Source organism: Piliocolobus tephrosceles, chromosome 8 (genome assembly GCF_002776525.5).
Source record: "Piliocolobus tephrosceles isolate RC106 chromosome 8, ASM277652v3, whole genome shotgun sequence".
Taxonomy (NCBI): domain Eukaryota; kingdom Metazoa; phylum Chordata; class Mammalia; order Primates; family Cercopithecidae; genus Piliocolobus; species Piliocolobus tephrosceles.
This window is the reverse complement of record NC_045441.1, coordinates 124,441,610-124,691,552: the sequence shown is the minus strand read 5'-3', so window position 1 is coordinate 124,691,552 and position 249,943 is coordinate 124,441,610. Positions and strand designations below refer to the sequence as shown.

Genomic DNA, 249,943 nt, shown 5'->3' with positions numbered 1-249,943 from the left:
AAAAAAATATATATATATATATATATATATATATATATATAAGAAAATAGAACCTAAACTAGGATGAGGACAGTACAGGAGGAAAAGGTCTGTTAGTAAAAGAAAGGACTCAGAATTGGTTATCAAATGGCACAAGTTATAAAGGGAAGGTATTAATGATGACTCCTGCGCAAATCTGAAATACACCTTACCAAAGATATTTCAGAAATCTGATAAAGTGCTGACAAAAGTTAATTTTCTCTCCTTCATTTTAAATATTAATTAATACACAGTAGGACCTCTGAAAAACTAAAAAATTTCCTTGTATTACACATATTTAGTGTAGTAAGCTCAGTGAATGTTACGGAAAAATCCAATTTTTCCCCCAATAACAGTAGGCATCCAATTAAAGATCAAAACTCTACAATAGGCCAGGTACAGTGGCTCACACCTGTGATCCCAGTACTGTGGGAGGCCAAGGGAGGCAGATCACTTGAGATCAGGAGATCAAGACCAGCCTGGCCAACATGGTGCAACCCTGTCTCTACAAAAAATACAAAAAAAAATTACCCAGGCATGGTGGCGTGTGCCTGTAATTCTAGCTACTCAGGAGACTGAGGTGGGAGAATCGCTTGAACCCGGGAGGCAGAGGTTGCAGTGAGCCGAGAGCACACCCACTGCACTCAAGCCTGGAAGACAAGAGTGAGACTCCATCTCAAAAAACAAACAAACAAACAAACAGACTCAACAATAAAAAAACAGGTACACTGGCCTACTTAGTTCGTCATTAATATCAACATAGCACCAAAGGGCCAGGCAAGGTGGCTCACACCTGTAATCCTAGCACTTTGGGAAGCCAAGGTAGGCCTCCTAAGGTTCAAGGAGGTTAAGTGCAACAGTTCAAGACCAGCCTGGGCCACATGGCAAAACCCTGTCTCTACTTAAAAAAAAAAAAAAACCCGGGTGGGCGTGGGGGTTTACACTTGTAATCCCAGCACTTTGGGAGGCCAAGGTGGGCAGATCACAAGCTCAGGAGTTCAAGTCCAGCATGGCCAACATGGTGAAACCCCATCTCTACTAAAGATACAAAAAAAAATTAGCTGGGTGTGGTGGCGCACACCTGTAATCCCAGCTACTTGGGAGGCTGAGGCAGGAGAATCACTTCAACCCGGGAGGCAGAGGTTACAGTGACCTGAGATCTTGTCATTGCACTCCAGCCTGGGTGACAGGGCAAGACTCCGTCTCAAAAAATAAAAAAAAAAAAAAAGCTGGGCATGGGTGGCTTGTTCTATAGTCTCAGCTACTCATGAGGCTGAAGTGGGAGGATCACCTGAGTCTCAGAGGGTAGAGGCTGTAGTATGCCATGATTGAGCCACTGCAGTCCAGTGTGGGCAAGAGAGTGAAACCTCGTCTCAAAAAAGAAAAATGAAACAAAAACAAAAACAAAAAACACCAAAGGTAGCTACAACAGAGAGTTATCTTCAATCTGCCTTGAGTTTGACCAATTTTAGTAAATACCTTTTTTTTGTTTGTTTTTTGTGACAGGGTCTTGCTGTCACCCAGGCTGGTGTGCAGTGAGGCAATCACAGTTCGCTACAGCCTCAAACTCCTGGGCTCAAGCAACCTCCTGCCTCAGCTTCTCTAGTAGCTAGGATTACAGGCGCACACCACTAGACCTGGCTAATTTTTGTATTTTTTGTAGAACTGGGGTGTTACTATGTTGCCCAGGCTCATCTTGAACTCCTAGCTTCAAGTGATCCTCCCTCCTCAGCCTCCTAAAGTGCTGGGATTACAGTAAATACCTTTTTACTGATTATAAATGAAGGGACACTATAAATTTTTCAGAATTACTAAATATGTACTTTTAACATGTAGTTTAGTCAGCTGAGAAATACATTTCTTTTCCTTAACGTTTAGGGATACCTCCAGCAAATCATATTTACTCACTCACTCACCATGTGTAAAGTACTGGTAAGATTACACTGTAGTGAGGAAAAACATTAATCATAATCATACATAAATGTAAAATCTGGTCAGGCGCGGTGGCTCACGCCTGTAATGCCACCACTTTGAGAGACCAAGGCAGGCAGATCACGAGGTCAGGAGATCAAGACCATCCTGGCTAACACAGTGAAACCCCATCTCTACTAAAAATACAAAAAATTAGCCAGGCGTGATGGCACGCGCCCGTAGTCCCAGGTACTCGGGAGGCTGAGGCAGGAGAATCGCTTGAACCCGGGAGGCGGAGGTTGCAGTGAGCCGAGATCACACCACTACACTCCAACCTGGGCAACAGAGTAAGACTCCATCTCAAAGAAAAAAAAGTAAAATCCAGCTGTGGTCAGGATATGAAGGATATGAAGGAGAGGGAGCCAGGGCAAGAGATCACATTATAGGGGAATCTGACCTAGCCAGAGAGGCAGGAGGAGAGAATTATCCATGAGGAAGTGATAACTAGGCTGAAATCTGAAGAACAAAAGTGGTAGTTAACTGACAGGTGGGAGGTGAAGACACGCATTCCAGGAAGAGGACATGTGGGTTTCTATGGCAAGAGGGAATGCGACATGTCAAAGAACTCAAAAGGCCAAGAGAGCTGCAGTACAGAAAACGGGTTTGGCAAGATCATCACGTAGGGCTCACTTGCCCACGTTAAAGAATTTTGATGGCTGGGCGTGGTGGCTCGGGCCTGTAATCCCAGCACTTTGGGACACCGAGGCAGGCAGATCACGAGGTCAGGGGATCAAGACCATCCTGGCCCACATGGTGAAACGCTGTCTCTACTAAAAATACAAAAATTAGCTGGGCGTCGTGGCACACGCCTATAGTCCCAGCTACTCAGGTGGCTGAGGCAAGAGAATCGCTTGAACCCAGGAGGCAGAGGTTTCAGTGAGCCAAGATCACGCCACTGCACTCCAGCCTGGTGACAGAGCCAGACTTCGTCTCAAAAAAAAAAAAAAAAAAAAAATGATTTTGGTATTTACTCTAAAAGATCAAGCCAAATGAAGATTTAAAATATGAGGACTTTTTGCTCATGCCTATAATCCCAGCACTTTGGGAGGCCGCGGTGGGTGAATCATTGGAGGTCAGGAGTTCGAGGCCAGACTGGCCAACATGGTGAAACCCCATCTCTACTAAAAATACAAAAATTAGCCAGGTGTGGTGGCAGGCACCTGTAATCCTAGCTGCTTGGGGAGGCTGAGGCAGGAGAATCTCTTGAACCTGGGAGGCAGAGGTTGCAGTGAGCTGAGATCATGCCACTGCACTACAGTCTGGGCGACAGAATGAGCCCCGTCTCAAAATTAAAAAAATAATAAATAATAAATAATTTTTTATAAAGGGACTTTCTGAACTACAAGAAACAGAAGTTAACCCTATTGAGAGCTGTTTACAAGGATGGAAGAGACCAGAATGGGTGAAAGAATAGTAGGTATGAAGAGGGAGTCAGTGGGCTGGGCACAGCGGCTCAGGCCTGTAATCCAGCTACTAGGGAGGCTGAGGCAGGAGAATGATTTAAACTTGGGAGGCAGAGGCTGCAGTGAGCTGAGACTGCACCACTGAACTCCAGCCTGGGCAGAGAGAGGGAGGCAGGGAGGAAGGGAGGGAGGAAGGAAGGAGATGGAGTCAGCGAATACTAACAAATCTTTTGACAGGCTTGACTAGGAAGAGGACAGTAAGTGGAGTGAGGCATGAGATTATTAGTGGAGAGAAAGGAAGGAGCAAGACAGAGAAGTGAATATATAAGACAAAAAAAGAGTAACAGAAGAACACGATGGGTGGGATTTACATTAGATAGGAACACAGAGGAAAACTGATTCAAAAGGATGCAGACACACCTAGGTTTAAAGGTTTGAGAGTGAATAAAGGGCGTTCATGCATGTTGGCTCCTATTTTTTCTGTGACTAGAAGTCTGAGGGTTTAGTTATTCGCAGGTTAAAGATTTGAAGAGTGTGGAAAGGTCTGAAGTATTCACTGCTGTGAATGGACGAGGTGACCAGACTATCACAGAAGGACTGCCAAGCAGTGTTAATAGTTGCTTATTCACAAGTATGTGAGTGTACTCAGCTGGGTTGATACAGGTCACAAGACCAGTTGTTATATAGCTGAAATGCTGAAATACAAGCATAGGTCTTTTTTTTTTTTTTTTTAGACAGAGTCTCGCTCTGTCACCCAGGCTGGAGTGCAATGGCATGATCTTGGCTCACTGCAACCTCTGCCTCCCGGGTTCAAGCGATTCTCCTGCCTCAGTCTCCCAAGTAGCTGGGATTACAGACATCTGCCATCATGCCGGGCTAATTTTTGTATTTTTGTAGAGACAGGGTTTCACCATGTTGGCCAGGCTGGTCTCGAACTCCTGACCTCAGTGATCTGCCTACTTCAGCCTCCCAAAGTGCTGGGATTACAGGCATGAGCCACCACACCCGGCCAACCATAGGTCTTAGAACTCTACAATCTCTATATTTTTTCCTTACAACTCTAAGATGTTTGATTTTTTTTAAAACTAATTTAAAGGAAGCACTTAACATAGAATGCAATCTCCACAAATTTTAAGTGTACAGTTCAGCAGTGTTAAGCATATTCACATTGTGCAATAGATCTTCAAAGCTTTTTTCATCTTGCAAAATAGAAACTCTATGCCCCCTTAACAACTCCCCATTTTCCCCTTTCCCAGCTCCCGGCAACCACCATTCTACTTTCTGTTTCTATGAGTTTGACTACTTCAGATAACTCATATAAGTGGAATCAAGCAGTATTTGTGTCTTGTGACTGGCTTATTTCACTTAGTATGTCCTCAAGATTCATCCACATTGTTTTATGTGACAGGATTTCCTTCCTTTTTAAGGCTGCATAAAGATATTATGTATATGCATGTATATGTTATGTATATGCATATACATTATGTATACTGCATGTATATGACACATTTCCTTTACCCACTCAACTCGACATTCATTACTTGATGGAAAAAGGGTTCCTTCCCTATGACGTTTAGTTTTTTTAAAAAAAACCACCTCCTGACTCTTGGCTTTTAAAAATGTTTCCTATGTTGCCAATTAAACACTCCTGACACAAGACTTTGTACACTCTTTGTACACTCTTTGCTGCTGTTGGCAACTCCTTTTCCCTCCAGTGATTCGTTTAATAATTATAATAGCTTAGGGCGAGTATGTACTAAGGAAATGTGTATAGGCCAGACACAGTGGCTCATGTCTGTAATCCCAGCACTTTGGGGAGGCCGAGGTAGGCGGATCACCTGGGGTCAGGAGTTTGAGACCAGTCCGGCCAAACATGGTGAAACCCTGTCTCTACTAAAAATACAAAAAACTTGACCAGGCGCAGTGGCTCACGCCTGTAATCCCAACACTTTGGGAGGCTGAGGGGGGCAAATCACGGGATCAGGAGCTCGAGACCAGCCTGGCCAATATGGTAAAATTCCTTCTCCACAACAAATTCAAAAAATTAGCTGGGCATAGTGGCGGGCGCCTGTAATCCCAGCCACTCGGGAGGCTGAGGCAGGAGAATCGCTTGAACTTGGGAGGCGGATGTTGTAGTGAGCCGCGATCGTAGCACTACACTCCAGCCCGGGGAACAGAATGAGACTCGGTCTCCAAAACAAAACAAAAAAAAATGGCTGGGCGCGGTGGTTTACGCCTGTAACCCCAGCACTTTGGGAGGCCAAGAAGGGCGGATCACGAGGTCAGGAGATCGAGACCATCCTGGCTAACATGGTAAAACCCCGTCTCTACTAAAAATACAAAAAAAAATTAGCCGGGCGAGGTGGCGGGGCGCCTGTAGTCCCAGCCACTCAGGAGGCTGACGCGGGAGAATGGCGTAAACCCGGGAGGCGGAGCTTGCAGTGAGCCCAGATCACGCCACTGCACTCCAGCCTGGGCGACAGAGCCAGACTCCCTCTCAAAAAAAAAAAATAATAATAATTAGCCACGCTAGCCAAGCATGGTGGCAGGCGCCTGTAATCCCAGTTACTTCGGAGGCTGAGGCAGGAGAATTGCTCAAACCCGGGAGGCGGAGGCTGCAGTGAGCCGAGATCATGCTACTGCACTCCAGCCTGGGTGACAGGGTGAGACTCCATCTCAAAAAAAGAAAAAAAAAGAAAAAAGGAAAAGAAACGTATATACCCTGCGCACTGGCTCACACCTGTAAACGTACCACTTTGGGAGGCCGAGGCAGAAGGATGGCGTGAGGACAGCAGTTCGAGATAAGCCTAGCCAACATGGAGAAACCCCGCATCTACTAAAAATACAAAAATTAGCCCAGCGTGGTGGCGCGTGCCTGTAATTCCAGCTACTCGGGAGGCTGAGGTAGGAGAACTGCTTGAACCTGGGAGGCAGAGGTTACAGCGAGCTGGGATCGCATCACTGCACTCCCGCCTGGGAGACAGAGCAAGACCCCATCTCAAAAACAAAAAACAAAAAAATAAAATAAAATAGAGAAATTATATATAACCACACGTATAACAGGCAACCCTTGCTTTTAAGCATATCTAATTGGGAAGGAAGGACAGCAATATTAAGCATGTAACTTCATTACTAACCTTCTAATATATACGTCTAATATCATAAAATGAATTAGGTTGTGCTTAAGTAGTAGCACTAGGTAGTTTAAGCACATAAGACTGGCTTAGAATCATTAGATGTTTAACTCTGGGGACATTACCTAACTATCTGAAGTCTCTATTTCCAAATCTGTAAAATGGTGTATTTAACAGCAACTACTCCAAAGGTGTATAAATGGCAACTGAATGAGATAAGCACAATAATAAGCGTAAAGCTGGGATATAGTATGTGCTCAGTAAACATAGCTTTCATTATAATTTATCATAGCGTTTCTGTAATGATTTGATTTACAAAACAGATTTAGACAACTTTTCGAGAAAATCAGTCCTGTGGAAAATAGAACCAATACTTTAAAAAATGACTGTAAAGAAACAGAAAATGCACCCACGAAAGAGTCCTTTTAAGTGAGATTCTTACAAGCATTTACCACACAGACATACTCTTAATCTTGCCCGCGAAGTTCTGAGCATCTCAATCGAGGCATTAACATTCTAAGCGCCAAATTCTTTTCCCGGACTGCTCTGCCTATGAAGGACTTTCTGCATCCTTGCCCCGCCTACTATGCGACAGCAGTGTACCCCAGGAAATATGACAATCAAAATGCACTCACTCATTCAAACACCACTGGAGGGCGGTACCGCCCGAATTGAGAATCATCAAAAGAGGATCCACCCCAAATCTTCCAGAGTTCTTTTACTACCTTCTAGATTCAATTCCACCCCGAAAATCTACAGCTCCAAAGGTACAAGAACATCCAGGGCCTAACCACATCCGCAGAGTTAGGAAACGTCCGCTGAAGCCCCGCCACCCTCTTCCTGACCACCTTTCAGATGGCCGACTTCATAATCGGGAGTATTCGCTGCCTGCAAGATCCCCCACCCTCTAAGGAACTCCGGCGCCTACTTTCAGCCTCTGCTCATGGCTGGAAAATATCTCCGGTCCTCTGGCTTCACTGCTGAAGACCTGACGCTTTTCCGGCGAAATCTGGACCACAGACGCACAGTGGAACTTGGGGGTGAGGGAGCCAGGCTCAGCCCTGGGCTGTGAGAGATTAAATACCTGGGTCCAGCTGCCCAAGCCTCACTGCCTCGATTCTCAAACCCCAACTCAAGGGCTAGAGCCGCAGCACCGACGCGCGCCATTCAAACTGGGGAGGGGTGAGACTCTAGGCCCAGAATTAGTGAAAAGCAGGCACCGCACATAAGTTGGGTGCTAGACTCCGAGAAACCCCACGGTCTCGTCTCTCCCTGAAAACCTGGTCATCGCTCAGCTCAATCGTCTCCTTTATGTCTGGCCACACTTACCCGAATTTACCGCCAAAGGCGTCGCCATCTTAGAGGCGCACTAACTGAGTCCTTCTGCCGCATGGAGGCCCCAGGAAGGAGTGAGGTTGCCCAGAGTGAAGCCTGAACAAAAAGGCACCACGCTGTCCCCTCCACGCTGGGCCGTCCCAGGCGTACAGAAGGCTCCAGAATCTGCTCTGGGTCACAAGCATCAATTTTCATTGGGATTATTCAAATAAGGCGAGGGCAACCACTTCAGAGACACGAGGTCCTCGATCCGACGTTCATCGTGTAGTGCATCCTGGGACTTGTAGTTTCTTTCTAATGATGAGTTGGTTAAGTGGAGAGGAAAAAGTAAAGTGGAATAGAAAAAGATATTCTGGGAGTAGTTATTAAAATGACGCCCACTTATGAGATTATAAAAGCCGTAAGTTCAAATCATTATCTCCGTTTCAAGTTAAATCTTCCTTACAGTGGGGAGTGGAGTAAGGTGTGAAGTGTCTACACCTCAAAAAGTCATTGACCGGTTAAAAACTAAGTTTCCGTGACATTTCAGTTTACCAAGTATGTTGTGTCAACATAGTTGCGTAGAGCGAAACAAAGCATAATTTTTAACTATAAAATTTTCAAACGGATACAAAATTAGAATAGTGAACACTCAGCATCAATAACGTGGCCAATTTCCCACCACGGCAGCACCCTTACCACCCCAGCACCCTATCCTCCCCACCCCCGCCCCCGATTATTTTGAAAAAAATTCCAGACATATCGTTTCATAATCACCAAGTATTTTTCTACCTGAGCAACCAAAGTAGCTGAACTCTCTTTCTTCAGTTGTTAAATTTTAGTTTGCTAAATATAATCAAACTAAAATATAATCATTGCTATTTACAGCTATGTATTAAGAATTTTACAGCCATTATTTCATTTAATCCCTGCAAACCATTCTATTGGGAAAATGATCTGATTATAGCTATGTCAGAGATGTTCCATGTGCCTTACAATCTCATTGTATCAATTCTCCATCATTCCCATTTCACTGTTGGAAATCAGAATCAAATAATTTAGACAAAAGCACAGAGTATGTTAACAATATCCAGAACTGGCCGGGCGCGATGGCTCATGCCTGTAATCCCAGCACTTTGGGAGGCCAAGGTGGGCAGATCACTTAAGGTCAGGTGTTTGAGACCAGCCTGGCCAGCATGGTGAAACCCCGCCTCTACTAAAAATATAAAAATTAGCCAGGCATGGCAGCACGCACCTGTAACCCCCAGCTGTTCGGGAGGCTGAGGCAGGAGAATCCCTTGAACCCGGGAGGTGGAGGTTGCAGTGAGCTGAGATCATACCACTGCACCCCAGCCTAGGCAACAGAGTGAGTGAGACTCCATTTCAAACAAACAAACAAAAAAGAATATCCAGAACAGAACATTTATTATTTTGGACAAATAATATCAAGTGACACAATGTACATTAGGTTTGAAACACAAAGTCACTGGTGATTTTTTTCTAGAAGTCATTGTTATATAGAGACAAATGCCAAACTACAATTAAAGTGGTTTTAAGGAGTGAAGTGGGGAAGAGAGAAAGTAAAGGCAAAGGAATATTTCAAGAAGTTTATCATGAAACTGAAAAGAATACTGTGCAGGAACTTGACAGGAAGTGGCATTCAAAGATTTCTCTCTCAGCACAACTGTTACCAGCCTTTCCCTCTCCACACGCACTTTTTAACCCCACACATTTCCCTCTCAGTAGATAACTTTGCTTTCTATAAAGTAACTCTTTAACTTCCAGCAAGTCCTCTTTGCCCATCATTACACTTTACAAGTATTCTCTCACAGGATTCTTCAATTCGTAGCAACTGGGATATTGCCATCATAAACCCTTCTAAAATTGCTCTTGGTATGTTTACCAGTGATCAGTCATCAAATTCCATGGGCACTTTTCTAAATTATGATAGTTATAGGCCGGACACAGTGGCTCACGCCTGTAATCCTAGCACTGTGGGAGGCTGAGGTGGGAAGATCACCTGAGATCAAGAGTTCGAGATCAGCCTGGCCAACATGGTGAAACCTTGTCTCTACTAAAAATACAAAGTTAGCTGGGCGTGGTGACAGACTCCTGTAATCCCAGCTACTTGGGAGACTAAGGCAGGAGAATTGCTTGAACCCCAGAGGCAGAGGTCGCAGTGAGCTGAGATCACGCCATTGCACTCCAGCCTGGGTAATAGAGTAAAAACTCTGTCTCAAAAAAAAAAAAAAAGAAAGAAAGAAAGAGAGAAAAGAAAAGAAAAAAGAAAGAAAATTATATTATCCTGTGGCTACTGGGGCACCACTGATACTGGGTTTCCTCCTCTCTTTCCAGTTCATTTTTAGTGTTTTACGTGGACGTCTCTTCCTCTTCTACTCACTAAATCGAGCTCTTCCCCTGTGGTCATCTCTAGTTTCTGTCCTTTCATTCTACATGCCTTCTCCGGGACATCTTACGGTTTCTTACTACCACCTGCTTGCTGATGAATTCTGTGTTTGTATCTCTAGTCTGATCCTCTCTCCTGAGCTTCAGATTTGCATAACCAACTGTCCAGTTCATTTCTGTATTGATTGTCACACAGGCGTTTCAAAACCAGCATGTCTGAAACGTAAATGATCACTTTTCCCCTGAAACTCTGCCCCCGGTATCCACCCAGTTGCCAAAATCAGAAACCTGGGATTCTTTCTGTATTCTTCCTTCAATTATCAAATACTGTTCATTCTATCTCACAAATATTTCTGGAACCGTTTTCTTCTCTGCTTTCTATGCCATTGTTCAAGTCTCATCTTCTTAAACTAGGTATTTTGTAATAGGCTTCTCATTTGTCGTTCTTATTTCCATCTGATCTTCCTTTCATGGACTCCCAAGGTGATTTTTATTTTTTATTTTATTTTATTAATTTATTAATTTATTCCAAGACACAGTTTCATTCTGTCACTGGAGTGCAGTGGCGCAATCTTGGCTCACTGCAGTCTCCACCTCCCGGGTTCAAGCAATTCTTGTGCCTCAGCCTCCTGAGTAGCTGGGATTATAGGCGCACTTCACCACACCCAGCTAATTTTTGTATTTTTAGTAGATGGGGGTGGGGGTTTTGCCATATTGGCCAGGCTGGTCTTGAGCTCTTGACCTTGGCTTCCCAAAACACTGGAATTACAGGCATGAGTTACTGCGCCCAGCCTGAAAGTGATTTTTAAATACAAAAAACATGGCCAGGCACGGTGGCTTAAGCCTGTAATCCCAGCACTTTGGGAGGCCAAGACAGGCTGATCACCTGAGGTCAGGAGTTCAAGACCAGCCTGACCAACATGGAGAAACCCTGTCTCTACTAAAAATACAAAATTAGCTGGGCATGGTGGCGCATGCCTGTAATCCCAGCTACTCGGGAGACTGAGGCAGGAGAATTGCTTGAACCTGGGAGGCAGAGGTTGTGGTGAGCCAAGATCGCACCATTGCACTCCAGCTTGGGCAACAAGAGTGAAACTCTGTCTCAAAAAAAAAAAAAAAAATAGCCAGGCGCGGTGGCTCACGCCTGTAATCCCAGCACTTTGGGAGGCCAAGGCGGGTGGATCATGAGGTCAGGAGATCGAGACCATCCTGGCTAACACAGTGAAACCCCATCTCTACTAAAAATACAAAAAATTAGCCAGGCATGGTGGCAGGCACCTGTAGTCCCAGCTACTCAGGAGGCTGAGGCAGGAGAATGGCATCAACCGGGGAGCCTTGTTCTTCAGCCTTCCACACTCTTCCTCAAGAGCCCTTTACTCTAATCATTCTGAACTATTTTTTTGTTTTTTTTTTTTTTGAGACAGAGTCTCGCTCTGCCATCCAGGCTGGAGTACAGTGGCTGGATCTCAGCTCACTGCAAGCTCCACCTCCCGGGTTCACGCCATTCTCCTGCCTCAGCCTCCCGAGTAGCTGGGACTACAGGCGCCCGCCACCTCGCCCGGCTAGTTTTTTGTATTTTTTAGTAGAGACGGGGTTTCACCGTGTTAGCCAGGATGGTCTCCATCTCCTGACCTCGTGATCCGCCCGTGTCGGCCTCCCAAAGTGCTGGGATTACAGGCTTGAGTCACCGCGCCCGGCCTCATTCTGAACTATTTATTATCCCTAAGTACAACATGCTTTCTTTTGCCATGTATCGATGTCTTTGCACCTGTTATTCTGTCCTCCTGAATTGCTCTTCTTTCCCTTCCTTATCCACCTGTGACCACCCACCAAGTTAACCTCCAAACATAATCTGCTCTCAAAGTTTCAGGGCCTGTGTTAATGCTGCCTTCATGATGCTATCCTTGATCCCCTCCCCCATCAAATTCAGGTGTTTCCTTGCCTACAGACCTATTGCACTTTTTCCCACCTTTATTACGGCCCAATGTGCTATGACAATTGTCTCCTCACTAAAACTGTTAGCTTCTTGTGGTAGATTATTATTAAAAGGTCCTCAGTGAATCACAGGTCCCTGAATTGAAGCCATTGTATCATCATCTGCCACTTTGAATCTGGGTTGGCCTTTGACTTGCTTAGACCAGAAGAATGCAGAGGAAGTGATGTTGGGCACTTCTAAGTCCAGGATTTAAGAGACCTTGTTACTTCCTTTTTGCTCTTTTGCCCATGTAAGGAAACTCGAACTTGTCTTTTTGAGGATGAAAGACCATGAGGAGAGAGGCCTAGCCAGCCCTTAGCCATTGGAGACCCTAGCTGAAATGTTGAACATTAGTGAGGCTATCTTGGATCCTCAGTACTAGTTGATCCACCAACTGACTGTAAATGCATAAGTGAGTCCAGACCAGATTGTAGAATTGTGAGCAAGTAAATGGCTATTGTTTCAAGTCACCGTTTTGTGATTTGTTATGCCCAAGAAATAACTGATATACTCCTAGAAAGCAACAGCTGTGTCTTTTTATATTTATATTCCATGCTCCTACCACATCTCTGGCTTGCAGTTACAATTCAGAAAAATAATTTGCAGAGCTTAGTGCTTCCACTGCCTGCTGGGAGAGACCACATACAATTGTGATGAAGTGCACAGGACTTAGAGCCAGGCTTCCTGAATTCACATTGTGTTTCAGTTACTTATTAGCTATGAAACCCTCCTGAGTACCTTGGCTTTTTCCTCTCTAAATAGGGTGACAATATTAGTACCTATATCATAGGGTTGTTAAGGAACTTATTTGTAAAGTCCTTAAAATAAGTCTGACATGTAGTGCTACATGAGTATTTGTTAAATAAAAATAAACTATTTCTAAGGCCAAATAGGTATAAGTGGAGGTATAATTAAATACTCAGGATTAGCTTAACTAAGTTGTTAGAGTACACTGCAGACATCACAGCGTTCAGCAATTAAATAGTTATGCCCCAGTCTAATTGATCCATTACTGGTAACTTCCCTTATCACCCTCGGTGAATTGAGTTTCAATCTATGCACAAAGTTATTTGAGATCTTAAAATAAGGACAGCTAATTCTTATTTGGAGTCAGGGAAATGAAAATTAGGGGAAATTATATGAAATAAGTCGCATTTGAATGGACAGATGATAAGACTTTACATAGTCATCAAAGTGTATGGGATAGGGAGAAGGGAAATAGACCAGTGAAAAAGTGACAAAGCTCAAGGTTTGGGATTTACGGAGCTACAACAACTCCTCTGGACAAGACTTAGAAATTTAGATGAGTTTCAAACTCTGTAATTTTCCGTATGGGCCCAGTGGAGGACCCAAACACAACTGGTCCATGTTTTGATCCCCAGTCAGTGGCCAGCTATAGACTGTAGTTGCAGATCCACTGACCTTGTGATACTGGCAGTATCTGGTGGAGTAGGGACCCACAACATGATGCAGCAAATGGGTCCTATGTAAGAGCTTCCTTCCATAGGCCGGATCATCCCAACAGCCTCTTAACTCCAGTCTCACCTATTTCCAATTCGCCTTCCATCCTATTAGAAGGCTCAAAGCGAAGGTATGTTTGTACAAAGAACAAGAAACCATAGGCCAGGCACAGTGGTTTAAGCCTGTAATCCCGGCACTTTGGGAGGCCAAGGCAAGCTGATCACCTGAGGTCAGGATTTCGAGACCAACCTGGCCAATATGGAGAAACTCCATCTCCACCAGGCATGGTGGTGCGTGCCTGTAATCCCAGCTACTAGGGAGGCTGAGGTGGGAAAATTACTTGAACCTGGGATGCAGAGGTTATAGTGAGCCCAGATCGCACCACTGCATTCCAACCTGGGTGACAGAGTGAGACTCTGTCTCAAAAAAATAGAAAATAAAAAGAGGACTTTTCCTGCACAACCTCTTTTTATATTAAAAAAAAAAAAAAAGTGAAGCTATGTTTGTACAAAGAACAAGAAACCATTAACATGGTGGTTTAGCTCTTTGGGAGGCTGAGGCAGGTAAATCACCTGAGGTCAGGAGTTCGAGACCAGCCTGGCCAACATGGTGAAACCCCATTTCAACCAAAAATACAAAAATTAGCCAGGCATGGTGGTGTGCGCCTGTAATCCCAGCTACTCAGGAGGTTGAGGCATGAGAATCACTTCAATCTGGGAGGCAGAGGCTGCAGTAAGCCAAGATCGTGCCACTGCACTCCAGCCTGGGCAACAGAGTAAGACTCTATCTCAAAAAAAAAAAAAAGTGTTAATTGAAATAAACTGCACACTTCAGCACATGAGGCAAACTCAGAATCTTTGTGGGTGCTATCTTTTCTTTCTAGAACACCCTTAGCTGCCTCTTCATCTGGTTAGTCTTACTTGGCCATCAAGCCTCAACCCAAGCATCACCTTCCCCCACTCCATTTCTACCTCCAGATTGGATTAAATGCCCATCCCATAACGTGTTGTTATTTTTCATAACTCTGTCCCTTTGGACTGAAGCTCCACATAGAATAGAGGTACCCAGTAAGTAGTCAATAAAAGTTTGTTGAATGAATAAGGATGGCAAAAGATCAAGCTGCTGTCTACTACCCATTGCCAGTCTATATTGTGGGCTCTTTGAAGACTCTTCATAAGCCAACATCTCTCTTGCAAGTACCTGAAAACTCTAGGATAAGAAGGCTGGGTGCCTCTTTTCCTGCTACATGAACTATCAATGTGGAGTTGAAGGAGGCAAGGTACTCCCTATTTTCTTCTATGTCAGGTCCTTGGTCCTGACAAGGGCATGTGCCACCATGGAACATGCTGTAAAACAGGAAATCAGGTAGGAGTAGAATACTATAAAAGTGCTGGTTGCAAAGTCAACTTATATGATCAGAAAGAATCTGCGACAGGCTCCCTGCCTCATTCCTGTAATTCCAGCACTTTGAGAGGCCAAGGCGGGTGGATCACCTGAGGCCAGGAGTTTGAGACTAGCCTAGCCAACACAATGAAAGCCCATCTCTACCAAAAAGTACAAAATTTTCGGAGCATGGCACATGCCTGTAGTCCCAGCGACTCAGAAGGCTCAGGCAGGAGAATCGCTTGAACCTGGGAGACAGAGATTGCAGTGAGCTGAGATCACACCACTGCACTCCAGCTTGGGCGACAGAGTGAGAGTCCGTCTCAAAAAAAAAGGAAAGAATCTGGATTGTACTCTGGGAATTAGCATGAATACTTGGCTCCAGCCCTGGGCAGTAGTGCGTGGAGGAGAGTGGGGAGCTCCTGAGGAAAGCAGAATTCTGTCTGAGTGTGACGAAAGAGCAGAGGCTTCATCCTATCCAAAGACTCAAAGTGAAGCTATGTTTGTACAAGGAACAAGAAAGCATGAATTGAAATAAACTGCTATTCTGTTCAGGACATGATGGAAACCCAGAAACAAGGGACAATAGAAAATATTCCCAAGTGAAAACAAAAGCAAAAAGTAAGTAAATAGAGAAAGAAGTTTTGCTTGTTTGTTTGTTTGTTTGTTTTGAGATGGAGTCTCTCTCCCGTCTTGCAGGCTGGAGTGCAGTGGCACGATCTCAGCTCACTGCAACCTCCATCTCCGGGGTTCAAGCGATTCTCCTTCCTCAGCCTCCCGAGTAGCTGCGATGAAAGACGTGCACCACCATACCTGACTAATTTTTGTATTCTTAGTAGAGACGGGGTTTTTCCATGTGAGCCAGACTGGTCTCGAACTCCTGACCTCAGGTGATCCACCCACCTCGGCCTCCCAAAGTGCTAGGATTACAGGTATGAACCACTGCGCCCGGCAGAGAAAGAAGATTTTTAAGAAAGATTCCAGATTCACATGAAGCTGTGTGTGCACCATTTCTCTTCTTCCCTCGGCTCAGGCCAGTTCTTCAATGATGTGTATTTTGCATCTTCTCTTCCCACATCATGGGAGAATTGAGAATTCAGGAAGATAATGATCACCAGAGGAAGGCATCTCGTGCTGGTGGAGCTGCACCTCCTGGATTCACGCCATTCTCCTGCCTCAGCCTCCCGAGTAGCTGAGACTACAGGCACCCACCACCATGCCTGGCTAATTTTTTCTGTATTTTTAGTAGAGACGGGATTTCACTCTGTTAGCCAGGATGGTCTCGATCTCCTGACCTCATGATCCACCCGCCTCGGCCTCCCAAAGTGCTGGGATGGAGTTGAACTTTACCATAATTTTAAGGTTTCAATCTCCAGCCATAAGCATGACAACTCCATAGCAAGGCAGTCATTTTAAAGTTTAATTTAAGAAGAAAAATGGTACTATCCAGCATTGAAATGTTCTTGCTCCTTGGTTTCTTAAATTAACTCTGCATAGTACCTATAGCAAGGCTGAGGTACTCATTCTCATATTTTTTATTGTGGTAAAAATATACATAAATAAAAATTAACCATTTAAACCTTTTTTTTTTTGAGACAGAGTCTTGCTCTGTCACCCAGACTGGAGTGCAATGGCACCGACTCAGCTCACTACAACCTCCACCTCCCGGGTTCAAGTGATTCTCCTGCCTCAGCCTCCTGAGTAGCTGGGACTACAGGTGCTTGCCACCACACCTGGCTAATTTTAGTATTTTTAGTAGAGACAGGGTTTCACTATATTGACCACGTTGGTCTTGAACTCCTGACCTCGTGATCCGCCCACCTCGGCCTCCCAAAGTGCTGGGATTACAGACGTGAGCCACCGTGCCCGTCTTTTTGTCTTTTTTTTTTTTTCTTTTCTTTTTATGGAGAACAAGGTCTCGCTATATTGCCCAGGCAGGTCTTGAACTCTGGGCTCAAGCCATTCTCCCACCTCTGCCTCCCTGAGAGCTGGGATTACAGGTGTGAACCACTGTGTCCGGCCAATTTAAACCATTTTTAAGTGTACACTTCTGTGGCATTAAGTACATTCACACTCTCCTGCAATCATCCTCCATCCTCACCATCTGTCTCCAAAACATTTTCGTTGTCCCCAAGTGAAATTCTATACCCATTAAATACTAACTCCCATTCCTCCCTTGCTGCAGCCCTGGGCAACTAATATTCTATTTTTTCCTCTCTAGGAATTTGAATACTTGAGGTACCTCATATAGCTGGAATCATACAGTATTTGTCTTTTGGTGGTATATTTTCATTTAGCATAATGTCTTCAAGTTCATCATCTTGTAGCATGTGTCAGAGCTTTCTTCCTTTTTAAGGCTGGCTGCATTATATTCCATTATATGTACAGACTACATTTTGTTTATCGATTCATCTGTTGATGGACACTTGGGTTGCTTCTACTTTTTGGTTGTGTGAATAATGCTGCTATAAAATTGGGTAAACAAATATGTCTTCATATCTCTGCTTTCCATGTAACTGGGCATATGCTGGAGTTGCTGGATCTTATGGTTACTCTGCATTAAATTTTTCACAGAATCATCGTGCCGTTTTCAACAGAGGCTGCACCATTTTATACTCCCACTGGCAAAATGCACAGGACTTCCAATTTCTCCATATTCTTGCCAACATTTGTTATTTTCTGGGTTTTTTAAAATCATAGCCATCCTAATAGGTATGAAGTAGTGTCTCCTTGTAGTTTTGATTTGCATTTCCTAGATGACTAATGATAGCATATTTTCACGTGCTCACTGGCCAGTTGCATATCTTCTTTGGAGAAATATCTATTCAGGCCTTTGCCCATTTTTTAATAAGTTTTTTTTTAATGTTGAGTTGTAGGAGTTCTTTATGTATATTGACATTAAGCCATTATCAGGTTATTTTTGTTTCATTTTTTATTTTTGAGTTTTTAAATGCATTATCTTAAAAACTAGGATCACTTCACAAATGACCAGGAAAAGTTGTCAATTATGTTCAAAATTTTAGGTGCACATTTAGTAAACACACAAGTATTAATAATCCTAATTGAAATGCTTTTATAATTTTTTTTTTTTTTTTGAGACGGCGATTCGCTCTGTCACCCAGGCTGGAGAGCAGTAGCACAATCTTGGCTCACTGTAAGCTCCGCCTCCCGGGTTCACGCCATTCTCCTGCCTCAGCCTCCGGAATAGCTAGGACAACAGGCGCCTGCCACCACGCCCGGCTAATTTTTTGTGTTTTTAGTAGAGACAGGGTTTCACCGTGTTAGCCAGGATGGTCTCGATCTCCTGACCTCATGATTCGTCCGCCTCGGCCTCCTAAAGTGCTGGAATTACAGGCATGAGCCACCGCGCCCGGCCTGAAATGCTTTTAAAATTAGAAAATTGACAGAATAAATCAATTTTCTTCCTTTATTCATTTTTCAAATAGTAAAAGTACAACGGATAAAAATTTAAATCACCATAATATCAGCCTAAGAGATAGCCTCAGCAATTTTTTTATTGATAATGTTGGGAAATCTTAGTGATGCTAAAGCTAGCTAAAGCTAGAAAGATGCTTATGAAAATTAGTCCATCTTTCAGACTTCAAACCAAACAAGGCATAAATATGACAGAGGAGAACACATCTACCAATAAATACCCTCTCTCTTAAAAAGATGACTATAAATTCAGGAAATATACTAGACAGGAGATCTGTATCAGTTGTTAGGGTATTTTATAGTTGCAAGTAAGTACTAGAAAGTCATAGTGGAGATACAGGAAGAAAGGAGTATGTCAGGACTTCAAATGGGAGAGAACCTTTGGTTAGGGACAAATACAGACCAAATGAAAAAATTGTAACCACCAGTGGCATGCATGATCCATGTGGGCAGGGATCCATGTGGCTTGTATGATCCATGTAGGCAGGGATATTATTCACTCATGTCACTCAAGTACCTAGAACAGTACCTAGCACCTTGTGGTAGACGATCAACAATTATTTGTTGAATGAAGAATTTACAGGAGAAAAAACTTAGTACACGAGACAGAGTGAGATGTAGTGAGAAAGAACTATCCAAAAGACTTCAAAAAACACACACACACACACACAGGCAAAATCAGAAAATATTTTAAACTGAATAAAAAGTATGCATCTTGGAAAAGCAAAGCAAATTAAATACATAGTGAGGCCAGGCACAGTGGCTCACACCTGTAATCTCAGCACTTTGGGAGGCTGAGGCGGGCAGATCATGAGGTCAGGAGATCAAGACCATCCTGGCCAAAATGGTGAAACCCTGTCTCTACCAAAAACACAAAAATTAGCTGGGCGTGGTGGTGCACACCTGTAATCCCAGCTACTCAGGAAGCTGAGGCAGGAGAATCACTTGAATCTGGGAGGTGGAGATTGCAGTGAGCCGAGATCGCCCTACTGCACTCCAACGTGGCAACTGAGAGAGACTCCATCTAAAAAAAAAAAAAAAGAAAAAAAAATATATATAGTGAGAAAGAAAACAATAAAGCAATGGAAATCAATCAAATAGAAAGTGGGAAAAGAGAAAAAGCAAAAGTCAGTGAAACCAACCGCTATGGTTTGAATGTGTTCCCCAAAGTTCATGTGTTGGCAACTTAACCCTCAATGCAACAATGTTGAGAGGGGCTACCTTTAAGAAGTGATGAGGTCATGAGGGCCCTGCCTTCGTGAATGGATTCATGAGTGGGCTCATTATCTAGAGAGTACATTTGTTATAAATTGAATTTGGTCCTCTTGCTTTCTCTTGCCATGTGATGCGTTTGGCCATGTCATGGCACAGCAAGAAGGCCTTTAGCAGATGCTGGTCCCTTAATCTTGAACTTCCCAGCCTTCAGAACTGTAAGAAATAAATTTCTGCTCTTTATGAATTACCCATTCTCCATTACTATGTTATAAATACTGACCATTAGTTCTTTGAAAAATAAAACTGGGGCCGGGCACGGTGGCTCAAGCCTGTAATCCCAGCACTTTGGGAGGCCGAGACGGGCGGATCACGAGGTCAGGAGATCGAGACCATCCTGGCTAACACGGTGAAACCCCGTCTCTACTAAAAACCATACAAAAAACTAGCCGGGCGAAGTGGCGGGCGCCTGTAGTCCCAGCTACTCGGGAGGCTGAGGCAGGAGAATGGCGTAAACCCAGGAGGCGGAGCTTGCAATGAGCTGAGATTGGGCCACTGCACTCCAGCCTGGGCGGCAAAGCGAGACTCCGTCTCAAAAAAAACAAAAAAGAAAGAAAAAGAAAACTGATAAATTTTTAGCTTAACTGATCAAGAAAAAGGGAGAAAATACAAATACATCACTTCAGATCCTATAGATATTTAAAAGAAAACAAGAGAATATTATGAACAACTTTATATCAATATATGTCCACAGACAACTTAGATGAACTCCCCTAAAAGGCAAAATTCCCAAATAGAAAACCGAAATAACACCAGCCTGGCCAACATGGTGAAACCCCGTCTCTACTAAAAACACAAAAATTAACTGGGTGTGGTGGCATGCACCTGTAGTCCCAGCCACTAGGGAGGCTGAGGTGGGAGGATCGCTTGAACCAGGGAGGCAGAGGTTGCAGTGAGCTGAGATTGCACCACTGTACTTCAGCCTGGGCAACCAAGCGAGACCCTGTCTCAAAACAAAAAACAAACAAAAAACCAAATAGCTTCGTATCTGTCAATAAAATTGAGTTTGTGGCCGGGCGCGGTGGCTCACGCCTGTAATCCCAGCACTTTGGGAGGCCAAAGTGGGCATGGATCACAAGATCAGGAGATCAAGACCATCCTGGCTAACACGGTGAAACCCTGTCTCTACTAAAAATACAAAAAATCAGCCGGGCATGGTGGCGGGTGCCTGTAGTCCCAGCTACTCTGGAGGCTGAGGCAGGAGAATGATGTGAACCCGGGAGGCAGAGCTTGCAGTGAGCCGAGATCGCACCACTGCACTCCAGTCTGGGCGATGGAGTGAGACACCGTCTCAAAAAAAAAAAAAATTGAATTTGTAATGAAAAATCATTTTACAAAGAAAATTTAATGTCTTGATGGCTTAATTGGTAAATAATAAATGTTTAAGTTAAAAAAAAAACAATCCTACACAAACTCTTTCAGAAAATAGAGGTGTAAATGCTTTTCACTTAATTTTATGAGACCTATTAACCTGATAGGGTCAAAAATATTACAAGAAAAGAAAAGTACATACCAATATTCCTTCTGAATAGATGCCAAAATCCTTAACAGGAACAACTACTAAAATAGCCAAACAAATTAAGTAATATGTAGAAAAAAATACATAATGACCAAATGGGCTTTAAAATTTCAATATTAGCAGTTTCTTTTCAATTACAGAGGGAACTGACTTTCATTAATTCAATTTTATGGGGAGAGGCCTGGCACAGTGGCTCATGCCTATAATCCCAGCATTTTGGGAGGCCGAGGTGGGCAGATTGCTTGAGGCCAGGCATTCAAGACCAGCCTGGCCAACATGGCGAAACCCCATCTCTACTAAAATTACAAAAATTAGCTAGGCATGGTGGCGTACACCTCTATTCCCAGCTACTCAAGAGGCTGAGGCAGGAGAATCGCTTGAACTTGGGAGGCGGAGGCTGTAGTGAGGTGAGATCACGCCATTGCACTCCAGCCTAGGCAACAGAGCAAGACTCTTATCTTCAAAATAAATTAATTAATTAATTAATGGGGAGAGTAAATCCCAAATGAAAATATTAGTTTCTTTACCCAGAGATATTACTAAGCCAGCTGAAATCTTTGGAGAGGCTGGTGCAGGCACTCTATCTATAGGATATGGTGTCACTCGCAAATCTAGCTCGTTTGCTACCTTTTTCTGGAGAAAACAAACTATTTCTGGTAACTTTTTGTTGTTGTTGTGTTTCATTTTTTCCAGAATTGATTCGTTCAGCAACTTTTTGATGAGATTAAAAGCACTCCTGTCTCTGGATTGAACTGGGTCTTCTAAATTTCTATAACAAATTTGCACTCAATCTCTTAGAATTTCTTACAGCTGATCATTTAAACCATTAAGTTGTGTGATCACTATTTTAGTTTACAGTTTATAATAATCGTTATTACTATTTGGCAGACTGTTTCATGGCTAGCCCTCTTACTAAAGAATATGAGGGCAGAGGCCATCTTCCATTTACATGTAATCACCTTCAGCAACTAGCGTGGTACCCGGCTCAATAAACAGCTGAGTAAATGGATTTGGGGATGTCAAAAAATAACCTCCTCCTGGCCAGGTGTGGTGGCTCATGCCAGTAATCCCAGCACTTTGGGAGGCCGACACAGGCAGATTACTTGAAGTCAGGAGTTTGAGACCAGCCTGGCCAACATGGTGAAACCCCGTCTCTACTAAATACAAAAAATTAGCTGGGAGCAGTGGCACGTGCCTGTAATCCCAGCTACTTCGGAGGCTGAGGCAGGAGAATCACTTTAACCCGGGAGATGGAAGTTGGAGTGAGCAGAGATCTCACCACTGCACTCCAGCCTGGGTAACAGAGTAAGACTCCGTCTCAAAAAAATAAAAAAAATAATAATAATGATAATAATTTTTTTTAAAAGGATAACGTTTCCTGATCTCATTTTCCCAATTCTAGGACATCTTTATATCCTGTTACTATTTTGTTAGACACAATTTAACAAAAAGTCCTCTTTCCTTTTTGTAGTATTTTGAGTGCTATGAGTAAGAGTCATCTTGTCTCAAAAACTTGAGGATGGGAAAAAGTACAAAAATCCTTTCAACAACCAAGACTAGTCCAGGACCTGGACATATAGATGGAAGGTAGTACTATTTACTATTATCCAGGACAACATTTCTACTTAGGGCCAACCAAAAAAGGTTGTCAAGAAATGACAGCACCTAAATCTGGGCCTCTCTAGAGGATCACTCCCCACAACAGGCCATCTTGGGTTCCTTGACCTTTAGCCCATCTCAGCATTGCCCTCACCCCTAACCTGCTCATGGGTGGGTGACCGAATGGACCTCTGAGCAGCATTTGTCTGTTTGCTGTGGAGGTGGGAAGCTTGGATCTGTAGCAAGTGGAACCTCTCCAGAGTGAAATCTCACTTCCAGGTACTGCTGCCCTTCTGCTAGCTCCTGGGTATTTTGAATCATGGCTCTAATTGCAGGGTCCTTAGCTAGATTCCTGTCTCCTGCAGCCCGAGCATTCAACTAATTCTGAACCTCTGTTGGAGCTGAAACTGAATTCTTCTATGTAACCTCAGTTTGTTTGTTTTTTCTTTTTTAAAAAAGAAAAAAATGCTTTTTCTTTTTTAAAAATATGTACATAATGGATGTACATATTTTCGGGGTACATGATTTAATACATTAATGTAATTTGTAAGAGATCAAATCAGGGTAACTGGGATATCTGTTGCCTTAAATATTTGCCTTTTTTTAATGCTAGAAACATTCAAGTTATTCTTTTCACCCCTTTGAAATATACAGTAGATTATTGTAAATTAATAGGCACCCTACTGAACTATCAAACACTAGCTCTTCTTTCTTCTATCAAACTGTATATAGTCTTAAGATAGATAAAAGAAAAAGAAAAAGAAGAAAAAAATGTAAAAAGAAAAAAATTTTTCAAACTGTATATTTGTACCCATTAATCAACTTATCTTCAGCTCCCTCTACCCTCTACCTTTCCCACCCTCTGGTAACCACCTCTCTATCTTCATGAGATCCACTTATTTTATTTTATTTTTATTTTATTTTTGAGACGGAGTCTCGCTCTGTCACCCAGGCTGGAGTGCAGTGGCGTGATCTCAGCTCACTGCAACCTCTACTTCCTGGATGCAAGCAATTCTCCTGCCTCAGCCGCCCAAGTAACTAGGATTACAGGCGCCCACCGCCATGCCCAGCTAATCATTGTCTTTTTAGTAGAGACGAGGTTTCACCATATTGGCCAGGCTGGTCTCGAACTTCTGACCTCAGGTGATCCACCCGCCCTGGCCTCCCAAAATGTTGGGATTACAGGCATGAGCCACCATGCCCAGCCAAAGATTCACTTTTTGTTGTTGTTGTTGTTGAGACAGAGTGTTTCTCTCTTGGCCAGGCTGGAATGCAGTGGCACAATCTTGGCTCACTGCAACCTCCATCTCCCTGGCTCAAGCAATTCTCCTGCCTCAGCCTCCCGAGTAACTGGGATTACAGGCATGTGTCACCATGCCTGGCTAATTTTTGTATTTTTTGTAGAGACGGGGTTTCACCATATTGGCCAGGCTGGTCTCGAACTACTGATCTCAGGTAATCCACCCGCCTCGGCCTCCCAAAGTGCTGGGATTACAGTTGTGAGCCACCGTGCCCCGCGACTTTTTTAGCTTTCATATGAATAAGAACATGCAAAGTTTGTCTTGCTGTGCCTGGTTTATTTTAGTTAACATTATGACCACCAGATCCATCCATGTTGCTGCAAATGACAGGATTTTTATTCATTTTTCTGGCTGAATAGTATTCTACTATGTATATATACTACACATTCTTTATCCATTCATCCATTGACTGGCACTTAGGTTGATTCCACATTTCAGCTATTGTGACTAGTGCTGAAATAAACATGGGAATGTAGAGACAGCTTCAATATATTGATTGCCTTTCTTTTGGATATATACTCAGTGTGGATTTGCTGGATCCTGTGGTTTTAATTTTAGTTTTTTGGCACAATCTCAGCTCAAAGCAACCTCTGCCTCCCGGGTTCAAACGTTTCTCCTGCCTCAGCCTCCCGAATAGCTGGGATTACACTTGTGTGCCACCACACCCAGCTAAATTTTTTTTTGTATTTTTAGTAGAGACGGGGTTTCACCATGTTGGCCAGGCTGATCTCAAACTTCTGACTTCAGGTGATCCACCTGCCTTGGACTCCCAAAGTGCTGGGATTACAGGCGTGAGCCACTGTGCCTGGCCCTTTTCACTCTTTGATAAAAGCCATTTTAACTGGGGTGAAATGATATCTCATTATGGTTTGGTTTGCATTTCTCTGATGATTTGTGATGTTGAACATTTTTTCATATATACCTGTTGGCCATTTGTACGTCTTCTTTCGAGAAATATCTATTCAGATCTTCAGCCCATTTTAAAATTGGATTACTGGGGGTTTTTTTGCACTTGAGTTGTTTGAGCTCCTTATATGTTCCGGTTATGAATTTTTTGTCAGATGAATATTTTGCAAATATTTTCTCCCATTCTGTGGGTTGTCTCTTCACTTTGTCAATTTTTTATTTGCTGCCCAGAAGCTTTTCAGCTTGATGTAATTCCATTTGTCTATTTTTGCTTTGGTCGCCTGTACTTTTGAGGTCTTACACAAAAAATATTTGCCTAGACCAATTTCCTGGAACATTTCCCCAATGTTTTTGTCTAGTAGTTTCACAGTTTCTGGTCTTAGATTTAAGTCTTTAATCTATTTTAATTTGATTTTCATATATGGTGACCTAGTGTCATTCTTCTGCATATCGTTACCTGATTTTCCCAGCATCATTTATCAAAGAGATTTGGCATTTCCCCATTGTATGTTCTTGGTGCCTTTGTTGAAAATTGAGTCAGCTGTAAATGTATGGATTTATATTTATTTCATTCTCTTCCATTGGCCTATGTATGTGTCTGTTTTTAAACCAGTATTCTGCTTTTAACCCCAGTTTGCTGAACCTAAAATATGGATCTGAGCAGCTCAGTTAAACTGTGGGGCACTGGTCTATTAGCTGTGCAGGCAGCCCATTCTCCGCTTTTGTTGCTCCCGGAGTGGGAAGGGCCATGATGCTCAAGAGGGTGAAAGAAAGGCCAGGTTAAGAAACAGAGGCAGTTCATGAAACCATTCACCACCTAAAGGCTAGGCAGAGAACTAGAAACCAACTCCAAGCTGACAAAACTGCTGTAAGGGAAGAAGATCCCCAACAGGTTTTGGAGCATAAGAAGAGACAGAGCCTAGGGAGATGGCCTATTGTTCGGAAACCTGAAAGCCAGGAGACTATTACAGAGGGCAGGCAGCGGCCTTACTCAGAAGCACCAGATCTTGGCTAGCTGCAACCTCTGCCTCCCAGGCCCAAGCGATTCTTCTGCCTCAGCCTCCCAGGTAGCTGAGATCACAGGTGTGCACCACCACACCTGGCTAATTTTTGTATTCTTAGCAGAGATGGGGTTTTGCCATGTTGACCAATCTTGTCTCGAACTCCTGGCCTCAGGTGATCTGCCTGCCTTGGCCTCTCAATGTGCTGGGATTAAAGACGTGAGCCACTGTGCCAGGCCCTGTGAACTTTTTAATACTCTTATTAGATATTGTAAAATTGTTTCAAAGATGATTTTAATTTACATTCCTGCTAGACAAGGTACTGATTTTCCAAACTTCACTAACACTAAACACTAAAATTTTTAAATGGATATTATTTGGAGGTTTTTTTTTTTTTTTAAATGGTATCCTCTTCGTATGGTTAAATAGATGGACGAAAGAAAGAAGAAAAGAAGGGAGGGAGGGAGGAAGGAAGGAAAGAAGGAAGGAGGAAGGAGGAGGGAAGGAAGGAAGGAAGGAAGGAAGGAAGGAAGGAAGGAAGGAAGGAAAAGATATTCACAGCTAGGAGCTAGGATGAAAAAAAGAAAGAAAAAATAAGAATAAAAAGCAGAATCTTGCACTTTTATTGCTGGTGAGGTTTTGAATTTGTTCAAATACAAATACTTTCCCCATGCCACATATTAAAACATCAATTATATAAAGCATAATATCTTAAAAATAATGTGACAGTAGTTTTCTAACAAATGTTTTATTATGGGATCTCCATGAATATGAACCAAAAATGGGATGAAGTCTGATACTGAGAGAAAATATTTTAAATCAAAACTTCAAAACCGGGGTGAAAAAGCCAGGACATGTAGTTGCCATATTTATATGCCATGTTGACTTCAGAACTATTGGTGGGGGAAGGAATCACCAGGTCATAATTTCAAGGGATCAAGATTCAGAAAAATATTTCTATAAATTTTGCTTATTTATTATGTGCTACTGGGTTAAACTGTAGGATTAGAGACAGGAGGGGAAGGGAAAGAAGTGTATTCCAGACAGACATGCATCTCTGCCAAGGGTTCAAAAATACCCAGACGTTTTCCTGGAGATATTTTGCAGTTCTTTCTATGTTGCATTTTTTTCCCATAACGAAGACCCTAGCCTGCAGCCAGAGCTATTTAACTCCCCCAAAATTCTCTGAACAAAATTGCCTGAATCCAGATCTTTATTTTTAACCAAGCTCTCTGAAAGTCTCGAATAAATCACTTGATCTGAGTGTGTGAAATAATCACTTGATCTGAGTGTGTGAAATACATTCTGAGCTCTGAATAGCTTTAATTACATTATAGTCTGTTCAATCCAACAAGCATTTATTGAGAACCCACCATGAAAAACAAATAGAGAAAAAAAAAAAAGAGAGAGATTCAGTAGTAGTGACAAATACATCAACACATGACCACAATACACTGTCACTCTCTGTATATAAAGCACCAGAGAAATCCAGATAGATAAGAGACAGGGAGGAAAACTCATTTTACCTCTTCTTCTTTTGTTGAACGGGTGAATCAAGGGTTTTTCAGGAAGTTCAAAGGACAGAGAAGAGAAAGGGAATGGAGTGACAAAGAAAAAAAAAAGTTTCCGTTTCTTTCCCATTCTCACAAACCTATCCCTCCCAGCAATTTAACCCCTAGATAGGCTTCCTAGATTGATAGATTGATCTGGAATTTAGATAAGTAGCCAAAGCTTTGGGGCAAATGCCTGAGGATTTGTTGAGCAACATGGAGTAGATGCCCATGGCAATAGAGCCCATGGAAGTGGCCAGTTACATAGAAAACTGGATGAGATCTTATGAGGCAAATGCGTGTGACTCTATTTCTAATTGAATGGATCTTTGCAGATTACAAAGTCCTCCTTCCTCCCTGTATTATTTCATTTGTATTCATAACAACTCAGTAAATTAGGAATTACTATTTTCCCATTTTACAGATGAGAACACTGAAGATCAGACAAATCAAGTGACTTTCCCCAGACCACCAAGCAAGAGGCAAAGCTAGGTATGAAACCTAAGCTGTTTGACTGCAATTTTGGTGTTCTTTCTTTTTTTTTTTTTCTTTTTGAGATGGAGTCCCGCTCAGTCGCTCAGGCTGGAGTGCAGTGGCATGATCTCGGCTCACTGCAAGCTCTGCCTCCCGGGTTCACGCCATTCTCCTGCCTCAGCCTCCAGAGTAGCTAAGACTACAGGCACACGCCACCAAGCCTGGCTAATTTTTGTATTTTTTAGTAGAGATGGGGTTTTGCCATATTTTACTGAGCCTGATCAATTGTGGTTTTTATAACAGCAAAAACTGCAATTACTTTTGCTTCAACCTAATATCATGGCTCCATCACTTACTGGTTGTGACTTTGAGCAACTTACCTAATCTCTCTGTGCCTCCGATTTCCTTATTGATACAATGGGAGTCATAACTGTGTCTGTGTCTTAGGATGTGGTGAGGACTAAATGAGTTTGTACACTGAGAACTCTTAGAACAGTACCTGGAATATGGTAAGCAACATCTACGTGCTTTAATAAGAAGAATTACTTGAATATTAAGTATTATTACATCATAATAAGTATTACTGCATAATGAAAATAAGATAGTATATTAACATAATAGTATGATAATATTGTTGCAGTTGATCTTGCCTAGGTCTCTTTTTTAGCTTTACCTCTCCTTTTACGAGACTGGTAAAAATTTTAGAGTATTATGTTTGTCCTGTATCTTTTGCTTAAATTAATGTTATAACAAAAAATTTCTTCTCCTACCCCTTCCCTTTTAAGTCTAGTTTAGTACAGGTTTAAAGGGGGACCTCTCGGGAAATATCAAAGCATATTCTAGAAATTGGAGCCACTGCGTGCACAGATAATAACAGCATTGTTGATAATGTATTTTGGTTTTCCTCTTCTAGAAATAACACCAGCCGGGCACGGTGGTTCACACCTGTAATCCCAGCACTTTGGGAGGCTGAGGCAGGTAGATCACGAGGTCAGGAGTTCGAGACCAGCCTGGCCAATATGGCAAAATCCCATCTCTACTAAAAAATACAAGAATTAGTTAGGCGTGGTGGCATACACCTGTAGTCCCAGCTACTCGGGAGGTTGAGGCAGGAGAATTGCTTGAACCCGGGAGGTGGAGGTTGCAGTGAACTGAGATCATGCTACTACACTCCAGCCTGGGCAACAGAGCAAGACTCCATCAAAAAACAAAACAAAACACAAAAAAATTGCAATTACTTTTGCACCAAGCTAGTACAAACCCAGAGAGCTGGACTTCCCGGGGCTGCTTAACCACTATATTATACTGCCTCTTTTGGTGCCTGCAAAACTCCTTTCTAGAACAGCCAGATTTCCCTTTGACTTGGGTTAGGGAGGTTCTTCCACACTATGATCTCATAACACCTTGCACACCCCCTGTCAAAACACTCCTCACACGTTATGTAATCACTTGTTTGATTGTCTTTCTCCATAGTCCGAAAGTGCTAGAGGCAGATGCTGTGACTATCTCATTCACCACTGTATCTCAAGCACCTGGCTCAATGCCTGGACCATACTAGTTGCTCAATGCACACTTGTTGTAATAGTCAATTTTCATGCTGCTGATAAAGACATACGAGACCGGGCAATTTACAAAAGAAAGAAGTTTAATTGGAATTACAGCTCCACGTGGCTGGGGAAGGTCTCACAATCATGGGAAGGCGAAAAGCACTTCTTATATGGTGGTGGCAAGAGAAAATGAGGAATAAGCAAAAGCAGAAACCCCCGATAAACCTGTCAGATCTTGTGAGACTTAATCACTATCACAAGAATAGTATAGGAAAGACTAGCCCCCATAATTCAATTACCTCCCCCTGGGTCCCTCCCACAACACAGGGGAATTCTGGGAGATACAATTCCAGTTGAGATTTGGCTGGAGGCACAGCCAAACCATATCACTTGTCAAACCATATAACTTGTCAAACTTACTAACACTTACGAGTGTTCATCTCACAAACACTTCTGTAATGTTTACTATGTGACAGGCACTGTTCGAAGAACAAATTTTAAACAACCCAATGAGGTATGTACTATTTTGCAGATAAGGAAACTGAGGCCCAGAGAGGCTGAGTAATTTGAACAAGGTCACACACTAGTAATAAATAGCAATGTTAGGATTAAAACAGGCAGTCTGGCTCCATTGTCTATGTTCTTAACTATTAAGCTGAATGAATGAATAAACGAAGAAACGAATGACATATCTATCTTTATGCACCATATAATGTATATCATCACTATGAGATTATTGTTATTTAGGCTTTCACGGTCAATTTGTTTTTCTAGTGGCCTCTTGATGGCTTCCTTTTTGGCTTTATTTTTCACCAGCCTCCCCCAGTGGAAAGATGATGAACATTACAATTGCAACTTGGCTGGATGAAATAGCACATATTTCTGTCTCAGTTACTCTGCTTTTTATTTAGTCTCTGCAGATGTCTCAAGGTGGAAATAGTTGTCTAAATCTTCGGAAAATAACTGAAGAACTGGATTCTCATAGCATTGCTTGATGTCGGTAGAGTGCCAAATGGGGGGGAAAAAAGGCTAAGAGAATTATTTTATTTCCAAACTTGTAGCATTATTTTGCTGAAATTTCTATGATCCCAAGCAAACTGTGAAAAGTATTCAAATAAAATTAAATATATATATTTAAAATATTTAAACAGAAACTTCTGCTACAACCCCCTTCCCCTCCCTTCCTTCCCCTCCCCTCCCCTCCCCCTCATCTTCTTTTGAGACAGAGTCTCGCTCTGTGGCCCAGACTGGAGTGCAGTGGTTTGATCTCTGCTCATTGCAACCTCCACCTGTCTGGTTCAAGGATTCTCCCACCTCAACCTCCCAAGTAGCCATCACGCTCAGCTAATTTTTGTATTTTTATTTTATTTTATTTTTATTTTATTTTTTTGAGACAGTCTTGCTCTATTGCCCAGGCTGGAGTGCAGTGGTGCAATCTCGGCTCACTGCAACCTCTGCCTCCCGGGTTTAAGCAATTCTCCTGCCTCAGCCTCCTGAGTAGCTGGGACTACAGGCGCGTGCCACCACACCCAGCTAATTTTTTGTGTTTTTAGTACAGATGGGGTTTCACCATGTTGGTCAGGCTGGTCTCGATCTCCTGACCTCATGATCCACCCGCCTCGGCCTCCCAAAGTGCTGGGATTACAAGCGTGAGCCACTGTGCCCAGCCTAATTTTTGTATTTTTAATAGACATGGGGTTTCACTTTATTGGCCAGGCTGGTCTCAAACTCCTGACCTCAAGCCATCTGCCCACCTCAGCCTCCCAAAGTGCTGGGATTACAGGTGTGAGCCACTGTGCCCGGCCATGCTATGACATTTTCTATAGTCTTTTACTTACTTGATTTGTTCTACAAAAGCTCATGCCATGAAAAAAATTGCATAGTTTGGAAACAGATTTGCTTGAATATACAAGGTTCTTTCTTTCTTTTTTTAATTCTCAAGTCTCTTTACTGGTATTTCAAGGATTTAGAATAAGAATTGCACAGAACTGTGCTCTCAATGATAGTGCAAGAGTTAGCATTACCAGCTTTATATTTTCTTCTACTTTATTCTCATCAGAGGATCTGAAACCTGCTTGCAGCATGTGGGCCACTTCGATGTGTAGCACGGACCCTGGTGCCTCTCCAGGGGCTCAATAAATACTTGTTGAATGAGTGAGTAACATAGAAGGGAAGATACAGTTAGATAGCCAAGCCCTAAATGCAGATCAGCCTCTCCAAACAGATTAAAGTGAAACCCCAAATCCTGTTTTTTCCAAAGTTTTTGTGGCAGTCAAACTGAGAGCAGAAATGAAAAAACATTTAAACTATGAACCAAATCATCCTTAAATAGAGTGATTTTTCAAGGTCTTTCAGATGAATCATAAATTATCACCGTTTTTGTCTATGTCTCTGGATTTTCCCCCAGTAGAAATAATTTATTTTGGTACCATATTGAGCATGTAGTGAAAAGAATGTCCCCCTCACACCACTTCCCCCTAGCCAAGATTCCATTTCCAGGGGCATCGCTATTGCTAGCTTCCTGTGTCTTTTATTTTATTTTATTGGAGGCAGAGTCTCACTCTGTTGCCCAGGCTGGGGTGAAGTGGCACAATCTCTGCTCACTGCAGCCTCTGTCTCCCAAGTTCAAGCGATTCTCATGTCTCAGACTCCTGAGTAGCTGGGATTACAGACACAAGCCACTAGACCCAGCTAATTTTTTGTATTTTTAGTAGATATGGGGTTTCACCATGTTGGCCAGGCTGGTCTTGAACTGCTGACCTCAAGTGATCCACCTACCTTAGCCTCCCAAAGGGCTAGGATTATAAATGTGAGCCACTGTGCTCAGCCAAGTTTCCTGTGTATTCTTGTGGAGAGATTTGTTGTATATACAAATTTCTTCACAAATAGTGATAGACTATACACACATCTATCCCCCTGCCTTTTCACTTACCAGGATGTGTTGGACATGGCTCCATACAAGTACATATAAATCTGTGTCATTCTTCTAAATGACTACACAGAATTTCATTATATGCATATACCATAATTTCTTTAGCCAGTATTCTATCAATGGACATTTAGACTTCATATTTTGCTATTGTATATAATACTGAAAAAAACAAACCTAAACATACTGACCACAGATACGTCAGGGGAAAAATAACATTAGATAAACACTGAAAAAGAAGGTCTTTGAGTATTTATTTTGGAGTATTTATTTGTTTTGTTTTGTTTGGAGTATTTGTTTGGAGTATTTATTTCCAAATTTTTTAAAAATGTAGGCTGGGCACAGTGGCTTACACCTGTAATCGCAGCACTTTGGGAGGCCAAGGCAGGAGGATCGCTTCAGCCCAGGAGTTAAAGACAAGCCTGGGCAACATGGTGAAACCCTGTTGCTGCAAAAATTGTAAATGAGCCAAACGTTATGGTGCATGCCTGTGGTCCTAGCTACTGAGAAGGCTGAGGTGTGAAGATCGCTTGATCTTGGGAGGTTGAGGGTGCAGTGAATTACGATCCACTGCAGTCCAGCCTGGGCAACAGAGTGAGACTCTGTCTCAAAAAAAAAAAAAAAAAAAAAAGAGGCCGGGAGCGCTGGCTCACATCTGTAATCCCAGGACTTTGGTAGGCCAAGGCAAGCAGATCACTTGAGGCCAGGAGTTCAAGACCATCCTTGCCAACATGGCAAAACCCCATCTCTACTAAAAATACAAAAATTAGCTGGGTGCGGTAGCAGGCTCTTGTAGTCCCAGCTACTTGGGAGGCTGAAGCAGGAGAATCACTTGAACCCAGGAGGTGGAGGTTGCAGTGAGCTGAGATGATGCCATTGCACTCCAGCCTGGGCGGCAGAGTGAGACTGTCTCAAAAAAATTAAAATTAAAAAATTTTAAATGTAGTAATTTAGAGGAAAGAATGAAACATAATGGAAATGAGAGGTTTGTAACATGCAAAAGAAAAGTGAATTTTTGGGAATGAATTATTCTCTTCACGAGTAGGATTGTTCAAGAAGTTAAGTGAAGTGTTTCAATAGCAGGATAAGATGGTTGAAGAGAAATGACTTTAGCTACAGGTGCACAGATTTTTCGAGTGTAAAAAGGCCCTAAAGGTGAAAAAGATATAGCATAGTACAAGACTGCAAGCTTGAAATTATTAAGGCTGGGAGAAGGGTCTTAGTCATGAAAACACAGGTTCAAGTAGTGTTACAGAGAAACATGACAAAGAGAAAGGTAGAGAAAGCCAGTGAGAAGGAACTATGGGTAAGTAGGGATAAAAAAGAAATGAAACTATTCTGAAAGATGTCTATACAATGATGGACCTAAAAAGGATCAGCATGAAACCCATGGAAGCCCATTTGCAAATATGATTTTGCACCTCAGTCCATGGTCAACCCTGATTCTTCAATTCCTCAGCCAGAAGATTAGGAGGATTATCAGCCAGGGGAAGATGGGAGCAATAAAGAGGGTAGTCAAGCATTATGCTACTGGCTGAGCACTGTGGCTCACACCTATAATCCCAGGACTTTGGGAGGACGAGGTGGGCAGATCACTTGAGCTCAGGAGTTCAAGACCAGCCTGGCCAACATGGTGAAACCCTGTCTCCACTAAAAATACAAAAAGATTAGGCAGGCGTGGTAGTTCACACCTATAATCCCAGGTACTCAGGAGCCTGAGGCAGGAGGATTGTTTGAACCTGGGAGGTGGAGGTTGCAGTGAGCCAAGATCACTCCACTGTACTCCAGCCTGAGAGAGTAAGACCTTGCCACACACACACACACACACAAACACACACACACACACACATACACACAAGAAGGCTGGGCACGGTGACTCATGCCTGTAATTCCAGCACTTAAGGAGGGCGAGGCAGGCGGATCACCTGAGGTCAGGAGTTCAAGACCAACCTGGCCAACATGCTGACACCCTACCTCTAGTAAAAATACAAAAATTATCTGGGCGTGGTGGCAGACACCTGTAATCCCAGCTATTTGGGAGGCTGAGGCAGGAAAATCTCTTTAACTTGGGAGGCAGAGGTTGTAGTGAGCCGAGGTTGTAACATTGCAAGCCTTGGTGACAGAGTGAGACTCTGTCTCAAAAAAAAAAACAAAAAGCTACTGAATTTTGCCTGCCTTTGTGAACAGATAAAGTAGAGGTATGACATAAGCTCCAACTAGAATGGTCTTTCTAGGGCTCACAGTGAGTGATGTAAGGAGGAACAGCTAGCCAGGCTTTATCTGGGGTAGCATGCGACAGATATAACAGTGCCACCGTTCAAGCTATGCAGAACAGTGGTGATGGATGTGATGCCAGGGACATTTATCCTGATATCCAGACTTCTCCAGCTGCCAGCCCCATGGTTCCTGCCTGTTTTCCAAGCCTGATTCTCCATTTCCTAACCAATTTTGTGAGTCATCCAATATCCTTCTAATAAATTTATTTTCTACTTACGTTAGCCAGGGTCTATGGTTGTTCTTTGCATTCAAGAACGCTGGCTGGTACGGTGAACAGGAAGGTAAGCAAGCAACTTCAAATGGACCCAGCCTCTGAGAGAATTAAGCACAGAGGCAGAGATCCCCAGAACTAGGGTCCTAGTGGGTTAACCTCTAACACTAGGCTGTAGACTCGGTCTCTTCATGGAAGGCCAGAGAAGCAAAAAGCAAGGCAAAGGTAAATAAGGGCTACACTCTTCTCTGCAGATTATATAACTTTCTTTCCTTCTGATGAGGTTATCAGGGCTGTCCAAAGAGACCTATCTGAATGCTCTTCTCTCCAGCAAATGGGAGCTGGTTGGGTGCAGAAGAGGGGAAGGGCAGAGAGTTAAGAGGAAACCAATGACGGTATCCAGGATAAAGCTACTGAGTTTGAATCCAACTCTCCAAAGGGAGCTTGGTGGAGAGGCGACAAAAGGTCTATAACTTGGAAATGGTAGAATACCATGAGCAGGCAGAGGAGTAATTCTTTGTGACAACAGCATGGTGTGAGTCAAACCTTTTGCACTTCATCCATTAGCAAAAGGAGCTCATTTTCTTTGCGCGCTACCATATCCTCCATGATGCCTGATACATTGTGGGTCTTCAATCAGTATTTGTTGAATGAATGAAAGAACTGTGATTGGGTACCCATTATCAACCAGCACATGCCTTCTATCAGGGACCTCCATGTAGGCAGGATGGAATGACATTTGGGGTTTGAATCCATATCTAACTCTGAAGCCCACATTCTATGTTATATAGTCTATTTCCTAGACTTCAGCAGCAGGAAGTTTTCAGAATTCAAGCTGTGTAGAAGCACCCATCGCAACTTCTGGTGCTCACCACACTGTCACTTGGCCCTGGTTGCCACCTCCTCCCTCTCTGGGCATCATGATGGCGGACATGATGCATTTTTCAAGGTGCCAAATTTCTTCTGAATTCTGGGTCATTGTGCTTTAGATGTCATGCTTTATGAATGAGTATTAAAGACCTAAAGCTTGTATACCAATGTCATACACAGATTTTAGGAAAATTGGCCTTTCAATGTTGACTCATAGTTCACATGGGTTTATGGAGGGGGGCTGAATGGGGACATAAATCTGAGTAATAAACTGACTCAGTGTCATCTCCTGCCTCTCCAATGACTAAGGCTTTGTTACAATCTTGTATGTCAGGTCCTTGCCTAGAGATTGATCTCTCAAGAGATTTCTTGGGATCGTCTACAAGTAGACTTCTGTTGGTTACTCCTCAGTCTCTCAGAGGTGCTCCAACTTGTCCAAATCCCAGGAGTAAAATGCAAATGAGATTCTCCTTGGTGTCCTTTTGGATCAAGTTCGCAGTTTCAAACATATGTAATACATTTTTCTTTTTTTTTTTGAGATAGGGTCTCACTGTCATCCAGGCTGGAGTGAAGTGGCATAATCATAGCTCACTGCAGCCCCAAAATCCTGGTCTCAAGTGATCATCCAGCCTCAGCCTCCTGCGCTAGGACACACAGGCATATTACACCATGCCTGGCTTTTTTTTTTTTTTTTTTTTTTGTGAGACAGAGTCTTGCTCTGTCGCCCAGGCTGGAGTGCAGTGGTGCCATCTCGGCTCACTGCAAGCTCCACCTCCAGGGTTCATGCCATTCTCCTGCCTCAGCCTCCTGAGTAGCTGGGACTACAGGCACCCACCACCATGCCCAGTTAATTTTTTGTATTTTTTTTAGTGGAGATGGGGTTTCACTGTGTTAGCCAGGATGGTCTCGATCTCCTGACCTCGTGATCCACCTGCCTTGGCCTCCCAAAGTGCTGGGATTACAGGCGTGAGCCACCGCGCCTGGCCTTTTTTATTTATATAGTTATTTTGTAGAGGTGGGGTTGTGCTATGTTGCCAGGCTGGTATTGAACTCCTGGCCTCAAGCGATCCTCTCACCTCGGCCTCCCAAAGTGCTAGGATTACAGGAATGAGCCATTGCCACTGACCCATATATAATAAATTCTTTTTAATTCCCATGCAATAAAAGCGACAAGATGAAAACTTTTTCAATAGGGCCTGAGATTCTGCATGTCTAACAAGCTCCCAGGTAGTGCGAATGATGCTGGTTCATGCAATACACTTTGAGTTGCAAGACTATACCCACACAGCTAAAAAATCTATTATCCATCGTCTCCCTTTGACTCTTATGGTGCTTAGTTCTTTGTGCCAATCCGATTCAGTTCTCACTTCTTCTCCTTCCTCCCAAACTCTTCCATGGAGTCCTTTCGTATTTCTACTCCGTGATCAACAAATACTCTCAACATCTTTCCAGATCATTCTCTTTCTTTACTGCCCTTAACTAATATATACATGTATTCCAAGAACACCACGTCACCATAAACAGAAGGTGCTTCTTTCTTTTCTTTTCTTTTTTTTCTTTTTTTTTGAGATGGAGTTTTGCTCTTGTCACCCAGGCTGGACTGCAATGGTGCAATCTCGGCTCACTGCAACTTCCACCTCCTGAGTTCAAGCAATTCTCCTGCCTCAGCCTCCCAAGTAGCTGAGATTACAGGCGCATGCCACCATGCCTGGCTAGTTTTTGGATTTTTAGTAGAAACGGGGTTTCACCATGTTGGCCAGGCTGGTCTCAAACTCCTCACCTCAGGTGATTCACCCACCTCGGCCTCCCAAAGTCCTGGGATTACAGGTAGGAGCCACTGCGCCTGGCCGAAGGTGCTTATTTTCTTATGCCCCACATAGTTTAGGAAACAGAGATAGCATGGTGTTCTTCTTGATCTTATTTTTGCTTTCAGGCTTTTATCAATTCTTCCACAAGCACAGTGGTTCACACCTGTAATCCCAGCACTTTGGGAGGCTGAGGCAGGAAGAACACTTGAGTTCAGGAGTTAGAGACCAGCTTGGGCAACATGGTGAGATCCCATCTCCACAAAAAAATTTAAAAATGGGCTGGGCGTGGTAGCTCACGCCTGTAATCCCAGTACTTACGGAGACTGAGGTGGGTGGATCACCTGAGCTCAGGAGTTTGAGACCAGCCTGGCCAACACGGTGAATCCCGTTTCTGCTAAACACACACACACAAAATTAAAAAATAGCTGGGCGTAGTGGTGCATGCTTGTAGTCCCAGCTGCTAGGGACGCTGAGGTAGGAGGATTGCTTGAGCCTGGGAAGTTGAGGCTGCAGTGAGGCGTGATTGTGCCACTGCACTCCAGCCTGGGTGACAGAGTGAGATCCTGTTTCAAAAAGTAAATAAAATGTTTAAAGTAAAATAGTAAAAAATACTGTTTCTTCCTCTTCTTGTAAACCTGTTTCTTCAGAATTAATGACATTTGGCTATATTATCCTCTCCTTCTACTCTTTTTGTTTGTTTCTGAAGTACAGTGAGTGGTACAATCACCAATCACAGCAACCTCAAATTCCTGGGCTCAAGTGATCCTCCTATCTCAGCCTCCCAAGGAGCTGCTGGGACTACAAGCACATGCCACCACACCCAAGTGATTTTAAAAATTTTTTGTAGAGGCTGGGTCTTGCTTTATTGCCCAGGCTGGTCTTAAACTCCTGCAGTCCTCAAGCAATCCTCCCATCTTGGCCTCCCAAAGTGCTAGGATTATAGGCCTAAGCCACCGTGCATGGGACCTCTCCCTACTCTTTAATGTCATCTACATTCCTGGTTTTCTCCCTCATCCACTTGCCCATACTGTTGTTTTGCTATCCAAGTCAGCTCCTGTCACATGACTTCTCAGTTCCTTGACCTCCTCACCTCTATGGTCATTTTCTTCATTCCACCTGAGCCACTCCTCCCAAAGTCACACCTGGTTATGACTAGAAACTGCTGTGGACCCGAAGGTGTGTGAGCTAACTGCGGTCCCCAACCCTAAGGGTGTGTGAGTTAACTGCGGTCCCCAACCCTAAGGCAAGTTTTTTTTTGGGGGGGGATGGGGTCTTGCTAGGTCACTCATGCTAGAGCACAGAGGTGCAATCACAGCTCCCTATAGCCTCCATTTTCTGGGCTCAAGGGATCCTCCAACCTCAGCCTCCCATGTAGCTGGCATTAACATACCTGGCTAATTTTTAAATTTTATTTTTAGAGAGAGGGTCTTGCTATGTTGTCCAGGCTGGTCTTGAATTCCTGGGCTCAAGAGATCCTCCCAACTTGGCCTCTCAAAGTGCTAAGATTACAGACATGAGCTGGCCTCGCCCCTTGCTGATCATACCTGGCCAGCAGGTCTTCTTGAAGGAACATCTGTGTAGCAAAACTTCATGACTGTCACTGTCCACCTCTTATACTGCACAGATCCACTTTCCCATGTGTTTAGGGAACAACTCCTCCCAATTTCCTGTGGGTCTCTCTTCCTGAAGGTAAACTTAGAAGATGGGGGTTAGCGGAAAGAAATACAGAAACTATTAGGGGTTGCCTACGGTCATGGAGCTGTAACAGATTTTCTCTCTTTCCTTCACTATCCATTCTAAACTTCTCTTATCCACAGCCCTCATCTTGGCTGGTCTTAGAGGCTCTCCAGAAGGTATAATTAAAATCTTAATTACAGAGGCATTTGAGTGCTTTATAACTATCACCTCTTCAGGCCAGGACTGCTGTATGTGCCCACTCTCAATTAAAATTGGGCAAGGAAGCATCAAGATGATGCCCAAGTGTCCCACATGTATACTCCCATGCCGCTTGTGTAAAAGTAGTCCACATCCCCCTGCTGATCAGGTCAATTATCCCCGCCGAGATGGTAACTCTTTTTTTTTTTTTTTCTGAGACAGTCTCGCTCTGTCGCCCAGGTTGGAGTGCAGTGGTACGATCTTGGCTCACTGCAACCTCCGCCTCCCAGGTTCCAGCGATTCTCCTGCCTCAGCTTCCTGAGTAGCTGGGACTACAGGCGCACACCACCACACCCAGCTAATTTTTATTATTATTATTATTTCTTTTTAGTAGAGGAGGGGTTTTACCATATTGGTCAGGCTGGTTTCAAACTATTGACTTCATGATCCACCCGCCTCCATCTCCCAAAGTGTTGGGATTATAGGCATGAGCCACCGAGTCTGGCCTTTTTTTTTTTTTTTTTTGAGATGGAGTTTTGTTCTTGTAGCCCAGGCTGGAGTGCAGTGGCGCTATCTTGGCTCACTGCAATGTCCGCCTCCTGGGTTCAAATGATTCTCCTGCCTCAACCTCCTAAGTAGCTGGGATTACAGACATCCACCACAATGCCTGGCTAATTTTTGTTTTATAGAGAGATAGGGTTTCACAATTTTGGCCAGGCTGATCTAGTCTTGAACTGCTGACCTCAAGTGATCTGCCCACCTCAGGCTCCCAAAGTGCTGGGATTACAGGCGCAAACCACTGTGGCCCGCCTGAGATGGTAACTCTTCTTAACGGTTGGTCCCCGGTCATAAGAGGTTTAAAGTGCACTGGTGGCAGCAGTAGCTTATAGTTCAATGGTACCCTTGCTATTTCCTCTGGCAAGCAGGTGACCTTTTTGGGTACTAGGACCTATAACCCTCTAGAGCCCAGCATCACCGAAGCACACAATCCCCAGTAGCTCATTGGGAGTGAGGGAAAATGGGGCCACTCCTGCTTTCACCCTCATTTCCTGGACCCACATATTTTTAGTGAGGACACTATGCCACATGGACTCTGATTTAATGTTTATACTGCATCTGGAAGGATGGCATCCTACTCTTACAGTGTACTGTCTCTAAGTTGGTGCTTTTCCAGTGCTTTATGTAGCTGAATGCTGTGGTAGATTCAAAGGTGAAGCATCTGGGATTATCCGTCCTCTACGCTGTCTGCAGCAGGTTCTTTCCGAGGGACATATGAGTGGTGCACCTTCATGGCTAACATGATATTCAAACTGTTAACTCTGAATTCATACACAGGGAAAACATCTTTCAAAAATTATGTCAAAGTAAAGCCCTTTTCAAGCTAACAAAAGCTGAGAGAATTAATTGACAGAATACCTGCATTACAAGAATTTTTTTTTTTTAATTTACATTTGAGACATTTGAGCATTTTTTTTTTGAGACGCAGTCTCACTCTGTCGCCCCAGGCTGGAGTGCAGTGGTACGATCTCAGCTCACTGCAAGCTCCGCCTCCCAGGTTCATTCTCCTGCCTTGGCCTCCCAAGTAGCCGGGACTACAGGTGCCAGCCACTACACCCGGCTAATTTTTTTGTATTTTAAGTAGAGATAGGGGTTTCACCATGTTAGCTGGGATGGTCTCGATATCCTGACCTCGTGATCCACCTGCCTCTACCTCCCAAAGTGCTGGGATTACAGGCGTAAACCACCACGCCTGGCCACATGTGAGCTTTTTAAGAGATGGAGTCTCATTCTGTCTCCCTGGCTGGAGTGCAGTGGTGCAATCATAGCTCAAACTCCTGACCTCAAGCAATTCTCCTGCCTCAGTCTCTTGAGTAGGGATTACAGGTGTGAGCCACCATACCTGGCTAATTTGTAATCTGCACCTGACAAATTACAAGAAATATGAAAGTTATTTGAGCTGGAGTATGATACCTAACAGACATTTATATATCCATATAAACAAGTAAGAGCTCAATGTATGAAGGTAACACAAAGGTAACTGTAAAATACATGTTTTTTCTTATTTTAAAGAGATAATTGGGCTGGGTGTGGTGGCTCACGCCTGTAATCCCAATACCTTGGGAGGCTGAAGTGGGTGGATCACAAGGTCAGGAGTTCCAGACCAGCCTGGCCAACAAGTGAAATCTCGTCTCTGCTAAAAAATACAAAAAATAAGCCAGGCATGGTGGCAGGCGCCTGTAATCCCAGCGACTCGGGAGGCTGAGGCAGGAGAATCACTTAAACCTGGGAGGTGGAGGTTGCAGTGAGCCATGATTGTGCCATTGCACTCCAGCCCGGTCAATAGTGTGAGACTGCCTTAAAAAAAAAAAAAAAAAAAAGAGATAATTGATGTCTAAAGCAAAATAGTAACAATATATTGGAGCTTTATAACTTGTGTAAAAGTAAAATATATGACAAAAATAGTATGAAGATGGGGAAGAAGGAATTTAAAATACATTGTCGTAAGATTCTTATACTATATGTGAAATGGTACAATATTATTTGAAGGTAGGCTGTGTTGTATTAAGAATGTATTAAAGATGTAAACTCTAGGGCACCCACTAAAATATATATATATATATATATATATTTTTTTTTTTTTTTTGAGATAGGGTCTTGCTCTGTCACCCAGGCTAGAGTGCAGTGGTAGGAACATGGCTCACTGCAGACTCTACCTTCTGGGCTCAAGTGATTCTCCTGCCTCAGCCTCTCAGTCTCTTGAGTGGCTGGGACTGCAAGTGTGTGCCACCAAGCTTGGCTATGGTTTTTATTTTTTGTAGAGCTAGGGTCTCGCCACATTGCCCAGGCTGATCTCGAATTCCTGGGCTCAAGTGATCATCCCACCTTGGCCTCCAAAAGTGCTAGGATTACAGGCATGAGCCAATATGCCTGACCTAAAATAATTTTAAAAGAGCTATAACTAATAAGCCAATAGTGGAGATAAAATAGAATAAAATACACCCAATACAAAAGAATGTAGGAAAAAAGGACAAAAAAAGGATGAGACAAATAGAAAACAACTAGCAATATGGTAGGTTTAAATCCAACCATATCAATAATTATATTAAGTATAAATGGTTTAAACAGCTCAATTAAAAGGTAGTGATCAGGCTGAGTGTGGTGGCTTGAACCTGTAATCCTAGTATATTAGGAAGCTAAGGCAGGAGGATCACTTGAGCTCAGGAGTTTGAGACCAGCCCGGAAAACATAGTAGGACCTTGTCCCTACACAAATTTTTTAAAAATTAGAAAATAACAAAATAAAAGACAGTCACCATCAGATCGAATTAAGAAGTTAGACTCAATATATACTGACCATAGTAAACACTGCTGCCCCTTCAGCCTGGGCCCTAGAATGAACACATATGGCTTTCTTTCCTTTCTTTTACCTTTTTGGGAATCACTGGGCATCTTGAATCAATGAATTGAGGTCCCTCATCAGTTCTGGGAAACTCACAGCCATTATCTCCAAATACTGCCTCAACTCCATTTTCTCTCTCTTATCTTATGGGATACTAACTATACTAAACCATTTCTCTGTATCATATATATCTGTTGTTCTCTATTTTGTATTTTACTTCATTTTATCTCTATGAGTTTTACTATGAATAAACCTTCTACCATCTAGTTCACTAATTTTCTTTTCAGTTCTGCCTAATCATCTGTTAAAGTCATACACTGAGTTCCTTTTTTTATATTTTTTTAGATGGAGTCTTGCTCTGTCACCCAGGCTGGAGTGCAGTGGTGCGATCTCAGCTCACTACAACCTCCGCCTCCCGGTTCAAGCGATTCTACTGCCTCAGCCTCCTGAGTAGCTGGGATTACAGGTTCCTGCTACTACGCCCAGCTAATTTTTGTATTTTTAGTAGAGCTGGAGTTTTACCATGTTGGCCAGACTAGTCTCAAACTCCTGACCTCAAGTGATCTGCCTACTTGGCCTCCCAAAGTGCTGGGATTACAGACTTGAGCCACCACGCCCAGCCTGAGTTCTTAATTTTGGCGATTACCTTTATCAGTTTTAAACTTCTAGTTGGATCTCTTTCAACTCCGTAAAGTCACTTTTAATAGTTTCTAGTTCCTTGCAGAGATTTTAAAGTTTATCTTTTGTCTACATTAAAAGAGAAAATGTAATTATTTTACAACTTTTCTCTAGTAATTCTAATACTTAGTGTCTCTGTGGATTTTGTTTTCTGTTGTGTTTTTGTTTGTTTTTTTGGGCCCTGATTTGCACTGTCTTGACTTCATATATATTCCATAATTTATTGATTCTTGGACTTATTTTATTTTATTTTATTTTGAGATGGGGTGGGGTACAGTAGAACAATCACAGTTCACTGTAGCCTTAACCTCCTGAGCTCAGGTGATCCTCCCACCCTAGCCTCCCAGGTAACTAGGACTACAGGTGCATGCCACTACGCCTGGCTAATTTTTGTACTTTTCTTAGAGAGACAGGGTTTCACGACGTTTCCTAGACTGGTCTTGAACTCCTGGGCTCAAGTGACTTTCCTGCCTTGGCCTCCTAAAGTGTTGTGATTAAAGACATGAGCCACTGCGCCCAGCTGACATTTTATTTTAAAAATGTCTTTCAGGTGTACTTTAAAAACTAGGATAATATAGGCTTCCTCCAGGGAATTTTTGATTCCTTCTACCAAGAACCCGATGGTGCTAGTAGTCCAAGGCAATGCTACAATGCCAGTTGCCAAGATTACTCTCTAAAGTTGAGTTACTATCCTTCCTTTATATTTCTTTTTGTTTTTGAATTTTCTGCATTGCCTGAGGACCTACCCTTACTTTCCTTTTTCTTTTTATAGAGACAGGGTCTCATTCTGTCACCCAGGCTGGAGTGCAGTGGCATGATCATAGCTCACTGCAGCTGTGAACTTCTGGGCAATCAATGATCCTCCTGCCTCAGCCTTCTGAGTAGCTGGGACTATAAGTGTGCCAGGGTGCTCGGCTAAAATCTATTTTTGTTGTTGCTGTTGTTGTTTGTTTGTTTTGAGAACGGGTCTTCTCTATGTTGCCCAGGCTGGTCTGGAACTCCTGAGCTCCAGCGATCCACCTGCCTTGGCCTCCCAAAGTGCTGGGATTATAGGCATGAGCCACTGCGCCCAGCCCCCTTACTTTCTTAAGTAGGGCATTTCAGGGTCCCAGTCCAGGGCAGAGAGTCCCCACCTTCAGCATGTGTGGACCTCCAACTCCTGTTCCTCTAGCCTCAGTTTCCATAAAGCTGCTCATTTTCAGCTGCTCCCCCTAGACTAGCAAATGACTCCTGGGTAAAAGCAGTAGTATATTTAAAGAGAATATTTAACAAGGAGGGAGATCTTTATCTTTGGCTGCCAGAGGATTCTTTACCTTTGGCAATTGGCAGAAGGTAGCCTTGTCTCTCAGATGCCTTTTTTGGATGACCAAATGCCCCTTGAATGGAAATCGCTTCAATTCACTTATTTAAGCTCCAACTTTTCTCTCATTTCAAGGCTGACTATACTTTTATGTCTTTTTTTTGTTTCTTTTTTTTTTGAGATGGAGTCTTGCACTGGCACCCAAGCTGGTCTGCAGTGGTGCGATCTCGGCTCACTGTAAGCTCCACCTCCTGGGTTCACGCCATTCTCTGGCCTCAGCTTCCCAAGTAGCTGGGACTGTAGGTGCCTGCCGCCATGCTGGGCTAATTTTTTGTACTTTTAGTAGAGACAAGGTTTCACTGTGTTAGCCAGGATGATCTCGATCTCCTGACCTGGTGATCTGCCCTCCTCAGCCTCCCAATGTGCCGGGATTACAGGCGTGAGCCACGGCGCCCGGCTAGTTTTATGTCTTTTATGCTTTTTAGTAAATGCTTTTGGTATTTATCCAACCTCTTGTTAGTTATCTTTAATGAAAGGATACAGGACTTATATTTAATGACCTTCAAGAGCCAGAAAGTGAAGACAAATCTGGATGGTACTGGAAATTCATTCTTTTCTCTTTCATTATTGTGGTAGTTAGTGTTCAGTAAATATTCACTCATTTCCCTCACCCTCCGGGAGAGGACTCTATTTCCCAAGTATTATAATGTTGAACTTGGCCATGTAACATGCCTTGACTACTGAGATGTTACCAAATGTGGTGTAAAGAGAGGCTTAAAATATGTTTACAAGGCCTGGCACGGTGGTTCACGCCTGTAATTCCAGCACTTTTGGGAGACCAAGGCAGGTGGATGGCTTGAGCTCAGGAGTTCAAGACCAGCCTGGCCAGTATGGTGAAACACCATCTCTACTAAAAATACAAAAATTAGCCAGACATAGTGGCAGGTGCCTGTAGTCCCAGCTACTTGGGAGGCTGAGGCAGGAGAATCGCTTGAACCCGGGAGGCGGAGGTTGTAGTGAGCCGAGATCATGCCACTGCACTCCAGCCTGGGCGGCAGAGCGAGACTCCATCTCAAAAAAAAAAAAAAAAGCTTGCATCCTTGGGCTTGCCTTTCTGCACCTCTGCCATTGCCATGCGAAGAGCTTTCCTCAGGAAGCTGCTGCCTCTTGACCTTGGACCCCAGAATGAACACAGATGAAAGCAATCCTGAACCTAACCCACAGAGAGGAGCCAATCCCAGCTGGACTTACAGCTTGAAGCAGAGTCGCTGAGATGAACCCAGCTTAGATCCATTGACCCTCAGCTGACCTGCAGTTGGAGAGAATAACTGACTATGTTTTAAGCTATTATATCTTGGGGGTAGTTATTACACAGCACTTTTGTGGCAATAGCTAATCAGACAAGTAGCCTAGCAAGAACCTGCTTCAGCAGGTCCGAGGAAAAAGAGTATTCTCAGAATCTGAACTCCAGGAGCTGCTCCTTTCTAACAAGGTTATTCCCACCAGGAAGTTCTCATTGTTGTATAATTGCCTACTCCCTATTTCCATTCTCAGTAGGTAGGTAAAACATCAGAGTGCCGTCTGTCACCTGGAATTGCCCCTTTTTGGGGAGGGGAGTATACGTAGCCTATTTATGGAAGCTTTCAGATGTGTATCTGTGGGATAATAGGGAATAATGCTTTGCTGCATCTCTGCCAGTATCTTTTCCCCACTAAATCTTATTTTACATTTACACTATGCAGCATTTGTGGTGTGTGTTCTTCTGCCCCCTTCGCATAATAAGAGAGAAGTTTGGTCAGAATCACCTTGCATGCTCTTTACTACTGGAAGCCACAAATCCCGATGACTCTGTAAACACTCCTTACCAAGATTTAACAAGTCTTACTATTTAGTCATGTGTATTTTTCATATGATTTTGTATTCTTGTGGCTGATATATAGGAATACTGCTGGTTTTCTTATGTTTATATTGTGAACTGAATTGCTTTTAGTTTTTGTTACGTATTCATATATTTTCCATACTGACAATCATTATATCTGAAAATAGTCAGAGTTTTTTCTTTCTTTCTAGTTTATAAATGTCTTATTTCTTTCTTATGTCTTTTTGCATTGGCTAGCACCTCTAGTATGGTGTTAAATAGTAATCATGATAGTAGTGAGTATCCTTGTCATGTTTTAAAGCAAACGCTTTTAAAATTCTGCTATGAAGTGGCTGGGTGTGGTGGCTCACATCTGTAATTCCAGCACTCAGGCCGAGCAAGGCGGATCACATGAGGTCAGGAGTTTGAAAGCAGCCTGGCCAACCTGGTGAAACCCTTTCTCTACTAAAAATACTAAAATTAGCTGGGTGTGGTGACATGCGCCTGTAGTTCCAGCTACTCGGGAGGCTGAGGCACAAGAATCGCTTGAATGTAGGAGGTAGAGCAGAGGCTGCAGTGAGCTGAGATTGCACCACTGCACTCCAGCCTGGGTGACAGAGCGAGACCGTGTCTTTAAATAAATAAATAAATAAAACAATTCTATTGTTATGTCTGGCTAATTTTTTTTTTTTTTTTTTTGAGACGGAGTCTCGCTCTGTTACCCAGGCTGGAGTGCGGTGGTGCAGTCTAGGCTCACTGCCACCTCTGCCTCCCGGGTTCACGCCATTTTCCTGCCTCAGCCTCCCAAGTAGCTGGGACTACAGGCACCCGCCACCATGCCCACGCCTGGCTAATTTTTTATATTTTTTGTAGAGATGGGGTTTCATCATGTTGCTCAGGCTGGTCTCAAACTCCTGAGCTCAAGTGATCCACCCGCCTCGGCCTCCCAAAGTGCTGGGATTCTAGGCGTGATCCTTCATGCCCAGTCTAGGATTTTGTCTTTATCTTATATTTTAATATTTTGTTCATCATGGATTTTTTGCATTAATTTTACTTTTTAAAATGTTTTATCTAAACATTATTGACCTTAATTACTGAGTTTTTAAATGTTTGCTTAAATTCTGTGCCCTAGGACCAGGCATGGTAGCTCATGCCTGTAATCCTAGAACTTTGGGAGGCTGAGGAGGGAGGACTGCTTGAGGCCAGGAGTCTGAGACCAGCCTGGGCAACAGAGTGAGACCTCATCTCTGTGAAAAATAAAAGACTTAGTTGGACATGGTGGTGCTGCATGCCTGCAATTAGGAGGCTGTAGTGGGAGGATCCCTTGAGCCCAGGAATTCAAGATCTTAGTTACAGTGTGCTATGATCATGCCACTGCACTCCAGCCTAGGCAAGACCCTGTCTCTAAATAATAATAATAATATATAAATAAAATTTTAAAAATATTGTGCCCAAGGCAAATGCTTCCTTTCTCTCCTCACCTAGTCCCAGCCCTGCCCTGGTCCAAGCCATGCATTATCTCCAGGCTGCACTTCTGTAGTAGCGTCCTTACCGGTCTCTCCACTTCTCCATTCACCACCTATCTCTGGTCTACTCCCCACCTGACAGCCACAGTGGTCTTTTGAAAAGATAAATTGAGTCGTGTCACTCTCCAGTTTCAAATCATTCAACTCTCTCTTATCCAAACCTCACGTAAAGCCCTGCATAATCTGGATTTTACTTTCTCCCTTAACCTCATCCCCTACCACTCTGCCTTTGCGTTCTCTGCCCCAACTTCACAGGCTAACTTTCCATTCCTGGAATATGCTCGACTTGTTCCTGCATCAGAGTCTTGGCACAGACCATTCATTAAATGGATAATCTCTTCAAATCCTTTTAATCTCAAATTAAATCATCTCTTCAGAGAGGCTTTCCAATCTAAAGTAAATCCCTTCCTGATATTTCTTTTATCATTCTGTTCTTTGTCCTTCCTAATACTTTGACAATATAAGTAATTTGCTTATTATTTTACTTGTTGTCTGTCTCTCCTTTTCAACCCTAAGATCTCTGAGTTTAGTGTTCTGCTTACTACCACATAGCCAATATTTAACACTCAAATTCTAAGTAAATGACTAAAACTAACTAAATAACAGGAAAAAACCCACAAAATTAATGGGTTTGGGGGGGGGGAAGTCCCACGAATAAAGTGACTTTAGTATGCATTAATATTAAAGCAATCTAGCCATAACAAGGGTCATAAAATTGATAATTTCCTTTGGCCTAGTACAGGGGTGTCCAATCTTTTGGTGTCCCTGGGCCACACTGGAAGAAGAATAATTGTCTTGGGACACACATAACATATACTAACACTAAGGATAGCTGATGACCTAAAACAAAAAACATCACAAAAAAAATCATATTGTTTTAAGAAAGTTTATGAATTTGTGTTGGGCCACATTCAAAGCTATCCTGGAGCCCACTGTGGCCTGTGGGCTGCAGGTTGGACAAGCTTGGCCTAGTAGGTCTACATTTGAAATTATATCCCAAGAATATAACTTGAAAATGATATTATTTATTTAAAATATCTAGCTGGGTGTGGTGGTTCATGCCTGTAGTTCCAGCGACTCTGAAGGCTGAGGCAGAAGGATCACTTAAGGCCAGGAGTTTGAGAACAGCCTGGATAGTATAGTGAGACCCCCATCTCCAAGACATACAAATCTAGGTCAGGTGCAATGGCTCATGCCTGTAATCACAGCACTTTGGGAGGCAGAGGTGAGTGCATCACTTGGGCCAGGAGTTTGAGAACAGCCTGGGTATCATGGAGAAACCCTGTCTCTACCAAAAAAATACAAAAATTAGCCAGATGTGGTGGTGTGCCCCTGTAGTCCCACCTACTCAGGAGGCTGAGGCAGGTGGATTGCTTGAGCCCAGGAGGTAGAGGTTGCAGTGAGCTGAGATTGCGCTATATTGCATTCCAGCCTGTGTGACACAGTGAGACCCTATCTCGAAAAAATTAAAATTAAAATCTATATATTAATAATTTTAAAAGGCTTAAAAATGGGAAACAATCCATAATTCTGGTTACCCTCTCTTGTTTTTATTGTCCTCCTCCAGCCTAGATAAACCCAACTGTACATAGTTTCTTTGGCAGAAACCAAGCAAATAAGCATTATTAAGAAAAATCACTAAGTTGGGGAAAACATATTCACCATGATTTTTAAATTCACGAGTCTCAAATGAGAAGCCATTATTTCCCTGAAATCCTGCTGTTTTTCTGATGAAGTTGTTCTGCTTTCTACAGATGCTATCTCAATGTTCGCCATTCTCCTTTTACCAAAGGAGCCACTGACTACAAGGCCACTGAAGCTGGAAAATCTCAGGGTCATTCATGAGAACTTCATATGTATTACATCACCAAGTCCTATTATTTCAACTCCAAAAAAATATATCTTGAATTCATCACCTTTTTTTCCCCCTATCTTTACTGCTACCACCACAATCAGAACTACCGTCAAGATGATTGAAATATTCTCTTAATTAGTTGTTCTATTTTCATTTTTGCCTTTATCCAATCCATTCTCCACAAAGCTGAGTGATCTATTTTTAAAAAATGTATAAAACTAATTCATATACAAAAAAATCAGTGAAGCAATTTATAAAGAAAGGTTTTTTTTTTTCTTTTTTAAAATCAACTTCCTCAGGTTGAAGACAAGTTTTTGTTTTTGTTTTTTCTATTTTGTTTTGAGACAGGGTCTCTTTTGCCCACCATCACAGCTCACTGCAGACTTTGCCGACTCAACTTCCTAGGCTCAAGTGATCCTCCCACCTCAGCCTCCCAAGTAGCTGGGACTACAGGCATAGGCCACCAAGCCTGGTTAATTTATAAAGCAAATATGCTTTCCCTCTATGCCTACCTAATTATAATCCTCCCAGGTATCCAACACACACTAAATGTTTGATGTGTAATGAATCCTTCTATTCTTTTTTCTGTGATTATACAGAAATATATTTGTATTAATCTGCACTGGTTCTTTTTGTTTCTAAAAAATGTATTATATTACACAATATATTATGTTATAATGTATTTATTTATTCTTTACCTGATAAACATATCATGGGCATTCCTCCGGGTCAATATGTCATTCTTTCTCTTTCTTTTTTTCATATAGCCATGTAATATTCCAGAAAATGGAAGTACTGAAATTAAATTTATAACTTTCACATTGATGGACATTGGGTGGCACTGTCTTTTCAAGATGTCAGTCAGAGCATGACTGTTTCCTCCACAGGCTTTCCTTTTCCTGTGGAATAAGAGCTGTGTCTCCTATCTACAAGGGCCTGGATAATCTGGCCCTTGCCTTTCTTTATTTTTTATTTATTTATTTATCTATTTATTTATTTATTTATTTTTGAGACAGAGTCTCACTCTGTTGCCCAGGCTGGAGTGCAGTGGCATGATCTCGATTCACTGTAACGTCCACCTTCTGGGCTTAAGCAATTCTTGTGCCTTAGCCTTCCAAGTAGCGGGGACTACAGGTGTGCACCACCATGTCTGGCTAATTTTTGTATTTTTAGTAGAGATGGGGTTTCACCACGTTGGCCAGGCTGGTCTCGAACTCCTGACCTCAAATGATTCACTCACCTTGGCCTCACAAAGTGTTGGGATTACAGGCATAAGCCACCATGCCCGGCCTGGCCCTTGCCTTTCTCTAAATTCACCTTATGCCACCCTTCCCCTTACTCATCATAGTCTATACACACCTTCTGGTGAAGCGTTTTTGTTTTGTTTTTGTTTTTTTTTGAGACAAGTTCTCACTCTGTCACCCAGGCTGGAGTGCAGTGGCACAATCTTGGCTCACTGCAGCCCCAACCTCCCAGGCTCAAGCGATCCTCCCACCTCAGCCCCTCTGAGTAGCTGGGACCACGGATGTGTGCCACCACACCCGGCTTATTTTTTGTATTTTTGGTGGAGACAGGGTTTTGGCAGGTTGCCTAGGCTGATCTCGAACCCCTTGGCTCAAGTCCGCCTGCCACTGCCTCCCAAACTGCTGGGATTACAGTCATGAGTCACCATGACCGGCTGGGGTGAGGTTTGTATTTTGAGATGGAGTTTCGGTCTTGTTGTCCAGGCTGGAGTACAGTGGCGTGATCTTAGCTCACTGCAACCTCCACCTCCCGGGTTCAAGCAATTCTCCTGCCTCAGCCTCCTGAGTAGCTGGGATTATAGGCATCTGCCACCACGCTTGGCTAATTTTTTTGGTATTTTTAGTAGAGATGGCGTTTCACTATGTTGGCCAGGTTGGTCTTGAACCCCTAACCTCAGGTGATCCACCTGCCTTGGCCTCCGAGAGTGCTGGGATTACAGGCGTGAGCTACTGTGCCCAGCCTGTGGTGAGGTTTTTTTTAAACCACCTCCTGTCTCTGCATATTCTCCACTCTTAATCTGGTAAAGACTACCCTCCTCTCCCCACCAATCTAAATTAGGCTCCCCTCTTAAACTTTCTCATAACATCCTTTAAACATCTTCTTAGTACTCATGACCAGTTGTAATCACATATATGAATTTCTGTTTATATGCTTGTATTTATTTATATGTATGATTATTTAATCTCTGCTTTTTCTACTAGGCATTATGCTCCATGAGGACAGGGACCATGTTTTGTTGACCACTGTTTTGCTATACCACCAGCATTGAGCACAATGCCTAAAGGTTTATAAACTACATTTATTAAGTGAATAGATAGGTTCCACACTGAGGAATCATTAGGTAAGCAAAGTAATACAACTGAATGTTTTTTGTTTTGTTTTGTTTTGAGACAGAGTCTCACTCTGTTGCCCAGGCTGAAGTACAGTGACATGATCATGGCTTACTGCAGCCTCGACTTCCAAGCCCAAGTGATCCTCCCCTCTGAGCCTCCCAAGTAGCTGGAACCACAGGCAGACACCACCATACCCGGCTGTTTTTAAAATTTTATCTTTGTAGAGACAGAGTCTCCCTAGGTTGCCCAGGCTAGCTTTGAACTTCTGGGCTCAAACAGTTCGCCCACCCCAGCCTCCCGAAGTCCTAGAATTACAGACATGAGTCACCACACCTGGCCTGATTTAATGTTAACTTTTAAAATTATATGAGAATGAAGTGTTACATACATAAGTCTATTTGAAAGTATATAAACACACATATGCATACCTAAACATATGAAAACTGGCAATGCAGTATAGTAAAAGGAGTACTGGCCTGAGATGGTAGTGACTCTCACAATTGGTGACCTAGGAACTGCCACCTTACCGTCAGTCTCAGTACAGGGGTGGCATTGCCCCCTAGTGTTGGAGATTTTATTTATAAGTGCTAGCAAACCATGACTTGACTGTATTTCTAGAATAGTCATGCTGAGCATTTATATATTGAAATACAAATAATTTTATTATAAAGTACTTTCTTCATATCATTTATGTTATAAATAGAACACCATTTTGATTTAAGATGAAATAATGTATATAGGTAGTTTATATACCTATGAATTTCATTTTAGGCTAACAAAGAGCATATTATAAAAACATTTATTAAAAATAGGAATGTTGGGTAAGATAAGGTTGCCACTGGATTAGGTATGCTTAAGAGCCCTTCCAGTTTTTACTGTGATGATTCTAATCTTTCATAATGGGAAGGCTTCTTTTTATTTTGTTCTTTTCATTACTTTGTTTATATTCTACTATAAAATTGGTAATACATACAAGAACAATAAACATACATTTTAAATAAAATCGTCAACCATATTGAATGTTTAGGCATTTAATTACCTAAAGGGAAATCCAAATAATTTTCCAAGTTTCCTTGCTAGGTAATAATTTCATGATTCTATAATTTCAAACTTTGGGTAAAATGTGACTTCATTACATATTTTAATTTTTACCCAAATAACTGTTGTCTCTAGGTTTGATAGTGAGGAAACGGAAACACAGAAAACCAAAGTATTGAAAGAATGAGGCCAGGTGCGGTGGCTCACGTCTGTAATCCCAGTACTTTGGGAGGCCGAGGCAGGCGCATCACCTGAGGTCGGGAGTTCGAGACCAGCCTGACCAACATGGTGAAACCCCGTTTCTACTAAAAATATAAAAATTAGCCTGGCGTGATGGCACGTGCCTGTAATCCCAGCTACTCGGGAGGCTGAGGCAGAAGAATCGCTTGAATCCGAGAGGCAGAGGTTGCAGTGAGCCGAGATCGCGCCACTGCACTCCAGCCTGGGTGACCGGTGAAACCCCTTCTCTACTGAAAAACACAAAAAATTAGCCAGGCGTGGTGGTGGGCGCCTGTAGTCCCAATACTTGGGAGGCTGAGGCAGGAGAATGGCGTGAACCCGGGAGGCGGACCTTGCAGTGAGCCTAGATTGCACTCCAGCCTGGGAGAGAGAGCAAAACTCCGTCTCAAAAAAAAAAAAAAAAAAAAAAAAGGAAAAAAGAAATGAGGGCTTCTTCTTATGACATTATGTTCATAACTTTAAAACTGCAACCTCTTTCCCTACTCCCCTTCCCTGTTTTAAGTTTTTAAAATCGATTATGACATACTATGCATTTTAATCACGTCTTTTTAAAAAAAGGCCTCCTCTCTCCTCTTCCTCATCCCAACACATCACTAGAATGGGGACAGGGATTTTTTTCTATTTTGCTCACCATTGTGTTCTCAATATATAGAAGAGTACCCGGCAGCCAGGAGGAGCTCATTGAGTATTTGCTGTATGAGTGGGTGAAGAATACATGCAATAAGCAAAAATTACTGCTTCGAGCACCACTTTCACCAGAGTTCTGGGGTGCAAACGGGAGCGACCCGTACACTGACTGACTTGTGACTGATGATTCTTCAGTGCTCGTAGGGATTGTGGCTGCATTCATTGTTCTTGGGGATGTGCCGATGTGTGTAGTTTGTCAACTTGCACACAGCTGGGCTGGCAGGACAGCGAACTAGCACTAATTCGCACAGAGGTCCGCAAATTCTCAAATTCACATCAACAGAAGCACTTATTGTAAGTGCACGGGTCTTCCGTTCTCTTGGGTAATCTGCACAGAACAATTTAGTATATTTCTTCACTGGCGATTTTACAGTGAAGAAGGGATCAAGGGTGGTGGCCCCCAAATGCGCAAGGACAGGGCAATAAATTAAACGGGCGTCTGTTTCCTCCTTGTTTCGCAAACAGACGCCAAGTCTGTATCAAATTCTTACCCTAGATCAAATCCCGCGCTCTTCGTACCCCCAACCTGCCTCCACCTCCACCCCGCCCCCTTTAGATATCCCTGGTGGGCGGGGCAGAGAAGAAACATTCCGGGCTCCCCGTAAAATTGTTTAGCCTCGCCCCAGTCTTGGGGTCGCACATTTCCAAAAACACCGAGGACATGGAATGACTAGTGAAAACCGCCGACCAAATGACATTGAAGAAGCACACGCGCGCAGAGAAGGAAGCAAAACTCGAAGAAAGGCTCAGTCCAGCAGCCACGTGAGGTGAGCGATCTCCTCCGCCCTCTGAGCGAGGACTTCAACTCCCGGCGTGCCCCTGGGCGGTTACCCGCCGAGGACTCCAACTCCCAGGGTGCTGCGGGAGCGGCCACCGCAACCTCCCACTCAGCCGCCCGCCGCGCCTCCCGCCCCTCCCCCGCCCCTCCTGGCCGGATCGGCGTGCGCCTGCGCACGGGAGGCCGGAGGAGTCTTACCCTAATGTAAGATGGTGGCCCGTCTGGCTGTGGAACCCACCGAAAGCTGAGAGTGTCTCTCTCAGCCGTAAAGGTCGGACTCGCTGAAGCAATTAGGCCCGGTTCTGAAGAGTTTTTTCCCCGACGCTCGTTCGGTGGTTTCTTGTGAGGACGCGGCAGCGCGTGGAGTCGGCTGAAGGAAAAGCGAGGCAAGGCAGGCGGGTGAGTCTATGCGGGGCTGGGCTTAGGGGAAACCCGGGGCTGACCGGCTACGAGAGAGCGGAGGCTTCGCTGGGACTGTACAGGCCGCACCCCCCTTTCTCCCCACCCCCCGCCTCATCTTCACCCTCCTCCTCCTTGGTCTTCTTCCTCCTCCTCCTCTTCTTCCCTCTCCTCTTTACGCCACAGCAGTTACCATCAGGAAAAGCGAGCGGGTCAGAAGGCAGCGCGGCGGCAAGCAGCGACTCTCCTTCGAGAATTTCTTTAATTGGGGAGCCGTGGCGGCTTTTGGTCTCCAGCTTTTCCCCCTGCATTTTCATAGGGGCAGGATTCTTAGGTCTCAGTCCTCCTTGTTTCCCCAACCCCCTATTCCCTGTCTGACGTCCTTTCCCACTGGCCCCCGTCTCCCAAGACCAAAGCCATCACTTCCACTCTGACCCGTGTTGCTGCTGCTGCTGCTCGTTAATCCCACTGCTCATTGCCCACTCGTCCTACTGCTTGTTTTTTGCTCCACTGCTACCACTCTGGAGTTAGCCTTTGCCCCCCTCTGGTGCTTGCAATCAGCCCACAGTGTATCTGCCACACTAGGGCTTCTTCCGATTTGCAGTCTTTCCTTCCACCACATCTGTCATCTTAAAGCTGCCCCTTAAGTGTGTAGATTATGCTTCTGCTCCTGCTAACCCACCTGTTTCTCAGCCTTCTTGAGAACTGTCCGTTCCTTCCCTCTTTCCTGTACAGATCCTTTCAATATACACTTCCAGAAAAAGGGATGCCCCGTGGTGGCCCTTGAAAAAGTAAAGGAAGTTGGGAAGTGAATGAAGTGAGGTAGGATAGTATTAAACGTTACGAGTAAAGATCTTTTATTCAGGCTACTCCGGAGGGGACCGTTTTCGTTTTGCTTTCAGTGATCTATTGGTCGCTTATTCGCTCTGTTGTGTTAGGACGTGGCTTTTTTCTTTTTTTCTTTTTTTCATTTTGAACCGGTTTTTACCATGCTACTAAGCGTTCTTTGGATTTCCTCTGCCCAGGACACTTAGTGTGGGCTCTGATTTATACCAATATTAATCCCAGCATTTCAAAATAAGATAAATTTGGCGCACATACAGAATTCATCTGTGAACTCTGCTAGCAAATATAAGTGATATTTTGATTACATGTGGGTTATATGTGGGTTCTGTATTGAGACTTGATTTTTGACTGAGTTTTATTGATGTTCAGCTTAATTGATGACATTTATGATTTGAGTGGAAATTTCCTTTCCAGTTAATATCAGATTAACTTCTTATTTTTGGATTTGGGAAGTTCTCTTGACATTTCTAGGATGATAGTTATCTGAATAAATTGTCTTCTCTTGAAAATCCATTAGGTATGTATGCAAAAGAAAAATCGATGTTTTTATATAAACCTAAGTTTCTCGTATTTTTCTCATAGAAAAGAAGGGGGCTGGGAAAAGAATGACAAAGCTGTGCACATACATGCATTTGGTGGAACTCACTGTCATTGTTATCTACAGTAAAAAGCAGAAAACTGGAAGCAAGAGGTGGCTTGTGATGTCCATGTTTTGGTGAAAGCAAAATTAAGATGTACTGACTAATGGTATAATGGGAAGAAGCAGCCCTGGCTATAATCAGACCACTGTGAAATAAAGAATTACCAGAAAAGCAACCAGGATTACATAGTGCAAATACATACATCCCAAGTTTAAACATGACATACATGACATTGCATTCTTAAGATATATGTAAAAATGTTTAACATCAGTGACGGTCCATTACTGGGTTATTGTAATTTTTACAAATTTTACCTGTAAAATTTGGAATCTTAACATTTGGCATTATGTTCACTTGATGGTGATAAATGGTCTGTTTTACCAAATGTAAACTAAGGTTAGAAAACCTGTTTATAAAACTTTTTTCTTTCAGCCACTTAAGCCCCAATTTGGGGGACCAAATAAATACTCTTAGAACTGCAAGCAATTTATATAGCAAACTTTGTCCTAAGTTACAACTTGAGTTTGTTTTTTTGTTTTTTAAATCACTTACATTTCGTTTATCAGAGGAGTGTATTTAATAGTTGATCTTTAACTCTAAAAAATATACTTTTTGTTGTTGTAATACACTGGTGGAGAAGCTTTCCACTTTGAACAATCCTAACACAGGTTTAAAAACTCTTGGCAGTCATGCTTGGCTGAATTGTAAGCAGTTGAGTTCTAGGAGAGGACTGTTTGTCTGGTAGAAGGGAGTAAATGATTTTAATACATCTTTTTTTTTTTTTTTTTTAAATGGTGTTTGTCTCACGAAATATTTTCTCCCCTCATACTTTTTGCTTGCAGTTACCGAATTCTTCATTTCGGCCCTCTGAAGTCAAAAGGAATTTACTTTTGTATCTTTAGTACGTTTAAAGAAGACATCTAAAGTTCTTTAGTATTTTGATAGGAAATAGGGAGCTGAGATTTCTAAATATTTTTGCGTGGTTTAAGTTTTTTGATCTAACATTATGAACACTGCAGCTTCATACTTTCATGGTTTCTTTTGATAATTTGGAATACTTTCTGCCAGGTTCAGTAGTTGAATTCTTGAGATCAATAGATTATTTCTGTAAGAAGGTTTTGAATATGAATCACTTAAAGTTGGCCTATTATAAAATTAGGATGAGACAGTTATACTCAAATGACAAAGTACAGAAAAATAAAATTGTTTTTGTATTGCCCTTCAGCTTGAGTCTAAAAGGGAGTACTAGCGATAACTTGCAACTCATTACTTTGTTAAAGAAAGAGGGTGTTGCCAGAGGATGAACTCCTAGCTTTAAGGGAGTTTTATTTTAAAAATGATTTTGTGTGCTTTAAAGGAATAAAAAAAATCTTATCAGTTTAAGCAGTTTGGATTTAGAAATCTTCCCTTTTTTCCCCACCCTACTCTTGGCTTTAAAAGGAATCTATATTCTTCAGTTTAATAAATTTATCTTTTTGTTGTTTTGTGTGAGAAAAATATTAAATTTTCTTTTCTTTCTCTTTTTTTTTGAGACAGAGTCTCACTCTGTCACCCAGACTGGAGTGCAGTGGTACAATCTTGGCTCACTGCAACCTCCGCCTCCCGGGTTCGAGTGATTCTCCTGCCTCAGTCTCTTGAATAGCTGGGATTACAGGCGCGTACCAGCTCGCTCGGCTAAGTTTTGTATTTTTAGTAGAGATGGGGTTTTACCATGTTGGTCAGTCTGGTCTCAAACTCCTGACCTCGTGATCCATCCACCTTGGCCTCCCAAAGGGTTGGGATTACAGGCGTGAGCCACCATGCTGGGCCTAAAATTAAATTTTCTAATGTGACTGCAAATAGTACTCAATTAAATATATTTAAACTTAGTGTTGTTATTTTTATAGATCATTTAAGTAAAATGGTTTTAATTTGTGAAAACTTCAGCCTCTGGTGAAAATTCAGTTAGTTAGCTCTCTCACAGTAACTGTAATACTGTCTTGACTCTTTATGAAGGAAGTTACATTCAGCTCAGTTGGTTCTGAAGAAAACAGTAGGGAAATAGGTTATAGAGATTTTTGCTGTTCTAGAAACAGTATAACTAGAATGTACTACATACTTTTCTCAAAGGATTTCTTAATCTAAATGGAACTTGTATTGGTTTTTATCCCACTGGAATAGTGTGTATTGGATAAAACTTGTTTAACACATTCTGAGATTTTGTAATATTTTATGTTACCTCAAAGATATTAGGAAAAATCTGCAAATATCCATTCCTGAATAAAAGATGGCAATATCCTCAATATTTTAAAGATTATAGTATATTCATATTTTTCTCAAAAGTCGAGTAAGCAAATTAAAAAGCTAGCATAATTTACCCAGTTATTTTTGTAATGCAAGGAAAGAAGATATGTGGGACTTTTTAATCATGCGTTTCGTGGTTTTCTAAAAGATCTTTACAATTGTTTTTAATCTTGTTATGTGGACTTCTTTATTAGAAAAGATTATGTGGTAAATGTCAACTTTTCTACTATAATAGAATCTAACTGGTTCTGTGATATGTTTCTTTTTTCTTTTTTTTTTTTTTTTTGAGACAGGGTTTCCCTCTGTGGCCCAGGCTGGAGTGCAGTGGCACAATCTCTGCTCACTGCAAGCTCTACCTTCCGGGTTCACACCATTCTCCTGCCTCAGCCTCCCTAGTAGCTGGGAGTACAGGCGCCCGCCACCACGCCCAGCTAATTTTTTTTTGTATTTTTAGTAGAGACGGGGTTTCACCATGTTAGCCAGGATGGTCTCGATATCCTGACTTCGTGATCTGTCTGCCTCAGCCTCCCAAAGTGCTGGGATTACAGGTGTGAGCCACTGCACCTGGCCAACACATGTCTTTTGTATGATATGATTCTTTTATTATTTAATTATGAAGTTTATAGAAAATTTCACCACTATTTTGGCCCCTTAGATTTTAGTAGCATATTTTTCTTTTATCAGAAGAGAGAAATTACAAGCTACCAAAAATAAGATGATTACTTTTATTTGGTAGGAAAACCTAACTTTAAGGATGGTATAACGCAGTTTGAGTATAAGTTTATTTTTCCTCTTAACAGGTTTGTTTGTGAGTATGGCATTTTTTCTTTCCCCCCCTCCGGAGACGGACTCTTGCTCTGTCACCCAGGCTGGAGTGTAGCTGTGTGATCTTGGCTTACTGCAGCCTCTGCCCCCCGGGTTCAAGCAATTCTGCCTCAACCTCCCAAGTAGCTGGGATTACAGATGCCCGCCACCACACCCAGCTAATTTTTGTATTTTTAGTAGAGACGAGGTTTCACTATGTTGGCCAGGCTGGTTTCGAACTCCTGACCTCATGATCTGCCTGCCTTAGCCTCCCAAAGTGCTAGATTACAGGTGTGAGCCACTGTGCCCGGCCTCAAGTATGGCTTCTTTATTATTAAACTGTGTTCATACAGAGAGTTGTCCTGTTTTAAGCTTTAATTGCTTTGGGTGATGGGCAGATGGTATATTGCTGTTAGGATAAGTCTTGCTATTTGTATAGGTGTGCATGTCAGATAACTGTTCAAAAATAACTTTTTAAAAGTATGGCTATTAAAATCTCACCTCTTGAGTTTTAAAGCAATTATGGAGTAGAATTTGAAATCAAAATAATCAAAATTGGCTTGTGGATATGCCTAAAACCAGTTTGGAAAAAATGTCAAGGCAAAAACGCAGTGTAATTAGTAGAATAAAATGCTTTCACTTAAAAATAGTAGATGTGACTGGGCACGGTGATTCACACCTGTAATCCCAGCACTTTGGGAGGCCCAGGTGGGCCAATCACGAGGTCAGGAGTTTGAGACCAGCCTGGCCAACATGGTGAAACCCCATCTCTATTAAAAATACAAAAATTAGCTGAGTGTGGTGGCATGTACCTATAATCCCAGCTCCTCGGGCGGCTGAGGCAGGACAATCACTTGAACTTGGGAGTCAGAGGTTGCAGTGATCTGAGATTGCGCCATTGTATTCCAGCCTGGGAGACAGTGAGACTTTGTCTTAAAAAAAAAAAAAATTAGTAGATATTATATTACCGCTTTTGGAAGCAATTAGTGAATGATGTCGGCAAAATAGTGATTGAATTTTGAAAAGCAGTTAGACTGAAATTTCAAAGGGGTGGAGCATTTCTTGATAACAACAAACAGATACATAGTCATTAATCCAAATATCTGAAATTTTCTAAGCATGTTTTTCAGTCTTTGGAATAGAGTGGAAGTCCTAATTTTCTGATTATTTAAGAACTTTTTAATCCATTCCCTTAGAGCATTAGGTGTTTTCAGATTGTGAATTTTCTAAAATAACGTTAACTGATTTGGGTTATTGAACATTGGTTGTAGCAACTTTTCTCCTTTTTTCCCCTTTATTTTCTGCCTCCCATGTTTTGCTTAAGATTTTTTCTGAAGTTTTAAATTTTCGTGTGTTATTTGGGTGGACCCTCTTGTGAATGCTCTAATTGAATGAAGATTTATAATATAAACAGTGTTGCTTTTAGTCGTTAGGATTAATTTTTCTTTTCATGGAAATCCCGTCTGTGTGATTATATTTTTTCCTCCAACTTTTATTAATTCTTAGATGAGAATTAGGATTCTGCTTTAAATCTTTCTGCAAACATTTTTCTTACTGCCAGTGGGGACCTACATATTCCTTGGGTAAAGAAAATGTTATATTTTGGTTTTGTCATTTAAAATGATATAAAGACATTATTAGTACTTTTTAAAAAAGGAACTTTTGGTATTTTTAAACAAGTACAAAAGTAGATATGAACCACCATATAGCTGTTACTCAGCTTCAAAGAGTATCAAATCTTAGTCATTACTTTGTTTAATTCATACTAGAACTTTTTTTTTCTTTTTTTTTTTGAGATGGTCTTTGTTGCCCAGGCTGGAGTGCAGTGGCACGATCCTAGCCTATTGTAGCCTTGAACTCCTGGGTTCAAGCAATTCTCCCACCTCAGCCTCTCAGGTTACTCTGACTATAGGCATGGGATCATACCCAGCTAATTTTCTTATTTTTTGTGGAAATGGGGTCTCACCCTGTTGCCCAGGGTAGTCTCAAACTTCTGGGCTTAAGTGATCCTCTTAGCCTCCCAAAGTGCTAGGATTGCAGGTGTGAGCCACTATGCCGTGATATAATAAAATGTCTTTATTTATTTATTTTGAGATGTTGTCTCACTCTGTCACCTGGGCTGGAGTGGCAGTGGTGCCATCCCAGCTCACTGCAACCTCTGCCTCCTGGGTTCAAGCAGTTTTCCTGCCTCAGCCTCCTGAGTAGCTGGAGCTACAGGTGTGTGCCACCATGCCCAGCTAATTTTTTTTTTTTTTTTTTTTTTGAGACAGGGTATTGCTCTGTTGTCCAGGCTGGAGTGCAATGGCGTGATCTCAGCTCACTGCAACCACCGCCTCTTGAGTTCAAGTGATTCTCCTGCCTCAACCTCCTGAGTAGCTGGGATCACAGGCACCCGCCACCATGCCTGGCTAATTTTTCTATTTTTAGTAGAGACGGGGTTTCACCATGTTGGCCAGGCTGGTCTCGAACTCCTGACCTCCGGTGATCCACCCACCTCGGCCTCCCAAAGTGCTGGGATTACAGGCATGAGCCACCGTGCCTGGCCGCCCAGCTAATTTTTATATTTTTGGTAGAGACAGGGTTTCACCATGTTGGCCAGGCTGGTCTTGAACTCCTGACCTCAGGTCATCTGCCTGCCTCAGCCTCCCAAAGTGCTGGGATCATAGGTGTGATCCACAATCAGGATTATTTAATCAACTTTTCTTTTTCCTTTTTTTTTTTTTGAGATGGAGTTTTCTTGTTTTTCAGGCTGGAGTACAGCGGTATGATCTCGGCTCACTGCAACCTTCACCTCCTGGGTTCAAGCGACTCTCCTGCCTCAGGCTCCTGAGTAGCTGGGATTACAGGTGCCTGCCACCACACCTGGCTAAGGTTTTGTATTTTTAGTAGAGACAAGGTTTCACCATGTTGGCCAGGCTGGTCTCGAACTCCTCACCTCAGGTGATCCACCTGCTTTGGCCTCCCAAAGTGTTGGGATTACAGGCCTGAGCCACTGCACCTGGCCTTAATCAATTTTTCAAATAGACTTTGCTTATGGAGCCACTTCTTGGAAAATTTGGCACAACCTCTTCGTAGAATTTATCTTGTCAGGAATACTTTCATAATGATATAATTAGCACTGTCCAAAGCAGTTTACAAATAATGTGTGCTACATGTAGTATGAGTCCAGTCTGTTAGTATAGGGATATCTTCAGACTGAAGTTCTAGGAGTGAGGCTTCCTGAAGAAGATGAGACTTGGATAAAGATTGTATAGGCTAGCATCTCCAGAAGGAGAACATTATGTATGTTCTATATAGGGGATAGAAGCTTGTCTTTGTCCATTTTATGCTGCTATAACAGAATACCACAGACTGGATACTTATAATCAACAGAAATGTATTTGGCTCTTGATTTTGGAGACTGAGAAGAACCAGAACATGGTGCTGGCATCTAGCATGGGCCTTCATTCTATGTCATCCTATGGTGTAAGGCAGAAGAGCAAGAGAACAAGAACAGAGAGGGCAGGACTTGCTTTTTATCAGGAACCTACTTCCATTACTATGGCATTATCATTGATGAGGGTAGAGCCATCATAGCCTAATCACCTGTTAATGGCCTCACCTCTTAATACCATCACACTGGCAATTAAATTTCAATATGAGTTGTGGAGGAGACATTTAGACCACAGTAAAGAATGAGCAAGCACTTGGTAAGGGCCAGCATGATGTGAGAGGGATGTAAGGAGTCTGATCTCAATGGAATAAAGTGTTAATTACTGGGAATGGTGGCAGATAAATTTATATAAGTAGGGTAGAACTAGATTATGAAAGGTGTATTGGTGTCAAGTTGAATTTAATGTGCTAAGCAATAAGAAGCCAATAGAGGTTGATAGGGAGCAGGAGAAAACATGATGAAAGTGGTTTTCAGACAGATTACTCTTTCAGTAGTGTGCAGCATATTTTGGGGTTGACAGTTAGTTGAGTTTTGTTTGAAAAATTAGAGACCAAACCACTGAGGTAAGGAGCTATTCTGAGAGATGTTAGGATGGAAATTCTACAGGATTTGTCAGATAATTGATTCCATCTTCTCTTTAGTCCCTCATGCCCTAAAGTGACACCAAGGTTTTAGAGAACTGAGGAAATGTAGTCTATTTGTCTTTGATAGTAAACTGCAATTTGTTATCCAAGCCCAGCTTTTGTGAAGGCAGTGATAGATGATTACTCAAATAACAGCCTCAAAAAGTTTTAGTAGGCCTGGTGTGGTGGCTCACACCTGTAATCCCAGCACTTTGGGAGGCTGAGCTGGGAGGATTGCTTGAGGTCAGGAGTTCGAGACCAGCCTGGTCTTGAACTTGTATTTTGTACTAAAAATACAAAAAAATTAGCTGGGCGTGGTGGTGTGCACTACTCTGGAGGCTGAGGCTGGGATAATTGCTTGAACCTGGGAGGCAGAGGTTGCAGTGAGCCGAGATGGCACCAGTGCACTCCAGCCTGGGCTACAGAGTGAAACTCCATCCCAAAAAAAAAAAAAAAAACTTCAGCAGACAATAGCTACCAGTGTTTTTAAATGATTTTAAAGATATTCACTGAAGAATAGGAGCTTGGAAAATAAAGAAATATTCTTTATTACAGTAAGAGAAATGAACATACTTCATTTGTAAAAGAGAAATTTAGGCCTTATCTGCTTCCTATGTGTGTATTAGTTCAAAATGGTCATTAGGAGATTACTGACATTTGAATAGCTATAACTAGTAAATATTACTGAATGACTTTAATAATGGCCTGATGAGAGAGCTAAAGAAAGTTCTGATGAAGTAGGGCATTAAATATTCCTGACTACCAGCTCCCTTTAAGGATGGATAAGGCTAGGTCCACAGGCTGAGGAAGTATATAGGGAGATTGTGAAATGAAAACTTATCCTTTCATTTACTTTGATGTCTTTGTTTTGCACAGGTATTATTAAAAAATAGGTCTGGTTAAACATCAGCTGTATATGTTTTGGTTGGATTTTTTTTTTTTTTTAAGTTCTGTGACCTTTGAAGTTATTTTTTTATTCTTTGTTTTGGTTTGTAGACCCTGCATTAAGCCAACTTTCTGGGTCTGTTGTGTACTTCTGGATAGCATACTTTGTTTGGTGAAGGAAAATTTTACATTTTATTTTATTTTATTTTATTTTATTTTTTATTTATTTATTTTTTTATTTTATTTTTTATTTTTGAGACGGAGTCTTGCTCTGTCGCCCAGGCTGGAGTGCAGTGGCACGATCTCGGCTCACTGCAAGCTCCGCCTCCCGGGTTCACGCCATTCTCCTGCCTCAGCCTCCCGAGTAGCTGGGACTACAGGCGCCCGCCACCGCGCCCGGCTTATTTTTTGTATTTTTAGTAGAGACGGGGTTTCACCGTGGTCTCGATCTCCTGACCTTGTGATCCGCCCGCCTCGGCCTCCCAAAGTGCTGGGATTACAGGCTTGAGCCACCGCGCCCGGCCTACATTTTATTTTAAAGCTGGAAGAAAAAATAGGTTTCTTGTTTATTGCTTTGTAAATGAGGTAGATGAATAATACTGTATTGCCACTTATTATCTTCGTGCTTCCTTTAATGTCTCAGGTATTCCTCCTTTACTGTATTTAGCATGTGGATCTCAAAGTTTCCCACAGTTGAGTCTGAAAACATCTCAACTGTACTTATAATTTTAAAATTAAACTTAATTTTACCATTTCCTTTCTTGTTACTGTAAAATATTGGACCTATCATAATGCCATGTACCTTTTCGTGACTTGGGAAATACTTATAATGATTAAGATGATGCAATATAGTACATTATTGGGAAATCTGTTTTTCGTTGGCATCGCCTCTATCCTTAGACCTCTTTCATTCTAGTAATATGACAGAAAAATTTTTGACATTTTAAAACTCCCTTATTTAGCTGGTCGTGTGTGCTGTTGAAAATGAACACTAGACTAGAAAGCCATTGCCTTCTCCTTGGGGGGTTTGTTTTAACAAGGGGTTTTAATTTTGGATTTGAGATTTGAGTTGAGGTCTCCTTTGTGTAGAGAATCTTGAGAAGGATTATATATCTTTCTTCTTGTCACCAGTGCATGTGGGAGAGAAGAAAATATCAAATATGGGGTATACAGGAGAACCTTAGTATTTGGGAATAGCTTCAGTGATAGCTGCCGAATCCAGTGTTTTCCCCAGGAAATTTGTATTTAATCCCTTGGAGTATGGGATGACTTTATGAGTGTCGTAGTGGGTTGCTGTGGGTGAAGAGAGGAGAAAATGACTCCCTGTTTGAAAAATCTTTTCCAAACAGTTTGAAAATTTGAGATTAAATTGAATTAATCTCAAATTATTAATAGTTTGTTTTTTTTTTAAATTCATACAATGCTTGGGAAGAATTGGTTTTCTATGAGTGGCCTTGGGGGTGCTTTGGGTGCTTTCCTTACCCAGGAAAAGGGAAGAGAGGCAGAAAATAAAGTAGGGAATAGTAGCTGCTGTGGATTTTTGCCTAAGGCATTAATGGCATTGTTTTTTTGGCTGCTTTTATCTACATACCTTTTCTTTTCTAGTTAGGCTGTCATTACTAATTGGAAAGGCTACATGCAGTCTAGTCTCGCCTTTTCCAAATCAAACTAGTGTCCCTGTCCTGGTTTGTTAATTTTAATCTCTCCATCTCAAAACCTGACAAATTCATGTCTTTTCTCTGCCTGAAGAGCAGGGAAAACTGGAAAGAGAAGAAAATGATAATGTTGTGGTTAGGCACCCCCTATCTTTTAATATGTCAGGATTGTTTTATGAAAGAACCTCTGCCTTTGGATTTTAATTTTATGTAATCAGTTATAAAAAAATTGAATTCTCGAGGAGTCCTTGGAAACCTTTTAAAGGATCTGTTAGCCATAAAGTTGGTGAGAGGTTGAAGAGTACCTATATCAGTTAAATGCTTTGGGGATTGTTTTTGCTTCTACTAAATTTTTTTCTGCCATATAGGACCCAGTCCTATATGTGAATTTTGCTTCCAAAAAGTAAAGCTGGCAGTCTTTTAATCCTAGCACTTTGGGTGGCCGAGATGGGTGGATCACGAGGTCAGGAGTTTGAGACCAGCCCGGGCAACATGGTGAAACCCTGTCTCTACTAAAAATAGAAAAATTAGCCAGGCGTGGTGGCATGCGCCTGTAATTCCAGCTACTCAGGAGGTTGAGGCAGGAGAATCACTTGAACCTAGGAGGCAGAGGTTGCAGTGAGCCAAGACTTTGCCATTGCACTCCAGCCTGGGTGACAGAGCAAGAGTCCATCTCAAAAACAAACAAAAAAACAAACAAAAAAACCCTTGAAGATTGTATTCAAATCTATTTTGATTCTGATGAAAGCAAGGATGACAGCAAAATACTTTAATATATGCATGCCAATGAAATAACACAAGTTAGACCTGTGTCACCATATATTTTTTGTCATGCCTAGCAAGTATTTTCAGCAGCTTTGGGGAACTCTGAATGATATATGGTGTATTCTTGTTTGTAGATTGTGGTTTTTATTATATACTATTAAATTCTATAATTTAAACTTGACGTATTAGAGGAAATATTGTTCTTTATTATTTGGAGTAAAGGATTAACTTATTATACATAACTTTTTATAGTTGAATATAGTTTTCCGTTTCAGTTTTGAACTCTATTTGTTTTTATTACTTCTGCTGGGAGTATGCTAGATAGTATGGAACCAGGCTTCCTAAGTATGAATGTTGGCTCTGCCACTTACTATCTGTGAGACCTAGGTTGTTACTTTATTGTCTTTGGGCCTCAGCTTCCTCATTTGTAAAATGGAGATACCAGGATTGTTGTGTGGAATAAATGGGTTAATGTATATAAAGTGCTTGGAATAGTGTTTGGCACATAGTAGCTTTGTATAAGTGTTTGCTATTTTTATGCATTTGAAGGAATCAAAAACATTCATTTTTGAATTTCTCTATTAATTCATTACACTTGTGAAAAAATTTCTAAGTACTAAGCCTACATTTTCAGTAGTCACTTGACCAGATAGAAATATAAGGAATGTGTCTGAGGGATAATCAGAAGATTGGCCTGCCTGGAATTCCCTTGAATCAGAGAGTAATGGAAAATGAACCTGTATGGATACAATAGAAAATGATTATCAAGTGTTTTGAACTAAGGCATAGAAAATTAGATGTGACTGATAAGAGGGGAATCACTGCAAGGTTGTTATTGTTGTTTTTAAGCCACGAGAGTGATGTGTTTAAAATAGTATTTAGGGGAAGATAGTTTTGAGTGTCCTTGGTAGCATAGAATTATTTCACTATATGCAGAGAGGATTTTTTTTTTTGGTCTGTTTTGTTCACTAATCTATTTTAAGCAACCCAAACAGAACCTGGTTGATGATAGATGCTCAATAAATGCTTATTGGATGAATGAACCTTAAAAGAGACTATAAGAATCTATTTTATTTTTATTTTTATTTTGAGACAGGGTCTCACTCTGTCACCCAGGCTGTAGTGCAGTGGCACGATCTTGGCTCACCGCAACCTCCGTCTCCTGGGTCCAAGCGATTCTCTTACCTTAGCCTTTCGAGTAGCTGGGACTACAGGCACGTGCCACCATGCCTGGCTAATTATTGTATTTTTTGGTAGACGTGGGGTTTCACCGTGTTGACCAGGCTGGTCTTGAGCTCCTGGCCTCTAGCAATTCACCTGTTTCGGCTTCCCAAAGTGCTGGGATTATAGGCATGAGCCACTGTGCCTGACCCTATTGGAATATAAAAAAGAGCTCAGTGCAGTGGCTCACGCCTGTAATCCCCAAAATTTGGGAGTCCGAGGCTGGAGGATAGCTTGAGCCCAGGAGTTCAGGATCATCTTGGGCAATTATAGTGAGACTCCATTTCTTTAAAAAAAAAAAAAGTATCCAGGCTTAGTGGAGGCACTCATGTAGTCCCAGCTACCTGGGAATTTGAGTGGGGAGGATCGCTTGAGCTTGGGAGATTGAGGCTGCAGTGAGCTGTGATTGTGCCACTTCACTCCAGTCTGGGTGACAGAGCCTCTGTCTCAAAAAAAGAAAAAAAGAGAAGAACAATGGACTCAACTTAAACTTTTGGGGTTCCTACCTTTCAGGGGTAGAAGTGAAAAAGGTACTATTAAAGGAATAGTAGGAGAAGTAAAAGGAAGATAGAAAAGTTTAAGTCTCAGAATCCAAAGGAAGAGATTTTCTAAGGGAAAGGTCAGAGAGAGAGAGGGGAATAGGAAGATTCAGGGTAGTGCTGCTTCTAGGTACCCAAGGAGGTTTCAGGAAGAAGGGCACAGAGGTGGACATAGTCCAATACAAAGTTTGAGGAGAATGAGAATAGAGAAAGAATCTTTTGGCTTGGTGGTGTGAGGGTCACTGACCACATTAAAGCAGTTTCAGTACACGAAGAATGGTGATATAAATCAGATTGTGGTGAGGTTAAGGAAGATGTTAAGTAGAGACCGTGATAAAGACTATTCAGTTGACCTGGCACAGTGGCTCACACGTGTAATACCACCTCTGTGGGAGGCCACGGCGAGCAGATCACGTGAGGTCAGGAGTTTGAGACCAGCCTGGCCAACATGGCGAAACCCCATCTCTAATAAAAATACTGAAATTAGTTGGGCATGATGGTGTGTGCCTGTAATTCCAGCTCCTTGGGAGGCTGAGGCACAAGAATCACTTGAACCCGGGAGGTGGAGGTTGCAGTGAGCGGAGATTGTGGCACTGCACTCCAGACTGGGTAACGGAGTAAGGCTCTGTCTCAAAAACAAACAAACAAAAACAATAACAACAAAAAAACTATTTAGTCAAGAAAATAACTGTAAAAATGGCCAGAAAACAATATAATAGGAGCATTCATAGTTTTTGTATGTATACTGTAAGAGAGTCTGTTTATTAGAGGTGAGAAAACTTGAAACAGTTTGTGCTGAATATTACTCTTTTTCTTTATTTTGGAGACAGCATCTTCCTCTGTTTTCCAGGCTGGAGTGCAGTGGCGCGATCATAGCTTATTGCAGCCTTGAACTCCTGAGCTCAAGCAATCCTCCCACCTTGGCCTCCCAAAAGCACTGGGATTTACAGATGTGAGCTATTGCTCCCACCCAGCCCTGAATGTTTTTTTTTTTGTTTTTATTTTTTGAGATGGAGTCTCACTCTGTCACCCAGGCTGGAGTGCAGTGGCGCGATCTTGGCTCACTTCAAACTCCGCCTCCTGGGTTCACGCCATTCTCCTGCCTCAGCCTCCTGAGTAGTGGGACTACAGGCACCCGCCACCGCACCTGGCTAATTTATTGTATTTTTAGTAGAGACGGGGTTTCACCATGGTCTCAATCTCCTGACCTCGTAATCCGCCTGCCTCGGCCTCCCAAAGTGCTGGGATTACAGGCGTCAGCCACCACACCCGGCCCTGAATGTTCTTAAATTTCTTTTCTTTCTCCCTCCCTCCCTCCCTCCCTCCCTCCCTCCCTCCCTCCCTTCCTTCCTTCCTTCCTTCCTCTTTCTGTCTTTTCTGCCTTTCTTTCTTTTCTTTTTTTTTGAGACAGGGTCTCACTCTGTCACCCAGGCTGGAGTGCAGTGGTGAGATCTTGGCTCCCTACAGCCTCGACCTCCCGGGCTCAGGTAATCCTCCCACCTTAGCCTCCCAAGTAGCTGGCAGTATAGGTCCATGCCACCCGTTCAGCTAATTTTTTTGTTGTTGTTGTTGTTGAGACAGAGTCTCACTCCATTTTCCAGGCTGGAGTGCAATGGTGCAATCTTGGCTCACAGCAGCCTCCGCCTCCTGGGTTCAAGCAGTTCTCCTGCCTCAGCCTCCTGAGTAGCTGGGACTACAGATATGTGCCACCGTACCCAGCAAATTTATGTATTTTTAGTAGAGACGGGGTTTCACCATGTTGGTCAGGCTGGTCTCAAACTCCTGACCTCAGGTGATCCACCTAACTTGGCCTCCCAAAGTGCTGGCATTATAGGCATGAGCCAACTTTTTGTATTTTTGTGGAGATGGAGTTTTGCTATGTTGCCCAGGCTGGTCTTCAATTTCATAGTAGGGAATATGTATTATACATGTTTCTCCAGGGCTCTGCTACTTGCTAACCACGTGATCTTGGGAAATTTTGCTTAATATTTTTGTGCCTCAGTTTTCTGCCTTATAAAATGGAGGCAAAAGGAACACCTATTTCATACATCTATTGTGAGGATGTAATTATTTAATCTTTTAAAAACACTTAGAACAATGCTATGTGGTAAATGTTTGGTAAATGTTAGGTATTATCTACTACTGAAGTAAAATAGAGTAGAATTGGTAGCTTGAAGAGAAAAAAATTGAAAAAAGAATTTAATAAAATTAATGCAAAGTAGTGGCAAGAACTAAATGGAAAGGTCTTAAGGCCTTTTCTGTGGATGTTACTGGAGAACACTTTGGATATCTACTTACCCTATTTATTTACACTTGGATTTCAGGCCCCTTTCCTCTAATATTTGCACTGTTTCACTTTTTTCTATAACGCTTTATGTTCTGACATATCATATAATTAATATATATACTGTTTGTTGTTGATCTCTTTCCACTAGGGCAGGGATATTTGTTTTGATTCCTGATGTATTCCAGGTTCTGGAAATAGTACTTGGCACATAATAGGTGCTCAATATTTGCTTGTTGGATTAGTAAGTTAATCTACCATTGAAGTGGGATGGATGGAGAAAAGCATTCAAAGTGCTAATGGTCCTTTGTATTTTTTTTTTTTTTTAAAGACAGAGTTTCGCTCTTGTTGCCCAGGCTGTAGTGCAATCTCGGCTCACTGAAACCTCTGCCTCCCAGGTTCAAGCTATTCACCTGTCTTAGCCTCCCGAATAGCTGGGATTACAGTCGCACACTACCACGCCTGGCTAATTTTTGTATTTTTAGTAGAGACGGGGTTTCACCATGTTGGCCAGGCTGGTCTTGAACTCCTGACCTCAGGTGATCTGCCCGCCTTGGCCTCCCAAAGTGCTGGGATTACAGGTGTGAGCCTCTGCGCCCCGCCGCTGGTGGTACTTTTTTAGAGAAGAGCCAGTTATCAGATTGATGGACACTATATAGGACTTTACCTTCTCAAAGGCTTCCTCCTTTTTCTCAAATGAGTTTTCTGAATTTTATCTTGGTACAGGTTTTCCTGAAATCACTTGGGATATCCATTTATTAATAGCTGAGGAAATGAATCTATAAATGAATCTCTTTTTTTTTGGGACAATACTTGTATTTTACATTTGATTAGCTAATGAAAGCCTATTTGTGAGTGCTTATTAGATGCTAAGCACTATTCTAACCCAGAACTATTTAATTTAAAATTATTATTCTAATCTAAAACTATTTAATAGTTTAAAAAAATTCTATAGCACCTTACAAGTGCATTGCAGTTTCCTTACAAACCATTATTAAGGTTTAAGGGGAGGCCCTTTGTACTGAGACCAAGAGCATGATTCCCCAAACTGTTGTCTTCCTTTGGCAGGGAGCTTCAGATACCACATTCCTTCCTCCAATATTCATAGCTTTGACACCACCACTTGCATTAGTCCAGCAGGACTAATCTCATTATGTTCTTTATCCCTTTTCCCTTTTTATGTCAGTTACTATCAGTCTCCCAGGTGATACTCATGTCCCCACAAGATTTGGTGTATTTACTATTTTTTTCAATCCTCTTCAACTCTTGAAATCTTGCCATTGTGCAACCCAGTGGAATTCACAGTCTATCATCAGCAAAATTTCCTGTATCCTTGTTTGTTCTTTCTCTGAACATTTTGTCTACTTCATATTTTGCTGAGGATGCTGCTTCCCCTGTGACTCTCTTATACATTGGCAATTAAATATTTCATTTTTTTCTGATGATGCCATCAAGGATCAGTGGGGAGTCCTATGCACGGAGACTTGAAACTACATTTCCTGGCCAGGGATGGTAGTATACACCTGCAGTCTCAGCTACTTGAGAGGTGGAGGCAGGAGGATCCCTGAGCCCAGTTCAGGGCCAGCCTAGGCAACATAGTGAGACCCTGTCTCTAAAAACAAACAAACAAACCATTTTCCTGCTCTGACCTACTCCATTGAACAGGAGTGAAGAGGAGCCGGGAGATGGGGCAGTTGTCTACCATTCTCTTGTTCTCTTTAAAACTTGTCTATTAACAGGTTATATTGTCTGTAAACCCTCATGTTTGCTGGCACCTACTGCACACTGGGTTACACCTTCTCTTTTCTTGACTAGTTTAGCTCCTGGCTCACTGTCATTCTTCTAATACTAAGTCCCTTTTAATTCTTGGTAATTTCAATATATATATCACTATGGTCCTTCTAATACTGTGACCTCTTAATTTCTAAATGTCTTCTTTAATGATCTTACTCTCTAGCCCATTTAAGGCACTTCACGGTCATCTCTTTTTTATGCATTAAAAAAGATGTTTTGTAAAGATGGGGTCTTGCTGTGTTGCCAAGTCTGGTCTGAAACTCCTGGCCCCAAACAGTCCTCCTTTCTTGGCCTCCCAAAGTGCTGGGATTACAAGTGTGAGCCACCACACCTGGCCTCATGGTCGTGTCATATACCTTGTTATTACCAATAACTTGAAGCCTCTTCATTTTTTCTTTATTTTAGAGACAGGATCTTCCTCTGTTTTCCAGGCTGGAGTGCAGTGGCGCTCTTTCTGACTGCTGTTTTTTCAGCCCATTCTAGCTGGTACAATGGGCTTTATCATCATTGAAACTGTCCGTACACTGATTGTATTCCCTTTTCACTGTACCTTGCCCCCTTGATTTCCTTTCTTCTTTCTTCAGTTGCCAGTCATACTGCATATGCCCTCAACTCACTTGATCCTTTCTTGCCTCTTCATAATTAGTTGGCAAAACCTCAATCTTAGTTAAATCACCTCTCTGAGTACTTCATATCTACATCTGTGCAGCTCAAAGTGACTGAAGAAAAATACAACTATGGTAACTGCTTTCACTTTAAATTCATGGTAAGAAACCTCAGGTTTCTTGTCCTGAATATTGTCTGGCAATTGTACTCTATTGTCTTAGTCCATTTTGTCTCCCCTTTCGTAGATGACTTAGTTTGTTCCCTTGCTTTTCTCTTCAAACTTCCACCCCTTTTCCTCATACTCACCCTCAGTTGATGGACCTGATTTCTACTTCATCGTAAGATGCAAGCAGTCAGAAGAAAACTTACAGACTCCTGCCAACACATGTATGTATTGACTACATCTGTACTCACAGACTTTGCTGCTGTCTTTGTGTTATTATAGATTTACTCTCTATGTTTCTATATAGTCCCAGGTCCTCTGATGAATGCATTAGGTCCCCCATCCTTTTATATTTACTCTGAACATTGCCCTAGTCATTCTCCCTTCTCTCTGTAAATCATTAATTCGTCACTTCTGGATAATTCCCATCAATATACAAGCATGCTGTTACTTTTTTCATCATAAAAATATCTTCCCTCAGTTGCTCTTTCTTGCTCTCTTACTGTAGAACCCCTTAAAGCATTGTCTAAATGTACTTTTTCTAATTTCTTTCTCATGTTCTCTCTTAAGCCTGTTCTAATCAGGCTTTGCCCCTACCACTGTGCTAAGATTGCTTTTGTTAAGGTCTTCCAACAAATGACATTGTTAAATTTAGTAGTCAGTTCTGTCTTTATCTTGGGTGATGATCTACGTTTGACAAAATTATTTTCTCCTTGTCTTTGATGTACTTGTTTAACTTGCCTTTTAGGCTACTACGTTTACTTGGTTTTCCTCAAAATTCATTGGGTGTTCCTCCTTAGTCTTCCTTAGATTTTCCTTTTTGCCTACCTCTGAACACTGGAATATCCCAAGGCACACTCCTTGGTTATCTTCTGTATGTATGCTCACTCCCTTAGTAACTTCCCTTGGTTTGGTGACTTTGAATATTTTCTCTCAGATGAATTTTTTCAGCCCACATCTCTCTCCATAACTCCATATTTTTATATCCAGTTGCCTATGTAATATCTCCACTCGAATGGCTCTTAAACATCTCACACTCAACATGTCCAAAATGGAATTCTTGCTTTTCCCTCCCAAACCTGCTCTCTCATACCTACTCTGTCCACATAGGCTTCCTTATCTCAGTTCTTGGCAGCTTTCCAGTTGCTCAGGCCAGAAACCTTGGAGTCATTCTTGACTCTTTTGCTGTCTTATCCTCTTATCCTACATTCATTCCTTCAGGAAGTTGTTGGCTCTAACTTTAAAACATATCCAGAATTCAACCAGTTTTCAATGTCTCCACAGCCACCATCATCTCTTGCTGGGTAATGGCAGCAGCCTTTTAACAGGTTTTCCTGCTTCTACCCTTGCCTTCTGTAGTCTGTTATTAACATAGCAGTCAAAAAGATCCTTTGAAAATTTAAGTCAGATGGCAAGAGATTTTGTACTACATTTAAGAAGTTTCATGAGTTGATAAGATTAGAGGTTGTTCTAGCCAATGGTATTTTACTAAATCATGTCAGCCCTGAAGGCACATTTTAAGGCAGGCTTTGAGGATGCTTGTTTGTATGCGTGCAGAAGGAGTTGTCAGAGATGGTTCACAGCTTACCTCTTTTCTCCTCACTAACCCTTGTCTTTTCCACCATGTGCACAAAAAGACATCTTTATTCCTGAGGAAATTAGAAAGGGAGGGCCTGAATTGGTTGCTATTCCTGAAAGTTTCTTTGAATGGAATACTGGATCATCCTTTTTGAAGAGGTCTGTTGTTACTTCATTATTACCTCCTTTAGCAACACGCTTGTTTTCCTCCAGCCCCTGCCAAGATTAGTGTCCTGTGTCTACATTTGCCCTGTTTCCCATACTCCCAGATGGAAATATTGTATTTCTTAGGACTTTTGGCTTTATTTGAATTAGTATTTTATACTCGAAACCTTTCAGAAATCCTGAAACCCATTCTTACGCTTTCTATGTGAGTTGGTTTTATTTTTGTTAATACTGTTTCAACAGAATGATACTGAACGTGATAGTAAAAGGGAAATTGATACCAATATGTAATGAAGAAATCATGTGTGAAATTTTGAAGAAAATGAAAGATACTTTTATTGAGTACTTTGAAGGTACTTGTCATAAACTAACAATGCTAATGATTTCTAGAGGAGTTATATATTACACTGTATATAAAGAACCTTGGAGATTGGTTGGCATAAAAAGAACTTCACAGTTCATTTCTTTTATCTGTTTACATTCTTTTCTCTAGAGGCAAATGTACTTTAATCAGTTTTCCTTTGATTCTCTTTCAGAGAGGCTCATGTAGTGGGATCAACAATCATATCAGTGTTATGGCATGGTATATATGTTGTTATTGATTTTACATTCTTTTAGATTATAATAATCTCTTGGTCTAAAGGTAGATATGTTTTCTCAAGCTGTTTCTTGGACCTTTGTTGTCCAATATGGTACCCATTAGCCATATGGGGCTACTGAGCACATGAAATGTGGCTAGTCGGCCAGGTGTGGTGGCTCATGCCTATAATCCTAGCACTTTTGGAGGGTGAGGCGGGCAGATCACATGAGGTCAGGAGTTCAAGACCAGCCTGGCCAACATGGAGAAACCTTATCTCTACTGAAAATACAAAAATTAGCCGGGTGTGGTGGCAGGCACTTGTAATCCCAGCTACTCGGGAGGCTGAGGCAGGAGAATTGCTTGAGCCTGGGAAGCGGAGGTTACAGTGAGCTGAGATCACGCCCTTGCACCCCAGCCTGGGGGACAGAGTGAGACTGTCTCAAAAAAAAAAAAAAAAGAAAGAAAAAAAGAAATGTGACTAGTCTGAATTGAGATTGTGCTAAGTATAAAATACACACTAGAGTTAGAATCCTTAGTAACAAAATTTTATAAAATGTATAAAATTTCTCATTAGTAATTTTTTAAATATAGATTACATGTTGAGCTGATAGGTTAAATAAAATTAATTTTACTTGTTTCTTATTTTTTTCTGAATATGGCTAGTGGAAAACATAAACATATATGTGATTTATATTATATTTCTCTTCGATAGTGCTGTCTTAAACTTTCTCTTTTGCCATAAAACTTCTGAAGTTGTTTTTAACTCAATTAATGATCTGTTACATATTCACTAAAATATGATTTTGGTATTATGTATTATAAAATAATTTGTTTTTTCCTGAAGGAACAACTTTTATATTTTTATCCTTCTTAGTACTAACTTTCTCAAGTCTTGAGTTTTCTTTTTCCTTTTTTTTAAAAACCCTTGACTTTTGCCATACCTTACCCATGGTAGTACTACACAAGCATAGCTTATTCTTTCTCTGCATTGCTTGGGAGAATTGTTGAAAAGGGAATTTGAAATTACGAGTATCAGAGTTTATCTTTTATTTATTTTCCTTCTTAATATTAGGACTGTTAATAATAATACATTTTATAATTCTTCCATTATAACGTAATTTTAAAATTTTAAATAAAGGCAAATTTTATCAGGTAAAAAAGTGGATTGAAAAAGTTATATGTGAAGAAAGAGATTTTTGTCTACTTTAACATAAAACTCAGCAAATAAAACACCTGCACTAACTCATTCCGCTGGCACACATTTTGTACATTTTTATAAACTTAGACTCTAACAGCCACTATTGGCTTTTCTTCATCAAAGATTTCAGTTTAGACTGTGCACAGTGGCTCACACCTATAATCCTAGCACTTTGGGAGACCGAGGCAGGTGGATCACTTGAGGTCAGGAGTTCAAGACCAGCCTGGCGAACATGGTGAAACCCCTTCTCTACTAAAAATACAGAATTTAGTTGGGTGTGGTGGCACGTGCCTGTAATGGTACAATTCTCTTGCCTCAGGAGGCTGAGGCAAGAGAATCGCTTGAACCTGGGAGGTGGAGGTTGCAGTGAGTTGAGATCATGCCACTGTACTCCAGCCTGGGCAGCAGAGCTCAAAAAAGACTTAAGTGTATGGTTTTATTTATAGTAATTTCAAGAAATCTTTTGAAAACAAGATTTATGTGGAGTTTAATGAATGTTTTTTTTTTTTTTTTTTTTATGAGACAGAGTCTCGGAGTCTTGCTCTGTGCCCACCACCATGCCCAGCTAATTTTGTTTTTGTATTGTTAGTGGAGATGGGATTTCACCGTGTTAGCCAGGATGGTTTCGATCTCCTGACCTCATGATCTACCTGCCTCGGCCTCCCAAAATGCTGGGTCCACAGGCGTGAGTCTGTGCACAGAGGTGTGCCTGGCCTCTGTGCTCCAAAGTGTATTTCAAAAGTAATCCACAATCTAATATCAATTCTGATTTTTTTTTTTAAGAAAACAATCCATGAGATAGTAGCAATCTGTATTGCTACTATCAATATACTCACAAAAGTGGCTTTGTTAGGCATTTGGAAATAATATCTTTACTGAAGAACTATTACTTTTATTGCTCTTACCAACTCAAAAGAGTCCATCATACCTGCTTAGGTATGGAAAATTAGGCCTGGTGTGGTGATTCACACCTGTAATCCCAGCACATTTTGGGGCCAAGGTGGGAGGATCACTTGAGCCCAGGAGTTCCAGACAAGCCTGGGAAACATAGGGATACTGCATCTCCACAAAAAAATTTACAAAAAAAATTTATCTGGGTGTGGTGGTGTGTACTACCACCACTACTTGGGAGGCTGAGGTGGGAGGATTGCTTGAGTCTGGGAGATTAAGGCTGCAGTAAGCTGTGATGGCATCAGTCCACTCTAGCCTGGGTGAGAGGGGAGACCCTGTTTCCAAAAATTAAATCATATAAAAGCACATGTACAGGAAGAGTATACATGAAGTTAAAAAAAAAGTTTGGGCCAACAAGTTAAAACTTTTTAAAAAATGATTGTTGGCCGGGCGCGGTGGCTCAAGCCTGTAATCCCAGCACTTTGGGAGGCCGGGACGGGCGGATCACGAGGTCAGGAAATCGAGACCATCCTGGCTAACACGGTGAAACCCCGTCTCTACTAACAATACAAAAAACTAGCCGGACGAGGTGGCGGGCGCCTGTAGTCCCAGCTACTCGGGAGGCTGAGGCAGGAGAATGGCGGGAACCCGGGAGGCGGAGCTTGCAGTGAGCTGAGATCCGGCCACTGCACTCCAGTCTGGGCGACAGAGCGAGACTCCGCCTCAAAAAAACAAAAAAAGAAAAAAAAGAAAAAATAGAGGTACTATAGATAATAGGAATTTGGGGAAGTAAGAAAATAAGCAAAGTCATAAAAGTTCACATTTTTGGATGCTTAATGGAAGCATAATCTTGACAGACTGAAACAAAAATTTTACCACTTGTTAATTTTCTGGATCTTAGTAGTCTTTACCTTTTTCATTTCTTTTATGCTTTGAGGATAGGACTGATTTCTGTTGGCTGTCTAGAACTAGATTTGGATTGATTCATAAACATTTCTTTAAAAAAAGTGTTTTGTTTTTTTGGCCTGTAACACAGCCTCATTAGACTATTCTTATTATGTGCCCCAAAAGAACAATTTCTGAGTTCATCTGTGTTGTGTATATTAACTCTTTGTTCCTTTTTATTGCTGAGTAGTATTCAGTGGTGTATACCACAGTTCAGCTATTTACCCACTGAAGGACATTTTGATTCTTTTCAGTTTCTGGCTCAACTAAAAGAGCTGTTATGAACATTTGTGTACATGTTTTATATGAATGTAAGTTTTTATTTCTGTCAGATAAATGCCCAAGAGCAAAATTGCTGGGTCATCTGGTAAGTAGGTGTTTAGTTTTAAAAGACACTGGTAAAGTATTTTCCAGTATGTCAGTACAATTTTGCATTCTCATAAACATTAAATGAATGGTCCAGTTTCTCTGTATTCTAGCTAGATAGGGTGTTACCAGTTTTTTCATTGTAGTCATTCTGAGAGATCCGTAGTAATATTTTATTGTGGTGTTTACTTGCATTCCCTAATGGCTAAAGATGTTCAACTTCTTTTCATATGCTTATTGGCCTTTTGTAATTCCTTTTCAGTGAAATGTCTGTTTGTGTCTTTTGTCCATTTTCGAACTGGTTATCTTTACTGCTAGATATTTTGTTTTAATATCTTGAGACTTTTCTAGATATCTTATTTTTTCTCTTTCATTTTATTTTTATTTTTCTATTAAGTTATTGGGCTACAGGTGGTATTTAGTTACATGAGTAAGTTCTTTAGTGGTGATTCGTGAGATTTTCGTGAGTCCTTTATACACTCTGGATACTAGTTCTTTGTAAGATACGTGGTTTGCTAGTATTTTCTCCCTGGTTTGGGTTATTCACAGAGCGAAAGTTTTTAATTTTGATGAGGTTCGGTATAGCAGTTCTTCCTTTTGTGGATTGTGCTTTTTGCGTCAAGTATAAGAACTCTTTACCTAGTGCTAATTCCTGAAGATTTTCTCTAAGTTTTTTCCTAAAGGTTTTATACTTTTACGTCTTACGTTTAAGTGTGTGATACATTTGGATCTAGTTTTTGTATAAAGTAGGAGGTTTAGGTTGATATCTCTTCCCCCTTCTCTTCCTGCTTTTCTTCCTCCTTCCCTTCCCCATCCATGGAAGTCCCAATTGCTCTAGCAGCATTTATTGGAAAGGCTGTCCTTCTTTTATTGAATTGCCTGTGCATCATTGCGAAAAATAATTTGGGCGTATTTGTGTGGACACATTTCTGGATTTTCTGTTCTGTTCTATTAGTCTTTATGTCTCTTTCTTCATCAATACCACAGTTTTAATTGCTGTGGCTGTATAGTTGTCCTTAATATTGGGAGGCACAATTCTACTTGTTTTTTGTTTTGTTTTGTTTTTACAAAACTGCTTTAGGTCTCCTAGGACTTCTCCTTTCCATGTAAATTTTAGAATATGTTTGTCTATATCTGCAGAAACAAAAAACTGCCCACTGTGGTGGCTCAAGCCTGTAATCCCAGCATTTTGGGAGGCCGAAGCAGGTGGATCATGAGGTCAAGAGATCAAGACTATCCTGGCCAACATGGTGAAAGCCTATCTCTATAAAAATACAAACATTTGTTGGGCGTGGTGGAATGCACCTGTAATCCCAGCTACTTGGAAGGCTGAGGCAGGAGAATCACTTGAATCTGGGAGGCAGAGGTTGCAGTGAGCCGAGATTGCGCCAGTACACTCCAGCCTGGCTACAGAGCAAGATTCTGTCTCAAAAAACAAACAAACAAAAATCCTTCCTATGATTTTGCTAGGAATTGCATTATACTATGCATCAATTTGGGGAGTATTGATATCTTTATTATGTTATATTTTCTGACCAATGAACATAGTCTCTTCAGTTATTTAGATCTTTGATTTTACATTAGCATTTTATAATTTTCAGCATATAGATCTTGCGCATATTTTGTTAAGATTTATACCTAAGTATTTCATTTTCTTTGGAGCACTTGTTAAATAGCATTCTATTTTAAATTTGAGTTTTCATGTTTATTAATATATGGAAATATGATTGATTTTTGAATTTTGATTTTTTTTTTGAGACAGAGTCACTCTGTTGCCTAGGCTGGAGTGCAGTGGCACAATCTCGGCTCACTGCAACCTCTGCTTCCCGGGTTCAAGTGATGCTTGTGTCTCAGCCTCCCAAGTAGTTGGAATTACAGGTGAGCGCCACCACATGCAGCTAATTTTTGTATTTTTAGTGTAGATGGGGTTTCACCATGTTGCCAGGCTGGTTGCAAACTCCTGGCCTCAAGTGATCTGCCCAACTCAGCTCTCAAAGTGCTGGGATTACAGGCATGAAATAAGACTGATTTTTGTATGTTGACCTTGTGTCTTATAACCTTGCTGAACTTAATGATTCTGGGGGGATTTTTTTGGTAGATTTCTTGGGATTTTCTAAATAGTCATGTCATCTACAAATAGGGACAGGTTTTTTTCTTCTGTTCTAGTCTGTTTGCCTTTTATTTTCTTGTGCTGGCTGGAATTTCCACAATTACGCTGGATAAGATTGGTGAGAACAGCCAATCATGTTTTATACTTGAAGTTAGGGGAAAAGATACTACTTTTCTTCTTTAAATGAAATTAATTTATTTATTTTGAGATGAGGTCCCACTCTGTTGCCCAGGCTAGAGTGCAGTGGCGCGATCTCGGCTCACGGCAACCTTCGCCTCCCAGGGTCAAGCGATTCTCCTGCCTTAGCCTCCTGAGTAGCTGGTACTATAGGCGCCTGCCACCATGTCTGGCTAATTTTTTGTATTTTTAGTAGAGACGAGATTTTACCATTTTGGCCAGGCTGGCCTCAAGTGATCCACCCGCTTTGGCCTCCCAAATTGGTGCTAGGATTGCAGGCGTGGGCCACCATGCCTGGCCTAGCTATAGGTTTTTTTGTAGATGTTCTTTGCCAAGTTGAGGAAGTTCTTCTCTATTCCCAGTTTGCTTAGAGTTTTGTTTTGCTTTGTTTTTGAGACAAGGTCTCACCGTGTCATCCAGGCTGGAGTGCATTGGTGCAGTTTTGGCACACTGCAGCCTCAACCTTCAGTGATCCTCCCACTCCAGCCCCCCGAGTGGTTGGGTGGGACTACAGGCATGTGACACCATGTCTGGTTAATTTTTGTATTTTTTGTAGAGACGGGGTTTCCTCATGTTGCCCAGGCTGGTCTCAAACTTCTAGGCTGAAGCAATCTGCCCTCCTTGCTCTCCCCAAGTGCTGGGATTACAGGTGTGAACCACCGCAGCCGGCCTGCTTGGAGTTTTTTTTAATATCATGAGTTTTATCAAATGCTTTTTCTGTCAATGATATGATCATGTGATTTTTCTTCTTTAACCTTTTGATATGGCAGGTTACGTTAATTTATTTTCAAATGTGGAACCAGCCTTGCATACCTGGAATAGATCCCATTTGGTTGTGGTTTGTAATTTTTTAATGTGTTGCTTTATTTTATTTTATTTTTATTTTTTTGAGACAAGGTCTTATTCTGTCACCCAGGCTGGAAGGCAGTGGCACGATCATGGCTCACTGTAGCCTTGACCTCCTGGGATCAGGCGATCTTCTCACCTCAGCCTCCAGAGTAGCTGGGAGTACAGGCATGTGGCACCACACACCACATCCAGCTAATTTTTTTTTTCTTTTAATTTTTTGTAGAGATGGAGTTCCTCTATGTTACCCAGGTTGGTCTCAAACACTAGGGCTCAAGCAGTCCTCCTGCCTTGGCCTCCCAAAGTACTGAGAAAACAGGCATGAGCCACTGTTCACAGCCTAAATTTTACTTGCTAATATTTTGTTCAGGATTTTTCTTTCTTTTTTTTTTTGTTGATACAGAGTCTCGCTCTGTTGCCCAGGCAGAAGTGCATTGGCATAGTCTCAGCTCACTGCAACCTCTGCCTCCCAGGCTCAAGAGATTCTCCTGCCTCAGCCTCCCGAGTAGCTGGGATTATAGGCACCCACTACCATGCCTGGCTAATTTTTGTATTTTTAGTAGAGACAGGGTTTCACCACGTTGGCTAGGCTGGTCTTGAACTCCTGACCTGAGGTGATCTGCTTGCCTTGGCCTCCCAAAGTGCTGGGATTGCAGGCGTTAGCCACTGTGCCTGGCCTTTCATCTACTTTTATGAGAGGTATTGGTCTGAAGTTTTTCTTTCTTTCTTCTCTTTTTTTTTTTTTTTTTTTTTTTTAATATCTTTGTCTGGTTTTGATACCTGGCTCTCTGAACCACAGGATTTCTTTCTTTCTTTTTTTTTGATACACGGTCTTGTTCTGTCACCCAGGGTAGAGTGCAGTGATATGATCACAGCTCATTGCTGGGTCCAAGCAATCCTTTCACTTTAGCCTCCTGAGTAGCTGGGATTACAGTTGTGTACCACCACACCTGACTGATTTTTAAATTTTTTTGTATACAGGGTCTCCGCATGTTGCCCAGGCTGTTTTCGAACTACTGTGCTCAAGCAATCCTGCTTTGGCCTCCCAAAGTGCTGGGATTACAGGCATGAGCCACCACCCTCCTAGGATTTCTTTACTGGGAGCTTTTAAACTATGAATTCAGTTTCTTTAATTTTTTAGATTGATGCATAATAGCATACATTTATGGAGTACATGTGAGTATTATATGCATAGAATGTGTAATGATCAAGTCAGGGCATTTGAAGTATCTATCACCGTTAATATTTATTCTTTGTGTTGGGAATATTTAAAATTCTTTCTTGTAGCTACTTTGAAATACACAGTACTTTGTTGCTGACTATAGTCACCAGTACTCTGCTATTGAACATTAGAAGTTATTTCATCTATTTGACTGTATATTTTGTACTCATTAACCAACTTCTCTTTATCCCCTCTCACCCACCCACCCTCTGCAGCCTCTAGTATCTATAATTTGCTACTTCTATAAGATTAACTCTTTTAGTTTCTACATATGAGTGAAAACATGCAGTATTTGTCTTGCTGTGCCTGGGTTATTTCACTTAATATAATAACCTCCAACTCCACCTATGTTGTTGCAAATGACATGATTTCATTCTTTGAATCCCAAATCCATTGTGTATATATACTACATTTTCTTTATTTCATCTGTTGATGGACACTTAAGTTGGTCCTTTGTCTTGGCTATTGTGAATAGTGCTGCAGTAAACACATGAGTGCAGATATCCCTTTGATACACTGATTCTTTTCTTTTGTGTAAATACAAGTGGTGGGATTGCCAGATCGTATGATAATGATATTTTTAGTTTTTTTTAGAATTCTCCATACTGTTTTTCATAGTAGTTGTATGGATTTACATTCCTACCAACAGTGTTTAAGAGTTCCCCTTTTCTCTGCATGCTTGCCAGCATCTGTTATTTTGTGTGTGTGTGTGTGTGTTTGTTTTAGAAATACCCATTCTAATTGGGGTAAGATATATCTCATTGTGGTTTAGAATTGTATTTCTCTGATGATTAGTGATGTTGAACATTTTTTTCATATACCTGTTGGCCATTTGTGTGTCTTCTTTTAAGAAATGTCTATTCGTGTCCTTTGCGCACTTTTTAATGGGATTATTTGTGTTTTTTTAATTGTTTGAGTTTCTTGCATATTCTGGATATTAGTCCCTTGTCACATTAATAGTTTGCAAATATTTTCTTTCATTCAAGAGATTATCTCTTTATTATGTAGATATTCTCTTTGCTGTACAGAAGCTTTTCAGTTTAATATAGTCTCATTTGTCTACTTTTATTTTTATTTTCTGAGCTTTTGAGGTCTTAGCCATAAAAATCTTTGCTTAGACCAATGTCCTGATGTGTTTTTTTTTCTTCCAGTTTTATATTTTTGGGTCTTACGTTTAAGTCTTTAGTCCGTCTTGACGGTGAGAGAGATCCAGTTTCATTTTTTTTTTGCATATAGATATCCAGTTTTCCCAGCAGCAGTTAGCCTGTCCTTTATTTAATGTGTGTTCTTGGCACTTACGTTGAAAATTAGTTGCCTTTAAATATGGACAACTTGGAATTACATGAATTACGTGGATATATATGATTTAGGGAGTTGTGTATTAAGCTTATAGCCTGGAATACAATGGAAGGAACATTTGTATTCCTAAAAGACGTTTTATGGGACACAGATGAATGCCTCTGCAATGGTTCTAATAGGAATTTGAAACTGCAGTGAACTACGATGATGCCACTGCACTCCTGGCTAGGCAACAGAGCAAGACCTCATCTCTTAAAAAAAAAAACAAACAACGTTTCCAGAATCTGCATTTTTGACAAGATTGTGTGATTAAGTTTGGTAGGCTCTGGTTTGAAGGGAAGTTAATCAAATAGGACTGTATCTAAGTTGAATTGTAGATGAGAGAAATTATGGTAAGGAGTCAGTTCAGATTCCTTTATTTCCTATATTAGTAATCCACTTGAAGAAGAGACCTCCAAAGAGTATGTAAAAAGAGAATTCTTAAATAAAAAAGTAGGATTTAATGACTAGGATTTAGAGAATGGAGGAGAGTGCTATATCAATGATTATGATCAAGTTTTGGCACTGGACAACTGAAAACTTGGTGGACCATTGACAGGAAATCAAAACCCTAGGTGGCATAAAAAGCTGTGGTGGTTATTCTTTACTCCCAGACTACTAGAAATTACTGTTAACAGAAAGCATAATAATAACACTGGAGAAAATCTTGAGAAAGGAATTTAGAAAAACTCTTAATTTCAAAATCCTAAAATAAGCAGCATTTTTTTGCAAGTTATCTTCTTAATATGTGAACTTTTTTTTAGATTGTTAGTAGTTTAAAGCCAATTTGTATACTTTTAATGTTTCTTACACTTGTTTCTTCAGAATTCAATTAGTTTTAAAGGAATTTTTCTCATTATAAAATACATAAACTCTCAATTCTTTTTGTTTTGTTTTGTTTTTTTGATATAAGTTCTCACTCTGTCACCCAGCCTGGAGTACAGTGTTGCTATCTTGTCTTACTGTAGCCTCTACCTCCCAGGCTCAAGCAGTCCTCCTACCTCAGCCTCCTGCATAGCTGGGACCACAGGTGCCACGCCCGACTCATTTTTGTGTTTTTTATAGAGACAAGGTTTCTCCATGTTGCCCAGGCTGATCTCAAACTCCTGAACTCAAGTGATCCGCTAGCCCCGGTCTCCCAAAGTGCTGGGATTACAGGTGTGAGCCACCATTGCCTGGCCTTTCTTCTTTCTTTATTTTTTGAGTCAAATTCTTTAAAAAATGCAAATTATAAATAATAACTCCAGTATTTATGTTTTAGATTGGTGAGGATTAAAATACTTGGTTCTGGCTGGGTGCAGCGGCTCACACCCGTAAGCCCAGCGCTTTGGGAGGCCGAGGTGGGCGGATCATGAGGTCAAGAGATCGAGACCATTTTGGCCAACATAATGAAACCCTATCTCTACTGAAAAAATACAAAAATTAACTGGGCATGGTGGCGCGCTCCTGTAGTCCCAGCTACTCAGGAGGCTGACGCTGAGGAATCGCTTGAACCTGGGAGGCGGAGGTTGCAGGGAGCTGAGATCGCGCCACTGCACTCCATCCTGGTGACAGAGCAAGACTCTGTCTCAAAAAAAAAAAAAAAAGTTTGGTTCTAATAGGCTTTGGTGAGACTGTGTGATTGGTGCAACTTTTAAAACGACAATTTGGCAATGTTTGTCAAAGCTAAAAAAAAATGCACATACCATGCTTCATCTAGCAATTTCATTTCTAAGAGTTTGTTCTACAAATATACTGGCTCTATGTCAATTAATCCATAGGCTGACTCATCAATTTACCAGTTGTGGTGTTGGTGTATTCAGGAAAAATTTTTTTAATAGATATGGTCAAAATTACATCACTTCATGGGAGAATTTTTCAGTTTATTCTGATTTCTTTTCAATCCTTTTAAAAGTTACATATTTCCCACAGCATCTTAGTATTTTTAGGATTGTTTTGTCAATTTCAGAGTGTCTCTACCAGCCTACTTTTTGCTGTTTTTGACTAAAGTTTATAGCTGTTTATTTTGGATGGGATGATCATAATAGATTTTGAAGATTTTTGATGAGATTTGGTTCACTTGATTGATTGATTGATTGATTGATTGATTCAGAGAGAGTTTCGCTCTGTCACCCAGGCTGGAGTGCAGTGGTGCGATCTCTGCTTGCTGCAACCTCCACCTCTGGGGCTCAAGCAATCCTCCCACCTCAGCCTCCAGAGTAGCAGGGACCACAGGCACATACCATCATGCCTGGCTAATATTTGTATTTTTTGTAAAGACAGGGTCTCCCCAGTTGCCCAAGCTGGTGTTGAACTCCTGAACACAAGTAATCAGAGCTACTGTGCCCAGCTGTGTTCTTACAATATAATTTAAAGGACTGTTTAACTTGTAAGCTAAGGGTCATGGCCTAGGTTGGTGTTTAAGAATATATTCAATATTCAGAAAAACATTTCACAACCAGTAATTATTATTTCACTATAATTCTAACATACATCTACCATAAATGTGTGTTGAAAAATAGACAGCTGCATCAGTAAGAAATGCCAATATTTTGGTTCTTAATTGTTATAAAAATTAAGAGTGATACCTTAGTTGAGACATTGGGGAATGATAATAAAATTAATAACTGGAATAATAAAATATTTCATTCAAATAAGAATGTGAAATCTCATCATGAAAGACAAGTTAAGAATTATAATGACTAGAAAAACAATTAGCAAATATGTTAATTAGTATATTAATACATATATATGTTTTCACAAATTAATATTTATAAACAACACATTTATTGATATTTAATAAATATATGTGCATATTAATAAGCATATATCTATTACTATATTAAATATAAACATTTACACACATACGTACATGTAGTGTATTAACATGTATCAACATAAAATATATATTAGCATAAAATATAAGATTCATGTGTCTGAGTGGTTCAACTCTTTGAGATAAATATGTAAATTTGGTAATTTCTGTGAATTTATTGTTCAGTGAATCAAGTTTTGTAGAATGAGTTTGTTTCTGTTGTACTGACATACAGGATTATATGTTCAAGTGTGTGCATTACCAGATGGAAACAGGAGGGTCAGTTGTGTGTTTGTTAAATTATTTGTCCATCTATATGATGAAATGTGTTGCAGCCATGAAAAATAGTGAAGTAGAGATGCATCTATTAAGATGGAAGCATGTGCGGTGCATGTAAAGTGAAAAAGGGTTCAGGATAATGTATGCATTCTTCTCCTTTTCAGTTAAAAGAGAGTACTACAAGATATATTCGTGAGTGTATGTTTATGTATGTATAGGATGTATCTATAAGAATACACAAGAATTGTTTACAGTGATTATTAGGACTTTAAAAGATGGAAACAAAAGTTAATGGGTGTCCTTTTATTGACTTTAATTCTGATCATCCAGTGAGTAAAAGTAAAAATAATTTTTTTTTTTTTTTTTTTTTTGGGTTGAGACAGTCTCGCTCTGTCACCCAGGCTGGAGCGCAGTGGCACAATCTTGGCTCACTGCACCCTGTGCCTCTCAGGTTCAGGTGATTCTCTTGCCTCAGCCTCCCGAGTAGCTGGGACTTCAGGCATGTGCCACCATGCCTGGCTAATTTTCGTATTTTTAACAGAGACAGACTTTCACCGTTGTTGGCCAGGCTGGTCTCAAACTCCTGACCTCGAGTGATTTGCCCACCTCAGCCTCTCAAAGTGCCCGGAAAGCAGGCTTGAGCCACGGCACCTGGCCTAAAATTAAATGTTTATAGTGTATATATTCATTACAGAATATGTGAAAAATGGCAAAATAGAAGAAAAGTCACCCAAGATAACTATTTTTTTTTTTTTTTTTTTTGAGACGGAGTCTCGCTCTGTCGCCCAGGCTGGAGTACAGTGGCAGGATCTCAGCTCGCTACAAGCTCCGCCTCCCGGGTTCACGCCATTCTCCTGCCTCAGCCTCCGGAGCAGTTGGGACTACAGGCGCTCGCCACCTCGCCTGGCTAGTTTTTTGTATTTTTTTTTTTTTTTTTTAGTAGAGACGGGGTTTCACTGTGTTAGCCAGGATGGTCTCGATCTCCTGACCTCGTGATCCGCCCGCCTTGGCCTCCCAAAGTGCTGGCATTACAGGCGTGAGCCACCACCCCCGGCCAAGATAACTATTGATAAAAGTTTGCTTTAATGTGTTTCCTTTCAGTCTTTTTGTTTGTTTGTTTTTACAATCTCTGTCTCCGCGGCTCAAGCTATCCTCCTATCCTCCCACCCACCTCAGCCTCCTGAGTAGCTGGGACTACAGACATGTACCACCTTACTCATCTAATTATTTTGTATTTTTTGTAGAGATGGGATTTTGCTGTATTGCCCAGGCTGGTCTGGAACTCCAGAGCTCAAGTCATCTGCCCACCTTGACCTCCCAAAGTGCTGGTATTACAGGCGTAGCCATTGTACCCGGCCTTTTCTTTGTTTAAGAGACAGGATCTTGCTCTTTTGCTCAGGCTGGAGTGCAGTGGCACAATCATAGCTTACTGCAGCCTCAATCTCCTGGGCTCAAGTGATCCTCTGGCTTTATTTAGCCTACCCAGTAGCTAGGACTGCAGGTGCGTACCACTGTGCCCAGCTCCTTTTAATCTTTTTATTTTGTATTATACTTTCACTTTTTAAATATTAGTTTATTTAAATAACTTGCCATAAAATTAGTGTTTTAGAGTTTTCGTATATTCCATAACATACTTCCTGAAATGGGGACGTAAAATGAACTTCCAAGCCTCATTTTTAGCAGTCAGTTAATAATTTCATTATAACGATGGGAAGGCAATGTGATTGTGTGTATTAACCGCGTCAGTTGTCTGGGCTGACAGCTGATCCTGTGGGTTGGGTGGGTGGCCTCTTCCTTTCTCATAGTTGTGTATCTCTCTGTCTCTGTTTCATTGAAGATGATAGCCCTTACTGGTTAGGAAAATCTTCCCCTGTTGGACACTTAGATTTTTCTCAGGTTTTTTTGATATCATAGATATTGTAGTGATGTATCTTTTTACTACATTTTTTGACCCAGTAGACTGATCCTCCAAGGACACTGTCAGTCCAGTTTAGTCGGTTTTACCAAAATTTTTGAATTTTCATCAGAGTATTTTATATGAAAAATTACACTATTTTATTGGTCAATTTTCTACATAGCAACATTAAACATTTTTGGACTTTTTTCCCTCATTTTTATTTTTCCATTGTTACTATTGAGACAGGGTCTTACTCTGTCACCCAGACTGGAGTGCAGTGGCGTGAACACAGCTCACTGCAGCCCCGGCTTCCTGGGCTCAAGCTATCCTCCCACTTGAGACTCCTGAGAAGCTGGGACTACAGGTGTGCACCACCATGTGTGGCTGATTTTTTTTTTTGTAATGACAGGGTCTTGCCATCTTGGCCTGACTGGTCTCAAATTCCTAGACTCAAACCATCCTTCTGTCTTGGCCTCCCAGAGTGCTGGAATTACAGGCATGAGCCACCTTACCCGACCCATTTTAATTTTACTCAGATTATTTTTACTGGGGTTATTTTTCTTTTACATTTTAGAGTGAACATTTACTTTATTGAACTGATTTTTGTTCTTAATTAGTTTTGTGAATTATAGCTTTGTATTTGTTAGGTTTTTTTTGTACTTCTACCAAATTCAGTTTTTTTAATTAAAAATTTTTTTTAACCACTTCACTGCACACAGAGTTTTCCTGTGTCAAATATTGCACACTCAAATTCTGTAATCATCAGTTTTTAGGCAGCACTGTAGTTTACCAAGTACAATTTTAGTCATGGTATGCTTAATTTTGTTGACTGACTCTTTCCTTAAGTCTCAGAATTTCTTAAGTTCTTTTGTGTTTTATTTGTTTCTTCACCCTGAAAGTCTGGTCATAATGTTGGCCTCTTGTTTTGGAGCCTTCCTGTTCCAGTGATGATATTCTAAAATGTAGAATTTGGCTTGTTTGTGACTTATCCTTAGCTTTGATAAACTTTTATTTTGTAGATTTCATTTATTGTTCTATCACACAGATAACACCTTTGGAGTACAGGATGGCAATTTGGATGCCTCAAATATAGATCTTTACACTGCCTTAAACCAGGCTCTAGCTCATTTAAATTGACTGTTAAATTGTATTACTGACTCTGAAGTGCTAGGCAAGGTTGAAACAGCACACATTTCTTTAAATTTTTTGCTTAACTAAAATTTCTAGACATGAAATTACTATATCAGAGGATATTACCATCATTATGATTTTTGCATTAATTTTCAAAAAGATTGAGACAATTTGTAATGTCATCAGCAGTGTATAAGCGTTTCAATTTTAATATATTTTCTTTAAAATTAGGTATCACTATTTTAAAATGTTTTACCTCATGAACTAAGGGTAAAATGGTCTTGTGAATTTTCTTTCATTTACATTTTCAGTTATTTTGTATAGAAATTTAATAGGAACAAGAAGCAGCAGATTAGAGACATGCTAAATTTAAACTCCTAACCAGAGCATTTGGCTATGCAGACTGCTATGCACTGCATTAGTGTTTTGAATCTAAACCAGTTTAGGCCAGGCGCCGTGGCTCATGCCTGTAATCATAGCACTTTGCGAGGCCACTGCGGGCAGATCACTTGAGGTCAGAGGTTCAAGACCAGCTTGGCCAACGTGATGAAACCCAATCTCTACTAAAAGTAAGCTGGATGTGGTGGCACCCACTTGTAGTTCTAGCTACTTGGGAGGCTGAGGCAGGAGAATTGCTCGAACTCTGGAGATGGAGGTTGCAGTGAGCTAAGATCATGCCTCTGCACTCCAGCCTGGGTGACAGAGCGCAATTCTGTCTAAAAAAAAAAAAGTTCAGCCGTGGTGGCTCATGCCTGTAATCCCAGCACTTTGGGAGGCTGAGGCGGGTGGATCATGAGGTCAAGAGTTCAAGACCAGCCTGACCAAGATAGTGAAACCCTGTCTCTACTAAAACTACAAAAATCAGCCGAGTGCAGTGGTAGGTGCCTGTAATCCCAGCTACTCGGGAGGCTGAGACTGGAGAATCGCTTGAACCAAGGCGGCAGAGGTTGCAGTGAGCTGAGATCACACCACCGCACTCCAGCCTGGGCAACAGAGTGAGACTCCATCTCAAAAAAAAAAAAAAAAAAAAAGTAAACACACACACACACACAGACAAAAACCATTTTAAAAATTAAGATTAATTATTAGCATGACGAAATAGAGTATCCCTGGAAAGAAAGCCATAAAGAGTACTGTTCTACTCTTGGAATGGGGGAGTTTGTTCCTTTGTCTTATGTCCTTCTAGAATCTACTTTTATCCTGCAATTTGACAGTCACCATGCGTAAATGTCTCTTTGTCACATGTGCGCTCTCACTCTCCCTCACTTTCTTTCTCCCTCTTAGACTCTTTTGCTTGATTACCCAGGCTAGAGTACAGTGACATGATCTCGGCTCACTGCAGCCTCCTTCTCCTGGCCTCAAGCCATCTTCTCACCCTAACCTCCCAAGTAGCTGGGACTACAGGCATGCACCACCACGCCTGCCTAATTTTTATATTTTTTGTAGAGACAGGATTATGCCATGTTGCCCAGGCAGGTCTCAAACTTGGCTCAAGGGATCCACCTGCCTCGCTTTCCAAAATGTTGGGGTTACAGCTGTGAGCCACCAAGCCTGGACTATTTTTTAATCCTTTGCCAAATTAGTAATGCTTTAATAAATTTTTCAGAGAAATAAATGGAAAGCTATCTGTTATGTTTATTAGTTTTTCTTCTTTTTTTTTTAACTTAGCCAAAAAATATTAGGGTAGCTCCACTTTTTCCTTATTGCTTTTGAATTTGTTTTTTAAATTATAAATAACTTAGGAGGTGCTTGGAAATGATTTAAAATAAGGCATGTTACTAGTTCATTTATTAGAAAATAAGGGATACTTATATAAGAGGGCGAGTTAATATTTTTATTTACTTTCCCATTTATAGGCACTTTTAGGACTCTTATTCAAGCCTTCAAGCCAACAATTTTATTAAAACTAGATTCTAAGGTACATTAATCTTTCCTTAATATCAGTAAGACTATAAATTTTATAATTATATTTGCATTACAATTTTTTTTTTTTTTTTTTTGAGACAGAGTCTTGCTCTGTCACCCAAGCTGGAGTATAGTGGTGCAGTCATAACTCACTGCATCCTCGACCTCCCAGATTCAAACAATCCTCCCACCTCAGCCTTCCATGTAGCTGGGACCATAGGCATGTGCCACCATGCCTGACTAATCTTGATTTTTATAGAGACAGGGTCTCCCTGTGTTGCCCAGGCTGGCCTTGAACTACTGGGCTCAAGTGATCCACCCACTTTGACCTCCCAAAGTGCTAGGATTGTAGGTATGAGCTACTGTGACCAGCCTATATTTGCATCTTTTAAAGATTTAGTTTTTACTTTTAACCTTTGTTTAGAAATTTGTATAATTTGTGTGTTGCATATTTAAGCTTCTTTGTTCACTCTCTTTAATTTCCTTTGGAGCCAGTCATTATCTCTTGGAGATAATTCAAAAGAGTTAAATGCTGTGAGATGCTATGACCTACTTATGGTGAGGATCACTTAATATATATTTATATATAGTTATATATGTGTATATATATTTATATAAATTTATATACTTATATATATATTTTTTGAGACAGAGTCTCGCTCTGTCACCAAGGCTGGAGTGCAGTGGCATGATCTCTGCTCACTGCAAGCTCCGCCTTCTGGGTTCACACCATTCTGCTGCCTCAGCTTCCTGAGTAGCTGGTACTACAGGTACCCACCACCACAGCCGGCTAATTTTCTTTGTATTTTTAGTAGAGATGGGGTTTCGCCATGTTATCCAGGATGGTCTCGATCTCCTGACCTCATGATCCGCCCGCCTTGGCCTCCCAAAGTGCTGGGATTACAGGCGTGAGCCACCACACCCAGCCTTTATATTTATATATATATATTTTTTGAGATAGGGTCTTAGTCTGTGGCCCATGCTGGAGTACAGTGGTATGATCTCAGCTCACTGCAACCTCCGCCTCCCAGGCTCAAGTGCTACTCTTTCTTGCCTTAGCCCCCCAAGTAGCTGGGGCTACAGGCACTTGCCACCATGCCTGGCTAATTTTTGTATTTTATGTTTCACCATGTTGCCCAGGCAGGTCTGGAACTCCTGAGCTCAAGTGATCCGCCCACCTTGGCCTCACAAACTGCTGGGACTACAGGTGTGAGCCACTGTGCCTGGCCAGTATATTTTATATAGCAGGGTCTCATTCAGCTAGTCAGCATGCCTTCCAGCTCTCTGCTAGGTGTAGGAACACTGCTCAAGGTGCCAGTATATTGGCTAGCGGAGTGCCAAGCTTTACGTGTATAACGTAAGACACTTATGGAATAATACAAGTCATTATATATACAGGAGCTGTAGAGTTCAGAGAACGGAAGAGTGTATGGGTCAATAGTTTACTTTTCATTGCCTCCGACCAGCTGATAAAATACAATAATTAAATAAATACATACATATATAAAATAGATAATTTACTTTTAAGACTACTATTCTGCCTATAACTTTATCTCTTGATAATCTTGCTTCCCCAAACATAATTTTATCAGATTCCTTTAAACTTAGTCTTTAACTTGATTCTTTTATGCATACTTATTACCATTTTAGTTATGAAGATACTACTTTTAGGCATGTTTCACAACTCTCATAATAATTGCAAAATGTTCTGCAGTTTAATAATGGTTTTTTTGAGGACCCTCAGATTTTATAAGATAATAAAGTGTCTTAAGTTTCTTAAAAGTATCAACTGTTTTCAGTTGTTTGAGTGGTATCTGAATGAATTGGCATGCTAAGTGACTTTTTTTTAATCAGAATCTCTTATCTCTGTTTCCATACTGTCTATCAGTCTTCTCACTGAAGGTTTACTATTAGCATAACTATTCTGAGCATACCAGAGTTTAGAGTTGCAAGGTGTGCTCTAAAAGACTACCTTTTCTCCCTTCCTCCACTCCACTGTTGGGTGCTTCCCTCCAAGTCTTCACCACCAGCCGAATAGTGGAATCACATTTCATATAGTAGGCTTAACTGTAAGGGTTCTGCAGATATGGAGTTAAGTTGAGATTTTGTTCATGGCTTAAAAGTTTGTTTTAAGTTTGAGGTCAATTATATACAATGAAATACATAATCTTGAGTGTTAAATGAGTTTTGACAAATGCGTGCACCTGTGTAACCCACATCTTTATCAAGATATAGAACATTTCCATCACCCAGAATCTTCTCTCTTACTTCTTCCTACTCAGTACCTGTCTCCCAGATTCAACCTTTGTTCTGATTCTGTCACCAGAGCTTAGTTGTGGCTGTTATGGATTTTTACATAAATGGAATAATTTTGTGACTGGCTTCTTTTACTGAGCATAATGCTTTCCAGATTTGTTCATGTTTCACCAGCACTTCTTTTTTATTGATGAGTAGTATTTAGTATTCTGTTGAATGAGTATACCACAGTTGGTTTATTCATTTACATGTTGATGGACATCGAGGTTTTTTTTTTTGAGACAGAGTCTAGTTCTGTTGCCCACGCTGGAGTGCAGTGGCACGATCTCAGCTCACTGCAACCAGCTCACTGTGCCTGGCCAGGTAGACATTGAGGTTCTTTCTATTTTAGCTATTATGAATAAAACTGCTTATGAACAGGCCAAGCATGGTAGCTTACGTAAATCCCAGCACTTTGGGAGGCTGAGGAGGAGCATAGCTTGGGCCCAGGAGTTTGAGACCAGCCTGTGCAACACAGTGAGACTTCATCTCTACAAAAAAATTAAGAAACTTGTGGGTCAGGGGGTCATGTGCCTGTGGTTCTAGCTACTCAGGAGGCTGAGGTGGGAGAATTGCTTGAACCTGGGGGGGTCAAGATTGCAGTGAGCCATGATTGCATCACTGCTCTCCAGCCTGGGTGACAAAGTGAGACCCTGCCCCACCCCCCCAAAAAAATAAATAAAACACCAGGCTGGGCACGGTGTCTCACGCCTGTAATCCCAGCCCTTTGGGAGGCTGAGGTGAGCGGATCACTTGAGGCCAGGAGTTCGAGACCAGCCTGACCAACATGGCAATACCCCAGCTCTACTAAAAATATAAAAAATTAGCCAGGCATGGTGGTGCATGCCTGTAGACCCAGCTACTCGGGAGGTTCAGGCAGGAGAATTGCTTGAACCTAGGAGGCGGAGGTTGCAATGGGCTGAGATCGTGCCACTGTACTCCAGCCTGGGCGACAGATCAAGACTCCATCTCAAAACAAAACAAGCAAACAGAAAACAAACAAACAAAACAAACCCACACACCACTACCAACAACAAAAAACTGCTCGTGAACATTTATGTATAAGCCCTTTTGTGGATGTATGTTTTCATTTTTCTTGGGTTAATATATAGAATTGGATTTGCTAGGCCATGTGGGAAATATATGTTGAAAACTATTTTGCCCCGGACCATAGTGATAGAGGGGAATGGAGGTAAGAAGTAAGTCAAGGCTATACCATAAAAGACCTTATAGTTCATATGAAGGAGGGTTTTATCCCAAGTATAAAAAAAAGCCATGGAAGTGATGTCGGAGAATAAAATCATCAAATTACATTTTTATGCCTAACTGCTTTTTGAAGACTGAGTTAAAGGTGAAACTTAAGGAGGAAGATCCAGCGAAGAGGATATGTCAGTTAGGACTGTGTTGCAAAGAACATAAAACTTGACTAAACTAGCTTAAACAAAAGGACAATTTTTGTTTTACATAAATGAGAAGGTCCAGGAAGCATCATTCATTCTCAAATAGTTAAATACTAAATGTGTCTGATTCCAAAATTTGTATTTCATCAGCTCTTACCTCTCTTCTGAACTCTAGATATGTTCACTAAAGACATCCTTATGCTTAGAAAAGTGCCTGACGTAGGCCGGGCGCTTTGGCTTACCCCTCTAATCCCAGCACTTTGGGAGACTGAGGCGGGCGGATCATGAGGTCAGGAGATTGAGACCATCCTGGCTAAGACGGTGAAACCCCGTCTCTACTAAAAAATACAAAAAAATTAGCCAGGCGTGGTGGCAGGCGCCTGTAGTCCCAGCTATTCAGGAGGCTGAGGCAGGAGAGTGGGGTGAACCTGGGAGGCGGAGCTTGCAGTGAACCCAGATCGAACCACTGCACTCCAGCCTGGGCAATAGAGCGAGACTCTGTCTCAAAAAAAAAAAAAGAAAAGTGCCTGATTTATATACTAGATACTCAATAAATAATTTGATGAATAAACAGATGTTCTTGGGCATCCCTCAGAGTTATACTGGGAGTCATACTTGAAACCTCCTGCTCTTTTATCATCATCAATAATTATCTATCCTCCTGACAGATTATTTGTCAAACATGCTTAATTTTCTCAGTCTTCACTGCCATTATACCCCTGACTTCTTTCCTACCCTTCTTGAGAACCTTCTGTGGTCTTCGTATGCTGTGTCTTTCTCCATTACAGTCTCTAAAGATTGGAGTTACTCAGGCCTTGGTCCCATATCCTCTTCTCTTTCTTTGTACCCTTCCTTGGATGGAAGGTAAATATTTAAAAAGGAAGATAGTAAGTATAATATTAAGAGTAAGACATAAAGTTTTGAAGTGATTCTGACATATAGTGAACTACATGCTAATTTGCTATAAAGGGAAAGTGGAAAATATACCAATAGGTACTCTAAGCAAAAGTCCAGGGAAGGAATAGATGTGTAAAATATTATTTTTATTTTATTTTATTTTATTTTATTTTTTGAGACAGAGTCTTGCTTGTCACCCAGGCTAGAGTGGAGTGCAGTGGAATGAACTTGGTTCACTGCAAGTTCTGCCTCCTGAGTTCAAGCGATTCTCATGTCTCAGGCTTCTGAGTAGCTGGGACTACATGTGCCCACCACCACTCCTGGCTAACTTTTGTATTTTTAGTAGAGACAGGGTTTTGCCATGTTGGCCAGGCTGGTCTTGAACTCCTGACCTCAGGTCTCCCGCCTGCCTTAGCCTTCCAAAGTGCTGGGACTACAGGTGTGAGCCACCGTGCTTGGCCAAGATGTGTGAAATTTTTGGTAGAGTTCTTCATGGCTTATCTGAGAGTGGGGAAATGTATTGTTCCTTTGCTTCCGGAATGTACAAATTAGCTATTTAAAATATGACCTTAGGCACACATCAAGTCATCTGTAATAATATTTATTTTTAAAAATATTTATTATTTATTTATTTTGAGACGGAGTCTTGCTCTGCTGCCCAGGCTGGAGTGCCATGGCATGATCTCTGTTTACTGCAAGCTCCACCTCCTGGGTTCATGCCATTCTCCTGCCTCAGCCTCCCGAGTAGCTGGGACTACAGCCGCCCGCCACCACGCCCGGTTAGTTTTCTTGTGTTTTTAGTAGAGACGGGATTTCACCGTGTTATCCAGAATGGTCTCTATCTCCTGACCTCGTGATCCATGCCCGTCTCGGCCTCCCAAAGTGCTGGGATTACAGATGTGAGCCACTGTGCCTAGTCGATCTGTAATAATATTTTATTTTTGTAAGCCAATAAATGACTTTAAAATTTGTAAAAGAAATGAAAATGTGTGCTTAAATCACCAAACAAGGAAGTTGGTGCTTAAATTAAACTGTCTCTTTTTAATTAAAAAATTTTTTAGAGACAGGGTCTTGTACTGTCACCCAGGCTGGAGTACAGTAGCATGATCATAGCTCACTGCAGCCTCAAACCGCTGGGCTCGGAGCCTTTTGCTCCAATCTCTTAACTAGCTGGAACTACACATGCACATCACCATGCTCAGCTAGTTTATTTTTTATTTTTGTGGAGATGGGGGTCCTGCTATATTGCCCAAGCTGGTTTTGAACTCCTGACCTCAAGCGATTTTTTCATCTCAGCCCCCCAAAGTACCGGGATTACAGGCATGAGCCACTGTGCCAGGCCCCAGAAATTTCATGATTTTACATCATAGACTGTTGACTAAAGAAGGCTGACTCACAGTGATGGTGGGGAAAGTAGTGGCAGCATGGAATAGACAGATTTGCACAGTAGTTTGCATGCCTATGTTTAGACCATAGTTGATAAATTTTGAAACCTTGAAGAACCTGAAATTTGCCTTCGTAAATAGAGTGAAGGTGACAGAGTGCATAATAAATTTATTAATCATTAATATTTCTTCCTTGAGCAACATCATTATCATCATCGTCATCATAAATGCCTAGTATTATATCTGATACATAGTATGTGCCTAATAGGATCTTTCGTTTTAAAAGGAGTTAAACTTCAGTTTCCTGGAAAATACACAGATGGTGAAAGATAAAAGTAAACATTACTAAAAACTGAAATGCTCTGTCCTAGAAATGGAAATGTACAGTTATGCATTGCTTAACAATATGGCTAGTGCTGAAAAATGCATCGTTAGATTATTTTGTTGTTGTGTGAATGTCATGGAGTGACACAACCCTAGATGGTGCAGCCTACTGTACACCTAGGCTATATGGTATAGCCTATGCTCTTAGGTTGCAAACCTGTTGTACAGTATATTGCTGGAGTGAATACTGTGAGCATTCGTAACACAATGGTATTTGTGTATTATATCTATCTAAACATGAAAAAGGTATAGTAAAAATATGGTATAAAAGATTAAGAAATGCTACGCCTGTTTAGGGCATTTACCATGAATGAGCTTGTAGGACTGGAAGTTGCTGTGGATAAGTCAGTGAGTGTTGAGGGAATATGAAGGCCTAGGACATTACTGTACACTACTGTAGACATTGTAAACACTGTACACTTAGGCTACACTAAATTTATATTAAAAATTTTCTTCAATAATTAACCTTAGCTTGCTTTAACATTTTTATATTATAAAGGTTTTTTTTTGAGACAGAGTCTTGCTGCATTGCCCAGGCTGGATGGAGTGCAGTAGTGTCGTCTTGGCTCACTGCAACCTCTGCGTTTTGGATTCAAGCGATTCTCATGCTTCAGCCTCCTGAGTAGCTGGGATTACAGGTGCATGCCACCACGCCTAGCTAATTTTTGTATTTTTAGTAGAGACATGTTGGCCAGGTTGTTCTCAAACTCCTGATCTCACATTATCTGCCCACCTGAGTCTCCCAAAGTGCTGGGATTACAGGCATGAGCCACCATACATGGTCTACATTATAAACTTTTTAATTTTTAAAACATTTTAACTTTTTTAATAACACTTCACTTAAAACACACATTGTACATATCCTCAAAAAATTTTCTTTATAGTGTTACTCTGTAAGCTATGTCTATTTTAATTTTTTATTTATTAATTTATTATTTGAGATGGAGTCTCGCTTTGTCACCCAGGCTGGAGTAGTGGCACAGTCTCAGCTCACTGCAACAACTGCCTCCCAGGTTCAAGCGATTCTCCTGCCTCAGCCTCCTGAGTAGCTAGGATTACAGGCACTTGCCACCACGCCCAGCTAATTTTTGTAGTTTTAGCAGAGCTGGGGTTTCACCGTGTTGGTCAGGCTGGTCTTGAACTCCTGACTTCAAGTGATGCACCTGCCTCGGCCTCCCAAAGTGCTGGGATTACAGGTGTGAGTCACCACACCTGGCCTTATTTTAATTTAGCAAAAAAACAAAAATAAACTTTTTTGCTAAATACACGCACATATACACACATGCTTACATTAGCTCACACCTACACAGGGTCAGGATCATCACCATTGTTTTCCACCTCCATGTCTTGTCCCACTGAACATGGAGCTGTCATTTGTGATAACAGTGCCTTCTTCTGTAATATTTTCTTAAGGACCCGCCTGAGGCTGTTTTACAGTTAACTTCTTTTCATTAGTAGAAAGGAGTAAACTCTAAAATAATGATAAAAATTTTGGTATAGTAAATACATAAACCACTAACGTAGTTGTGTATTATCAAGTATTACATACTTCAGGCATCCATTGGGGATCTTGGAATGTATTCCCTTTGGATAAGAGGGGACTTGTACTGAATAATTATAAATTACTGATCTCTGCCATAAATACAAAAATGTGGGTGTGTGTTGTGGGAGTGGCAGTCAGCGTGTATATGTTCATATCTGGTATGGGTGAAGATCCCAAGGGGAGATCCAATCTAACAGGAATGGAAAAAAATACTCCATTAAAATGTGTATGTGATTAGATTTTTATACATTTATATAGATATAAACATGTAAATGAATAAAACAGTGAACACTGTCCTTTTATTTAAAATTAATTTATTAAAACCAGATAGCAGCAGCTTAGGAAATACACCAGATTTATTAAAAATCTACTTTAATAGCCCAGCTATCTTTCAAATTATCTGTGATAATTTAGTGTATCAGTAGCAATCTGATGTATAAATAATAGTGTGTATACAAAGAAGTACTCTAATTCAGATTCTCTTCCAATTCAAACTAGTAGCTTTAGTCTGTGTTTCTTGTACCTTATGAAAAACTTCTTTGTGCAGTATCTTTAGTTTTTTCTAGTCATTACTAAACATTAAAAGTGATTTATTAACAGTAAATATCAAAACATTGGGCTTTATTAAATAACAGTTTTCTTGAGAATGGTGACAAACTTAAATTTTAGAATAATAAAATTTTTTATTTTTAAATTTTATTTTTTAAATTTCGTAGTATTATAGAATGTTGATTAGCATTTTATTTTATTCCTATTGTAGATTTTCACAGTTTTTTTAAAACTTTTAGGTTTGGGGGTACATGATAAGGTTTGTTGCATAGGTCAACACATGTCATATCACCCAGATATTAAGCCCAGGACCCAATAGTTATCTTGTCTGCTCCTCTCCCTCCTTCCACCCTCCCCACTTCCCCCTCAAGTGGAGCCATGTCTGTTGTTTCCTTTTTTGTGTTCATAAGTTTTTATCACGTAGATCCCATTTATAAGTGAGAATGTGCAGTATTTGGCTCTCTGTTCCTGCGTTAGTTTGCTAAGAATAATAGCCTCCCACTTCATCCATGTTCCCGCAAAAAACATGATCTTGTTCTTTTTTATGGCTACATAGTATTCCATGATGTATATGTACATTTTCTTTAATCTGTCATTGATGGGCATTTAGGTTGATTCCATGTGTTTGCTATTGTGAATAGTGCTGCAGTGAACATTCGTGTGCATGTGACTTTATGATAGAATGATTTATATTCCTCTGGGTATATACTCAGTAATGGGATTGCTGGTTTGAATGGTAATTCTGCTTTCAGCTCTGAGGAATTGCCATACTGCTTTCCACAATGGTTGAACTAATTTACATTCCCACCAGCAATGTAAGTGTTCCCTTTTCTTCATAACCTTGCCAGCATCTGTGTTGACTTTTTAATAATAGCCATTCTGATTGGTGTGAGATGATAGCTCATTGTGGTTTTGATTTGCATTTCTCTAATGATCAATGATACTGAGGTTTTTTTTTTTCATATGCTTGTTGGTGGCATGTATGTCTTCTTTGAGAGGTGTCTGTTCGTATCCTTTGCCCACTTTTTAATGAGATTGTTTTTCTCTTGTAATTTTTTTTGTTCCTTATAGATGCTGGATATTAGACCTTTGGCAGATGCATAGTTTACAAATATTTTCTCCCATTCTGTAGGTTGTCTGTTTGTTCTGTTGATAGTTTCTTTTGCTGTGCAGAAGCTCTGAAGTTTAATTAGATCCCGCTTGTCAATTTTTGCTTTTGTTGCAATTGCTTTTGGTGTCTTTGTCATGAAATCTTTGCCAGTTCCTACATCCAGGATGGTATTTGCCTGGGTTGTCTTCCAGGGTTTTATAGTTTTGGGTTTTGCATTTAAGTCTTTAATCCATCTTGAGTTAGTTTTTGTGTATGGTGTAAGGATGTGGTCCAGCATTGTTTTACCCAACTTCAAACTATACTACAAGACTACAGTAACAGAAACAGCATGACACTGGTACAAAAACAGGCACATAGACCAATGGAGCAGAATAGAGGTCCCAGAAATAAGGCTGCACATCTCTGGCCGTTTGTTCTTTGACAAAGCTGACAAAAACAAGTAATGGGGAAAAGATTGCCTAACCAATAAGTGGTGCTGGGATAACTGACTAGCCACATGCAGAAGATTGAGAGTTATCACATTATTCAATCCCTTTAAAATATGTCACTTAACTGCAAGAAGTTTAATGTAATCATTTTACATTTTTAGAGTTTTAGAATGGGGAGGGATCTTAGAGGTTTATCTAATACAATCTCTTCATTTTCCTGACCGAAGCTCAGGTCTATAGAAACCTATGACTTGACCAACTTCTCAAAACTAGTTATTTTAAGAATCCAAGACCGTAACCTAGATCTGCTATACACACCTTATTTTCTAATGCTTTCTAATTTGAATCTAATTGAAATACAGAATATGCTTAATATTTGCATGTTTAGAGGTCTTCATTAGTAAGAAAATCTTCAGAAGCAATGGACAAAAGTGTAAGGAAGTATTAGGAAGGAATCGAGTTTCCTATGAGAGGAAGGGTCTTTGTGACATGCGGTTGATAACTCTCCTCCAGTCTTTTATTATTTCATTCCTTTCATCTCTTTTTTCTCTTGGACCTCCCTACCCCCTTCTCTCTTAGAGTGCAGATGGGATGACTGAAAAGTGAACCTTTTAGAGTAGACCAGAATAAGGAGATTGGATCAAGGGAGATGGGGGCAGAACTGGTGGGTTAATTACATTTTGTAACTTCCCAAGCTGGTTCTAATGTTCCAGCACAGTTACTAGAAACCAAAGGAACTAAAAACATAGATTTTTTTTTAGAAGCACTCCACACTCTGCTGAAGTTGGTAATGTTATAAAAGTTGTAGAATTCTCTGTTAGTCTTCCAACCTACACCTGTGAAGTCTACTTTTATGTTTTCTCTTCTAAAAATTTTCCTTTTTTTTACCTTTTCTTTATCCTTCTGTTCAAACTTTGCTTCAAGTGATTTTTTTTTTTTTTACAAGGGAATAGAAAATATAAAGTGAATATACTCTTAAGATGGATATTCTTTCTTTTGATAAATCTCTGGACTGTCGTGGTTCTTATCCTTGTTTAAAGAGAAAAGTTTGCTGAAGTGGTTAAAAATATTTTACTGAAATTTCATCTTGGTAAAAAAAGACAAAGTTAATTTTTATTTATTTTTATTTTTATTTTATTTTTGAGACGGAGTCTCGCTTTGTCGCCCAGGCTGGAGTGCAGTGGCCAGATCTCAGCTCATTGCAAGCTCCGCCTCCCGGGTTCATGCCATTCTCCTGCCTCAGCCTCCCGAGTAGCTGGAACTACAGGCGCTCGCCACCTTGCCCGGCTAGTTTTTTGTGTTTTTTAGTAGAGAAGGGGTTTCACCATGTTAGCCAGGATAGTCTCGATCTCCTGACCCCGTGATCCGCCCGTCTCGGCCTCCCAAAGTGCTGGGATTACAGGCTTGAGCCACCGCGCCCAGCCCAAAGTTAATTTTTAATATTATTTTTATTATATTTGCTCTGCTTATTTCCTTTTCTAATTTAATTTTATTTTTTTGGGACCGGATCTCGCTCTGTCGCCCAGGCTGGAGTGCAGTGGTGCAATCTCAGCTCACTGCAGCCTCCGCCTCCCAAGTTCAAGCAAGTCTCCCACCTTAGCCTCCTGAGTAGCTGGAATTACAGGGGTGCGCCACCATGCCTGGCTAATTTTTGCGTTTTTAATAGAGACGGGGTTTTGCCATGTTGGCCAGGCTGGTGTTGAACTCCTGACCTCAGGTAATCCACCTGCCTCGGCCTCCCAAAGTGTTGGGATTATAGGTGTGAGCCACTGCGCCCGGTCTCTGCTTGTTATTTCCAAAGTTTAATAGGTAAAGCAGGGACAGGCTGTGAACTGAAATAAGGACAATTAGATGATGATATTTATTCCTGTAGCTGTGAGTCATTATGTAGCCACAGTTGGGTGTACAGGGCTTGTTAGGAGCAGCCTTTCAGGGAGTATCTTCTGAATATTTGATAAAAGTAGTTGATAAGTTATGAACATTAGCAAAACCACTTATTGTAATAAGCATCTTTAAAATTGCTCATTTCTTTTTTGCACACTAGGCTTCATAAAAATTTAAATTATAAATTTTGATTAGTCTGTGTGGGGGTGAGAATTAAAAGAAGATACGTGAAATTTGTTTCTTAAATGTAGCTAAGAATCATTACACTAGACTTTTCAAAAAAAAAATAGTGACTGGCACACACCACCTAAAATTGTGGGGTAATTTTCTGCTTTCACAGATCTTTGTAGAATGTGATCTAAACCAGGTGTTGGCAAACTATGGGCAAACTATGCCCTACAGGCCCCATCCTATTCATGGACTGTTTTTTGTGAAGTCCATGAGCTAAAAACGGTTTTTACATTTTTACAGGTTTGTAAAAACAAAACAAAGAATATAGAACAGAGATCGTATGTGCCTACATAGCCTGAAATACCTACAATCTGGCCCTTGCAGAAAAAAATGTGTTGAATCCTGAAGGAAACTCTACATGGTCACATAGAACCATTTCAGGCAATTCAGAATTACAGGCATAAGTTGCCTTATTGTGTACTGCTTTAATAAGTGCTTCATAGATACTGCGTTTTTTTCAAATTGAAGGTTTGTGGCAACCCTGTGTCAAGCAAGTCTGTCAGTGGCATTTTTCAGCAGCATACACTCACTTCATGTTTTGGTGTCACATTTGGGTAATCTCACAATATTTAAAACTTTTTAGTGATTGTTATATCTGTCATGGTGATCTCTGGTCAGTGATCTTTGATGTTACTATTATAGCTGTTTTGAGATGCCAGGAACTGCACCTGTGTAAAATGACAAACTTAATTGATACATGTTGTGTGTGTTCTGACTGCTCTGCTGACTGGCTATTGCTGTTTCTCTCCCTCTCGGTCCTCCCTACTCCCTGAAACACAACAATAATGAAATTAGTTAATTTTCTAAGTGTTCAAATGAAGGAAAGAATCACACATCTCTCACTTTAAATCAAAAGCTAGAAATGATTAAGTTCAGTGAAGAAGGCATGTCAAAAGCCTCATGAGATAGGCCAAAAAGTAGGGCTTTTGCACCAAACAATTAGCTAAGTTCTGAATGCAAAGGAAAACTTGAGGGAAATTGAAAGTGCTGCTCCAGTGAACACATGAATGATAAGAAAGTGAGACAGCCTTGTTGTGGACATGGAGAAAGTCTGAGTCGTCTACCTAGAAGATGAAACCAGCCACATAATTTTCTTAATACCACAGCCTAATCCAGAGCAAAGCTCTAACTCACATCCAGAGCGAGGCTCTAACTCTCCTCCATTGTATGAAAGCGGAGAGAAGTGAGAAAGCTACAGAAGAAAAGTTTGAAGCTAACTGAGATTGGCTCATGATGTTTAAGGAAGAAAGTCATTTCCATAACATAAAAGTGCTAGGTGAAACAGCAAGTGCTGATGTAGAAACTGTAGTCATTTGTCCGGAAGATCTAGCTAAGATCGTGGATGAAGATGGCTACACTAAACAGATTTTTCACTGTAGATGAAACAGCCTTCTAGGACTTTGATTATTAGAAAGGAGAAGTCAGTGCCTGGCTTCAAAGCTTCAAAGGGTAGGCTGACTCTTATTAGGGGTTAATGCAGCTGGAGACTTCAAGTTGAAGTCAGTGTTCATGGATTATTCTGAAAACCACAGAGCCTTTAGGAATTATGCTGTATCTACCCTGCCTATGCTCTGTAAATGGAACAACCATTTTATATAAGGGACTTGAGCTTCCTCTTGATTTTTGTATCCATAGAAGGTGGGGAGGTCCTGGAACAAGTCCTCCAAGGATACCGAGGGATGATTATATTTCATGTTATATACCACAGCTTGTAAAAGTACATCCTTAGAATAGAGAGAAACCATTTGCCTAATAGTCAAAAGATTTCTTCAGGGAGAAGTATAAGAGAAAAAGATTTGAAAGCGGTCTAGGATTTAGACTTATGGTCAATTGTGAGGTTTCCTTGTTGGTTTAGATCAGAGCAGAGGTTGGTAAACTGCGTCCCACTGACGAAATCCTTCCTGTTGCTTGTTTTTGTGAGGCATGAGAGGATGGTAGAAAGCCTGACTGACAGCATATCTGTTTACAGCGTGGTTTAGGGAATGTTAAGCCCACTGTTGAGACCTAGTGCTCAGAAAAAAAGATTCCTTTCAGGCTATCACTGTGCATTGCCCTGGTGACCTGAGAGCTTTGACGGAGATGTACAAGGAGATTAATGTTGTTTTCAAGCCTGCTAACACAACATCTATTCTGCAGGCCATGGATCCAGGAGTAATTTTGAGTCTCACATAATCTTATTTAAGAAATACAGTGTTCATAAGGCTATAGTTACTGTAGATAGTGATTCCTCCAGTGGATCTGGGCAAAATAAATTGAAAAACTTCTGGAAAGGATTCATCATTCTAGAAGCCGTTAGTAACATCCCTGATTGATGGGAGGAGGTCAAGATATCAACATTAGCAGGGGTTTGGAAGAAGCAGATTTCATCTCTCATGGATGACTTTGAGAGGTTTAAGACTTCAGTGTGGGAAGTAACTGCAGATATGGTAGAAATAGCAAGATAACTGGAATTAGAAGTGGAGCCTGAAGATGTGACTGAATTGCCGCAATCTTGTGATAAAATTTGAACAGATAAAGAGTTGGCTCTTAACAATGAGCAAAGAAAGTGATTTTTGGAGATGGAACCTTCTCCTGAAGATGCTGTGAATATTGTTGAAATGACAACAAACGATTTAGAATATTTCATAAACTTATTTGATAAAGCAGTGCCAGGGTTCGAGAGGATTGCCTCCAATTTTGAAAGAGGTTCTACTGTGGGTAAAATGCTGTCAAACAGTATTACATGCTACAGAGAAATCTTTCGTGAAAGTTTGGCAAACTTTATCGTTGTCTTATTTTAAGAAATTGCTACGGCTACTCCGTCTTTTGGCAGCCACCACCCTGATCAGTCAGCAGCCATCAACATCAAGGCAAGACCCTCCACCAGGAAAAAGACTGTGACTGTCTGAGGGCTCAGATGATCTTAGCATTTTTTAGCAGTGTTTTTAAATTAGGGTGCATACATTGTTTTCTAGACATAATGCTGTTGCATATGTGATATACTACAGTATAAACATACCTTTAATATGCACCGTGAAACCAAAAAATTTGTGTGACTTGCTTTATTGTGGTAATTGCAGGTGCCTGGAACTGAATCTACAATATCTTCAAGGTATGCCTATATAGGTAAAATAATACAAATGAAGAAAATCAACACACATGGAGTGTTTGTTACAATGTTGTTTACAGTAGTAAAAACTTCGAAACAAATGTTTAGTAACAGGAGACTGGTTAAATAAATTATAGGACATCTGTGTAGTAGAATATAATATTCACTGAAAGTCATAACCTATGATTTAAACAAAGGAAAAATGTTGATTGCATTAAGAGTGGGGGAGACCAAATTCCAGAACTGTATGCAGTAAGATCCTTTATAGAACACACACACACACGCACATACATATGCTCTTGATATCTGTATAGTTACAGAAAGTTTTATATACTAGAGTATGGAGTCCTGGGCGACTTAGATATTTTTTCTAATTGTTGCTTTTATTTCATTGCTAATTATTTTACAATGAAGTTAAATAATTTACTTTTGGGTATGGAAAAGTTAAATCTGAGTAGAGTTTTAAGTCACAAAGAGAACAGATATTTTATGTAAAATAGTATTAGAAGCATGGAAACGCTATTGAAACTTACAAATTTTTGGAAAAATTAAAATAGAACTTGTCTCAAAATCCTAGTAATTTATTATTATTAAAGTTTAAACAGGCTGAGCATGTAATAATTACATTTCTGTTAGTCGTCCAAAGGAAATAGTACTATTTTAAGGTATATCCCTTACAATGTGAGACACTGTGTATCATAGAGAACACTTCTTTCCACAAAAGCATGCATTGGTGTTACTTTCAGATACAGATTTTGACTTAGCCAGATCATAAAATTAAGCCTCAAATAACATTTCTTCCTTCCATTTCTCTTTACCTTTGTCTTCCCTTCCCTTCCCTTCCTTTCCTTTCACTGTGTATTACTGAAGTACAGTTAGATAATACTGACTTTTTACAAATGTATGCTCCCTGTTGTCTCCAACATCCAGTCTTCTTTCTCTTCTCTGTCTAGTATTTTGTGGTTTAATGTAAATGTGTTTCACATCTCATTAAATTTATTCCTTGATATTTGATGTTTTATTTGATGCTGTTTAAGTGTTATTACGATTTTACTTTGTTTCCATTGCATGTTGCTAGTATTTCGAAATACAGTGGATTTTTGTATATTGGTTTTATAGCCAGTGATCCTGCTAAATTAGTAGTTATAGTAGTTTTCTGTTATTTTGGGGTTTCTATGTACAAAATCATGTAATCTGCAAATAAAGACTAGTTTTACTTCTTTTCCCATCTTACGCGGTAGTCCTCCCTTATCTATGGGTGGTATGTTCCAAGACCCCCAGCGATCGCCTGAAACCACAGATAGTACTGAACCCTGTGTATACAGTTGGCCTTCTGTATCTGTGGATTCATCTAGCCATGGATGGACAATTTTCAGGGCTGGGGCGGAGACAATAAAAAAATACAAATAAAAAACTATGTTACAGTAACTGTTTATATAGCATTTACTGAGTATTATAAGTAATCTAGAGGTGATTTAAAATAAATGGGAGGATTGCCTGTGTTAGGTGCAAATAGTAAATCATTTTATATAAGGAACTTGAGCTTCCTCTGATTTTTGTATCCATAGAAGGTGGGGAGGTCCTGGAACAAGTCCTCCAAGGATACTGACGGGTGATTTTATATTTCATGTTATATACCACAGCTTGTAAAAGTACATCCTTAGAATAGAAAGAAACCGTTTGCCTAATATGTAGTCAAAAGATTTCTTCAGGGAGAAGTATAAGAGAAAAAGATTGGAAAGAGGTCTAGGATTTAGACTTAGGGTCAATTATGAGGTTTCCTTGTTGGTTTAGACCAGAGCAGAGGTTGGTAAACTGCGTCCCACTGCAGAAATCCTTCCTGTTGCTTGTTTTTTTGAGGCATGAGAGAATGGTAGAAAAAATAATTTTAAAAAATTGATATTTTGTAATATGAGAAAATTAAGTGAAATTCAGTTTTCAATGTCCATAGATAGTTTCATGGAAATACAGCCATGCTTACTTATTTGTGTATAGCCTGTGACTGCCTTTGCATTGAAGCAGTAGAGTTGAGTAATTTTAACAGTTTGAATGGCCAGTAAAGCATAAGATATTTACTGTTTCGCCCTTCAACAAAAATGTTTCCTAATCTCTAGATTCTCTTCTGTTTTCGTCAATGTTAACATTTTTAAATGGGGGTTTTACTTTCTAAGATGGCAGTGGTGTAAGTGAGTTTCCATCCCACAGTTCAGTAAACAGAATATCCTGTTCTCAGATATTACACACTTATATGTTTTAGTCTTTTTGTTTGTTTGTTTTTTTGAGACAGTCTTGCTCTGTTGCCCAGGCTGGAGTGCAGTGGCACAATCTTGGCTCACTGCAACTTCCACCTCACAGGTTCACCTCGTGCCTTAGCGTCCCAAATAGTTGGGACTACAGGCATGCACCACCACACCCAGCTGATTTTTTATTTTTAGTAGAGATGGGGTTTTACCATGTTGGCCAGGCTGGTCTTGAGCTCCTGGCCTCAAGTGATCCGCCCGCCTCAGCCTCCCAAAGTGCTAGGATTATAGGCCTGAGCCACAGTGCCTGGCCTTAGTCTTTTTTTTTTAAACCTATGGGCTTAAATTTCCTGTAGTCATTTAAAGTATATATTTATTTAAATAGACCATTTTGATTGCAAAATAAATAAATTCCTTTGTCCATAGTTGGATGCTAGACTTTTATTTTGAAATTGTTTTTAAAATGTGTATAGAATATATTTATGTGCACTTTCAAGATGAGTAAAATTAGCACCCATATATGTATTGACCATTATTTTCTATATTCAAAGCACAGCCTTTCAGTTGGTTGAATTGGTTGGCATTGCTATGTGAATTTAAAGCTTTTTCCCCCCATATAGCTTTTTTTAGGAGAACAGGATTTTGCTCTCTTTCCCAGGCTGGAGTGCAGTGGTATGATCCTAGGTCACTCCAGTCTTGAAATCCTTGGCTCAAGTGATCATCCCACCTCAGCCTCCCAGGTAGCTGGGACTATAGACACACACCACTCACCTGGCTATCATTTCTTTCTCTTCCTGTCCTGTACTGTCCTTTTTTCACATGGGGCCTTGCTTTGTAGTCCAGGCTGGTCTCCTGGCTTCATGTAATCCTCCTGCCTTAGCCTCCCAAAGTGCTGGGATTATGAGTGTCAGCCACTGTGGCTGACCAATTTGTTTTCCACAATTGTAATGGACCTAGTGTTGTGTATCAGTGGTCCTTTATGTTTATAGAATGTTTTGTTTTATTTTATTTTATTTTATTTTGAGACATTGTCACTCTGTCACACAGGCTGGAGTGAAGTGGCATGATCTTGGCTCACTACAACCTCCTCTTCCCCGGGTCAAGTGATTCTTGTGCCTCAGCACCCTGGGACTACAGGCACATGCCACCACACCCAGCTCATTATTGGACTTTTTGTAGAGATTGGAGTTTTAGCACGTTGCCCAGGCTGGTCTCAAGTTCCTTTTTATTTTTACTTATTTACTTTTTTTATTTTTCTTTGAGACAGGCTTTTACTCCTGTCACCCAGGCTGGAGTGCATGATCTTGGCTCACTGCAACCTCCACTTCCGAGGCTCAAGTGATTCTCCTGCCTCAGCCTCCTGAGTAGCTGGGACCACAGGTGCACACCACCGTGCCTGGCTAATTTTTTTAAAATTTATTTATTTGTTTTTTATTTTTATAGAGATAGGGTTTTGCCATATTGCCCAGGCTGGTCTTGAAATCCTGAGCTCAAGCGATCCACCTGCCTTGGCCTCCCAAAATGCTGGGATTACAGGCATGAGTTGCTGTACCTGGCCTTGTTTTATTCTTGAAAACATTCTGACACATACGTTCTCTATGAGACTTTCTATGGTAATAGTAATTTGGTTAACATTTTCTATTGGAAACAGGAATGAACTAGTTGTATGTGGACCAGAGGACACTTGACTGTACTATTTTAGTTTTATGGTGTAAAACAGTTACCATTCTAGGCTTTTCTGAGTCATAACAGAAGTGAGGCACACATGGAGATTAGGGAGGAACAAGCATTAAAACATTAAATTTTTCTTCCTTTTAAAGAAGAATTAATAGCTATATTTCTGTATTTTAGGCCCCTTAAAAGTATTTGTTATTTAGTTTTATCCCGGATGGCTGCATGGTAGCATATCTAGAAATCAAATATATATATGTATTTTTTTATAGAGAGAGAGTTTTGCCATATTGCCCAGGCTGGTCTTGAACTCCTGAGCTCAAGCGATCCACCTGCCTTGGCCTCCCAAAGTGCTGGGATTACAGGCATGAGCTGCTGTATCAGCATATATATATATATCATATATATATTTGTATCTATATGTTATATATTTATATATGTTATATATTATATGTAATATATATATAAAACAATTCCAGGAAAATACTCATACATAAGGTTGATTGTTTTACTTTTGTTTAAATTTTCAAAAATCGTTTTCTTTCATTTGAAAATCATTATTTACCCAGATACCTGTTATCTGCACTCCTTTATGAATTCTGTCTTACTGTACCCTTCCTCCATGTCCCCTTATGCCCTACCTAGACCCAAACACCGAAAGGGTGGACTTCCATATGAATCACTGCTTTCCATGAAGTGGAAGTACAGAAGTGGTGACAGGATGTTCCTGACTGAAGTTTGAGACAGGTACACTGAGAGAGAGCTCTTGGTGGGCAAGGAGCATAAGATTAGCAGCATGCCACCTGGGGTTAGAATTTAGGAGGTGGTAGAATCTAAGTGACTAGATGACAGTTTGGCTAAAGAAGTGGTTGCATTTAACCAGGCTAATAAACGTGAGCTTAAAAGAAAAAAATTGACTAAGACTGAGTCTTGCACTTCATTTTCAGTTTAGTGTTTCTCCTTGGATTAATTTTTTCTGTTTTATCCGTTACTAGTGGTGTACTGTAAATTGATGTACAGAAGTATCTCTAAAAAGACTAATTTATGAGTCCAGACAGACTAGAAGGGTTTTAAGCTTATAATACCTGGATCCTTTTGTTTTAATTAGGTTTCTGGATAAGTCCTTACAAACTTTAAAGGTGTTATACCCTATCAGATACTTTTTCCCCCAAATAAAACTTTTTTTTTTTCAGTTGAAAATAAAATTGATATAGGCAATTCCTTTTCTTGACAACCTTCACAAGTGTGGTAGAAAATTATTTAGGACACTAATTAGTCTCAGCTTTGATTTTTGTGCAGATTTGATTTTACCTATTAATAATACTTTCATTAGGCGTAGCCTTTAATTTCATAAACTCCTAGCCTCCTCCTGAGAGAGCATTAAATTAATAGGAAACATACTGATGCTAATCTCTAATTATACATTCAGAAGTTTTTCATCTCATCAATCACTCTATTGTCCCTTTCTGTTGTCCGTTATACTTAAAATTTCAACTAATTTAATACAGTTTTTCTCATTATAAATGTTCATTTCTAAAGATTGGAAAATAAAAGAAAGAAAACAAACTACCTCTAGCCCTCTACTCAGTGACAGACACTCTATTTTCTTTTCTTTTTCTTTTTTTGAGATGGAGTTTCGCTCTTGTTGCCCAGGCTGGAGTGCAGTGGTACGATCTCAGCTCACTGCAACCTCTGCCTCCCAGGTTCAAGCAGTTCTCCTGCCTCAGCCTCCTGAGTAGCTGGGATTACAAGTGCATGCCACCACACCCGGCTAATTTTTGTATTTTTAGTAGAAACAGGGTTTTACCATGTTGGCCAGGCTGGTCTCGATATCCTGACCTCAGGTGATCCACCTGCCTTGGCCTCCCAAAGTGCTGGGACAGGCATGAGCCACCATGCCTGTCCCTATTTTCTTGTATGTCCTTTGATACACTCTTTTATTACTATTCTTCTTTTAGAGACAGGTTCTCACTCTGTCACCCAGGCTAGGGTGTAGTGATGTGATCATAGCTCACTGCTGCCTTGAACTCCTGGGCTCAAGCGATCCTTCTGCCTCAGCCTCCACAGTAGCTGGCACTGCAGGTGTGCTCCACCATGCCCAGCTATTTTTTGTACTAATAGGGTCTTGCTATGTTGCCCAGGCTGGTCTTGAACTCCTAGCCTCAGGTGATCCTCCGTCCTCAGCCTCCCAAAGTGCTGGGATTACAGCTGCAAGCCACTGCACCCAGCCTGAATCACTCTTTTATCCATCTCTCTGCCATACCCTATGTACAGCTTTGGGAGCATATAATACTTGCATATGTCTATGGTACAGTGTTGAACAAAATAGGCACAGTCTTTGCACTCAAAAGGATTAAAAGTCTAATACTCTTTAAAAAGTTATCTTTTAAAAATTAATTGCTATTATAGAAGAAATACATAGTCTTTTTGGAAAACACATAGATAAGGTTCAGGTTTCTGATTGCTCCCATTCCCTTCTTTATTTTCCTAAAGGTAATCACTATTATCAGTTTATATGTCATTTTCCCCCCTAAGGTTTTGCTTATCCTATACGTATGTAGAGAACATGTATGACTTCTTTTTTAGTGTAAAAACAGTTGGCTGGGTGTGGTAGCTCATGCCTGTAATTCCAGCACTTTGTGGGGGGTCAAGGCAGGCAGATCACTTGAGTCCAGGAGTTCGAGACCAGCCTGTCCATCATGACGAAACCGTTTCTACTAAAAATACAAAAATTAGCCAGGTGTGGTGGTGCATGCCTGTAATCCCAGCTACTAGGGAATCTGAGAGATGAAAATCGCTTGAATCTGGGAGGTGGAGGTTGCAAGGAGCCAAGATCACACCATGCATTCCAGCCTGGGGTACAGAATGAGATTGTCTCAAACAAACGAACAAGACAAAACAAAACACAACTGTTACACAGTACCTACAATTAGTTTTCTTTTCATTCAGTATGTTAGTATGTCCAGATTTAGTTCTTTAAACTGCTTTATTTCATTTTATTGGTATACAGTAACTTAGCCTTTCCTATTGATAGACATTGGGAGTCCCAATTTTTTGCTATTGCAAAACATTCCTGCAATTGCTTGTACTCATACAGATGTGCAACTATTTCTCTAAGGCAGTCATACAGAGGTGGGGTTAGTAGATCATAGAGGATTATGTGATTACCCTTGAAATTTTACCAGTCATGTGACTCTTTTTATACCTTCTTTTTTTGGAGGGTCTTATTTTTCTTTTTGAGTCAGTCTCACTTTGTCACCCAGGCTGGAGTGCAGTGGCGTGATCTTAGCTCACTGCAACCTCTGCCTCCTGGATTCAAGTTATTCTTATGCCTCGACCTCCCGACCATTCATGTTACTCTTTTTTTTGGAGAGGGAGTCTCGCTCTGTTGCCCAGGCTGGAGTGCAGTGGCCCGATCTCCGCTCACTACAAGCTCCGCCTCCCGAGTTCCCGCCATTCTGCCTCAGCCTCCCGAGTAGCTGGGACTACAGGTGCCCGCCACCACGCCCGGCTAATTTTTTGTATTTTTAGTAGAGACGGGGTTTCACCATGTTAGCCAGGATGGTCTGGGTCTCCTGACCTCGTGATCCGCCCACCTCGACCTCCCCAAGTGCTGGGATTACAGGCGTGAGCCACTGTGCCCGGCCTCATGTTACTCTTAAAGTTGGACCTTAGAGCAGTTTATCTTATGTCACTCCCCTCCTAACAGACATTTTATCCTTTTTAAATCTATCAAATTAGACATTGTTATTTTATAGAGAAATGTGTGATTCAGTTTACCCACATTTTTACCACATCTTTCTTTACCATCCCTTCAATTTCTGACTGTGGCCGGGCACAGCGGCTCACGCCTGTAATCACAGCACTTTAGGAGGCTGAGTCAGGCGGATCACTTGAGGCCAGGAGTTTGAGAACAGCCTGTTCAACATGGTGAAACCCCGTCTCTACCAAAATACAAAAATTAGCCGGGTGGGGTGGTGTGTACCTGTAATCCCAGCTACTTGGGAGACTGAGGCAGGAGAATCCCTTGAACCCAGGAGGCGGAGGTTGCAGTGAGCCGAGATCATGCCACTGCACTCCAGCCTGGGCAAAAAGAGTGAGACCCTTCCACAAACAAACAAACAGAAAAAAACAATTTCTGACTGTCCTCCTGGATCATTTTCCTCCTTCTTAAAAAACATCTTCAGAAGTTTCATTAGTGGAAGCCTTTTACTGGTAAATTGCCTGTGTTTATGTAATTTTTAATTTAGCCTCATTTCTCTTTTTGAGTCAGGGTCTTACTATGTTGCCCAGGCTGGCCTTGAACTCCTGGGCTTAAGTGATTCTTCTGCCTCAGTTTCCCAAGTAGCTGAGATTGCACGTGTTGGCCACTGTGCCTGACTATTTTTAGCTGTTTATCATGAAAGTTTTTAAGCATACATGAAAGTAGAACATATATTATGATGAAATCCAGTATTTCCATTCCTCAGTTTCCTGTTATTGATATTTTATCATTTGATGTTTAAAGAGGGGTCTCTTTACTTCTCTGTGCCTTCTTTCCTGCTGGAATATCCTATCATGAAGTCTGTAAATACTTCAGAATGTGTCTCCTAGAGAAGAGGTTAAAAAAAAAAAAAAAAACCACAATATTCTCATTCCTAATGAAATTAGCAGTAATTCCTTAACATTGTCTAACACCCAGTCCACATCAAAGTCTTTTCAGTTGTCTTTGAAATGTCTTTTTATAATTTTACTCTCATTTTTCAGGGTTGTTACTTCCTAGGTGCACTCAGTTGTAGGTTGACAGTAATTTTCTCTTCATATCTTGAAGATACATCATTGCCTTCTGGCTTCCTTGCTGTTACTTGCTGTTACTCTAATGATCATTCCATTGGGTGAAGGGTTCTTTCTTTATGGCTTCTTTTATGGTTCTTGTTGTTTAGTGTTCTGCAATTTTACCACTTTGTGTCTGGATGTGGGCTTATTGATCCCACTTGGGTATGTTGTACTTTCTGGGTCTAGGGATTACTTTTAACCAATTCTTGGAAATTTGCAACTAGTATCTCTTTCTTTTAAAACTTTGAAAAAGGAAATATACATATATTCAGAAACATGTAAAACGTGTACAGTTTCATTATAAAGTGGATATCTTTGTAGACTCTTCCGAGGTCAAAAGCAGAATATTTCACGTACCTCAGAATCCTCCTCCTCCCGTATACCCCTTGCCATTTGAAATCCTCTCCCTTTCCTTAGAGGTACTCACTATCATGACTTTTATTACCTTTATGTGCATCCCTAAAATATAGATTCCTTTGTTGAAATTTACATGACCAGCATCGTATACTTTGTCTTGCTGTTTTTGCTCAAGTTGTGTTTGTGAGATTCTTCTGTGTTGTTACCTGTAGTTCTTCATTTTTATACAGTCGTTATTACTTAAGATAGTTTTTCTTTCCCTTTCCCTCTCTCTCCCGTCTGTTTACTACTCCCATTCATGTGCTTAATGATGTTTCATATTTCTCTGAGGCTTTGTATTTTTTTCACTCTTTTTTTTTCTCTCTATTCTTTGGATTGCATCATCTCTATCAGTCTGTCTTCAAGTTTGCCAGTTCTTTTTTCTGCGAGTTCAAATGTACTTTTGAGCTCCTCTAGTGATTTTTTCTAGTCAGTGTTCAACTCCAGAATTTCCGTTTGGTTCTTTTTAATAATGTCTCTTTACCGATATTGTCTATTTGTTGTGATACTGTCATTATACCTTCCTTCTGCAGTTATGGTATCCTTTAGTTCTTTTGACATATTTATAATGGCTTTTTGAAGTCGGTTAAATCCATCCTCTGGTTGCTCTTGCAGGTGGTGTCTTTTGTCTTTATTTTTCTCTGGTATATGGGGTTATACTTTCCTGTTTCTTTGTTTCTTTCTTTCTTTTTTTTTTTTTTTTGAGACGGAATTGCTCTGTCTCCTGGGTTCAAGGAGTTCTCCTGCCTCAGCCTCCGTAGTAGCTGGGATTACAGGCACATGCCACCACTCCCGGCTGATTTTTTGTATTTTTAGTAGACATGGAGTTTGACCATGTTTACCAGGCTGGTCTCGAACTCCTGACCTCAGGATCTGCTCACCTCAGCCTCCCAAAGTGCTGGGATTACAGGCGTGAGCCACTGTGCTCAGCACTTTCCTATTTCTTTACATGGCTTGTAATTTTATGTTGGAAACTGAACATCTTGTATAACATTGCAGCAACTCTTGGTACTGATCTTTCAACCCCCTGCTCATTTCCAGGGCTTGTTACAATTATTTGCTTATTTGTTTAGTGACTTCTCTTTCCCTATTTTAGTGACTTCTGTTTCCCCCTTGCAGTGTTTAAGCCTGTGGTGTTGCTCCTTAGGGGCACAGACTTGTGTATGCCCTCATGGCACCTGGCAGTGTTGGGCTGACAGTGTTTGGCAGAGCTTTCTTCTGTTTCTTTTTCTGACCACACCCAGCTTTTTATCTCCACTGATTTCTGGCTGCTCTGCTGTCTTTAACAATACCCTAGGACATAAATTGCTTCTTAGCCAGATCCAAACAACTCTCAAGGTCATTGCACATACGATTTGTTCAGACCCAGGGGGGTGCATCCCAGCTGTCTTATTCCCTGGTTCTCACCTGCAAACTAGCTGGCCTACAGTGTAGCCTGTATTTTGAATCTCTTCCAAAATGCCTTTCACTCAACCTTGGGTTTGATACTGCCTTTAGGGTTGAACATCACACTCTTGCACACGAAGTCACTTCCTTTGGGAAAAGATTCCCAGCTATCTCTGGGAACATGTTAAATTATATGAGATGCTTTGTATACTGCTTTTGATTTAAATCTTAGAAAAGTAAAATACAAATATTTTACTACATAAATAGCAAAGCGATAGAGAGGTAGAAAACAGTCCTACATAGTTGATTTTTCTGTATAACGGCAGTGTAACCTTTAATGAGAGAGGCTTTTAAAAGTTGTTAGTTAGGTAGATAGATTTCTAAAACTTAAGTAAGCTTGTCTTGCTTCCTAAAGGTAATACAATCCTGAGTTCTATAGTATATGAATATTCATGGTAGATATATGTTGATACTTTGGCACCTAATTTAAAAGGGGAAATTAAGTATTAGTGCTGATATTTAAACTTTTTCACTTAGCACACTGTTCATAGCTACTGTTTAGTCTGTTTTTTGTCTTTGTGTAGTTTATGCAAATAACATACTTTGTGAAATGTATCTAACAGAAACAATGGACAACTTAAAGTGCTGTTTCTTATTTTCAAAGGTTGTCATTTACAACAGACATATAACAAATAATTTATTCTTTTACGTATTCATCAAATGTGTGAATGCTTAGTATTTACTGGAAGCCATGTTGTAGCTGTGTGGTATACTGTCATAAATGTGATGCACCAGGTGATTTCTGCCCTCCTAAAGTTTCCATTTTAGTGGGAACAGACTAATTAGAAAAATATATAGTTTATAATTTTATGTATATATTGCATGTTTGTTTGTTTTTTTTTCTTTGAGACGGAGCCTCACTCTGTCGCCCAGGCTGGAGTGCAGCGGTACAATCTTGGCTCACTGCAACCTCCGCCTCCCGGGTTCATGCCATTCTCCTGCCTCAGCCTCCTGTGTAGCTGGGACTACAGGCGCCTGCCACCATGCTTGGCTAACTTTTTTGTTTTGTTTTGTATTTTTTAGTAGAGACGGAGTTTCACTATGTTGGCCAGGATGGTCTCAATCTCCTGACCTCGTGGTCTACCCACCTCAGCCTCCCAAAGTGCTGGGATTACAGGCATTAGCCACCACACCCAGCCATATTTTTCTTATTTTGACTTTTTTATTGTGGCAAAATATATGGAACATAAACATTTACCATTTTAACCATTTTCAAATGTGCAGTTCAGTGGCATTGAGTACATTCACTTTGCTGTATAACCATCACCACTGTTTCCAAAAATTTTTTCAGCATCTCAAATGGAAACTCTGTACAATTAAGTAATAACTCCCTATTCTTCTCCCCCAGCCCCCTAGTAACCTTGATTCCACTTTCTGTATCTTTGAATTTGTCTATTCTAGATACCTCATAAAAGTGAGATCAGGCTAGTCATGGTGGCTCATGCCTGTAATCCCAGCACTTTGGGAGCCCGAGGTGGGAGGATCACTTGAGCCCAGAGTGTAAGACCAGCCTTTACAACACAGGGAGACCCCATCTATATAGATATTTAAAAAATTAGCCGGGTGTGGTGGCACACGCCTGTGGTTCCAGCTACTCAGGTGGCTGGGGTGGCAGGATTTGCTTTATAAAGCCCAGAATTTTGAGGCGAAGCTGCAGTGAGCTATGATCCACTCACTGCACTGTAACTTGGGTGACAGAGTGAGACCCTGTCTCAAAAACTAGAAACTAAAAGTGAAAACATAAAATATTTGTCTTCTTGTTACTGGCTTACTTCACTTAAAGCATAGTGTTTTCAGGGTTCATTTATGTTGTAGCATGTATCAGAATTTGATTCCTTTTATGACTGAATATATTCTAATATTCCATGGTATGGAGATACCACATTTTGTGCATCCCTCCATTGATGGGCACTTGAATTACTTCCCATTTTTTGGCTGTTGTCAAGAATACTGTTAGGAACACTGGTGCACAAGTATCTGTTCAAGTCCTTTCAGTTCTTTTAGTATACACCTAGGAGTGAAATTGCTGGGTCATATGCTAATTCTAAGTTTAGCAACCACCAAACTATTTTCTGTATTGGCTGTACTACCTTACATTCTCATGTATTATTATTGTTTTTTGAAACAGGGTTTCACTGTGTCGCCTAGGCTGGAGCACAGCAGTGCCACATCATGGCTCACTGCAGCCTCTCCCTCCTGGCTCAGGTGATCCTCCCACCTCGGCCTCCTGAGTAGCTAGGACTACAGGTGTGCACTACTGTGCCCGGCGAATTTTTGTAGAGATGGGGTTTCATCATGTTTCCCAGGCTAGTCTCGAACCCCTGGGCTCAACTGATCTGCCTGCCTCAGCCTCCCAAAGTGCTAGGACTGTGAGTGTGAGCCATTGCATCCAATGTACTTACTTTTGTGTATTCTTATACATATCTTTTGAACAGGACCCTAAACACAAAACCATGTATACAGTGACACTTTATAAGTGATAAGACACTTTCAAACATAATTTTGAGTGTGTGATTTTATTTTGTGTACTTACTGCATGGTATGTGAGATTTTTGGTGATGCAGGAGCATTATTACACATGTCAGAGTTACTAGTTACAGTTGATGTAGAGAAGAAGAACTCAAATAACAGGGTAAAAATTTGCCATAGAATTTAACTTTTTAAAAAGTAATGTCGTTTTATTCTTTGGGCATTTGCACTCTACTCCCAAGTGTACACAGCTCCAACATCAGTAATCATGACTTCTGTCTTACCATGTTGGAAAGGGCATGAGTTTTGAAGTTGGGTCCTATTTTTGAATTGTATCTTTTAACACTCTAGCTTCAGTTTCATATTTTATAAAGGATTTAGTGTGTTCTTGTGAGGATTGGATCGTGTATATGAAAAGGGTTCTTTTTTTGTTTGTTTATTTTGCGACAGGGTCTTGCCCTGTTGCCTAGGCTGGAGTGCAGTGGCGTGATCTAGGCTCACTGCAACCTCTGCCTCCTGTGTTCAAGCGATTCTCCTTTTTCAGCCTCCCAAGTAGCTGGGATTACAGGCATGCACCACCATGCTCGGGTAATTTTTTTGTATTTTTAGTAGAGACAGGGTTTCACCATGTTGACCAGGCTGGTCTCGAACTCCTGACCTCAGGTGATGTGCCCACCTTGGCCTCCCAAAGTGCTGGGATTACAGGCATGAGCCACTGCGCCGGCCTTTTTAGTTTTAATTTTAATATTAGTTGTCTGGCTTATGAAGGAAAATTATTCTCTAAATCAAAATTTGGGCAAGGGTATTTTGGAGAGTCAATTTCAAAGCTTATTTTAAAAACTTAGTTCAGAAGCGTACTATAATACCTTTAGGAAATTGCTCTATACTTGAAATTCCCTAAAAGTTTGTGTTTCTTCATTGTTCAGATGAGTACATCAAATTCTAGAGCTTTTGAATTTCTTATCCAAGATCATATAGTTACTTTGTGAAAGAGATGAGTCAGTCAACTCTTTGACCTTGTATTGCAGTGTTCTACCACATCAGACTACCCTCCTCCTACCTTTTACCATTTATGAGATTACTTTTGGCAGCCGGCTTCTGTGGCTTCTCTCCATGGTGCTAGAAGTGCACAAATGTACTTACTTTTGTGTTAACTATCTAAAGGATTTCTTGCTCCTTTGACCCTTTTTGTTCCTCTAAACCTCCCCCTAAACCGAAAGATACATACTCTTGTAAACTTTTTTAAAATTAAAAAGCAGATAGAAACAATCAAAAAGCAAAACCTCAGTATATCATTTTTTATTTATAGTAATTTACCTTCTAGAAAGCTTTTCTGTTCATAAGCCCCAATGTATTGTTTCCTTCCCAACATTCCATAAACTACTTCACTAAAACTCTAATAACTTATAGTTAAATAAATGATATCTTAGAATCAAAGGTATTAGAAGTGTAGGTAGCACCCTTTGATTATTTCAGTTTACTTTTCTGTTACTGGAACCTATATTTGAGTCTGTGTTTTCTACAGGTACAGTTTTGGGATGTTTAAAGTTGGAGGACCTATTAGAAGTCAGCTTTAAACTCCTAACTGTATATATGCTGAAAAGTAATAGTGGCAAATCTGGGCATTTCTTTTTTTTTTTTTTTTAAATTTTGTTTTGAAATACAGATTCACAAGAAGACACTATTTCATTGTATTTTTCTTCTAATTATTAGCAAAAGTGAGAAGTAATTTAATTTTTCTAAAGGAAATGAAAACAATTTTCCTCTTTTTTTAAAGGGCCATTTGAATTGTGAAAAAAATACATTTTTTGCAGCAATTTAGATAATACGGATTTTTCTTTAAAAAATTAGTAGTCTCCTAACTCCATTTTGTCTTTTGTGAAATAACAACATTTTGGTGTCTAAACCTCCATATGTTTATTTTCTTAGTGAAATAAATTAAATATATACACATACAGGGTTTGTATATTTATATGAAAGTAATTGTATATTCATACTTGCTGTTCTTTAAAAAGTATAACTGGAATAGACATTCTGATCAACATACCTTGTATCATAATTACTTAATGATTTTCCCATTAATGGACAGTATACTGTTTGCAGCTTTCTACCCCCCTCCTTTGTTTTTTTTTTTTGAGACACAGTCTTGCTCTGTCACCAGGCTGGAATGCAGTGGCACAATCTCGGCTTACTGCCACCTCCGCCTCCTGGGTTCAAGCAGTTCTCTTGCTTCAGCCTCCCAAGTGGCAGGGAATACAGGCGTGTGCCACCATGCCCAGCTAATTTTTGTATTTTTCGTGGAGGCGGGGTTTCACCATGTTGGCCAGGATGGTCTCGATCTCTTGACCTTGTGATTCACCTGCACCGGCCTCCCAAAGTGCTGGGATTACAGGTGTGAGCCACCGCACCTGGCCTGCAGTTTTCTACTCTTATAATGCTGTAGAACATAGCCAAACACTTGGCTATGTTGGTGTCACTATTTATGTAGAATTGATTCTTAGTTAGGAGGTGGTATAAGGGAGTGGTTAAGAGCACAGATTATCTAGGACTAAAACTTCGTAGAAGGAATCCAGGCTGTACTAATAAGTGTGTAACTTAAGGCAAAGTAATGTGTTCCCATTTCCTCTTTTGAAAGAGGGACTAGATCATTGATCCTCTCTACTTCTCTACTTTGGGTAAAAACTAACTTCTTTGACAGGCTAATGGGGTTAAAAAAAAAAAAAAAAGAAGTTACCTGGCTGTTAACTAAAGAGATTGATCATTTTTTTCATGTATTTTAATCACTTGTAATTCTTCTGTGAACTACTTACCATTTTCTTGTCTCTCTTTTTTTTGACTTGTCTTTGTCTTACTGCTTTGTAGGATTTCTTTATACATTCTGAACATTAGCTTTTCTTTATATGTAGCAAACGTATCTTTTACTCTGATGCTTGTCTTCAATTTTGTTTATGTTTTCTTCTTTCCAGGTTGCTAAGTTGATTAATTGATTGTCTCCTTTTATGACTTGTGAATTTTTGTTTTGCTTACGAAGGCCTTCTGTATTCCAAGATTTAAAAAAATAAAAAAATTCTGTTTTTTTTTCTTTAATACTTCAATAATTTATTGATCACTAGATCATTTGGGATTTTTTTAAATTGCAGTATTAAATTACATACTATTTTTTCTTCAAATGGATAACCCAGAGTCCCATCACTGTTTATGAAATGGTCCAGCCTTCCCATCTTGAGTTACACATTTCATCAAATATTAAAATCTCATAAATTCATGAGTCTGTTTCTAGATTTTTCTAATTTTGAGACAGGGTCTCACTCTGTCACCCATGCTGGAGTGCGGTGGCACAATTATAGCTCACTGCAGCCTTGAACTCTTGGGCTCAGGTGATCCTCCTGCCTCAAGCCTCCCAAGTAGCTAGGATTACAGGTGTGCACCACCATGCCCAGCTAATTTTAAAATTTGTTATAGACATGGGGGCTTTGCTATGTTATGCTGGTCTTGAACTCCTGGCTGGAGTTGAACTTCTGGCCTCAGGAGTGATCCTCCTGCCTTGGGCTCTCCAAGTGCTGGGATTACAGTCATGAGCCACTGTACCCAGCTATATCTAGATTGTTTAGTTTCTTTGCTCTTTTGTCTGTTTTTATACTAATAGGAAATTATTTAAATTACTGTAACTTTATAGTATAATTTAGTATGTGATAGGGCAAATTCCCACGTTTTCCCCCAGAAGCTTCAAAATGATTCTCATGCATTTATTCTTGTATGTACCTTTAGGATCAGTTTGTCCAATTATGTGAAAGATTACCACCATGATTTTGGTGGGATTACTATAGAGTTATAGATTAGTTTGCAGGCTATCAGATTTTAACTTAAAATAGTGATTTCAACCTAACCTTTTAATCTAACAGTGACTTTAGCCTAAACTGTTACCTGAAAATTTAAAACTCCCCATAATCTAAAAAGTTATGTGTTTTTTTTTTTTTTTTTTTTGAGGCAGAGTCTTGCTCTGTCGCCGGGACTGGAGTGCAGTGGCCGGATCTCAGCTCACTGCAAGCTCCGCCTCCCGGGTTTACGCCATTCTCCTGCCTCAGCCTCCCGAGTAGCTGGGACTACAGGCGCCCGCCACCTCGCCCGGCTAGTTTTTGTATTTTTAGTAGAGACGGGGTTTCACCGTGTTAGCCAGGATGGTCTCGATCTCCTGACCTCGTGATCCGCCCGTCTCGGCCTCCCAAAGTGCTGGGATTACAGGCTTGAGCCACCGCGCCCGGCCAAAAGTTATGTTTTTTAACTTTTCAAAAAGTGTTTGTGATATGAAGGTCTCTTTGTTCTCTTCTTTCTTCCTGTTTCTTGTAGGCTTTTTGTAGTATTACCATAGGAATACTTTTGTTTAACACATGTTTTTCAGAAGTTTTCATTGGCATATTATTATGTAATTAGTTGTATAGTTATGGTCTATGGTTCTATGGCATCCTAGTTTTTCTGAGTTTTAACCTATGTTTTCTGTGTCAAGAGTTTGATGTTAACATGTAACTGTAGATGATTGAAGTCTCTTGTTTTCATTTGATTCGTTTTATAAATTGTGACAAACTTCAGAATAGTGTAAGAGTCTTCTAGTTACGTGGCAATATTACTAGGTTTTAGGTCAAAGATGAGACAGTTAAGAGTGCAATTTTACCTTATTTGTTTCCCTAAAATGTGTTACGATTAGTGCTATAGGCTAGTACTAAATGTTTTATCGAGAAAAAAAGGAAGTTCTTTTATATTTACGTTGAATCCAAAATATTAATGATGCCAGGCCTTTAGTTTTGGTCTTCAAACATTTTCAGAAATCCATTCTGAAAGCCATTTCAGGTTGATAACAGTAGTTGCTCAGTCAGTTTTTTCAACTTTTTTGACAGTGTGACTCTTAATTGTTGACTGTGCCATTTTTCCAGTAGTAAACAATGTATTTTGTTTCTTCTCATGCAGGTCGTCAGAGTCCTACATTTTAGCTTTCAGTGCTGAACTTCCTTCTCCCTTAAATTATTATAAACTTTTGCTGCTGTTTAATAAACGTGAAGATGTCTCGCAGTCCTGATGCGAAGGAAGACCCTGTGGAGTGCCCTCTTTGCATGGAGCCCTTGGAGATAGATGATATCAACTTTTTCCCTTGCACCTGTGGCTACCAGATTTGCCGATTTTGTTGGCATCGAATTCGCACTGATGAAAATGGGCTTTGTCCTGCATGTAGAAAGGTAAATACTTCAAAATAACTTCACAGTGATTTGTTTTAATTGTATAGTTTTTCCTGCCATGTATATGAGCAAGTGAATTTAAAAGACTGTGCAAACCTCACCTGATTATCTTATTTTATCATGTATATTATTTTAAGACATAATAAGGTGGAAAGAACACTGCACTGTGAGTCAGGGCCATGTCTTGGCTTTGTTTACTAGCTGTATGATCTTTGTAAAGTCATGTAACCTCTCTGATTGGCCTTTAGTTTGTTGTTTTTATCTGAGGAGAAAGACATGGTCAGGGATGCTTACTGCTTAAGAAAATTAAGAATAGAGAGGTAATGGATTTGGATAGGGTTGCATGAAATTAGAAAAACATGTTATATTACATGTGGGAGGAAATTCACTTCAATTTTCTAGTACAAAATAGGAGAGAAGATGTTTACTAAAGAGGGTTAAAATGACAGAAAAATCCTGGTTCAGAAGATAATAATTGCTCATTTCTTGAGCCCTTACAGCAATTTTAGGCTGGTATTGATATTCCCATTTTACACTCAAGGAAACAGGAGCTTAGAGAACTTGTCCAGAGTCATCAACTTGTGAGTAGTAGGTAGAAGGTTTAGAATTCAAGTATGTCTTTTGAGTCTATATAGTCTGTTCTGAACTATTGTATTATTGAAAAGCCCCTCCTAACTCTAAAAATCTATTATTTTTAATATTCTGTGAGTTTTATTGTTCTGATAAGCCCCAGCAACACAATTACAGTATAGTGAATTAACTACCAGGATAGGGAGGACTGCTGCATTTGTATTTTGAAGGACTTTATTTGTGACCTTAGGGATTAATGCAAATATCTGCCACTTTATTATGGAATTTGCCTTTTCTTTAATGTTTGTGTAATTTAAACTTTATTTTTTGGTTACCCATTTCAAAGACCTCTTGTGTTCTGTCAAATTTTGAGAAAGCTGAAATGTGCTTTAGATATCTAAAATTTAAAAAGTAATCTACCTCTCAGTTTTCTTATCTGAGAATTTGTAGTAAATCTCAGAAGGCGGTGCATTGTTTATTATCATTAGATTTTAAAAATCCAGTGGGTATGTATATGTATTATATGAATAAAAAGTTAGGTCTATTTCAATGTTAATGTAGTTTATACATTTATATAGTTACATATACATTATATATATAACATATATAATGTGTGTATATAATTTGTATATATAATATTTCACATAGTTAATATAGTTTAAGAAATGTGAATGGAAAGGTAAATGAAAACCCTAACATTAGCTTTGGGCAAAATCTATATAAATTTTTGTTTATGAATTTTAAGCAGTTATATTTTAGAAATTGGTTCCCAGTCATTCCATAAGAAGACAATCATATTGAACTATTTCATCAGAAGTAATGACGTTCAGGATTGCCCAAGACTCTAAGGATTGTAAATTTGTTGGCTTCATGATGTTTATCTTTTTCTTTTTTTTCCCCTTTGGGATGTTACGAAGTCACCTTAAAAGGACCAGTTATTAAATTGTCATTAGAGAAAAATAAGTTATTTGGGGAAATTACAAAGAAAATCATTTCAGCCTTAAGAGATTACCTAAAATTACTTCAAGTCTTTAGAAAGTTAAAAAAAAAAAAAAGATTTTAAAGGTAAAAACAGTATAACTTTAGCAACGCTTGATATGAATAAAAGGGTGTCCTGGGAATACCAGAAAGTGTGAGGAATCTCTGAAATACAAGAAGGACGTTGGAAACAATTTCAAGGAGGAAGCATTAGATCAGCTCAAGAGAAAACTGCTTTAAAAAAAAAAAGGAATGGCAGTGCCTCACGATCCTAGGAAACATATCAGTGTAGTTGGTCGACTATGGTCTCAGAGCAGCCTTATGGGCCTACCCCCTTTTTTGTACCATGTAGCAGAGACAGATGCCCTCTAATTAAAACAGTGATTATAAATTTGAATCAGAGCCTTAAGGTTAATGGAAGCATTCTGGAGGAACTAGGAGCTTCTGTGCCTAGCAGATTACCTGTCCAGCAATATGTCTTTGCTACAGTCACAAAGGAGAATCTTGCAGTAGATAGAAATAGCATTTATAGGCAGATTACCAGGATTCTTACATGTAAAGATGTGCAAAAGGAAAGAACACAGATTTGAGGAAAACCAACATCATGAAAGAGAAGCACAAAAATCAGTAAATAGAAGATCCTAACACAGGAAACAAAATAGAAAGACATTTAAAACTATCATTGGTACCTTTCAGAAAGGAAAGAGAGAATGGCATATTCATGTAGAAAGACTATATTTCCTTATGAAAAGAACCAATTAGAGAGATCTTGAAAAATCTTATAGATGGCCTGAAAAGCAAAATGGACACATTTCAAGAGCAGATTGGTAAATTGGAAGCTTGTGCTGAGTGGGTTTTTATTGAAGAACATACTACAACAAGAGAAAAAAATTGAAAGCATGAAAGAAAAGCAACATAGGTCCACAGGTTCTAATCTCTGCTGAGAGCAGTCTCAGAGGAGTGAACTAAAAATGAATAGGAAGAAATAATAAAAGAACTAATAGACGAAAATTCCTCTTAGATTAGAAAGACCCTGTGAGTATGAAGCAAGATGACTGAAAAAGATAAGTATCTGTTTATATAATTGTGAAATTTTAGAACATCTAGAATAAAGGGAAAACTCTAAAAGCTTGTGAGAGATAAATATTTAGAATACAAAAGAACAAGGCTAAAATTAATACCAGTATTTTCATTTCACAATTATAGAAAATAAACTAATTGATACATTTATTTTCCCAAATTTTGAGGGAATGTAACTTTGAAAGGAGAGCTCTCAATTTTATTAATGTGTAAAGGCATAATAAAACTTTTTCACACATGCAAAGATTCATGAACTTTATTATTCATGAACCACTATACAAACAAATGGAGAGTTGAGGATGACTGCAAGGTTTTGACTGAACACCTGAAAGTAAAGAATGGCCGTGAACTGAAATGGGGAGGACTTCACCAGGAATAGATATTTGAGAAGATCAGAAACTCAGTTTTAGACATGTTAAGTATGAGATTCCTCTTAGAAATCTAAGTGGAGATATTGTGTAGACAGGTGAATGAATGTACATTTCTGGATTTCAGGTAAGATTCTGGTATGGAGATAAAGATTTGGGGGTCAGTTAGCATATAGTATGTTATTTATAATATCATGAGACTGGATAAGATCATGAATTGAAAAGATAAAAGCTTGTCTAAGGATAAGCACTAAAACTTTCCAATAGTTACAGAAAAAAGAAATCCAGATGACAGAGGTCTAAGACAACCTCCTTTTAGGGTCTCCAAGTTAAATCTTTAGCTGAGGTGGTTATTGTTATTAGGCCAGGAATAATTTTTTGGTTTCTTATTGACTTAATCACATATCCTAGAACCTCTCCTTGGTCTCCTGGTCACCAGACTTTGTATTGCAGGCAGCAGAGAGTCTTGGAGTCTGAGACCTGGCCTAGTCTTGCCAGAGAATATGCTCAGCATAGCGCAAGATAAATATTATGAAGTTGCCTGTGTCGGTCGGAGTCGGGCAAGTCTTTGGTCTCTGGAGGCCATCTACAGTGGTTGTGTTAACACAGAGGAAAACCACGGTGTTGCTAGAGGCCTAGAGAGGGTCATGAAACTACCATTTACATGTAACCCAACCCTGCAGAGAGAGGGTCTACAGAGGCCATGCTGTGAGGTGGCATATTGAAATGATCTGAAGAAACTTGGGAGATGCAAGTAGGGAGCTAGTTGAATCAAGCTCCTGTTTTTGGTCTACAATATGAAACGTGCCTGTTTTGCAGAAAGTTTATCTTAGCTTTAATATCTTTGAAAAGCAAGGACAGCCAGGTTTTAAAAACCAAGAGAGGTTAGTGTTCCTGTTTGGTCGTGGCTGCTAAACACAAGTACAGGCTACTTGGTTTTTTTCTTAGACTGCTTTTATGTGTCCTTTCAATGCAGCATTTCTGAGAAAGCTACTGGTAGAAACAGCAGATATGGGAACATAGGTGGTGCACTGATGTGGCATTATGTATTGATTCCCATGGAAACCAGAGACTATACAAGAAAATGAGAACTTCAACAGAAGTATTATTATTTTTGTTTCAGAAATAAGAGAAGATAATGTATCTATGAAACAAAAACAGGATGGTGGTTTGGACATGGTGGCTTATGCCTATAATTCCAACATTTTGGGAGGCCAAGGTGGGAGGATTGCTTGAGGTTAGGAGTTTGAGACCAGCCTGGGTAACATGGCGCAGTCTCGTCTCGAATAACAATAAGAAAGATTAGCTGAATGTGGCGGCACATGCTTGTAGTCCCAACTATTTGGGAGGCTCAAGTGGGAGGATCATTTGCACCCAGGAGGTTGAAGCTACAGTGAGCCATGTTCATGCCTGTGTACTCCAGCCTGGGTGACAGAGCAAGATACTACCTCAAGATAAAAAAAAAAAAAAAAAAAAAAAAGAACAGGATGATATAAAGAAGAATATTCAGTGAACAGTAACCATTGTTATTGAAAATAAAAATATAATAACAAAAATAACTGAAGGAAAGCATTGGAAGATGAAGTTGAGAAACAAAAAGCAAAAGAGATGAAATATTTGGGAGAAGAGATTAATCATTTGAGAATCAATCAAGGAGGTCAAATACCAAACAATTAAGTGCTCTAGGAAGAGATCACAGTGATACAGAGGGGAAGTAATCATCCAAGAATATGATTGAAGAATATTTTCCAGAACCAAAGAACATATTTTCAGATTGAAAGGGCCTATCAGGTGTCTAGCACAAGCTTTTTTATTTTGAAATACCAGAATACCAAAGACAAAGAAGTTCTACAAGCTTCCACAGAGGAAAAAAGTAGATCGCACGTAAAAGACAAGGAATTCAGATTGTTTCAGACTTCTCAATAGCAAGACTTCAAGCTAGAAGACACTTCTGAAGGAGATTAATTTTCATCTTCGGATTCGTATCTGCTCAACTGTTAAGTGTGAAGGTACAAGAAAAGACATTTTCAGACGTGAGAGGCCTCAAAATTTTTTTTACCTTCCATGCATTCTCTCTCAGGAATCTATTGGAGGATGTGCCCCACCAACATGAAGGAATAAAGAACAGAGAATCATGGGATAAAGGAAACAGGAGATCCAACGCAGGAGAGAAGCACCTGGATTCCCGAAATGATGGGGAAGGATGACAGCTGTGCCCAAGGTAAAGAGGGCAACCAGTCCAAAATGCAACACATCAGAAAACTCCAAGAGGGATTTGTAGAAAAAGATAAAATTAAAAGAATACTTGGTGTTCCAAAAGAGAAATGTCTTGTGAGGCCATTTTGCCAGTTGGAAGAGATTTGATGGTTGAATTAGTAATAAACACCTAAAAATATAACCAGACAAAACAGATTAACTCTAGGGGAAACAAAAAGTTGTACAGAATGAAAAAGCAATCATACTATGCTACAATGGCTCACATATGAGGTAGGGGTCAAGATATATATATTTTTTTCCTATGCTGATATTCTGTTGTTGCAACATCGTTTGCAGAAAAGACTGTCCTTTTACTCTTGATTGGTTTTGAAATATTTCTTGAAAGTCAATTGCCCATAAATGTATAAATCCAATACTAGCATCTGTATTTGTCCATTGATGATTATATCTATCCATATGCTCATACCAAACTGTCTTTATTACTGTCAGTTTTGAAACCTGGCGTGACAAGGTTTTCAACTTTGTTATTCTTTTTATAATTTATTTTGGGTATTCTAAGTACTCAGCATTTGCACATAAATTTTTGAATCAGTTTATGAGTTTCTACAAAAAGCCTACTGGGGTTTTGATGGAGATTACATTAACTGTATAGATACATCATTTTGAGGAAAAATGACATCTTAAAAATGTTGACTCCTGGCCAGGCGCGGTTGCTCAAGTCTGTAATCCCAGCACTTTGGGAGGCCGAGACAGGCGGATCACAAGGTCAGGAGATTGAGACCATCCTGGCTAACACGGTGAAACCCCGTCTCTACTAAAAACCATACAAAAAAATTAGCCGGGCGTGGTGGCGGGCGCCTGTAGTCCCAGCTACTCGGGAGGCTGAGGCAGGAGAATGGCATAAACGCGGGAGGAGGAGCTTGCAGTGAGCTGGGATCCGGTCACTGCACTCCAGCCGGGGCGACAGAGCGAGACTCCGTCTCAAAAAAAAAAAAAAAAATGTTGACTCCTTTAGTTAATGAATAAGGTATATCTTTACATTTTTCTGGGTTTTAAAATTTCTTTAGCAGTGTTTTAGTTTTCAGTATACGTAAAGTGCAGCATGTTTTGTTATATTTATCCATATTTTATGTTTTTTGAGTTATGGCACATGATATTGTTTCTTTCTTTTTGAGATGGAGTTTCACTCGTGTCGCCCAGGCTGGAGTGCAGTGGCATGATCTCGGCTTACTGCAACCTCTACCTCCCGGGTTCAAGCGATTCTCCTGCCTCAGCCTCCCGAGTAGCTGGGACTACAAGCGCGTGCCACCACACCTGGCTAATTTTTTGTATTTTTAGTAGAGACGGGGTTTCACCATGTTAGCCAGGATGGTCTTGATCTTGTGACCTTGTGATCCACCCACCTCGGCCTGCCAAAGTGTTGAGATTACAGGCGTGAGCCACCATGCCAAGCCTGATATTGTTTCTAAAATTTCATTTTCCAGTTGTTTATTGCTAATGTACCACTTTTGAATGTTTGCCATCTGTATCAAGAAACCTTGTTAATTAAATAGGTTCCTTAGGATTTTCTACATAAGTGATTATGTGTTCTGTGCAAAAGGACAGTTTTACTCTTTCCTTTCCAATCTCTGCTTTTAAAAATTTTATTTAGTGACAAGGTCTTGCTCTGTCACCCAGGCTATGAAGTGCAGTGGCACAAATACGGCTCACTGCAGTTTAGAACTCCTGGGCTCAAGCAGTGCTTCTGTCTCAGCCTCCCCAGTAGGAGGGACTATAGGCATGTGCCACCATGCACAGCTAATTGTTTAAAAAAATTTTTTGTAGAGGTCTTGCTATGTTTCCCAGGCTGGTCTTGAACTCCTAGCCTCAAGCATCCTTTCACCTCAGCCCCCTCCAAAATGCTGGGATTATAGGCATGAGTCACTGCTCCTGGCTCTGTGTTTTTAAATTCTTTTTCTTGCCTTAATTCTACTGGGTAACTCCTCTAGTGTTTAATGTTGAAAAGAAGTGACAAGGAAGATATCTTTGTTCTCAATCTTAGCAGGAAAGCGTTAAGTATTACACCATTAAGTAGTTGCTGTCTGTGCATTTTTTGGTTTGGTCTTTGTCAGGTCGAGGAAGTTTTCCTTTATTCCTAATTTGCTGAGAGATTTTATCATGAATGGTGTTGAATTTTGCCCAATACCTTTGTTGATACTTTTGAGATGGTTATACTTTTTTCTCCCTTTATTCTGTTGAAATGGTAACTTACGTTTTTTGGTTTTTGTAAAGTTACAGGGTCTTGGTCTGTTGCCCAGGGTGGAGTACAGTGGCCTGATTGTAGCTCACTGCAGCTTCAACCTCCTGGGCTCGAGCAATTCTCTTGCTTCAGCCTACCAAGTAGCTGGGACTACAGGTGTGTGTGCACCACCACACCTGGATAATTAAAAAAAAATTTTTATCTTTGCAGAGACGGGCTCACAGTGTTGCCCAGGCTGGTCTTGAACTGCTGCCCTCAAGCATTCCTCCTGCCTCAGCCTCCTAAAGTGTTGGGATTATAGGCATGAACCACTATGTCTGGCCTATGTTAATTTTTGCATCAGCTTTTCCTCTCAAAGATAAACCCTACTTGATAATGAAGTATTACCCTTTTTATATTTAGTTTGCTAATATTTTCAGAAGATTTTTGTGTCTATGTCATGAAGGGTGTTTCTTTGTAGTTTTTTATTGTTTTCAGTTTTGGTATCAAAGGAATACTGTCCACATAAAATGAGTTGGGAAATGTTCCCTCATCTTCTGCCTTCTGAGAGAGTTTGCATGTCATTGGTATTCTTTTTTTATTTCTTTTCTAAATTCATTATTAGTGTGGACTCTACTAGGTATCTCTGTTGGAAAGACACCTGTGAAAACTAGCTATCACAGTACTCCTCTATGTAGACCTCTGGAATTCTTTCTGGGCTAACTCCATTTTTGTGGTATTTTGCCCCCATAAATTTCTGTCTCAGCGTCTTCTAATTTTTTTTTTTTTTTTTTTTTTTTTTGAGATGGAGTCTCACTCTGTCACCGGGCTGGAGTGCAGTGGCCGGATCTCAGCTCACTGCAAGCTCCATCTCCCGGGTTCACGCCATTCTCCTGCCTCAGCCTCCCGAGTAGCTGGGACTGCAGGCGCCCGCCACCTCGCCCGGCTAATTTTTTTGTATGGTTTTTAGTAGAGACGGGGTTTCACCGTGTTAGCCAGGATGGTCTCGATCTCCTGACCTCGTGATCCGCCCGTCTCAGCCTCCCAAAGTGCTGGGATTACAGGCTTGAGCCACCGTGCCCGGCCAACTTCTTCTAATTTTTATCACTGTCTGTCCCCTCCATTCATTATGACTTTTGGACCCAGTACCAGGATCTGGTAAGTGCTGGAAGAGCAGAAAGCTGGGATAGTTATGGAATTTGTCTGTTTTATTTCTTTTTTCTCAGAGATCACAGTCCTGCTGTTCATTGCCTGTTTCTTCAGTGTCTGAAAATAGTTATTTCCTGTATTTTGTCTAGTTCTCTAGTTGTTTATGATGATAGGACTAGTCTGTTACTTCCATGGCTGGAAGTGGAAGTGTGTAAATAACATTTGCATTTTATAATAATGTAATCCTGAATATTGCCCTAACCAAAGTTACGGTAGAAATTAGAAAGTGGACTCGGGATGTTTGATGAGGGAAACTGACAGAGCTAAGTTTTCAAGTTGCATAATGTGATGATATTTAAAACTGAGAAATCAAGAAGTAACCATATGAATGTATTATTTAGAGATATGGTAGAAAATGACAAAGAATCATCTAAAGGAGTCAACATGATTATTTCTAGGGAGAGGCAACTGGTTGCAGAAGAGGAGGGAAAATGGGGGACTGCTTTTTTTCCTAACAAAACTTGGAGAACCGATTGACTAGAAGCATATTCAAGAAAAATATCAATGAAAGGAAGGAAAAATGATACAGTGGGCAAATGGAAATCATAGGAAAGAAGATATAATAGTACTGATATTAGTCATAATGAAATTCGAGATCAAACACATTTTAAAAGGGCAAAAGGTCCACAAAGTCATGAATCTTTATTTACTTAACAGTACAGCTTTGAAGTATATTGAGCCGTTATAAACACCAGGAGAAACTGACATCCGTATTTATAATGGAGAGACTTCACCTTCTGTATTTTAGAAATAGATGAAGTAGACAATAAAAAGAAAATGGAGAATTTGAATAACAGAATTAGCAAGGTGTGTGTGTGTGTGTGTGCACATGTGTGTGTATAGCAATGATTTATTCTCATCTGTCCTTATATGTGAATAGTTTCTTTTGGGTCCAATCTGCCCCTAAATATGTCCATTGAGTTTTAACTATTGGTTTTGTGTTTTCCATTCCTAGAAAGTAATGTTTGCTCTTTTTTTTTTCTCTTGCTGTTATTTTAAAATAGATTATTATACCCTATAAGTATTTTCAAGGTTATATGCTTTTTAAACAGATAAGCATTATTTTTTAAAAAAATCTTTGCCCAATAATTCCAGTGGCTGAAGTCTGTGGGCTATGTTTCTGCTTATTGTTGCTCATGTTGTTGTATTTCTTTGTGCTTGGTTAATGTGGCTGCTTCTTTGTTGTTGTCATTGAGAAAATTATTTGTAAGGTTCCCCAAGGACTAGCGTGGATTGACTCCTCTCTAGAGAGGCTTCAATTTGGCTTCTGCTGGGTCCGGTAAGCATTGGCATTACGGCGGCCATGTGCTTAAAGGTTTTTGGTCTATATATCTCCATGCTGCAACTCTTCCCTAGGGTTGACTTCGACAATTTCTCCAGGATGATTTTCCCCTACGTACTTTCCCTTTTTTCTTACCTTATTCTGACCTTTCTGTAGTTTCTTCTTACCCTGAGACTATCCTGCGGTTTATAATTTGTTCTTATCCTGAGCCCACCGTTTGGAAGTGGACTGTATCTCAGCTTATCATAGGACCTGTCTTGCCAAAGACTACCATGGGCTGGTGTTGGGCTTTGAATGTTCTTTCTCCTCAGCTCTTTCTCTCCCTACCCCATTTATTGTTAATCAGATTTTCTGTTTAGCCTCTGAATTTTTACTTTCAACCAAAAATTGGCTTAGGATTTTCCTAGTGTAGATTTTTAGGATGTTAGTTTAAAAAAAAAAAAAAAAAACTTTTATGTTGTATTTTTCATAGTTTTTAGTAAGAGGGTTAATTAGTTCTGTATTACTGGAAACCAGAACCCTAAAAAAATAGTATAATAGTATAATCAAATTAGATGTTAACAGCAAAAGGATTTCTTAAAAGTTCATTTACCTATAATACATAAATTATGGTCCTCCATAACTCTTGGTTTAAAGAGATCAAAATGAAAATTACAAATTATTCTTAATCAATAATTTGGAACATGACTTCTGAATATCTGGCATGAGACCAAAGTGGTATGTAGCAGAAAAGTTAAGCTGTGAATACATTTATTAGAAAACAACAAAAATCAGAAAAGAATAAGTAATGTGACAGTAGAAGGGATCAGAAAAAATTAGAAAAAGAATAAGCCCAATGACAGTGGGAGTAAGCAGAATTTTGTGAAATAGGAAAAAATAAAAAGTTTTTCAATAAAGATTAGAGCTGGTTCTCTGAAAAGACCAATAAAATAATTAAAGTCTTAGCAAGTTTAATAAAAAGTAAAGAGAACACACGTAAATAATTGCATTTGGAATAAAAGTGGAAACATAACTACACATATGGAAGAAATTAAGTAATTACACTAGAAACTGCAAACCATGTTAACTAGTAACTTGGAAGTTTATCGCTATTAAAGATAATGTTATATCTAAATAATTCTCCATAGGCAACCTATTTTGCGTTAGTTTGATATGTAATACACAATAGTACCTTTAAGGAGAAATTTTCTGCTTGTAACTTTTCATTTGTTATTCCTATATATAAGTTATTCCTAGAAATTTAACATGTGCTCTGGTCAAAAAATTGATCGGATGTATTCCCCCCCCCCCTTTTTTTGATACGGAGTTTCACTCTTGTCCGCCAGGCTGGAGTGCAATGGCGTGATCATGGCTCACTGCAACCTCCACCTCCCAGGTTCAAGTGATTCTCCTACTTCAGCCTCCTGAGTAGTTGGGATTACAGGCACCTGCCATCACGCCTGGCTAATTTTTGTATTTTTAGTAGACACAGGGTTTCCGCCATGTTGGCCAGGCTGGTCTCGAACTCCTGACCTCAGGTGATCCGCATGTCTTGGCCTCCCAAATATTAGGATTACAGGCATGAGCTACCGCACCCAGCCAAAAATACAATAGCCTGTATTTTTCTGTCTTTCTTTCCTTTCCTTTCCTTTCCTTTCCTTTCCTTTCCTTTCCTTTCCTTTCCTTTTCCTTTTCCTTTCCTTTTCCTTTTCCTTTTCCTTTTCCTTTTCCTTTTCCTTTTCCTTTTCCTTTTCCTTTTCCTTTCCTTTCCTTTCCTTTCCTTTCCTTTCCTTTCCTTTCCTTTCCTTTCCTTTCCTCTTTCTTTCCTCTTTCTTTCCTTCCTTTCTCACCCAGGCTGGAGTGCAGTGGCGCGATCTCGGCTCACTGCAAGCTCTGCCTCCCAGGTTCACGCCATTCTCCTGCTCCAGCCTCCTGAGTAGCTGGGACTACAGGCACCCACCACCATGCCTGGCTAATGTTTTTTGTGTTTTTAGTAGAGACGGAGTTTCACCATGTTAGCCAGGATGATCTCGATCTGACCTCATGATCCGCCCACCTCGGCCTCCCAAAGTGCTGGGATTACAGGCGTGAGCCACCGCGCCTGGCCTTTGTATTTTTCTTTATATTCATTTTTAGTACTAGTATTATTAGCTTTGTGAGTCTTACTGTCTGCAGTTATTCATGTTTGATTTCTTCATTTCCCCCCCACTTTCTTTGAAATAGGGTCTTGCGTTGTCACCCAAACTGGAGCACAGTGATGCCATCGTAGTTCATTGCAGCCTCGAACTCCTGTGCTCAAGCATCCCTCCTGCTTCAGCCTCCCAAGTAGCTGCTAGTATAGGTGCACACCACCATGCCTGGCTAATGTTTTTTTATTTTTTGTAGAGATGGGGGTCTCACTGTGTTGCTCAGGCTGGTCTTGCAATCCTCCTACCTCAGCTTCCCTAAGTGCTGGAATTACAGGTGTGAGCCACCACAGCCAGCCCTCCCATCTTTATAGTCTACCTCTCATCCTTATTTTGTTGTGTTAGTTTATTGATTTTCTGACCTTGGGTTTGTACAGTAGGTATATATGGTGATGTGTGTAGAGAAGGAATTATAATGGAGGAGGAACTATTTTGGAATACATGCTTTTCCAATGTTTTAATAAAACTTTTGGACAAGTTGAAGCTAATAAACCTTTTGATTATGCATTTGCTATTTGTGGTAAGCGTATTTTATATTTTTCAGGTGTTAAGATTAAACAACTAGTATTTATAACTTCTTTTAAGGTACTGGAATAAGATATATTTGGAGGGTAAATTGTAGTAGAATACTCTGTCTCATGTTCTCCTGTGTTTGTATCTTTTGTATTGTGTAGCAGTTATGTTCCAACAGCATTGACTTTGAAGCCTGATGGAAATATATTTCCATAGGAACAAAACTTGGAATAACATAGCAAAAAGACTCAGACAACAATATAACTCATTGTTATATGCTCAGCATGATGGTGCATCAGTAATATACTTGATAAGAGTTGATATTGCAACCTGATTTTTCTTATGTTACTCTCCATCAATTTTTTTGTGTTTGTGCATTTTCAAATATTACATGACTTTGCCTGATGTTTAATCAGTATTTTACACAACTTCATATAGTGCTAACAAAGGAAAAAGCTTGAGGGTGTTTGTCACATTCTGCCAGTTCTCAGAAAAATCTAAGTCCCAGAAAAGTTACATCATTGCTTCTTACACTGTCTGTGATGAAGAATCAGATTTTTCTTTTCTTTCTTTTCCCCTGTGTGTTGAAGACTGATATAGGTTGCTATTATACATGGCTAATATTTTGACTACATTGAAACATATCTTATTCTGCAGAGTCCACTGCTGATGTACCTGAATGTTGTGGTAGTGTCAGTTGCTCTGAGAGTTTCTGAATGCTTATCTCAGTTTTTGTACTTCCCTTGTTATGGACTGGTAAAATGCAGTGCATCAACTATACTTTGAAACAAAACTAGGAGCAATCCATATGTTTGATCCATTCAGGCAGTGGAGCATCACTATTTTAGATGTTAGTGAAGAGCAACAGCTTTGAAATGAACTTTGTTTGTTTGTTTGTTTGTTTGTTTTTGAGAAGGAGTCTGGCTCTGTCACCCAGGCTGGAGTGCAGTGGCACAATCTCAGCTCACTGCAGCCTCCACCTCCGGGTTCAAGCAGTTCTCCTGCCTCAGCCTCCCAAGTAGCCGGGACTACAGGCTCATGCCACCATACCCAGCTAATTTTTAAAAATATATTTGGTAGAGACATGGTTTCACCATATTGGCCAGGCTGGTCTTGAACTCCTGATCTCAAGTGATTCGCCCACCTCAGCCTCCCAAAGGGCTGGAATTACAGGTGTGAGCCTCAAATGAACTTAATTGTAAACACTTCAAAAGGAGCTACCCCAGGAATTATGGGGTAGAAAACATCTTTTCTAGGTGCAAATGAAAAATTTAAGTTATCTTATAGAAAAGTATTTTAATTCGTTAATATGTAGTTTGCTTTTATATCTTTTTACATTTGTGCCTTTAGAGCTCCAAATTGCTTCAAGGGATTAAAATCATCCAGGCAGATAGATTAAGACTTGAAAGAGATAATTAATGTAGGTACAGAAAAGTAAGTGGAGAAGAAAGTTTTGACAGGAAGCATTAAGAAAAAACTTAAATGTGGAAGACTACGTAATTGATTGAGGAACTGAACTTACTTTAATAGATCTTTAACAGTTTGGTTCCTTAAGTATAAAATGCAAGAAATAATTTATGTTTTAATTTTAAAAAGTGTGTGTGTGTGTGTGTGTGTGTGTGTTTTGGTGGCTTTTAAAAGAAATGCTAGGTTTTCAACTCTGGAGAGTAGCTTTTGATGTTCGCTTGGCACATATTTATTGAGCTTCTGAAATCATACTAAATTTATATATGATCTTGGAGAAAGTCCCAAAATCATACCAAAATCAGGTAAATTACTAAGCAAGCTGCTTTGTGTGCCTTCCACTCACAAATAAGTTGGAGTACACCAAACAGGATCAACTAACTCAAAGATCCAGATTCTTAACGTGGGAATCAAATGGTATGGGTGTTTATATCCTACCAAACTGCTAAGGATTAAGCCTGACTCTTTTTTGGGTCACCAGCTCTAATTCATTGATGATAAGATAAACTATGAAGAGTATTAAGTTTTCTTAAAAAGCAGTAAGTTAAAATCGAAAGTGGGAATAGAAGGGAAAGAATAGGGTTTTTGGAGACCTCAGGGTATATACTAGTAAAAGTTGAGGAATATAAGGTAAAACCTCACTTTCTTAGTTGCCATCAACATTAGTCTGGGTATGTTCACAGATTTGAGAGTTTTTTTTTTTTTTTTTTTTTTACACTTACGTATGAAGAGATGGAAGTTAACTTTACATTAAAATCGTAGCAAAATTTCAGGCTTGTGGCTATTTCTTCCACCCTTCCTTGTTTCCACCTTTTTTTTTTTTTTTTTTTTGGTTTGGCATTATTTCTGTTGTTCCCCACTCTTATATTCTGATAGGTGCCAATTTCCCAACCAGTTGAGTCTCCATCCCTGGAATCTCTTCCTATCCAGTTTAACATATTATGGCATTTAATGTGCCCCTATGTTGGTGTTGTGTGTGCAGGGGTCTGTGGCGGGGGGGAAGAAAAGAAAAAATAATGTGCCACATCTTCCATTTATCATTAACTATTTGTTTTTAGTAGTAATAATTGGCTTTTGAATACTTACATGCAGGACACAGTGTTAATCACTTTATAGGTGAATAAATAAAGTACTGTAGTTTCCATTTTACAGATGAGAAGACTGAGGTAGAAAGGTCATATGACTACCAAAGTCACTCAGATAGTAATGGCTGAGCTAGGATTCAGTGCCAGCATTCCATCTCCAGAGCCCTCATTTAGTAGCCCTGGCTTTAATAGTAGGAATGAAAATGGTATCAAAATGCTAAGAAAGAAACGATCACACAACAGTGTGATTGCTAGTATTTACTGAGAGATTACTATGTTCCGGGCACAGTAATAATTGCTTTAAGAACAAATGTGTAACTTCATTAATCTCCTAGCACATAGTAGTAGCTTTTCATTAAATATTTGTTAATTATAATATGCAAAATCCACATTTAGATGCAAGAACTTACACTCCTTGCCTCTTCCGTAGCACCTTAGAAGCTTAATCTTCCCGTAAACTCTGTTGGACACTGCAGGGAATATCAAGATTGATTTGTTGTTGTTTTGCCTTTAAACCGTAGATGTTTTAGACTCCAAAAATTTTTTTTATTAGAACTATTTTATTTAACATTTGTCTTTTATTAAATAAAAAAAAATTAAGCAATTAAAACATTCTCATAAATGGAGAACGTAACAAATAACCCACATACCTACCACCGAGAATCGGATAATTACTTATGCAGTTTTTTTATTTTTTAATTTAATGCTAACTTCTGTGTTTGTTTCATGCTTAAAGCCATATCCAGAAGACCCAGCAGTTTATAAACCACTCTCCCAGGAAGAACTGCAAAGGATAAAGAATGAGAAAAAACAGAAACAAAATGAGAGAAAACAAAAAATATCAGAAAATCGCAAACATTTGGCTAGTGTACGTGTCGTACAAAAAAACCTCGTCTTTGTTGTAGGTTTATCTCAGCGCCTAGCAGACCCAGAGGTAAGTCCTCTTGTTTTCTTTGTCATCTTGATATTTTTTCTGTTTCCTTGTCTTACTTGGAAATAATAGTTGAACCTGCTCAATTGTGTGATTCCTCACATTATATCTTAAAGGAGAAAATAAGGAATTACTTTTGAATAGTTGCTAAGAAACCAATGACCAGTCGTGATCTTAGGCAAGTGTCTTAATCTGTCTTGGCTTCAGTTTCTTCAGTTGTAAAACTAAGGAGTTGAACTAGATTTCTAACGTGCTGACAGTCTGTTAAAACTGGATAATGATTCGATTTTGCTGTTAAGGCTAACATGTGACATGAATACTCTGTTTCTTTCCTCTTTTCTGTATCTATATAAGGACCAGCAGTGGAGATGCAGTTTCTTGAACCCACTAGAGATTTTAGTAACCTAGATGTAAAAAAGTACGCCCAAGTAGTAATTGTTGGTTTTTCAGACCTGTTGCTATATACTGTATCATCATTGTTTACTTACTCATTTTAAACCAGTTTGGAGGAAGAGGGAGAATTTGGTAATGTGAAATAAAGGACCAGTTTCTTTGTTATTCATTCAGGGGGAGGAGAGAGCTTAACCTTATTTCTTAGTACCTCTTTTTTCTCTTCTTCTGCCGCAAGCCTTACTAGAGTAATGTCGAACTCATACTTTCCTTGAGGCCCTTAGATATGCATCTGGTAATTTTTAGTTTCTGATATACCATGAGATACTGACTAGATTGTTGATAAGGCAAATATAAGCTGATAGACAGGCAAAGTGTTTACTTGGTAGGAGAGAGCTGGTTTTGAGGGATCTTCCAAAAGATCCTTGAGAAGAGTTTAAAGTAATATTCGGCATCGTACCCATCAGAAGAAAGATTGTAGTGAACGTGCTTAAGGAGGTAGGAACCTTTGGACTTAGCTGAGCATGTTAAAGGCCCCAGAAGGAGGATCTTTAAGGAGTATAATGTCTGTTTTTGTAAAAATTAATTTAAAAAATAGTTTTTCTTGATGATGTGTTTATATGTGTTGCAACTATACAGGTCTTCAAAATCAATACGAAATAATTTTGACCCTGTGAAAGTTGGGGACATTACTAAGAAGGATCTGTCATGGATGATAAACATGGAGGCAACTCAAGAATTACTAGGACCTAGGTCCAGGGATGCTGGCAGTCATTAGTTACATGATACTCAGGAGACCAAGTTCTTTCCAAATCCAAAGGAGTGGTCTAGAGTTGATACAGAAAAAAACTTCTTCAGTAAGAAATGTTCAGCAAAGAGCTCATTTTAGGTGTATGACTCAACTTCTGTAGCCAGTTCTCCCTCTTTTTTTTTTTTTAAGCTAGTAATTATTCCCCAGGCAGACAGAATCCTACCTTACCTTTGATCATTTCCTTGAACAACACCTCAACTTTGCACTAATCCAAACTCCGTCTTTTAACTCTAAAATAGAGTTAAAAAGGTGTGAGCCACTTTTTTTCTAACCACAGGGCACTTCTACATACTCCTGTAACCAGTGGGCACTTATGCCAGTATTTACTCGTACTAATCTTACTGATTTAGAATCTACTTTTTCTTTTTTTTTTTTTTTTGAGACACGGTCTCACTTTGTCACCCAGGCTGGAGTATAGTGGTATGATCATGGCTCACTGCAGCCTCAACCTTCTGGGCTCAAGTGATTCTTGTGCCTCAGCCCCCCAGGTAACTGGGTCTACAGGTGCATATCACCACACCTGGCTAATTTTTGTATTTTTTTTGTAGAGATGGGGTTTTGCCATGTTGCCCAGGCTGGTCTTGAACTCCTGAGCTCAAGCAATCCGCCCACCTTGGCCTTCCAAAGTGCTGGGATTACAGGTATGAGCCACTGCGCCCAACCTATAATCTACTTTCGCCTTTCTAAAAGTGCAGTTCCAGTAAATGAATGGGACTTTTATCTTGATTTGAGAGCTCTTGGATATGGATGTTCCTGTTTTTATTAATACATCTTGGATCTGCTCAACTGTAGTACTGGAGGCATATGAACTAGCATCCAAAATTTAGATGAAATTAAGGCATAGACTGAATATGATATTTGGATTATAAGTTTCCTACCTCTTCTTTTGGGTGTGTGATTTATAAGAGGGTTGTTTGTTTGTTTGTTGCCCAGGTGGAGTGCAGTGCATGATCTTGGCTCACTACAGCCTCCACCCCTGGGTTCAAGTGATTCTCCTGCCTCCACCACCTGAGGAGCTGGGATTACAGGCATGCGCCACCATGCCCAGCTGATTTTTTTTTTTGTATTTTTAGTAGAGATGGGGTTTCACCATGTTGACCAGGCTGGTCTTAAACTCCTGACCTCAAGTGATCCACCTGCCTTGGCCTCCCAAAGTGCTGGGAGTACAGGTGTGAGCCACTGTGTTTTTTATTTACTCACAGAGATTTCTTATTTCCATTTCAAGTAACTCTAGTAAGATTAATCTGAACTATTATACTGAAGGAGATGAATCTAAGTGGTGGCTACTGAAAGAGAGAGTACTTTATCATGAGTCTATGCTTAAACATATACTCTACTAGTTTTATATGTTTGAAATCATTCTTTCTTGGTGAGAGGACATTGGACTTTCTTAAATAAAATAAATGGGCACTTTCCTTTATTTCTCTTGAAAATTCAGAAAGATCAGAGACAAGTATTTTGTTTTTTTAAAATAATACCACTTCTAAATAATATCTTTTACAGTTCTCTTAATTTGTCTTTATAACCTTTTTAGTATTTGGAAATCTTCTAGTGAAGTTAACTTCACTAGAAAACTCAAAAGAAGGTTCAAATTGTTAGCGTCACTTTCAAGTCAGAGAAGGATCCTTGTAATTTATTTATCTTTGGATGATGAACAATTTGATATTTGACCTAATTCTGATTGACAGAATAGGAGAGTTAGGAACAATTAAAGCTTATTTTGAAAATAATTTTTGCATACCAAAAATCTTCATACCAATATTGATTGTCAAATGTATTCATTTGTTGGTGGATAGAAAAAAAAGATCTTAGAAGACAAGGTAATTAGAGCCAACGATTAGATCAGAGGTAATGATGATCACCTTCTAAGTCCTAAAATTTTAGGTTTGTGAGGACGTAATTGATTTATTCTGCAAATTAATTCTTGAGTACCTACCATTTGCTAGATATTTTGATGTCGGGGGTAGTGGGAAAAGTAGTTAGCAAGCCAGACACAAGTTTACAGACTGGTAGGGAAGACAGAATTTAAGTGCTTACATGTGTGCTGAGTGTTTATAAAAGGAAAGTACACAGCTTTTTGGGAACATATATTAGAACAGTTGGCTAGTGTGGAGATTGACAAAAAGCTTCTCTGAGGAAAGGATAATTAGGGTCAGCTTGAAGAATTAATGGGTGTTATCTAGGTAGCACATAAATAAGAATGTCCTGGGTATATGTGATAACCCAGGAGAGCAGCTTGTTTGATGAACTATACGACTTTAAAGACACAACATTTCATTTTACAAATAAGAAACTGAGGCAAAAGGAAGTTGAGTGACTTGCCCATGGTCTTACAGTTCCTATTCCAGGGTATTCTGTGTTGATGATTACTGTGTTGTTCATCCATCCATTCATCTATTCACTCATCCATCTGATTACCAAGTTTTTGTTTTTCTCTGTAGTGTCTATGAATACTTGATTGTTTTCCCAAGGAATATATAACAAGACATTTTGGTTACTAGGCATGCCCTTGGACATTTATGATTCTGTCACATGGCCGTTTATATACTATGTTAGTAGGAAAACTGGTCCACTGTGAAGTACATTGTGACATTGAGTATATAGATAATGTGCCTGTGTACAGGGTGCTCTGTCTACTCTCCATACCCTTTATTTGTTCACTAGAATACTATTTTACTAGTTGTTTAGGAAGAATCTAGAGTGTTCAAGTTAATAGGGAAAGTTTAAATTCATTATTTTTCCCTTGCCTGGGCAGCCTATTTCTTATCAACCACTTGCCATTTGCTAATACTTTGAGTCCCACTATTGTTACAAATCCATGTAATTCTTTTTGTTTAATGCTAAGACAGTTCACTTTTTCAGTAAGTATTTATTGAGTACCTGCAATATGCCAGGCATTATTTAAGACACTGAGCATTCACTGATAAACAAGTAGTAGTAGATACATAAGAAGTACCTTCCTTTTTACAAAAGTAACAGGATGAGAAGTGTTGTGTGCTGTGGAGGCACAAAGGATAGCATTCCACCTTGGGAGGGAGGTATGTACCCCTCTCCTGTCTTTGGGGTAAAGTGCTTCTGGCACAGCCACTATACAGATGCTTCTGGATGAGAAAGACCTCAATCTGCAAGTGATTTTTTTGGCTGGAAGATTAGATTGCAGTGGTGAGAGATAAGGTTGCCAAGGTAAGTGGTAATGGATCATGAAGGGCTTTCTAACCATGCTAAGAAGTTTGCACTTTATCCTCAAGGCAGGGGAAAGCTTTTGAATGTTCTTAAGAACAGAGTGATGTGGTTAAATTTGTGCTTTGACAGTACCATTCTGGCTGCAGTGTGAACATGTCATCATAATTACATACCAATCTGATGTTGTTATAAAGGTATTACACCCAAACGTTGGCCAGAAACCATTTCCATAAACCAGTGGCCTTCAACCTTCTCAGACACTTTTTAAAGTGTCCACTTTTTAAAACTAATGTAACACCCCTTGACTTTCATGAAATGACTTCTTGATAATATAATTTGTCTACACACATAATTTGAAAAAGTATATGTAAATGAGGAATAAAAAGAAAGTAATTATAAAAAGACTATTTGTACATTTAAATGCTTGGACACTTCTTCTCTAGAACCTTGCTATTCAAGGTGTGGCCTCTGGGCTAGTAACATTAATATCACTGCAGAGCTTATTAAGCAAACTCTTCAGCCTTGCCTCAGATCTACTGGATCTGAATCTGCATTTTAACTAGATCATCAGAGGATTTATTTACATATTGAGGCTCTAAACTACTATTTTATCCTATGTAATAAAGAAGTAAGATACTTGCACCTATTTGTAAAATCATGGACTGTGACAGCTACAAATGCATATTGTTGCTGGCGTATGTATTGGGCAACTCGGGTGCCATGAAACATCAATAATGTGATTTTTCTCAGATAATTCTTAGTAAAATTTTAAACAAAACATGTGTAGTCATCCCCTAATTACATATTATTTGCTTTCCTGTAAACTCAATGTATGGCAAAACTGGGAAAATACTTTGTAATTATGTATAATATGGAATTTGTTTCTGGCTCAATAAACAGCTTCAGGTATGTCTTGTAGTACATTCAGAAATTGTGCCAGACAATTCTTTGTTGTACGGGGCTAGCCTGAGCCTTGTAAGACATCTCTGGTCCCCATCCACTGAACACCAGTAGTCTCTCCCAGTCACTTTAACAGTCTCTCCCAATAAAAGCTTTCACAAATTTCCAGACTGCCCCTTGAGTGCTCCCCTCATTGAGAACTACTGCCATAAACCTATAATGCTGATGCAGTACAACCTGTGACCAGCCTCACTGAACCCTTTGGAGTAGCTGTCTTAGCTATGAGGCTGGTTGCTGAGTTGGTATTCATCCAGCTGGAAGATTGAATACAGTTCCAAACTCCACTAGCCAGAAAGCTTTTTCAAACTCTGTTCTTCTCTCTTTATCAACCCTGAGACTTTGCTACAAATAACCTAAGGGCCGTTGTGTTAGCCACTATTACTATCATATCCCTCAAGGGTTTTGGGTGGAAAAAAGATTGAAACTCAGTGTAATTACCTCACCTTCTAATCTGTTAGAATTGGCTACAGCAAACGTACAAACGTAACAGTTACCTTATACTTCCAAGCACCTAAAATAAAATATGGTAAGATTAATTACTTTCTATTAATTAGGTAGAAGACTAAGAATTAATGATACACCAGCCATAGATTTATTCATGAAGCTTTGATTCTATCAAATGCAGAACAGAATAGCTAAATTATAAATCTGTAAGAATATTATCAAATATGAATGGAAAGAAATGCTTTACACACACTTGAATAGGTACATGCAGAAAGCTTTCATTTGGAGAGAGCTTGCTATTTGGAGAGATTGTAGGAACAGTAGGTCTAAAGGTACATTCTAGGAAAATAAAATTTTGAGGTAGTTGAAAATTATGGGAGATGTCTTTTTATCAAGTTACATACTGGTCAGATTAGCCAAGGTTAAGTTTGTAAGAGAAGCTGAAAGAATGCATGTAGTGTTCACAAAGTAAAGGAGATGAGATACATAGGGGAAATAACCACCAAGAAGTAACCAGGTAATAAAGAAAGAAACATATAAATTTGTTTCCCAAATGTTAAGTACCAGGAAAAGTAGGGAAAAAAACCTCGTGAGACGGATGAGATTGGTAAAATTGATTGACACAGGAAACTATATGCACAATGATAAATCATAAAGCATAGAGGGTTGAGTGGGTACTCTTGTTATTTGAAATGTGTAATTTATAAACAATGTTATATACAATAGATTTATGAGTAAAGACTGTCTCTATGTCCTTTCAATTCTGTCTTTACCTTTAATACATAATTCTGGTCATTGTTTTCGAAGAATTGCTTTCGTATAAGATCATCTCTTAATGGCAGTGTACTTAAGATCCCTGATCTGTTTTGTGTTTAAGAATACTGTACAGGTAAGATCCCATAGATATTGGAGCAGTTAGTAGAACATAGTAGATGATACCAATTAGTGAGTCTCAGTTTCTGTTCGGTGGGTCAAGAAAAGAATAGCTTTTAGACTCTTGATTTCCTGTAGGTTAGCTATACAAACTGCAATTAGGAGGTAGTGACATTTATTAGAAAACTTTAAAAATTATTATTTTCCTTTTGCTGAAGAGGGATGATGAATGTCTCCATTATAAAGATAAAGTTGTTGAAAGTGGGGACAGTTTATACCTTATTTCTTCTTCTTTTATAGGTTTTAAAACGACCAGAATATTTTGGGAAGTTTGGTAAAATACATAAAGTTGTCATCAATAATAGCACATCATATGCAGGCTCACAGGTAACTAATTTTAGGGATGTTTGCCTTTCCTCCCTAAGGTCTGTGCTTGACCTATGCTGTTCCAAAGGAAACTTTGCTCTCTGATTAGAAAGCTTGAGGGACAAGGACTTAAGCAGTGTAGTGACCTCTGTTGGTGGGGTGGGGGATTTTTTGGTGCTCATTTGACCCTTCTAGGACTTAACAATTAAGAGGGAAATAGTAAAACAAACATTTAGTGATGGAGTAAAGGGGAGGGGAAGGTGAGTCTGCTATCAGGCAGTGTGATAATTAGATGAGGATTTGATAGTGATTTCTTTTTTTTTTTTTTTTTTTTTGAGACGGAGTCTCGCTCTGTGGCCCAGGCTGGAGTGCTGTGGCCAGATCTCAGCTCACTGCAAGCTCCGCCTCCCGGGTTCACGCCATTCTCCTGCCTCAGCCTCCCAGTAGCTGGGACTACAGGCGCCGCTACCTCGCCCGGCTAGTTTTTTGTAGTTTTTAGTAGAGACGGGGTTTCACCGTGTTAGCCAGGATGGTCTCGATCTCCTGACCTCGTGATCCGCCCGTCTCGGCCTCCCAAAGTGCTGGGATTACAGGCTTGAGCCACCGCGCCCGGCGTGATTTCTAATCTGTAATATTTTCAGGTATTGAAAATAGTATCTTTGTTATGCTGGTGTTATCAGAATAGTTTTCTAGATTGCATTTATTTTTGAGAGAACATAATTTGACATAGTCTTTAAATCTTATTTTTTAATCTAAATTTTAATTTTTTAATAACCTTGACGAGCCTGTCAAATGACTTTTTAAAAAAATAAATGCCAAGCCAAAGTAATATTTTATTCACATATATTACAGTATTCTTAAAATCAGATAAAATTCATTGAGTATTATTACTTTCAAATGAGCTAGTTTAGTGTTTAATCAAAACTGCCACTGCTACTACTAATTATTGTCATTAGTAATAGTAGCAGTCAAGGTCTTTAGAATTCCCTAGGTTGCAGTACAATTTTTTTAGTATTGTTTAATTTGAAACTAGTAACAGTGGAATGGGATTTTTTCACTTTAGGGTCCAAGTGCCAGTGCTTATGTAACCTATATCCGGTCAGAAGATGCTCTCAGAGCCATACAGTGTGTCAACAATGTGGTAGTAGATGGCAGAACACTTAAGGTAATATAATCCTCTCGATCCCTTTTTTTTTTTTTTTTTTTTTTAGGGAGATGAGATAAAATATAGTAAGTAGAGGAGAACTGAGCATTTATATATTAAATTTGACTGTTAATTTGAAGAGTTTCTCTTAGGGTTCCATACCGTCTATTATAGCTAATTTGTTTACTGCTGATTTCTGTAGGGTCCTCTTTTACCAGATAGGAATAAACACATTCATTATTAGGGGATAATCTTTTAAAATATCGCATTTTTACATATGTCTTATTTTGTGACAATAGAACCATTATTTTCTTCGGAAATAGGTAGTCCTTAAATATATGGACATTGATTCAGGTTTGAGTGAGGAGTCCTACTAAGCAAAGCTTTATTGTTAATGGAAGAAGGATGGCATAATCAGAAAAAGGAATTTGTCTAACCACTCATAACATGCAACACATTTTTTTGGTCTATCTCCTCTCTTGATATTTGGGGAAGATTTGGGTGTTCAAGTTTTGGAAACCATAGACAGATGTTTCCTTTAGTTCTTCCAAATGAGCCTCATCTATAATAAATCCTGCTAATAACAGTTTAGTTCTCTAGTATTTTCAGCCATATTTTTTGTTTTGTCATGTTTGTGCCTCATTTTAGGTGACCTGAAAACACTAAACATGGAGATTCTTATTGTGTTGTCAGTTCACATTGAGTCTTCTTTTCCTTTACCCCTCTTCCTCTTGCAGGCATCTCTAGGTACAACAAAATACTGCAGTTACTTTTTAAAGAATATGCAGTGTCCAAAACCTGACTGCATGTATCTTCATGAATTGGGGGATGAGGCGGCCAGCTTCACAAAAGAGGAAATGCAGGTAGTAAAGTCATGTGAATTATCGACTTTGCAGAAAAGGGAGTACTTTTTTTTTTATTAGTTAAAATTGCAAAAGCAAAAACTAAGGATTTGATGTTGTAAAAACTGATATTACTTTAAAGTAGCATTTTCCAAACAAAGTGTTTAATGGAAGGTGAGTTCTGCAGGATATTATTACAATAAAAATGTGTCTGTGGTCAACTAAGTTTGAAATGCTAGATTAATGAAGATGAACAGGTTGCTTTAAGACTGCTCAGAGTCCTTAAAATGTGCTAATACATATCCACGAAGGGAATTTACAACTAGAACTTAGTTGACCAGGAAAACACTTTAGGAAATGCTGTTTTAAGAGGAATGTCAACAAAATGAAAGCTAAGTGGGATATTGTAATTATTCGTTAAACCAATCTGTACTCTTTACAGAGCTTGCTAGAAAACAGTACTGTCAAACAGTGCTGATAAACTAATATTATTTTTACAAAATTATTCTCCCCATGGAAGTGTCCACTAAATCAGTATCCTGTAAAGGGTGAATTGAAGGCTTAATATCCTATGTTCTTTTTTACGTTTCCTCTTCTCCTGTCTCCTTTCAATTTATAGTATAAACATGCCTTAACAAGTAAAAATGTTGACCATACGACATATTAAATGAGGATTATACCAAAGCACAATGCTGCACTTCCCTATTGTAGATGAGGACTTCAGATTGTTGCTGTGGACTTTTCAGGAATACTTCTCATTTAGAAGGTGGGGGGCATTCATTGCTACCTTTCATTCTCCAGGTCAAACTAGAGAAAGTCTGGTAGGGGCTCCTTTAAGAAAAGATTGTTAAATGGAGTATTACCTTTTTTGACTTGGAGCTAGTACAGATTAAATCCCATTATAATAAATACATCAGAGTTTTCTTGACAATATGGTCTTTATGATTCAAAAACAATGTTCAAGTAAGATCTATCTGATATTTAATAAGGACAGATGACTTAACTGATTTCTTAAAAAATGCTTTTTTTGTTTTTTGGATGAAACCTTCTTGAATGAAATCTAAGGTAGAACCATTTCAAACTAAATTTTAATTAGTAGAGGGTATACTTTATTCACATTTCCTGTCAATTTCTGTCTATCAGAATTTTCAAGTCCCACCCAGTTGATCTCATTTAAAATAATATTAAACAATAAACTAAAATGTTTGGGCAGGCCTTTGGAACTTGTTTGTAATGGGATTTAACCTGTCTTTATGAACTGCCCCTGTAGAGTCATTTTAATATCAAGATGAGCTCTTTATGGCTTTCCACAGATATTAGTGAAAGCCATATCTCCTAAAGTATTGATTCCAGAAATAATTTTCAAGACTTTTCGTGTTTTAAAAATGTAAATTTCAAATCTAATGTATTTTTAAAAATAATTTAAAACTAATTTCATAATGTTGTCCTGAATTTATCTTGCTCTTCTGTAGCTGAGTTTAAAATTACTTTAAAAGGGGATTTTTTGTTGTTGTTGTTAAAACACTTTCTTGATGTAGGAAAGAAATTTGAATACATTTTATGGCAAAAATCAGAAAATCTTTCCTTGTTACTGCATAACTCAAAATTTAGTGTCATAGGAAATATTTATAGGTCCAGTTGAAACAAGCAAGTTGCCTCTCAGAACAGGGAACGATGCATTGTGCAGTACATATGATACAATTACGCCCAATTAAATGCAATTGCTCTCACTTGTTATTGTTTTGATTTGTTCCGTTTTGGTTTTGTTGTATAACATCTATTTAGACCGTAATTTTAAAAAAGTTAACATCCCTGAAGGTAAGTAAAAATATTCTTCCAGTCTAGATATACATGCAAATAGTAAAACAATACTCAAAGTGATTTCATTATCATTTATTTTTGTGTCTAATTAGCTTCCACAGGCAATCTTTGCCTAATTTTTCCCATAATATTTGTGACATTGCCTTTTGATGTACACCTACCCAGCTAGAGTAAGCATAGCATTCTCTTGTGTATAGAGCAGAGGTTGGCAAACTTTTTCTGTAAAGGCTAGTTAGTAAATATTTTAGGGTTTTTGAGCTGTGTATGTAGTCTCCTGTCACAACTACTTTACTCTGCCTCTGTTGCACTACTACACTCTGCCTTGGTAGCAGAACGACAGCCAAATACGATATGTAAATGAATGGGCATGACTGTGTTCCAGTAAAACTTTATTTACAAAAACAGGCAACTGGCTGTAAATTGCTGACCCTTGGTCTAGAGTTTAAAATGCATTAATTTTTATTTTACTTTTGACAACCGTAGAAGAAAAGACAAAGTAAAAACTAATTCATGGAAGTTTTACTTAGTGTTAAGATAATGAAGAATATAGTAAAACTGTTCATCTATGTGTTACTTCAAGTGCTAATCTCCAAATTAAAAAGGAGATTCATAAATTTTGGCTGATTTTCGGAAAACTCAGTAATGACCTGTTACAAGACTTAATTCTTACATTAAAGACTTGGAAGTAGGTTTAAAGTGGACCTTACACTTTTTGAGCTAGCAACAATGTTCTCCCCTTAATATGCTTTTCTGTACAATAAATGGGTTGATGAAATGCCTTAATTTATCAGATATATATCATGTAATTTTGTTGGAATGACTTCATTGATCTAGAAGTTTTGTGATATCCTCACAGGTTTCTCTTACTTGTTTTATTTAAAAATTTATTTAAATTTTATTTATATAATGTTTTATTTTTTTAAAATCTTGTTTTATTTAGAATATATTTAATAATTCAGAAGATTATTCAGTATTTCATACCAGCCATTTTGTGAATCCCACTGCAGTTTTAATTTATTCTTTCATTAGGCGGGTAAACACCAAGAATATGAACAGAAGCTACTTCAAGAATTATATAAATTAAATCCCAATTTTCTTCAGCTATCTACGGGTTCAGTTGATAAAAATAAGAACAAAGTGACACCACTGCAGAGGTACGATACGTAAGTATTGATACTCATAGTCAGACATCTTACCTTCTTATCAGTTGATCTTCTCTTTTCATTTTAGATCTTTTTCAGGCAAAAGCCTTGTTGACAAGGTCTATCATTTATGCAGAATTGTTTAGCTGTATGGGAAATGTTGAGTCACAGTTTCTGGGTTTGAATGTTTGCTGGCTACTCTTCCCTGGTAACACTTCAGACTAGCTGTTTGATGGGTTCACCTTTCGCAGTGATGTGCAGACTACTCTGAGCCCAGGGAATACTTTCCTTGTTAAAGAGAAAATTAAGAGATTTTAGGTATTAAAAGGCTCTGATTACCTAATTGAGGTCTCTCTTGATATAATTAGGGGGAGAATACTATAAAAGGGAAAGTAGGTGTTATCTGAAGGAAGCCTTGTGTGTTGGGTACACAAATATTCAAGAATATCTAGTTCCAGGAATCACTAAAGTTATTTAAATCCCATAAATGAAGGGAGTATCCCATATTAAGAATCTTACTCATCTTAGACCAGTCATCTCCTATATTCCACCTCATCATGGTTTTGGGTAAACTATATTGTGTCAATGCTTAAATAAATTTATAATCTTCAGTTAGAGAGTCTCATTCTTTTATAGTGATCTTCATATCTTGGATTATATTTTGTTATGGCCTGTCAGAAAATCATATTAATAAGTATAATAATTTGGGGATTTTATTCTATTCTGAACTTTCATTAAATTTGATGTGTTAGGATATTTGTTATTTTTTATTTGATAAGTTTAACTTTTATCAAATGAATTTTAAAAGTAAATGTTGTAATTAATTTATGTTGATGATCTTTTTTTTAAATTCCAAAGTTAAATTTGTTTGAATGTTGTTTTAATGTCTAGGTGTTAAATATTATAGCCCAGTGTCTATTGGGTGCTAAAATAATGTAAGAACTATTTTCAAATATAGCTAGTAATAACTAAATGGATTATTGTCTGAGTCCATTTCTTCAAAAACACATTCTTGTCTTTAAATTTTGAAGTCTGTGTTTATTCATTTTGATAGTAAAGATTATTTAAATTATTAAAAACCAAATTATACACATAAACATATATGCACATGTGTATGTAAATATAAATAAATATAAAATAGACCACAAAGCAAAATATAAAGTTACTGTATAACAAACTATATAAAATTTGTTTATATCAAAGCTAAGAATAAAAGTTAAGTCAAAACAGATCTTTCTGGTTTGACAAGCTTTGATCTTTTCCTTTAATCTTTTGTACCCACCCTTTTCTAACCCTGTATGGTTGTTTTATGACAAACCATGTGCTATTATTTACCTTACTGGTTGCCATCTCTGTAGTGCTTGGTATAAGAATGAAGTTATTGTAGTAAACAGTGGTTTATTTCAGATGCTTTTAACATTTATGCACATCATTGTTTGCATGAAAATGTTGTCATTCTAAGTTAAGTCATGTTCTGGGTTTTATAGCCCCTGGTGATTTCAGAGCAAAAATTTAAAATTTAGATGATCTCTTTGAAATAACATTTGTTGTCTTCTGAATATAAAACTAATATGTTTTAATTGAAGGAAATATGAAAAATTTATGAAAGCATACAGAATAAAATAAATATTGCATATGATCTTAATACCCAGAACTTTTCACTGAAAGTGATTTGTGTATAGCATGCCCTCCAATAATGCCATTTCATTCAGTGTTGTTTTGTTACAATGTTGATGAGAAAAAAATGGATTCCCAGCTGGGGCCACTGCCTCTGTGGACTTTGCCTGTTCTCCCCATGTCTGCGTGGATTTTCTCTAGGCACTCTGGTTTCCTCCCACATCCCACAGCTGTGCACGTTAAGTGAATTGACATGTCCAAATTATCCCATTGTGAGTGAGTTTGTTTATGTGTGTGAGGGGACCCTGCCAAGGTTGATTCCTGCTTTGCCCTCTGATTTGCTAGGATGGGCTCTGGCCACCTGCAATCCTGAACCCCAATAAGTAGGTTGAAAGATGAATGCGTGAATAAATACAAATTATTGTATAATATAAATTTGTAAAGTGTTAATGTATTTTCTTATACACTAATTCCTTGCATTGTGTATTTTCTTAGTCTTTTTTCTTCTTGTGAATGTGTGTATACCATTATACACAGAGTACCTTGGTTTGTTACATTTGAAAACCTAATATATATTATTATGAATAATTTCCCCATGTCACTAAAACATAATTTTTTATGGCTACATAGTATTTCACTATATGTTCATATTTTAAATTTATTAAGTGAATCTTCTGCTGTTGTATGTTGTGTTGACTTTGTTATTATTTATAACCCTGTCATGAACATCTTTACATATAAATGTTATATGGTTGTAACATATAAATGGTTATAGCTTTGATTATTCCTGCAAATAGAACTGCTGAGTCAGAATATGAGAGTACCTATTTCCTTGAATTGGGTATTTTTTTTTTCCTTCTGCATACTTGCCAATTTGATAAACAAAAAAAGCTATCTCATTTTAACTTGTATTTGATTAACAGAGTGGACTTTTTATGCACTGTGAGTTTATATGTTTCCCATGTTTTATTTGTGTGTTTAAAAGTTTTATATGAGTTATAGAGATGAACTTCCCCAATCAGTTGATCAATTATTTGTGTTTCAAAATGCGTTGAATTTATAAATCGGTTTTGGAAGAATTTATATTCTATGACACTGAGACTGGGTCTGTTGGCACATGCTTGTAATCCCAGAACTTTGTGAGGCTGAGACAGGAGGATCACTTCAGGCCAGGAGTTCAACAGCAGCCTGGACAACAAAGCCTGTCTCTACAAAAAAAAAAAAAAAACAAAAACAAAAAAAAAAAAACATTGACTTCTCCCAACCATTAGCATAGCATATCTCTCTTGTGCCTTTCAGGAAAGATTTTCTTTTTCCTGTTTTATTGTATTGGATCTCCTACCACCTCTTTCTATTTGAAAAATCCTTAGGCTAAACAATGCAAAAACAGTGTTAGACTGGTAGCACTAGCAGGTGTTCTTGCCTCATACTTTACTTTTATGGGGATGTCTCTAGTGTTTTATTTACTCTTTAAGGATGATTTTGATCATTTACTTGAGATAGGTATTTTTAATCACAATATGAAATACCTTGTTATTCCTAATTTATTGAGACTTTTTTCCTTTAGATTAGAAATGAATATTGCAATTTACCAAAAGTATCTTTGGCATTTATAACAAGTAGTTAGCTTTTACTGTGTTTAGCCTGTTCTTGCATTGCTATAAAGAAATACTTGAGACTGGATAATTTATAAAGAAGAGAGATTCAATTGGCTCACAGTTCTGCAGGCTGTACAGGCATGGTGCTGACATCACTTGGCTTCTGGGCAAAGCAGGAGGCAGGCACATCATATACAGCGAAAGCAAGAGGGAGAGGGGGTTGTGGGGGAAGGTACCACACACTTTTAAATGACCAGATCTCCTGTGAACTCAGAGCAAGAGCTTAATCATCACCAAGGGGATGGCCCCAGCCATTCATGAGAGGTCCACCCCTGTGATTGAAATGCCTCCCACCAGGCCTCACCTCCAACATTGGGGATTATAATTCAACACGAGATTTGGTGGGGACATACATTCAAACTACATTATTTACTTATTTTCGTAATCAGTTATTAATAGATCTGCTAATATTTTATTGACTTTGCCTTTTATTATAAAGTATAGTCAGGTAGTCTATAGAGCACATCCATAACTGTGTTGGTAGCAGGAGAATGTCTAGAAGCCACAAGTTATAAAGGGGGAAACAGGAGGAAAAGAGGAAATATAAAACAAGTAAACTCATTTACTAATTTTGCCCAAAGCCAGTGCTGCAGAACCTCAGCTGGGGTCAGAATAAACAAAATTTTTTGAGAGTTTTGCTATCACCTAGGCTGGAGCACAGTGATGTGATCATAGCTCACTGCAGCCTTGACCTCCCAGGCTCAAATGATTATCCCACCTCAGCCTTCTGAATAGCTGGGACTACAGGTACACACCACCACACTCAGTTAATTTTTCGCTTTTTTGTAGAGATGGCGTTTCACCATGTTGCCCAGGCTGGTCTCAAACTCCTGGGCTCGAGCGATTCGCTCGCCTTGGCCTCCCAAAGTGCTGGGATTACAGGTATGAGCCACTGTGCCTGGCCAGAGCAAATTTTGACATAGATGTACATGCTTTGCATAAGTACATGATATAGAAACTTTTTTTTTTTTTTGAGGGGTGAGGTGGGGGGTGTTTTCTGTTTTAATGCAGTTACCCAAATTTATTAAGTGACAATTAATGGCCCAAGTTACAGAGAGTAAGCCTTTGTCTGGCTGTCAGTCATAGCGAAACGTCTGCTTTGATCTCCACTTCCACACTGCTATCACCCAGGCTAGGCATACAGAGGCAGTAGGTAGTCGGGATGAATTTTTAGATAAGATTTCTTCTCCCAGGAAAGACTTGCCAAATTAGAGTGATGAGCAATGTAACTCTTTCCTTCCAAGGTCCTACCCAAGAGATAGGTTTCTTCTTCTTCAAGGTAAGTTAAAACTTAAACTTGCTAGGAAAAAAACTCAAAGAAGGGTTTCATTTTCACATTTCTTGGCATTCCTAGATAGAGGGTAGCAGTTTTACAGAAAGAATTGCAAGAAAGCAAAGCCTGGAACCTTATAGATTGAGACACTAAGCCTAAAAATGTGATTTTCTCTTATTTTCAATTAAGCCAGAGTACAAATCTTAAGAGTACCATAGCTATTAATCCTCACTGAACCCTGACATGGTCCCTGTATACACACATATGTTAGTAAGTGAATTTTTCTATAATATATTTTGCTCCTGTTTCACCTAGTGAGCAGAAAATTCTAAAAAAGGAATTTGTCATCTGCTCCCCTTCATTATTTTGAATTCGAGAGTGTATCAGTCATAATGAGTTTTGAACTATGTATGTGCTATGAATAAGTTGCTTTGAAATGATGAATACTAGTAATGAGAGTGGGAAGTGATGAAGCCTTGCAGTAATGATGCTTAAAGACTGGCTATTTTATTATTTTTAAGTTTGGCGCTTTGAAATATCTTCATTTAGATTGAGATGCTATTTAAGTACCAGCTGTGAAAGGAATAGTAACTAGGTAGGCTGCTGTGCCCAAGACAGTAAGCAGGCCTAGTTACAAGAATTGTGGGGTATGCAGATCAGTCAGTGTAAATGGTTATGACTTGCTATTGTGGCTGAAACAAGCCATCATTGAGGAAATGGAGATGTTCAGCTTTAAACTTAGGTGGAACGAGGGTGGAATAAAGGTTTTGAGTCTTCTGTGTTCATTTAATATCCTCAGTAGGCCTGTGTGGTATATATATTGTTTTCTTACTACAGGTAAAAAAACTAAGTCTCAAAGAGTTTAAACAGTTTACCAGTATCCCACACAAATAAGCAGTAGACAAGATTCTGATCAAAGTCTCTGTGACTTTAAAGTCCAAGCTCATCCCTCATTCTCCCACTCTTCAGTCTAGAAGAGGTAAAATTCTTAAGAGCAACTCTTAGGAAAAAGTTTTTAAAACATAAATCAAATTCGCTTAAATGAAACTATGCCATAACTATGTAGTTTGATTTTGAAAATCTCTGGTGCTTGAGGCTTATTACCTGAAGACAGATGTAGTGGATGGATTGTAAATTCCAAGGAATCGATGTTATTTTTAGCAAAACTTCTCTGAGCCACAGATTGGTGGCAGTAATGGATTAGCTAGAGAAATGGTGAAAGTGAAGCTTCTGTAGGAATTTATCAATTGTTATTACATTTGAGAAGGAGTGTACATCTTTTAAAATAAAATTACAGCTATATCCTTACTGAAAATCAAGTATAATCTCTGATAGACTGAAGGTATAGTCAGAGTACCTTATTAATTCAGCAGAATGAGAGTGGTCACTGCATGAATTCTGTTCTCATACCCTGACATTATTTGGTAAAACTCTTGAGATTTAGAAAAGGCATAGTTCATAGATTTGTAGAAAAAAGTCTCAAGCAGAGATTGTTAGATTATGAATAGGCCTCAGGATATTTGTAAAACACTGAAATTTTATGTAAAATTTTGTACCTGTGCACATTTTTTGAGAGAGAGGACTGACCTAAAAATAGTTATCAATTAAATATTGGTGTAGAGGGCACTGGTCTGCTAATACCTCTAGATAGATTAGAGGTGAATTCAGGAGTGGAATAAAGCAGTGATTCTCAAAATATGGTCAGGTGCCATGAGAAATGGACTAGTAAATTAAGTAGGTGAATTAAAGTTTGCTAAGATTTTATATTTACATTAAAATCAGTGGATTACTAGATTTTTCTGAGTTTATATCTCAGAATCTTCCTTATTTCTCTTAAAAAGTTTTCTTCCTATGTTGTATTTGGCTATATACGGAGTTAGTGCACATGTGCATATACAGTGAAAAACTAGTAAATGAACTGGGATATCTTGCCCCACCTAACTAGAATATGGTCAAAAAAGAAGTTAGAACCACTTGTCTAAAGCATTTGTTCCAGAGGGTGGAGTGGAATGAGTGTGGGGTTAAAGGGCAGTTAAAGATAGGGTTCTATGTGTCCTTATTTACTAGAATAAAAGTAAAGCAAATAAGAAGTTTGTTTAGGTTTAACTTAAATGTAAATCTTTTAAAAAGATTAAGTGTATTACTGAAATACAGAATTTATGAATAAGTGGAGACTTGCTGTTTTTGAAAGGTTACCACATTTTGTGATATGTTTAGGATAGTAGATGTCCATATTTTGACCTTACTATTAAAAACAAGTTCTTTGTACTTAATAGTTACCAAAACATTTATTTTCATTCGTGTTAAGTAGATCATGGGATTATGAGAAAATTCTAATTAAAATCATATTTACACAACTACAATCATTCTAGGTTTAATGAGGCGTATTTTTCGTGCCCTTTTATTTTATTATTTTATTTATTCTAAAGAGACAGGATCTTGCTGTGTTGCCCAGGCTGGCTTCTAATTCCTGAGCTCAAGTGATCCTCCTGCCTCAGCCTCCTGAGTAACTGGGACTATAGGCACTTGGTGCTGCACCCAGCTTCTTATTCTGTTAATAGCTAATTATACCACTTAGATGTGGCCATGTTTTAGTAGCAAAGTAATACTTTAAATGTTAATGTGTATTTGAAGCCTGTGTCAAAGTATATTCTGTAAAGGCAAGTTTTACCTGTTGATAACTTAAATATATCCTTTGTGTTAGCAAGTGTTTAAATATATCTCAGAATTATTTAGGGACTGTGGTAAACGGTAAAATTAAGATAGATTCTTTGAAATGATTATCTGTGGGAGTATTTAATTTAGAAGCAACATGAATATGTATTTGTGTATACAGTAACATGACAGTGAAATTTGGAAATGTCTGTTATATTGACTTTTATCCTTATGTAAATTTTATGTTTAAAGTGTAAGTAAATTTTATCTTTTGTTTAAAATGTAAGTAAAAATCAGTAAGTCACTTTGACTGTTTTGCTTTTGAATTTGGTAAGCAGAAGAACTAAACCTTCTTTTTTTTAGTCCACCCTCCTCCTTGAAAATGTTTTTTCTTTGATTCTTCTACTATGTAATTGGTTTATGTTGCAAATGTTTTAAAGCAATCATCACTATTAAGGAAGTAGTAAAAGAAAGTAAAATTCAGGCATTGCCTTTGGAGCGAGTTAGAAGAAATCAAAACTTGGCTGAACATTTACAAATCCAAACTGAGACCCAGCTGTGTCAGTGACTACCTGTTTGCAGACAGTTTTGAATTTGATTTCTTTATCTGTAAAACAAAGTATTTAAATTTGATTTTAATGATTTCCTTCTACTTGTGAAATCTAATAATTTGAGAGACTTTCAGGAGTCTTGATGCTTTTTCATTGTGTTCCTCTTCTCTTCCTTTGTTGCAATGATCATCAAATATCAGATGCCTCAATTTAGACTAATTGAATAGAATTCCCATGATGGAGTCCGGATATATACTTTTTACTTTAAATGAATAAATATGTATATATTTTGTGCATATACGTATTTTAAAAAGCTCTGTTGCACTTATGGGTTAATTTACAAATATTTGCTCCTGAGAAATATGTAATCTCAGCCAGGTGCTGTGGCTCACACCTGAATCCCAGCACTTTGGGAGGCCAAGCCTGGCAGATCACTTGAGGCCAGGAGGTTGAGACCATCCTGGTCAACATGGTGAAACCCCGCCTCTACTAAAAATACAAAAATTAGCCAGGCATGGCAGCATACACCTGTAATCTCAGCTATTTGGGAGGCTGAGGTGCAAGAATCACTTGCATCTGGGATGTGGAGGTTGCAGTGAGCCAAGGTAGTGCTACTGCACTCCAGCCTGGGCAACAGAGCGAGACTCTGTCTCAAAAAAAAAAAAAAAACGATGGAGTCTTACTATGGATTTTTAAAACAATTTAGGACTGAAACTTAAAAAAAAAATTAGTGATATCGTTTGTATGAAAATACATGTTTTTGAATTTTTATATACAGGGATTTATACATACAACATTGGCTTCTGGGAATATCTTGATCGTGTTATGAGACTGGATTACCTTTTAGTACTTATTAGTCCCACTTGAATCCTGTACTTTTCAATGAACTGCATGGACTTGATTTCTCTTTCTCAGATCATGACAGTTTCAGTGTATGAGTGAAGTACAGGTGTAGTCAGTCTTCTCAACTCCTAGCCTTTTCAGAGATGGTTGTCAACCTCTGTTTTTGCCTCTCTCATTCTTTAGTTCAGTTTATATTATCTGCTTTTCTTTGCTTCTATCCTTGAGGATAGAATTGGTATCTTCAATTTTTCAAACACCTTTCTAGCTTTTTCCCTCACTAGGCAACTTCTGCCCCACTGCTTTGTGCTGTACAAATGTTTTTTTAAAAAAATGTCTCCCATTGAAAATGGAATGAACAGCAAAACGTTAGCTTCAAAATGGCAAGTAATTTTGTTTAGTGCAGTAGAAAGAGGTTGATTAAGAAAATCTGTAGGTTTTTTGTTTGTTTTTAAATTTAAAAAGCCTGTGCAATTTATCTTAGTGCATCCAAATTCTTACATCTGATAACATTGGGACCTGGCAATTTTTGAGCAGGGAATAGTCCATTTCATGGAATACTCTCTTCATAAGTAAATCTGGTATTTATTAAAGTTTTTATTTTCTTAGCAGTTACCCTCTTGGCATGATAATGGGTAAGTGGATGCTGAAAGTAAAATAAATTTATTCATATGACCACAGCTTAAGGAGACTCAGTGCTTAATGATGAAGGAAGTTCTACATCTGATGCCAGTGGAGTTGTGAGGACTCTGACCTGTTGGTCGTAGTCTCGAGATAACTATTTTCTCTCCAACCATTAGAGAAACAAGGAGTTCACATTTTTTGAAATTTGTAGATATAGTTTTTCTTTCTATTGGGGTTACCCATGTATTTTCAGGGATTCTTCTATCTTTCTTTTATTCTTTTCCACTGATAGTTCCAATTATTAATATAATACCAGGAGTAACTATAATTGACTTGTTAGAGCCCACATAGAAAATAAAATAATTTCTAGTTATATCTTTATTCTTTAAGCTTTTCATTTATTATTCCCTTAATTTGTTATTGTTAAAATAAATTGAGAAGAATATAGTAAAACTAAGTAGAACATACCTTTACTGGTTTCTTGCCATAATCCTGATTTTTCAGCAGCTATTATCAGATAGATAACACAATCTACAAATTTTAAAACATCTTTCATAAAACTTTCCCAGATAGAGCATAAAGTATTACGAATCAGTGCTTAGGAAATTGCAGTTGGGATGGTGGACAAGGTGATATAAGTTACTCTAATTAGTCGTAATCCAGAAAAATCCTTAAGATTTATTTTTTATGTAATATTTTCATATGTTGTCCTGGCCGTTAGCAAGACTGACCTCATTTATATTGAAAATTATTATTTAGTGCTCTTATGGAAGCACTAAATTGGATGGTGGCTGGGAAGATGAAGCAAGATCCAGACACTAGAAATTGTCCTTTGTAATATCTTTCTTTTAGCCTTTTGTTTCTATTATTACCTCTTTCTCTCAACTTGAAGCCCTTATTACCATAGTATAAGTATAGTGCAAGTTTATCTCAGATTATCGCTATTATGTTCCGCCACCGAATTAATCTTTCTAAAACACTGCTTATTTAGGTCATTTCTGTGGCCTCTGGAGCCTAACCTGTGTTTACCTTTCTGTCCTTACCTTCCATTATTATTCCAGCTATCCCATTTGTCAGCTAGATTAAATATTTAGCTCTCCCAACACTGTCTCCGACATTTTGACCCTTGACACAGGAGGTATTCCTGCCTTTAATGCTGTTCTTTCCCCTTTCCCCCGTTCTTCTCCTGCTGGGTAAATCTTTTTAAGGACCTACTTAAATTTGAACTCCCCTAGGAAACTTTCCCTAGTTGCCCCACTTGTAGTAGCTTTGCTTTCTTCTAAAGATTTGTGGCATTTTTGTTTGTTTGTTTGTTTGTTTAAACAGTTCATTTGATAGCTGATGTTTGTACTTAACCTTCTTTGTGCACTTATCTTCTTTCCCCCAATACTTCTAAATTTAGTGGGCTCAGGGCTATATCTTTAAACTGTTTGCATTACCGACATTTATTCATTGATTTATTGCTATTTTATGAATAGTAAGTAAAAATGCTCTTCAAGCAAATTTCAAATCTGTTTGCTTATGATCAAGAACATCTGGCATTGTCTGCAGAAGATGCACCTGGGACTCAGATTGGGTACTAGCCCTTGTTAGATTTTTTTTTAGAGCAATTAAATATGGTACCAGTAAGTTATCTATTTGAAAGGGGACTCCGTATATATTTTCAGGGGATAAAATAATTTTAAGAAATTTGGAATCTTAATTTTTTTCCTATAACACAGTAGCAGAACAACACATTTGAGTAACGATAGTCATGTACTGCATAACAATGTTTTGTTTTGGTCAACAGTGGATGGACCACATATACAATGGTGGTTCTATATAATTATAAATAACTTTTTCACTGTACCTTTTCTATTTAGATACACAAATACTTACCCTTATGTTACATTGCCTACAGTGTTCAAAACAGTAACATGCTGTACAAGTTGGCAGTGTAGGAGCACTAGGCACTATATAGCCTCGGTGTATAATAGACCATGCCATCTAGGTTTATGTGGGTGCACACTTTAATGTTTCCACAATGACAAAATCACCTGTCAATGCATGTCTCAAAATGTATCCCATCATTAAGCAACACATGACTATTTTTGTTCATGTGCTGACTCAAAGTTAGTTACAGGAATGATATCAGTACACTGTTGCAGCACAAAGTTATAGAGATTTTATTTTGTCTTTAAGTCAGACAAGATAAAATAGATTTGAAGTCAGTGATTCTCTTACTTTACCATGGTGCTACATTTTCTGTGTATGAAAATAAAATGTTAATGTTTTTGTTTGAATCAGTAGTTTGCCCAAAAATGTTTCTTTTGTCTCATTTGACATGCCTTCTCTAGGGTTATGATTAGTGTATAGAAATATTAAAATAAAACATTGCTCTTAAAAACCTCTAGAGAATATTTAAATAACTTTTATGCCCTCTGTCAAACACCTAGAAAAATGTCAGTATTATTTCAAAAGCTGAAATGGGGAATATGTTTATCACATGCACAAAAATAAATGGTAGATTAGACTTTTGATCTATTAATTGTAAGCAGTGCCTTTTTTCCCCTATAAGCTATTGTTGTACCCATTGTTGTTGGAGACTCTAATTAGAATGTAAGTTCCTTAAGGGTAGAGATTTTATACAGGTTGAGTATCCCTAGTTCAAAATTCTTGGGAACAGAAGTGTTTTGGATTTCAGATTTTTTTTCTTTTGAATTTTGGGATACTTGCATTATACTTATTGGGTGGACACTCCAAATCTGAGAATCTGAAATCTGAAATGCTGTAGTGACCAATTTTCTTTGAGTGTCACATCAGCGTGCAATAAGCTTCAAATTTTGAAGCAGTTCAGATTTTGGATTTTCGGATTTGGGATGCTCAACCTCTACTTCTTTGTGTCCTCAACATTTAATCAATGTTTTACTTCCCAGTACCTCAGTAGACATTTGTTAAGATGGTAAAGTGTCTGGTTTGTTTTTTTTTGTTTTGTTTTTTGTTTTTTTGGCTTTTGAGGAGTTTGTTTTTATTGTAGGAGAAGGACTTTATTCTGATTTTATTCTATTTGTTTTCTTTTTACAGCCCCATTGACAAACCTTCAGATTCTCTCAGTATAGGGAATGGTGATAATTCCCAGCAGGTAAGATCTGAGTACAGTATCACTTGATTTATTTGTCATACTCTGAAAGCAAGGTATTCTATGCAGGCGAATTTTCTAAAAATACTTTACTGACACAATTTAAAAACACTTTTGATGCTCATCTTTATTAATCATATTATAATTAGCCTCTTTCCCCCAGAATATAGAGAGCACAGTTTAACACTTTTTTAATGACTCAGAATTATCATTATGACCAGATATTATTATCTTTAGAGTCTACTAATGTTATTGGTCTTCTTGACCCTGTGCCAAATGGTCCCAGACTAGCATGCCTTCTGAGTTCTTGCTTTTAAGAATTGTATTCCTACACTACATAGTCCCCTTGCCCCTTGCTGTCTACTTTAATTTTCTGTTTCAGTCAAGTGTATTTGTTCCTAACAGTTTCCCTTCTTATTTCCCCCAAATGACTTTCAGCTTTGAAATGATAAGCCAGATAAGCTGTTCAAAGTTGAATCTACTGTGAAACTGAGTGGAGTGCTGACCATTAGAGCATGCTTTATGTCATCTTGTCTTATTGCTCAGGGACCTTTTTTTTGCTAGTTTTTCACTTCTTGAGTTTCTATACATTTTCTTACATTGGTAAAATAAATGTAATTTAGTCCCTTCCATAAAGAATAGCCAGTCCTCCACAGTATTTGTGAAAAACTTAGAGATCTAAAATATAATGCTTTTCCAAATGTTTTCCTGACACATTTTGTAAAAGAATGTGGAAATATGTATATCCCCTTGTATATTTTAGTTGCACATTAAATTTTTTTACAGCTTAAAAGTAGTTGCAAAGGGTGTAATTTCCAGCATATTAGAAATACTGGTATCTGAGAAGTTTAATGTTTTGATCATAATCATGTTTTATTATCCTGTCATCCATTTAAAAAAATACACATACTCTCCTTTAACAATCAGACGTTTTACATTTTTTTCTCTGTGAACTAATTTTTCTCTGTTATTATAGAGTTTTATCTTAATGCAGTATAGTTTTTGCTTGAAAAGCATATACTTCTCTTAAAAATAGGCATATACATTTTTGAATTGAAATAAAGATTTTTTTGCAGTCACAGACTTCAAATGCCAGTTTTTGTCTTTGAATTTTATTAGTACTGTTGAGATGACACTATACATAAATGTAGATTTTAATTTTAAAAACCATGAAACAAATAATAAATAGTAAAATTATATTGAAAATTCATCTCTTAATGAAGAATAGGGCCATTTTAAAATTGGTTTTTGTGTATCTCTAGATGAATGTTACCTATTGGTAAAAGAGCCAAGTTGCAGCAGCAGTCTGGTCGTGTTTTTTATTTTTCTAAGATGTGTTGAGATACTTTGTTCATATAAATAGGTAGATGGAAGGAGGAGTATTATATCAGTATCACTCAAGTCTTTCAATTTCTTCTGAATTAAATACCTAAGAATCATAGAAAGATTTATTATGTAAAATTATTTTTAATGATGTGTTTGGAAACAACTTAGATTTTTCTTTAATTTTCTTGAAAACTAAAGTATTGAGAATCACCTAGCATGTTAAATGATCTAGTCATTACAGTCAGTCACTCTCTTATCACCGATCCATGTATTTCTAATAATTTGTGTTTGGTTTCTGGAAAGTTTTCACTCTTGAGCAAAATACTATAGTAAAATCCCGAATGAGAAGTATTATTTTCTTGGTAGTGAGAGAAGTAAGGTTGTATAAAGAGAGGAGACGGCCGGGCCCGGTGGCTCATGCCTGTAATCCCAGCACTTTGGGAGGCCGAGGCGGGTGGATCATGAGGTCAGGAGATCGAGACCATCCTGGATAACGCAGTGAAACCCCGTCTCTACTAACATTACAAAAAATTAGCCGGGCGTGGTGGCACGCGCCTGTAGTCCCAGCTACTTGGGAGGCTGAGGCAGGAGAATTGCTTGAACCCGGGAGGCTGAGGTTACAGTGAGCCAAGAGTGCACCACTGCACTCCAGCCTGGGCAACAGAGCGAGACTCCATCTCAAAATAAAAAAAAAGAGACTAGTTTAATCTTTTCAGGCAGACTAATTTTTTTAAAGAGTATATATGTAAGTTAATGATTTAATTGATTTTTCTGAAACTTCATGCTTTCATTAAAACATCTTCAAGTACCACAGTTTGCAAAGCACTATTCTAATACATTTAGTTGCAAACTTTTTAATTGTGGCTTACTAAAATGTATAAACATGTAGTTATTATTTGTTTTCCTTTTTTATTCAGATATCTAACAGTGATACGCCTTCACCACCACCTGGTTTGTCAAAATCCAATCCAGTCATCCCCATCAGTTCATCCAATCACAGTGCACGGTCCCCTTTTGAAGGGGCAGTAACAGAGTCACAGTCGTTATTCTCAGACAATTTTCGCCATCCCAACCCTATCCCAAGTGGGCTTCCTCCTTTCCCCAGCTCCCCACAGACATCCAGTGACTGGCCTACAGCACCAGAACCACAGAGCCTCTTCACATCAGGTATATAACAGTAGTACCAAGTATTAGTAATTATGCTCTTAACATATTGTTGACAGACTAACATGAAACTCATTAGTGGATATATTTTTATCTTTTGCCTCTCTGTTCTCTTTTAATAAAAATGTAAATATTTAAACTACATGGAATTAGGTGGTTAGATACATAGTTGTGTGACCTAGAAATTACTCTATTAAAAGATTTCTCCAGAAGTAAAGGGTTATATTATTTTACCAATAGTAAAAAGCTTATTCCTTTGGGAATTTTTATTTTTATTTTTACTTTTTGGAGGTGGGGGTCTTGCTCTCTCACCCAAGCTGGAGTGTAGTAGCGTGATCTTAGCTCACCGTGGCCTCACACCCTGGGTTCAAGTGATCCTCCCACTTCAGCCTCCTGGTTAATTTTTTAATTTTTTGTAGAGACAGGGTCTTGCTATATTGCCCAGGCTGGTCTTGAACTCCTGGCCTCAAGTGATCCTCCCACCCAAGCCTTCCAAAGTGCTGGGATTACAGGCATGAAGCACTGCACCTGGCAAGGACTTAGATTTTTAATTAGATAGGTATTTTTATTTAATTAGATTTGTGTTTAAGATTTCCCCCCCCAGATGACAAAGATGTAAGTTATTTAGTAGTAACAGTTATGTTACTACTAAATGGTATATTTGAACCATTTCTATTTTTATCCATTCTAAATTCTCTTATTACTATGAAAGGTGGCATAAAAGTAATATTGACAGCAGCACCTACAGAGCAGAAAATTCCAAAAAACTATAAGGATTAATATAAATAATTTTTAATTAAATTGTATTTTTTCTTAGTATAGAAAGCATATATTCAAAATTATTTGTACTTTGATAAATACGTTTAAAAAATAAACTTTACTAATTAAAATCTGTTAAATTATATTTATTATTTTATTTCATGAAAGTGACTTAGGTTGGTTTTGATTATGAATGGTTGAGAGTATAATTGGAGTGTCAAGTACATTTTTTCCTTTGATTAGCAAAATCAGTCTATATCATTCAGTTTTTGAAGCTAGTAGCTTAAAAGTTAAGTAACTGCTAGAAGTATATAAGGCCTTTTGTAATTCTATGATCTTAATGTGCTAAGAAGTCACATAGATTTTGCACATACTTAATTTGTAATATGACATGTTTAACTTTCAGTAGTGTGGGTACTTATTAAGTACGAAAGTGAGCTGTGTATCTGATATTCATCACTATTTTTCTTCCCAACAGAAACAATCCCAGTATCATCCTCTACAGACTGGCAAGCAGCTTTTGGCTTTGGTTCTTCTAAACAACCAGAGGATGACTTGGGTTTTGATCCCTTTGATGTCACTCGAAAAGCCTTAGCAGACCTGATTGAGAAGGAACTGTCCGTTCAAGACCAACCTTCCCTTTCACCCACATCTCTTCAGAACTCCTCTTCACACACTACAACCGCCAAAGGTCCAGGCTCTGGATTCCTGCATCCTGCTGCAGCTACAAATGCCAATTCTCTCAATAGTACCTTTTCAGTCTTGCCCCAGAGGTTCCCTCAATTTCAGCAGCACCGAGCGGTTTATAATTCATTCAGTTTTCCAGGCCAGGCAACCCGCTATCCTTGGATGGCCTTTCCACGCAATAGCATCATGCACTTGAACCACACAGCAAACCCCACCTCAAATAGTAATTTCTTGGACTTGAATCTCCCGCCACAGCACAACACAGGTCTGGGAGGGATCCCTGTAGCAGGTAGGTTCGTTTAAAGCCTTTGAGAATTTTTGAATAACTCATATTTTCAGGTTGTTGGGTGGATAGGGAAGGAACTGTTGAATAACAGAGTATTAATATCTTGTAAATTTCTATGAAAGATTAGTCTTTATCATAATCTAAAGTATATTTTTCATTAGATGGATGCCTTGTAATATTGAGCTTTATAAGGATGGTGGAGTATTATACTTATTGTTTGGAAGCATTTTACTTAATAGGATAGTTACCAAACTTTCATATGGTATTTAAATGAAAAAGAAGAAAATGGTCTCTGAAGTTATGGTACTATAAAGTCCAACACCATGGTGAAAATTAAGATTTTATATTCTAAAGTAAAATGGTTAAAAACTTTTTTTTAATGATAATTAATGAGAGCATGAGGGATAAAGCCACTCTCTATCCACTTTTGGCAGTTACTTGTTTTGACTGATACACACATACACACACATCAAAACTGAGCTATAAATAAAGTACTTGAGAACTCTGATTATTAATGTTTTACAAGCATGTCATATGTCTCAGACATACACCTTTTGTGAAAGAGAAATTGTTCAAGGAAAGATACTTTCCCATTTGATCTGCCATGTTTTTATTTCTAGGGAAAAATATGAAGTATATATAAGGTAATGTAAGTTTGATGCCAAAATACTTCTGGTTTTGTACTGCTACCCTTGAAGGTTTCAGAACTTTTGGGTTTTAAGATTCTATATAACATTTTTTAGATGAAGTATCTTCTTTATCCAAGGGAGTCATTCTTGTTAATAGTGTTCTCATTTAACTTTGGTTTTAGAGACAATATTAAAAAAAAGTTTGTTCCTGTCCTGATTCTCTCAAGTGAAATAGAATCATGATTCTCTCAAGTAGAGTACAATAGTTTCTCACTCCGTTAGAATATTTCTTCACATAATTCATACAATTTATTGTTATCCCTTGTCAGGTATGGCATGGCACAGTATTATCGTAATAGGATGCTTTCATCAGCAGCAAGGCGTTTACTCTCTTGTTTTTAGCAAAGCTGATAGATGAATTTACAGAGGTCTATCAAAGTTCTTTATCCCTATTCCCTTTGGGACTGACAATATTTCATGTTCTAGACAAGTAGCTAGGTTAAGAGAGTATAGTCTGTGGCTGTTGACATAGTGAAATTAACCATTGATACAGTGAAGTTAATTTACATAAGCCTGGTAGCACCTAATGTAGTGACTTGCACAGTGATGGGACTCTTATTTGTTCATTTAATTAATGGTAGTAGGTAACCCAGAGTGACATTTTTCAGTCCTCTTCTTCTACAGGATACTTGTGAAACAATGTGTTCAGTTCCAAATACTCCTTTTACTTCCTTCCATTCAAGATAGCATACTAGAATGTAATTTTCTTTCATTTTGCTTTAATCATTTAGAAATGTGGCATTTTAATTACTAGTAGTGTTTCTCATAATCAATTATGACATTCATTAAAAGTTAAAGTTAAGTTCCCCCAAATCATCAAAACATTTAAAAATTAGACCAATTACAGTGAATATGAGGGTTCATATTTGCCCATCAATGAATTAGGCCATGTGAGAAATATTAAAGATGTTTAAGATATGGATAAAATTTCCACATACTTATAGTTGAAGAGACTAAAATAATGTATGAAAGTGGTAACTATATGTATGATACTGGAATCTGAGAGACATCAATGTACCCTGTAATTCTTCGGGAGGCTTCACTGAATAAGTAGGAATTGATCCCTACTATCGTATCTTAGATTTGGGTTAGGAGCAGGGGAAGAGAAAAGGCCTTTTATGTTGATGGAAACCTCCTGAGTAAAGGCATAGAGGCAGGAATTAATATGCCATTACACTGAGAAGTAATACAGCTACCTCCTATAACACTAGGTGCTTCTTAAACTGTATAGATATAATGGATGAGAAGACGAGAAACTCTTCACAATGAGGCAAAATGGCATGGACTTGGAATGATAGGAAGTAGGATGCCTTTATGGGATTCTAGTTATTAGCTGTCTTCTTTTTGTGCTTTTATTTGACTTATTACATGATGATCTTTGATTTTCTCCCAATTTCATAGTCATCATATTATTCCTTAGCACCGAAGAGTAGTTTTAACCCTTATATTTCAAACCAATATTCTCGGAATGCCACACTGGTAATGAGAAATCACTGATTAGTAAGTTTAGTTGTCCTTGTGTTGGTCATTTAAAATCTTCATCTAAAGTAGATGCTTTATGGGAAAAATGTGGCATTAAATTATGGTCCTATCTTTGTGGATTTTGTTTTGATTTTTAAAATTTTTACCATATACTCAACCATAGAGCATTAAAAACTTTTTTTTTTTCAGAGATGCTAAAAATGTAGTTACCAACTTTAGGTTCTGAATCATTGTTCTATTTGGTAGGGGGTGGGAGAGTTTATTTTGGATTTTCATTTCAGGCTATGCAGACTTTCTTGGTATTTAAATGGTGACTTATGGTTAAGCTTATTATAAGGTTATTTTTAAGGCTCTGATGACTAGAGAAATTTTAGTTTTAATATACCGACATTTTAAAGTTTTTTATCAAGAGTCTCACTCACCAGAATCCTCTCATGGATTATAAATATTTGGTAGATGCCTCAGGAAACTGAATGTGCTAAGCCTCAGAGCAGAATAGCTATGTAATTGTAGCCAGAAGATTTAGGATTTTCAGTAACTGTTATAAATAACAGAAAGTGAAAACCTAGAAAACTATATACATCTTAACTATGTCTAATTTGAAGCAATTTAATACCTAGGTAACTCACTTGCACCAGTTGTAACTCACTTGCACCTGAGTTGAACTATTGAAACAGATTCAACTTTTTATCTTCTAGCAGTTATCATGATACCTTACACAGGGCAGCTGTCACTAAATGCTTCAGTAATGGAGAGAGTACATACTTGTTTCAGTGGGACCTGCTACTTTAAGATATACTTAGACAATATTTTAAACTAATTCTACACTCTGGAAAGGCATGTATATTTATTCTCTAAATATGTAGAGCAAAATATGGTCTCTGACCTATACGAGCAAATCAGAGATGGCAGTCACCTACATGTCATACAAATACAATGTCTACTTATTATATATTTGTACTTAAATTTTTATTTTTGGTTTGTTCAGTGAATTATTAAAGATTGATATATCTGAAACCTATCATGGGAAAAACAGTTGCCAGAGGTTTGACAGAAATGCAGCTTCCCCTTTTTTTGGTCTAATGGAAAACTTTTTTTGTGTTTAAAATTAGTAGTTATTTCCTTAATTAGGTGAAACCTTTTTTAGCAGCATTTGGTTTACTAAGTTTAGAAAGATTTTTGAAATAAATATTCTTGGGGGAAATTTTGATTCATGGGCAGGTATGGTGAATTCATTCAGATCTTTTCTTTATTATTGGAACCATGTGCTTTCTTTCTAAAAAGTTATTTACCTTGTCCTAAAAAGTGACTTTATTTTGTCCAGTTCCTTCATTTTAGGAATAGCAAAGCTGTGTTTCAGAAAGCTTAAATAATTTGTTAATGGTCACATACTCAATTACTAGTGGAATTAGGATAAGAACTTAGATCTCAAATTCAACAATGGAAATGTTTTTGCACTACAATGCTGCCCTCCTTTATAAATGAAGATCACTGGCATGTGCTTTAACTTGGCTTTCTTCCCGTGGTAATTGATTTTTGCTCTCACACACTTGCAAGTCCCTTTTTATCAACAGTATCAACTCATGAGACAAATTGGCCCAGCTCAGGGGTGTATGGCCTATTGTTACAAAATAAAGTTTATCGACTTGATGGAAATCAGTCTCTTTCTTAGTCCTTATTAATATCATTTTCTCACTAAGAACTCTAGTCTAAAATTTGCTTTACACAACCTCATTGTTATGTACTTGGGGTTTATAAGAATCTTTGCCAATTTACTAAAAAACTACAAAATCACCTGTTATATGGATTGACAGACTCTTTTTCTGCTTTGTCAGTTATCTTTCCAAATGTAATTTTGCAGATTTGTTTAAAAAAAAAAAAAAAACTCTGCCAAGTTGTTTTTATTCCATGATGTTAAAAATTATTTGGAAAACATAAGTTAGTAAGCATTGTTGTTTCAAGATATACCTCAAAAAATACTTGATAACTGTTTAGGATTTGATTTTTTTTTTTCATGTTTTTGTTAATTTAAACTTTGAGAGGGCATTTTTCTTTAAATTTTCTTTGTTTATGAACTGTTTTAACAGTGACTTGATTGAATTTTGAGTCATGTGTGAAACAAGTCACTTGTAGTCAAATAATTATCAGTTATAATCAGGAGAACTGATCTCATTCATCTATAATTCTCTGACCTAGAAGTAGTCATCTCATTTTCAGTCAATTGGATCCTTGTACTATTTCAGTCAATTGGATGCATTTTACTATCTTTCAGTTACTTCAAAGGTAAACTTGAATTTTCAGATGCTGTATGTTAATTTACTAAGTTAATATTTATAGGTATTATTTCATTTTTTTCTAGTACATAATTTATGCTTTTAAAACATGAATTTATAATTTTTCTCTTTTAAAAATCAGTTTTCACTTCCTAAAGCAAGGTTTAATTTTTTCACAAAATACTATTAATATTTACCATTTATTAGGAGTATCTATAAGAGGTCCAATTGGCTTGGAAAAGAATGGCTTTCCTGGTCTTTTTTTTTTTTTGGTAGTATATTTATACTAAATCTATTATATTTGTTCTTATCTCTGGCACAATATTACTCAGGATATATTTAGAATATATACTTTCCAGGTACTTGATAAGTTTATATTTTAAAATTCATGTCTTGTTTCACACCTGGATTCCAAACATTAAGCATGTATTTTATATATGTATCAGCATTCCAAATATTGAAATCATTTTTAAAGGGACTGTTAACAAATCTAGTCACCCATAACTAGACCATGACTGACTTTTCCACAGGGGAAGAAGAGGTGAAGGTTTCGACCATGCCACTGTCAGCCTCTTCCCATTCATTACAACAAGGACAGCAGCCTACAAGTCTCCACACTACTGTGGCCTGACAACAGAACTGAGAGGAGAGGATTAGACTCTGGGGTGCTTGCATGGGCAACTGGATTTTTGCATGATTCCTTTATGATTTTGCATTTAATGTATACACCCAAAAGAGCCAATATAAACGTTCCTGATGCCTACAGCTAGCGTGTTACCTCATAGTTGCTGAAGTATTTCTTCATTAGGCCTTTAACATAATTTATTAGTGTAATAATTTTGGCATTGTTTCTCATGAGTGATACTATTTCTAACTCATAAAAACAAAACTTGTAGTACTAAGATCCCAGGTGAGATTAGCTAGAATTGTTCTTATTTTGGCTCTATTATTGAAAAATTATACAAAGGTAATGGTAGTACCTTGTTTTCTGGTTTGTGAAAAAATAATATCCTAATCTCCTGAAAAATTTGAAAATTAACAAGATAATGTCTGTTGCATTCTTTGAATACTTGAGAAGAAAGAATACATATAAAACAAAATCGGTGGTGTCATTTAATGCTCAGAAGGATATTGTTGGCGATTGTTTTTAGTTGTCTAGATTTATATCCTATAATATGCATTACATGTGTAGAAACTGTTTTGTTCTCTCTCTTTTGCACTTTTGCACTTTCTTTTTGAATGGTTGTTAATTATGCGTAGATGGTTAAAAGATAATTATAGCCTAAATGCAATATAATCTCTTTTCTAATGCACTGTCTAGTATACCAGGAAATGCCTCAAAAACAGAACTTCAGTTTATAGTTGACTTATCTGAAACTTGAATACCAAGTAAACATTGTATGTGAAAAGCAACCATAGTAGTGTAACATTGTTACTGAACAAACAGTAATTCTGTGGGTTATTGTTTTGGAAATTTCATTGTTTAATAATTAAAATGTGATAATAAGATAATACTATAAGTACCTGACCAGAATGAGACTAAGGCAGAAGAGAAGAGATTGGATGTCCTCTAAAATTAGGCCACCTAAATTGTAACAGATAATTTTAATCAAGAGAATAGTGGAGTACTTTATTAGGACATAATGTGAAGTGATATTTCTGAAAACACATTTCTTGAAATAGTTTTAAAACTGATAATAAAAGAAAAGAAACTGTACTTAGTTCGGAACAATGGACAAAAGCTGATTCAGAAAACATGGCCATATTCTGCCTAAATGAAGCATCTGGGAAGAAAGGGAAAGTCACACCTCCTCTTGATATTTTAACCGTTGTGATAAAAGGTATGCTTTAATTTGTTTAAAAAAAAAAAGTATGAAAGGGGATAATGTGAATACAAAAAAAGAAGCCTGGAGATTGAAAATAATAATAGAACATGTTATTAGGAGATGGTACTTAATGTCATGTTGGAGTTTTCAAGGTTACCTCTGTATAAAATTGGATTACTTTCTACTAGATATAATGTGACAAATTAAATGACTTTATCCCAAGGTACAGTGAGGTAAACAAAAATCTATTCTTAGATATCCTTAGATTTGGTTACCTGAGGCTGTAGAAGCAGCGAATTGTCTAGCCATTTAAGTTATTTTTGTAAAATTCAGCGTAAATATCAATCGCTAATTTCTATCTAGAAATGATTACAAGAACATTGCCAATTTGGAAAATACCAATAAAACACTGTAGACTTATTAAACATCAGCCTTTTACTATAGCTTAATTTAATTATGGTTTTCATTTTTTACTGTAAGAGGCCAGGACTTCATTTATGTCTCCTGTGGGGCTGAGGCTCCTGGGCCTTGTTATTATAACAAACTCTGGCTCCTTATAATGATGCTTACTAGCTCAAAGCTTTCTCCAGCCTTCAGTGTTAGCCTTTCATTGCCTGGATCTTCTTACAAAGCGATAGCAAGTGGTTAGTTCCATTTGCTGCTTGGTGTTGAGAGATACACCTGTTAAATGAGGCTTCTTTCCTTTCTCATTCATAGCCAGTGTGGAAAAATCATCAGGTAGTTTGCCCAGATTTGCCAGAGCCCTAAATAAAATCCCAAAATGATCTCCCTGCCTGCTTCTCCTCCCCACTCCCACTTACATGCACACCATAAATCAGGAAAATGCTTTTTGGGCAATTAGGCTTTGACTTCTAAATTTTTGCATAGAATGGTTAAACATGATCTTTTGACTCACTTTGTAATCCCTAGACCTTCCTTGTAAACTTCACCTTTTTGCTTACCTAATATTTTATTTAAATATGGTTTTTTCTAAAAACTGAACTCTTAAAATCATAGTCATAATTAATTTTACACTAAAGGACAGAAGAAATTGTACAACACATAAAAGAAGCCAGCACTTCACATAGCAAGCAAATGGAAACCACAATGACAGAAGAATGACAAATTCTTTAAAAGCTTCAGGTTTTGTTGTTGTTAAATTCCTGCATGATGCATCATGTGCAAGGCAAACTTAATACACTTTTATACCCTTAACCTTTATAAAGTGACTAGCTTTTCCCTTAACATAGGAATTTTTAACCTGGAGCACAGACTTTTGAGAGTACATACAAAATTGTGGGTTTGTGTGCATGTACGTATGTCCATTTTTTTCTGGGGAGAAGATCCATAGTTATTAGATTTGTGAAGGATTTGGTGACACGCTTCTCCTATCAAAAAAATAAAAAAGAACAGCTGCCTTGAAATGTTTTTAGTGCCACTTTAGGGATTAGAGTCCTGTACTGAATGATTTTCGTTGTATGATGAATTATAAGTGCCTCTTTATTTTCTCTAAGATTCCATTAGAAAATAGTTTTTCTGACTAATAATGCTTTCCTTTTCATCCTATTATTGAGTTTTCGTTTTCCACATGCCACTTTTGTGTACTCTCCGCTTATTTTGACAAAGCATTAATTAAATATTTGAGTACCTATTCTGTATATTGACTTGAACTAGATCTTGAGAGATATAAGGTTGAATAAAATACGGACCCTATCATCAAGGATAATTCTAGTGACAATTATATTTCACATTATTTCTATCAGGTCTTGATAATATTTTAATCACAGAAACCACCATAGCAGTCCAGACTCATTTAATTATTTATCATCTCTCAGTAACTGCTCTGATAGTGGCAACAAAGGGTATTGAATACTTATATTTCAGATTTTAAAATTTATGATAATTTGGAGGGAGGTGAAAAAAACCTTGCTAGGAAAGACATACGTTCATTATTCCACGTGTGTGTGAGCTCATGTCTCTTTCTCTTAGCATCCTGGGAATTAAGTAGAGCCTTCTGTGTAGGTGTTCCTTTAAAGAAAACAACTTTAATGCACCTCTACACATTTCCACTGACATGGCTCCTATTTGTACGGTGTTCCAGGCACTGTCAAGACTGCCAGAGCTCTGGTCTGCTGTGACACAGGTCCATAGGTGCTCCCACAGAGGCATTGCCTCAGAAAGACAAGAGAGAGGAACAAATTGCTGTTGCTTTGAAATCTTACAGTGGCCTGTAGGGGTTGGGATAGGGCAGTAAGGAGATCAGTTGAGGTATTCAGGTACAGGTAAGCTTGGATAAGTATGCTTAAAGCCTTGAAAACCAGAAGAAGAGTTTAGTCTTGATGCGAATGTGGTCGGTGATAGAGAACTATAAGTTCTTGGCAAAAATGTAGCTTGATCATAGCATTTTAAGAAGAGTAGTTGGGTAATAGATTTGATTGCAATTAGGACTAGTTATGCCATTGCTGGCCAGTGCAAATAAGTTGGCCTAGACTAGCACAGTAGTAGTTGGAATGGAGAAGAACTATGAATTAGAAATTGGAAAGCATAAGAGCTGAGAAAAGGCCTTCAGATATGGTTAGATCTCTGATGATCTTTAAAACTGTAACTTTCAGAGAAAGGTACAGAATGGAAGCCCATCGTTTTAGGATGATTGAGGAAATGCCAAGAATATGTATGCAGCAATCAGTGACTACTTAGTGTTAAGACATTTGACAACAAAGTTGAAGAGAAAAATAAGATGCTAACTAGGTGGATGGTAGATCTTAGAAGGCATTGCTTTAATATAAGGGAGAAGAAGAACCTAAATATTTAAAGGCAGACCATACAGAGCCAACTGAGAGGAAGAGATTGGCAGGGCCGAAGAGAAGATAGCTCATTCAGTAGGATAACAGATGTCTTTGGTGGGAAGAGATAAGCTCCTGAGAGGAGCATGTGGGTTAGCTTAAGAGAGGTGGGCAGCCAGGCACGGTGGCTCACGCCTGTAATCCCAGCACTTTGGGAGGCCGAGGCAGGCGGATCATGAGGTCAGGAGATCGAGACCGTCCTGGCTAACACGGTGAAACCCCATTTCTACTAAAAATACAAAAAAAATTAGCCGGGCATGGTGGCGGGCGTCTGTAGTCCCAGCTACTCAGGAGGCTGAGGCAGGAGAACAGCGTGAACCCAGGAGGCGGAGCTTGCAGTGAGCAGAGATCATGCCACTGCACTCCAGCCTGGGCGACAGAGCGAGACTCCGTCTCAAAAAAAAAAGAAAAAGAAAAAAGAGAAGTGGGCTGTATCTTCCTCTGTGACTTGTAAGAATAAGAAGAACCTGGAGAAAGAGAAAGATGAGAATTGAGGAAAGGGCTCATATGAGTAATTACTAAAAGGCATTATTGTTTGAAAACGGGGGTGAAAGTGGAATTGGAAGCTTGTTAAAGAAGGAGATGTAAAAAAAGAAAAAAGTCTTCTGTGAGAATAAGCCCAGAAATGCATTGTAAATAGTTGCTGTATATTTTTATATAAAGCAAGATAAGAGTCAGCTTAAAGATCTCTCAAGTTCAAATATATATGGTTTTGTATGTTCCTCTGGTTTAGCACAAAGCATGAGTGGAAAAAGCGAATATTGAGAGTTTGGTTAAAAGGGGAAAAAGACAAAGACATAGAGACATTCAAGAAGACCACAATGAAATGCATGATCTTGTGCCAAGAAGAGTCTATTAAGGCAGTTTCCTGTGAAGAAATGGTGTGAGTGATGTGGAAGGGAGTTGAATGATTTTAGATTTTGACAATGACAAAGAACATGTTAGTGTTGCTAAGGGAATGATAACTGGGAGACTGTGGTCACTGTGATAACCACTCAGTGCTAAATGGATGATTGAGAACCAGAGAAAGGAGAGGGCTGGAGGTTGGAAAGAAGCTTGTCTTTTGTAACCCTTTATACTCTCTCCTCCAGTCTTTTCATGAGTGTAGGAAGTCAAACTATGTGAGAGAGAGTTGTAGAAAGCCTGGAAGCAATTCCATTCATCCGCAGTTGGGCACCTGGGGAATCCTGGGTCAGGTTTCCAGTGAGTTGAAAATGATGAAAGGAAAACTGCCTTCCTCAAAGCATGGTAGGAGGACATGGAAGCAGAGTGCTGGGGAGGACCAGGAAAAGCCAGGGATGAGATGAGACAGGTGTAAGTAATCAAGCCCCAGTGAGTGTGAAGGATTGGTAGAAATGTTACTTATGATGTGAAAGATTTAGACAGAGGGTTTAGGTATGGTGTATGATGAGTTTGGTAGTTGTGGAGCCCTTATTACAGGTAATACAGCTTCTCCCAAACTCACAGGCAAACTGGAAAGCTTTTTTAAAAATGGGCTTCCACCTATGAAGGGAAAGTATCTCTTCTTACATAGTTGGTTTAGGTAGGTCATTCTGCTTTATTTATATATCAAATAAGAATTAAAAGTAAGGTATTGGTGAACAGTAGATATAAATTAATAATTTTATTGTAACAGGTTATAAAAATATTTTGATAATTTCCCCCAAAGAGAATGTACTATATGAATAAATAAAATCTACAAAATATTGGGCTAATTTACCCTTGTTTCTTATGTTTTGTGTACTTAGGAGGTGACCTCTAGGAAAAAACTGCTGAAGAGGTAGTAGAGCAGGGTGAAGATACTGTATACTGTTATCCCTAGGTATCTGTAGGGGATTGGTTCCACAGATAGCAAAATTCTCGGATTCTTAAGTCCTCAATATAAGATAGTGTAGTATTTGCATATGACCTGCACATATATGGGAGGCTGTATATTTTAAATAATCTCTAGATTACTTCTAATACCTATTACAATGTAAGTGCTATGTAAATAGTTGTGATACTATATTGTTTAAGAGACTAATGACAAAAAAATCTGCATGCTTAATAAATTACACAGTTTTTAAAAGGATATTATCTATTCGAGGTTGGTTGAATCCACAGATGTGAAAACCCCAGCCCAGATACCTGGGGTCAACTGTGTTTTTTTTGTTTTTGTTTTTTTTCTCCTAGTCTGTTAATAGCAAATATTCCCAGTTTGGAAGCAACCTTAGTTTTCTAATAAAGTATTTTAAAACTCACTCCATATATGTCAGCTGCAATACCAACTGTGACATTTAAAAAGGATAATGCTTCAAAGTACAAATCATTGCTCAAGAATACTGTTTGTGAAACCTTGCTGATGGATTGAGAAGCCACTGCTCCTTGGACCTCCTTACCACCCTGTGATTTGCTTCTGTGAGTTGTAATCGAGCCACCTAACATTGCTGGTCATACTAGCCTTCCACTTCTTAGTCAGGGGCTATTTCCAAAGAATCACTCTTGATAATTCAAGAAGCATTAAGAAGATTGTACTCTGTTTTTTGGTCTTTTAGAGAGTCTTCTCTGGGTTTGAGTTATTGAGAAATCGAGTTTAGGTACCTAGAACTGAGAACAAGCCTAAGTAACCTAAGCCACTTGAGAAATGGACTGAAGTACCCAGATGTTCCATAAAACAGGTTGAAGTTGTTGACCTTGAGAACCGTTCCTTTTCTCCAGGTTCCTCTTGACCACACTTCCTAAGGCAGCTATTGACTTCACTGTCTTAGCCCACTTTACCTTTATTCTAAAGGTTCCTGGAAGCTCCAAGCTGACCCTGGAACATACTGTGCTTATAACAATTTTGTTATTCCAGCTCCTGTTGGGTGCTTAGACCCACTATTGTGCTGTTACAAAGCAACATCCCAAAATGCTTTTTCCTCTTATATAATTTATAAAACCTTTAATGCACCCATTACCTTTCTTTCTTTTTTATAGTGGGTGAAATTCACATAACATTCAATTAATTATTTTAAAGTGTATGATGCAGTGACCCAGTACCATTCTTTAATTATCTCAATGGTAAAAGAGCAGAATAAGTAACCTACTCTGCTGAAAGAATTTTAGTCTGTTCCTTGTTGGGGCTGTGTGGTAATAGCTGCTTCTAGACTCTGTTTTACCCAGTAGGCTAAAAGGCAAATATTAAACCTTAAAATACTCCGTATTTCTGCACAGCAGTACTACTGCACCTTAAGCTTGTGAATCAAGCAACTTTTATACACCCTTTTAAAAAGGTGGTGGGGGGCAATGCAAGGAGCTCAAGGCAAGAGACACTTAGGAGATTTGCTTTTCTGAGTGGTAAAAATGTTTGAAGCAACTCTAAATAGCTTTGAAATGCTAGTAACAGTCTTACTGTCTTCATGACATTTAATTAGCATTATGTAAGAAAGCGTTTGTTTAGCAAAGGTAAACCATAAGCCTAGCTCTCTGTATGCATGTGCAGTTGAATATGTGTGTGTGTGTGTTTTGTTTTTTTTTTGTTTTGTTTTTTTTTTTTTTTTGAGAGGGAGTCTTGCTCTGTCACCCAGGCTGGAGTGCAGTGGCCGGATCTCAGCTCACTGCAAGCTCCGCCTCCTAGGTTTACGCCATTCTCCTGCCTCAGCCTTCCGAGTAACTGGGACTACAGGCGCCCGCCACCTCGCCCGGCTAGTTTTTTGTATTTTTTTTAGTAGAGACGGGGTTTCACCGTGTTAGCCAGGATGGGCTCTATCTCCTGACCTCGTGATCCGCCCGTCTTGGCCTCCCAAAGTGCTGGGATTACAGGCTTGAGCCACTGCGCCCGGCCGTGTGTGTGTTTTTATATAAAGCAATTTTCAGTTAAATCCTCCACTTAATGAATGTAGCAGAGGAAGATGTCTCAGGTCATTTCGGTGACCTATGACCTATGTCTATTCATGTATTTATTCTTGCTGTGTCCCAATTAATTCATATCTTCAGGATAAATGCCATATTTTTATTGTCTTTCTCCAATTATTTTTTGAAGGAACCAAAGACCTTATTTAAATGCAATAAGGTTGTAATACTGGTGCCCACTTCACCGTGGTCATGTTTTTTCTGAACAGATATTTCATAGCTTTTCCTCATCAAATTCCAATCCCACCACTAAGATAGCCATCTATAACACAGTCTTTGGGAAAACCCAAGGAAAGGATAATTTAAGAATGATTTGTTTTGGAATCATGACACTTCAGAGCTATGAATAAATAAATATAGTCTTTAACAATCCTTTTAAAGACCAAGTAATAACAATGATGATAATAAACAAGGCTTCAAAGGATTGAGATTTGTCTGTAGTCACATTCTAACAGTTTCTTTAGCCCTCACCATGTAAATGTGCTTTCATGCTTGTAACTCAGTGGAGGAAAAAACTTTTAAGATTCAGAATCTGTCTCTTCTGTAAACATTGTTGTGTCTTACAGTTTAATTATAGTAGTTCTCTCAAGTCAAGGGCTTACAACTGTGAATATCATTGCAAACAATGAATTTGAAGGCTTTCAAAATGACCACCAGCTGGCAGTTGTTGTCACAGATCCTGTAGGTTTTCAAAGCTGCCCTGTGTTAAATGTGGCCCAGTGATCTTAGAGTAACTTTAGCAGGGGAAAAAATTGTAACCTTGCAGGTACTCTTAAAATAAACTTATGGTAACTACATAATTACCAGTGTTAGAACTAAAAGAGTAAAACAGGTGAAGTTTAATTTACCCAGGATTTTTCTGCAGTACCAAAGAGAATTTAGGGGCCAACACACATAACCACTAGACTGGTGACATCTCTAATATTACAAAATGGAAAAAAATTTGTAATAATGGCACTAAAATGTATTACATACACACTAAAGGTGTGATCTCAGATTCATCTTTGAAGAAGAGCTATCCTGTGCTACACCATGTAGAATGATAGCATATCTTTTGATTTTTTTTTTTTTTTCCTAATCAAGGAAGTAGTTGTTTTCAGCATAAGGAAAACAGGCAGAGCTCTCCACAAGGATTTAAAGATGATAATGCTGTCACCATCTCCAAGAAGAAATGCAAGAAATCTGCAATCAACTTTTGTAGCCTAGCACTGTTTCTTAATATAGTGAGATCTTGGCCCAAGGACTGCACTAGCGTTTACACTCTTATCACACTTGCATACTGAAATAATGTATCGATGGAACCGAAAGTAGTGATCTAGAACTTTAGTGGGTTGTTCTAAAACATTGTCATGTTATATGTTGCCATTTGCAAGAAGTCTGACAACTATTTATTTATTTTTATTTTTTCCTTTATTACATCTGTATGTTTAGTATCCAGCTAAAGGTAAAAGATTCCCTGGGTTATGACTTCATCAGCCAAGTAGGAAGTTTTATCATTGACCTTAAACTGAATGTTTGGTTACAGCCATAGTTCCACTTGGGTTTTCTCTGTTAAAAATGTTAGTTTCTAGTAAAATTCATGATTATGGATGTCTGATATACATATATATACACACACACATATATACACACACACACACATATATACACACACATACCCTACTTCCCCCAGTCCCCATTTAGAGTAAGATTTGCTACCAGATAGGTTTCCTTTTCCTTCTAAACTTAACATTTACTAATTAATCTACCCGTAGTCTTCCCCTGGTTCCAGACAATTGTAACATATCTTGGTTTCTAGTCTGCCCAGTGTTGATAGATGTAAACTCGTAAGACCTCACCTGCATTTTAAATGGTAGTGACTAATTGAAGTGCATATTATTAAAATAAGCAAGGATTTTATATAATCTCCAAATAAACACACAAAGCCCTGCAACCTTTGTTTTGTAACTTGCTTTCAGGTTTTAACTATTGACTATTACGAGTCTCCTGATAGCTTGCGTTCACCTCTCCAGTTTCTTTTTCTTTGGTCAAAGAAATTTCTTTCTCCATGTAATTTACCACAATTAGCAAGGAGATCATGACTAAATCTTAATGTACACTACCTGTATGATTTTCCTACTGGATCCCTGACAGGCCTGAATTTTCCCTTTTCTTCTTCTTTTTTTTTTTGAGACAGGGTTTCCCCGTGTTGCCCAGGTTGGAGTGCAGTGGTGCAAACATGGCTTACTGCAACCTTGACCTCCCTGGCTCAAGTGATCCTCCCACCTCAGCCCCCCAGGTAGCTGGGGCTACGTTCACACACCACCACGCCTGGCTAGTTTCTGTATTCTAGATAGGTTTTGCCTTGTTACTGAGGCTGGTCTGAAACTCCTGATCTCAAGTGATCCATGCGCCTTGGCCTCCCAAAGTGCTGTGATTACAGGCGTGAGCCACCGTGCCTAGCCAGTTTTCCCTCTTCAAAGGAGAGAGGTCTCTCCCCATCGGTCTACTAAGTGTTTTCTCAGTCTTTTTACTCAATTACCAGAGTCAGCAGACCCTGTGTCTCCCCAGTAACTACTCTTACTCACCTTTCAGCTTATTCCAAACTGCCTTTGATCCTACATGAGTGTATATATATATATATATATTTTTTTTTTTTTTTTTTCCCTCCTTCTGTCTTTTTTATTTTTATTTTGTTTGAGACACTCTGTCAACCAGGCTGGAGGGTAGTGGCGTGATGTTGGCTCACTGCAACCTCCGCTTCCCAGGTTCAAGTGAGTTTCCTGCCTCAACCTCCCAAGTAGCTGGGATTACAGGTGCAGGCCAACATGCTTGGCTAAGTTTTATATTTTTAGTAGAGACAGGGTTTCACCTTGTTGACCAGGCTGGTCTCAAACTCCCAACCTCAGATGATCCGCCTGCCTCGGCCTCCCAAAGTGCTGGGATTACAAGCGTGACCCACTGCGCCTAGCCCTCTCTCTCTTTTAAATCAAAACAACACATTTAAACAGAAATCATAGTCTGGATTTTGGAGCAGATCGGGGAATGACCACGGCACTGTAAAATTCTGAATCAATAAAGATTTTTGACATTGTAAAACTTGGGCATTTTTCAGTTCCCCCAACTTCTAAGATAATTCTAGCTCTTATAAAAAGTCAACACTGCTCAACAATATGACTAAAATTCAAAGTTTTACAAATGTGGTTTTTAATAATTTTTTTTCAGTAAAGCAGTTCTAATTCAGTTTATAGCTCTAGCATATCTGAAGTAAGAATATTGCAGTTTCTGATTTGTATTTGAAAATATTTTCATCTATTCTTCTTTTTTGCCTTTCTTCTTTTGAAATAAGATTCAACATTGACTGAGAATTGGTTCTGTCAAGATTGTCTCTGGCAATCTGTCCCTAATTCAACTATAAATTATAGCTAAGGATGAACACTTGAATAATTATATATTTTAAATGATTTTTAAACTAAGGCCCCTGAGTGATGTGATGAGCATATGAATTTTTGAATGCAGGGTCTTTTGAAACTCTGTCTTCCACAGGAGTATCATCATATAGGTCTGGAAAAGATGTGTTATTAAGACTTAATTCCTTTTAGATTGAGACACCATTTGCAAATTGAAAACAAAAAGTTTGTATTTCCCCTAGTATGTGAATATACTGTAAGGAGGAATAAAAAGCAAAATAGTCTTTTTAAAAAACAGACTATTGTTTAGAGCTATTTTAGGCTTACAGCAGAATTGAGTGGAAGGTACAGAGACTTCTCATTACATTACCTGCCCCTGTCACATGCACAGTGTTCTCCATTATAAGCACCCCCCCACCAGAGCGGATATGTTATAGTGGATGAACCCAATTGATGATCTGGGTGATATATAGGTGGCACACAGAGGCGTTTCAGGGTCGTTTTTAGAAAGTACAGATTAGTTTTAAAACTAATGTAGCTTTTTCAGATTGTCTTCTTCCACTTAGTAATGTGCGTTTTAGTTTCCCCTAGCCTTATTTTTTAATCACACATTTTGCATAGCTAAAATAGTTGAATTTCAGAATATAAATGCTTATTTTAAAAAACAGACATTTGTTTTAAAAAAAATCTGAAAACCTTAATAAATGTCTCTTGGTTTGGGTAACTAGCACAATGGGAAAGAACTCTTAAAGATGTATGTTTGGTCTGTTGTATTGGAAATGTTTATCACCATGACTATATCCATCTCCTTTTCATTTAGTTTTATAAAATAATGAAGTTATATCATTTTCTGAAATAATTTTTCTTCTGAAATTAAAGTAAATCATCGTTTAATGCCTAAAAAGTACTCTCTAAAAATGAAGCTTATAACTGGATTATGAAGAATCTGTCAATTAAAATGATGTTTCAGAAAAGTGAAAATTTTATTCTTATTTGGGATAGAATTTGTTAGAATTCTTTCTAAACTAATTCTAAAGAATTAGTTACTTTGATAGAATTTGTTCTTTATGAAAATTCATTTGTTATGTTGATTTAAATGCTTAAGACAATTTGATGCTGATAGGAGCCATCTTTTAGAAAAAGATAAGACTGACTGATCTTCACTATTGAAATAAAAGTGTGCTGTGTAATCAAATGCAGTAAAGAACTGGGTTTGATGTTTTAAATAACTTTTAGATAACTTGAGGGTCTTTTAATTTGGAAAATTATGAACATCAGCAATCTCAGGAATTTCAATAGTTATATAACCATAAAGAGATTTGCTATATAGGAAGCAAAATACTTTCATCTGAATGTAAGCCTGAAGAGAAACTTCTGCCCCAATAAAAATATTTTATTGCCACTAAACAATCAAAAGCTATTACTGACTTCATTTGGAATGGCCAGTCCTGAGTGATCTGCTAAGAAATAAGCAGAACTTCACTTGACTAGCCTTAAAAAATAAAAAATGAAGAACAGCATGGCTTTTAGGAGGCTGTTAGAGAATGTCATAGCATCAAGCTCCAGAGAAAATAGTACAGAGTAGACATGCAATAAATGTTTGTGGAAGGAAAATTGATGGTTGAAAGTGGTGTCAGTTCTGGAGGCCTGCAAAGCATGGATCTGTTTTGTGTTAATCTGGACTTTTGGAAGCATTCGGTCAGATTCATTTGCATATGAGTTATAATTCATTTTTTGGTTCTATTCTGGCATTGTGGTGGTCATTGTTAAGATTTTGCCCCCTACACATCACCCACTCACTATGTGATTAATTTTTCTTCTTCCTTTTTTTTTTAACCTCTGAATTTGGGAAACCTCAGCTCTTGACTTTTCCTTATTTTTCCAACATCCCCTGTACACACATACACACACACACACACACACACACACCCCTTTTGTTTATTTTTTGAGACAGAATCTCACACTGTCACCCAGGTTGGAGTGCAGTGGCACGATCTCAGCTCACTGCAACCTCCGCCTCCCAGGTTCAAGCGATTCTCCTGCCTCAGCCTCCCAACTAGCTGGAATTACAGGTGCCCACCACCATGCCCGGCTAATTTTTTTATTTTTTAACAGAGACAGGGTTTCACTATATTGGCCAGGCTGGTCTTGAACGCCTGACCTCGTGATCCACCCACCTCGGCCTCCCAAAGTGCTGGGATTACAGGCATGAGCCACTGCGCCCAGCCCTAACACATACCTTAAAAAAAAAAAAAACTAACATATTTTTCTTATCAAGTGATTCCTCATTTGTGATACCCATAAATCTATATATAAATATTGGTAAATCTTCCGTGAAACACATATACGCAGTTCAGAAAGTCTCTCTAATACCTGCTTTTTCAGAATGCTTCGTGTGTACTCCTGAGGTGTTTTAGGAGCTTCGTATTTTGCTAGGTAGGGAGTTCTTTAGGGCAAAATTGTTAGAAATTTTTCGTCTTGGTTAAGCCAAAGTCTTTTCCAATTGTACTTCTTAGGTGCATTTTGTTAAACACATGAAGACCACTTGTCTATTAACTTTTGGATGTAGATCAAACAGCTTCACTTCTTTGAACCATTCCACACTCAGCATGATTTTGAATTCTCTCAGTCTGATTCTCCTTTACACACATTTTGACTTGATGTTTCCTTTCGTAAAATATGAAGCTCACACTTGAATATAATCACATATGATCAGATAATAGATCTCTTATTAAAATTTGTTACTAATATTTGTATTTTCCCTTATGTTTACAGAGTTCTTTTATAAAAGTATCTTGTAGGGTAGTTATCTCCATTTGATAAATGAGAAGCAGGGTGGTTATCATTTGTGATTTGCCTAAGGTCATACAATTGCTAATTTAGACATTGTACATCTATTTATATGGTCTTAATGTTACTTTTTTAGGCATTCCATTACCCAGTTGCCATACCAAGTATCATAAGCCTATTAAGCAAAACCACTTGACCTTTTCCCATACACGCTACTGGTTAGATCTTTTCCATTCTGCCCTTTCTGAATGCATTTTTAAAAATCTAATTATCTGTTAAATTGTATGTGTTTGGATTTGGTATTATTAGAATGTATCCTGTTTATATATCCCCATCTTACTAGTTTGTGTTATGAAAGAACTATGTGATTATAAAATGATAGATGCATGTTATTAATAACACTATTAATAACATTTGTCAAAGAATGTAAGAGTTTTGAGAATAGTTGTAGTTTCTGCTATTCTGTCATCTGTAGAACTGGCTTTCTGCTTGCATATTTAAATGAACTTTGTGGGTTTTGTTAAGTATAATAAAAAGCATGGGGTCAAATATAAGCCAAGAGTATTACAGAGACTTTTAGGCTGACTCAGTATCTCATATTCTGTGTAGATTCATCTAAACACTGCTGTTATCCATGCTGTACTTTACCATGTTATCCCAAAAGGGAACCATCAGCAAATTTTACCAGAAACTGCTGAATTCAAGACATATTCCAGATATATTACACTTCTGACATCCTAGGAAGCCTATCCAAAGAATAAATTACTTTGATAGAATTTGTTCTTTATGAAAATTCATTTTGACCCTCATTGATAACTTTATTCCATTTTTGGGGAGGATTGAGCAATCAGTGGGATGGGAACAGAGCTAACTACAAAGTCTTTGAGTTTTGATGGGCAACAGAAGGGGAAAGGAAGTGGGCTGTGGGATATATAAGGACTTTTCCAATGGAAAACAATTGTTAGTGGAACCTCTATAACTACTTGTTCAATTTCAGAATTAAATTTCCTGTATATTTTAGGTGGAATCAAGCTGAGTTCTGGTCGAAATGCTACACATTATTTCCCATGAAAAATACCCCCAAACACAAACAGACCGAACAGTGATTGATAAACCTATCATATTCATTTCTAAAGAAATCATCAAGCCCAAATATTTTAGAATTTTCTGAAGAACTAATTCTAGACTGGGCATGGTGGCTCAGGCCTGTAATCCTAGCACTTTGGGAGGCAAGGCAGGCAGATCACCCAAGGTCAGGAGTTTGAGACCAGTCTGGTCAACCAAGGTGAAACCCCGTCTCTACTAAAAATACAAAAAATAAAATTAGCTGGGTGTGGTGGCACGTGTCTGTAATCCCAGCTACTCAGGAGGCTGAGGCAGGAGAATCGCTGGAACCTGGGAGGCGGAGGTTACAGTGAGCCGAGATCGAACTATTGTACTCCAGCCTGGGTGACAGAGCAAGGCTTGGTTTCAAAAAATAAAAATAAAAAAAAAATAATTCTAAGCATGTTGCTTCTAGAGTCTGCCATTTCCTCCATTTCTGGTACTTGTTTAACAGTGGTTTTGTGCTCTCACCTGTGAAGATTAAGAGCCTGGGATAAAACTCATTTTCCGTCTAAAGATTTAAACTCATTTGAATTGAGTAGATGCTTTTGTGATGTCTTTGTGTCTCACCTGACTTAACAGTTCCCTTCTTCACATTACTAAATCTGTCCTTTTGGTTAGAAGATCATGCTCTTATCTAAAGATAGAAGGAAGCAAAATGAACATGGAACTACATTGCCCTGCCTTTTCTCCTGTCTTAATATGGCATCAGGCTGAGCAGTGGCCTTTCTTGATATTCCCCTTATTCCAAACATAGCTTTGTCTTGCTTTCAGCATTTTTCACTTTCCCCAGATCATTATGTATTCTGACTTTAATCCATAAGAATTATACTTTTATATACAAGTAGGTTATATACCTCTACCCATCTTTTCTTTCTTTTCAAATCTAATCCCATCAGATTCTCCCTGTGTAACAACCAACTTCTTTAGATTTCCTCTAATTTTCTTTTCCTTATAGATTTATATACTACTGCATAGTCAAAATGTCATGTTTTAGCATCTTCTGTGGCCTGTGAATCACTGCTCTCTATAACCATGGGATCACTCCCACCCATCCTTTTCCCTATCTTTTTTGGATAGTTGTTTTCTTAAAAAACCTGGAAGCAAGCTGGGTATGGTGGCTCACGCCTGTAATCCCAGCACTTTGGGAGGCTGAGGCGGGTGGATCACGAGGTCAGGCATTCGAGACCAGCCTGACCAACATGGCAAAACCCTGTCTCTACTAAAAATACAAAAATTAGCCAGGCGTGGTGGTGCATGCCTGTAATCCCAGCTACTTGGGAGGCTGAGGTAGGAGAATTGCTTGAACCTGGGAGGCGGAGGTTGCAGTGAGCTGAGGTTGCACCATTGCCCTCCAGCCTGGGCGACGGAGCAAGACTCCGTCTCCAAAAAAAAAAAAAAAAAAAACTCTGGAAACCAATGTTCAGGGTTATATGTTTAGGAAACATAAAGTACCTGCTGAAGTTCAGGTTCAGGCATTGTTTACTACATAGAAATGATTAAATCAAGGTCCTTTTTCTAGAGGAGCTCAAAGTCTAGTCGTAAAAAGTGAACATGTAAACAGATGATTGTAATACACTGTGGGTGGTATTTGCAAAATAGCGAGGATGCTTGCCATCTAAGAACTCAAGTATAATTATTCTCATTCGCTGCTTTTGTAAATCCTAAAATTCTGTCACATCCTCCTAGGGTTTCTGTTGTTTTTGCAGTAGCCAACCAGTTCTTCGTCGGTCAGAATTAAGTCCAGAATAAAAGTTGTCTTCCTTACTTTCACCTTGGAAAAGAGAGATCGTCAGCAAGGAATGTTTTGTCAGGTTTATTTTCTTCTAGCCGATTTAGACTTCAAAGATGTTAGGGTGGTTGACACCCTCTATGTCTCTGCAATTTTGTCATTTGTTTTGGGGAAGTAGTGTTGGGTGAATATTCTGGTGATCTGTGTATTGTCTCCTTGTTTTATGTTCCCTTGACCATCTTTGGAACTCCTCACAGGGCTTTGTTCATGGTCGCTGCTCAGTTTTGTGCTGACTTAAATGCTTCCCTCCAGGCTGCTGCTTTGATGTTTTACAGATCTTTTAAATGAATCTTTTTTGTCCCTTGCCTTCATTTAGCATTGCTTACATACTCTGGTTCAGGTCTCATCTGATCCAGTCTGTGATGCTTCTAAGGGTGTATGTATCTTTTGTACTAAAATTTGTTTACTTTTTCCTCTTTTTTTAATATAACTTTGCACATAAATATTTTTGTTTTGTTTCTTAGATTCTGATTCCTTAGATCCTTCAAAAAGCAGCCATCTAGATTCTTCTTGTTCTCATTAATCTGATTCTCCTTCAAGACAGATTTATAGATCTTTATGGGAATATTTTAGAAGAGAATAATACATATTATGCAAAACACATCTATTTATATTTTGAAATGTTCCCACTGTATTTTCTTATTTGCTGCCTGTGGCCTGTGCGTCCCTGTGTTCTCTATGGGATGTCCTTTCCCTCTTCCACATCAGCTGCTTTTCCTCTGATGTTTTCTTATTCGTCATTTATCCTACATGTAGAATGGAAGAATTATTCACTTCCTTCTTTATGCCCCACAGGTCTTTGCTCATACTAGAATAGCATTTATTATCCCATGTTGTAGTTATTTAAACACATTTGCCCTTCCCTTCTAATTAGCCCATGAGTCCTGCCCAGGACACAGACTTGTTGGTAGTATGTTTGATGGCAAGAACAAATGCTTTGGAGTCAGACTGATTTTAATTGCTGACTGCAACACTAACTCTATAACCTGGGACAAATTCTTGGAACTACAGCACCTAGTCAGTCTCCTCATTTGTAAAATGAACCTACTACTAAACCGTATTGGATTGTTGATACTAAAGTAATTGAGTACATAAAGTGCCAGTGAGTGAAGGAATAATGGCTGGAGTAGAAAAATGGGTAGAATATATCTTAGAGACTTGTGTTTAATATCTTGTACACATAATACTAGAATATTTGTTTTTAATAAAGCATTCCTTCTTTAAACAGTTTTGATGCTACAAAAGTGTATTTGCTTGTGTTTTGGCATCTGAAATGCTATTAAAAACATATCATCTTAGTGGCTCATTTTCTTCAGTTTACATGCAGAGAAGCCTCTTGGACCCCAAAACTTAACTTACTCCTCCTGCATTCAGAAAGCTTTGCATCTTTTTGGAGAGAACCATCTGTTCACAGCATTATATAGATATGAATTAAACAGATTTTGTTGGGGAAAGTCACTTTCCAGCTCTTCTCAAGTCAGACCCTCAAGTCCGTGGATATTTTGATGCAGGTAATATTTCTAAAACACTGAGCTACCTGCTGAAGAATGTACAGGATGTCCCCATCAGGCTTTTCAGTGGAGTTGTGAGAGGGTGAAGTATGAGTGCATGGAAGGGTGGACAGTAACTGCAGCTGATGGCACGGCACAGTGTGCTGCCAGATGAGTAGTTCAGACCCTAAGTGCTGTCCAGTGGAAGAGAAGAGACTTTGACTTTTGGAAGATTGAATAAAAACTACTTGAAGAGAACAAGAAAGCATTCTAGGCAAGGAGAATGGAGGGAATAAAGTTTAGAAAGCACAAGTCATATGTAGCAGCGGATCTGGATTTTTCTGTTTATGTCATTTTTGCTTCTTTCTACTAGTATAAACAAATTTTGCCTTTTTTGTTGTTGTTTTGGCTGTTACTTTGTTCAGGTTCTTTGTTTCTGCTCAGAACTCTTTTTTTCATTTGGGTTCTTAAGATTTTCCACTTAATCCAAACTCTACTTTCAGATCTATTAAACCCTTAAGATTTTGTCTGTGACCTAGTGCAGTATTGGTCTGTCTTGCTTTATAATAAACATAGTTCTAGAAATTTGAGTGTAAACTATTTAACTAGAATAACATTTTTCATAAACTGATTTTATAATGTGTGTCTATAACAATTCATTTACTGAGAAGTCATTTTCTCTGCATATTTTAGTTAATAAATTGGAAAGATTTTTGTGACTGCCCTGATGTACAGTATGCTTATATTATGAAGGCTTTCTTTTAAATTTCAACATGACAAATTTTGTTTGCTCTTTGAAGTTTAGTTCAGCATAAATCATTTGTATTTGAGTCACTTAGAGATTCATTGTTGAGGTTTGAGGAAGTTTAAACTTTGTTCAAATCAAATACTGATGAAGATGCACTCCATCCCAAAACTGGGAGGAGATCATCTGTAAGAGGGAGGGGTGTGGGGGCAGGAGCTAGGACAGGTTGTTCCCTATGTCTTTCTAAAAATGCACAAAGATTTGAAAGTCTAACTGGCAAAGAGTTAATCATAGTAGGAACCAGGTTTCTGTTGTGTAGCCACTTGCACCAAGAAAGATTTAAGTAACCTAACCATTGGAGCATGTGGTTTTGAACTGTAAAGGACAAGAGTGAAGATGGAAGACAAAAGGTTTTTAGAAAAAATCAGGTTGTTTCGAGCCTTTTGGTAATGACCATTAAATGTGGCTCACAAACTGAAGTGCAGAATAAACACTTTTAGGTGTATTTTGTGACTGGGTCTCTCAGTGAGAGACATCCTCACTGAGGATAAATACACCCAGTAGGGGTATATCTATTGTTCAATGAGAAGACCTTGAGGAGGTGGTACCAAAATTAAAATAGAGGCAAGAATTCCAAGAAGGCACAATATCCTGATTTGGTGGCACAAAAATATATTCGTGGAAACATATCCACTGGAATTGTCTTGTTTGGGGGCTTGTTTTACATGTGTTTTATCTCAATATGTCGTCATTATGCAGAGGTCTTCTATGTCTTTACCCTTTTAGCAGCAGATCTTATTTTTCAAATTAAATTTTACATAGTGCCCTAATATGTAAACTACATGAAATCAAGGTGGGAAGGAAGGATGCCTTGTCCTGGTACCCTGCCCCCTCAACTTCCATTCTTTCAGGTGAAGCTTTTATGCCAGCTGGGAAAACTCATTGGCTTATTGCCAGTGACAGGTTACTGTTATGAGCAGATTTGCCCACATTTTGCTATTTATAGTTTTACATTTCATAATAATTAACATATTACAGTTAACCTGGAGAACAGAAAGGGGGATACCCACTCTGTATGCTGTTAATGCTAACGGTGTGTGCTTACCCAAGCAGTGTTCTGTGAAAGGTCTGATGTCAGAATTCATTCTGAAGTATAGTCTATAAGATAGTCATTGTTTAAAATGCCTTTCTGTGTACTTCCTCGTAAACAGTTGGACTAGTACAGTGTTATGTAGAAATACTAAAGATAGTTTCAACCTGTTGTGAGATTTTCAGGTTTGGCGTGGGAGGAGGGGGAGAGCTATGTAGTAACTAAAATGGCAACTCCACGAATGCTACTGTTCTTCACCCACCAACATGTTCCCATACGTGTCCCAACTGGCCTGTCTTTTTACTGAACTTATGTAGCGTATTTTAATCATATACCACCCTGGGCATTTCTTCTGTTGCTTTTTCAGATGTAGTTGTTGAACTTTTCATGTATTTTCATCGTCCCACTGTCTAGACTTTTAGCCCCTTAAAAACAGAGGTCATGATTTAAGTGCTTTTATGTTCCACGCACACTGTAGGCACTCAGTAAAGAGTTGCTTTGATTTTTAGCTTGGTGGTCTTAATCTATGCATTTTATACTGATTTTTTAAACTTGTTGTTGCTAAAAACTAGATTTGTCAACTTGTTTAGTGCATCATGATCGGCTTACTATGGATTCTGCTACCTTGACCAGCAAAGTAGCAGAATTTTAACTATAATTTCTTCTTTAATAGGTTTTCTGAGGCAGGCAAACAAAGTATACTGATACTTCTTACACAGTAGAATATGAAAGTGTGGCACATGGCATCTTGAAAGTACTTTAAATTGTGTGCCTTTGAGTTCTGCACTGAAAAATAGAACTACTACCAACAACTTGACCCCCTTTCCTGCCCTCAAATTGTTTAGAACTGAAAATAGTGTTCTTTTGTACATACTTATATGCCATAAAGTAAAATTTTTTAACATCAGAAAACATCTAAATATATTATCAATTCTTTAAGAATAAACACTCCTTCCCTGATGTATTATACTATTACTAATTACTTTAAAAATAAAATTAATATTGTTTTTAATATAAAATGTTTGGTAACTTGATTTTTATTATACTTTGCTTGCTCTTTTCACATCTTATGGTAAGTTTAAAGTACTTTCTGGTATCTTTGTAATGTTTTAGCGATGAGAAGGCTCATTATTAGATTGACTTCACACTACCGCTGAGAATGATGGGCGCTATTCCTAAGTTCCTAAAAGGAGAGTTGTCCACAGGGCTAGTTCCTGGCAGTAAGAAATACTTAGCTTCTTGGAAAGTTTATATCCATTCAGTATTGACCACCAGTGGAGCATTTGTTGTTAGGCATTTAGCAAGTAATAAATGTGCTCCAAATTGCATTTCCTTCTTTTATTTTTATCCTTATGAGAGAGTAAGGCAGGTGTTATTTTTACTTATGAATTAGGGGTCCTGGGATATACATGGCTAAATTATATTGACAGCCAGTTGTAGAGATGCCTTATACAACCTATCTACGATGTTTTCTCTATGAAACCCACTGACTTATACACGTTGAATTGTACTCCAGTGTGAAGTCCTGTATAAATAAAAGAAAATGAACTTGCATCAAGTTGAGTCAGTGGTCAAAGTCCTGGTACTATTCAAAAGGAAAATGTGCATTCACGTGAGATCATTTAAGAGCCCTAGAAGCAAAGGAATCGACTTCCTTTGTGTCAGTGGTTCTGGTTCTCAACTAGATGCAATTTTACTTCCCTAGAAGACATTTGCAATGTCTAAAGACAATTTTGGCTATCAAAACTGGGGAGTTGGTACCCCTAGCCTCTAGTGGGTAGAGGCCGGCAATGCTGCTAAACCTCCCACAGTGCTTAGACAGCACTCCACAACAGAGAATTATGTAGTTCAAACTGTCAGTAGTGATGAGGTTGATAAACCCTGCTGTATGTATTTCAAAGAATGGAATTGCCAGAAGCCCTTGCAGCCAAGACAAATTTGGGTCATTGGGAGGGAATGGGGAGTCCAGGAAGTGACTTCAGGTACGGCTGGACTGAGATGAGCTATTTTGATGGGGTTAGGATTAAGCTGATTTCCTTTCTCTCACCTTTTCTTTGTGCCAACACGGCATAGCAATAGTGGAAAAAACAGTGAAATAAACTTCTTTTCTTCTAAGCTAGATGGAATATGGTCCTATTCCAAGAGCTAAAAGCATCATTCTACTTCCCTGTAACACTTGCAGCTTTACTGTAAGCCACACACCCATGCTCTCAGGCTCCCAAAATGTCAAGGCACATGGTGTTTTGGGGGGAGGGGTGTAAAGATTGTTGCATTATAAACTAGCTAATTTATTTCCCCAAGGTATCCTGTAATCATAGTGCACCTGGGAGGATCTAAATTTCTCACTGTTTCTGCATCATGTGCCATATGTGAATTTCTTTGGCTAACATACTCTTGCTTGATTTGATTAGTCTACAATTACAGGAACAAATGTCCCTTAAAACAAACTTTTTTAAGAGTAGTTTTCGGTTCTCAGCAAAACAGAGTAGGAAGTACAGAGAGTTCTCATATAACCCCTCTGCCTTTATTGTCTTTTGACTTTATTACTGATTTTCAAATAAGATTTATGTAAATGCAAGTGTTATTCTGTTAATGCAAAATTAAATGTTCCTCAATTTCATTGCTCACAAATGGTAAAGCAAAAGTTAGGAGCAGACTGGTCTGACTTATGGGATATTCTCTCTCTCCCTAGTCAGTAGAAGAGGGAGGATCATCATTTGCCTGGACTTCTTAGGGACGTTAGCCACTCGGTGTAAGAGCATTTATCCTCCTGAACATTGTCCCATGTAGTTATACATCATCTTTCTATTTCTGGGGGATTTTATTTTTTTTCCAGGAAGTTTTCCCTGTTTTGTTTTTGCCTAATTGGAAGCTATTTTAAGTTATTCAGCCTGACAGTTTGACTGCTTTAAAAGTTAGAATGTTGCATAGCCGTAAACCTTCCTGTAATTGAGAGTGTTCTAGGACTTAAATTTGTGATCTTGTTTGTGTCAGGGGAGCCAGGGGGAAACTAATGATTGTATTCTTGATTAGAATTTTTTTCTCCTGGCCACAAAGTCCAGTTCCTTCCTTGAGTCACAATATCTCTCTTCAAATCATGACCAGTGGGCATACTATAATGCTTCTGTGTTTCTCTCTTGCCTCCTTTCAATCATGGATCTTCCCCTGGACTTTCCATTTAATATTTGACCCTTTAAAAAATTAAATAGTCTGTACAGAGTAGATCGAGAGAGAGTAAGCTCACTTGCCTTTTTTTTTTTTTTTTTGACAGATAGGGTTCAGGTTCAAGTTCTCAATAACAAGTTTTGTGAACTTGGGCAAATTATTCCTGAGTCTTTTTCTTTATCTAGTAAATGCAGATTATTTATCCTCCTTTGCCTACCTCTCAGGGCTGTTGTGAAGATCAAATGAAATAATTGACTATTAGAGTGACTTGTAAACCATACAACTGAATACAAATGTAAAATAATATGCAAATATAAGAAATGTGAGGTTTAGTAAATTACATCAATTATGAAATGAAAGTAGGCTTGGAGAATTTATTTTCCCTTCTGTTGTCTTGTTTTGTGTAGCCTAGAGAGCTTTTTCTTCATCTTAGTAAGTTCAGAGATGACCTTTGTTCAGTTTAGTTGTAGTTTTTTATCTTTTTCTAAATAAGGTCAATGGAGTTAAATGCTTCACTTGTTGAAACATGATATAATTTGGCGTAGATCAGTGGTTGGTGGAAAGCAAAATTACAAAAAGAAAATCCTGATTTTGCTAAACAGCATAGATGGTGCCTGATAGAACCTCCTCCTCCTCCTTCTCTTCCTCCTCCTCAGCGTTGATTGCTAATCAGTTCTGTAGAATCAGAAATATTTTTCTATGCTTTTTTCAAAAACTGTAGTTTGTAATTTGACTTACATTCATATTTTCAATAAAACAGCTATCTAAGTATTTGTTAAATAAAACAATTATCTAAGTAGTTGTTATACTTCACCCTTTTCCCCCCAGCCAGTTAGTTTTAGTATGTGGATTCTGGATGGTAGTAGATCAAGTTAGTTTAGTCACAATTTATAAAAAACCTTTTTTATGTTGCTAGTGTCTTCTCATGTTTGATGCTATTCATAAATAGACCCAGAAAACTGTAGGGCTCCAGGACTCAGGCTGTGAATGATCGGTCGAACTGTTGGAGTAGGGCAGGCAGACTGTGTTGGACATTATTCCATCTAAAAGGTGTCAGCTCCTGCTTCCTTGGCCTTAGTGACTAAATGGAAATACATTCTTTTCAAATTCAAAAGCCTGTTCATTACTGCTTTTCTCTTCTGAAACACATTGCCAGTTTTATAATCAAGAAGGACTTAATTATTTTTCTTTTTCTATTGCTTATGTTTATTCTTCATAAAATGACATTTCTTCCATTTGATGGGCTGAGAAATAAGCTCCTATATTGGACTTTGCAGACTTGGCTTTTTTATAGCGTAAATCAGCTCAGCTGGCTAAATGCCTCACTAACTGAAACTTCATAATGTAGCTGGAACTAAACTGTGCTCTGGAGCATTGAGTCTTTAAACTGGATTATTGATTTACAAACCCATAATGGCGAAGAGGCTATAGAGAGACAAGAAGCTCCCTCTCCTGATCCTTGAGCAGGTTTTTCCTACTTACTTCAGGGGCTCTGAGCTCACGAGCAAAATCCTAATGAAGTTTATCTTGCTAGGACAACCCATTTTAAATGCTCAATAAAGAAAGAATAATTCTTCTCCCGCTTAACCACTAAAGAACAACATATGTTTCTAACGTAGCTTTTTATTTTTTTTTATCTTTCATTTTTTTGTTGGTAAATCTCCCAGACAACAGCAGTTCTGTAGAGAGTTTAAATATGAAGGAATGGCAGGACGGGCTAAGGGCACTTCTACCCAACATTAACATCAACTTTGGTGGACTGCCCAATTCTTCTTCCCCCTCCAACGCCAACCACAGTGCACCAACCTCCAACACTGCCACCACCGACAGCCTGAGTTGGGACAGCCCTGGCAGCTGGACAGACCCAGCCATCATCACAGGTAACTTTCTCACTCCCTTCAGCTCCACTGACTGCCAACAGTTTGGTTTTTAGCACAGATAAAATAAAAACCGAGATCTCTTCAACATAAGCTTCTTTTCACAAAGCTGCAAGTGTGGAGTGGCTTGTTTCGTTCTCAGGGGTCATGCAAGTCTCATTTAACCTGTCGGCCTAGTTGTGTATTAATAAGAAGGCATTTGGTGCCTAGGTTGCTTCTTCTGGTTTAAGTAGGTGTTAACGTCTAGCAACGTGTATTTTGTAGGCCTCAAAGTACAAAAGGATCTGACTTACTCTTCTTATAAGGAACATACTCCACTTTTTGTTATAAAGCTCTCTATTATAAGGCTGTCTTGTTACGCATCCCTGTCAGAGGAAGAAAAGCATAATTGGGAAATGCCGTCATGCAGTTCTGGGGAATGGTGTTTTGCAGCTGTGCCTCTGTGACAGTGGGGGACTAAGTCTAGTTCAAGAGGAGGCATGGGTTTGTGTGACAATAAGTCTTGGTTGTTGGGGGAGGATCAAAGGAACAGAAGGTTTAAAAGGTCTCATGTGGAAGGAGTTTAAAATTGTAATCTCTTCTGTGTTTCCTTTTGGTTTTGTTTTCTAAATTTGTTTGATGACCTTATTCTTTCCACACAAACTCACCATTTTCCCTCTTTTTTCTTTTCTTTCCTTAGGTATTCCAGCATCTTCAGGAAACAGTTTAGACTCTCTTCAAGATGACAATCCTCCACACTGGCTAAAATCCCTTCAGGCCCTCACAGAGATGGACGGCCCCAGTGCTGCTCCATCACAGACCCACCACAGCGCCCCCTTCAGCACACAGATCCCGCTGCACAGAGCCAGTTGGAATCCCTACCCTCCTCCTTCAAACCCTTCCAGCTTCCACTCCCCACCCCCAGGCTTTCAGACGGCCTTCAGACCCCCCAGCAAAACCCCCACAGATTTACTACAGAGTTCAACACTGGACCGCCATTAGGCAAAGAGGAGCAACCATTAGAAAATGCAGGATTTGTCCCACTTTGTTTTCTCCCTCTCAGCCCACCACCCACAGCTCCCTTCTCATTTCTTATGTTCTGAAGAATCCAGTACCTGATCAATTTTTTTTCTCCCTACCCCCAGATGCAATGCGATCACAGGGTCATTACCATCTCTTTATTAATTGTAAAAGTTTTTGTTGATCCAGCATTTGAGTGACACTGTTGAATGTTTCTAAAAATGCCGTTTTAAGGAGAGAAAAAAAAAATCAAAGGGCAGTCTCAATACTTAGAAAATTATTGTTTGTCTGTTGCGCATAATAATGACATAATCTGCTTAGCAGAAAATGGCGATTAATCTATAGGAAAGGTCAAGTAAATGCATTATCAACTGCAGAAGTTTGAAAACCAGGTTCATTTACGTGAGATTGCTAAATGCATGGGGGGAAACAGTGGTCCTAGCATCCATCTTGTATTCAGCTTATCATTATTGCAGGGAAAATGCTTTTAATTTTAAATTAATTTTTAATTATTTTGGCAAGTTGATGGCAAGGACTTGATTGTGTTGTTAAGCAAAAGAATATATTGGAAGTTGATGGAAAGACAGATTCATCTGTAGTAGTAACTGGCTGATTGCTAAAGAGTTTATAAGGAGGTGAGAAGTAATTTTTTTAAAGGAGAAAATTTTTTTGGCTTTAGATTTAAAGTAAATTGAAATGTTTTAAAGAAAAAAAGTATTCACAGATTTAATACCTATTAATAATATAAGAGCTGAAATGTAAGTGATTTCTTCAGTCCTCCTCTGTCAGAATCTTTTTTCTTTTACCGTAAATTCACCTGACGAGGGCACTCTGAGATAGCACTGCTCTGGGGCCGTCTGATCACCATCAGGAGCAAATCTCTGACCTCCTTGCCTGCAGCTTTTACTTAACCCTGTAGTTTCTGGACGTTTGTGCAGTATTGAAAAGACAGGAGAAAAGAAAACAGAAACCTGGTTATAACCTGACGCTAAAACTAAAAACAAGGAAATGTACCTCCTTCTTCAGAATTAAAACTAAAATCTTAAATAAAACAGAAAACTTGATGATGACACTTGGGTTGTTCTTGTTTTTGTTTTTCCATTTTGTTGCATGTGAGTTTGAAAGATTTTGTGACAAGTAGCCATCAGACTTTCCATTTGATTTTACATCTTCAACAATAGGGAGGGAGGATGGCTTAGAAGAAGAAAGTGGAGGATAAACAACCATTTTATTGTCAGTCAGTGTCATCCTTGAAGTTCAGCCCACCTTGTCCTCAAGAATCCCTCTTCCAGTGGCTTTCAGTAGAAGATTCCTCTTTCTGCTATTGTATTATGCAGGCCAAGCCTTCCCAACTGAGAAGCCTCATGTGCCAGTAATGGAGAGGTTATTGACATGCTGAGATGTTGATTCTCTTTAGGGAGACCTGGCGGGAGCAGCAGCCACTGTGTCACACAAGTGGCACCACTTTGTGAGTGCCATGATGGGAAAGAGATCGGGAAACACTGATGTAGATGATCCACAGACACATCTGTTATGACTGACCATTTTAGGAAGTACCTGATGGTGGGGCGATGATCGCACCACTGACCAAAAGAGGGTAGGGGATAAAAGTTACCTGTTCCCCAACAGGACACCAGGATCTGTGTGGTTTGTATGTCTTGCCTTGGGATGCATTCAGAAGCTCACAGCAGGAACTGGCATATTTTCAGCCATGTCCGTTAAGGGAAGCTTTGTCGGATCAACTAAATAGATAGAGATTATACGTTCTGTGTTTTCAGGTGGGTTTTTTTCATCCTTACCTTTACGCTGTACTTCAATTTGTTAAAAGTTTCAACACAATTTTTAGAAACTTAAACATGGTATTTTCAAATAAATGTCACCACAAACAGATGGTGACCAAGTGGATAGTAAATTGTTTTGTAAAATTAACAAAATTTCCCTGGGTAAGGGGAGAGGACTAGAAATGACAGGCTCTCTTTGCCCTTGAACTTCGCTTCAGTCTCCTGAACCTCCACATTGTACTGCAAAATGATGGACCAATGCACAAATAATATTCAGATGCCAGTAAATTGTAATCAAGGCTTTTTGCGGGATGGGGAGGGAGTCCTGAGATGGGCATATCAATAAAAATGTTGCTTTTTCTGTAACAAGAGGGAACTTCCACCTTATAAGGCTGTGCTGTAATTATGTGTATGTTTAATTGGTCATACAGAAGAGTTAATAGAAAGCATGACTTTACAAAAAGTATGAAGAATAAAAATAATAATGATCTGTGTGCCTACCACCGAGGTTAAAAATAGAGGCTGGGTGCGGTGGCTCACACCTGTAATCTCAGCACTTTGGGAGGCCGAGGCAGGCAGATCACCTTAGGTCAGGAGTTCGAGACCAGCCTGGCTAACATGGTGAAACCCCATTTCTACTAGAAGGAAAAAAAAAAAAAAAATTAGCCCGGCATGGTGGCTCGCACCTGTAATTTCAGCTACTCTGGAGGCTGCGGCAGGAGAATCACTTGAACCTGAGAGGCAGAGGTTGCAGTGAGCCGAGATCGTGCCATTGCACTCCAGCTTGGGCAACAAGAGCGTGACTGTCTCAAAAAAAAAAAAAAAAAAAAGAACCTCGGTATCTTAAAAGCCCACCATTTGCCCTCTCCAATTAGACCATTTTCTTTCCTCCTCATCTACAAATTTTATTTTAATTTCTGTGTTAATCTTCAAGAGTTTTGTCAGCTGTGTATCTGTGTATCTATCCTTGAGTAATACATTGTTTAGTTTTAAAACGCTGAGTAATAAACCCAAGCCTAGCTGTGGAAGGAAAGGGCAATGTTGTCACTATTAGATTAAGGCTTTTAGGAGAAGATAAACTAAACAGCTTCTGGGGCATAGTTTGGCTTTAGCATCTCTGATCATTTATGAAAGCCTCTTCTGAGAAGTGCAGTGGCCAAGGTTATGCGTGAGTCCTGGAAAACAGGGCTTGCCAGTTGGGGTAGGTCTTGTCATGTAAGCACAGTCCCGGTTGCCTGGCAGAAATATGGTCTGCAGGATCAGTCTGCTGTCCGTTTCCTGTGTCAAAGCTCACCATGGCTTTTCACCAGTCCTCTGGAGTAGATCACAGACACTTCGTGAATTAAGTGTCTTAACCCTTTGGGGTGAGGGGTGGGGTTTAAAACAAGTGTCAGCTGATTAATTCATCAGGGCTTGGCAGGGAGAACAGAAAGTTCATTAGGCTTGGTCAAAATCAGAAAGTACAGAAAGCAGCCTGAACCAAACTGACTTAGGCGGCCTGTTGGTATAATAGCAGTGGGAATCTTGGTACTGACAGCTGTCATGGATCACAATACTCAGATCTGGTACACAGCAGTCATTTCTAATATTTCCCTTTGTTCTCTCTCCTTTCTTGGACCTTCTTCCTATATTCCTAAATCCCATACCCTAGTTTTTTGTTTTGTTTTTCCTAAATCTTATTTTGCTGGAGTGACACCCTCCAGTATTTCTTAAGGAAAGGTACGTGGGAGATAAATATTTTAGTAATTTGCTTGTCTGAAATAATATTTAATTCTACTTCTCAGTTGATAGTTTGGTAGCTACAGGATTCTATATATTTTCCTGCAGAAATTTGAAAGCTTGTTACCTTCTTGCTACCAGTTTTGTTGTCGAACAATCCAAAGATGCTCTTATCCTCTATATGTAATCTTTCTCCCTCTCTGGAAGCTTATAGCAAGTTTGTCTTCCATGTTCTGGAACTCCACAATGATCTGCCTTGGTGTGGGTCGATTTTGTTTCATTTATTATTATTTATTTATTTATTTATTTATTTATTTAGACGGAGTCTCGCTCTGTCGCCCAGGCTGGAGTGCAGTGGTGCAATCTTGGTTCACTGCAATCTCCGCCTCTCAGGTTCAAGTAATTCTCCTGCCTCAGCCTCCCAAATAGCTGGGATTACAGGTGCCCACCACCACGCCTGGCTGATTTTTGTATTTTTAGTAGAGATGGGGTTTCACCATGTTGGCCAGGCTGGTCTCAAATTCCTGACCTCAGGTGATCTGCCTGCCTTAGCCTCCCAAAGTGCTGGGATTACAGGCGTGAGCCACCACACCCAGCCAGGTGTGGGTCTATTTTAATTCGTTTTGCTGGACACAGTGGACATACAGTATGTTTTTAAAATCTTATGACTCATTTTCTTCAGTCTCGGAGATTTTCTTCACTTATTAGTGAATTTCTTGCACTTTCTTTTTCTGTTCTCCGTTTCCAAAAATTCCGTTGTTTAAATACTAGACTTTCTGGACTTCTGCTTTTTAAAATATTTTCTCCAATTTTCTATCTGTATCTTCACTTGGGCTCTTCTTTCTAGGAAGTTTTCTTTCAACTTTATAGTTTTCTTCTCCTTGTGCTGTTTCTCCAAGTTGCTTTAATCTGTTTGCTTTGATTTCTATCTTCCTTATTAGAGTTTTCTACATTTGATCTTAGCCAAAAGGCCAAGAAGTGATTATATTAGAGACTCTTTAGATGCTTGGTAATCCTTGGTTATCTGCTCATGAATGAGACTGGAAAATCGATGGGGAGTTTTGAAAACATGAGTAGGGCTTGCCAACTTTGAATTCCCCTATTGGAAGATCTGGGTGGTCTCTTCTAATGGGTAACCTCTGTTGTCATTGTCTTTAGCACCTGTCTCTTGGCCTTGGCTGGTCAGATTCCATAGAGAGGAGTCTTACAATGGCTGGCCTAGCTGGTAAGGGTCTGACTGCCAGGGCTTCAGAGCTGTGTTGGGTCTCTTTATGTATTTAATATTATACTACATATAATCTCCCCGATGCAGTCTTTACCTCGCCAGAGATTAACTCTCCAAATATCTGCCCATTTATGAGAAGAATAGCATGGAGTTGGGGAATGAATCTAGGGAGTTAACTTCTTAAAACAACTTTCTTAGTAACCTTTATTTAGCCCCACTCCACACACTTTATCTCTGGTTTTAGCAGTATCTAGTCCTGTCAGTTCCTGTGCCCTTGAGGATTTTGTGATGTAAATTGGATTGGAGCTCAGTTTTCCCCGCTGTTAGCTTAAGGTTGGCCTTTCTCAAATGAGGTAGGTGAGTCCACCCAACCGTCTACTTTCTAGATCCTTAGATTTTTATTGCTGTCATTTCCTCTTGTTATCCCTGTTTTTCTTTTTTCTGTTACTCGAATTTTAATGGACCTTTAGGAAGAAATAAAATTAGATATGTAAGTTCAGTCTACCATCTTAGCTCAGATCTGTGCTCTGATTTGATAAACTAGTAGGCATAGTTTGTCTGCCAGTGAAGTAGAGGAAGGACTATCTTTTTGCTATTGGCTAATGAGTGCTAGTCACCATGTTGTATATCCCTTGGTTTGAATAGTACCTGTTTGTTTCATTTACCTTGAAGTGGTTTCTCTTTTTAACATCCCGTTTTCCAAAGAAGCTCTTGGTTTACAGTCAATAGTTTGTTTTTCAAGAGGTAATCACACAGGGGATAATTTTAATGGTTAAATTTTAGGCTGGATGTTAAAGGCAAATTTTACTGCTGTTTCAGGGTCGTTTGCAAGTCAGATGGATGTGGGTCATTTTTTAGGCTTAGCTGAATTAGAACAAGTCTAGAAATTGCAGAGAGGGAAAAAATAACCTACTCTTACCTATGTATGCTGTGTAAGAATTGTGTTTTAGGGATGGGTAGTAATAACTGTCAACAATGTATGTCTACAGAGATTATGCTATGGTATTAAAATACAGAGTTAAATTCAGTTAGCACTCTCCAACAAGGTTTGCTTAAACTTGAAGACATAAGGTATACTGCACATGGCTTTCGAGTTTTCTATTAAATATTAACCATCATTTAATTTTATATCCTTATTATTACAGTATGTAAACTCTTAAAAGTTAGAAAGCTTATATATCTTAAACATAATTTTGAGATATGCCCTTTGTCAGATGTATTTACTTCTGCCCAAGTGGCCTATCCAAGTGAAAGGTGACTGGAGGTCATTAGCATGAACTATTTGGAGAAATCAAATATTTATCTTGTCCCCAAAATCAGTACTCTATTTTTTGTGCTTGTTCAGTAATTATTAATTTAGTTCAGACTTAGACTTCAGACAGTCATAAGCGGTTTTCCAGCAGGAAGATGTGCCTTTGAAAATACTTTTTTTTTTTTTTTTTTTTTTTTTTGAGACAGAGTCTCACTCTGTCACCCAAGCTGAAGTGCAGTGGCGCAGTTTTGGCTCACTGCAACCTCCGCCTCCTGGGTTCAAGCAATTCTCTTCTCCTGCCTCAGCCTCCCTAGTAGCTGGGATTACAAGTGTGCACCACGAGTCCCGGCTGGTTTTTGTATTTTTAGTAGATACAGGGTTTCACCATGTTGGCCAGGCTGGTCTCGAACTCCTGACCTCAGGTGATCTGCCCTTCCCAGCCTCCCAAAGTGCTAGGTGTGAACCATCATGCCTAGCCTGAAAATACATTTTAAAAGTTGTTTCTGAACATATTGATTTAAGGAAAATAAGTAAATTATTTAATAAATTCCTTTAAGGATAAAATAATTATTTGTATTGGTGATAACCCAGATGATTTGGGAAAGAACATGCATATTGGCCCAAATGTTCATGGTACACCTTGGCCATTCTCAAGAATATATTCTGCATTTGGTCCATCTCTGAGGGAAACTGAGGGTATGGCAGGTGTTAGTAGGTGTAGTCATTGGACCTCCTTCCATGGCTTCCTTTCATGGGTGAAGGAAGTAAGTGTACAAATCAATAAAAATGAATAGGCCAAATAGATATTTTTGGTGGTCTGAATGATTTAAAAACTCTAAGAAATAACTCAAGAGCATTTAAAGGGAAACAATCATCTGTGGCTTTCTTATTTTCAGCTTTAGTATTTGCAAAGCTAAAGTACTGTTAATAAAATGCCTGGCATATGACATCGAGTCCAGAGGCACTTTTTAATGTTGTTTGTTTCATATAATGAATTCCAGTGCTCTTATCAGATCCCATCATGTGGGAAAAGTAGGGAAATAGGCTCAGAGACGTTAAGGTTTTGTCCTGGGTCACAGGTTTTATAGCAGAGCTAGAACTACTTGTTACCCATCCTCACCTACATTTGCATGACTTTGGTTGTCCTTCCTTTCTGTTTCAAAGTTGCAAGTGCTTTTCTAGCTTTCTTGTTTATGGAATTACCAAGATGAGGTATTATTTGTCCCTCCCTTATATTAGCTAGGTAGTGGTGGGTGAAAGGGTGTGGAGAGTTTCTGTATTTGTTCATCCCAGATCATAAGGTATGAGTCAAAGTTTAGTTGGGAAGTCCCTTAGGGACGTCTTGATTATTTTGTGCTCATATTGAGTTGTATTTACATACAGTTGAACTATCAAGTTAGCCAGTGTCTTCTGGATTTTATGCAGATAAGGAACAGGGTTGAGGTACTTGTCTTCCAATGTTTGAAAGACAGTTATGTAGAAGAGGAAATAGGATGAAGGATGCAGCTTGGACTAAGACATGGAAGAGAGATTTGGGTTCGATTTAGTTTTAATAATTTTTGAAAACACCTTTAGGCTTAGCATTATGCCAGGTGCTTCCGGGGGTACAAAAGTAAAATGATCCCTGCTCTCTAACTGAAAAAGTTTGGATAGTCAGCTCTAAAACTGAAAGTGAGTGTGAGAAGTGGGAAGTGCCAAGGTCGCTCAAAGAAAGAGCTTTGGACAAACTTGAGACTTGGTTGGAGGGAACACTGAACAAACAAAGACATCAACATGAGCCTGTCTGGGGCATGTTTAGGGCTTGCAACTTGGGGTTCCTGTAGGGGGCTTGTGAGAAATAAGGCTGGAAGGGTGAGTTGGACACTGCTTTTGTTTCAAATGACAAGTTCTAAGTAGGAGAAAGGTATGATAGGATTTTGCTTTAAGTCCTAAGTGGGAATGATGAAGATGAGAGAGCCACTGGGGTAGGGTTCTTTGGGTCAATTAAAGGACCCAAAGAAATCTAAAGTTTGGCCACAAAGGGACTACCAGTGACCCTAGAAATTGTATGCAAAAATGGTATGTGCATTAGTGTTTTATCAAATTATTTTTAAAATGTGCATGATGCAATAAAGTCTGGTAAGCTAGAAGAATAGTTCAGGTGAAAGTTTTGGGCTGATAAAGGGATTGGGAATGGAAACAAGGAGAAAGAATTCAAGAGAGATTTCAGAAGTTTTAGAGATTTTTGCAAGTTACTGGCCATAGTTAAAGGATGAAAGAAAAACAATTTCACAGCCATCTTAGATTTCTTAGATCCTCCACTAGACTGTAAGCTTTTTGAGAGCAGATAGTACAGCTAGCTTGTTAAACATTACATTCTCAGAACCTAGCTGGCACATAGTAGGCTCTCAATAAATATTTCAGTAATTCTTGCCTGGAATTACTGAAATAGTTGCATATTTCAATATTGCATATTGAAATATTGCAAGTTTTGAGCCAGATGACTGGAATCATTGTGTCATGCTGAAAACAAATGTGGACTCATGAAAAGGAACAAGTGCAAAAAGATGAATTTGTTGACTTGAGGTTCCAGCAGGTCATCCAGCTAGTGGTGTCCAAGAAATACTTGGAAATTTGTGGGGATACAGAGGAGAAATACAGTGTTGAAGTCATCTTTATAGGGAGAGAGGTGAGATGGGAGCCTTGGGAAAAACAGATGCTAGAAGTCTAAAATGAAGGAGATCTGAGTGTATGGTGTCGGTGTAGAACAGTTTCTAGGCAAGAATTACTGGAAATTTCATGCTATGTCAGTCAGGGTTTCATCAGGAAGCCAGGGATTTCACAACCACCGGGAGGGCTTGGAGAAGAAAGGTCAGGAAGACCTCTGTTGGCTTTCAGGAGCTCCAGAAGTACAGGAGTCATAGAAAAAGCCTCTACCAAAAAGCCCTCAGCTGCCTGCAGCAGCAAGTCGGCAATTCCCAGGAAGACTCTGGGAAGTGGCTACCCAATGCCCCATTTGCCAGGGGCCACCTGCCTGCCCAGAGAACACCTGTAGAATGATGGCTTTTTCTCTTACATCTTTCAAATTGCCCTAAGTACCTCCGATTAGTAGGGTCTAACCTGGGATCCTATTGGAAGGAATCAGAACTGTGATGCAGAAGAGAGTAGCAGGGATGGGGCTGATGTCAACAGACAAGCTAGCCCCTGTGCTTTAGAGCATCTCACAGGGCCATGTCACCTCCTTGTCAAAACTCTCCAAAAACATCTCTCCCCCAATACTTTCATAATGAAATTGAAGTTTGGCTGGTGTGGGACCTGGTGCCCTCTCCCCTAACAGGAGGAGATTCTTTATTTCATGCGACTGTGTCTCTGTTCTGTGCATATCTGTTTTCTCAGCCTGGAATGTATATATTATTTCTATCCTCACCCTGGCAATCTGCTTCTTGCAGCTTTTTCTCACACCTCTAGGCAGATTTAGGTGGCCCTCCCTGCCTTTGTGTCTTATATATGCCTTCATTATGCTGCAACCTCCTTGAAGAAGGGATGCTTCTTTTCATCTGTTTATACACAGGGTTTAGCACAGTTCCCAACATTCAGTTCGAATGAATGACAGAAGGAAAGCAGTTTTGGGTGGTGGGGTGCAATTAAGTTTTATCGGCAGGAGATCAGTCATGAACTTTAAGGCACTAGTTTTAATCCAGTGGAGGTACTGGACCCAATTGCAGTATGTTGAAGAATGGAGAATGACTAGGAGTTAAAGAACTGGAGATAGTATACTCTGAAGAAGTTTGATAAAGGGATAATGATAACACAGTTTCAAGTAAAGGAAGGTTTTTTTTTCCTCAAAGGAAATCATAAGCCTTTTAGAGGAGACAAAATTATTTGAAAAAGTAAATTTGAACAAGAAAGCTGAGTTGAAGGGAATCAGGAACATGCATGGATGCTTCCCTCCAAGGTAACAGCAAAGAAAATAAGAGAGAGGGTTTTAAGGTAAAGAAAGGAATATTAAGGGAACCCTTTGGCTCAGCATAATGAGGTAGCAGAAGGTGGAATAGGAATTTGGAGCTTGAGAACATAGAAAATGTGCAATACTTTGGAGAATGTAACAGGAAGGTAAAAGAATGTGTTAAATGAGTAGTAAACAAGTAGCAAGGGCCCAGTTGAGGTTACAATGTACAGAACCAATCAGAATAATTCGATGTGGCCTTGACTGTTCATCAATCTTAGAGAGACACAAAGGAGGCATGGAGATTACCAGGAGCTTCTGACCGACAGAAATGGTGGAAAATCATGGGGTTGAGGCTTTGGGAGGGGGCGAAGCTATCAAAGTGCTCACCATGGCCCATAGTATGAAGGTAAGGGCTCACCATGGCCCGTAGAAGGCCAGCAGTAGGGGACGCTCTTCAATCATGCTGTCAATCTCCTGGAACTGGATTGGTGCCCACAGCTGGGCACAGAGAAAGTACACAACCTATTGTCAGAGCACACAGCCATACAGTTGGACCCCTCTATGATCCCTAAAGTTTCTTTCAACATTTCAGATTTTATGATAATTTTGAGATTACTGCATAAATTACCAATAGCCAGAATTCAAAATTAAGTGTAAAATTTAACAATGTGTACAGAATGCATTATTTTATAAAACTCACAATTGCCTAATTCACATGGCGAGTTTCTTCCAGCGATACCTGTATTTTCTTGTTAATAATGTCCACATCATTCTTCTTTTCCCCATCTGCTCAATAACCATTTTTTGAGCATGGAGGTACTAGACTGTGATATGCGTTAGGGACGCATTTGGGAATATAACAGTCGTGACTCTCTCTTTCTTAGAGCTCAGACTTAGGTGGTGAAGATGATCATTAAACAATCCAGTGAATATACCTAGTCATATGAAAATGCAGAAGAATATATTTAGAAGTATGTGTAAGCAATATCCAAAATACTAGACCCCCCAAAAAATATTGACTAACACCCTAAATTTAAGACTTCTGTAAGACAAAATGCCATAAGCAAAATTAGATCAACAGTGGACTGGGAGAAAATATTTGTAACCCATGTAATAGACTGAGGATTAGTATCCCAAATATATAAAGAATGCCTACAAATCAATTTTTCTCAAAAATACAAAAAGCCAAAGACAACTAATAAACAATGATTACTGAGAATGTTTTGTTCTTATGATTAAGAAAAACAAAAAATATTCCTAAGGGTATAAGAAAATGGGTATCTTATGTACTTTTGCTATGATTATATATTGGTACATACTTTTATGGGGTATGAACTGACAATATGAAATTGCCCATTCACTTCAACTGAATAATTTCCCTTCTTGAACTCATACACAGAGAGGAATATATAAAAGCATTCATTATAGCATTGTTTATAAGAAGAAAAATACAAAATAGCCTGAATGTTCAGCAGTTCATTGGTAGGCAATACTACAGAACACCATGAGAAGAATAATTACATGTATTTCCGTATGCAAAATCTACAAGTCACACAATGAAAAAACTATATGTAACTATATGGGTTTTTTGTTTGTTTGTTTATTTGTTTGTTTGTTTTTGAGACAGAGTCTTGCTCTGTCACCCAGACTGAAGTGTAGTGGTGCGATCTTGGCTCACTGCAACCTCCGCCTCCTGGGTTCAAGCAATTCTCGTGCCTCAGCCTCCTGAGTAGCTGGGATTACAGGCATGTGCCACCCCACCCAGCTAATTATTTTGTATTTTAAGTAGAGATGGGGTTTCGCCATGTTGCCCAGGTTGGTCTGAGCTCAGGCAATCTGCCCCCCTTGGCCTCCCAAAGTGCTAGGATTACAGGCATGAGCTACTGCACCCAGCCTAAATATACTTTTAAAGTATATCTGCAATATTTTCTACACTAAGCACACAGGAACTAAAACTACATATTTGTATGTGCCTATGTAAATGGCAATGCATAGACAAGACCCGGAAGAGTTCATGCCAAAATGATGATAGCAATTACCCCTATGAAGAGGAGTGATGTGGGGTTGGGGCTGGCCAGGAGACATTAAGGAGAATTTCTTGCATGACTGATACTGTTTGATCTCTTTAAGCCATACAAATGTGTTAATATATTATAAAATGAAAATACTGATATAATTAAAAATTATACTTTGAAAGGAAAGTATAACATACAATAAGTGTGCAATGAAGAAACTGCTTTTCATCAGGGCATCAGAATGTAAACGCACTTGGAGAGCAAACAGCATGTTTGACTTTGTTTTTGTTTTATTTTTGTTTTTGAGATGGTGTCTCTGTCACCCAGGCTGGAGTGCAGTGGAATGACCATGGCTTACTGCAGCTTCAACCTCCCCAGGCTCAGGTGATTCTCCTACCTCAGCCTCCTGGCACACCACCACCCCCAGCAAATTTTTGTGTTTTTTGTATAGACGGGGTCTCTCACCATGTTGCTCAGGCTGGTCTCGAACTCCTGGCTCAAGGGATCCATCTGCCTTGCCCTCTCAAAATGCTGAGATTATAGGCATGAGGTATTGTGCCTGGCTGCATTTGACTTGTTTACTCCTGTCTACCCAGCAAAGACATCAGATGGATGGGTGGGCAGATGGATGGATGAGAAAGCCTCACGAAGAAAGTGACTTGCCAATCAAAAGAAGAACAGGGAACCAGCGCTGCCAACTTCACCAGCAGGAGAGCAGTGTTTGTGAGCATGTGAAGAGACCCCACTGCGGGAACCTGGGCATATCCAGCTGGAGGCACAATGAATGAGGAGGAGAATGGTGTAAGATGAAGTGTGTGAGTTGATCAGGGGCCTCAGGGCTCATGGCTTTAGTAGCTAGTCATGAGGAGTTCTATTTAGTCCAAAAAGTGATGAGTATACCCTGACAAAGACTGAGGTGTCTCTATGGAATGAGTGTACTTGCTGAGAAAAATAAGTAGCATAGTGTGATTTGACTTGCTGGCAGTCACAGTGAGTGGGTGATGAGGATTAAGACTTGGTTCTTAGCAGCCAGTGCAGTGGCTCATGCCTATAATCCCAGCTTGAGGCCAGGATTTTGAGAGTAGCCTGGGCAACATAGTGAGACCTCACCTCTACAAAATATTAGGAAAAAAAAAAAAAAAAGACTTGGTTCTTAGAAATACCAGCCCACATTCTGTCCATCTAGCACATGAAGCTTTTTTTTTTTTTTTTTTTTTTCTTTAACTGGAGGTAGGGGGAGACTCTAGAGAAAGAATAGAAAAGGGTTTATAGTTACAAACTCAGACTGCCTGCATTTAATTGCCAGCATTACCATGTGCCATCTGGATGACAACGGATAGGTTACACAAATCTCTAAACTTCAATCTCCTTTCCCTGTATGTCAAATCAGGTTAATAAAGTGTGTACTATTATCTTAGAGTTATGGTGAGGTTTAAATAAAATTATCCATGTTCAGGACTTAGCATTTTGCCTGTCCAATGGCTTGAGGGATCTGGAACATTTAGGCCAGAAAAGAGAGGAAACTACTCACAAATATTTGAAAGTTTTGCTGAGAAGAGGAATTATATGTTATTTGCATGTCCTATTGAGGACAATGAAGAGTTATAAGGAGAAATTCAAGGGCAAGGACAACCCAATGTAAGGAAGACCCAACACAGCCAAGGATCAATAAAGGGAATTCCTTGCTTTTATTGAGACGTTGGACTAGGTGATCTCCAAAAGTCCTTCCAAATTCATTGGTCAGTAATGGCACCAGATAATCTTGGAAGTGAGTATAAAGTCATGTCAAGTCCTGCTGTAATCAATTTACAATGAAGACCTCTAAATAACCTCAGGATTCTCAGGCGTTAGCTGAGAAACCCCTAATATGAAACTGCAAAAAGTATTACCACTTACCTTACGACCTTGGGATGGCCACAATACCACTTCTGGCCTCTGCTTCTTCATCTGTGCACTGACATCGTTATACTCATGTGGCTGCAAGGCTTAAATGAAATATTGCAAATGAAAGTGCTCTGAAAACTGAAGTGCAATACAAATGCAAAGAATGATTGCTGTAATAATTTGCTGCAAAATGTTTTCTTCTCATGAAAAAGTGCTGCCATACTTTACACTGGTGGCTGGGGATTTGGGCATAAGCTGTTAGCCACATGGATTTCTTTGGTGTCAATGGAGGTGCATCTGGACAGCCCCCACCCTGCCAGGCCACATTGCACTCTGGACTTCCCTCCTCCTGGGAGCAGTACCCACAATTTCCCATCAAGAAGACCTTCAGTTCAAGTGGCTTCCAGGTTTGAATTATGCTGAACAGCCCTTCTGGGGAAAGGCAATGCTTTGGGTTTGATTGCCTCAGACTATCAAGATGACAACTTTGAGTAATTACCCTGATTATCTTTGACACTTAAAGAGCTACTAATCTTTTTTTTTTTTTTTTTTTTTTGAGACGGAGTCTCGCTCCTCCGCCCAGGCTGGAGTGCAGTGGCTGGATCTCAGCTCACTGCAAGCTCCACCTCCCGGGTTTACGCCATTCTCCTGCCTCAGCCTCCCGAGTAGCTGGGACTACAGACGCCCGCCACGTCGCCCGGCTAGTTTTTTGTAGTTTTTAGTAGAGACGGGAGTTCACCATGTTAGCCAGGATGGTCTCGATCTTCTGACCTCGTGATCCGCCCGTCTCAGCCTCCCAAAGCGCTGGGATTACAGGCTTGAGCCACCGCGCCCGGCCAAGAGCTACTAATCTTAACCAGATGTTGTGATACACTTGTTATCCCCAGTTTTCATTTTGGAAGAAGATGCTCCTTTGTGGTATCTGGCAGAGTTTCCAAATGTATTAGGTTGGTGCAAAAGTAATTGCAATTTTTGCCATTACTTTCAATGGCAAGTACCATGATTACTTTTGCACCAACCTAATATTATGACATCCTGTGCTCAAGAAGCCTTTTAGGGATACCTAATATGTCCTTATGCCCCCAGAGAAGGCAGCATTTTAACCCAGTATAGATGGATGAATATTTTATTGATTTATTTATTAAACATACAGTTATTGAGTACACAACAGCCAGAGTGCCAAGAATGAAAAGACATGTTCCTGACTACTTAGGAAATCACAAACTCAAAGGGGAGACTGACATGAATATTTCTTAAAGCTTTCAATTGTGAAATATAAGACATAATGAAAACTACATAAAGCCAAGATGTGCAGAGTGTTGTAGTAACATGTGGAGGGAGGGATTAGTTCGGTGTGAAGAGTTGGGGCCAACTTCACAGGGGAAGGAACATGGAAGCTGGAATATAAAGGATGAGCAGGGTTTACCAGGTGAAGCCCAGAGATTTGGGGTGGGGTTAGCAGAGGGGATGGAGAGGATATGGCATTCCCAGCCAGAAGTGACAGGTGCAAAGACAGTGAGAAAGGCGTGAAAGTGCTTACCAGGTAGTGGTGTGATTGGGCTATTGTTGGAGGAGTAGCAAGAGGTACTGAAAAGATAGATTTAAGCCAGACTTTTAAAGGTCTTGACTGTCATGCTAAGGAAAGTAGGCTTCATATTGTGGTTGACATGGAAGACTAGGCCTTCTCGTATCTTGGAAAGTTACCTTGGATTGTACTGTGGTTTCAGGGGAGCTAAGAGAGGAGTGTCATGGTCAATTATATCAAATGCCATGGAGGCCAAGTAGGACAAAGACTGTAAACAGTTCATAGAGTTGGAAATTTGGAGGTCACTGATCACCTTTTCCAGGGGGAAGGCAGAAATATGATTATAGCAGATCAAGAAATGAATGGATGGTCTCACTTCTATGTGGCATCTAAAAATGTTGAGCTTCTAGGAGTAGAGAGTAGAATCGTTGTTACCAAAGGCTGGTGAGGTGGAGTGGACAGGAACAGGGAAGACAGCAAAAATGACTGGTGGAGAAAACAAACAAACAAACAATAAACACTAAACAATAGTGTGTGTGTATGTGTGTGTGAGTTTGGATTAGTGTAATATCAACACGCACACACACACACGAAGTAATGAAACCAGTTTAAAAGCTATTGAGAAAAAGCCAGACACAAAAAGACGAATATTGTGTGATTCCACTAATATGAGGTACCGAGAGTAGTCAAATTCCTAGAGGAAGAATAGTGGTTACCAGGAGCTGGAGGGAGGGGAAAGGGGAGTTACTGTTTTGTGGGTACAGAGTTCCAGTTTGGGGTGATAGAAAAGTTCTGGAGGTGGATAGTGCTGATATTCAGGCAACAATATGAATATACTCAACATCACTGAATTGTACACTCAAAAAGGGTCCAGGTAGTAAATTTTATGTTGTATCTATTTTACCACAATAAAACAACAAAGCTACTGCAGTAGTCCTGGTAAGAAAGTGTACCTGAATCTGAATTATGACCATGAGGACAGACAGGAAAAGAGTAATTTAATTTTTTTCTTTTTTTCCCCAAGAGGAGTAACTTAAATTTTAAGAGACATTTCTGATCCATAATTGACAGGACTTAATCTGTATGAGAAGGTGGAGGAAGAGAAAGTGATGGAGATGACTGAGGTCTTTGACTTGGACAACTACCTGCATGTTGGTTTAAGAGAGAGAATGATGAGTATGAGTTTGTGTGGTCTAATATGTAGTGAAAATATACAAGTATGTATACTATACACAAGCGTGTGCGCACACACACACATACATAACTAGAGCTCAGCAAAAAGGACAGAGAGATACAAATTTAGGAGTTGTCAACATGTGGCTAGTATGGAACTGAGATCACTTAGGGAGGAAAAAAGGAGCCATAAGTGGGATCTTGGAAAACATCAACTGGTGAGACTGAGAAGGAACAGAGGAAAAGGAGGGACCGGGAAAAAAATGGTTGCATGGAAGCTATGAGAGAAATGTCACGGTTAACTGTGTCAAATGCACTGGAGGCCAAATGGGACAAAGACTGGAAGCAATTCATAGATTTGGAAATATGGAGGTCACTGATCACTTTTTCCAGAGGGAAGGTAGAAGTGTGATTATAGTGGATCAAAAAATGAATGGATGATCTCACTTCTATGTGGAATCTTAAGATGTTGTGCTCTTAGGGGTAGAGAGTAGAGTGGTGGTTATCAGAGGCTGGCCAGGTGGAGTGGATGGGAATAGGAGAGACGTCGATCAAAGGGGACAAAGTTCCAGTTAGACAGGAGGAATGTTTTAGTGGTCTATTGCACAGCACAGTGACTATTGTTAATAATAATGTGTTGTATATTTCAAAATTGCTATAGCAGACTATTCTAAACATTCTTACACCAAGAAATGACAAGTATGTAAGGTGATAGACATTTAATTAGCTTGATTTAATGATTTCACAGTTCATAAATATGTACTCCATAAATATATACAATTATTATTTGCTAAATAAAAATTAAAACTGATTTTTCTTTTTAAAAAAAGGGAATGGGATACAGCAATGAAAAGAAATGAGCGATGGCTATGCAACAATATGGACTAGTCTCACAGCATACTGCTGGGAAAAAAAAGAAGCAAGATGCAAAAGAACATATAGAATCTTATTCCATACCTGTAAATATTTAATTTTAAAAACCTGTGAAAGAAAACTACATAAGTGATATTAAGAAAGAGAAGAGTGAGCGCAGTGTTATTAAAAAGTGAGAAAGTTGCTTACTTCTAGAAGAAGGTGGGGGTTATGATCAGGGAAGCCATGGGGCAGGGATTCCAAAATATTGTGTATGTTGATACTTCTTGACCTATATGACTACAAGAGTGCTTACTTAAAAATTATCCACGATATGTGTATGAACAAATTTGATGTGTGCATCTTTCTCTATGTAGATTATACTTCACACAAAATATAACCAAGTCAACAATCTTATATCTGCTTCTGAAAGCAAATTTTCAGAAAAAATTTCAGAGAGCAAATTTTCAAGCAGCAAACAAAGCTTTAGTTTGGGGTGCTGCTTTAATGTAATTACATCATCGCCTTTGACCAAATCTTCCTGAAGAAGAAGACATCCTTTCCTTTAGTCAGTTTCTGTTAATGAGGAAGGCAAGCTTAATAACTTTGTGGCAACATCACTCTTGCTAGCACACTTTACTGGCAAGGTGAGCATCAATTTCCTATTGGAACTGTGTAGTATGGTGAGCAGAGAAAAAATATAGCATCTAAAAGTGCTGAGAAATCAGTTTCCACACTCTAATGTTAAAATTTGAATACTGTACATTCTTAACTCTTCATGTTGAACTAGTTTTAGTATTTTGGAAAGTTGCAAAAACAGTACAGAGAATTCCCACATACCCTTCACTCAACTTCTCCTAATGCTAACAACATCTTATGGAACTACAGGACAGTGACCAAAACCAGGAAATTACCAATAGTGCAGTACACACACACACACACACACACACACACACACATTTAGTAATAAAATTATTGAGAACCTTTTAATGTAGTTGGCAGTCATTTGGATTTTCTTTTCATGAGGTCTGCTTGGATTCTTGGCCAATTTTTCTCTTGGGTTGTCTAATTTTTTTTTCAAATTGAATTTGTGCTTTTCTGGTCATCCTCATTCAAGAACTGTTGTTGGGATATTTATGTATCAATTCATTTAGGGTGACAATAATAAACCCATACATGTTAGCACAGTTAATGTATTTTATGAGGAATACCTATATTTTCAGAAACAAGGATCAGTGTAGAGGATGGCACTATTTTGCATTTTTGCGAGTTTCTTTAATGTCTGGCTTGGTGAAGGATAGCTAAATTCTCATACCTACTTCCTCATTCCATTTGTTGGGGTATTTTTTATTTTTTTGGCTTTTATTCAGTGGTGTTGGCATGCCAGAGTTTATTCAGCCATTTTCCAATTGGTAGGCATTTACTTTTTTCCAGTTTTAGGATTTTTGTGTTGTTTTTGCTACCACGAATAATGCTGCAACAAACATCCTTGCATGTTTTTTTTTTTTTTTTAAAGTGAATGGGAAGTGAAGAAATGGAGGTAGTCGGTGGAGACTAACATTTTAAAAAATATGTGATTCTTCATCTCCTTTGCAAATAACACTAAAAGTTTTATTATTAACCCTCATCCTTCATCTCTTTATGTGTTCACTCTTAGTTTCCTTTAAAGTACACTCTTACTTGTTTGACTATTAGTTGTTACTATCTTCAGCAAAACCTCATATCTCTGTTACACCCTCCACCCCTCTTCTCCGGTCTAAATGTGAGGCTCTTCAACTAAAGAGATAGGAAACCACTCGATCGAATATTCTCTTATAATTCCAAATGGTCCTGTAAAGATAACTCACTCTTCAGTGGACAGCTCCCTTCGTGTCCTTAGAGAATCCCTTCAGTGATATCCATGATACCCTCCTCTTTGTAGATGAGGATGGTTTTCTTGACCAGCCGTCAGGACTTAAACGTCACCAGTGGATGGGATACGCACGGTTGACATGTGACGCACTCGATGTTAGGAAACCTGGAGCCCACTTCTGTGGGATCTCTAACCACCTGTGTGAACACTGAATACCTATGTCACTTTGCTTTCTGGGCCAGTTTCCTCATCTATAAAATGAAGGATTTGGAGTAAGTAATTTTGAAAATTCTTCCCTGTTCATTCTTACTTCAGTACCTTGCAACTGTGGCATCCATTTGCCAGATGATTGGCCAGGGCCACGGCTGTCGCGTATGACTGGGAATGTGGCAAAACTAGCTGGTTCATACTGGGACTTGGCTTACAACTCACTCATGCAGAGCGCTACTCAGTCCTTTTCCCTGGGGTAGGGGTGGAGGGCTCTAAGGCCTCAAGGCTTATCCCAATCAATGAAGCCCTTCTCCCAGGCTGGCTTCTTAGGGCCATGGTGTTGGTTGATGGATTAGTTAAGGGCAGGAGCTGATCTGGAAACCCTGGGAGGGAGGAGGTGGGAGAAAGATATGGGGCCAAAGAGCCCTAAAAAAGTGACATGAGATTCTCCTGGCTGCCTCACACAGACAGCGTCCCTTTTCCTGTTCCACGATGGTGCCCACATTCAAGTCACACATGAGGACAGGCTGGCTGGCTGAATGACAGTGGGCTCCTAGTACAAGCCCCTTAAAATAGCAGAGGTAGGGCTCCACTCCAAAACAGTGACAGTATCAGCAAGTTAATTAAGAGATCTGCCAGGGACGATGCGAAATCTGGCATGTGGCCCATTCAGATCAGCACTGCTCAAGATGAACTGAGCGGGTGTTTGTTTGTCAGGCTGAGCTAAGTCAGGCTGACAGAACAGCTCCCCGGAGAAGGTTTCATGTCAGATATTCAGAAAACTTCCCTTCTCGCCGGTACATATGCTCTCAGATCAGATGACATTTTGATGGAAAACTGTGTAGGATTTCCATTTAAGTATCCAATATCACAGCCGGTTTGCATCATGCCTTTTGATTTTCTTTTAATGTAGCCTATCTAAATTTCATGATGTTTCATTTGGAAACTGGTCCTTGTAGGAGGATACTGCCCATCGTTAGGCTTTAGATGAAGTAAGGAAAGTGCAGTTGCCTTCTCGGTGCACTGACGGTAGAAGAAAGGGAAGGACGTGTAGGGCAGGGGTCCAGGGAGTTGAGCAAGTGGTTGGGAAAAGGTGAAAAGTGAGGAGGAAAAAGAAATGGGGGGGAAGTGGGCCTGCTCCTTCATGGGATGTAGATCCCTGGCCTGCGTGTGAATGCTGGTCTCTGGGCCAGGGGCTGTTGGAGGAGGTATAGTTCTCCCCCAAATCCAGCCACTTTTTCCCTATGGGCTGCAGTCCTGCATGTCCAGCTGCTGGCTGGCTATTTCCACTCACCTTCCCTTCACACCCAATATGCATGAAACCTTCCATTTCCCCCAACACACTCTGCCTCTCTGCCCTGTTTCTAGGCTGCCTTGGTCAGTACTGGCGAGGTGTGGAAGGGTGGTGTGGGCAAGCCATGGCCAGGGAGTGACCCTGGGCTCTAGTCTCCATCTTACACCGAGCTGGGCCTCTCTGGGAAGACTCCAGACCTTTTCGGGTTGGGAAACACAGGTGGAGCATTACCATTACCTGTGTGAGCTGCCTGGCAGTTCTGCCTGCGCACCTGAGAGCATGATATTGGACACATGCAAAGTTATCAAGACTCCGTTTGGATTGGTCATGACAGAAAACTCTGTTCACAAATGCCCACCTTAAAAGTTTTTAAAAATTTTTAACTTCTTTCAGCACATGCCCACTGTAGCCAGACACTCTGTACCTCCTGCCTCCATGAGCTGACAAATACAAACTTTCTTCTATCGTTGCTACTGATTACTTTTATCTGGGTTATTATAATTTAGTAGCTGTGCACATTATCCATATATATTAGAGATGGGGTCTCACTCCAGGCTGGAGTGCAGTCGCGCGATCGTAGCTCACTGAAGCCTCAGACTCCTGGGCTCAAGCAATCCTTCCACTTCTGCCTCTCAAGTTGTTGGGATTACAGGCATGAGCCACTGTATCTGGCTCTTCCAATATTTTCCTATTGCTCCTCTGGACCCATCTTCCAGCCTTCTCCATCCTATGATCTGCCCTGGGAGGCCAACCTATCTGGGCTACACCAACAGGTTCCTATGCTGTCTGGCTTTGGTTGAGTTTGGCCAATGGGGAACACAAGTCAAATATTAGAGGAAGGAAGGAGAGTGAGGCCATGATCTTTAGTCTCTTGGATCCCTACCTGGGAGGCAACCGGATCCCCCTCAGCCAAAGGTCACACATTCTCAAGTTATCTTCCTCAATGTGACTCTCTCTTCTTAGGGGCCAGTCCCTCTTCTCTCCTTCGCCCTTGGATCTAAGGGTGGTAACAGTGCCTTCACTGTTACTAGCCCTGGGGTACTGGATATCCAATATAGTTCTCCCATATTCTACCTCCGCCTTTGTAAATGATCTGATTTGGTTGTTGGGAGTCTGAGTGGTGGAGCGTTGCACAATAGGGGCAAGAGGAGAACTTGGGAGGGGACTTGGAGGCACTGTTTCCGAGGCTTGTAGTCCTGCCTGCTAACCACCTGTTAGTAGCGGAGTGAGTAGCTGTGCTGCCCTACCAGGATCATCCTTAGGCCTTGCAAGAGGGGCCCACTCTGGCCCTTCTCTGGGTATGCCCTCTCCATGGGGCAAGGAATCTGGGGCCAAAGGAACATTCCAACCTGGACCCCCCTGTACAGACCACAGTCTCATTCTAAGATTCTGCCACTTGCAGACCCTGTGCAGGCCTCTTTCCCAGGTGTGCATTCCTAGGCCCCACCGAAGAGTAACCAAGCGAAGGTGTTGGGGAGTGGAGACATGGAAGAGCTCAGCTGTTAGGACAGGGGTGTTCATTTGCACACACCCAAGGACTGTTGTGGTGTGGAATGGAGCAGGGGGTGGGCTGTAAGCTGAGGTGTGTTCTCCCTGTGCCACCCCATTTGAACACAGAATTCAAGGAGTATGCATTTCAAATGCAAGTCAGCTACCAGGTTGTTATGAAGGTGTATTCATCAAGGTTGGGTGATGGAGTATATTCATTTCACAGTTAGCTGGCCTTGTAACTTTTCAGTCCATAGACACACAGTGTGTAGTATGTAAGCCTTCCTTTGGATCTGTGCCTCAGGCCTGCAAACAGCATGGGTGGGGGTCTTCAGAGGAGTCCTGATTGCTCCTGTTCTATGGCAGGCAGCCTGGCCCCTTTCTAAAGATTTCCTCATTAACCCTTGCAGCGAACTTCTTATGAGGTTCTCTTCCTTAAGTCCAGCTCCATTAGGAAACAGATATGGTGACTTAGGAAGACTTTCTGACAATGAAGTGAAGGCCATTACGGGGACCGAGCTTGTGATCAGAATCCCAGTCAGGAGGCTTGTACTTTCTAGCTCGAACAAGAAAAGGCAAGGATTGGGCCCCTTGGAGGAAGAAGACAGAACGGATGGCCATGAGTGACAGTTCTCCTCTCTTGCCACAGAATCTGGAGGGGATGCCTCCTGCGGAGGGCAGTGTGCCCCAAGTCACCTCTGCTGTACGCGGAGGCCCATAGCAGGAGCCCAGGCATGTGAGCATCTTGCCCCAGCTCCAGGGATTCCAGCCGTGCCAGGGAAGCTCGGTGGGTGGCAGGCGGCTGCTGGGGGAGGCTAGTGCGCGGGAGCAGATCCTTGGCTTCTGGAGAAGGTGGACGCATGTCGAAGCTACTGATAGGGCACCTGGTGCAGGCACTTTTGAAGGTGACCCTGGTCTGCCCATTGGCTCGAGGAGGCTACCCCAGACTGCTGCAGAAAAGGAGAGAAGAAGGAAGGAAACGAGAGGGAGCCTGGATGTGAACAGGTTAGAGCTGTGGCTGGGCTGGATGGGGTTGTGCCAGTTTGCACCGAACCTGCTGTCTTGCTCTTCAGACATGGATGCTCCTTCTGACTCCTAGGAGAGCGTGGGTCTCTTTTTCTAGTGTTCTGTGGCTGAGGGGATGGACACTTTATCTTGTGACAAGCCCTTCCACTGTTTTCTTCCTGCTTCCCCTAATGTATAGATGACAAGTGCCAACAAGGGCAGAGTCCTGCTCCCTGCTGGAGCCATTTTCCAGCCACATTTCTCCTGCCTCCAATCACCATCACCAGGAAGCTGCCTATCTAACTGCAGGCCTTGACCGGCCATTGGAGTGAGGTCTGCATTGTCTTGCTGTGTTTAAGGCAAATGAAGTCCAGGTAACCAGTTCCTGGGCAAAAAAGGGGAGAAAAAGAAGGCGAGGTGGTACCTGCTTCTGGTGACACATGCTCAAGGCCCAGATGTGTCCACTCTCCCCCCCGCACCATGAACTTGGCTGGAGAGGGGAGCCAGCGAGGACACCCAGGCAGGGCCTGATGGGGAGGCAGGGAGATGATCCAGGGAGCAAAGCCCTCCCTGCAGGGAAGGCTGGGTGTGTGTTAGGGCTCCGGCACCTGGAAGGGAGACGCTTCATGGAGACCTGGAGGGAGCTGGCAAGAGCATGGCCAGAAGAAACTTGAGCGTGGTCCTGAACCCAGCATCTGGGCCACACCCGGCATCCTCAGCTCAGGGTGCTTCTGGTCTGAAGCCACCATTCAAAAGTAGGGGCTCAGTTTCTGCACGACCCATACTGCCACCTCGCCTGCTCATGCTTCTGGGGCCCTGGGAGTCAGGCTGAAAGCCTGGCTGTCAGCCGGTGAGGGTGACGAAATAAATGGCACTGTGGGGCAGGGAGATGGCTCTAGGACCCCTACACATCCTTCTCCCTGGGTCCTAAGTGCCTCTAGGTGCCAGGCTCTTCCTCTTGGGTGGGGCTGCTTCCCTGGGTGGTACCTGGGGGCCAGAGGGTCAGGCCTGGTCCTGGAAGGGGCACTTTGACAGCCACGATGGCTGCGTGGGCTTCCCACCAGCACAGCCTGTGCTTCGGGGCCCCTGAGCCTCCGAGCTTGAACTTCAGTGTGTGAAGGCACCTCTCCTTCACCACCAGCTGGCAGATGTGGGGACAGCAATGAAGGGGTTGCCCAGCTCCCACCTGTTTACCTAAAACATCACAAGATCTATACATTCAGAAGAGGAGACTTTATTTTTTGTAAAGGCTTACAGCCTGCAAAGTGCCCATCCCACGGGCTGGGAAGTGCAGCCCCCAGCCGAGGCCAGAGACAGGCCCTTAGGAGGAGGAGGAGTTGGGGCAGGGCTTTATGCCGAATGGGTCGGCTAAATGTACGTATTCAACAGGTTACAGGAGGAACTATGAATATTCATGAAGGTGGTCCTGACGCACATGGATTAAACATGCATGTAACACGCGACCCATGTTCACCTTGGGGTAGAGACTTAACATTTAAATGCGCTACAGTTAGGCCCTAAACGTCAAAAGGTAAGCAGAGACACAAAGGCACTCAAGTGTGCAGCCTCTGTAAACTGGCCAGAACCAGTCCGTGGTCAGTGGCCTTCTTATTCAGGAGAGTTACTGCAATCAGCCTCTTGTCCAGTGAAAGCTGTGGTTATGGCTGGTAGAACAGGAGGTTAGTCCATGCCTGTGAGCTGCAAGTGTTATAATAGTTTCAGTACTGCTTATCTTGAGACCACTGCTTGTTTAGTGGCTGGAGAAAAGGAAGACCCTTGTGGCAGTTGGACATAGTTTATTCTTTCAGTGTAGGGGTGCACGACTTAACTATTCTCTGGCATGGTCCTAGGTCCTGTTGATAATTTGGTATCTTATTGCCACAAAGAGTCTGTTCTGTCAGGCTTATGACCTCTGTTGTAGCATTAATGCTGGTCAGTCATTGTGTCTAAACTGCAAAAAGGAGGCGGGTGTAAGGTGTGTCTAATTTCAATTCCATGATAGCCAGGAATTTAGTTTTTCAGGATTCTCTGGGCCCCCCTTGGCCAAGAGGGGATCCATTCAGCCAGTTGGGGGGCTTAGGATTTTATTTTTAGTTTACACACCTCTCCTGTGTCTATTCCCCCCAGGGTCAGATCAGGGCCCTGCGTGACACAGATCGGCCCTGCCAGTCTTGACGCACTGGTCTGGCTCATGTGGCTTCAGTGGTCCTGTCTGGAGGGAGCCCAGCCAGGGGCTGTGCTGCCAAAGCAAGGCATGGAAGGAAGGCTGGTCCTGGCCCCCAAGGGCCCCATCCCCACTGCTTAGTGCCCTTTTGCCTGGTCCTGGCTTCCTCTTTCTGCTCAAGGACCTCACTCAACAGTTCTTGAATCAGGTGGGACCACAGTGACTGGAACCTTAGCCCAGGAACCCTAACAATGTGGTTCTCCCCTTCTTCCAGCTGCTGTTCCTGGACTGATCTGTGTGCCCTTGAGGCAGGTACTTTGAGGCTATTCTTAAGACGTTATTGTCGGGCAAGTGGCCTCGTGTCCACTCCTCATGCCATCCTCTTTCTCTGGGCCTTCTCTTCATGCCTATGATGTCAGTGGCCATGTATGCGGAGTGGACTCTCAAAGTTGACATCTCCACCTCTCTCCTGGGAGACCCTCTGTATGTACCTATGCCTCCTTCACATTCTCACTTGCATGTCTCAACTCACCCTGAACTCAACAACTGCATTTATGTTCATCCACTCCAAACCTGGGCCTCTTCCAGTTTTCTCTAACTCAATACAAATCCCCACCTTCCATCACGTCAAAAAAACCCCAAACCCCATGTCATCCCTAATACTTCCTTCTCCCTTATTCCACCCAATGGCCAATTCATCACCAAGTTCTGTTGACTTTGCTTCTAAACATCTCCCCTTCCCATTCAGTTTTGCCCATTTTCACCTTCACCTTCACCATCACTTTGGTCTGAGCCACCACCTTTTATCATCTAGACTCCTGCAAAGGCCTCCTCCCTGGCCTTTCTGCATTCATTCTTCCCCTTTCTAGTCTGTTCTCTACATAGCAGCCAGAGCAATCTTTTTGGAACATAAACCTGCTCATGTCACCTCCCTAATTAAAGCATATCCATGACTTTCCATTGCTCTTCAGATAAAAGACAAAACTCTTAACATGGCCAACAAGGCCTTGCATGTCTGGCCCCTGCCCACTCCTCCAGCCTCAATTTACAGCCCACTCCTCCTCACTCCCTGAACTCCAGGCTTCTTTTAGTTCCTTGAGTGTTTTTGTGCCTTTGCACAAGCTGCTTCCTCTGCCTCAAACCCTCTCAACTCATCTACCTATAACAAAGCACAGTCATTATTTTCTCAGGAAAGCTCTTTCTGGCTTCCTTGACTAGGTAAAAAAATCTTCTTGTAATAGTCTCACAGCACCACTTGCCTTTTCTTCATAGCAGTGATCACATCTGGAATTATGGATTGATCTGTAGTAGTATTTGATTAATGCCTGTATCTTCTCCCAGACAATGAGTTTCATGAGGGCAGGGACCTGTGGGTCTGTTTTTGCTCGCTGTGATATACCCATCACCCAGCACGATGCTCAAAACATACCAAGTGGTAGTAAGTGCTCTAGAATGTGTTGAGTGGATGAATGGGAGGGTGGCTGGAAGGAAGAAAGCATGCAATGAAGGAAGGGATGTCTGTTTCCTAGGCATGCTCTAGCAAAACCCCACAGCTAACATTCTCTGTTAGGTTTCTGTTATTAATTGCAAAAGCTTTATAGATTGGGAATGACATCTTTTATCTCCTTGCCTTCTTTTTGTAGGAGAGAAGAGGAATTGACCATTTGATAAAGGCCAGGACTTGAGCCTTGCCTCAGGAAAACAGCATTAGAAGCTTGGGAGGTCACCTGTGGTTGGTGGCTGTGTGAGCTGTGGCCTTAAAGTCCCTGAGACAGCAGACATGCGAAGTCAGGCCCTGCCATCGACATCCCGTCTGGCCCACCCTTTCTCCCAGCCTAGGATGTCAGCACCATGGACAGGACCCAAGCCCAGCCCTGGAAGGTGGGGTCTGTGAGGAATTCTGGTGAAGCAGAGGGCAGTCCCGTGCCCATCTCTAGGTGGAAGGGAACTGGTGTACATATCTCCACTGGGTGTCACTGCTGCCCTTGTTTTCTGTCACCTGAGGCTCTGGCAGGCTGCAAGGTGATGAATCAAAGGGCGCCCCTCCCCCTCCTCCAACAAGGGATGGGGAAGGAATTACCTGGATCAATTTAGAGAATGCTGGCTTGGGGCCCAGTTATAGGTTTTAGTTTTCACATGCTACTTACCACACAGTGGCCCCATTTGACCCCAGTGGTAATAGAGTTGGGGAAAACTCTCTGATGGAACAATGTGAGGCTGTTTCCTGCAGCCAGGACTTCCTATCATGTCCATGTCATCTCCTGCAAACATCTGAGCAGGGTGGTGGCATGAACACTCCTGAGAAGGTGGAGGGGTACAGGGGGCTTGGTGCCCCTGCCTCCCTGTGGGCCTGTCCACTCATGGGGTCAGCACAGGCCTGTGTGTGCTCAGTGTGCCTGGCCCTTGGGAATTTCCATGGGCCGGGACAGGTACACAGAACGAGCAGCTGCAGAGCTGCCCTGTGATACCTGCTCCTGGAGGAAGCACAGGGCGAAGAAGATGGAGTCAGCTGGAAAGATGAGAGAGAGGCGCTCACTGCTCTGTAGAAGCCATCCTTGGAGGGCTCAGGGGTTACTGGGACAAAGATGGCTTGAGAAAGTGAAGGGGCAGCTTTTGTGGTGGTTCCTGCCTCCAGGGAGAGCCTCACCATGTGTTGGGGTGGTGTGGGCTCACCCTCCAGGACTCTGAAGAGCAACACTCTCCCCCTCGGGACAGGCCAGTGCTGTGCTGCCTGTTGGCCCCCAAAGAAACTTCAAGAAGCAGGTGACTCAAACTGCAGCAGCTTTCCTCAGCGCTAAGCTACTTTGCACCCACTTCCCTCTGAGACCTTTGGCACCCTCTCTCTTCCTTCTCAGCTCCGAGGTCAGTTTATTTTTCCTGTCAAGCGGCAGAGATTGTTCAGGAAGTATGCGTGGGAGGGTTTTATTTAACGCTCTCCATTCTCTCTCCTAGAAGTCTTCCTTTGCCCTTTTCCATGGACCTTTTTATGGAAGAAGGGACTATTGAGGTCATTGCAAAGGGGATGGGCTGGTGCGCAGTGGCTTATGCCTGTAATCCCAGCATTTTGGGAGGCCGAGGTAGAAGGATCACTTGAGCCCAGGCATTCAAGACCAGCCTGGGTAACAAAAAGAGGCCTCATCTCTACAAAAAAATTTAAAAATTAGCTGGACATGGTGGTAGCACACCTGTGGTCTCAGCTACTCAGGAGGCCAAGGCAGGAGGATCACTTGAGCCCAGGAGGTTGAGGCTGCAGTGAGCCAGGTTTGTGCCACTGCACTCCAGCCTGGGTGACAGAGTGAGACACTGTCTCAAAAACAAAAAACCCAACAAGGAAAACAAAAACAAAGGGGATGGTGGCAAAGGTAAGACTACTGGTTGACTGCTGTGGTGAGCAGGTACTGGTGAGAAACCCAAAGTCTACCCATCTAGCATTGTATTATCTATCTTCTGGGATTTGGGGTTGTCTGACTGGAGACCGTCTGCCTTTCTAGAGCAATTCTTAGAGTGTTTTTAGTGGTAGCAAATAACTTCCCTGCAAGCCTGCCTGTCATTTGCAAACTAACCAATCCAGAGCCCATACTCTCAACCACTTCCTTTATCAGGCAAACCACTGTCTTCATGCCAGAAACACCCTAGGGCCAGGTGGTAGACAACTAGGGATAGCCCTATACCTTAGAGCCTGCCAGAATTATTCAAACCAGCCAATCCTAAGCCTGCTTAGCTGCCTAGCCTGGGTCACCCATACTTCTCCATGAAAATCACAATCAAGGTTTTTGCCTACACTTTCTCCCCAATCCTTCTGCCTTCTGATGACTTTGGTGCTTCCCCGTATGGCTCTGCATGGCATGGTGTGCTCCCTCCTCTTGGGAACTGTGAGTAATAAACTATCTTTTCAATGGCTGTCATGTCCTGATCTGCTAGCCTCACCATAACCCAACAAAAACAAAATCCCAGGTATGTTTTAAAACTAGCAAAGGAGATGAAGAAGGACCTTGGTAAAGCCATGCCCCTTTCTGAGGGACCGTTTCACCCTCTGAAATGGAAATCAGATTTCTAAAGTTTTAGAGAAAATCCCATCCTGTGACTTCCCCTGTGGCAATGACAGCAGCAGCTCCTGCTTTGGGGGTCTGCCCACTGAGTGGCCAGCCTCACATTGTCCATCCTGAGCGCAAGCACAGAGGAGCAGAACACAGCCTGTGCTTTCAGAGATCCCCTGTTGTTTTATAGTCAGAGCCTGGGACAGTGGAAGGAGGGCCCTGAGGCCTACCTCTTTATGGACAAAGAACTGGCCCAAGAGAGCAGAGGCACTACTCAATGACTGACACACGCTGAGTCAACTTGGATAATCTGAGCCAATCCAGTTGCTATTGGCTGTGTACGTACTTGTGTATGAGGTGCTGTGTGGGAGGGGAGTGATGAACAGTGAGGCTTGGAAGAGCCAAATCAGGTCATGGAAGACGTCATAGGATGTGCTAAGGATTAGATTTACTTTATTCTCAGGGTATGGGGGAGTCAGGAAGAGTTAAAAAAATTTTTTTTCCTTTGTCTATTTATGTATTTATTTATTATTGATATGGTTTGGCTGTGTCCCCATGCAAATCTCATCTTGAATTGTAGTTGCCATAGTTCCCAAGTGTTTTGGGACAGACCTGGTGGGAGATCATTGAATCATGGGAGTGGTTCCCCCATACTGTTCTCGTGGTAGTAAGTCAGTGTCATGAGATCTGATGGTTTTATAAGGGTTTCCCCTTTCGCTTGGCTCTCATTGTCTCTCTTGCCTGCCATGTAAGATGTGCCTTTCACTTTATGCCATGATCATGAGGTCTCCCCAGCCACGTGGAACTGTGAGTCCATTAAACCTCTTATTCCTTATAAATTACTCAGTCTTGGGTATGTCTTTATCAGCAGCATGAAAACAGACTACTATAATCTTTTTTTTTTTTTTTTTGAGATGGGGTCTCGCTCTGTTGCCCAGGCTGGAGTGCAGTGATGTGATCTCGGCTCACTGCAGCCTCCACTTCCCGGATTCCAGCTATTCTCCTGCCTCAGCCTCCTGGGTAGCTGGGATTACAGGCATGTGCCACCACGCCTGGCTAATTTTTTGTATTTTTAGTAGAGACAAGATTTCACCATGTTGGCCAGGCTGGTCTCAAACTCTTGACCTCAGGTGTTCTGCCTGCCTCAGCCTCCCAAAGTGCTAGGATTACAAGCATGAACCACTGTGCTTGGCCTACTACAATTATATTTTCAGAGACAGGGTCTGGCTTTGTCACCCAGGTTGGAGTGCAGTGGTACAATCATGTCTCACTGCAGCCTTCAACTCCCGGGCTCAAGCAGTCCTCCCACTTCAGCCTCCTGAGTAGCTAACAGAGGAGTGTGCCACCATGCCCAGCTAGTTTTTGTAATTTTTTTTGTAGAGATGGGGTCTCGCTATGTTGCCCAGGCTGGTCTCAAACTCTTGGCCTCAAGCAATCCTCTCGTCTGGGCTTTCCAAAGTGCTGGGATTACAGGTGTGAGCTACCATGCCCAGCCAAGAGTTTTAAAAGGGAAGGACATGACCAGATTTATGTTTCAAGAGTTTACTCGGACTTCTGTGCATAAAATTAATTAGTGGAAGAAAATAGGCTGTGATGTGACACATAAGGAAGCCACATAAGGAATGAGAAGTAATGAAGGGGCTTAAATGAGGTTAATATATTTGCTACCATCAGACAGAATGGAACACACATGAGATATATCTAGAAAGGGAATTCAGTGGAATTTGGGAAGAGTTGCATATGGTGGACCAGTTTACAATGCTGACGCTCAAGCTGTGGCTTGGGTGGTTTGTTGGATGTTGGATTAACTGAGACAAGGAGACTGACCAAGTAGATTCCCTCCTTCTCTGGGCTTTACTTTCTTCTATAGTTCCTTCCTCCTTTCATAGTCTAGATTTCTACTTCTCAGAAAATTTCTCTGCAAGAAGGTGAAGGCAAAATGTGGGAAGGGATGTTGACATGAATAGGCCCTGTTAGTCTCTGAACATCTTGCCAGGCTGGCCTTCAGCAGAGGACTGAGGAAAGTTGGGTCTTGGTCAGACCCACCTTGGGCAGAAACCACTATGAGAACCACCTTGCGTGCTTCCCAGGAGAAGCAGCGGCCCATTCTTCAATTCATAGCCCAAGCCAGTGCTACTCAGTTCCCTTAGAAGCAATTCCCTCAGTTCCCTTAGAAGATGAAGATTTAACTGTGAGCAAGATATATTTAGGTCAAACTCCTATCGAGAAGAATTGAGGGGAGAAAAGGCCTGAAGCCAAAAGCACCATTCTTTTCTTATAAAACCAACCATAGGAATTCCACATGTCAGATCTTAGAGGTCTCTGGCCCTGGGCCCCACACTTCCCAGTTGCAGTTGATTCACGTAGAGGAGCCAGTGCTGCACGCTACAGTGGAAGGACATTGTATCAGTCCATTTTCATGCTGCTAATAAGGACATACCTGAGACTGGGGAAGAAAAGCAGGTTTAGTGGACTTACAGTTCCGTGTGGCTGGCGAGGTCTCACAATCATGGCAGAAGGCAAGGAGGAGCAAGTCACATCTTACGTGGATGGCAGCAGGCAAAGAGAAGAGAGCTTGTGCAGGGAAACTCCTCTTTTTAAAACCATCAGATCTCATTCACTATCACAAGAATAGTGCAGGAAAGACCCACCCACATAATTCAATCACCTTCCAAAGGGTTCCTCCCATGACGCATGGGAATTGTGGGAGTTAGAATTCAAGATGAGATTTGGGTGGGGACACACCCAAACCATATCAATCATGCAGGAGCCAGGCGCTCCTCAGCCCTGGGCTCCCACATCCCTCAGCTACAGTCAATCCTGTCTAGTGATGGAGCTGGGTGCCAGGACACCACCGCTGTAAGGACAGCACCAGGGATGGTACGATGAAGGGTATGACCTTGGGCCTCCTCCTTGAGGGCTGATCCTCAGTGTGAGCATTCTCCTGCAGGTGGCATGCAGAAAGGACAACCACTATGATTCTGTCCCATCCATGGCCTGTATGATCACAGTCACAGTCCTGCAGAAATGTTCTGGGATCTGGTGGCTAGCCCTCCTTTCTCCTTAAGGTGCCCATAACAAGTATACATTGAGTCAAAACTGCAGATGGGGCACAAGTAAAAAACATTAACTTTTATTGTGAACCTCCATTCTGCTGGGGCTTTGCAAGTTCAACCTTCCAGCTTGGGGTTCTCCCTGTCTCTGGGGTTTGCAGCTAAGCCCCAGTTGTAGTGCCAAGGCATTAAAGAAGGTCCCATCTGGCCCTGTGTCCCAGTCCTCAGGTGTCCCTGAAGTGTCTATCATCTGTGTGGTCCACATTCTTCAGTTCACATATGTCCCCACTGAGAAGGCCCCATCAGCCATCGTGACCAACTCTGAGTCAGGCTTGAGGACCCAGGAATTATTTGAGTGCTTCTATGTTCTGTGGGGGTGCTGTTTGTGGCACTGATTCTCTGGACCCATCACACAGATGTACCCTCTCTGGGTTCTTGCTGTACCCTCTAGACTCTCACCCAGGAATGGGGCACAGTCACCTCTTGGGAACACACCAACACCCAGCTGTCTTTATGTTCCTTATCTCACTATTCACCTCCCAACCCTCCAACCAACTACTTGCAGGGAGGAAGCCTTTCTCTATAAATAGTGCTGTTTTCTCTGAGGTATCCAGCATTAACTCCTGCATGGGTAAGACCTTCAGATGCAAATAAGAAAAAAAAAAAAAAGCAAGTGACAGGTATACAGGTATTTTGCTTTCTGTCCTCTCACAATGAAGGGAAGGAATGAAAGAGGAAAATACTTGAAGAAAAAAATCGATTATTCTTCTTCAAACATTGTTCTTCCACAGTTTTCTTCCCAATAAGTCTGTGTCCCCACCAAGAAGAGGGGAACTAGGCTCTGCCCAAACTGAATATCCCTGGTCCGTGGCTGCTCCACTCAAACTGCCTGCTCTGTGGGTGAGAATTTCCCAGGATCTCTCAGGACAGCTGAGGAGGCTGCACACTGGGTAGAATTCTCTCCTCCCTCCTCCTGGCTGAGGGCCTGTCCCCATGCTCTCCCTTGCTTTCTCTAGCCTTGCTATGGGTTCAGATTTCTCCCCTAGCTCAGTCTCTGCACTGGGCCCCCCAACCGCTTGCTGAATACTGGGGCCCTTTGGTCTTGGCTGCTCAGTTAGAGGTGGGGACACCTGTCAAGTGCCAGCCAGGGCTGCTGGCTCTGGTAGAAAAAGCCTCTTGCCCCAGAGGGCAGACCCTGACAGGTGCTTCAGAACATCCCCTGGAGGGAAAAGTCTTTCTCTCCAGGAGGAGGGTCAGTTCTTTTAGAAATTCTCAGTCTGGCATAAAGGGCTTAAAAATCATCCTCCATGCCCTTCTCTTTCTAGATATTTTCCTGGGAATCAGGAATTAATCTGGTCCACAGCCTCTAGTCGTCTTCATCACCCCCTTTCTTCATCCTGGCGACGGCCCTGAATCTGCTGAAGGCATTTACAGTGGTCTGTTGGACCCTCTCCCATACAGCTTAGGGAGCGCCCTCTGAACCCGGGCCTCCTAGAGGCACACGATTCTGCCTGGGCTCCCCACTGCCTCGAAGGCATGGCTCTGTCTTGGTTTGTGACCAGTCCCCGATACAGACATGATCTGCCTGAGGGGTCTTTGCCAACCAGGTTGAGTCTCCACACTGAAGGGTAGGACTCTGAGTCTGCAAAATCAGGGGTGCAAGAAATTACTTTATTGCTCTAAAACTTGGTGAAGTGAGGATTCCTGCCAGCTTCCCTTGGAGTGGTCCTCTAGGACAGGTGGGGAGGAAAGAGGGAAATACCCACACAGAAAATGTGCGTTCATAGTTCATACTGTTTGATAGCACAGTAAGGGAAATTTTCTGACTCCTCCACCCAGGATATCCCCACTATGGTAACCAGGGAGTATCCGCCTCTTTCTTACGTCTTCCTCCTGCCATTCTTTCCTTTCCTTTGGAAGAACTGCCCCCTTGCTCCTTCTATGTGCGTCCTGGAGAACTGCCACTCATAGGAACCCACTTCCACCCCCATTGGCTGCCTGAATGGGTGGGCACATTACCAGCCTGGGCCAATCAGATCTTGTCTCCTGGGAATTTGACTGTTGAGTGATGGCACAAGGAAGAGAGGGTGGGTGGAGCTATGTCACCTGAACATAATACCCTATAAGAGAAAGTCCACAGATTTCTGCTGCTGTGATCTCTAGAGCAATCATTTCTATCCTTCCCAGTGCCAGGTTGTTGAACTCATTCGATGAGCACCCAGTGTTCTTTAAACACATATTTGTTTCTTGCTTAAGTTGGTCAAGTCCATTTCTATGACTTGCAAGAAGAACCCTAACTCTATCCTCTGGTTTACACCTCTCAGGTGCCCTCTGGTTTCTAATTTCTCTGATGGCCAGGCAGTAGCAGGATGAATCATGGGTTGCCAGGAAGGGCTTTAGAATACTGTCCTCTGGGCATGTGGGTAGCAAGCAGCCATAGGAGGGCTGCAGGCTGGTCCTCTGGCCAGGGTGAACAGTCAAGGAGGCACACTACTGGACACCTTCAGGGTGAGGCAGTTCATTTGGTCCAGGACCTCTCCCTCCAGACACATCTCTTTCTGAGAATCCATTCTGACTTTCACAGGACTCTGCTCTGTCCAGCTTATGGGAGCCCAACCTTCCACTCTGAGCCTTGGTGAACCAGTGTGGGGAAACCCAAGTACAGTATACAGGAAAAGCTGGAATCAGGAAGATGCCAAAGTTGGCTGCAAGACCTGCTGCTACAGATCAGGAGAAGCTTAGAGCAGTAGTTACATTTTGGCAACCTGTTTTCCAGTTTGGAATCAGCATGATATTAGAGTAGTGATTTTCAACCATAGATACTAAGTCAAATCATCTGGGTTTAAAACAAAATCAAAAGCCATTGCTGTGTGAATGGGGTGGTGGGGAGTCAATTAAGTAGGAATCTCTGAGAGGTGAAGCAATATGCACCCAGGACTGGGAACTGCTTCTGATCAAGTGAACCTCTGTAAGCCCTGATCCTGCTGCATTTATGGGAAAAGTTTAGGCTGGGCCCTTGGCCCTGTGTCCTGGCCCCTCAAGGAAAGTTGCTGGCTCCCATCTCTGAACCTCTCTTCTGAGCCTGTTTGCTCTCAATTAGTGCCTTCTGCCCCTGGCCAGAGCCTTTGCACCTGGTTCCTGCCTTTTCTAAATGATGCTAAGGAAGCATGGGTGACCTGACACCACAAGCTGATTTTGCATCTTAGTTCCACATGTGCCAGCTCCATCCCCTCCAGGTGTTTGTTCCTGGCTCCAGGGACCCTACCTGGATATTCTTCCCTGGGTCCTGCTTGTCCAGTAAAAGACCTTGGAAATGGAGAGACAGAGACAAGCTGAAGGGTTAGCAGAAGCAGTTAGTTATACAAGAGCAGAGGTGGAAGATTATAAATGGCAAATTGCTCATTATGACTGTTCCTGTTAAGCAGCCCTAGAGTAATGTCTGTGTTCGGCAATACTGAACTCAAATAAAAGCTTGCAGTATGCTTAATCCCTGAAGAGAAAAGCAAAGCTATTATCAGTTGAAGAGAAGAAAATATAGTTTTTTTTAAAAGTACTTAGTTATACTCATTGCTTCTGCTTATTTAAACCTATCTACATTGTATATTAGTTAATAATAAAGATTAAAAATTATATGCTGAAGACTTAAAATTGAGTCTTTCTTTTCCTTCTCTCTCTCGCTCTTCTTTTTCCTTCCTTCCTTTCTTCCTTTTCTTTCTTCTTTCTTTTGTTCTTTCTTTCCTTCTTTTCTTTTTTTTTTTTTGAAAAAAACCAACACTATATTAACTGTAGACTTTGAGCGATAATGGTAAGACAATGTTCATGTGTGGCTTTATGTACATTGGCTGTGTGAAATTGGTTTAATTCATCTGACTACTAGAGGCTTGATGGCAGGAGACAGCTTGTGGAATAAAATCAAGAAATTAAAAGGTGACCACCATCAGTGCTTTTGTGAAGCTGAATGGCCTATGTGCAGATACTGAGTTAAGATGGGCAACAAAGTCTCTGGTTCCTCTGAAATTCCCCTAGGGAATAATCTGGCTAATGGGAAGGAATATAGTTATGAACCTTTGACTAGAAAAAGATTATTTATTACTGTAATATTACTGTCTAGACTCAGTACCTGCTGGGTGATAATAGATTTTGGCCGCAGAATGGAAGTACTCAATATTGGACTTTGATAAAATTAGAGGACCTTTGTCAGAGAGTAAGGAGATGGGACAAAATACCATACACCCATTCTTTTATGCTATTGCAGAATCAGGACTCAGGACAGGAAAGGGGCCATAGGATATTAGCCATGCAGGGAGATGCGAAGAAAGTACTCCTAGATAGTCAAACTCAGGAAGAAAGGACAAGAAAGATTTAACGCTTTTATAGGCCTTGAACCTGGCAGCCACTATGGGTCTCATTGAGGCAGCTGTGGCTCAGCCAGCAGCCACCCTTCCCCCTGGTCAAGGCAGACCCATAACACAGCCCATTCCCACGGGGCCAGCAGCTGCTTTCTTAGCTGTCATGCCAACTGCTTCCACCCCACATTATGAAGAAGTAGATTTAAAAGAGGGGGCCACAGCCCCTTCTGAGTATGAGGGAGCTGGAATGGTCTCCCCCTCAAAGATCTGGCAGGGCACCCAGTTTGGACAGGGCAAAAGTAGGATTGGGGCAGGGCAATTCCCATTTAGGCGATTACCAGTAGAAGGTTTAAATAAAAATAGACAACCTGCAGGACATTGTTAGATATACAGCTCATTTTTAACATATGACTTATTGAATTAGAAAAGTTCCAATCCACCCTACTGGGAGGACCCCAAGAGGATGGCAGACCTTTTAAAATCCATTTTGCCACCCATCAATCCACTTAGGCAGATGTACAGGCCTTCCTGAATATGCTTTTAGTGGCAAATAAAAAGATATTAGCAATTAAAGAGGCAAATGAGGAGGTGCAGCACCTCCATAAAACCAACCCATAAAATACTCCCAATCTTGCCATGGACATTCCAGGTACAAACCCTCATTGAGACCCCAACCAAGCAAATGATATGGCTTGCCTAGAACACTAATGTAAGTGTGTACTAGTTGGACTCAGAAAGGGAATACCCAAGCAAAATTGCCTGAACAAAGTCCAAACAGTCATCCAGAAGGCAAATGAGGATCCTTCTGAATTCTGAGAACAAATCTACCAGAGTTTTTGTAGAAATACAGGCATCAACCCTGAGAAGTCTGAGAACTCAAGGCTATTAAATGTGATTTTATTTAGAGAAGTACCTCCAACATAAGGAAAAAAATTAGAAAAATATGATGAGTTGCTGGAAATGATCCCAGATCACTTGGTGGATGTTGCTTTGCAGCTGTATAATCACAGAGACAACAAGGGAGAAAAGGAACAACAACCTGGCACTACATATATGGCACAGGCAGGGTTCCTCAATGCCCTAGGAACTGGGGCAAGCCCCCCAGGCCACAGAAAATGTGCTTACTGCATGGTGGAAGGCCATTGGAAGGCCAACTGTTCAAAACTAAAAGAGATAGGGGGCCAAAGAAAATCAGGATCCATCCAGGAGTGAGGTCATAAACGGATGCTGGGACAGAGCTGTGATAATTAATGGGGATGCCCATGGACTCCCTTAGGTCTTTCAAAACCAACTAACACTTCCCCAGAAGAGCCCTGGATATTATTGACAGTGGAAAGCAAACTTATTAATTTCCTGGTTGATACAGAGGCTTCATACTCAATTCTTAACACCCCAGAAGCACAGAGCATAAGAATAATAGCACCTGTGATGGAAACAGCAGGGGGTATCGAGCAAAAAGCCTCTTTTCAACCTTTGGAATATAAGTTGGGGGATCTGGAACTAAGGCATGGTTTATATGTATGTCAGAATGCCCCAGCTCTCTGCTTGGATGATGCCTACAATGTAAATTAAATGCTCAAGTAGCCTTCTTCCCTGAGGAACAGCAGTGATGCTTGCAGGTTCCCCCACAGTAAGCACTTTGGTTACAGATGTTGCTTACCCTCTAAACAAAGGAGGAAAAACTTTTCCCTCCAGAAATCGACAAAAAAGGTGAGTAGTTGTGGCAGATAGAACTTTGGGAAAAACTAAAAATGTGCGGCCAGTGCATATATAATTAAATAAAGAGCTAAGGTGACCCAAAAAAACAAAACCCACTAAAAAAGAAGGCCTTAAAAGAAACACAACCAATTTTCCAAAACTTTTAAAGGAATGGGCTAATTCATCCTTGCAGATTCCCATATAATACCCTCATTCTGCCTGTAAAAAGGTCACACTGTGATGCATACTGATTTGTCCAGAACTTAAGAGCAACTAATGAGATAGACCAGGATGTTCACCCAACTGCGTATAACCTTTCTACTTTACTAACTGCCATACTTGGAAACTACAGATGGTTTTCTGTGTTGGACCTTAAAGATGATCTTTTCTGTTTTCCAATTGAGGAACCAGCTCACCAGTTATTCACTTTTAAATGTTAAGACCTGGAGACCAAAGTGACTTTCCAATATTGTTGCATAGTACTGCTTCAGCGGTTCAAAAACTCTCCCACTGTTTTGGGGGAAATACTGGCAAGAGATTAGAGACTTGCAACTAGATGAAGGAATTTTGTTACAATATGTGGATAACCCTGATTATGAGAAGTACCTATCACTATTCTAGTCCTAAATCAACTGGCTCAGTGTAGGTAAAAGGTATCACCTGTGGATATAAGATATCCTAGCAGAAAGCTCACATTTGCAAACAAAAGGTCATTTATCATGGCTCCAACTTAAGGCTAGACAAGAGAAGCCAAATGACTGATTGAAAACAGGCAATAGCAGCCATCAAAACCCTGGGGAAGAGGAGGCAATTGCATGGATTCCTGGAAATGACCCGTTTCTGTGGGATCTGGATTCTAATTTTGGGCTGACGGCCAAACCACTTTAGAAAGCCTTAAAGGGACTAGACTCAGTGCCCCTTTAAGGATAAATTAATAACAACCCCAGCACTGGGGATACCAGGTCCCCAGAAGCCATTCAAACCTTATATCCATAAAAAACAAGGAGTCAATTTGGGCAGGTTAATTCAAATGCAGGAAGCACACTGCAATCCATAGCCTATTTCTCTAGGCAATTGAATCAGACAACCAAGGCATGGCCAACCTGCCTTCAGACTGTGGTAGCTACCTGTATAGTTTTGCAAGAGGTAGAAAAATTTTCCCTGGGACAGTCAGTTACAGTGTTTGTGCCCCACCAGGTATTGACTTTACTAAAACAAAAGGGAGATTATGGCTCACTGCAGAGCAAATGGGCAAACACCAGGCCATTCCCTTGGATGACCCAAAGGTTACCTTGCAAACTACTACACCTCTAAACCCCACCACACTGCTCCCAGCTACAGGACCCAATTCTGATTTACAGCATGGCTGTTTAAAAATCCTTAATGCAGGCCAAGCAAGGTGGCTCACTTCTGTAATCCCAGCACTTTGGGAGGCCGAGGAGGGTGGATTGCTTGAGCCCAGGAGTTTGAGACCAGCCTGGGCAACATGGTGAAACCCTGTCTCTACTAAAAATACAAAAATTAGCCAGGTGTGGTGGTGCATGCCTGTAATTCCAGCTACTGGAGAGATTGAGGCATGAGGATTGCTTGAGCCCAGGTTGCAGTGAGCCAAGATTGCACTACTGCACACCTGCCTGGGGGACAGAGCGAGACTCAGTCTCAAAAACAAAACAAAACAAAACAAAAAATCTTTATGCAGTCGATTCCAGCAGACCAGACCTGGCAGACCAGCCAGAGATCGAGAACTCTACACCAGTGGGAGCAGTTTCATGGAGGATGGACAGCACCAAGCCAGGTATGCAGTGGTAACTATCAACTGGGCAAAAGAAGCCCTTGCCCTTCCTGCTGGTACCTCTGCACAAAAGGCTGAGCTAATTGCTCTCACCAGGCCCATGGAGCTATCCCAAGGAAAGTGGTTACACTGATTCTAAGTATGCCTTCATGGTAGTGCATGCTCATGGGGCCATCTGGAAAGAAAAAGGCCTCCTGACATTAGAAAATAAAGACATTAAACACCCAGTGAAAATTTTAGCTCTATGAGAGGCGGCTGCTCTGCTCACCCAGACCTCCATTATGCATTGCCCCAGGCACCGAAAAGATGACTCATTGACAACTAAAGGAAATTAGGCAGCTGCCGGGAGCTTTAATTCCCCATTTGGACTTGTCAGATTTCAAACCCTGTTACACTGAGCAAGACAAGAAGCGTGCCTGGGGACTAGGGATTTGATAAAACAGACTCAGATTCATTCTGGAAAACTGATGCTTAGGGAACAGTCTTACTCCCCGAGGCCCTGGTCTATCTAGCTTTAAAACATTTGCAGGAAAGAACACACTATGAGAGAGGCACCCTTGCAGACCTTGTGTGGCCATATCTCAGGGGCCCCACCTTTGGAAAGCTATTCAGAAAATTACACATGGGTATGTTTTGTGCACCAAAAAGAACCCCAAGACTGAACATAATCCTGCCAACAGAGGAATGCAACACAAAGGACTGTGCCCTTTTAAAGAGTGGCAGGTGGAATTCATTCAGATGCCTACAGCCAGTGACATAAATTCCTCCTGGTATTTTTTTTGAGATCGAATCTCGCTCTGTTGCCCAGGCTGAAGTGCAGTGGCTCGATCTTGGCCCACTACAACCTCTGCCCCACAGGTTCAAGCGATTCTTGTGCCTCAACTTCCCAAGTAGCTGGGACTACAGGTGCGTGCCACCATGCCCAGCTAACTTGTGTACTTTTAGTAGAGACGGGTTTTTGCCATGTTGGCCAGGCTGGTCTCGAACTGCTGACCTCAAGTGATCTGTCTGCCTCGGCCTCCCAAAGTGCTGGGATTACAGGTTGAACCACTGCACCCGGCGCTGCTGGTGTTTATAGACACCTTTTCAGGTTGGGTAAAAATATACCCCACCAAGTCCAAAAGAACCACAGAAGCAGCTAAGACATTATTCCAGAAAATCATTCTCAAGTTCAGACTCCCATGCACTACACAGAGTGACAGCAGTCCTTCTTTCATTTCAGAAGTTACCCAAAAGGTAAGTCAAGGATTAAAGAGCAAATGAAAACTACATTCATCATAGAGACTACAGTCAATGAGCATGACAGACAAGATAAACCACTCTTTAATAAAGACAGTGGCCAAACTCTGGCATAAAACTAACCTGAGTTGGGATAGGGTTTTACCTGTCACCTTGCTCCTGGTCAGGGTGGCACCCCGAAGCAGGCTTGGGTTAAGTCCCTTTAAAATGATATAGGAGAGGCCTTTCCAGACCCCTTTGCCAGAAACTCCACCTTTGGATGTGGTCAGTAAGGCCAGAGAAACAGCATGTGCAGCAGTTGGGACAGACGTTGCTGGCTGGCCTGCCAGGGTGGGGGACTGTGGTGGGCAGTGGGGTGGCTCATTACCCTGATCCAGGCTGGCCAGGCCTTCCCACAGCAACCAGTGGATGTTGGCCCTGCTCCTAGTCCTGGCCCGGCAACTCGCCCGGCCCAGGGGATTGCAGTCTTATTGTTTTCAGGGGAACTCCATAGCGGCAGGAGCTCCTGACTTCCTGACACCCAGCAGTTCCCATCTTACTTCTGGGGTGAATGTGGGGCCCTAAGCATGATGGTGGAGGATCCACGCTTTCTCCATGGCCACACTTGCTGAACCTCAATCAGAACCTCTCTGGGCCGTGGGCCATCTCCTCCGGAGCCCCTGCCCAGGCCCACAGAGTGGTGTCTTCACTCACCATCCTCTGTATGTCATGGGCTGTGGAACAGCCTAGGTTTGAATCTCAGCTCTCACATGTATTATGAACCTTGAACAAAAACGTAACTCAACATCTGAATTTCTTTCTTTCTTTTGAGACAGAGTCTCAGTCTGTCATCCAGGCTGGAGTGCAGTGGCACGATCTCGGCTCACTGCAACCTCCACCTCCTGGATTCAAGCGATTCTCCTGCCTCAGTCTCCTGAGTAGCTGGGACTACAGGCATGCACCTCCACGCCTGACTAATTTTTGTATTTTTAGTAGAGACAGGGTTTCACCATGTTGGCCAGGCTGGTCTTGAACTCCTGGCCTCAAATGATCAATCTGCCTCAGCCTCCCAAAGTGCTGGGATTACAGACGTGAGCCACTGTGCCTGGTTGTCTGAATTTCTTAATCTATAAATAAAGATGTGAATGCCAGGTGTGTCACGAAGATGAAATAAGACAGTCCATATAAAGGCAGAGCACAGTGTACAAAGCCAAGTGTTCAGTAACAGTCAGTGACTTAGCGGCTTTTGACTGTCTCTTCAATCTTGGTTTTTCTGTCACAGCCCAAGCCTTATCTGTCTTCTCCTTCTTCAAACATCTTTTGAATTCAAAACATCTAAGGTCTCCTCAATCAACTTGGAAAGTGTATTTTGCCAAGGTTAAGAACGTGCCTGTGACGCAGCCTCAGGAGGTCCTGAGGACATGTACCCAAGGTGGTTTTACACATTTTAGGGAGATGTGGTGGGGGGTGCGGGGGGTTCCAGGTCAAAGGGGGTAGATAAGAGACAAAAGGTTGCTTTGTTCTGAGTCCTTGATCAGCCTTTCACTGAATACATAATTTGGTTTGGCTCAGTGAGTCCGCATTTTTTTTTCTTTTTTGAGACAGAGTTTTGCTCTGTTGCCCAAGCTGGAGTGCAGTGGAACAATCTCGGCTCACTGCAGTCTCCGCCTCCAGGGTTCCAGCGATTCTCCTGCCTCAGCCTCCCAAGTAGCTGGGACTACAGGTGTGCACTACCACATCCAACTAATTTTTTATTTTTAGTATAGATGGAGTTTTGCTATGTCGGCCAGGCTGGTCTCGAACTTCTGACCTCAAGTGATCCACCAGCCTGGGCCTCCTAAAGTGTTGGGATTACAGGTGTGAACCCAGCCAGAATCTGCATTTTTACATAAACAATAGGGCAGAGGAAGCAATCAGACATGCATTTGTCTCCAGTGAGCAGAGAGATGACTTTCTGTCCCACATCTATGAAGATGAGCCATCAGTTCACACTGCTAGGGTGAAATTCCACAGAGCTGTTTTAGGGTAAAGATCTTGAGGTCCACTAGGAGTTTCCTTGTAGGCAAATTGCGAGTGAGGTATGCAGCGTTTTTATCTTTGCAGCTGTCTTATTTAGGAAACACATGGGAGGCAGGTTTGCCCGAGGCAGTGCCCAGCTTGACTTTGTCCTTGGCTTAGTGATTTGGGGGTCCCAAGATTTCTTTTCCTTCCACAATCTCATTGTCATGTTCTTCGGGGTTTCCTTTTGGACCAACTCCCACTGACTTTTATGTGGGTCCTGCCATGTGCTTCCTGAGCCTTGGGAGCCAGTGCCACCCTCTCCAGAACATTCTGCCACCATGAGGAGCTGGTATTTCCTTGCTTTGGACTTCATGAAGTGGGGTTTGATCAAGGGCTCTTGAGGAGGGGCTTTTAAGTGTTCTGTGCAGAATCAGCGAAACTACACCTTCCTGGACTTCTCTCTTTAGAAGGCAGATTATCAGGTGTTTCTGGGTCTTTGGGAAACCAGCACAAAGGGTTGGAAGCATTTGTCTCTCAGGCTCTCACCTGACCCTTGTGAGGCCTTTGCGGTACCCATGAGCCTTAGCGGCTGTGGCCGACAAGGAGTAATCTTCTTCCCTGTTAATCATCTCATTAGGCATCGCAGGGGTCAGGCTGTTCCAGCTATTTTGCAACGATTTCCATTCAGCTCAACCAGTCACAAGGAATCAGCTTAGAAAATGGAAAAGCTTCTATGTTCCAGCCAGAGCCTCATCCTCATCCCCCTCTTTTTCTGCCCCCTCGAACCTGGTTTCCAGAAAGTGCTCTTCTGCCGCACCCTGATGGGCTGTCCTCCGCTTGGTTTCCTGAGTGCTGTAGGGGATCATTAACTCCTCTGCAGCTACCATAACTTATGAAACATTTCCTGCAACCGAATGCACCTTGGTTCCCTGCAGGACAGGCTGGAGCGGCAGCCTGTTATAGATGAGCAGGCAGGTAGGAGCTGGAGGCCCCTCCCTCCTGGGGGCTGCCTGGGCAGTACCAGGACCCGCCGTCGGTGCAGAGTTGTGCCTAAAGAAGTTAATCTCCGTCTCCTGCGGCAGCTTCACCGTGTGTTTGTGTGTGTGTGTGTGTGTGTGTGTGTATGTGTGTGTTCCCTGCCCTGCTTCCCCAGAGGAAGCCAGAAGGAGAAGACCCCAGTTGCCATGAACTCTGCCGTCACCAGCCTTGAGCACTCCACTTCCTCGGTGAGGCCCGGTGGGAGACAGAGGGAGAGAAAGATGGGGAGCAGCAAGAAGGGCTGGGGGGAGGTCCTACTGCCTTGAACAGGGGAGCAGGAAGAAGGGCTGCGGGGAGGTCCTTCTGCCCTGAACAGGGGAGCAGGAAGAAGGACTGCGGGAGGTCCTACTGCCCTGACTCCTTCTTAGTGCTAAGGCTGAGCCTTATGCTTTAGATCAGATGAGACCTGGGTAGCACTCCCTCCCCACCTCCAGCCTTAGTGCCCCTTAGTGTCACCTGTGGTTACTATCACAACAGACACAGAATCTGCCCCAAATAAACAGTAAATTACAAAGAAGGGGGGAAGATTTGGAAGATTGGATTTCCTGGCAATCCCGGCAGCTGATCCTGTTTGCGACATCCTAATGCACGGGATGCATCTGTTGAATCTGAAGGCCTGTTTTCCAGGTTGCATTTCAGTTTCTCTTTTCAGAAGCTTTTTCTGAATGGAAGCAAAGAGAGAGAGAGAAAGAAGTCACTTTTATTGAACAGCCAGTATGCCCTAAGCACTTTCTGAACTTTATTTTATTCCAAACAAGCCAATGGAAACAGGCACTTCTGTTCCCATTTTACAGATGAGAGACCTGAGGCCCAGAAAGTCAAGTCACAGTGACACATCTGATGGTCTCTCTAGCTGGGCCCTGAGCCCTGGTCCCACCACCCCCTCCAACTTATTTTGGCCACCTGAACATAACAGGGTGGACTAGAGGGAGACCCTCTGTTCTTGCCAATACCTGCTGCACAGGCCAGTTCTGCAGCCCTAATCAGGCCCCGCCCAGATGTCTGGGGACAGGGACCACCCACCATCTGGGCTGGGCTCTCAGGCTTCCCTGAAGCCTGGCCGCCGGCCCCCGCCTGCTGCTGCTCAGCCTTCCAGCAAAGAGCCACACACATTCTCTTCTGAGAAAGTGTAGGAGGCACCAAAGAACTCACATCACTCAGCGGAGGTGCCACTAGCTCTCGGGAGCCAAAAACAACCCCTAAACAATGACATGAAAACTTGGGAAATGAGTTGATTCCATTTTCTGGAGACTGTTGTGTGTTCCCACATTTTTGGCTTCCCTGAGGCAAACTTGAGAGTGGGGGTTCTGGGCACCTATCCCTCTCCTTCTCAGCGGCCTTTCTTCCTGCTGTTTTTCTCACAGCCTCAGATCAGCACCCAGATGACAAAGTCACCGTTCTGAGATGCTGCTGGTTTTTGGGAGCACATGGCTCTGCTGGAAACTCCTAGAGTTACAAACTGGGGGAAGGCAGCTTCCCGACCCTGAAAGCTTATGACCCAGCTAGGCAAAAGCAGGAAGAGGCAGCATCTAAAACATATCTCTGATACAAGGGAGAAAATGGCACATGATGCACCAGAGAGATAAAGGCCACAGGCAGTTGGGGAATCAGGAAAGGTGATGGGGCAGGAATTTGAGCTCCTCCAAGGAGGCCACCAGTACAAGAAGCAGGTGGTGGAGATGGAGGGGAGGCCCGGGGTGAGCAAAGACACTGAGGCAGGACCATGGAGGCCACACCCGGAGAAACCCAGACAAACCCACTGGCAAGAGCCAGGTGAATGGGAGTGTTAGGAAATGAGGAAACGAGCCCAGGTCAGGTGAGCCTTGGAGGCTGGAAAGAAGGAAAGGCTGTATGGGGTATAGATGGTGTCAGAGGGGGAAAGGCATTCACCTGCCCCCAAGGAATCCCCCGCCTTGTTTTTTTTTTTTTTTTTTTTGAGACGGAGTCTCGCTCTGTGGCCCAGGCTGGAGTGCAGTGGCTGGATTTCAGCTCACGACAAGCTCCGCCTCCTGGGTTTACGCCATTCTCCTGCCTCAGCCTCCCGAGTAGCTGGGACTACAGGCGCCCGCCACCTCGCCTGGCTAGTTTTTTTTTTTTTTGTATTTTTTAGTAGAAACGGGGTTTCACCATGTTAGCCAGGATGGTCTCGATCTCCTGACCTCGTGATCCGCCCA

General features: G+C 40.2%; 2 protein-coding genes and 1 pseudogene across 7 annotated transcripts in view; 2 read left to right on the top strand and 1 right to left on the bottom strand.

Moving 5' to 3' along the window:
- Positions 1-7,925, bottom strand: part of NUP205 (nucleoporin 205) — a 90,196-nt gene extending 82,271 nt beyond the window's left edge. Inside the window, exon 1 of the mRNA XM_023190051.2 lies at positions 7,856-7,925. Coding sequence (XP_023045819.2) covers positions 7,856-7,883 — 28 coding nt within the window. The 5' untranslated portion in view covers positions 7,884-7,925. The remainder of the gene's footprint in view (positions 1-7,855) is intronic.
- A 47,556-nt stretch (positions 7,926-55,481) lies between these two features.
- CNOT4 (CCR4-NOT transcription complex subunit 4) lies at positions 55,482-204,288 on the top strand. Of its 6 annotated transcripts, none has more exons than XM_023190041.2 (12): positions 55,482-55,754; positions 126,913-127,178; positions 143,064-143,261; positions 150,220-150,306; positions 151,349-151,450; positions 152,167-152,292; positions 155,122-155,255; positions 167,516-167,573; positions 169,814-170,063; positions 171,298-171,795; positions 202,008-202,220; positions 202,897-204,288. In XM_023190041.2, the coding sequence occupies exons 2-12, from the start codon at positions 127,005-127,007 to the stop codon at positions 203,196-203,198; spliced, it is 2,142 nt and encodes a 713-aa protein (XP_023045809.2). In that variant the 5' UTR covers positions 55,482-55,754; positions 126,913-127,004; the 3' UTR covers positions 203,199-204,288. The 6 variants fall into 6 exon arrangements, with proteins under 6 accessions (XP_023045809.2, XP_023045810.2, XP_023045812.2 ...); XM_023190042.2 differs by having other exon boundaries at positions 155,122-155,246; positions 202,897-203,203; XM_023190044.2 differs by lacking the exon at positions 202,008-202,220 and having other exon boundaries at positions 155,122-155,246; positions 202,897-203,203.
- Positions 204,289-249,388: 45,100 nt separating this feature from the next.
- The window catches only part of LOC111524795, a 52,508-nt pseudogene continuing 51,953 nt past the window's right edge, over positions 249,389-249,943 (top strand).

What these genes read in the sequence shown, in the direction of transcription:
- CNOT4 (XM_023190041.2), top strand. Translation starts at nt 127,005, where the DNA reads ATGTCTCGCAGTCCTGATGCGAAGGAAGACCCTGTGGAGTGCCCTCTT. An exon ending in CATCATATGCAGGCTCACAG is followed by an intron (nt 150,307 to 151,348) that starts GTAACTAATTTT and finishes TTTTCACTTTAG; the next exon opens with GGTCCAAGTGCCAGTGCTTA. An exon ending in GGGAGGGATCCCTGTAGCAG is followed by an intron (nt 171,796 to 202,007) that starts GTAGGTTCGTTT and finishes TAAATCTCCCAG; the next exon opens with ACAACAGCAGTTCTGTAGAG.